Source organism: Schistocerca gregaria, chromosome 1 (assembly GCF_023897955.1).
Source record: "Schistocerca gregaria isolate iqSchGreg1 chromosome 1, iqSchGreg1.2, whole genome shotgun sequence".
Classification (NCBI taxonomy): Eukaryota; Metazoa; Arthropoda; class Insecta; order Orthoptera; family Acrididae; genus Schistocerca; species Schistocerca gregaria.
Window position 1 is genome coordinate 499,378,756 of NC_064920.1, and position 288,358 is coordinate 499,667,113.

Here is a 288,358-nt window from a genome sequence, read left to right on the forward strand (position 1 = left end):
TTCATTGCCAGGATACGCAGTAGTTGTTAAATCTTATCTAATCCGCATCGTACACACCACCAATTGCGAGGAAACATTGTAATTATCAGTCTTCTCGTACGTTGTTCGCTCGTTGCTATGGAGTTGTTGAACTTGTATGAAGCGAGATCCACAGATACTCGTTGATACGTCTGAGTGAACCTACGCCATAATGTTAAAAAAATGTTCAAAAGTTCTCTTTTGAATTAATGGAGTAGGTATTTCGATATTCAGATTAAATTGTCCCTGCTGAACAGTCGTTGGTTAAATATCATTGATTATATCACTTAATAATGTAGTAAGACAAGAATTGTTCTTGCACGTCTTTACAGGACGAGAGCCAGTAAGCGACTTCTTCTGTGAAAGAATATTGTAGGCGCATTGAATTTCTTCGTTGCACTTACAACTGTCTTCCACATAGAAGTTATCTCTGACTAACATCACCTTGGACTCAACGCTCAAGATATTAATTGCAATTATCACTTGGATATTTGTCCATTAATTAAATCTGAGGTTTCTTCCTCCTCTTTTCATAACAAAAACTCTCAGTGATGTATAATGTTGTTGTTATCAAAACTTCTTGGTGTTAGCTTATCGGCCCAGATAACTCTTCCGTACTTCATATTGTGTTATTCTATCTTAATTAACTTTAAGGCGGTCGATGGGGTATTATAGTGCCCCATACCAAAGGTTCGATATTTGTGAAAGTACGAAAGACGACTATAAGCTACACATCAAGGTCATCAGGACATGCCGTGCTACGCTTTACCTGAAGCGCTTCGGTAAAGTTGTGCTCGCCCACTGCCCATCATGTACAACAATGGCTATTTATCTGCACTGAAAATAGTGAATATAAGATCATTAAAATGAAATTTTAATTTGCGTATTCCGCAGCCGTATCAATAGTGCAGTATCAGTTCGGCAGCACGCTGTTCATAGTATCAAACTTTTCATATTCTTCACAGTATTTCTTCTGACTGTAAACCCTAATTAACGAGCAACGTGACAGAATCAGAGATTGGCATTTTAGAGCTGATTTTCTCTCAAAGTTTCTGAGCTAATCCCTTCGCATCTTATCTGAGTACAAAGGAAATATATCTTCAGAAAGAATGGCCTGAATAAATATTCCTTTTTTTACTTGCAGTTAGACCCAAGTGATGATCTATAACGCAATCTGAAAATATTTCAAAAAACATATTCAACGGTTGTTAATGCTTACTTTGCTCAGCGGAAATAATTTAGGGCATAAATGAATATGTAAGTGAATATTACGATCACAGTCAATTCTCGCAATTCATAATATGATTACGGGAGAGATAGATTAGTTATGTGAAGCGAGCATGTGTGGTTTACTGTGATAACCCAACACGTTTCCACCTAAAACCTGAAACGTGAAGATCCACAGCAGTCATGTCGAACATGAAATGATAAACAGCCTGTAGTCAAGGAATCTTCACGCCATTACTAACCTGCTAAGATGAAAAGCTTCCTCGTAGTTTCAGTTCTTAGAAAATTTTACAGTGCTTGCAATCGTTTCTCGCTTTGACTAGCACTCCTGCAGAAGGCTGAACAAGGCATGATTATTCATTCTTTAAGTTAAATCAGGATTACAAAATGCACACAGCAGTACGTGAGTAGTCTGTCTTTAAACATGAAGTCTTCAGTGGCACGGCAGCTCGCATAAATCAGAAAAGCCTTCTCGTCGTGTTCCTGTGCACCTGGCTTCGGACACGGCGACTCATATTGACGAGGAGGCCGTACCCAATTGGCAGCCAATGCCCCTGGGATCAGTAGTGAATCGGTGACAGTCCCAAGTTTGTCTACGATCCGCACGCGTCAACCACTTCATCTGTGCTGCTGCTCTTTTGGAGATGCTTCTGTCGCAGTAGCAGGTAGCGCTCTGGCACACTACGTTATCAGTTACTACAAAAACGTTGTGATCTGCCGTCGACATACTAATTAATTTCCGGAAGATTTTTCAGTGATATTTTCTGAGTTTTTTTGGCATGAGTTCCCCGTGGTCGCTACTAGCTCTTTAAGAACTGCATTTCGTTTGATTCCTTACCTTCAATTATCTTTATATTAGCGCTGCACTGAAAAGATCTGCACGACAGCGCGAATTCGACAGTGTACGCTGTATCTCTTGTCTGGAAACAAGCATCTTCCATTCACTCTCGGCATTTGTCCCCTTGCTTGAATCCAGTACTCCTCGGTTCTGCCAAAGATTTGTTGTTCCGGCGGTGTTAGCCGAACATTGACGGTCACTGCACACTCTGCAGTGACCATAGTCGTGAACATTGTGAACAATAGCTGTAAGTGTACAATTCTCCGTTTGGTACAGACTGTAGTGTACATTGACAGTGCAGGCTTCCACGTACTATCATAAAAGTGTTGGCGTTTCATCCGACTCGTCCGATAGTTGCTGCGTTACTCTGTATTTTAATTAGCAGCTCTTTCACAATATACATAAATGACCTGGTGGATGACATCGGAAGTTCACTGAGGCTTTTTGCAGATGATGCTGTGGTGTATCGAGAGGTTGCAACAATGGAAAATTGTACTGAAATGCAGGAGGATCTGCAGCGAATTGACGCATGGTGCACGGAATGGCAATTGAATCTCAATGTAGAGAAGTGTAATGTGATGCGAATACATAGAAAGATAGGTCCCTTATCATTTAGCTACAAAATAGCAGGTCAGCAACTGGAAGCAGTTAATTCCATAAATTATCTGGGAGTACGCATTAGGAGTGATTTAAAATGGAATGATCATATAAAGTTGATCGTCGGTAAAGCAGATGCCAGACTGAGATTCATTGGAAGAATCCTAAGGAAATGCAATCCGACAACAAAGGAAGTAGGTTACAGTACGCTTGTTCGCCCAATGCTTGAATACTGCTCAGCAGTGTGGGATCCGCACCAGGTAGGGTTGATAGAAGAGATAGAGAAGATCCAACGGAGAGCAGCGCGCTTCGTTACAGGATCATTTAGTAATTGCGAAAGCGTTACGGAGATGATAGATAAACTCCAGTGGAAGACTCTGCAGGAGAGACGCTCAGTAGCTCGGTACGGGCTTTTGTTGAAGTTTCGAGAACATACCTTCACCGAAGAGTCAAGCAGTATATTGCTCCCTCCTACGTATATCTCGCGAAGAGACCATGAGGATAAAATCAGAGAGATTAGAGCCCACACAGAAGCATACCGACAATCCTTCTTTCCACGTACAATACGAGACTGGAATAGAAGGGAGAACCGATAGAGGTACTCAGGGTACCCTCCGCCACACACCGTCAGGTGGCTTGCGGAGTACGGATGTAGATGTAGATGTAGATGTAGATGTATGCCATAGGATATTCTACTGTTGTCAAGACGTTCCCCAGAAACAAAGCTAGCTAGAGTACGAAACTGACAAACATTTCATCCATTTTAGCTGATTTACTGTCCCGCAGTCACAAAAAGGTTGGGGGTTGGGTTGTTTGGGGGAAGAGACCAGACAGCAAGTCATCGGTCTCGTCGGATAAGGGAAGGACGGGAAAGGAGTTCGGCCGTGCCCTGTCAAAGGAACCATCCCGGCATTTGCCTGGAGCGATTTAGGGAAATCACGGAAAACCTGAATCAGGATGGCCGGAAGCGGGATTGAACCGTCGTCCTCCCGAATGCGAGTCCAGTGTGCTAGCCACTGCGCCACCTCGTTTGGTCACAAGAACGAGTATAGTATCTCAGTCAACCTCCGATTCGGTGCTAGTACGGTCACCGAGTGACTCGATAGATGCCTTTGATTCGTTTGCGGACTTAATGTAACATAAAAACTTCTTAGTATTTAAAAAACTTCCGAGATCGGGGGCGTGACCTACAGCGTACATCTTCAGAACTGAAACACTGGCAGCTGGTTAGAAAGCTCAAGCCAACCCGAATATCAGGGAGATGTGTAGACGGCACGTCAGTCCGTCACCTGATGCAGAACACGTACGATCATCTCTGGCAGAGGACCTCATTTTCAATTACAAGAATTCTGTCTTCAGAATTCATCTCTTTGTGCATCTGATCAAGCAGTTTTGGCCAAATATACGGACTGTTCAAAAAAGATACATTCAAATTCAGTAGACTACTCCCTTACACAAATAAATATTCAAACTTGGGACGAGCTTTAACTTACGCATAGAATACAAACTTTTCGTTTTCAAAAGTATCATCCGATTTCAAAAGTGTATGAAGACCTGCGGCGAGCTACAAACACTTCGACAAAAGACCTTGCTCCTCTTCTAACTGCAGTCTGCTGTAGACTGGTAGAGGAACGTCGCGTCACAAATAATTGGAAAAACAGTCAGGCCATTCTCGTTTTCAAGAAAGGTGTCAAAAAGATAAGCACAAATACCGGGGTATATGATTGACGTCAGTCTGCGGCAGAATTTTGGAACGCCTTATATTCTTGTCTATTATGGACCTTTCCGGAGATCGAAAATCTCTGTGGGGTATCATCATGTATTACACAAACAACGATTATGTGAAACCCGTCTCGGTCTTTTCGTCCACAAGGCTCAAAAGTCAGTAGCTACCGGCGTCCAGGTTGAAAAAGGGTTCCTTGGTTTCCGGAAGGCATCTGACGGAGTTCCAATCTACCACTTAATAAAGAAAGTACAAACGTACACAATCTCAGATCAGTTTCGGATTGAAGAATTTCTACAAACTAGAACACAGCATGTCATTCTTAGTGAAGGCAAATCTTAAGTCTTACAGGTCACTTCGGAGGTATCTTAAGGAAGCGTTATAGGTCCATTATTTCTCATAACATATGTAACTGACCTGAAGAGAAACTCTGGAAGATCGAGGCTGATCACAGATGAAGCTTTGTACACAGAGAAGTCACTACGCTAGAAAATTGTAGCTAAATGCAGGAAGACATGCACAGGATCGAGCGTTAGTGCACGGATCGGTGCTTGACTCTTAACATAAAAAAAAATATAACGTATTGTGGATAAATGGGAGGAGAGACCCGTTATGGCACAATTACACGATTGCCGAACAATAGCTGGAAGCAGTCACAGCCATTAAACATGGAGAGTATGTGTACGGAGCAATTTAAAGTGCAATGATCATATGAATGAACTTGCAGGTAAAGATGGAATTCGTTGGAAAAATCTTCAGGATATGTAGTATATCCACGAAGGAGATAGTTAACGAAAGACTCGTTCGAGCAGTACTTCAGTACTGCTCGCCAGTCGGAAACCCTAACCAGGTGTGACTGAGACAGAAAGTAGAGAACACCCAAAGAAGAGCTCATAGTTTCAATGCTAGCCGCTCGAAGAGCGGCGTTCAGCGTCACCGTGTGGTTGACTCTTAAAGATCCGACACCATGCATTCCTAGAAGAGTCAACCAGTATGTTGCTTCCTCCTATGTACATTTCGCGGAAAGACCTTAAAGGAAAGATTAGAGGACTTGACCTCACACCGAGTTTTACCGAGTGTTGCTCTTTCTACATACCGTTGGCAATTGGAACAGGAAAGTGGCGGGGGAGGGGAGGGGAGGGGGAGAGGGAGGGGGAGTGATAGTAATAGAAAAAGTACAGTCAGGCACACGTCGTAAGGTGCGCTGCGAATTATACGTATGTAATATAGCAGTAATAGAAAAATGCTAAATTTTTTAGACTGGAATTGATTATCCACACCCACCCACCCGTTCTGCCGGAATAGACAAAATATCTGCTTTGCACAAAAAGTGACGTTGACCCTACGCCATAAAAAGCGAAAGGTCCTCCACATACTACTTAAAAAACGCCCATTACTTTTCGATTGTACGAGAAGCTACACATATTTGAATGTTGTCGATTCAAGTAAATACGTAGGGTTTACAGTAACGACCAATTTAAATTAGAGCCATCACACAGAACATGTGGGAAAGGTGAATCAAACACTGCGTTTTTTATTGGCAGGACCTTTATAAGACTAAGTGTACTACACTTGTTCAATTATGAAGAACTGGTGTGCATTATGGAACACTTACTTGACAGGACTGGCGGACGACATCGAAAAAATTCAAAGAAGGGAAGCTCATTTTTTTTATTAACGCAGACTTGGGGAGAGAGTATCCCGGGAATGACAAGCGGGTTGGGGCGATTATAACTGAAACAAAGACTTTTTCGTCGCGGGGAGATCAAGTCAATAACGCTTTGGTTCAACTCGGTCCTTAGGCAAGCAATTATTCGGCTTGGTAGAGTTGTGGGATCTCCTCCATAGGGATATTCGATCTGGAATCTCATTAACTGCAGTAGAATTGTCGCAGTGATTAGTCCCACTTCGAAATGAGCCCCGACGACCTGCGACAACTGGACATAAATTGGCACGATATCCCTCAGGGCGATATTCACCGAGTCCATCAATCAGTGCCAAGTCGAATAACTGCTTGCGTAAGGGCCAACGAATTATTGACTTACTGAATTCGAGTAGCTCTTTCTCTTGAATACATCATCTATTTCTACGGAAATTGTAATCAATTATTCGCCGGTATATGTACATCACATCTACACAGAAATATTGAAGTGCTCCTTTTTCGGTTCGTTTTTTCCCCCAAAGTGTTATTCGGGAGTGGAACGGTCGAGTAATGGTCTGAAGGTGGTTCTATGAACTCTCATCCCGTTTTACATAAGAAACTTTCTAGTCAAAATCGAAGTGTAAATCAGCAACCCACGTGACCCGACGAACATGCTGCATACTGCGCGTGAGCAAAAGGAGAGGAATATGGCGGCATCTGCGAACGTCGGAAGTTTATCTATTCTGGTGGAGTTCACTCTTATTATGGAAATAAATTTTGTGCTATGTCCTCATCTTAAATCTTATTGTGTTGTTTGCATTACATAAGCTCCTGGTATTTTGTCCTACTAATGTTGCCCTACAAGACAGGCGAAATACGTGAAACCAAAAAAGTTCACGTGTTACAGAAAAAAGCCTACACAGTGAATAAATAAGAACGCAAGTAGGTACTCGTGTATTAATGAAAACTATTTCAACAGTGAAAAGGTCAGAATTACTTGACGAGAAAATAAACTTCTATGTTATTGGGCGCTTTGCAAGAAAACAAGAGATAAAGGATGAATAAAAAAAGGTGCTATTTACTGCGTTCTATATATTGTTTGGTGTGTTTGCAAGTACATATTTTCTCTAGCTTACGAATGTATAGGTTCCGAAATGTTTGGATGACACTTTTCCCATCCTTTCAGTTCTCAGGCAACTAGAGAATTCACGTCACGGTGTTTGAGAACTTCCGCTACGAATTGTGCTCTGGTCATTACTAAACTCTATTATCATTGCTTGTTCCTACATTTTGTTTCTGTATTTACATTTTTTCGTAAAAATTATACTCCCTCAGAACCTCATTTCCAGAGTTCAGATATCAAACTGCACAGCAGCTCACACAACACATGCAATTTTGGCGCTGACATGTAAAAGAAAGTGACCAGTCCATACAGACGAGACTAAGTTTAGGAATAAAACGCCAGAGGCGCTGTAGCAGATGCTCACGTCTAGATTATCTACGTCCACATCTACAGAGATACTCCGCAAATCACAGTGCGGCCTGTGGCGGAGGGTGCCCTGTACGACTGATAGTCGTTTCCTTTCCTGTTCCACTCGCAGATAGAACAAGGGAAAAACGGCTGCCTGTATGCCTCAGTATGAGCCATATTTTCTCTTATCTTATTTTCATGGTCCTTACGTGCAATGTGTGTTGGCTTCAGTAGGATCGTTCTGCAGTTAGGTTCACATGCCGCTTCTCTAAATTTTCTGAATAGAGTTTCTCGAAAAGAACGTTGACTTCCCTCCGGGGATTTCCATTTGAGTTCGCAAAGAATCACTGTAAAACTTGTGTGCTTTTCGAACGTACCGGCAGCAAATCTAGCAAGACGCCTCTGCTGTTCTGATCTATATAAATGACCTGGGTGACAATCTGAGCAGTTCTCTTAGGTTGTTCGCAGATGATGCTGTAATTTACCGTCTAGTAAGGTCATCCGAAGACCAGTATCAGTTGCAAAGCGATTTAGAAAAGATTGCTGTATGGTGTGTCAGGTGGCAGTTGACGCTAAATAACGAAAAGTGTGAGATGATCCACATGAGTTCCAAAAGAAATCCGTTGGAATTCGATTACTTGATAAATAGTACAATTCTCAAGGCTGTCAATTCAACTAAGTACCTGGGTGTTAAAATTACGAACAACTTCAGTTGGAAGGACCACATAGATAATATTGTCGGGAAGGCGAGCCAAAGGTTACGTTTCATTGGCAGGACACTTAGAAGATGCAACAAGTCCACTAAAGAGACAGCTTACACTGCACTCGTTCGTCCTCTGTTAGAATATTGCTGCGCGGTGTGGGATCCTTACCAGGTGGGATTGACGGAGGACATCGAAAGGGTGCAAAAAAGGGCAGCTCGTTTTGTATTATCACGTTATAGGGGAGAGAGTGTGACAGATATGATACACGAGTTGGGATGAAGTCATTACAGCATAGACGTTTTTCGTCGCGGCGAGACCTTTTTACGAAATTTCAGTCACCAACTTTCTCTTCCGAATGCGAAAATATTTTGTTGAGCCCAACCTACATAGGTAGGAATTATCATCAAAATAAAATAAGAGAAATCAGAGCTCGAGCAGAAAGGTTTAGGTGTTCGTTTTTCCCGCTCGCTGTTCGGGAGTGGAATAGTAGAGAGATAGTATTATTGTGGTTCGATGAACCCTCTGCCAAGCACTTAAATGTGAATTGCAGAGTAGTCATGTAGATGTCATGTAGATGAGAATTGCTTCGCGGTGTCTTCCTGTTGCGGATCTCAAATATTTGAGCAGTAGTCAAGAATAGATCGCACTAGCCTTATATATGTGGTCTCCTTTACAGATGAACCGTACTTTCCTAAAACTCTGCCGGCCGGGGTAGCCGAGCGATTTTAGGCGCTACAGTCTGGAATCGCTCGACCGCTACGGTCGCAGGTTCGAATCCTGCCTCGGGAATGGATGTGTGTGATGTCCTTTGGTTGTTTAAGTTTTTAGTAGTTCGAAGTTCTAGGGAACTGATTACCTCAGAAGTTAAGTCCCATAGTGCTCAGAACCATTTGAGCCTAAAACTCTTTCAATGAAGCGAAATCGACCATTCGCCTTCCCTACCACTACACTAACGTGCTCACTCCATTGCATATCGCATTTAGCGTTACGCTATGATATTTAAAGGACATGACTGTGTCAAGCAGATTCATCCTCATTAAATTACATGTCTTTACATTTAGATCTCGATGCCGTTCGTCACACCTACTGGAAATCTTGCTGAGTCATCTTATATCATCCTACAGTCACTCGTGTTCTACACCTTCCGTACACCACAGCATCATCAGTAAATATCCACGGTTGTCAATGGAGATATGATAGTCGATCGTGTAACGGAGCTTTAGGTTTGAATTGTAGAGTGATGATATACTTGTAGATGAAGAGTACAGGTCTGAACCAACTGCCCCCGACATCAAGAGCGACGACAATTAATCTTCGCTGTGTCGGTTTAAGACATGTTTCCGTCAGTTAGATACGGCGCGCTACAGTTGAGTTCGACCCTGAGGAAATACGCGGACGTTAGGGGGTCCGGCTGGCGAAGGCTGCCGCCGTGGCTGGCGGCTGCCCGCGCCCGGTCCACGACGTCAATCCCGCCTGGGTGAAAATGAAAGCGGCCCGCCGGCGGCGGCGCCGCCTCCGCGATCCGCGGCTACGGCTGCAGCTGCGCCCCCCCACCGCCTCCCCCGCCCTTTGTGCACAGGGCCACGCTCGCGGGCCGCGACTCCCTTCACCGGCTCGCCTACCCGCGCGCCGCCGGCTCGCTACAGTCTCGTCGCAGCCCCGGTGCGGAGTGTGTGCTAGACAGCTCGCGACGCGCAGCCCAGTACACAGCCAGAACGGGACTCTGAGACACGGGCCGGCCAGTCAACATGTTACGGACGAGGTAGGTGGTCCTCGCGGTCCTAACGGCCGCTCAGCTGATCGCCAACCGGTCCGCGTGCGCTGCCGCGCCGCGCCGCACCAGCTGACCACTCTCGCTGCGGAGAGCGATCGCGTCGTCGCGAGGGAGAATTACAGTGTGCAGAAACGCGTACAGGCCGTACGAACGAGTGGTGCTAACCCCTACACTTGCATCTGCTCCATACTGTCTAAACCACTGTGAAGTGCATGCCGGAGGGTGCTTACTATACCAGTTACTATCGCTTCTTCCTATAATCTTGAGCTCGCGAAACCTACGAGAGCGATACGTAGGAGGTTGTAATACAGATTCCTCACTTAAAGCTGGTCCTTGAAACATCGTAAGTAGACTGTCGAAGGATAGTTTCTTCAAGCATCTACCATTTCACTTTTTTCATTGTCACGTTGACGCTCTCCCATGGATCAAACAAACCTGTCACAATACAATCAGCCCTTCTTTGTATAATTTCAATATAATAGGTTAGTCCTGTTTGCTACGTGTTCTACACACCTAAGGAATATTCTAGGAATGTTTTCCTAGTACACTTAAAAAAAAACGAATTCTGTCACCTGTTCTACCTACGACTGAGCCTGTGGGACGGTTGCATTACATATCCCTACAAAGTGTAGCACCCAGGCACTTGTATGAGATGACCAATTCTAATTGTGACTCATTAATACTGTTGTTATAAGACACTGCAGCTTTTTCGTTTTTTGAAGTATCCAGTTTCACGTTTCTGAATATTAACAGTAAGTTACCAGTCTCTGGACCACTTACTAAGGCGTTACTGAACATTTATACAGCTTTTATCAGACAAGAACTTTATTACACCTAACTGCATCATCTGCGAAAATTCTCTGCTTACTATTAAAACTGCCTGCATGGTCATTAATTTACAATATAAATAGCAATGACCCAAAAAGCTTCCTCGGCGCACACATGAAATTACTTCCACATCTGAAGATGACTCTCCATCCAGGATAACTTGCTGTGTCCTCCCTATCAACAAAATCCTCAATCGAAATTTCGCTTGTTATTCCGTACGCTTATTCCTCTTTGGTATACACCAAATAAGCCGTACTGTTCTTTTATTTCAATCTACCAAAAACCGATAGTCTTCAGGTAATCATGAAAAACAAGTGAGAGCCGCTGATAAGCAGCTTAGTCGGTAAGAACATCGTTAGTGAATGACAAGTGTCCCCGTCTCACTATCAACGTTATTTTATCCATGATAGGTCTTCTTGAGCTCCGTAGCTGTTATTAATCATTGTTGAAAGAGAATCATACCAACCACAAACACTTGAACTTTGTTTTGGGCTGCCTATCTTCAATTCGCTACACTCATTTTGTTGTACTATTCGATTCGTCAGTAGGATATCGTCTCCTCCTGTACACATTACAACATTTGAGTAGTTAGCGCCACTTTATTTGCTGTGTGGATCCTGGTACAACATAGAAAAATAAGCTAAGTGCATGCAATGAATAACCTATAGAGTGAATGAATTGTATGCACCTACATTTGTTCTAGAATGAAACAAAACGCAGTTAACTAGGAAATATGAAAGTGCATTTAACTCACTGACTTTAGATGTTATCAACTGGATGCACATTAGTATACAAATGTTATACAAGCTTTATATAAAATGGCGTTAACTACTCAAACATTCTTCTACAGCACACGAGCAGAAGAAATGCGGTCGACGAATGTTATACTGTAATAAAACAATCTGAAGATGGGCTGGTAGACCGAAACCTAGTAAACAGAAACTAGCCCTGGAGCAAAGCAAAACTTTGCAAAGGTATTTATGGCGAAATGCGTTTTCCACCAACAGTTCCTCGTAGTTTTGTCCTCCAGCTAACAATCGAAGTTCTTTAGTATTTGGATATCTAAGACTGTTTGTAGTACACTGACGTGCAAAATATAAAGATTATAAAGATGGTTTCCTTATAAAACAAGACACCCTCTTCGAAAACCTGTTTTTTTTTTTTTTTTTTTTTTTTTTTTTTTTTTTTTTTTTTTTTTTTTTTGTCATGAGTCTACTGACTGGTTTGATGCGACCAGCCACGAATTCCTTTCCTGTGCTAACCTCTTCATCTCAGAGTAGCACTTGCAACCTACGTCCTCAATTATTTGCTTGACGTATTCCAATCTCTGTCTTCCTCTACAGTTTTTGCCCTCTACAGCTCCCTCTAGTACCATGGAAGTCACTCTCTCATGTCTTAGCAGATGTCCTATCATCCTGTCCCTTCTCCTTATCAGTGTTTTCCACATATTCCTTTCCTCTCCGATTCCGCGCAGACCCTCCTCATTCCTTACCTTATCAGTCCACCTAATTTTCAACATTCGCCTATAGCACCACATCTCAAATGCTTCGATTCTCTTCTGTTCCGGTATTCCCACAGTCCATGTTTCACTACCATACAATGCTGTACTCCAGACGTACATCCTCAGAAATGTCTTCCTCAAATTAAGGCCGGTATTTGATATTAGTAGACTTCTCTTGGCCAGAAATGCCTTTTTTGCCATAGCGAGTCTGCTTTTGATGTCCTCCTTCCTCCGTCCGTCATTGGTTATTTTACTGCCTAGGTAGCAGAATTCCTTAACCTGGTATTACGTCTGCTAAATCAGCCACGATAACATCTGTGTAGCAGCACAACAGAAGCAGCTTCTTAGGCTAGGCGTAGACGTATTCACAATATTCAAAATATAGGTGCTCAAGGTTCTTTTATGGACTTGACGAGAAAACAGTAACATATTTCATTTCTTAGTTACAAGTAGGAAAGACATACCGGCACAATTGAGAGCGTCCTGGGGCGTAGTGTGTAGAGTCACAGCCCGCGAAACTCAAGTTTCCATCTTCGAGTACAATTGCAATTTGTCAGAAAATGAAAAGAATAAGTTTTCCATAAATAGATTTAAAGATTTCTATAAAGCAGTTTACATATTGTAGGTGTACCATCTACACGATAAACAAATTCTTCATAAAAACAAAATTCCTTTCGTGCCACTTCTTATACTTTGCTTTAATAATCACGTTGTTAGCTTCGACCAAGGTCAATCTGAGTCCTTTATTATCAGCATTTAGCGATTGACTCCCAGGATATAACTGGTAGAAGGAAATCGATAATTAAATACGATCGCTACGTTTTGAATGTTGTTAATACCGAGATATTGTTACAACAGTAACATCTCCACCTTTAACATTCTGAGCGACTAATTGTATCTGTCAACAAGAGACTGTCCGATTTAAGTAAACGTTTCTCAACTTCGGCCGATATTTTCAATAGCCGACGAAACGAATGTTGAGAGGTCTACGATAATCTTCAGTGTTTTAACATACACTAAATTATTCACGTATATCCATGGAAGGTATTCCATTAGTATCAAATTTTATGATCTTGCTGTTGCAAAAATAACTGAACGTTTCTGAGAGATATATTTTTATATAAAATTGTTTTGATGAATTCTGTCAGTTATCTACGTGTGTAACAGCAATTTTACAAACACGTTTGTTATGCATCTTTCAGTTTGCGTCTTCCATAAACATAATTCGAGTAAGCTTGGACTTAAGGTCGCTTTCGATGCTTGGAAGTGAGCCGACTTCTGGACTCATTTATGCAGTAAAAGTACTCCGCCGTCGACTAAAAAAACTCTCGTTTGTTCGTATGGATGTTCTGGAAATGGGTTATGTTTCGTGTGAATATCGACAAGAAATGCATATCAGTCTTTACTCCTGGAATAACTGATATATTTCAAGATTTACAGAATTCCCCATAATATGCGTCAATTTGCGTATTTTAATTTTTTTCTTTCATCTCGTGATGTGAATTGTTCAGTTGGTGTGTTATTCGATTATGAAAACTCACGGACAGGTGCTTGATACAACAAACACTTCGTACTTCACGAAACATCTCACGTAAGAATTGCGAAACTGTGCGTTGTTTCGTACTACTGAAGTCAACGCACGCCAGTGAAGTTTCTGTGTGCTTTTGTCGTTGCATTAAACAGTGTTGTTATGAAACGAGTTGAGGACATTAATTTTGAAACGTACCTCGTAACCACGGTGCGAAACGAGGCCAGAAGCCAACGTCTTTCTTATTGTGTCAACACTGGCTGCAGTTCTAGGTTACTGAGGACAAAGGTCTATACTATTAGAATAAAAGTTACGGGATACAAGTAAAATTATGTTTCTGTTAGTGCTTCGACTAATTCTGTCGTTCAGAAAGCGTCTTTTTGCCGTACAACACAAACGATGCACGTTCAAATAAATATTTTAAATACGAATTTTGGCGTCTTATCAACCTTATGATGTGGTTATTTATCTGCGAGACATCATAACAACGCGGAGAACATGGTTCGCTGTGCCGAATCGAATGCTAGGCATGGTTAGACTTCTCAGCAAAATGAGAAAATATGATTTCGATAAAAAGGACATCAATGATAAAGAAATGAGTTATTGTGAATTGTCACCTAAGGTTTGCTATGAAATTTGGATTTGGAATAAGCAACAACGGCAGATGTTGTCCCCAAGTGGGGGAAGGGAGTAACCTGAGTGAGGCCTTGGTGTTTCAGGTTGAAACTAAGACGCTCAGCGAGCTTCGGGACTACAGTCGCATACAATTCAATTAGAGCTGCTTTAGGAAATGTGTGTGTTGCATCAATCTCATACATGGAATTTTCACCTGAATGCTTAAGTGACATTTAATACTCAAAATTCCGCAGTACATCATTCGAACTTTAAGCTTACTAGTGAATATTATTGACACTCAGAGGAGTTGTGTACCTACATGTTGAAGTACAGCAAATCAGTGATGTGAAACTTCACTGATGTCTCTGCAGGCAGCAGAAGAAAATTCACATGTATCATTTGCGCCAGAACTGAGTTGGGGTTGCAATGTGTGCCAAATTATGTAATAATTTTGCTATCCGTTGAGGGTTGTTATTACCCGTCATGAACGCGAAATTCTTTTCAAGAAGAAAAGAGTGACTATATTGGATCCATATATTGTTGTAGTAGCTATTGCATGTCAAACTTTGAACGTACTGTGAAAAATCGAGGTTTTTCCAAATGATAGATTGGTGATTCTGTTCTTATTGATCGTTAAAGTCTCCGCCTAACATAGTTCCATCGTGCTGTGCATACCGTGTTATCCTCGCACTCGTTTTTAATAAATAAGCGCAAAATGCAAAATCACTGAAGAAAAAGATTATTCACATTGATTTCTTACAAACACTAACTTCTTCCGAGTAAACGAGTTATATTTCTCAGAGGTACAGTGTTGGCCACATACAATATAACTCACATATTTTTTTGTTGCCAGTAGAAAATCATTTTATTTAGTTGTTGCAATTTTGATGGAGCCGAGAAATGTGCTCTCGTATTCTGCCATAGTTTTTTACCTGCGTACTTCCTCTCATTTTCACCGAGAGCAGATGATCTGGATTTCGAATAAAATGCGAACTCAGTGTTTCTCATGAGTGAAATCCGCAGCTCGTGGTCTAGTGGCTAGCGTTGCTACCTCTGGGTCACGGTGTTTCGGGTTCGATTCCCGGCCGGGTTGGGGATTTTTTCTGACCGGGGACTGAGTGTGTTGTCTTCATCATCATCCGTGACAGTGACTAGATTGGACTGAGTAAAAAATGGGACTGCGAAGAAATTGGGCGCTGTTGAGCGCAGTTGAGGGCCCCACAAACCACAAATCATCATCTCATGAGTTATCACTCTTCAACAGTTAGGGGAAGATATTTTTGTATCGAGCCACTCAATACAAATAGGCACCTTCGATATTTTTGACATGAAGCAGAAAACAAAACAAACAAAAGTTGAACAAATCACACCGTGAGTAAAAAAATAAAATAATGGTTTCGTGGTATTTACATTCAGCAATTGTAAAAGACCACGGACAAATGGAAAGTATCGCTGAGTTGCTGCACAGTGAAACCAACAACGGAGGCAAAAACTGTGAATATTCATTGCTGTCACACTGTCAGTTCCACATGAAACAAGACAGACGGTAAGATGAAGGCAAATCTACGGTATTCTGACTGCGGGGCAGAGTCGTCTTCCGTCAGCCGAGAAGGCCTGCCCATTTTCTCGCGACAGACGCCACTGCATCGTCGTTCGCCTTGGGGCTTGCATGCATCTCGTGCCGTAGAAAGCAGTGACGCAAAGTTTTCCCAGCAGTTCATCAAAGCGCCAGCGGCGATGCCTTTCGTAAATACACCGCTGTCTGCGCATGTGGCTTGTTCGAGTGGACTCTGCAGATGTACGCTGGCCGCTATTCCTGTCCATATGTCAGTGTCCAGTTAGGATAATACGGCCGTTTCCCGGTATCTGTAAGAAGTTCGCTTGACGAATTTCTACATCTTTCTAAGTATGCAAACGGGTTCAGGGAGTTTCACATCTGTGTTACTAGTTTTAAGGTAACTACCGGTGCCGGTGGACATTGTAGGCGTTCAGATACTGAAACTACATCATTGAAATGTTCGTCCGACTATCCAAATTTAGATTTTTTGCAGTGTCATGGTATTAAGGTGAATGCCCGAATGAATGCCTCTCTCAGTACGCGGCTGAGGTAGTATTTATTTATTTATTTACTTCTTTTCTTCAACAATTATTGAAAAGAATGTTGCTGAAGTCGGTACCAGTGATGGGAGACTAGTATCTGTCAAAGCGGAGGAATCTTTGAGACCATCTGTCCCTGCAACTATACCACTGTGAAAGGCCACTTGGAAGTAAGAATCTCAATGGTTGCCATAGTCCTTGTCGCAGCTATAGACAGCACATTCTGTATCAATGTCCAATGAAGTTCTCAAGAAATCTCGTTACGCAAACAACACTATTACAGCCAACAAAAGGTCGAAACGTTACTACGATGTTATATGTGTAATTAAAAGTGGGTGTTTGTAGATTGTCGTGTTGTAGTTTCAAAATCCCGATCAGTCAATAACGGTGGCGTTATCTTCTCCATAGGAAGATATCTGGGCAAACTGTTAAATCGCAAAAGGTGTTCTTCAACATCTTCATTATAGCTATTGATTTGCCCCATATATAACACTGCTTTGGCTCCTAATGTGATAAAGTAAATGAAGTACATTTTTTAAATATTTCCTTCCAAAGTACTATGAAAATGGTTTGATTTTTGAACAAGATATCAGTGTACTCTTCAGCTACCATGCACTACTAAGTTCGTAGCCATTACAGGTGTAGCTCTATAGTATGGAAAAGGACTATCAGCGTACAGTATACAGTAAACGATGATCTCTGTCATGACAACAGGAGCCGGCCGCCACACAATGACAGTCATAAAAAAACGCCGGCTTTTGTAAAGAAAAACAGACCTGAAATGCCGAAAAATTTGTTTTGATTTATGTATCGTTTTCAACAACATTAATTTCAGTTTCCTCTTCCCTTCTTGGAAAAGTGGGAAGTATCAACACTTCAGATTTACTGTAGTTAAGATTTAAGGCCATAAAAAGAGCATCACCAATGACATAAAATTACGGTTACGCACATTCATATTAACAGACTTTTGAACTATTTCTTGGGAACTACTCTAGTGGTATAGCTGCGAGCCTGAGCATGACACAGCTTCTAGCGTACATAAACAGCGTGCGCAATGCCGATGTGGGGCTATCTAAAGTCCATTTGCAACGTAACTCCGTATGTGTCATAAGCACAAACGGGAAGACGGGATTCGTGACAGTTTAGCAGTGAGTGCAGCGTTACACAACGCAGCCTAACGGTGTGCAGAGCGGCTATTTGCATTTCTTGAGGTGCAGCACTTGTGCCTTGAAGCTGCCCAGTTAACAGAGAACCGCATCTCTCTCCGAAAATATGTAAACTGATAAAACAACCATTCCAGCAGTCGCTTGGCGTTACAGAGAGAAATCAAGGGGATCAAATTCTGTATGACCCGTCCAATGTTCTAAACGGCGAGCGAATGATATTGCTTCGTCGCCATGCACAACGATACGAAAATTTACAAGCAAGCTGAATAGGTACGCCAAGTATATATAAGATAAGGTGTGAGATTAGGAGCAACAAGTCTCATCTACAGTAAACTTGGAGAGTTACCTGGGAAAACTTATGAGACTTCATTGATTACTCTGAGAACGCTCCAGGGAGTTTAAGTTTCGTAGTTTATAAAAGCCACTTAGAACTACGTAACGATCACTTAGTAAAGAAAGAGAGTCCCTTCCTGCTTTCCTTAAGGACTGTTGAGGTACAAAATCACTGTATATGATGGAGAGGCTAATGAGGAAATACATAGAAAACATTCAGAACACAGGACAAAAATGGATTTGTGCTTGGCGTCATTAACTTTGTCGCGTCGTCGTAATCAAGGCATATTCCTTCTGTATGTAAGGAATGTTGATGAATCGTGCAGGACAATAACTCATCTTGCGTTTTTAAAAAGAACGTAGGCTTCTCTGACGACAACTTAAGCTCTGCTCCTCCCGTAACAAGACCACTGTCGCAACCATTAGCACATCTTGCCCGATTTTGCTCGCAACTGCAGGCTTGTCGAGAATAGAGAAAAAAAGTACTGAGGCAACATTCCGGTTAGCTAGTGGGTGTGGTCCTTTCCTTCAATAACAGACTGGGTGCGGCAGCAGCCGGCAAAAGGAATTTCTCCCGCGGGGCAGTAACCTCTATCCTGCTAAATGCCTAACACTTGCAGCTGGTCTCGATAACACTAGCTGTATTCTATATTCTGGCTGTCTGTTACCTGTTTTTCTTGATGAAATTTCTGGGCTGGAAATAATCTATCTTCTGATTTCACCATGTATTATTGTTAGAAGACTTGCTTACGAAGCTGGCCACTGTGGACGAGCGGTTCTAGGCGCTTCAGTCCGGAACCGTGCTGCTGCTGCGGTCGCGGGTTCGAATCCTGCCTCGGGCATGGATGTGTGAAATGTCGTTAGGTTAGTTAGGTTTAAGTAGTTCTAAGTCTAGGGGACTGATGACCTTAGATGTTAAGTCCGTTAGTGCTTAGAGCCATTTGAACCATTTGTTTACGAAAACATACAGTGGGAGGATGAGTGTCGGTGTGTCCTCCGACGTCCTTGCCGAAATTTAGCAAATCATTTTGTGTATAACGTCGCGCCGTAGAATAAAATGTCATCTGAGGATTTGACTGAGTTTCAGTAATCTTCTACCAGGCGCCGATCTTGTACGTTCGTAGTCCAGAAGATAACTACTGAAATTCAGTGAAAACGTCGGCTCTCGCGTGCTTTTTAAAACAGACCAGTTCTTCCTAGCGGTGAATTCGCAGTATTTCGTGCTAAATATCTAACTAAATTAGACTGTTGGAGACCATAAATCTGCTGTCTAGATGATGCAACGCAGTCCACGGAATTACGGCTGACAGCATTCATTACTTGTGCTGCCAAGACTTTGCACAAAGTATTACTCCCAACCTACCATTAATCCAACAAAGGTTTGGAATTCAGCATGCGAACATAATATTTCTGGTTTTTGGCTATCTGACTACAGCTTGAAGTGATGTACAGAATATATTGTAAGCGCCCAAAACTTGCAAGCACTCTGATGAATTTATATTTATTTAAAAAGGTTATTCCTTTACGCTGGCTCGCATGAAAGCATTAGCTTCAGAATATTATTGGGGCAGCAAATAATATTCCTTTCAGTCTATATTTCATGTATTTACTCTTCTGGATGTGTTCTCCTCTTGATGTAACTAAAACAAAAATTCACTTAACGGAGATAGAAAATAGTTTCTTATTGGTGTTCCGCCAACCATGCCTAGCGTGTTAACGTAACAACACAGCCACTACCGCACATTTAAATAACAAATTGGTTTTGTATGCTTCTCAAACCGATACGTTAAACACAAGATCCCCTTCTTTTAATTTTCTAAAAATAAATATCTTAATTGTTCAGCTTCTTTCGATTTGTACTGCACCTTACTTCTTGGTATGATTCATGATACCTTAGCTGTTATCAGCCTACATTTTCTAGACGCAAGTTGCGCTACGTCCTCCAAAGAACTTTTGGCTAGGTGAACAATTCATAATTCTGTTTCCATTAGAAGTATCTGGATTAACATAGTTGCAAAATTACTGGTCAGTCGTTATCGTGGCATAACTACTCGTTCTGCTATATGCTTCATTTCTTCAATAGGATCCAAGACCTGTGAAGATTTCTCCGGTTTCGCTGGAGTTGCAGTTGTCAATACAATCAGTCGAATGATTTATGTTTCTGCCAACACGACAAGTACCGCTTTTGAAAAAAAAAAAAAAAAAAAAAAAAAGGTGTTCAAGTACCAGAAGCTATGCTGGGAAGTGACCATGTTCACGTTATGATTAAAAGGGCAAGCCTCAAACGTACTACTATAATACGCACATCTATACTTTCCAAATAAAATTTTCCTCTTTCAGAAATATGGTAAGCTATAAACATATGAAGAGTACTCATTTCCAGTAAAAGCTATGTTCATGAAGAAAGAAACAACGAAAAACTACTTGCTGCATATCACTAAGGTGAATTGCCGCAAAGTTTGGGTCGCTAACATATTCGGAAAGATCGGTTTTTAAGTCTCAACAATGAATCTACTTTAGATTTGCTGCAATTATCCTCAATCACTATAGGCAAAACTGCCATTTGTGTCGAAGTCTGTCGTTCATTCTGCCTCGGCTTTCGAAGACAGTTACAATGCAGTAATATTTATATCTTTGGATAGCACGTTCATCATCTGTGAACAAGACTTCGTCGATGAAAGGAATTCTTTACAGAAAGCACCTATTGTTCCGCAATTACGCCAGAATCGACAGCCAGTCTGCCTCACATCTTCAGTAATCCCGCCAGACCAGCTACTGACGAACTGATGCGCGATAGGAATGGAATCTCTTTGTATGCAAAATGCGAAATGTGTTAGACTCATACTGAAGAAGCAATTCCGCCTTTTCCTAAGATAATGCAGAACTGTAAGGAACGTCAGATTTATTTTGTGTGTTCACTACCTGCATACTGATAACTTCTTTGTAGCAGTCCACTGTCTGTCCAAGATCAGTTTTCCACAGCACGTACAGCTACGATACACATTCCCTTTCAGTGTATTGCACATTAAAACGAACTGTTCCTGGTGTGTACCTGCTGCATTCTTCCAAAATAATGACATTCAGACGTTCGTTCTTTATGTAGAAGATGTAGCACAATATCAGTGCACGGAAGCAATACTCTGACCTCCCTTTAAATTGTTTAATACACTAATTTTCTAGCCATTGTCATTAACTTTCGAATGGCGCGATGCGACTTCTCTTTACGAATACCACGCACCACAGACTGCGGTGCGAAAGAACATTTCGTCAAATTAGTTCTCAAAACAAAACGCTGAGTCTCAGGGACTACATTTCTCTGAAATTAAGTGTAGAACGTTGGAAATGACACGTAGTTGAGTTTACCCTTTTAAAAATTCGCATTTGATTTGAAGATAATATCTTGATATTGCTTTTGCGATTGTTAAGAAAACTATGACAATAAGTGTCATAGTGTTAAAGTGAGCATCTTGCTAGAGTTTTTCTGAGTGAAAGTAGCTATGAAGATGTTTTAGATCATCACGTTGGACGACAGCCATTTCGTGTCTCTTAGCAGGAAAAGTAATTATCGTCAGCTGAATATACAGTAATGGAACTCACCAGAAGATTAGCGTTCAACAACCCGTGACGGCAAGGTTATTAGAGACTTAGCGTAAGATCGGGTAGGAGAAATGCTGTGAGAGCAAGCCGGTCACGTCTTTTCTCGCGGAATCATCTCCCCATTTGCCTTAACCTACTTAGACAATCATCGGAAAATCTCAACCTGGATAGCAGAACGGTGATCTGAGTCCCGCTCCTCCTGAATATCAATCCCACGAACAGTTCCCCACTACGCTCGGTAGCCAGTAACTTAGAATGGTTCATGTCCTAATGTTAATTACTACACACATCAAAAAAGTTTTGCGTCACCTCGGTTTCTAGGTCCGGAACCTGTACAGAAAATTGGAATAGAGATCAACATATACATCATGTCCGCTCATGAAAACAGCACATTGCACGTCGTACCACCATATAACCAGACCTTCAGAGGTGGTGGTCCAGATTGCTGCACACACCAGTACCTCTAATACCCAGTAGCACGTCCTCTTGCAATTGATGCATGCCTGTATCCGTGGTGGCATACTACCCACAAGTTCATCAAAGCACTGTTGGACCAGATTGTCCCACTCTTCAACGGTGATTCGGCGTAGACCCCTCAAAGTGGTTGGTGGGTCACGCCGTCCATTAAGAGCCCTTTTCAATCTATACCTTGCATGTTCGACAGGGTTCATGTCTGGCAAACATGCTGGCTAGTCTAGTCGACCGAGAGCCGGCCGCTGTGGCTGAGCGGTTCTAGGAGCTTCAGTCCGGCACCGCGCTGCTGCTACGGTCGCAGGTTCGAATCCTACCGCGGGCATGGATGTATGTGATGTCCTTAGGTTAGTTAGGTTTAAGTAGTTCTAAGTTCTAGGGGACTGATGACCTCAGATGTTAAGTCCCATAGTGCTTAGAGAAATTTGAACCATTCTGTAGTCGAGCGATGTTCTTATTCTGAAGGAAGTAATTCACAAGATGCGCAATATGGGGGCGCGAATTGTCCTCCATGAAGACGAATACCTCCCAAATATTTCGCAGATATGGTTGCACTATCGGTCGGAAGATGGCAGTCACGTATCGTAGGGCCATTACGGCCCCTTCTACGACCACCAGCGACGTACATCGGCCCCACATAATGCCACCCCAAAACAGCAGGGATCCTCCACCTTGTTGCTGCTCTCGCTGGACAGTGTGTCGAAGGTGGTCAGTTTGGCCGGGTTGCCTCCAAACACGTCTCCAAAGATGGTTTGGTTGAAGGCGTATGCGACACTCATCGGTGAAGAGAATGTGATGCTGAGCGGTCCGTTCGGCACGTTGTTGGGCCTATTTGTACCGCGCTGCATGGTGTTGTTGTTGCAAAGATGGACCTCGTCATGGACGTCGGGAGTTGCGCATCACGCAGCCTGTTGCGCACAGTTTGAGTCGTAACACGACGTCCTGTGGCTGTACTAAAAGTATTATTCAACATGGTGGCGTTGCTGTCAGGGTTCTTCCGAGCCATAATTTGTAGGTAGCGGCCATCCACTGCAGTAGTAGCCCTTGGGCGGCCTGAGCGAGGCATGTCATCGACAGTTCGTGTCTCTCTGTATCTCCTCCATGTCCGAACAACATCGCTTTGGTTCACTCCGAGACCCCTGGACACTTCCCTTGTTGAGAGCCCTTCCTGGCACAAAGTAAGAATGACGACGCGATGGGACCGCGGTATTGACCGTACAAGCATGGCTGAACTACAGACAACACGAGCCGTGTACCCCCTTCCTGGTGCAATGACTGGAACTGGTCGGCTGTCGGACCCTCTCCATCTAATAATCGCTGATCATACGTGGTTGTTTACATCTTTTGGAGGGTTTAGTGACACCTCTGAATGGTCAAAGGGACTGTGTCTGTGATACAATATCCACAGTCTACGTCTATGTACAGGACTTCTGGGAACCGGGGTGATGCGAAAGTTTTTTTGATGTGTGTTAAACGTTACATAAGCGTATAAAATTTACTTTTCAAGTTTGTGAGAGAATGATGACTCTACAGTACATCTTCGTCTCCGGGGCCGGCCTCAAATTGGGATATGGACTTTTTTCCACTTTAGCCGTTTTCGTTAACTCCGCTCCTTAGTTACACAACTAGTTCCGACTTAAAAATCCCTTTTCCAATTTCTATCAACATTAAGGTGCACAGACATCAAAATGTTAGAAAATTCACCGCGAGTCGCTACTGTTTGTGATGGCTTAAAAATTATGCAGCAAAACTTATAAACCATCACGAATTGTAGCACCTCCCCTGAAACCCCAGAGGTTTGCATGCGTACAGTACTATGATCTTGGCAAAAACTCGAAAATGACTTTTTACGTCGAATCTAATGTGACTGAGAAGACAGCCTAAGCGGGAAAAATGCCACCTACGTTCAGTGTACAGTAGCTTCATTGCGCCTGAAACTGTAACAAAAAAATCCCTCTCGATGCCGGCCTCGGTGGTATAGCGGTTCTAGGCGCACAGTCCGGAACCGCGCGACTGCTACGGTCGCAGGTTCGAATCCTGCCTCGGGCATGGATGTGTGTGATGTCCTTACGTTAGTTAGGTTTAAGTAGTTCTAGGGGACTGATGACCTAAGATGTTAAGTCCCATAGTGCTCAGAGCCATTTGAACCATTTTTTCCCTCTCGATCAGGATATTTTTACTACCACTGTTCTTACGTCAGGATGCATGGTTGCTAGTGGTACACCAATCTTTGTAGACATACTGGACAGTACTCGTTGATAGACCAACAAATGGGGCACGTCCAAAGATGGTAGGTCCTTTCTGCCATTCTGTCTCGTCCCTCGCCGATTTGTCTTAAGGCGCGTACACATGGGCAACGAACGATAATGACAGGATACGGCTGAACAATGGCCACCAATGCATTGGCGTTCGGACACAGCAAACAAATGGCTTCGGGCGAAGGAATTCGGTTATGTGGAATCGCAGCTGGCTCTCACAACTTGCCGACGTTGCTTCCGTTTTGTTATTGTTATGAAGTAACGTTTTGATTACAACTTCACCGGTCGATGTTATGATGGAAGAAGAGCGTCTAGCGGTCGTCGCACGTGCAGTACTTATTTTACTGCAAGAAGCTGACTCTCAGAAAAAGGAGAAGAAGAAACGAGGCTGGTGTACGACCTCTCCTTTAAAAAGTAGGGAGCAGTATGGTGGGACAAAATTAATGTCTCATCTTAAAGCTGAATTAGAAGTGGATAATTTCATAACTTTTTCCCTGATGGAATTCATATTTAACGTTGTAGGCAGTAAAATTTCTAAAGATATTACCTCTTTCAGGTGAGTTGTGCCTGTAGGACAAAGTAAATAATTATCCCCAATTTTATTTGTTTCTCTTCGTCGTTCAAGGCCAAAAGATGTCAGTAAAGACACCACTTTCTTTTTCACACTGTGCATATTACTTTTTAACAGCTGTCTTATTTCTCTCCAAGCGCCTACTCTTTTCAGTTTGTTTTTATAATCGCAGTTCGTAGAGGCCTATAAACATTTCCGGTCCCGATAAGGCTCTAGCGCTTTAATGTTCATATTCCACCCCAAACTCAAATATTTTAAACAGAGTAAATCCACACCCTTAGCGAGAACGGGCATTGTCCGCAAGGGAAACAGCGAGTGTTTAAATTAAGTTTTTCGCGTCAGCCGCAAATCTCACTTGGTAGGTTTTATTGACTGGTTTCGCTACTTATTTTAACAGCCTGTTACTGTACTTAAACTGTAAATTACAGCGTTTATAGTGATACCCTTGAAAAATTAAAGAGCGAAACCGGTCAATAAAACATATCAAGTGCGACATATGGCTGTCCTGAATAACTTAAATACACGCTCGTTCTATAGACAAAACGAATTGCCACTATAACAACAAAAATTTGATCCAGAGCCCACATTAGGAGAGGGTCCCTCTACCAGCCAACTGCCAACGCTTTCATGTTACCGGCAGCAGCCCTAACCATTCACTTTGCTGACTGAGTTTTGCCGCCCGTACACACTAAGCAAATCTCGGCCTACGAAGCGCTTGACTAACGTTCGCTGGCCTAGTGTATACATGCCTTTACAGCGATGATTGCATACAAGCGACCAGCACACTACATCACTGACTCGACGTAATGCTGGAGGGTCATAAGACCGCTTGGTAGCGTTTGCACACCATATACAAGTGCCTCAAAGCGACCAGTGTTTTCAAGTCGTTTACAAAAATTTCGTGCGGCGACGTTACTTTTAGTTTCCTTTGCTTCGATATAAAGCAGAACTACGGTTGCCGCCGCGAGATTGAGTTTGCACCGGGTGAACAGTCTCGGCAGCGGCGGTACCGTGTTGCGCGGCTTTCGTCTGCAGGAAGCCAAGCGTGGCGCGGCGCGGCGCGGGACCAGTGGCGGCAACGATCCATTAGGCGCGCCGCCGCTCCGACCTCCGGCCGGGGTGACGAGGCACAACCGTGGCGTACACCGAGGCTGACAGGGTATCCCCCAAAGTCCTTCGGCCAGGAACAACCACTACGTTTTCTCTAGCGTGAACCGCGTTGCTTTCTTCGACGTGTACATAACGAAAAACTTTTTTCGGCGCTCGCCTACTACGTAAGTAATGAAATACGAATGTATCCGTCTTTTACGTCAGCATCATGAGCCTGTATCTCGGAATTTAAGGCTGGCGGAGGGGAAACTGCGAAGTCCATAGGACAAGAAGGAAGGACGCAAAATTAGGGTTTGACGTTCCACCGACAGCAAGGACAACAGAGACCGAGCACAAGCTCTGAATGACTGAAGGTAGGGGAAGTAAACCAGACATGTCATTTCAAAAGCAACATCCCAGTATTTTCCAGGAGCGATTCAGGGAAATCGCGGAACTCCAAAACGAAGACGGTCGGACACGAATCTGAACCGTCGTCCCAAATGTCAGTCCAGTGTGTTGCTAACCACTACATCACCTCAGTCGGTGCCTTATCGTAGGAATTGTGCACAGAGGTGAAAAAATCATGCGATAGAGATATGCACATATTCAGGTGACAGTAGTATAACATACACAAGGTGTGGTGTGCGTACTGTAAGACCTTCAGTACACACACCGTCAGATTATTTGACTTGTCACTCTAAAGAAGTAGGCGAGTGTCAGCAATATGTCTCGTGGTCTTATCGTGGCGTGTTTATCTTCTGTCGTTAGGTCAGACGATAGAAATGCCACTTGCACGCTTAGAGTAGCAGATTGACGGTGATCAACGTTAAACAGAACTTGACTAATTTTCACACACATTTATTAAAATAATAACAAGCATGAAAATTACTTAACTTGGATCTGGATGCTATTTACAATTGACAATCTGAAGTTCCTTTGGTATTGGTACCTTAATCTTATTCTCACATATATCTCTGATACATGACAAAAGTGTCTATACATTTATCTTCATGGCTATGTACAGGAATATGGAAATCTTATTAGACGCAGACTGAAACTTGACTATAGACTGGTACAGACATATGTAGAATTCGTGCACACTGGTACAGACTAATGCAGACTGGTACTGACTGGTGAAGAAAAATGCAGACTGACTAATCGGAGGTCTGTACCTCGCGCATTCATGTATCACTGGGCGAGTGTGATCCACGAGGAGAAAAGGTTCTATGTTAGCAGCAATCTCATTGGCTGCGTTACATATTAATACGCGGATCGGCGGAAGCAGAATTTGGTCCGTCTCTATGGCAGCGCCATGTCGTAGTGCAGAGACCGACGAGCGCTGCGCCTGCGCTGTTGTGCTTAGTGGGGCGCGCTCTAATGGGAAAGTTGTGTACGCACTGACTACGCGGAACTATGTACACAACACAAGGAATAAAAGAACACTGCATGGCGGAGCTGTCAATTCCCCTCAGGTGATTGATGTGAAAAGGTGTCCGACGTTGTTGTGGCCGCAAGACGGGCATTAACAGGCTTTGAACGCGGAATGGCTGTCGGAGGTATCAGACACATGGGACACTCCATTTTGGAAATCATTAGGGAATTCAATACATCGAAATCACAGTGTAAAGAGTGTTCCGAAAGTACCAAATTTCAGGGATTAACACTCACCACGGACACCTTTCACTTAACGACCGAAAGCAGAGTTGTCAGTGCTAACAGACGAGCAACACTGCGTGAAATACCCGTAGAAATTAATGTGAGACGTACGATGAACGTAACCGTTAGGACAGTGCGACGAAATTTGTAGTTAATGGGCTATGGAAATACACGACCGGCGCGAACGCCTTTGCCAACAGCACGACGTCGCCTTCAGGACTGCTTGTGGGCTCGTGACCGTATCGGTTGGACCCCAGACGACTGGAAAACTCTGGCCTGCTCAAATGAGCCCCGATATCGATTGGCAACAGCTGATGGTAGGGTTCAAGTGTGGCGCAGACGCCACGAAGCCGTGAACCCAACTTATCAACAAGACACTGTGCAAGCTGGTTCTGGATCCATAAAGGTATAGGCTGTGCTTATATGGAACGGACTGGATCCTCTGGTCCAACTGCACAGATCACTGAATGGAAATGATTATGTTCGGATGCGTGGAGAGAATGTGCAACTACTCATGGATTTTATGTTCCGAAACTCGTCACGGGGTCACAGTTGTCCGCGGCTGGTTAGAAGAACATTCTGGACAATTCGAGCGAATGATCTGGCCACCCTAAACAGCTCGACAAATGGTTCAAATGGCTCTGAGCACTATGGGACTCAACTGCTGTGGTCATCAGTCCCCTAGAACTTAGAACTACTTAAACCTAACTAACCTAAGGACATCACACACATCCATGCCCGAGGCAGGATTCGAACCTGCGACCGTAGCAGTCGCACGGTTCCGGACTGCGCGCCTAGAACCGCGAGACCACCGCGGCCGGCAGAGCTCGACACGAATCCCACAGAACTTCCATGAGACGTAATCGAGAGGCCAATTCGTGCACAAAATCTTGCATCGGCAACACTTTCGCAGGCGTCGAGTCGCTGCACTACGCAGGGCAAAAGAAGCTTCGACACGATATTGGGAGGTAGCACATTATATTTGTCACTTCAGTGTACTACACTGCTGGCCATTACAATTCCAATGAATAAAAACGAACGACGAAATTTTACTTATTTTGTGTATACATTACAGCAGAATATACTACTAAGGTCTTTGGGAGTACACAACTCTGTCATCTCCGAAAGGAACAGTGGCTCTAACACGGCTCTACTCAAACATGAACTGAGCTCGATTGAAAGAAAGTGGTTCGTCATTCCATGCCGTTTCAACTCTGTCACAGAGTAGTGGCGTGGCAGTGTCTCGGCAACTCATGCCCAGGTATTTTCAGAGTGAGAAGTCTGGAGAAATTGTTGACCAAGGGCAACAGTCAAACAGCCTTTGCTTCGAGGTAACCGGGACAGCTTGGGAAACATGCAGTCTTATGATATCGTCCTGTAAGATTTCTTGCAGATTATAATATAATAAAATGATAATATAATAGGATAGGGAATGAATGGTAATAAAATGTTGGAATGTGTGGCTTTTTTTAAAATGGATGAATTAAAGAGATTAATTCTTTGGCATGAAGGACAAGCACAATAAGCTAGGCATTGCCTGTAACGGGAAAGGAATCATTTTAGTTTATATTTATATAAATAAATCGTCTTCATAGTATTTTATGCGTACCAATTGTTAATATTATGTCCGATCGCCGTCTCCTTGACTGTGGCCGTGTTGTTATATTCGGATCTTCGTAAATTTTCCGAAGTACACAGGTGGGCTTCCGTTCTTCTTATTGCATTACTACTTGAAATAATAATAACTCTCACAAATATTCTGTTAATAAAACACTACTATATTTCTGTTCGATGCACATAGAAAATACACACAATGGCGGTCTGCAATTACTCGCTGAAAAATGGCGGTTCTTACTCGTTCACTCACTGAGCGAAACATTCCTTCCAACAACTCGTACAAGAACAAAAACTGCTCTGTCTTTTAACATCTGAAAGTCAAAAATACCTGACCGTAGGCACAGGCTCTACGCTGGGCAACTACCACCTCATCTTTTCTCTTTGCTTTTAAAGAGGATGAAAACATAAAAGTAAGAAATGCAAAAGGTGTATCACAAGATCCCAAAGACATGGCACAACCATCTACCCTAACGTGGCAGAAATATAAAGAGCGCTGTCCAAATTAACCTATGTGAAGCAGAGTTGAGCATCTTGTGTACCCACTGGCAGCGAGTAAAAAATGCTAGCCCATTGAGCCAATGATGGTGACGAATACATTCTGGCAACGTTCGTCTTCCTTTTTTATGCACGTCCTCATGGTGCTGCCGCCCCCAGAACGGAACCCCTCCGAAAAGACTACTTGTTGCTGCTCGTGTGTTCAGTGTTGTCGTTGGCCATGGCGCTATTGGCGTACTATTTGTTCCTGCAGCATCAAGAGAAGCTGAACAGTGGTAGCTGTGATTACAGTCCGTGCGCATCCAGGTGTCTTTACTCTGGCCATGTAGCTATTTGTCTTGCTGCACACAAGTCAATTTCGCTGTACTACGCTGCACGGCCGATCGAGCGATGTCTGTCCTCTCTAAACTTAGTCGCATGGGGGCGCTGAAATGATGCATGGTTTTGAGTATGGATGTTATGAGACCGTGGATTCCCTATTCCCATGTCATTGTAATCACGACCTGGATTGGCTATGGTCTTGGAAATGTCCAATTTCGGCACATACAGGTAGGCATTCCTTCAAGCACGATCTTTTCACAAACAACCAGCATTCAAATCCGATTTTTGATTGGGATAACGGTTGCTTAATCGTGGAATGTGAATGCTACCGGTATTACTGCAACCTGCTTTGTGTGATTGCGCTGAAATTTAATCATTTATAAATTCAAGCATATGGAACACTTCATGTCAATTACAATGGCTCTGAGCGCTATGGAACCAACATTTTAGGTCATCAGTCACCTAGAACTACTTAAACCTAAGTAACCTAAGGACATCACACACATCCATACCCAAGGCAGGGTTCGAACCTGCGACCGTAGCGGTCGCGCGGGTCATGTTAGTCTGACGTCTATTTCATACTGTCTTTGTGGGGTTTAGTTACTCGTGTAAGGGACAATAGCTCTTCACCTGCACTGAAAATATAATTTTCCTCCGCCTCCCCAGGGTAAGGTCACGGAAGCACGTCCATGCTGCGGTCTTCGTGTGGCATATACTTTCAGCATACCTTTACCCACTACTTGGCCACAAGTGGTCCGCTGTAGGTGAACGAACTGTTAATAGGCATACATGGTACATCGCCCAGCACTTGTTTCTTTGTGGAATGATTTCGCTTTAACCAGCGAGAAAAGGTTAAAAAGTTTCAACACTTACCCAATTGACCACAGCGCAATAATAATGCGATTGCCCTCAGAGAAACAACAAGATCTGACTACTGAAATGGAATCAGTAATTACCTTCCTCCATTCAACGTTCATCTTTGCCATGTCAATTCAATCGATGAAAAAAATACCGATACAAAGACGTGAAAGACAGAAGATCACACCAAAATAAAAAATTAAAAATTCCATGTCAACAATACGGTTTATTTCCACTGTGATTCAAATTACGAAGTCCATTTCTTCGACAATACCTTGTCCAAATATCGTAGCCTCTTGTCCCCTTTATTTTTGCTCACGATTGATTGCAGCAGTTTAGTTCGCGACATTCGGACATGTGGGAGGAATGGTTAACAGAGAGAACATACTTCGTTGCAAAATCTGATCCTGTTGCCTAAAATGTCTCTTCACTTTACGAATATTCAAGTTCCTTATACTTCAGTGGAAAACGTTACTTTCAAAGGGTAATGGATCATACTATTTATACTTCGTTTATTGTTTTCGTAATACACTTCCTAACAATGGCGAGACACGTCCGTGCTCGTATTAACAATAAATTAGATCTATTACACTTTCAGACTGGAGTTTACCATGTGATGTTGCTTTCCGAAATTCATTGTTTCACGGTATGATAGCCCACGGTACCCTTTATAAGCGTTCAAACAATAATACGCGGTGTGGCTATGAAGTAAAGCGCATGATGTTCTCACAGAGAAAAAATGTTTGCGCCAAAGATGAACGACCAATAGCTGTGAACCGTGAAACCTTTTCACTCAAAACCTGCATCACTGGTGTCTGTAGACGAATGAGTGTGACTGTGGTCTTTGTTTGTATAAGAAGTGTTACTTTCTTTTGCCGGAAAAATGATAAGTGTAACGATAGAGCAACGAATTGTCGTGAAGTTTCACACGAAACATGAAAAAAACTACTACGAAAGCCTATTTTACACTAAAAGAAGTGTATGGCGAAGATTGTTTATCACGTACGCTAGTTTCTGAGTGGTTTAAGTGTTTCCAAGATGACCGAGAAGACGTTCAAGGTGATTTTAGCTTGGGACGCCTTTCAAAATGAAAACGGATAAAAGTACCGAAAAAGTAGGTAATCTGACTTGACCTGGCCGTCGGTTGAGTATTCGAGCGATTTCTGAAATAGTAGGAACTGACAACGAATGCCTAGGGCAAATTTTACATAAGCAGTTTAACAAGAGAAAGGTATGTGCGAAACTGTTGCCAATAATTCGCACGATCGAACAAAAAGGACTGACACTTTGAATACCACTCCAATGATCCTAATTTCTTGGAAAGAGTGATAACATGTCGCGTATCTCGATTTTTCACTTATGACTCAGAAACTGAGTTCCAATTGACGCACTGGAAGAACCCAGCTTCACCGAGACCGAAAGAAGCTCAAATGAGTAAATTAAAAGTCAAAGCGATAACGATGGTTTTTTCGATATTCATGGAATTATATGCCTTCGCTCGGTTTTTGAAGATCATAATATTAATCAACGTTACTACCTTGAGATTCTTGCTCAACTCCGCGAGAAAAAAAGAGAAAGAACCGAATTGTGAAAGGAGAAGTCACGGCTTCTGCATCAAGACGCAGCATCGCAGCTTAATGTTAGACCACCCTCTTTATTCGCCTAACCTAGCAATTTTTATTTAAAAGTACAAGATTTCTGTCCGTTGAAGGAAACGCAGCGCGCTTCATCAAGAAGTTCAGAGAGAAAGACTTTCAGTGCTCTGTCCAACAATGCAAAATTCGCATCGAACGTTGTACAGGTAGAGAAAAAAAATACGTTAAGTGTGATAGAAACTAAATATGTATGTTTCTGAAATTAAATGTTTTACAATAATAGTCGCGTTATTTTATATCCACACTAACTATGTAGTGACAATACTGATCTGTCAACTAATTTCGTTCGTAATTACGCGCAACCTCCACGAATAAACCGAATAATTACTCACTGTTGGCCTGGAAGTCGACGGAAATCGTACAAAAACCTATTTCATTACATCAGCAGACTGTTCAAATAGTTTTTGTATTACTTGACTGCACGCGACCGTTCCGCACGAAACCCGGACAATGACTCCCTCCTCGCATTCTGGCACGTGACCGGTAGCGCTTGGCGTTGTTGAATGAACAATAGAAAGACAATGTTCCTGCTGGAGAAGGCGCGCTCAACTCCGAAAGGTCCACAGAACCAGCGAAGCGTAAGGAGTACGAACATCGATAGTAGTACCAGTTACAGTATTATCTGTGTGTTAGAACACAGTCTGCTGCCGAATGGTAATACCAGCTTTGAGTAAATTATTGTACACCAGATTTTGAAAGTCATTGCTATCGACCGACTATTTCTACAGCAAAGCTGCTGCTGTCTGAAAGATAGTTACCAAGTAAATCATGAGAACCGCTGAAACATAGATCAGAATAGTTAGATGAGAAATAGCAAATCATATTTTTTCAGCCATAACATGGTATTAAAATCTTGATTACTGGTATCAGTTCCTATTGTTGATGTCATCAGTAGTTTTCCACTCACAGTATCTGTATGGATACAAATATGGCGTTCTGTCTCACAACGTCAAAAACACGAACTCACTGTATAAAATTTAAACTTTGTACTGTGTATTATTTTGTTTAGTTGTTGAAAAACTTTTTCTGTCTAATTATGATTTGTAACAATCGAAGAAAATAGTTATTGAAGGAATATCTGCAGGTTATGAGGCACACGTTATGTAAGATATTGGCAATAGTACTCCCCCAGAAGGAACAGCTGTGCTAAAATGATACACTCGACGAACTTTAGAACTTCTCATGAATGGAGTATCCCAGCTCTCCAGGAGATCAGAAACACCTTCAGAAAACTGCAAATGTCTTCACCGTAATTTGAGCACGTAAAAGTACTCTCGCCATTGAGCAAAAGATAAATGTTTGCTATTTAATGGTTTCTGTATTTCCTTTTGGCAACTATTACAATATCGGCTCTGCAGCCATTTTAGCTGATTCTATATTATCCTACTGTAATTGTTTGCGTAGCACATTTCAAGATAATCGTACGTTTCATGTTATTGCAGAACAAACATTATGGCAACGTCACTTGTATGATATCGTGAAACCCTGATTAGCTTCCATTACAGCACCAGTGCAATTGACGACTAACGCCGGGTACAGCCAGTGAAGAAGCAGCTTGGCGTGAGTTTACTTCCTTTGCACGTGAGACAAAAATCGTTGAAAGACGAATGGTAACTGAATATCGGAGAGTGCGCAAGAATATTCTAGGCCAAAAGAGCCTAGAACGGAATTTCAGTATCACAGATACAATGTTTCCACAGGTGTTAACCGCCACATAGGATTATCACAAGTATCTGACGATCGGGGTCACGTTGCCTAGCACAGCGGGGCTATCGATGGCTGACTGGTAGCCAGACCGCAGCCGACGTGAATGTGGAGCGCCAGGAACCCACTCCAACCACAGATGTACGGGGACACAAGCATCGCATAGTTTGGCACGCCGATGGTGAATGTGTGTCGCTGCACAGCAATTTCAGCGGGCTGCTGGCAAGGACAGTAAATAGGGGACATGTCGATACAAGAGCATGATTTTTTTGCGAATTTCGTTCCGTGTACTCCGTTGGAAAGTAACTATGCCTCGCGGACAGTCGCTTTAACAATACACGCAGATCTCGTTTTTTGAGAGAGGACGTGTAGCTTGGCTCAAAGAAGGCGGTTGGATTATTCAGTAATTCAATAAGAGCGATGTCACTATTCGAAGTTGTGGGCAGGAGTGGGTGAACCATAGTCGAACACAGTGTCAAGAAGGAAGCAGTGGCCCTAGAGAGACGATAAGACGTGTGGACCGAGTGGTCGTCTAAGAGGCACTCAGAGCCTCGGATTCGTTGTTATCATCGATTCGACTTGCTTCTGGTGACTTTCTAATCACAAGTACCATTAAAGGGTGGTTCACGGAGAGAGCTGAGCGCACGGGGCTCTTTGCGTCGACTACCATTGACCTCTGACACCAACAAACCAGTGGGCGGTAGTTCGGTACATTCGGCCTGGAATCACTTTGACTGAGGTAGAATCGTCTTTAGTGATGAGTCCCGCTTCGAACTGAGCTCCTAAGACCACCGCAAACGTGTCTCGAGGTCGCCTGACAGCGGTGGGATACTATCATGACTTTCGCCCGCCATACGGCCCGACAACCATGTGTGATGGTAAGGGGTGTCATATCTTTTCATTGCAGGACCCCTTTCGTTGTTATGCACGGCAACATTTCAGTACAGGAGTACATCAGCTATGTTCTAACCTCACTTTGTTGCCCATCAAGGTAAGCCATCAGGTGCTTGCATTCCAGGATGATAATGCTCGCGCGCACACGACGAGAGTTTTTACTGCTTGTCTTTGTGCTTGCCAAACCCTACCTTGGCCAGCTGGGCCGCTCGATCTCTCCCCAATTGAGAACGTTTGGAGCATCATGGACAGGGCCTTCCAACCATCTCGGGATATTGACGATCTAGTGAGCAAATTGAACAAACGTCCCTTAGGAGGACGCCCAACAACTCTATCAACCGATGCCCCCTGTCTGCATAAGGACCAGAGCTGTACCAATGCGTTAATTGACTTGCTCAGTTTTTGAAACTCTTTCTCTTGAGTAAATCATCCGATTTTTTATGAAATTGTGATAATTTGTTTGTCTGTACATGTACATCACATCTACAGATTGGCGACCTGTTCGGATAACTCCTTCGTGGTGCGTTTTTTCTTATTTTCGAAGTACATTTTAGCTTTCCTAGCGGCCTTATACGGTGCTGTGGCTCGGATTTCAGTGAATACCAACGCCGCAGTCATGTAACTCCAAACAAACAAAAAATTATTAAGTAACTTTACTTTTTCGAGCTGTTGATAGTACTTTATTACTACCCCTCGTAAATGGTTAGCATGTTTCATTCCTTGGTGAATGACGTGGACGACAGTCATCGCTCATTTGTCTCCGTAGCACCTAAGAACGTGTAATATTGCAGTCCCATAGGTAGATCTTGGTTGATTTTCCCAACTGCCGCAATCTAGAGACAGGGTGAGGTCTAAGGAATAGTAATAAAGTGAATGGTTTACCTCTTCCTAATCTTCTGACTAAGACAGTTTAAGTAATCATTAGGGGTGATGTTGGTGATGGGTATTAGTAATAGTGAGCACCTATAGTTGATAGTTATTTTTGGTATGAATTAAATTGATCAAATTGTAGTTCATTAAAATATACAGTGGTTTTTGCTAGGTGGTAGCCTGCCCACTTGCATGTAGTTAGGGATAAGTACAGGTCCCCTTCAGGGACTTGCTAAGAGGCAGCATATATAATGTAGAAATACACTGTAAAAGCAACTCTGCTGTAATAATGAATTAAAAATTTGTAATACAGAAATCGCATTCTGTAGCACAGTACAGGGTCTGTTCTTTGTAGATGACAGATCAATAGTGTATTGTTAGTTGTTAAGAAAGTTGCATTGATGCAGCAGTGGAGAGTCTGTCCGAGCATAAACCGCAACGGCTCTGGCTTCTCCAGCGTCACACGCTCGCAGGTGGCAACGCCGCTGACGCAACGCGTCAGCTCCCGCGCGATCGGCCCAGTTCCGCTTTGCGTGGCACGGCAGCAAATCCTTGCAGCCGACGCTGTCAGCCAAGGCGACAGAGGTCGATACGATCGGCACGTGGCGCCAGCAACCTGCTGCTCCTGCCTCTGGCGTCCCTGGACTTCCCAGTGTGTGTAACTGCTCGCACCCACTCGACACGAACGCTTGTAAAGGTCTCACACGTCAGCCATAAATTTAATAGTCGACAAAGATATTCAAACTCTACATTTCTTCACGCGTTAGTCGCAGGTGGCGGCGTATGATATAGGCCTCGTCCGTCCTCGACCTTCATGGTACCCTATACCATCGGATGTACAGTTCTGAACAGTTCTGAGGTGTGAGGTTGATCTGTTATTCTGAGCAACGGATTAATCTGATATGTACCATTTACCCTGTGGCTCCTGCAAGATGCAATTGCCACACCCACACTACTACAGAAGTCAGACAGACGCTCCTAACGTTCTAAAGAGAAATGCTTGAAAACCTTTCGTCCGCTGTAAGGAAATGACACAAAAATTCACAAAATTTCTTACGTAACTAGTGGGATACTTGGGTACTGGAGTAGTGCTAGTTAGTGCAAGAAAAACATGAAACTAACGAAAGTTATTATTTATTTTGCAAAAATTCTGAAAAATCACAATGGCACTTTTAGTTATGAATTGAAGAAGATATATCATGGTTCTTTTCGGAATGTGAAGTTACCTCTCAAGGATAGGATTCGCTAATGAAATTTCTATACAAAGTTTAAGATGGTTGTTGACTTGGCAGAATGGCTGAGAGGTGCGCCTACTCAACTTGAATAATTATCCTTTAGAATGTTGCTAGGTACAGTCGAGGCTGTTGCGTGTGAAATACAGTGAAGTTTACTGTTGTGGAGGAAATATGGGGCTCGCAACAGCTGTAGCGCGCAATACCGTAAGAGGCGATGACTTCTGCCTGCACCGCTCGCAGATGACAAATGAGATAACTCTCGTTCTATCTGGATAGACCTTCGTTAATCAAACTCCCCCTATGCCTTGATGAAGTCGAGGATTCCTATTCACCCATAGTCTAACTATTGGCGTGGTACACCGGTCAGATAACCAGTCCACCGCAATGCTACTCAAAATTCGCTCGCAGGCGTTTAACTATAACTCTGTCCGCTCACAGTGCACAATAAGTGTGTCGGCCAACACAGTTAACAACGCTTAATGGCAAGGACTCAATATAGAGTAGCACTTCGATTCGCTCTCGACAGAGGTGCTCTCCCAGTGAAGTACTGAGGAGAGACTTGTTCCTCGCTCCAAGAGCGACAACAGAACGGCGCCTCTCCATGCCAGACGTGAACGGGTTTATCTTTCGGTCTCTTCCATTATTCCTTCAGCTCAAGGCGTCTGAAATATCGTCTGCCAATCAGCATTGCTCTTCTAAAACTGGAAAATGACGTTCGTTTAAGGCGACCAATCTGGAAACCTGTAGCATTGGCGTTTGGCGTTTGCTGTCTCCCTGTGAAAATCTCTGAAACTGCGTGCTATGTGTAAAGAATGCGTAGGCTGGCAGCTCCCACACAATGTAGCAGAATTTGCTTTTAAGCCGAACATGGGGTTGTTCCCCCCTTTCACTCGGGCCCGCGCTGTCTGCTACACGGGCGGTCACCGGCTGACATAGGCTGGGTCATCCTCTGAAGGGACCAGCGTCCCGTTGTGCGGTTTCTCTCCTGAACTAAAAGCTTCTGTGACCGTCGTGTCTGGAATGTGTGTGTGTATGCCAGCCTCGTGTATTTCAATCACGGTGCGCTTACTTGTTAACTGCATATCATTTACATGACTCCATACAACATTGACTTTATCTTATCGAGTTTGAGTTCGAATGAAGCGTCTTGATGTGCGGAATATGTAAGCAATGAAGGTCAGGAGACCACGACGTCTTACACAGTAACCAGTGCGTAACTAGGGCAACAAGTACCCAAGGCTAACTTTGGGAACCCCATCTCTCCCCTCCCACTGCCATCGATATCGCCCTATTTTTTGGGTTTAAGGCTCACAGGAGTTTTGCCTGTTTTTTTTTTTTTTTGTTTATTGTGTACTATAGACCCAAACATCTCTGTTTCGATACTCGTTCAATGCTAGAATTTTAATTTGTCACTTTATCTTGCTGCTCGCTGAAGGGTCTGCCACTAGAATTCTTTCCAACATTACCCAGGGTACGCCCAGTCGTTTGAGCCATCAAGACAGCCGAATTCTAGGGCTCACGGAGCACCTAATAGAAAATCAGTAGGTCTTTCATAATTTTGTTATTATTTTTATGATTACTGTATTGTATTTTTGTTTATTATACTATATTTTTTGTATCTAAGTTCCGTACACGTAAAATAAATCTGTCACTTCTCGGTTCTCTCACCAACGGCAACGTCTCTTAATGTGAAAAACGCCAAACTGCACCGTTGTCCGGCGTCCAGGTTAACTTGTAGGTTCCCCTACAACGAGTTGGGAAAGTCAGTTCAAAAGCTGAAGGAAGGCACCCGTATACCATTTCCAAAAGGTAAAGCAATGTGAGGTTCAAATCGATCTTTGGGTTGATGACAAATTTATCTTTACTTTGAAATCAATACAATTTTACTTTCAGTAATCGTATATTGTATGACACAATTCAAAACAAGAAATAACATACAAAGCAAGGCCACAAAACAAGCATCCTCATACCAGGGAAAGATGGGTTTAATGAAAAAGTTGCTCATCATATTCCACTTCAAATGTTCTTCATTTCACTTCATTTATTTCGTACATCTCCATCCCTTTCACATATTAGTGTTCTCCAAATCTTTCTCTTCTTTTACATCTTCCCTTTCACACTCTTACTTCGCCCTCCTTCTCTCCCTCTTCTTTTGCCCTCTCTCACTATTTTTCGACCACCAGTAATCTAGGCATTCACTTCGGCTGGCATATGATGATTGCGCCATTAACGATCTATGGGATAACGGTTTACCAAGTATGGATTTTATCAAATTTCCTGGCAGATTAAAACTGTGTGCGGGACCGAGACTCGAACTCGGGACCTTTGCCTTTCACAAACAAGTACTCTACCAACTGAGCTACCCAAGCACGACTCACGCCCCGTCCCCACAGCTCTACTTCTGCCAGTACCTCGTCTCCTATGGATTTTATCGTTTGTCGTTTGTTCAATGGAGGACAAGTATCAAATCCAATCACTGCTCCAAAATACAGGGTGTATCATAGTTAATGACGTAAGCGCATACAGTTGAAAGTACACGATACTAGAGGCAAAAAAGTCTCAGTAAACATAGGATCGAAAATGCATACCTTAAGAGCTACGAGTAATTTTTCATTTTCGATACTGTGAAGCAAATCTCTTCTACTAAAAGCTCTTTGCTTTCCATATTTTGAGAATTGGTAATGTGGAGCAAAACTAGAAAGAAATGTCGAGTAAACATGTGCTCTAAAATGCATACCTTAAGAGCTATGAGCACCTGTTCATCTTCGGTACTTTGGAACACAACTTCTCTAATGAACAATTGCTCATAACTTTTAAGCTTGCATTTTAGAGCAAATGTTTACTGGACATTTTTTCTTGATTTGGTCCATACTACTACTCCCCAAAATGTGGAAAACAAAGAGCTTGCAGTAGAAGAGATTTGCTTGGCAATATCGAAGATGAAAAATTGCTCGTAGCTCTTACGGTATGCATTTTCGACCCTATGTTTACTGAGACTTTTTTGCTTCTAGTATCGCGTACTTTCAACTGTATGCGTTTACGCCATTAACTATGATACCCCTTGTATACCGTACGAATTCAGCAATCTCACATCAGCATCCTGATCATGTTGGTTCACGCTCGATCCTTTTACGTAGTGGAATCAATCACTTGATGAATATTATAGAAACCTTTTCTGTAGCAATACCATAAAATACTCATAGCATCTTACATTATAAACAGGTTTTTCCCAATTGATAAAATACCCGTAGCCTTTATGTACAGCTGTCATAACCCAAATATGCATATTTCCAACGGAATACCTTGAAATAGACTGATTCTACATTGCAGTAAAAATGATTTCGGTGATCGATTGTTTTGTGGCGTTGTTTATTTTGCTGACAGTAGTTTAATATTCAAAGATGAACATCACACGAAAATCTCGGAGTTTACTCGCACGTAAGTTAACATAAAATAGATATCCAAATATGTAAACACAAGCTTTCGTAAGTACGAGTATCATAGCAATAAATTGTTGTATAAATGACTGTCAACAGATTTATTGTAGAAGATTTTCTAGGGCCACAGGATGTTATAACGCCTTTCCCAGGCATTAAGTGAGTTCAATGAGTAGACACTGAATTATACGATAATGAAAGAATTTATCTTTGTTGCCCCGAACAATGTTCCATTGAAGGAGATTTACTGTTACATTCGTGCAACATTTTCAGGCTTTGTGAAATACGTATCTGCCTCATGAGGCTGTGGGATGCAGCGTGGTATTTGTGGTGTTAAATATTGGCGTGAATTGAAAGGGAGACAGAGAGTGAAACCTGGTCGCAGCACACAGCCTTCTCCTTTCGAGTCTCGTCAAGTGGGCCGACTTGCCTAGAGTCACACCGCCTCTGACAGACGGATCACTATCAGCTGAGTTCCAAGCCCTCACTCCGTGAGACACTACAGTGACATTTGGGGTTTAATCTACGAATTGGCGTAACCGTCAGTGATCAGGTGTTGCACGCCACAATAGCTCCTCACCTTGCTAGCCAAATATTCGTAATGGAAATTTATTTCAGCATTAAGTTTCTAACTGGAGCCCTGTGACCGAGTGTCACTGCCTTAGTGTAAATTAGCGACCTTGACTATTAAGGAAGGTGAGCAATGGACAGCGAAGGAGAATATGCCCAGATTTTTATTACAAGACCACTTGTTTCGTTTAGATCTCCAGGTACTGAGACTATAGAGCTACAGAAAATTTCTATGGAAAAGAATCAGAAAAAACAGGAAGAAAATGTTCTAAGTTCCTGCATGGCAACTCACTGCTTGTGGCGTACATCACCTAATGTAACAAGACCTGATTACTTCCGAGTATCCATCAACTTTGAATAATTCCCCTTTTACTACCTCTCTATAGCACCTATTTCACATATCAGTTCTACCTTTCAGAACGTTAAATTTTTCAAGCAAAATCAAAAGAAGCGCTATCGAACAACATTGCTTCACTGTTGAAATAGAGCACATTGTCACACACAAAGAAAGGTGCACTGCCCTCGTACAGAGTAATGACAGGTATCTGTGCATCCCAATGTAGGTAAGTGAATTATATGCCATTTAGCGGCTCAGAATGTACGTTCCTTTTTGAGAACGCGCGGTCTACGGATTACATAAGTTGTCTGCCGTTGCCTTTCTGTCATGAAAAGAGTGTATATAAGATAGGAACCAGGCCAACTTCTGTTGGTAAATCCATGGAAACTGGAAATATTACACTTGAACCAAAAAAAGTGAACTATGAATCTCCTCCCTCGTTCGTGAGGTTTTAGGACAGCTCTTGTGTGTTCTAATAACTGTAGATCTCACAATCAGTTGTGTCCATGACAACAATAGTCTCATTCAGTGTTTCCAGTTAAATGTCCGAGATCTCTCGTCGACTCTGGGTCGTTGATTGGTATGTAAGTTCCGTAACGCTTCATCACACAGTTCCTCTTCGCCTGGTTCTCTTCTTACCCGTGATCGTTTAGCCACATTGGAGTTTCCCAACCACTGCTCTTTTCCTTTATCTGAATTCGTATTACTGTGCAACTTTCCATTCTTAAGAGGTCGTGACTCCAGTGTACCTCCGTCTGCTGGAGAAGCTCAGTTTTCTGTGAAGTTCACCACCCGTCCCAGCAACTTGGAATTCTTAGAGTGGTGTACGCGTCACTACAGGCGCAGTCGGTAGCGTCGAGGACGGCTTCTGCTGGCCGCAGAGTTCGAGGCTCTTGTGCTAAGTGCACAGATAACCTTCGTACAACACAAGCGTTCCTTACACCTGAATAAGCTCAGCAGGTGACTACGTCATCGCTATACACGTCATCAGAGTGCGGCGACTGCAAAACGAGCAACCTTCCAATGCTGTGTAGACGCACTTCGTTAGCCGGACTCCCTCTCATTCGCGGAACCAAAAGACATTATTCACGATTCGCTTTTCCCTCACATTAGCCCTTCACGCGAGTTTTGTCGTATAGTAAAAAAGTCAGCGCTTCCACTCGAAATGTTGGTCTTTTCCTCGAAGTTTCGACAACCGTAGCATTTCTAGCGACGGCATCCGGATGTGCGCCCTTTCTTGCGAATGAGGATGCTTCGCCATAATTAGCACAGGGTTGCATGAGCAATTACGTGGCCGCCGGCCGCCACGTACTTGTACATTAGCGGAATGTTTCTGTCGTATCTGGAGTCGTGGATGATCTATGAGCTGAGATTATTACATTGACTTACGAACTTTTTCCTATAAATCACCAATTAATCTATTAGATGGTTTGTGTACGGGATACTTCAGGGGAGAATACATGTGGAATAATACAGTAACTCGCTGCTCAGTGGCTGTGTGTCACGCTACGAATCCTAAACATCGGGTTTCAACCAGCAATTGGTCTCGTGATTTTTTCAGTCACTTACCACTTCTGACGATGATTTGTGTATATACAAATGCCCAGTTACGCTTTGATTCTGAAGTTCCTCCTATAACTGATTGGGTAAGTCACTTCATAGGTCAGACGAAGACATAAACATATCACCTGCAATAGGGCCATACCAAATATTTTGCTATAGACAGCTTTACCTTTAGACTATTCTCGAGAAAAGATGTATAGACAAATCCTCTCTTCGCAACGAAATACTCGTACTACCGGTACAGGTGGCAATAAATTAACAGGTCCTAACTTGCTGTGTTCTATTTTCAAATTCCTATTCAAATGTAAGTCTACAACTTCAACACATTTTGCAGCTGGTGTAGGCAGAAGCTGTGTTGCCAATCGTAACTGGTGTTTGTGTTCTTCTTAAATGGTGTCCACACAATTCCTTCGTAGTTTAAGGGTTTCATCTACAGAATTTGACCTATCTCCAACGATGCAATCAAAACTTTGGCGTTGTGAGTATATGATATGGTATCTTAATGTTATCTTTTCTGAGCCGTATGCGTTATCGCCTATAAAAGTCCGCCCATTGAATCTTGTAATTTACTATACGGACCAAAATACATTATTAGTGGCTATTATTCAGAGCAGTTTTTGACGGCCTGAGTTTTGTCCCAATTCTAAGTAACAAAACCTACAGATATCCATTTTTCGTTTATGGAATTATCAGAGTTAAGTAAAACCCATCTGGGCAACACTTATTTCTTTTGAAATAGTCATTGCTCGACTATCTTTGATAGATAGGTAGGGAGAGAGAGAGAGAGAGAGAGAGAGAGAGAGAGAGAGGGAGGGGGAGAGGGAGGGGGAGAGGGAGAGGGAGGGAGGGAGAGAGAGAGAGAGAGAGAGAGAGAGAGAGAGAGAGAGAGAGAGGGAGAGAGAGAGAGAGTGGGAGGAGATGAGATGAACAGGCATAGGAGTGGGCAGATAGAGCTAGGAGGGAGGGGGGGGGGCAAAGAAAGTTCCCCGCTAGCGATTCGTCTGTTGACACCATCGTTTTTTCTTCGTTCCCAATGCAGACGAGGACCTCCTCGTTGTGCGACATATTTTGCAACTAATTTCCGCCCCGCTTTCTGTTATCACCCACTTTTTTCCCAACACAGATCTCTATAGTTTGTCGACAGTCTCGTTCCCAGATTTGTGACATGACCTTCTCCACGAGTTGCCGCTTATGTTTCTGGCACAGGGCTGTGTTGAACAACTGGGACAGGCTACGAGCCAGCAGGTAAGGCAGTCTAGCGAAACAGTGTTCGGAAAATGTACTATAATTTCCGTGCTAAGAGGCATCTTATTTATACCTTGTAGCACCATGCATAACACCGTTCAGACGAGCACACGCTGTCATTGGACGGGAAGAGACTGAGCTCATCATGTTGCAACAACGACAGTTTGTACGGCCAAAGGTATATCTTCAATCAGGGAAGACCGTGTGTCCTGAGCATATACGCCCCGCCTGCGTGACCTCGTGGTTGGACCACGGCCCTAAGACGATAAATTACAAATAGGAAGTAATGAACACTGTCTCCGCCGTCATGGACAACTGTTGTGCAATCTAGTGCCGAATGACTGCACGTAGTCTACTGGAATGTACTGAAGAGGGTACTGCATCATGCGAATAAAGAAAAGGGTTGGCAATGTTCACTAAACATTATTTGTTTTCTGTGCCCCCAGGAACTGTCTCCCAGAATTTGTCCGCTCTGTTCAATACCACGCTGTTCACTATGAGATGGTATCTTAATGTTATCCTTTCTGCGTACCTTTAGTGGTTCGAGCCAAACAAAGCCATCCCTGTACCTAATAACTAATAGGGCAGCCTTTTATAGTAATTCGGCGTTTTATTTTCGGGAATGGTTTTCTGATATGTTCTGATGCACTGCAGGAGGCTTTGTTTAGTTCTCCATCCAACATGGTGAATAGTCGCCGTCAGCCTTTTGCGCGAACGGATGTGGGACACAAATGACGCTTTAACTGGTGTCAGAGTTGTTCATTTACACTTACACAATCATGATTTCGGCTTCTACCGAAAACGAATTACAACATGACATTCCACTTTGTTAATGGGCTACACCGTTTTGTCTTAACTTCTTAAGCGGCCTGCTACGGTGCTGTACCTCGAGGATTTCAAAGTGTAGCAGCACTGCAGACATGTACGTGGAAAAAAAAAGACAAAAAATGATCACGTTATATTTTTCCGAAGTAATAATTCAAACTTTATGGGTATCCCTAGTACTTTGTGTTCAATTTCGTTTGTAGGGAATCACATTATGGTTTTGAGGAAACTCTTCGTGCAGCTCTGTTGTAAGGACTACCAAATTTTTCACTTGCATCTATTGTGTTACGATTGCAGGTGAGCCTGAAAAAGAGCACACGTTCGAAACTAGCGTGTAGCGCACAATAAAATACTCATTTACTCCAGCAGCCTGGTGGAAATAACGTTCTTTGTTTCTAGTTGTCTGCTGTGTCTCTATGTACAGATGACACAAGCAAATTGCATGTGTTAGTATTACTCAGAGCTACTATGATAACAACATACTCGAGCTTTCTGTGGGTCTATTTCTGATTATTCCGTGTGGTTTTTTTTCGCAGTTGACTCATGTTGTTGTGATGGGAGGAGACAAAAGTAGGTGGGACGTAATTAAAAAAAAAGGGGGGGGAGAAGAGAAGGGAACGAAGCAAGAACTGTCGGCTGATGTCTTCCGACAGTGAATGAGCACAGATTCAGACGCCAGGAACGCGCGAGAAATACGTTACGTCACCCCTGGCGACGGGACACTGGATAATGAACGTAAGGACGTATAATGGGAGGGGAGGCGGCCAGGTCCCTAATGCGGAGCACTTTCGGTTTCATGTGACGCTCGCGAGGAGAAAGCGGCCGTGTCGTAAGTGCGGCGTACAGTTGGTCACGGAGCGAGGCGGGCGCGTCGCTAACGTGTCGGACACGTTTCCACAGGCTCTGTCCGCTGCTCATTTCCGTCCGCACGGTGACAGAATCACGTCGGATTAACGGATACACTCAGATTCTGGGCGAAAGACGGCCTTTACCCTTGAGATTCGGTTGTTATTATGGAAGGAGCGCCGTGGGTCTGTGGAAGAAAGCGTCGCTGCTGAATCACGTTAAACGCCGCTGTCGTGCCGCTGTGAATGGCTATAAAAACTCTAAGATTAATCGACGAAAGTATGCCATTTTCTTTGACTGTCAATTTTTCCCTGAAACTATATCTGGAGAAGTTGGCTTGCTTTATTGTCTTTCTGTGGTTTGACAGCACGTCATGGTTTCCTCCATGCTGTACAACTCAAGTGTTTCCATTTTCGGTTGTAATTACATACAATGTTTTCGACACATTTTAAATTTCAGAGTTTTGATGAGGACTGGGTTCACACCCTTAGTGTAATCATTGAATTAAGTTATTTCACGTTTGGCTGTTAAAATATAATTTATTGCGATTGAACTTTCGATGTATAGTCGTTGTCAAGCACTGCGAAAGCAAACAGTCTCCAAATAAAGTACACTATGCATAAAAGTAGGAGACCTTTAAAACCGAAAACATAAGGGTAATTATGTGGGACGCTAAAACCCACTACACAGTTCCCTGAAGCCTGTAACCAAATACACGTGGTATCATAAATCTGACCGCTGTTTCACATATCATGTGGGCACACGCCGTGTAACTAATACAATAACAACAAATAGCTAGCACGAAAGTAAAAACTATATCCACCATATACTCTTACGCTCATGTAGCCGACGTGGTAGATGGATTACAATGGCGGTAAACTCACAGAGACGTAAACATGCAAAGAGCGTGGGCTTGTTAGTATGAAGCTGTTAGTAAGTGGAGTCGATGCCATATGGTTTGTAAAAAGGGTAAATGTGACAACTATGTATATTGAATGTAAAAGGAATGAATAGATCAGACAAAGAATGCGAGTAACGGTATGTAATACCTACATAAATAATAATTTTTTCATAATGGGGGGCCACAGTCATAATATATTTCTTTAAAGTCAGTACCGCCATTAAACTATTGTTTATTTACAGTGTTGCATTTACACTCACACAATCATGATTTCGGCTTCAAAGTGCCATTATCAAGTGTTTTAAGTGTTATAAACTGCCTACGATGGCATACTGTGGTATTAAAATACACTATTAGATACATTGTCTCTCTTAGGCAATGTGTCTAATAGTTTGTAACACTTAAAGCACTTCATAATGGCACTTTGAAGCCGAAATCATGATTGTGTAAGTGTAAATGTAACACTGTAAATAAACAACAGTCTAATGGCGGTACTGACTTTAAAGAAAGCTACATAAATAAGTATCCGTTCATCTAATCGTAACTGACACGTCATATAGTAAAACTGAAGTGGTTTTCTTAGTCACAGGCAACAAAATCTTAAAACGAGTGTAACAGCATCAAGATGAAAATTCAAGGTGGAAGCCCACATGCGTGAAGCACGCGTGCACAGACACACTTACGTGGACCTACACAACATCAGAAATAGGTTTGGTGGAGGGTCTTGTCTGTGGTCCTGCCCTGCGAAGTTTATTGCTCTCGGAAACACTGAAATCATTTCATAAACGTAGTTACGGCGAAATGATTCATCTATAGTGACTCAATGAGCATGAAGCTGTTGATTGATTGGTAGAATTAAGCAGATCTGGATTGCGATCCCGGGCTGGTACAGACTCTTAACTGACACAGTAGGTGCGTCACCTCCACATATACATCTGTTCGTATAGTGTGTGACGCAACTTATTTGGTGTTCCCCGGCTCCTCTCCCCCTATCCTGTTCCCGAGGCAAATGGCTCGCAGAAGAACGACTGTTACGCCTCCGACTAATTCTCTCTAATTTTACTTTCACTATTTTTTCGCGAGTTACGCATAGGGGATAGTGGATATACTGACTGACATTTCTAGGAACGCACGCTCTCCGAATTTCCACAGTTAACCGCACCTTGATGCAGAATGCCTCTCTTGTAGCGTCTGTCATGGAGCTCGGCTGAACACCTGTGACGCTTTCGCTCTTACTAAGTAAACCTGTAACAAAAGGCGCTGCTCTTCTTTGGATCCTTCTATCAGTCCTATGTAGTATGAATTCTAGAATGACGAGCAATATTCAAGTACTGGTCAAATGAGTGTTTTGTAAGCTACCTTCTTTGTGGGGTGGTCTACACTTACTGAGCATTCTTCCGATGAATCTCCGTCTGGCATCTATCTTATCTATGATTAGTCTCATCTAGCAGTTCCACCTTAAACTGACCCGCTCGTGTACTCCTTGATATTAAATAGATGTGACTGCTTCCAGTGATTGTTCTGCAGTTGAGTAATCATATAATAATTACGCTTTATGCATATTTATGCACAACAGCTTATAATTTCCTTATATCGAGGATAAACTGCCAATTCCTGCATTAAGAACAAATATACTGCTAATATTGCAGGATTTCACTATAATTTTCTAGCGGTGCGACTTCTCTGTATACAACAGCATTATCAGCGAAATACCTCATTGAACTTACGACTCTATTCGCTAGGTCATTTGTATGTAGTGTGAAACGTGACGGGCCTACAACATTCCGTTAGGGTATCTTTTTGTTAGGAAGTCTTCAGTTCAATCATAAATCTGGTCTGCTGTACCATGAGCTGCGCGGAAATCTATCGACGGCTTACTGGAAGTCAAGGAAGACGGCATCAAGCTGGGCGCCGGTAGCTGCTGCTTTCTGAGTATCGACAAATCGTTAATTTTCGTACAAAGGACATTGCCTGTCACCAGAAACGTCACAACACTGGAGCAAACCAATAATCCAGAATTCTACAAAAGACTGATGTGAGTGATAAAAGCGTATAGTCTTGTGCATCTGTTTGACGACTCATCCTGAAAACGGAAATGACGTGGGCTTCTGTCCAATCACTAGCAACGTTTCGCTTCTCCTGCGGCCTACGGCACCCTGCCGCTAGATGAGAAAGTACTTTCGCGTACTGAAGCGCCAAAGAAACTGGTATAGGCGTGTGTATTCAAATACAGAGATATGTAAACAGGCAGAATACGGCACTGGTGTCGGCAACCCTATATAAAACAACTGTCAGGCGCAGTTGTTAGATCAGTTACTGCTGCTACAATTCCAGGTTATAAAGATTTATGTGAGCTTGAACGTGGTGTTATAGTCGGCGCATGAGCGTTGGGGCACAGCGTCTCCGAGGTAGCGATGAAGTGGAGATTTTCCCGTACGACTATTTCACTAGTGTACCGTGAATGTCAGGAATCGGGTAAAACATCAAATCCCCGACAACGCTGGGGCCCGAAAAAGCTCCTGCAATAACGGGACCAACGACGACTGAAGAGTAACGTTCAACGTGGCAGAAGTGAAACCCTTCCGCAAACTGCTGCAGATTTTAATGCTGGGCGATCAAAAGCGTCAGCGTGCGAACCACTCAATGGAACATCATCGATATGGGCTTTCAGAGCCCGTCCACTAATGTATCCTTGATGACTGCACAATACAAAACTTTACGCCTGGCCTGGGCCCGTCAACACCGAAGTTGGATTGTTGATGACTGGAAACATGTTGCCTCGTCAGCCGAGTCTCGATTGAAACTGTAGCGAGAGGATGGACGTGCACGGGTATGGAGACAACCTTATGAATCCATGAACGCTGCGTGTCAGCAGGGGACCGTTGAAGCTGATGGAGGCTCTGTAATGTGTGGGGCATGTGCAGTTGGAGTGATATGGGACCCCTGATACGTCTAGATACGTTGCTTACAGATGACACGTATTTAAGCATATTGTCTGATCACCTGCATCCATTCATTTCCATTGCGCATTCCGACGCACTTGGGCAATTCCAACGCACTTGACCAATTCCAACAGGACAATGCGACACTCCACACGATCAGAATTGTTACAGAGTGCCTTCAGGAACACTCTTGTGTTTAAACACTTCGGCTGGCCACCAAACTCCCTAGACACGAACATTATTGAGCATATCTGCGATGCCTTGCAACGTGCTATTCAGCGAGATTTCCACCCCTCGTACTCTTACGGATTTATGGAGAGCCCTGCGGTATTCATGGTGTCAATTCCCTCCAGCACTACTTCAGGCATTAGTCGAGTCCATGCCAGTCGTGTTACGGCACTTCTGAGTGCTCACTGGGATCCTACAAGATATTAGGCAGGTATACCAGTTTCTTTGACTCTTCAGTGTAGTATTCAGTCCGGTCCAGTGGCTATTCGTCTGTTGAGCGATTCAGTTGATTTTTTTTTTTTTAATCACGAGGTTGCCTACTTCTATATCTTTGATTCTGACTATTGTGCTAGGGTTTAAAGGAAGAACCGCAGTACAGTCTTGCTCGTTATAACAGTTTTGTAACAAGTTGTTTAGTACTCTCTGTCATCCTCCGTATCGACGACATGGTCACGAGTGTTTGCGTACATGGCTTCTGCTCGCTTACTAATTTAACTCAACATCTTAAGATTGTGTCAACCGTTTTTTTATGTTCAATTTATGTGGCGCATAAAGGACTTCCTTGAGTCTGTCAATGAAGAAAATAAGAAATAGAAAAAACAGTGCTTTACTGCAAGCTTCGGGATGTCCGTCACAAATTTTTGATGTTCGCGGAGGGTAACAGTGCGCAGATGTAAATTTTAGCAAAGGACTGACGAAATGAAGACAATATCAACCCAGCCGCAGTACTGACTGGAGACTACTCACGCATAATTCCCTGCAGATGGCTTCCGTATCCATCCTGGCGGTCGGGCTACGAGCTTCCCGTTGTGTCCTCTGCTCAGGTTTTATGGCTGGGGAGTGCAGGCTGGGCTCCACGAGGGTGTCCGCCGCTTTCACCCAGGCCTGTCTCAGGTTTTTCTTGCAACGCTGTCTTCCGCTTTCGTTTCATTCTTTGTAATGCAGTACTTGCGAATCATGTTGATGCGAGACGGACTAAACTGATTGAGAAGCCAGTGCTTCGACTTTGGTGCCAACGCTGTCGGTTTGCTACTGCTAACCGTATATCTAACGTACAGTGACATTAAATCCGGGGGAAAGTAGGCATATCGGATGAACTTGTTACAAAATTGGCTTAAACAAAAATAAACTGAATGCATTTTAACTGTTTGCGGTTTTGCTGATGAAAAGAAAAAGCATTCTATATTGAGGATTCTCCGGTGTAATCGAAATACGTCGTGGCGACAGCCAGTCTCAGAAGCCGAATCCGGTAGATGGTAATGAATTCATTTATTTTATCAAAAAACTTTCATCCATGCACTGATAACAGTTCTGTAATGTATTACTGGAGGTATAAATCAGTTTGCCGTCTCGTAGACGTTACCCGGTTCCACTCGTAAAGAACTGTGTAAAAGACTTGCACGCCGCCGTACACGCATTTAAAAAATGAACATTATGAATTACATGATGCAGGAAAAAATCACATACTGATATTTGAGGTTTTATGGGAACAGGTCCATTCTGGACTGGTTTAAGACGATTGACCAGCTTCTAGCGTACAGTCATCCATATATAATGGCCAAGAATGTAGTAACGCAAACAAGTATGTAACATGTTTGTAGCCTAAAACTAGATCTGTCGACTTAAACTAGTCAGCAAATATCACAGTATTCCAAAATAACAGCCTGTGATGCTATTTGTGGAGAAATTTCATTCGTCGAGTACCTAAAAGGTACGTAGTAAAACTTACAGAAAATTTGTAATCGATTTTAATTTCGTCATTTGTAGGTAAGGATATGATGAAAATACCTAAGTTATTATCGTTTTCCTGTAGGAAAACTACCTCTTTAAAATTCAAATGCAGTTATTGTCCGACAGTCCACCCAAACCATCTGCAGTGCAAATTGTTCCGCATTCAGCACTACATATCCATGCACAGTGGTTAAGGGATTGGATACGCAGTTGCGAGGGCTGATGAACAACCCACGTCTTGCGCTCCAAATTTAATATTGCCATTGCTTCCATACGTCATTACAGGTGAATGTGAGAATGGCTTCTGTGAAAAGCATGTGGTCGATTGCGAACCATGTGATGTCAACGAGACGCTAAAATCTGATGTTCCTTCCTTCAAAAAAGAAAATATCTCCATAATTAAAGAGAAAAAAAACTTGACTTTCGCTAGGGAAGACAGAGTTCGGCCATTACGCCTTTAATTTTCCAGTGTTTTCCTAGTGGATGCAACTAGTTGCTTCATCCTTACAAATTTGTCTGCCCTAATAATTTGCTTCTAAGACATTCTATGAATGTGAACTTTTAGCAAAAAAAAAAAACTGCAAAGCTGAAAAGAGAACAAAAGCAGCGCTTAAATAAATTAATATTCTAATTTTCAGTTGAAGAGAAGGAAAAACATTTAGTAAAGTAAAATACGGAATGAAAGCAAGTGGTGGAAGGAGTGTGTACCTCTGAATCGACTTGAGTTACAAAGAAGTGTAAACTAGAGATGACTCCAGCATTCGTGGAAAGGATCCAAAAATTCTCCTGAAAAGGTAAATTACGCTAGCAAAGTAAATTACGCTAGCAAACAGAAGAGTCATATGAATCACATTTACCTTGTGATTTAAACACCGAACTGTCTCAGATAAATACAGTACTGAGTCGTACTGTGCTTATAGCAGACGGGTTGAAAAGGTGCCAGGAAGAACGAGAGAAACGTTATCGTCAACAAGGTGAACTGGTGCAAGCCAACTGTGCATTAAAAGCTACTCGTTTCTACACGGGGCTCCAGTTGGCAGGATACGGTTTCCACTTTCTGTTTACTTCTGCGCACTTGTGCAAGTGCAACAAGATTGGCTGCAAAGAAGGGGTGATTCTGTCACATGACAAGACATTCTTAGTAGTGATAGATTCACTGTTAGACATACATTCAGAGCCAGCGAAATCACTCTCGGGTAGTGAATCCCAAAGTTAACGTTTTTGATCCAGGATGATTTTTCTTTTAGTTAAAAGCCTACCAATCTAATCACCAAGTCTTTCGTGATGGATTCGTTCCAGTAGATGTTCTCGGAGAATTTATCGCGTTAATTCTCGATGAAAATCCGAGCTTCCGACTATAATACTGTCTTTGTCAGGAACACAACTGACTGTCGAAGAAATATCGTAATTTCAAAGTTGTAGTTGTGACCATTGCGATCAGAGATTACTCTGCACCAACGATGAATGTCACTCGCACCGTCCTTATTTTATTTCATTTTTATTTGTCTATTGTTGGCTTCTAGCATGCATATTTTTTAGCCATTAAAATTTAAAAAGGATTGAAAAACATAGCAAGATAGCATCTGACCATCATACACATTTTAGGTCGCACATTTATCTTGTGACTGAATATGTTCAAGGCTGAGGTGCAACAAAGCATGGGATACCTTCTAATATAATGTCGGATCTTCTTTTTCCCGCCCTAGAGCAGCATCTCGACGTGGCACGTACTCAACAAATCTTTCGAAGTCCCCTACTGAAACAGTGAGCCAACCTGCCTCTATAGCCGCCCATAATTGCGGAAGTGTTGACTGACAGGATTTTGTGCACGAACTGACTTCTCGATTATGTCCGATAAATGTTCGATGGGATACACGTCAGGCGATCTGCGGGGCCAAATCATTCACTCGTACTGTCCAGAATTTTCTTCAAACCAATGGCTGCAGATTGTCTCCAAGTAGCCTTACATAACTATTTCCAGTCAATGGTCGGTTCATCCAATGTAAACATATCCCCCACCATTATGGACCTACCACCAGCTTGCTCAGTGCCCTCTTCACAACTTCGGTCCACGGTTTCGTAGGGTCCGCGTCGTATTCGTACACTGCTATCAGCTGTTACCAACTGAAATCGAGACTTACCTGACCAGGCCACGGTTTTCCAGTGGTCTAGGGTCCCACCAGAGGCGTTGCAGGCGATGTCGTATGTCGTGCTGTTAGCAAAGGCGCTCGCGTCGGTCGTCTGCTCCCAAGGCCCATTAACACCAGATTTCGCCGGACTGTCATAAAGGATACTTTCATCGTTTGTCCCTCACTGATTTCTGTGGTTATTCCACGCAGTGTCGCTTGCCTGTTAACACTGACAACCCTACGCAAAAGCCGCTGCTCTCTGTCGTTAAGTGAAGGCTGTCGACCAGAGCGTTGTCCTTGACGAGAAGAAATGCCTGAAATTTGATATTCTCGGCGCGCTCTTGACGTTGTGGATTTAGGAATACTGAATGCCCTAACGATTTCCCAACTGAAACGTCCCACCCGTCCAGCTGCAACTACCATTCCGCGTCCAATGTATGTTACTTCCCTTCGTGCTGCCTTAATCGGTGTCGGAAACCTTTCGACATGAATCACCTGAGTACAAATGACAGCTCCGCCAATGCGCTGACCTTTTATACCTCGTGCACGCGATACTACCACCATCTGTATATGTACATACTGCTATCCTATGACTTTTGTCACTTCAGCGTCTGTATTCACTTAAACTATTAGGCATACCTGACATCTAACAACTTGTTTGTATCAAAACATTTGATTCAGTCGTGAATTAAGTTCAGTGGCCATCATTCCTTTTAGATTTTCATATATTGTGCTGTAATCCTGGTTATGATATATCCATCTCTGGTTGTATCTTCAATACCTGAGATAGCGCAAAGTGGCTGGCAGGGAACAAGTCCCGAGAGTTCCTTTAAAATGCGACTGCTTTTCTCACAACGTTTACTTTGAAATAATATAAATATCAGCAATTGTTACTTGATCACATTGACAGTAGGGTATTTCTAATACATCGATCCTACGTCAGTGGGCGGGGAAAGACCCATGATGAAGAAGAGTTCTCTTTCCGTCACAATATACAGGACTATTTTGCTAAACTGAGAAAAACTGCAGGAAACGGTCGCTGAGGATAAGGAGTGATAAGGATACGGATATTTGGCTCGAAATGCTTTCCAAAAGATGTACCCCCACTTGAAGGCTGAGATAGAAGATATTTCGCACTACCCCGCTATCAGCACTAGGCAGGTAGCCCGGCAGCTTGGGGTACGCCAGACGACCGTATGGAACATTCTCCACAACTACTGCTACTATTTGTTTCATTTACAAAGCGTGCAGGCCCTGTTACCTACGGACGCCACTGCAGCGACTGTTTTGTCGCTGGTTCGTCACATGGGTCACCACAGTCTGGTATTCCTGTCGTCCACCCTATTCAGAGATGAGGCTGCCTTTACGACAGTGTATATAGTCAAAATTCACAACGCCCACCTGTGGCCTGCGGAAATTCCGCGTGGTGTGGTGGCAGCGACCAAGCAGCACAGGTTCAGCCTCCAAGTTTCTTGTTTTGTTTAGGGCGCTCAACTACTAAAGTCATTAGCGCCCAGTCACAAACGTTAGTGCACTAATAGCGTAGAAAAACGCAAGGGGGCAACACTAGGAACTACTTACAAAGACGCAGATAAACAAAATAAAAGAGTTAGATCTCTTTGGCAAGTCCGTCAATGTAATAAAACTAAGGACACGAGCAGTTGCTCTAGCGGCATCACCTAAAAGTTCCTGTAAGGTAGACGGCAGACACAGGGCAACACGAGAGTGAATAAAACGGGGACAGGACAATAAAACATGGCGCACCGTCAATGGATGACGACAGGGGCACTGCGGGGCGGAATCACCGGACAACAGGTAGCGGTGGCTAAATCTGCAATGCCCAATCCGCAACCTCGCCAAACTGACCTCCTCTCGCCGGGAAGGGCGTGAGGAGATCGTCCAAGCCGTCGGGATCGGTTTGATGGCCCTAAGCTTATTTTCATGGAGAGAGGACCAAGCCTCATGCCTCAATGATGAAACTCGCCGACAAAGAACCCCACTAACATCAGTTGATGGGACACAAAAGGAAGCTGTCCGAGGCAGGAGGACAGCAGCATCAGCAGCTTCGTTCCTAGGCACATCAACGTGGCCAGGAATCCACAAAAAAGGACACGAGCGCCGGTATCAGCTAGCGACTGAAGGGTCCGTTGAATTGGTTGCACGAGAGGGTGGTCCGAATATGAGTCACGGAGACTGAATGGCGCTCAAAGAAGCAGAGCAGGTGGCATAGGGAGAATGAAGATGGCGGCGGATACACTGAACAGCCTGATAGAGAGCAAAAAGCTCAGCTGTAAAGATTGAAGAGCCTCCAAGTGTAGGAGGGTACTATTGAGGCCCGCCACGTGTAACCAATCATCCTCCCACAACGCCTCACAGGCGAGGCATATCTGCACTTCCCGCAGGTGATCCTGCCTCCCCTGCTGTAAGACGTGCCTTGTGTGGTACGAAGCTAACGTCACTACTACAAGATGGTGCTCCGGAGCGCTGCCCTTGAGCGTGGAACTATAACACTAGTACAGACAGAATATTACACTTGTCTGGAGTGTTCTCATGAATACTTTGAATAAGTGAAACCTTCAAGTGTGTGTAACTCTCTTGGAAAGCAGTTACCGGCCTGTATAATATGGGACATATTCCTGAGCAATCTTGAGTTACCATTATTCTGACTGATCTGTGCGGCCCGCCACGAATTCCTCTCCTGTGTCAAACTCTTAATCTCAGAGTAGCACTGACGACCTAGCTCCTCAATTACTTTTTGAATCTATTCCACTCTCTGCTTTCCTCTATTTACCCGTTACAGCTCCTCAAGTACCATGCAAGTCATTCGCTGATGTCTTAACGTATGTTCTACCATCCTATCCCTTCTTCTTCTCAGTGTTTTCCGTATATTCCTTTCCTCGCCGATTCTGCGAAGAACCTCCTCATTCCTTAACTTACCTGTCCCCCTAACTTTCAACACCTTTCTGTAGCAGCACATCTCAAATGCTTCTACTCTCTTCTTTTCCGGTTTTCCCACAGTCCATGTTTCACTATGACACAATACTGTGCTTCAAACGTACGTTCTCAGATACTGCTTCCTCAGATTAAGGGCTGTGATTGATACTAGTAGACTTCTCTTGGCCAAGAATGCCCTTTTCGCCAGTGCTAATCTACTTTTTATGTCTTCCTTGTTCCGTCAGTCATGGGTTATTTTGTTGCCTAGATAGCGGAATTCCTTCAATTTCTTCGTGATAACCAGTCTCGATGTGAAGTTCCTGGCTGTTTTCATTTCAGCTCGTTCCTATTACCTTCGTCTTTTTTCGATTTACTCTCAGTCCATATTCTATGCTCATTTGACAGTTCATTCCATGCAATAAATGCTGTAATTCTGCTTCACTTTAACTTTAGATAGCAACATCACCAGCTAATCTTATCACTGGTATTTTTCGCCCTGAAATTTAATCTCACCCTTGAACCTTTCTTTTATTTCCGTAATTGCTTCCTCAGTGTACAGCTTGAACGGTAGGAGCGAAAGCCGACGTCCTTGTCTTACATCCTTCTTAATCCGAGCACTTCGTTCTCGGTCTTCCACTCTTCCTGTCTTATTGTTCCCTCTTGGCGCTTGTACATATTATATATTACCCACCTTTGCCTATAGCTAACCCCTATTTTTCTCGGAAATTCAAACATCTTGCACCATTTGACACCGTGGAACGCTTTTTCCACGTCGACAAATCCTATGAATGTGTCATGGTTTTCCTATAGTCTTGCTTCTTCTATCAAACGCAATGTCAGATTTGCCTCTCTGGTGCCTTTCCCTTCCTTAAAATCAAACTGATCGTCATCTAAAACATCAACAGTTTTCTTTTCCATTTTTCTATATATTACTTATGTCAGTAAATTTGGTGTATGAGGTCTTAAGCTGATTGGGAGATAATTCTCGGAGTAGTCGGCTCTTGCAATCTTCGAAATTGTGTGGATGATGTTTTTTCCAGTTGTGTCGATGATGTTTTTTTCCGAAAGTCAAATATCGCCAGACTCATTCATTCTACACACCAACCTGAACAGTAGCTTATTTATATTCTGGAGCTCCTATTTCTTCTTTATCGACTTTTTTCTTTCCTACCACGTCGTCATACAAGTCTTCCCTGTCATAAAGGACTCGGTCTCTTAGAGAGGAAATTTTGAAAAATTTGTATGATGTATCTGCTCATATGCATTGAAGAGCTCGAACTCTGTAACCATTAATATTGCTCACATGCGTCCTCATTTCCACACATTCTTTTACGACTAAATCCCGGTAGTTTCAACCTGGGTTAGTTGTGTTTCTCACAGAAGATTTTGTAGTTATTCATTATGCAGCGTAAGGCAACATCGGAATAATTTTGTAGATTTCTGTTCTTTTGTGCCGCTGATGTTCAGTGCAGAGCTGGGAAACGGTTCGAACGGAGAGTTCCATGTAATTACCGCCATATTCATATGTAATATTGTAAACTTCTGGGATTCTGATGCCATACCCATCATTCACAAGAGGTAAATCTTTTCGATTTTCTTAGGCGTCAGAAAAAGTTTTAATCGCGTTCTGTTTAAGATTTGCCCGTTCTGTTTAAGATTTGCCCGTTCTGTTTAAGATTTGTCCGTTCTGTTTAAGATTTGCCCGTTTTACGCCGTGCTGCTGGAAAGGACTGAATAACCGTCATGTGATGTTTTTGTGTGGCTTGAGGAGACGTGGATTTGAAATTATGATGACCTGATTTCATGTTAGATCTAGGGCATTCTGTTACTTCTTCGACAGTCGGTTATTTTCCTGGGGGTGCCAACGGTTTATATTGTCAAAAGCTCTAATTTTCATCTGAAATTAATGCGACATATGCACCGAGAACATTTAACAAAACTTGTCAATTTATCTGCCAGTAGAGCAGAAAAGCAAATTACGAGGTGTTGTGGATGCTAGGTGTGCGAGCAGTAGGTATCATTAACTAATATCATGAAATATAACAGAGCCACAAAGAGTCAGTTATGTCCAATCTCTGTTGTTTTTAGATTTATGAAATACCGATCTCGTCAAAGTTGTCTTTTTGGTTCAGCAATGAGAAATGTAATCGATCCTCTACAGAAAAAGCATTCTATGCATTTGTAATTGCGGGAAGATCCTCAACTGCTGCCTCCGTCAGTGTATCCTCCAATCATCACTTTAGATCCGGTTTTTAGGGTTCTCTGTGACGCATGTTGTAGACGTGGAAGCTGGGGGAGGCCAAAACCAGAAAGAAAACAAACACAAGAACTCGCTTCTTTTCAAAAGTTGTTCCAGCATGCTCTGGGAGCTGACGTAAGCAAAAACCTGATTTCTGACGAGAAGAGAATTCAGACACGGATGTTAGTCCAATCCCCTCGAAACTGCAGACTCGAAGGAAGGCCATACATTTTTGGCCTCTTTGTGCAGTGGAAATGCTTAAATGAAGTAAAATTAAAGCGCTCTGGTTCTTTGGAGAGAGAGGACCGCCAGATGCAGCCCGTGTGATGAATTTAATAGATGGGCGGCGCTTAAGATGCGTGATACCGTTCACTCAGTGGTACTATTGGGTGCCAGCCTTGGACACGACCATTACGTAAACACCTCTTCAAGGAGAGTGTTCCGGTTGTTACCGTTAAGACGGATGTGGGCAGCATCGCCGCCTCTCCTAGCGTGGTCTAAATATACGCGTGCGCGCAGCTCGGCTTGCACGGCGTGAGTTGCTAGACACTCGGTGGACGGTTGCATGACGCACAACTACATACTAGTCGTATATCTCAGCCATAGACAGACTAACTTACCAGCCGTATCGGGAGGAAACAGTGACAGTATGTACAGAACTGCAACTTCCGATGGTGACAGAATATATGGCCTACAACCTCAGCTTTTCAAAGTTTACAGCTGCGGCCTTTCTGGATGTGGAGCAGGCCTACGACAAAGTCTGGCCGTATAAAGTTATGGTCAATCATATCTCCACGTCATTCCCAGATACTTTCTTCGGATTATTGACAGTTTCCTTAACGACTGACACATCATGATAAATACTGAGTGTCAACCGTCCAGTGCGAATTTCCTAGAGCTGCTATAAAGGTTTGTCCTACCACCAACGCTTGTTCTAATTTACGCCAACGACATGTTTGTGCTCCCTCAAGTGCTGCTGGCCCAGGTCGTGGATGATATCGCACTGCTCACCAACAGCCACCAGGTTACCTCTTTAGACAATCCAAAATAGTTGCATCCACCTGATCTTTAAAAACACACAGCATCTCGTCCAAAAGGCCATCTTCTTTTGGACAAGATGCTGTGTGTTTTTAAATATTTTGGTGATGACAAACGTTTATAATGTGCTGTGTTTTATCCACTTTACATCTTGTGCATGAGGTGTGCGTACAATTAACGTGTTTTACAACAACAGAATGTTTAAGATCTGAAGACGACAGCTAAGACTGCTGAAACGGTTATCTTCATTAAAAAATATTTTGTGCGATCTTGGTTTGTGAAAGGTTTTTAACAATTAAAACACATCGCCTTTCGCTACTCTCATAATGAGAAAATTCTGATCGCAACCCCTCTCATATTTCGCTGTCAAGTCAATTTTCACACGCACCTCTAACGGAGGGAAAGACAAATATGCCACAAAATACGGCACGCAAGTAAATATCACTTCAATTACAGAATATTGTTAGTATTCTATAATCGCACGTGATACTTTTTGCCACTCTCCTTACAGGAAGAGTCGTGTCAAGAGGTAGTATTTATTAACAACATGTTGTTGAAACCATTCACTTAAGTAATCCATGAGTTTGCATATTATTATGATTGTAGTCTTGGTAACTTATCAATTATCAAGGAGGAACTTTTGCAGAGCTACCAATTGTATCTTAAGTTGGTTGGCTGATAATACGAAATCACTTGGTGGCAAATCATTCGGCACTCTGGTCAACAATGGCATTAATCAAGGAGATCAGATGGAAGATGTAAATGGCTCAAGAAACTTGGTTGGTTGGTTGGTTGATTTGGGGGAGAGAACCAAACAGCAAGGTCACTGGTCCCATCGAGTTAGGGAAGGACGGGGAAAGAAACCGACAGTGGCCTTTCAAAGGAACCATGCCGGCATTTGCCTGAAGTGATTTAGGGAAATAACGGAAAACCTAAATCTGGGTGGCGGGACGCGGCTTTGGACCGTCGTCCTCTCGAATGCGAGTCCAGTGTGCTAACCACTGCGCCACCTCACTCGGTAAGCAACTTGCTTGAAATGGGCTATCAAGACAGAAATAGGAGATATAAGTAGAAAATCTTTTTGCTTCACATTTTTACGTTATTTTTATCTGTTGTCTAAATGTAAGCGCAATTACTCCAGATATGGGAGTATACTTTTTAATATTCACTATTGGCACTACACTACCACTTGTTATTATAGATGTATATTCTCCAAATATGAACGCAATGATGCGGTGATAATTAGTCTGCATTTTAGATGAGTAATTTGTTGCTCAGTGACAATAGTTGGAATACATTATCGTGCAATCTAGGCCAGCACCTATTAATGTGCATGTAAGTACTGTTGCTTTAATCACGCCATAGCCATGGATAGACACATTATTAACGACCTTACCGTGATATTAGAGGTAACCTATTACGCAGGAATGCAGCCTATGCGAATAAATAATCGTATGGCCTCCTGCGGGCTGTTCCAGTTCACCCCACATGTACCTGCAAGAGCTTCCACTTGGTACGCCATGCGGGAACACATTGTAGGCTGCCTGCGTGGCAACTCGGCCGCATCTTGCAGACTGAGTGCTACTGCGTTAATTAGAGCATATTATGGGAAACAAATAGTTTTGTAACGTCTTTCTGCACTGCATCTTCTTCCAGATAAAAAGATGTGTACAAAACTTCAGTCACACTTTTCCTATTTGTCGTAAATTCAAGACCCTTTTCACAGTTTCCAGACAAAATACACTGTGTTAACATGTCACTGGGAGTCCCCTGCAGAAATACAGAGCCATGCTGTCTATATAGCCGCCTATAACTTCGAAAGAGTTGCCGGTGAAGCATTTTGTGCGCGAATTGACCTCTCGATTAGTAGCCGAACAAAAATTTACAATCAATGATCGATTCAGCTGGAGTAGAGGATCCAGTGCATTCTATGCAAACACAGCCAACACCATTATGTAGCCATCGTTCGACGTACCTCCCACATTTATTTCTGCGGTTATTTGACGCAGTGTTGCTCGTCTGTTAGGAGTGGCGCCTCTACGCAAAGTCTGCTGCTCTCGGTCGTTAAGTGAAGGCCGTCGGCTACAGTGTTGTACGTGGTGAAAGGTAATGACTGAAAATTGGTATTCTCTGCACTCTTGGCATCGCGGATCTCGGTACACTGAATTCCCCAACGATTTCCGAAATCTAATGAAGCATGTGTCTAGCTCCAACTACCATTCCACATTCAACGTCTGTTAACTCCTGTCGTATGGCCATAATCACGTCTGAAACCTTTTCATATGAATCACCTAAGGACATATATCTGATCCGCCAATGCACTGCCGTTTTATACCTTGTGTGTGCGATACTATCGCCATCTGTATGTGTGCATATCGCTGTCCCAAGACTTCTGTCGCCTCATTGTTCCTTCTTTTAGTACTCCGTACTAAAACAATTTTCAAAATTCTACTGCACTAATGAGCATGTGTTATCAGATAAGCTTCTACTGTAGTGCTGTAAATGTAATTATCAAATTACGATGAAATGTAGCGTAATTTATACTTGTGCTTGGATCAATGTTTTGTTGCAACTATTTTCCCTCATAAAAAGAATGATATGTGCAGAAAGATGTCGTCCAGACCGACCCAAATAATAACCGTCTTTTAGAGAAAAGTTTATTAGTAGGTGTAATGTGAAAGTGTTATGCGCATAACCTGATATGGCATGTGAGATGTATTTGTGCGTAGCTGTTTACAGCAGTTTATCTGCTTGCAGCCTTGCACTGGATTTGGAACAGCGTGTGCTAGCGCGTGGCCCTTAAACACGAACACAGCCTGAAAAAAAACAACTGATTTACTCCCTACGCCACGAGACCTCATTTCATAGAGGAAGAGATCCCTCAAGTCGAGGTGAAGCCACTCGTTGACCACCAGATCCCGCAGAGCTATAATACTGCAGGGATTTTGACTGTTACGTTTCACCTTTTGCATATAGCCATAGATTTTTTATAATGTTGAAACTGGGTGATTTATCGTTGTAGACGAGAATCGATTCGGTGCAGCGCTGTTGTCGTCTTGGAAGCGGGGAGCGTCCACAGCATAATCACGATGATGAAGTAAAAGAAATGTGAAGTCTTGGTCACCGGGAGTATTGGCGTAAACATACTGGTTTATAGAATGAAATTTTCACTCTACAGCGGAGTGTGCGCTGATATGAAACTTCCTGCCGGAACGAGACTCGAACTCGGGACCATTGCCTTTCGTGGGCAAGTGTTCTACCAACTGAGCTACCCAAGCACGACTCACACCCCGTCCTTGCAGCTGTAAGTCCGCCAGTACTTCGTCTCCTACCTTCAAAAGTTCACAGAAGCTCTCTTGCAAACCTTTCAGAACTAGCACTCCCGGAAGAAAGGATATTGCGGAGACATGGCTTAGCCACAGCGTGGGGGATGTTTCTACGAGGGTCACTACAAAAGGAATGCACATTATTTTTGAGAAAATACAGTTTTCATTCTGCATGTATGAAAGTTTTATAGTGTGTAGATACATCCTTCCCGCTTGTTTTCAAACTTGGTTCAGCCTGTTCCAGTGAGTGGCGCCGTCACAGCGTGTCTTCAAGATGGCTGCTACACTTGACGTTCAGCAGAAGCAACGTGCTGTCATAGACTTACTGTGCTGTGAAAACGAGACAGTGGGAAACATCCACAAGAGGTTGAAAAAGGTGTATGGAGATGCTGCTGTCGATGGCAGTGGGCAAGCAGGTTAAGTGATGAAAGCGGGTACGGCAATATTGAGGATTGTCTTCGCAGCGGCAGGCCTCGTACTGCACACACTACAGACAATGTGCAGAGAGTTAAAGAATTGGTTACTGCTGACAGACGCATCACAGTGAACGAATTGTCACGCTACGTTGGGATAGGGGAAGGAAGTGTTTGCAGAATACTGAAATTGTCGGCGTTAAAAAAGGTTTGTGCCAGGTGGGTTCCCAGGATGTTGACAGTGGCTCACAAAGAAACAAGAAAAACGGTATGCAGCGAACTTTTGGAACAGTACGAGAATGGTGGAGATGAATTTCTTGGAAGAATTGTGACAGGTGATGAAACATGGCACCATCATTTTTCACCAGAGACGAAAAGGCAATCAATGCAGTGACATCATGCAAATTCACCCAAGAAAAAAAAAATCCAAATCCAGACCTTCTGGTGGAAAGTAATGGCTACAATGTTTTTCGATTCCGAAGGACTCTTGCTTGTGAACATCACGCCAAGTGGAACCACCATAAATTCTAATGAATATTTGAGGACACTAAAGAAACTTCAAGCTCGACTGAGTCGTGTTCGACCACATCGGCAAAAGCAGGATGTTTTGCTGTTGCAAGAGATTTCACGACCACATGTCAGCAAAAAAACCATGGAAGCGATCACAAAAGTCGGATGGACGGCAATGAAACGCCCGCCTTACAGTCTTGACCTGGCTACATGTGACTATCATCTCTTAGGGGAACCGAAAGACTTCGTGGAACAAGGTTTAAAGATGATGAGTCCCTTGTGCACGCTGTCAAACAGTGGTTCCAACAAGTTGGTCCAGAATTTTACCATGCGGGTATACAGGCGCTGGTTCCAAAATGGCGTAAGGCAGTTGAGATGGATGGAAATTATGTGGAAAAATTAAAATATTGTTCTTAAAGGATGTATCTACACAATGTAAAATTTTCAAACATGTAGAATAAAAGTTTGATTTTTAAAAAAAGTGTGCATTTCTTTTGGAGTGACCCTCGTAGAATGAAATTTTCACACTACAGCGGAGTGTGCGCTGATATGAAACATCCTGGCAGATTAAAACTGTGTACCGGACCGAGACTCGAACACGGGACCTTTGCCTTTCCCGGGCAAGTGCTCTACCAACAGAGCTACCCATAGCTGTGAGGACGGGGCGTGAGTCGTTGTTGGGTCCTCAGTTGGTAGAGCACTTGCCCACGAAAGGCAAAGGTCCCGAGTTCGAGTCTCGGTCCAGCCCACAGTTTTAATCTGCCAGGAAGTTTCATACTGGTACATTTTCACGGTAACACGAATGAAGGGTCCACATCATATTTCGAAAAACACCTCTAAAACATATCTGAATCACCTTCGGCTCAAAGTATATCCTTCACAAACTGGTGGTTAAACTCTTACTGGGCCGTCAGTGCATTCGACGTATTGGAGAGAGGCAACATCCGACTTCTTTGAGAACATCAGAAGTTTATTATGTAAACTGAAGGTAAAAGGGGGGGGGGAGGGGTAGAAAGACAATAAAGGGAATGACTAATGACATCAACTGCATTGGGACTTTACGCTGAATCAACGACGACCAGTGAAAAACGTGTGCCGGACTAGAATTCGACCCCAGTATCTCCTGCTTGCTAGGCAGTTGCGTTAACCACTGCGCTATCTGGACACAGCTTACACTACACTCGTTCGACCTCTGTTAGAATATTGCTGCCCGGTGTGGGATCCTTACCAGGTGGGATTGACGGAGGACATCGAGAGGGTGCAAAGAAGGGCAGCTCGTTTTGTATTATCGCGTTATAGGGGAGAGAGTGTGGCAGATATGATACACGAGTTGGGATGGAAGTCATTACAGCATAGACGTTTTTCGTCGCGGCGAGACCTTTTTACGAAATTTCAGTCACCAACTTTCTCTTCCGAATGCGAAAATATTTTGTTGAGCCCAACCTACATAGGTAGGAATGATCATCAAAATAAAATAAGAGAAATCAGAGCTCGAACAGAAAGGTTTAGGTGTTCGTTTTTCCCGCTCGCTGTTCGGGAGTGGAATAGTAGAGAGATAGTATGATTGTGGTTCGATGAACCCTCTGCCAAGCACTTAAATGTGAATTGCAGAGTAGTCATGTAGATGCATGTAGATGCCTAACCAAGCTTTCAGCGCAAATGCACGGAGTATCCAGGTACGCTCCCAGGCTGACCCACACTCCCACCTGGCGTCACTTGTCGGCAGTTCCCGTCCCTGTCCTCCAACTTGGAAATTTTAGACTCCCGTCGGAGGTCGAAAATAAACGTGCATTCGTGCTGAAGGTTGCGGATTAACTGCCCTTAGGCGAATCAGTTATATTAATATGTGATGTGCACTATACACTGCCATTCCTTTCAAGTAACTGGCATATATAAACGCCTTTACCTATCCGTTAGGTCACCAGTACATGGCCATATGTCCACCTGGTACCATTTCAGCATCATCTGTAGGGCGTGCAACTGTGCTCTTTATGTGTTGACTAATATTTGGGCCCGAGACCTTATCGGCAGAATTTGCTAGAGCTTCACTGACATGTTTCGAAGTAACTGATGCGTTTAGCTACGAGTGGACAGTAGGATGTACTTTGCGGTCTGGAAAGCTCGCCAGGAGCGCCGCCGTTGGCGCGGCGAGGTCCGCGTGCGCGGCCGGCCTTGCGGCCAGGGCGTGTCCAAGGACCGCGGCGGGCTCCCGGCCGAGCTGCGGCCCTCTCACTCGTTCCTGGGAGGCCAGGCGCTCCGGAGCACCGCTCGCCGGCGTTCTTCCCAGCTGGACCAGGGCACGGCGCATGCGCGTCGGACGTCACGGGGGCCTGCCTGCCGAGAACGTGAACAGTCGCTGCCGCCGTTCCGGCCGGATATGCACTGCTGTCACGACGTCGCTGCGCACCACAGCTGGATATCGTGTATAGCTTATTTTCTACAATAAATACGAGCTACTGCTCTTGCCAGCACCAAACTACTTACAGAAAAAAAGCTTCCACCCCCCCCCCCCCCCTAGAAAGCCTGAGGATACAACAACAGACATAACTGTTATTCTGACAACAGCCACTGACTGCCAAGAGAGGACCCCGCTTCAGTTCCCAGTACTGCCAGGGATTTCTGCTTTGTTAGAACACTAGAACAGGTCTCTTGATGACAGTTAGGAACTACATGGGTAAGTAGTAGCGGCTGTAAGCCAAGAAAACTTACAACCCCAGGGAAAGTGGTGAGCTAAACCCATACCCTCCATACTGCATCCAATGACACCGTTGGTGGAGGATGACACGGCGGTCGGTCGGTATCGAGGGGTCCGCCATAACCTGTGGAAGGAGTTTACTTTTACCACAGTCTAACATAAACTCCTTTATGTTTTCCTGTGACACCGAGCTGTGCCTTTAATCCCCTAATGTTCTCGTCTGGTGATGCTCACGTCTGGCGACCAAAACTAGTAACAGTGTATGAATTTCTGCGCGATCTCTGGCTGTTTTAATATTGACTACAGAGTTAATCATAAGTAGCTCTGGGGTTTCAGAAGACGACTGCGGAATAACTACAAGACACAAAGTGCAACAAATCAGTGGATAGAGCGTCTCTGCAAATTTCTATTCGTAATACGCGCCATAGCGCAGTTACAGAGCGCACCACCACGGGGCAGGCGTATCATCCGCTTCGTACTGTCGGACTGAAGTAGTTCGCGCCTGCAGGTAGGCAGTCCAAAGAAGATGTTTCCAAACCGTGCCTCGCAGAGCAACAAGCAACAGTGGACTCAAGGAATTGCAAAAACGTTGCCCAAATTGAGCACTTGCAATGTGACTCAAGAAATGGGAGAGATGTGTATCTATTGAGATGTTTCTATTTTCCTGTGTGTCTTGTACGATTTGCGCTTTGGTCCTCTGAGACATCAGGAGTACTTACGAATAACCCTGTATATAGAAACTCTGCTCTCTGTTGAGCATCTACTCATGTGCCAAGAGTCTAGAAAGATATGTTTCCCAAACACAATGTCCGAGGTACGCGATACGAGGCAAAACTTGGTTGTAGTTCATTTGGCATACAAGAGAGTAAAAAAGATTTACAGAAATTATGATGTCGGAGGCATACGTCCAATAATGTGAGAAACAAATCGCGTGAGCCTCTTAAACAAGTAATTAGCCAATATGGGATGTTAACCCTAGCTATTCGGTGGTCTCACGGTTCTAGGCGCGCAGTCCGGAACCGTGCGACTGCTACGGTCGCAGGTTCGAATCCTGCCTCGGGCATGGATGTGTTTGATGTCCTTAGGTTAGTTAGGTTTAAGTAGTTCTAAGTTCTAGGGGACTGATGACTTAGATGTTAAGTCCCATAGTGCTCAGAGCCATTTGAACCATTTTTTGAACCCTAGCTATTATACATGGTAATCGGCCACTCCTCGTCGTCGCGTGAACGTCTGCGGCTTGAATCATCCCACTCCTAACAATGTGCAGCTGTGAGACAGATCACGCGATGTATTGCACCACTGATTCACATTTATAGGAAGGCATCGGTCACTTCTCTTAGTAAGTGTCGGTGGCTTTGCTGTGTCTCATGGGCCGTCTTGCACAACACGTCGTTTTTCCCAGCTCCAGAGGGTTATTTTGAGGAAACTGTGATGCTGGAGTCGCCAGAGGGCGGTTGGCATGGGTGCGTGATTGTTGAGAGAGCCGCCGTAATCCACTGAGCTGGCCCTATGTGCGAACGGCGGGATTCAGTCAGTTGCAAAAAGGGGAATCAGCGCAACTTCTTCCAGAGGCCAGCACCGACGCTGCGGTGGAGAAGCTCACGTTACCAGGGGTCTGTTTCACGCGGCAGGCGAGGTACTGGAGTGGTCGGTTGCTACACGGAGACGAACAAGCGAGTTCTGCGCAGAGCCGAGAGCGAGGAACCGTTGTGCTGCGGTACTTTCAGTTAGTAAGGTCTGCGCAGGACGTGGCCACTGTGTGGTACCAACAGACGGGTGGCGCGGTTGGTGTCAGTTGCAGTCCGGAGGGTCAGCGATCGCAATGGAGGTCGAAGAATAAGGCTTCTGCATGTCAAGAGGAGCTCTACCTCAGTGTTTTTTTAGCGACGGATTCGTAATGTTCACAAGTGAATAAGAGAACGGTCCAATTGCGAGAGTGTTGTCATTTACACACGCCTTTTCTTTATCTTGGAAAACCCTCGAATGGACTGAATAGGCTTTGCACAATACCACGTGCATTCTTCAGATATTTTTAAGTTTTATTTAGTCATTTTTGGTGACTTCCCTTCTCTCCCCAGTTGTTGGCCAGTACTAACGAGACTTCGTTCAGAATATGAATCCACAAGACGGCCGGTGTGGCCGAGCGGTTCTAGGCGCTTCAGTCTGGAACTGCGCGACCGCTACGGTCGCAGGTTCGAATCCTGCCTCGGGCATGGATGTTTGTGATGTCCTTACGTTAGTTACGTTTAAGTAGTTCTAAGTTCTAGGGAACTGATGACCTCAGCTGTTAAGTCCCATAGTGCTCAGAGCCATTTGAACCATGCCAATCCACAAGAGAAAAACTTCATCCACATGACTCCTTCTGCAGAAAAAGTGTTCCTTTGGCTGTGGGAAACGTAAAATTGCACCGTTGTCTCGCTAGTGGGTTAAACAGTGGATCTTATTCCATAACTACCAGGATAAAGCAATTCGCATATATCATGAACGTACTATTTAAGATAACCAATTCTCATGAAACACTGTATGTTTAAAGGGCCTACAAGCTGATGGTTGGTTCACTTTGCCTTATATTATTTTCACGGCAACGGACTTCCTCATCTTTTCAGTTCAACTTGGGGCAACAAGAAAGGCAACTGTTGGAGCTGTTCTTTTCCCATACCTAGAGGACGTATTTATACAGAAGTTAATGCTTTTCCGAAACTGTTTCGTCCGACTATACTACAGCAGTAGTGTCGTTCTTTTGGTGGTCGCCATGCTCAAAAGAGAAAATCGCAGCTAACTGATTCGCGAAGCCCCCGAACGCCATAACACGGAGATCCGGCGAGCTTTGTAAGAGGTGGGCAGCCGGCGGATGTCAGCGGCGGGCGCTCGTCTGTCGTGAGAGCCGCTAATTGCTCGCCCGTGCTGCAGTCAACTCCCGCCTGGCGCGACAAGCATCCAGCGCTGACACTTATAAATTATACAAGCCGACCGCGCAGGGGCGTGTGCGTGACGGCGGTGGGCGACAAGCGAGCGTTGCGTCGACTGCATCCCGCCTCCGGAGCTGCGTGCCGCCGCTTGCCGAGCAAACGATCGAGATACATCAGCGCTGAACACACACGAGAGCACGAGAGGTTCAACATACCGTCAGGTCATCGTGATTTATTCTAAAGCATGTCTTGCCTACATGTAGGTTCTTCTTCGTGCGAGGCGTAGCCATGAAGTTCTCATTTATCACCTTGAAAAAAAAAAAATCAAGCTGTGACCATGAAACTTGGTGTCACTGCTTCTCTACATATTCACCTTTACTGCGACGTATTTTTCCAAACGAATGATAACTTGGTGCCGATCTTCGTTGTACAAATCTGCAATTTTCGCTTTGCAAGAAACAGTCCGCTTTTAAAATCACCATCCTAGAAATGACTGTCACGCGATGGTTTCCTCATTCTAGGAAATACAAATAAGTTGCCAGTCGCCGTGTCACGAGAATACGGACGAGAGGGGAGGGGGGGGGATGAGGGGTAGTGATAGGACGCAAAGTTTTATAGACTAAATGAGCAGCATGTGTTACTGCGTATTGTGCAGGATAAGCTTCGTCATAACAGGCTCCCATAACCTCTTCAGGAGATTCCGGTATAATGCTTCTGTGACAGGAGGCAAGGAGGTCGAGGAAAGATCGGAACAAGAACGAATCGACCTACTATGCTGTATTTTACTCACATATAACCTTAAAAAAATCTGGAGTGAGGGTTTCAGGAACAAGGTATAGCTTATCGCGAAATGGGTGACCTTAATAGCGACCCAGGCAACGACCATATTAAGTACTTCAACCACCTTCAGCAAGTGTAAGTATATTTACTGTAAAAAACGAATCAGTAACCAATTGCACAAGAGATTTTATTTCTTTATCTGTTGCAAACACCCAACGCTCTTCTTCGGAAGATGAGAATTATTGCATTATTAACGAGCGTCAAAAATGTGCAGCATACTACTGTAGTTGGCGACACAATCATTATTAAAATTAATGCGATATTGTGAGACTTCGAGCTTCTTTTTCCTGTACATGCAGATGGTTCTTTTCTTCTGGCATGATGTTAAATTTAATACTTTATCCACCTTCAGCAACTTCATATTGCTTCTTTCCTGGGATCCTGCACACTGATACTCCGTAATATCTACGTCTTGTGCTAGACCTACAATGACGAGCTTCGATCACAAAGTGTTGCAATTGAAGGGAAACGACTTCAAAACTGTCGACACATAATTTTAGTGTACCATACTGTAATGCAAATTGTAGATTCTTCCGTTGTTGAAAGCGACGAGCATTCGAAAACAATTACGGACTTGGAGAGTGCTGAAGGACACGATTAACTAGCGGAAGAAGGGCCGGATGAGAAGTGCTAGTCGTCTTATAACAGTATTAAAAGGTGTCCGGCTGAAAATTGTATTTTCGTGAACTACCTGAGAACGGGAAGTTCACCTGTTCAATGGTTAACCGAATGGCAACGGGAAGCTAGACTTATAAATGAACTATGAGGCCCATTTGCGAGTTTCAGGGGTTGCTAGCTGAAAACTGAAATAAGCGTGCACACTGTGGAATAATAAATCTGAAATGAGCGTGTACATGTTGCTCACGTATACAGTGTGTTATCTGGCTTTAAAACTTAAAAATCTCTTCCTTACATTCCCTATCGCTTCTGTTGAGAGAAGAACCAGTATCATGTTTGCATCACTGTCTATAAACTGATTATTACAAGTCATTAAATCAGTTAAAGTGAAAGGAATGACGAAGATATTATGCAGCATGAGTGAGCAGACGTCCAGCACAGTCGCGGTATGAAGTTGCTGAAGATGGTTAAATTTAACGAAGAACCAGACGAAAAGAACCATCCACATGTACTGGAAAAATGAACTGAAGAATGTCAAAATGTACAGTCACATTAATTTTGGTAAGGAATATATTGCCAACAAGAAATGTATATTTTTTACACTCGCTAATAAAGCGATAATTCTAATCTTCCGAAGAAGGGCACTAGCTGCTTGAAACTGCTAAAGACAAAAAATTTGTTTTGTGCGACTGGTTGCTGATTTTATCGATAACAAAGACCATGCTTGTATCTCTCAGAGGGGTCCTGTTAGGACTAAGACAGTAAACGTGATTTTAACCTCGTGTATCATTATCTAGTAAATTGAGAAGTGACGTTTTGATAGCAAAAAACTAGGTATTCTGCGACAGAAAATGGACTATTGCGCCAGATGACGACACTTCATCTGCATTATGCGGGAAGAATCATTAGTTTATCTGTAGTTTTATCAGTTCTTGAGGTTTGTTATATAGATCCTTCTTCTTCTTCTTCTTCTTCTTCCTTCCAAGTGTTAGGCGTCTTCGCCTGCTGCGGCCTCGTCGAGAAGTTCTCCTGCCATATTTTTCAAGCTACCGATCTTACACCGTTGGCGTGGTAGTGTACCACAGATATTAGGATCCTTTTTGAGTTCAATCATTGTAGATGTTTTCTTCAGATGTTTTGGTAGTTATGTATACAGAGTCTCTCAGAAGGAGTGGCCAGTAATCAAAGATATAGTAGTAACGGTCATTCGAAGCAAAAAATTCTAGTAAACAAAGGCTCTACAGTGCATACCTTAAGAGCTATGAGCATGTCTTCATCTTCCTACTTTGAAACAAATATCTTTATTGCAAGATTTTTGCTTTCCATGTTTTGAGAGGTCGTAGTACGGATAAAAAAAGGAAAAAATGTGCAGTAAACATTGGCTCTAGAGGGTGTACATTAATAGCTATGAACACTTGTTCATCTTCGCTACTGTGAAACATTTCTCTTGTACTGAGCAATTGCTCATAGTTCTTAAGGTATGCATTTTAGAGACCATGTAAACTAGACTATCTTTTTCTTGTTTTGATCCATACTACCTCCTCCCAAAATACGGGAAGCAAAGAGCTTTCAGTAGAAGAGGTCTGTTTTACAGTATCGAAGACGAAGAAGTTCTCCTAGCTCTTGAGGAATGCATTTTAGAGACTATGTTTACTAGACTTCTTTATTTTGAATGGTCATTCCTGTCATATCCCTGAATACTGACCGATCCTCCTGGGACATCATGTATATTCTGTGATGTGTGCTACTGTAATTTTCTACAATACTTCTTCGTCCCCTTTGTGATCCCATTTGGTGTAACCATCTGTTCATCTCTGGAATTTCATTTCACAGAATTAGTCTTTTCGCAGTTTCTGCCATTATTGCTCATGCTTCATTGCCATAGCACAGCAAAAATCTCGCTAAGGTCTTACAAAGGCGTATTCTAGTAAGTTTCCGAACCAGAGGTTTCATTAGATTATGAATGACTCCCATCGTTTTTATATACCTGGTCGCCTTTTCAGCTAAGTCTGTTTATTCACAAGTCGAAATGACCACACCGAGCAGACCGGGGTCGCCGAGCGGTTCTAGGCGCTACAGTCTGGAACCGCGCTACCGCTACGGTCGCAGGTTCGAATCCTGCCTCGGGCATGGATGTGTGTGATGTGCTTAGGTTAGTTAGGTTTAAGTAGTTCTAAGTTCTATTGGACTGATGACCTCAGAAGTTAAGTCCCATTGTTCTCAGAGCCATTTGAACCATTCCGTCAGTCAACACCAGAACGCTACAACTGTGATCAAAAAAGTTCAAGAGGAGAATGTATCACATCAAGAGAAGTTAGTCATTTGGAGATGCAGCCCTCAAAACTGAGGCGAGAAACAACCAGTTTTTCGCCCTCTACGACTATAACGTACGATGAATGATAAAATTAGTAAAAATGTGGTCTGTGAAGAAGTGTAAGGAAAATCAATCCCATTTATTGTAGCATCATTTACCGAATAGAATGGGAGGTGATCAAAGGAATCCAGCGGGTGGCCGAGGTCGTATAGCGACTTCAAGCACAATGAGTATCGATGTAAACAAATCAGCTGCTTGTGGAATAGATTCATCGTCTCGTAGAAAAATCTGTTATACTTTATGAGTAACGGCGCTCTGGAGCTCGTTTGTGGACTGATATTGTGTTCAATATGGTTTATACACATGAAAGCTGTTGGAGATTTCACCTCAGAAAGTAACTGGTAAATTTTCTTATAATTTTTAACTTAGTGAAGAGACGTACGTCTGCGATACACGCATGTTGTAGGGAACATTCTATCTAAATTTTAGCTTTCCCTTCATTAGACCGTTCAGACCAAGGACTTAGTATTCATCGATCGATGCCAATTATACGATAATAACGGAGTTCTTTTCTCTTTATCTTCGTAGCCGCAAAGTGTTCGAAGTAAAAGCTGCGATTTTTCCAAGGCTCCTACTGCAGTAGCTGGAACAGAAGCCGCTGCATTCGTCCATGCAATCTAACCCGGGATCTCAAAGCTACTGTTGTGCAGCCATAAAAGTGAAGGTTCTGGGCCGAAGAAGTGGACCGGCCTACGCAGCGGCCACTCCGGCCGTGACGTTCTGCTTCCCATGTGACGTGTGTGCCTTCACGGGTACGCACAAAATGGTGCAGTTGCTGACGCATGGGCGTGTCCCTAGAAAAGTTTTCATGCTCTAAGCGACCGATTTTGCAGGAAAGCTGTAATACCGCAAGCAGTGTCTTTCCCCTTTCACAGTAATCTAAAATAAAAATATTCAAGAAAAATGAAATGTGTAGACATCAAATGACATTCAGTCGCTTTAAACGTAATGATTAGTGTAAAACCTAGATGGGTTGTATATTTCTTTTACTCCCAGTGATTCATAATTAACTAATCTGTTTAATTATAAACTTTAGTAATTGTAGTTAATGTCAGTGACTGGTAATGGTAATAATAATAATAATAATAATAATAATAATAATAATAACAATAACAATAATAATAAGCACTTTTATGCCATAATGAACCACTGTATTAATGTCAAAGACCTCAAGCTATCAAAGTCTATTTTTTAAGTCCACAGAGTCAGTAGGTAGTCCACTATCAGGCAGCTTAAATGAAATATAATTTCGAGTTCCTGAACATCAAGTCAGTAAGGTATTAACAAAAAATTCATTTTAGACAGGTAGAAAAATAGTCTGACAGTGGTTCTCCGCCAAACACGTAAGTGTGATGTGTAATCTATCACAAATATGTAGATCTAGCAAAGCTCCCGAGCTAAACACCGGAACTGCCAACTGAAGATCCAACAAAGCCTGCGAAACGCACCGTAGATTTAAAAAAAATAGTGAATGGTTACGTTGGATTTTTATTTATAGCCTAATACGTTCACGAAGTTCACCTCTGGCTGGCACCAGATCATCCCAACCACGCAGTATGTAACATCGATGGCTCACACTCGACTCTATAAATCATGCTACCAGCAATACAATAACGTATGAAGTATTACCTATACGCCAGGCGCAACGAACAGCCGTGAATACAATGTTGTGAGACCATTCAGCGAGAGAGATTTCTGAACAAAGGAGGTATGACATAATTTGTGATTAATTTAGTATCAAACTCTATTATATCGCCGTTGGAATACCACCGTCGCTCCACGCCGAGGAACAGGAAACGCAGTGTCGACAGATCAAGGAAAGTATGAACATGCGCGCCGCCCCACTGCAAGAAATACAGTTCTTATCGCCGCACATAACAGAATTATGCATATGAAATCCTAGAAAACTATGCTCTTTTTAGATTCGTTAGGTACCTGATCAGAAATCCACTGTCGGAATTACAAAATTCAAAATGGTAGACCCAATTTAACTGATAACAAATTATATATATATATATATATATATATATATATATATATATATATATATATATATATATATATATATATATAAATTTAGAGGATTCGAGTAAAACATCAGGTATAAAGTATTGTGAGGTCACTGATAACGAATGAGAAGTAGAAATTGTCGTATTGAAATGTTTTACTCGACATTTTACATTTTTCGATCATAGTCACGTTGGTCACTTGTGTCATTACTTTCAGAAGGGCTATGGGACTTTGCACTGGGAGATGGTTCGAAAAGCAGATCTGTTACTTCTGGTGATATCTGTTTATCTTCTTCAATTGTCATTTTCTGGACTGTCGAGATGAATGGGCCCGAAGATGCCAGAAGGATGGAATACAATAGACATCGCTATCTTACGCGAATATTTGCGTGTAAAATTGCGGTAACGCCGGGTATACTTATTCCGAGCTTCCCGCTCATCATCAGGCAGCTGACCAGTCGGCAAAGTAGCAACTTCGACTATGGCATACCCGTGCATCAAAACTAAGTGGATTGGCGTCGGCATCGGGCATTATTGCAGAATATTGTAAGACCGGTGAAGTTGGCACCCGACTTTCGAGAAACACACATTTTATCCGGACTTCATGATGTATATGTTTCAGTTCTAGAGTTCTGTGTACAACGTTTCAATAGTTGCATTTCGCGAAAGAAGCAATACGAGTGGGGGAAATTCTAATCTTAAAAAAAATGGTAATCTGCAAAAAAAAAAAAAAACTATGTTCATAATTCCAAATAGCACCCTAATAATTCTATAGAAAACCCTAATGACAGTTTTTCTGCACATAGTGGTTTATGAAAGAATTGCAATAATGAGGGACTCGCTTTTACTGTGCGGCACTGCCGCAAGGTAGAAACACGACAGTCTGTTGAAAAATGTGCTAATATATACATTTGAACTCGTTAACTATACCGCTAGGCTAGTGACAGAGCCATTTACAAAAGTGGAGGGACGTCGAGGAAATTTTGTAGCCAACGATTTCAGTAGTGATTTAGTTTCATGTCAGTAAGCGCCATGACAGCGGTTAAAAACGTCATAAAAATGTCTTCTAGAGCGCTACACGTCATATTTTAGCACGACAACTAGGCAGGATCGCAGTCATATATTTCACAGACCACACTAACAATATCGTCTGATTCACTGTGTACCGTCAAGTGTAACGGCATGAATTATATAGACGTGAGACTAAAATGACACCGCAGCCCTGGGCGAGTATGAACCAGTGCAATCTACACAAAAGTTTGCGGTATGCACTTTTTTTTCTATTCTGTCCAGGTTTTAAGGCGACGTTGCCCACTGTGCGCCGGTGTGAACGTGTTAAAGGAAGTGTGCCTGACGACGATTTTTTGTGTGTCGATGCTCCAAATATAACTGAGCGTCATACGACGTAATTTGAAGTGACATCGGAACTAGAACGTGGCTGACGCGCCGCTAGCAGCAGCGGCAGCGGTGATGGGCCGCTTCTGTGGCGTGGCCGGGAACAGCTGCAGCTGTGGTGGGACGGCGGTCAGTGGTGAGCGGGCGTGGCTGGTGCGCAGACAGCGACCTCGGAGGGAGGGGGCTGCCAAGGACGCTCACTGCTCTCTGCTCGCTCCTCCGTTACGGTCCCGTTACGCATCCTGCCGTCACCACTTCCGCCCTCACTCTCCGTCGGCTTCCACTCGCAGTTTCAGCGACGCACTCGTTACGCCGGAGTGCAGTGTGTGCTCTCGAAAAGATTCATTCCTAGCGATTGTTGACTCTGTCAGAAATCGATCCAAACACAAGCACGGGGCCTTGAAATGTTGGAGCTGTAGGAAGGAGAATAACAGATAAAAGAAGAGAAAGAAAAAAGAGAGACCGACACACACACACACACACACACACACACACAGAGGAAGAGAGAGAGAGAGAGAGAGAGAGAGAGAGAGAGAGAGAGACCCTTGACTTGATGCCAGATACAATTCCACTAGGATTGCATCAATTCCTAAGGATTCGTTCCATCCGAGTTAGTGCGAAGATTTTTGAAATTCAATAGCGAGTATTTCATCTGTCCTATCATCTTCTTGCATCATGTCCTCATTCGAGATTCTGCTAATTTCTCCTGCACAACTAACTTTCCCATCATGTCCCTGTCAAGAAACACAGCTCGATCAAACCTGGACCATACATAGAAAGAGCTACTACAGTAAATTACAGCAGGTAACTGAAAGAACTATGCAATGAGACGAACAGAAATGACATTTATTCGAAGACATTAGTTAGATTGAAGTCACTTGGGATTCATGATGGTCGCCTGGACCTTATAAATCGCCGGACATGTTCTTAGTAGGCTGTGTGAACCCCATGGACGGCAATACATCTCTGCAACGTCCTCCCTTGATGGCCACAATGCTGGTAAGAGCATTCCCTTCCTCCGCCAGTGCGGTTGGTAACTTCTAGATGGTGTTTGGCGTAAGTGGACGTGCTGCGATACTTCTCCCCAAAGCGTCTCACACTTGCTCCATGGGATTTAATCGGGGGGACGGGCAGGCCAGTCGATTCGTCCAATATCCTCTCTTTCCAAGAGTTTCTCCACCTTCTCTGTTGGATGTAGTCACATACTGTCATCCATAAAAGGTAAGTCAGAGCCGATTGCACCCCTGAGAAGACACGAATGGGGAAGAAGTATAGTGTTACGATAACGTTGACCAGTGACTGTACTGCATTCAAAGATTTGGAGTTCTGTACGCTCATGCAACATTATACCTCCACACACCATACCACACGGATCATGAGAAAGATAATGTTCGATAACTTTCCTGGGAGTATTGTGTGTTCCCACCTCTCGCCATATGAGGGTACGTCCTGTATTGTCGAACACGGTCTTGGGACGAGAGGATATTCGGCGAATGTAGCGTCATTCCCGTTTCCCCGATTTAACTCCCATCGAGCACTGGCGGCTACGTTTGGGATATGTATTGTAGCATCCCCACACGCGTGCAGCAGTTGTCAACATCGAAGGTGAAGGAAAGCAACGCCCAGTCACGAGAACTCCTTACCAAACTTGCGGCCAGCATTGTAGGACTTTGCTGAAGATGCACTGCAGACCGTGATGATCACACATTCTTGTAAGAACAATGTCCCGTCTTTTGTGAAGTAAAGGCGACCATCATGAATCCCAGGTGACGTAAGTGTAATAATTATCCTTGAATAAAAGCGTCCTTTCTGTCTGTCTCATTGCGTACTTCTTTCAGTTACCTTACGTACTACGCTGTAGTAGTATTTTCTATGTCTGGTCGAAGTTCCCCCGATCTATATTACTTGGTAGTCACACATCAATCGAAAGTTACTTTGATCCTTAAGTTTGTCATTCCAGTGAATTTCCATATTCTCCACTTATTTTTTGTTCCCCTATCGGCTTTTTTAACTTCAATCCACTGTGGTTCTTATTCTGATTATGGATGTATTTATAGCGTCTGCGTTACCTAGTTTTAATTTCGTATCTATCTCATGACATCTTTCCTCCGTCTATGTTTACTAGGTTTTCTGAATTTATGAATAATTTAATTTCAGAGTGACGAATATTGTAGAATTTTACATTCAACATTTTTGCAAAAAAATGGTTCAAATGGCTGTGAGCACTATGGGACTTAACATCGGTGGTCATCAGTCCCCTAGAACTTAGAACTAATTAAACCTAACTAACCTAAAGACATCACAGACATCCATGCCCGAGGCACGATTCGAACCTGCGACCGTAGCGGTCACGCGTTTCCAGACTGAAGCGCCTAGAACCGCACGGCCACACCGGCCGGCCAACATTTTTACATTTTCGAAGGAATGTAAGTGCCTCTAAATTCTCCTGAGTGTGTATTAGATTGTCACTGAATGTAGAACATCAATATTATCTTTAGGAAGACTGAAACTATATCTCAGAATCAGTACACTTTGGATAGCTTTTCACGGCTTAATGTCTTCGACATTCTAGCTGTTCACGTTTCACATTCACCGATGTCGATTCCATTGCGCGCTCTTCTCCATATTACTAGTTACATTGTGACAACCAATCATTAAAAAGCCAGGAACTGTATTGCGTTATTAATCTTTCATACCTATTTAAATAGCAATTATAAACGCTGAATAGCCAAGCTTATGATGGGCCATTGAAAATCGCTTCGCTTTTTGTTTTTGGGATCAATACGGATTCCAATTTCAAGTTTTGAGACACTGAGACCACTACAATTGAGTCACTACAGCGGATATTTCCTTGCGCTCGCACACGATGAAAGCTGCTACAGCGTTTTGTTTCTAGACGCAGATAATATACGTCCGCCTCAGACGCCACGTGGACAGGTGAGCGCGAGCCGATTCAGCGGCAGAATCTGGCGATGGCGCAATTTTGAAGAAAGGACGTTTCTCTAGTAGCGGCCGTACGCAGTTGTGTACCCGTACTTGAAGGCCCGGACCTCAAGGTCGAGTGAAAAAGACGTTCGATCCGGAGAAGTTGACCTTCGCTAGAGACGGCCCTCCGTCGTAGGTTCGGAGGTCGGCGTCTCGAGTGTGTACGGCGCGCGTGCTGGGACACCTGAACACCACATCACGCGCGTTCAGCAGGAATGCTTGGACTCATAAATTCAATTATGCAATGCAAAAGTTTGAGCGTATGGTATGAAAGTGACAGTTCGGTTCTGCAGTCAGGAAGGTTACTTGTGTTGACGGCAGTCAGAAGAGGGACGTTTGGCCATTCCGTTGATTGGTCGAGCCACTTAACCTTCGTTTATATTGTCTGTTAATCACACAGATGTTTTTTCAGAACTACTGAACACTTATACTTGGTATCTAATGATTAATCATCGGACTACATGCATTTACTGGCTTTACACAGAATAATACTATTTAATATAGGTTCGTGTGCCTTAGTTTATAGTAGTGTGTGATTTTCAACAGTAAATTAGCATTATAAATGACAAAGCGCCATGACAACGTGATGACAGCCATGGAAAACCACATAGTTATACAGTGTCTTGAAGCCAAAAGAACAGAAAGAGGGTACGAATCACCAAAAGGGAAAAATTTGTGTACTGTGTGAACTAGAACTCGTTTGGCAAACTATTCTAGGAAACACGCGTACATTAAGTGCTCTACATTCGGTACTGAGAAATAGACCCCTTCTATTTCAAGCTCTTTGCTTTCTATATTCTCACAAATAGTATGAATCGGCCGGCCGCGGTGGTCTCGCGATTCTAGGCGAGGAGTCCGGAACCGTGGGACTGCTACGGTCGCAGGTTCGAATCCTGCCTCGGGCACGGATGTGTGTGATGTCCTTAGGATAGTTAGGTTTAAGTAGTTCTAAGTTCTAGGGGACTGATGACCACAGCAGTAGAGTCCCATAGTGCTCAGAGCCATTTGAACCATTTTTGAACAAATAGTGTGGATCAAAACAAGAAAAATGTCCAGGAGACAATGGCTCTAAAACGCATTTCTCAAGATCTATAAGCACATCTTCGTCTTTGATACTATGAAACAACCCTCTTCTACTGTATGCTCTGATTGAGTATTTTGGGCCAAAAGAAGAAAAATGTCCAGTAAACAAAGGCTGCAAAATGCATAGCTTAAGAGCTATGAACAGTTCATCTTCGATAGTCTGAAAAATATCTCTTCTACTGCGAGCTGAAGTGCTGCACGTCTCGAACACTCAGGCTCAGTTCGCTGGTACGGTGCACTGTAGTCACCTGTGCCCTTATTGTCACGCCAATGGTCAATAAATGATCGGACGTCGTTTATGTCATGACATGCCGAAGTGTTCTAGTCTCTGCTCTAACACAGCAGTGATCATGGGTATATAGACTAGTTACTAAGAGATTGTCGTGTTTATCGTTAACAAGTGCTACAGTCTCTGCAGCCAGCAACATCTTTACCAATCTTCCGCTCCATACAAGACATTACATAAATCATGATACACATTTTTGATTGATATTCCTCGGAACACTAACAGAAGAAAACTCTTTATTGAGAAATGGCATTAGGACTAGCACCTTCAGCAGCTGATGTAAACAACTTTAAACATACTGTCAGTTATATGAAGTTCAATTCTGCATGTATGTAGTAAACCAGAACACTAGTATAGACTATATGGAACCTTAACAGTGGATTATAACCAGCATATGACAATGATTTACTTCTGACACACAAATATAAATTCAGCTTTTGTACCTAAAGACGCTCATATAGACTGAAGTCGCTAGTGAATAAAGTTATTTAATTAAGCAGCAGAAAGCCTTAGTCATCGTAGCAGTCCCACAATATATAACACTTTTCAAGCACCACTTTTCAAAATTATATCTCTTAACACATTTTCCGAAGCTCATTGATTCTAAACAGTCACTCTTTATGTGCTCGTAGCACTCTATTTGTACATTTCACTTACTGTCAGGTTCACCATAGTAAAATACATGTCGATACACATTCAAACCTTTTTATACATTCAAACCTTTTAAAACTAGTGAGCATAGACTTTCACGACCGTTATCTTCAATAAAACTTTTCCGAGTTATGTTAGAACTTCATACTTCAAACATATTCCTCACCGTTTCAGCCAGTGTTGAAAACTTGTATTGAAGACTTTAAATAATAATTCTTAAAAATGGTCCATTAGCTGGATTACTCTTGTTAGTGTTCCAGGCATACAACAAATTTTGTCGAAAGCATAAACATCGCTACTTCGAAGAGCATCTACACTGTTCTCTAGAGTAATGTATATACATCTACACACACTCAGGAAGCCACCTTAAGATGCATGGCGGAGGGTATCACGTACATTACTAGTCCTTTCCTTTCGTGTTCCATCTGCAATGTTGTCGATGTAGAAACGACTGTTTACAACCCTGCGTAAGAGCCCTAATTTCTCCCCCCTTAGTGGAGCTTACGCGAAATGTACGTCTGTGGCAGTAAAATCGTCCTGCAGTTAGCCTCAAATGTTGGCTCTCTAAATTTCCGCAATTGTGTCACGCGAAAAGAACCTTGTCTTCCCTCCAGGTATTCCCATTTGAGTACACGTTGCATTTCCGTAATATTCGAATGCTGACATAACCTGCCGGTTACAAATCTAGCAGCACGTCTCTGAATTGCTTCGATGTGCCCTTTTTATCCTGGTGGGGATCACAAAACGAACAGTACTCAAAAATGGGTCGCTCTAGTGTTCTATCCGCCGTCCCCTTAATAGGTGGGCTACACTTTTCCAAAATTCTCCCAATAAAACAAAGTCGGCTATTCACCTTCCCTACTACCAACCTCCCGTGCTCATTTCAGTTCATATCGCTTTGTAAGGTTACACCTAGATATTTAATCGATGTGACTGTGTCAAATAGCTAACAAATATCAGTGGAAGACGGCAAATACAAAATAACTATGCATTCCAACAAAAATAATTCTAAGTAGAATAAAAATATATTATTACCTTGGCTATCAAGCTTATCATCCTTTAAACCATTCAACTTTTTGTTACAGCAAAAGTGTTGTTTATGAACATAAATACAAATAAGTTATGACACTGTCACTGTGGTCAAATAAAACCAAGACGAATCATATAGTTCTTTTATCGACTTCTATAGTTCTTCTTTTGCCTATGTTTCATAGTTTTGAATTGGGTTGTGGAATCTGGCATCTGAACAAACTTATAGAAATAAAAGTTTGTGGCGAGTCCCGTTAATCGAGTCCCTTTAATTTACATTGTGGGTTACTAAAGTATCTATGAATTGCATTTAAATCATTGATTCTCGAATTTTGAGTAAGCAGGTGAAGTTGAGGAAACAGAGAGCATTTTCTTTTTATCACGTAACATGTTAGACATCTTCTGGTTGCGGTACTGCCTCGTTGTGGCGTTAACGATGTTACTTCTTACATCCCACTTCCCTTTGCTAGTCAGCGAGTTCTTAAGGAGATTTCACTCTGTATGTTCAGCCTTTGGATGTTCCTAGAGCTTGTCGAACGGGACGTTACGAAAGACCTTGATATGCAAGAAAGAAACAGGGATAGGCTGGGGAAACCATTGTATTGTCTTGTTACTATCAACAGAAGAAATAATCACATCAAACAGCTTTACAGTGTAGCTTTTGCAGAATGACACTCCAAAACGTTGTTCGCTCAAAAGGTCTTAACAGCATTCATTAATTAGATTCTGTGTTCCTTGTAGCTCTAATCTTATCGTCCAAAATGACAAGCATGTTAATTCTTGCTGACAGCTCTTGGTGACAGTTTACCTCTCTGGTTAAAACTGAGTGACTATGAAGTTCAATATAAAGTTTCTCTTGTTTGTTGTCAACATTTCTAATTAGTTTAGTGTCCTGTCTGTTCTCTTTTGAAAACGTTATCGACTTTTTAATTTCGTCATGTCGGTATGAAATATCTTTTCACAAAGTGCCAGTTGAATGAAAAGTAGGGTCGTTAATGACAAGGATCGGTTTCGTTTCTCTGGCTGAGAAAAGTTGCACAGTCATTAAGACAATTCTCATTTGGAAAGAAGGTTTTCCTTGATTTCTCTAATTAGTTTATGGCAATTACTGGGATGGATCCTCTGAAAAGGAAGCGGTAATATGCCTTTACCATTCTTCCACAACCCACATTTTATAATGACACTGTCGACAGAACGTAAGTTTTCGATTAACCATTCTTGAGAGAATGCAACATCTTCACACATAAGGAAGTCATAATTTCTTCCTAGTTTAAGTAATGTTGCCCTGTTTAGTGGGCTGAGGTGTCAGTTACTTTTCGTAACGTTCTTTTCTCTTTCATGTTGGTCATATCACGACGTGGTTACAGTCATATATTCAGCTCACTGATTTTTCTTTACTAGCTATCGTCAAGCATTCTAGAAACGTACTCATTTGCAAAAACATAATATAAGTTATGTGATGAACCTGAATATTGCTTGATCCAACAGGTCAGGAACACAACTTTCCCACATCAGCTAATGCTCTAAAATCTGGTGCTTCGGCAATCAGGCCGTTAAGTGAGCGTCACAGCAGCTACTTTGCACACAATGCGTGTCGCTTTATTCATCGTTGCTGGTATCCTTTCATTTGATGGCGGCTGCCTTCATTCACTTTATGGCGGAAGGACCAGAGGCACCAATAAACACATTCCAGTTCATCTAAGATGCATATTGGTCGTAACAGTTTTCTCGAGAGGCTCTACCAAAAATATGTCGTAATTGTTTACATGTGGAACGGCTTCGCCGTTTATTCATTGTGTTTCCAGAATTAATCTATACTATTCCATATCTACCTGTGGCATCATAAAAAAGCCAGCCTCACTAAAACTCTACGACTAACTTTTTGTTCTTCTATTCAGCGCCCTAAGCTGTACACTAGATATAAACAAGATGCTTCAGTGTTTACGATATTATGTACTTTAAAATCCTCTACATTAAAAGGCAAAACTAAGTCTTCCATGAATTAAAGTTAACTCGTTTCATTTATTATAAAAACTCCATCTACTGCAAAGCACAACGTTGTCCTGTTTGTTGTTATTTACCGCCATTTGTATCGACATATAGTCATATGTGTCAGCTTCACTGGAATCTAGTTTTTTTATCTACCTTTATTAAATTAAAGGTTGGTTTGTGTAGCGACCTGCTATTATGCATTTTATGTCTTAACAGTACATCAATTTTTTATTTTCATGTTGTGAGTCGTTGATATGTGTCGTGAGTTGTAAGCTCAAGCCCTGCTTTTCACGGAATTTGCTACTTCACTGTTACTTTCTATCCCAAGTTTCCATTCGCAAACCGAATTTAGAAACATTTATGGCGTCCCACTCATCGAGAGGAGTATACACAAGATCAGGTAAGAATGGCAACAGGAACTTCCGTACTCAGAAAACCGATGAATAATCACATGTTAACAACACATTTTATAAAACCGATGAGTAATCATATGTTAACATCACGTATTATTTAAGAAACTGTCGATACGATTTAAAACTTCACAAGACGTAGGAATTTCCCTCCAGTATGGCAAGGCGCCATAATGATCGAGGGGGTTAATACATTGAACATATATCGGAAGGATATCGTCTCCCTGATTTGGCGACTTCCATAATTCTTTTAATAAGAAGACACCCAATTCCATAATGTAACTGAGCTAGTTCTATGTATTTACGTACTTAACTTTAAACAGACCTCTCAATCATCATTACACGCCTTAGAAGGGAGGTGCTGTCTTGTAAAACGAAGGTCGTGGGTTCTAGTCCTGCCTCGGGTATGAATGTGACTTCTTACATGTCGCAAGTGTGCCTCCATGACGAAGAAGTGTTAATAACGGTATAAGAGCATACTGTATAGTTATGTGAAAATGAATAACTGAACTGCGCAAAATAAATCACTTCTTCAATTGCGATGAGTTAGTTTGAAACTTGAGTTGAAGGTGCCTACAGCCTTCCTGCCCTGCGACCACGCTCGGACTCAGTGACGCTTAAAATAGTTAGGGGTCGACACACGCGAAAAACAGGCCACAACTCAAAAGTTCATGTGGGGGTCTGATACCCCTAGAGCAAAGCACCACCCAGCGAAGTGAGTGTCGATGTCTTTGACAACTACATTTTTTACCAGCCTAACAAAGGTGTGTGCGTGGCACCGAGGTGTTGCCGAACTGGAGGGTCTTAGCCGTTTTATTCACGCGAATGTCTATGTTGCGCCCCTCCGTGATCACGCCTTAGGAGGGCACAAACACCATTGGTGCTTCGGATCTCATTAGCTGATTTCATTGATACCCTTTATGCCATCTCCTGAGGGCTCTTTCTGTCAATTCTGAACTGCAGTGCTTCTGAAACGCTTTTCTCGGCCAGCCATAAGAAACGGCATAATTTCAACACTCGCAGTCCTGGCCTCCATGGTAGATGCCTTAAAAGAAGGGGTGAATGTGAGTAAGAGGGGGTTAACTACCTTCTTATCGTGTGACACGTTCACTATCGCGTCGGACCGAATTTTGGTGAAATTTGGTGCCAATTTGACGTCATTAACCCGCCTTCACCACACATGAGCTTCTGAGCGGTGGCATTTTTTCCCTCACCTGTCGACACTTCACCGCTGGATGCATCGTCGTGCCATAGGGTTACTCCGCAGGGCGACACGCTTTTGCATCACTACATAGGAAGGCTGTAGGCACCTTCGAGCCAAATGTTGTACTGACAGACAATTACGAGCCTTTGAATAAACGATAATTGTTTTTCTGTATACGTTAACTATTCAAACTTGTCGCCTTCAAACCATGTGGAGCTGATGGAATAGGTGAATAGATGGAGTTATTCTTTCTTTTATTATGATGTCAATGCTGTTCTTTCGGAATACCTGGTTTATCCTCCTGAAATTATAAATATCTATGATTAAGTTGTTACATGATAAAAATAACAGCTACCAGCCACTAAGTTAAATAAATACGTTTATTCCATTCCGATGTCGAGCTGGATGCTCCGATATTCTATACTGCAGTAAAAAAGTTCAGATCCTCAAGGACTGTGTTCAGTGGTATCAGGTTATAATACATGCATACTAAAGGATTGTAATGTTAGAAATTCACTTGTCATGGCCTTCGGCGACCAGATGGCGTTCTTGAGGCCTGTGCGCGCAACCTTTGTTTTGACTCTGCAGGCATTAACTGCGCTGACTTTAGAGGTGGACAGTGTACAAGCTGAAGAAGCATGAAGTGACATTCAGGTCTTTCAGTTCCGAGAAAATATGCTCTCTGTCTGTTACAGATATCACTTTAATTCTATTAAAACTGTCGCAGAATTATACCACGCGTAACTTTCGACAGATCCTGTATTATATTTTTATCATGTTTACCGAATTTAATTTTCTGAAATCAATTTTGCCCATTGAGATGGTGTGTTGCCAAATTGGAATCTGCTACGAAGAATGCTACTTCTTCAAACACCGTCTATTTTTCCATTGGATAATGAGCCACTCTCGGTAAAGCCTTTAACCATATTGTGTAATATTTACTGAATGCCAGTGTTTGAATGCATCTTCACTAAGATCAATGCGAACCTCAAGTCACAGAGGTTGCACGTTCAGCACTCTTAAAGCACTGAGGAAAGTGAACATCAATGAGCTTCCAGCCTTGCAGCCAGATTCTGTTCACATCTAGCACTGACTTTCAGCCGAATTAGTCGAAGACAGGTTGGTACTTTCTACTCCGATAAGAAGAAAACACACACTGTCACACACAAATCAGATCTCCTACTGTAGACATTTCTAATGAATACTGGAAACACCGAAATCGCGACATCATGATACGAAGGACACATCGTCACGAAAATGAATAACTGATTGGTTGGAAATAAAAGGTAATGTCATCAGCAAACATAGATGAATGTCACCTTTCGAAACCAATTGTGGAGAGGACGAGGTTCCATAATTTGTCGAGGCAATAGCTGTCATTTCGTATTATCAGAAACACAGGTTCACGAAGTAAAGTTCATCCGGCTCAGAAATCTCATCGATTAAATTTGTATTGTGTTTACCAAACTGTTTGCTACGTCAGTTAAACGTGACCGTCGTCTCTGAAGTTTGTCTTTCTTTCCCGAGACAGGTAGTAGGATTCCGTCGCAGCCGGTGGTGTCCTTGTTAGTAATAAACTGCGAAGGTCGCCGACTTTAGTAACACAGGTGTGTTTCGTCACTGCGGATCGGAGAGGAATTCCGCGCTCGTATTTCCTAACGACCGTTCGTTAAGAGCTACGCTGAACGGCGAGTAATGGGTCTGCTTACAGCGATAGTAAGCGGAATCTGCGATGCTATCGCCCGGGCGGAAAGCTGTTGCCAATTTGGGGCAAGGCCCCCTGGTCGTAAACGAGCCCGTCAGCACGTCCACCCGTGTTCCTACTTGGACGCGATGAAAGAACGCCGAGAGTCGTAACACGTGACGTAACAACAAGGACTCCGTTCAGACGTGTTTAATGTGATCTCTTTAGTGAAACTCTAATCCCAACGTTAAGTACATGCTGACTGCTGCGTCAAGAACGAATTAACACACAACTCCGATAATATGTTTTTATAGGTCTAGAAAAGGAGTGAGTTCAGAACTTCTATCCCACGACCCTAATCCGCCCAGGGCTGAAGCATAAGTACACGTCAAACCATCTTAGGCTTCGAAACATTTTTTGATACTTTGGGACACAATCAATGCGGGATCAAGTAGCTATTTATCATTCTATGCCAAACTGACCTCAGTTGTTTTGAATTACTTGCGAAACTACGGAACAAGTAGATTCTTCGTATTCTGCCTCATACACATCATTGTCTAACTGGTTACGAATCAGGTGGCTACAGGAAATCTAGAATTCGGATACGTCAGTGAGAGCACATCGGAGACCATGATTCTGTCTGGAGATGCATTATTTGTTGTAAAATTTTTCTTTCCTAGTGTTAGCCTGTCGTAAGGGGTCTACTGTTTTCATGATTCAACAGATTTATTATACAGTATTTTAACTTCGTGGAGTGATGCCATTTCTGTGGCCGTCAGTTAATCTAAGGAACTGAAGTCGGAAATATTTGTTAATTGTTAACGTATCATATTTTCTGAGATGGAGATCGGGGATCAACACAGCAGTTACCTAAACGAGCGTGGAAAACCAGCTAAACGCTACACCCATGCTAGCCAGTGTACCAAAGGACTGGTCGTTAATCCGACAATCGGATTCGGTCCAGTTCTGGTCAACTCTCGGCCTCAAAAGCTGGTATGCTGACGTTAAGCTACACGCGCAGCTGTGTGTGTTGCAAAGAGGTTTATTAAATTAAATTAAAATCCAACCATAGTGCTGGTAAATGCTCTTTACATCGGAAACGTATTGTGGTATCTTTATTTACGTTGAATAATGAAAAGGGAGATGGAGTGTGAATTTGATATAAAAAAATGTTCAAATGTGTGTGAAATCTTATGGGACTTAACTGATACGGTCTAGTCACTAAGCTTACACACTACTTAACCTAAATTATCCTAAGGACAAACACACACACACCCATGCCCGAGGGAGGACTCGAACCTCCGCCGGGACCAGAATTTGATATCAAAACTGCCTCTAATGACCTCGCTGAAGGCCCTTTAAATGTAAAGTTTCATGAGGTCCACACCATTATCACTAAAGTCTATAATTTACGAACCATGCGCCCCAGGACGGGCAATCAAACGTCCAGGTCTTATAAAAATAATTTTAATCACGAAATAGAGACAAGAACTGGTACTACAACTTTAACTGGGATTAACACAATTTCTAAAATAATAATAGAAACGTTTTACATACCTTCTACATTTTATTGTGCCTCAGATTCACACGACAACGTTTAAGTATTCGATGTGTGATTATTAAATAATATCTTTAATAGCCGGCCGCGGTGGTCTCGCGGTTCTAGGCGCGCAGTCCGGAACCGTGCGACTGCTACGGTCGCAGGTTCGAATCCTGTCTCGGGCGTGGATGTGTGTGATGTCCTTAGGTTAGTTAGGTTTAAGTAGTTCTAAGTTCTAGGGGACTAATGACCACAGCAGTTGAGTCCCATAGTGCTGTTAAAATATAACGCAGAGCTAAGATCAGATTAGCTGACTACGGGAACTATGTGCTGGCACATTAGTCGTGCCGGCCGCGGTGGTCTCGCGGTTCTAGGCGCTCAGTCCGGAACCGCGCGACTGCTACGGTCGCAGGTTCGAATCCTGCCTCGGGCATGGATGTGTGTTATATCCTTAGGTTAGTTAGGTTGAATTAGTTCTAAGTTCTAGGCGACTGATGGCCACAGGTGTTAAGTCGCATAGCGCTCAGAGCCAGCCACGTTAGTCGTGTTGCTACTGCTGGTGTACTACCACGTTAAAACTATACACATTCTCATCTATTACTCAAATTGTGCTCGTTGCTTGGACTACATGCCTGCACGTACAAGCGTTTCACAACATTTGTCAGAGCTAAGCCACAGACGTTTAATAGAGACATTATCTAAAAGTGGGTTTTGGACAATGTTTTGTTTTCAGCCTACGTAACTCATGAATATTCCTCACTCCAAGTAGTAGGTGCAGAAAGATCGATTAGAAAGGATTTTCTCTAGTACTGTCCCAGTTTCGAGTTCTCGAAAGTTAAAATTGTTTTCTCTGTATCTTAGAGAGTGTGATACCGTGTTGTTTCGTTACGTCAACCTCTGGTGCGAAATCACATTTGTCTGAGTTCTCGTGAGAAAGTAGATCGCCGCAGTTTTGAAAGAGCAGGTCGTGATTGCGCGCGTTTTTGAAGCGCGGTATGGAGGACAAGGGCGGTGGAAATATGTAATTGGAGGGCCGCCGCCGTAGCCACTCGTGTGACTGCCACGCAGCCGGCGACTCGGCCGCAGACCCGCGCTTACGCCACGCCACGCCACGCCACGGGTACCGTACACAGTACGTCTGGTTGAGCAGTCGTGAGCAGTTTAATGCAGGCCTTGCGAACTGTGGCGGCAGCGAAAGCCGTGACCAGCCTTCGCTAGCCACTGGCGGCCACAGCTGCTCCAGTTATTGCTGTTGCCCAACAAGCATTTATTCGATTCAAACGCGTCCGCGATGCTCTTCCACGAAGTTATACCGCTGTGACGATATTGTGGTCGGTGCGTGCCAGACTAGTTAAGACATTATTGTTAGACAGTTTTGAAACGCATTACCCGAGGAATTATTCACAGCACGTGGCTTTGCCGAATCTCGTGCTAATGTGATCCACGAACGGTCCTACCAAACGTGGATCGCATAAATATAGGCATGACGTCAAATTCAGGAGGCGGCCTGAAGGGCTTCGTATCCTGCGCTTTTGGATAAAAACCAGTGAACTTCCGATTCTTTAAAGAATCAAAGTCTCATGTATAAAACAGCTTCAAACATCTGATTACTATACAAGTGAGTTAATGCGTCAAATATTTGGCGTCAAGCATGTAAGTGTGAATGAATGTGGGAAAAGTTTGAAATTATGGTTAAACTTTGTTGGAAGTCTAAGTGGTTTCCTTATGAAACGGTGCATGAATACAGCCAGGGTAACTTACCATTTTAAGCAAACGCCGGTTTTCACGCGCCTCACTGCTTATGACGTGTCCTACAACGATATAATTTTGTAGAAATATTAGGTGGCAAATGTACCTAATCCCTGCAATGTATGTTGCAAATAGAGTCAGTAGGAAAGAAGTAATAAATTAAAACATAATGTTGAAGTTTTACTGCCCGCCATTTTAGACAAAAGCTAACTAGGTTGTAACACATCCTCATGTTGATGCAGTCGTATTCTATGAGCTATCAGTCATACAGTCATAATTTTGCAGGTACATTCATTGATATATGCAGATACTGTTTGTAAAGCGTGTTACACATATAATCACTAGTAAAGAAGTAATAAATTAAAAAGTACTGCCTCGCGCTGAAGTTGAGCAGTGAAAATGTAGTAAGAGGTTCTTTTCATGATTTTGTGGGAGTGTAGAGAGAAAAAGTTTCATAAAGGTTTGTAATTATGTAGGGAGGTTCTTGGAAGTCGGGAAGTGCTGTCATTCCCAAATGCTGGGTGAAACGCCTGAGTAATTTTCGCACTGTCAGTCACACTGCCTCAAGAAAAACACATTTTCTAACATTAATAGTTGTTTTACTGTGTTAAACTTTTAACAGAAGATCATACCTCCGAATGAGTAGATCATAACAGCAGTTTAAATTTTTAAATTTGATCAATAATCACACGAATCCATCAGAACTGCAACGGTGAACGTGTTTGTAGTTGTCATTTAGACTTAACTGTTAGCGTGTAAATAACCTTAAAGGAAAACGTAACAATATTGAAGTACTTGAACTCGTCGAGTTGACATTGTATTCGCGTAATGGAGTTGCAGATGGATGAGATGTATAAAATGTCTTGTAAATTTTATAATGTAAAACCATCATTTTCTAATCCACTTATTGCAATGACGATGTTACTGGGGTTACGCGTACTAGTAATCGCAGCATCAGTCAAAGGCTATTTTCCCAGATTAGGATGACAACTACATCCTTCAGAACATTAAAAATTGAAAAGAGGTTTACTACTCAAGTAGTGCTGGTAGTGCAGAGGGGGCGACGTGGAACCAAGTAAGAAAGCAAAAAGGGTGAAGTTTTTGGGATGAATACCACATTGAGGAAAATGTCCCTTCGACCTCTACCAGATTAGGTGTATTTAACGACTTTACCGATGTTGGTAGGCGAGGTGAAACATACCTGGCACATAGGGTAATAACGCTTCTCAACTGCCCTCACACTTGTTTCATTATCCGTTAACTAGTTAGGTCGACTTAACAATTTTAAACGATACAGAAATTTATCCAGGTTAGAAGCCGATAGGGATCAAATGCCAGGATAAAAAAAGTTGGATCCTTTGTTTCTGGAAACCACTCAAGTATCGAACGGTCTAAGGCGCTGCTCATGAGAGACAAGAAAGGCATTGCAGATGAGGCCAGTTCCTTTCCTGATTCTGATCAGTACATCGAGCATTACTTCTGTCGGCATAACAGGTACATGTAAAAGTAATGGTGAAACAAGCACATGAAGCACTATATCGTATACAATCAAGATCAGAACGATAAAGGAGTAGGTTCCCTATCTTTGGCAAAAATGTAACTTCATTTGGAGCGTTTGCCTTACGAGTAAATGATCGTTTTAATGGGAAGAACCATTATTGGAATCTTCCATCTACATGGTTTTCTGAATTCAACACATCACTAACTCCTTTTGAAACTCATTGTGTTGATCTTACAAACACATGTAAGAGATTTGCTGAAGGCAGAATGAATTTTATTACTAATAGCAGGCACTGAGACTTCATGATCACGTGGAAGGAATGCCAGTGAGACGTTGAGAGAAGACATAGTTAGAGAATGTAGAAGGCTGCAGTTCCTTTCATCGAGACAAAAAGCATATTGATACATAATTTTTTAACGAGTCAACTGTCGTTGCAGCTAGGCTCTGTAACTGACCTGTAATAGCTGTAGTCCATTGGATCAAGGTTCGATTCCCGTGGGTCCAAAGGACGTTGCCTTCTACTAGAAAATGGGATACTCTTCCAGAATATTTTTTTGAGAAAGATACCTTTTATCTGCGCTGATTGAGTTTGCTATCCGTTTCACTTACACGATTGACTTTTCCCTGGTGGCAGACAAAGTGATTCTCACGGGCTGTTGTTTAGAACTACTGGAAAGAGTGAATCGTGTAGTATACGTTAAAATTCGATAATATTTTGGACTGACTATGTGACTCAATGGCTGCAGGTAATTATTTTTAAAGGAGCGTGATAACAAGTCTCGGAGTCTGGCAGGTAGTAAAACCCGTCCGCAGCTGGGAGCGAGTCACTCTGTATGCAGCCGAGGACGCTTGCCATCTTCCTCGCCTGGCAAGGAGGACGAGCTTCTGGTTTAAAAGCCACAGCAAGCGCCATATTTGGGAATTGAGCTATTCCCTCAATCACTACAGCTTCCCGCCAGCAATCGTTTCGGCGATAACTCCGGCACGCGGCAAACTTCCTGCCGATACCGGTCTTCTACCATCTAGTTTTCTGCGCCAAATCTGACACTAAAGACGTCCTCGCAATGAAGTGTCTCTTAGTTTGAAGAACGGCAGACGTAGTTTCTATCGTGACTGGTGCAAGCTTAGAAAGGAGCTGGTGCATCACACTGAACGTGCTACTTATTATGACTGGGGACCCTCGTTCTCTTCAGCAACAATTGTCCGCTTTATCTGGCTCGCAAAACAGACAGTTTACGAAAATGTACGTGTGTAAAATAGCTCTATTGATATGCACATTCCATTCTTTGTCCATATGCTACTCATGTCTGTATTACACATAAATTAAAACTATAATAAGCATGAATAACACTATGCAAAACTGATGCTTCCGTAACCAGTTAGCAAGGTGATAAGCTTTTAAAACTTCCGTCATATATACAAATTTATAATAGTCTTCCACAAAAGATGAACATTATTTTATTGTTCCCACTCGTTGGTAAAACTAAGTCATTACTGTAGATCGGTGCTTCTGTTCAGTAGCAGAAATTTTAGAATGTATAAAACACAAGACCTTTAATAATATAATGCAAAATATCCTACTGTACGTTGTGCAAGCTCTTTCATACATGAAATCAAAGAATCGTTTGACTGCAATATTAATGATAAATTTCGCCGACTTGTGGCATTATACATCCCACAATGTAGAAAGTTTCTTGGATGAAAAAAAATAATTCTGTATAGCGATCAAAACAGGCAGTGACGTAGTAAGCAGTCTAGTAATTCGTTGGTCCATATTCCGTGTCATCTTCACAAAATCGGACACACTCACTCCTGGGAGAAACTAATATCGAGTAGTACGAAGCACGTTTCTATTAAATTTTTAACAAAGTTCCAAAATCTTTCAGAGAATGCCAAGATCAAAAATATATTTGGAGATTGAAAAATGTGGACCAACTTTATTTGTCGTGAGAACCGTGCACATCTGCCCGGTACACCACGGGTAACCAGCGTAACGAGACACTATGTCTTTGATGTTACCACAACCTGAAGGCCTGAGCTGCCGATTTGTTATTAATGGACATTACATCATAATAAATCTAGGTAAGAACGACGCATTACATCCACAAACGGAAACAAATATGAAAATTCTTTTACCTCCAGTACGAAGCTTTCCATCATTCCAGTGCAATTTTAGAAACGAAGCGTTTTAGAGCAATTCTCAGTGTATGGGTGCTTTGAAACAATATATAGGGACTCATCTCGCCCCCTAAAAAGAGACAAACTTCAGGATTAGGGTCCTTACACCAAAACAAGAAAAAAATGTCTAGTAAAGAAGGGCCCTAAAGCACATATCGTAACAGATATGAGCTCTCGCTTATTTTCGATACTATGAAACATCTCTTCTACTGCAAGATGTTTGCTTTTCATATATTGGCAGGAAGTGGCACGGACAAAAACAATAAAAGAAGTCAAGTAAACGTGGGGTCTAAAATGCATACCATAAGAGCTACGATCACTTTTATAGTAGAAGGTATGTTTCACACCAACCAAAATGAACAAGGGCTCATAGCCCTTAAAGCATGCATTTTATACCCCGTGTTTACTTGGCTGTTTTTGTTGTTTTGGTTAGTATCTCCATCTCCCAAAATATCAAAAGCAAAGACCTTCCAGTAGAAGAGATCTATTTTGCAGTATCGAAGATGGGTAAGTGCTCATATCTGTTAAGGTACGTATTTTAGAGCCCAAATGTTTACCGTCATATTTTGCTTATTTCTGTATAAGGAACCTACCCCTAAAAGTTGTAGTGTTTTTCTTCTTTTGGGAAGCACTATTTTGAAAGGACGTAAATTATGAGGTGGTGCAGTGGTTAGCACACTGGACGCACATTCTGGTGGACTATGATTCAAATACGTGTCCAGCCATCCAGAATTAGGTTTTCCGTGATTCCCTAGCCAAATGCCGCGATGGTTCCTGTGAAATTGCACTGCCGATTTCCTTCCCCATCCTTGAAACATTTCGAGCTTGTGGCCAGTCTCTAACGATCTCTGTGTCGACGGGACATTAAACAAAATCTTCCTTTCCTTTTTTATAACATAAAATCAACCAAACATGGTTCTCACCTGTAAACGAGTAAATCCAAGTGTTGTGTTGACAGAAGGGCCAGCACCGTGTTACGAGGAGGAGGCCGAAATGCACGCGTCTTAGCTCACGCAGGCTGGCGTGAGGAGGGAAGAACTATACTGACGTGAGATCTGGAACATGACAAGGAATTAGAATTCAGAAAGCGGACGTAATTAGTTTGATACGTAATTTTAATCCATTAATGATGAACGTCGCTCTTGAAGGTGCATGATTTACAATATCAATAGTAACTGAATATGGCGTCTTGATAGGTGGTAACAAATGACGTAGCTGAAGGCTATGTTAAACTGTCGTCTCTGCAAATGAGAGCGTATGTACACAGTGAACCATCGCTAGCAAAGTCGGCTGTACAGCTGGGGCGAGTGCTAGGGAGTCTCTCCAGACTAGACCTGCCGTGTGGCGGCGCTCGGTCTGCAATCACTGATAGTGGCGACACGCGGGTCCGACGTATACTAACGGACCGCGGCCGATTTAAAGGCTACCACCTAGCAAGTGTGGTGTCTGGCGGTGACACCACACCAAGTTATGCTTGTGACATAGAAATCGATCTTGCATCTCACTGGCAACGTTCCTCTCCATTAAACTAAAATCTGACTTGTCTTATTCAGTCTCAGTTCCACATCCTGCCTACATCTGCCGAGCGTAGGAACAAAGAAGGAAAGGAAATAGGTGTTGGTGGAGCGGTGTGAGTAGAGAGGAGCGGCGTCCTTGCAGCGCGCCCCGGGCGAGGCCTCACGCTCCTGTCTTGTCCAGAGCGAGGACGACCGGCGCCGGACAGCCCACGCCCTCGCCTTGCCGCTGCGTGCAACTGGGCTTTCCTCTCTCATTATAGCGCCATTCCACCACACTTCTTTTCTGCTTCATTTTTCACTTGCCCAACCACTTCATGACGGCGCTTCGACACCGCAGTTTCCAGTAAACGGTTTTAAGAAGGTTCGTCGTAGGAACCCAGATGGATGGCACTGAGATTAGGTCCTGGTGGATACGACGTGCTCCGCATCCTTGAGTTTCGTTCGACCCTGAGCGGTTGGTAGTCCCAGAGAAAGCCGCTCCGACCCTGGCCTCATGTCACGCCCGGTCCTCTACACGTCAGTCTCCGTTAGCCATTCCTTAGCCGACTCCCACGTCGAGCTAACTTCAATCTGCACACGAAGATCGAGTATACGCAATCAAACAAATGAATTCACCAGAAGTGATATAGGGAGAACCAGGAAACCATAAAACTTGCCACCTGTACGAAACTGATCGTGGCTCTATGTGTCCAGTGCGTCAAGCAAACTACCTCTCCCCTTGTTATTATTTCCACAAATGCGTTTTACGGAAATGATCAAGAACACTCAAATGGCTTGCTGACTTATTTAATCACTAGAAAGAGTAACGTACCTTAAATTCAGTATCACTTTCTTGACCTCCCACCGTAGAACTGCGACTGTTTTTTTTTTTTTTTTTTTGACATAATCAAGGAACTCTTTTACGGCAACAGCGTTTACACGTACTTTGAGGCTTCTCCCCTTAACTCTACTTGTGCAGGTTTTATTAATCTCGGCAGTCAGCGGCCTAATGCCGTAAAGTTCAGCGGCCCGTAGCCTCATTGTTTGTGACCACTGTTGGCAGAAAGTAAATTCCTCTGAACTCATCTCTAAATGAGTTATACCAGCACTTATTTTGCAGCAACCCCACGAACATGATGCGAGTACAGTTTCGTGTATTCATACTCCTGAAATAAGATTTTTAATATGAAGAACAAATGTTGGAAACTTATCAACGCTTTACGAGTCAGAAATCACTGACAATTGTTGCGATTTACGGCTATTCTACACGATGGTTGTATCATATTGTTAATAGCATTATTTGCCGAAAATCAAATAATCCGTGGGATTTCGTATATCATTTTTGACGAGTGAATGGAAGGTTTCCTTGAAACTGTCACGGACTGATTTGCATCCTCTTCCAGCTGGTACTTTGTCTATTACCAAACTCATCCGGGCGAAATATGACAATGTTAAGCTGCTGGGCTACTTTTAGAAAACAGGAAGATTCAAGATCTCTCTCGTGCTGTCCCGATGGGGGTATTTCCGTGTACTCGCTAATTAATTTCATCTACATCCCGGGATATCTCCTTCAAAAAAAGGCAACGCCTAATTTTCCATCCCACCGTTGTTCAGTCTGAGCATGTGTTCTATCTCTAATCGCTTCGTCGCCGATAGCAATATTGGGGCTGGTGCAGAAGCACAGTCAAGGAACGCGATTGGTTGCTTGACACAGAGGGAGAACGCCTAGAGGTATAAACGACGTACGGCACAAATTATGAAGAGAAGTTAAGCGTTGAGCCTTGAGCATTTAGGAGAAATCATACTCGCGATTCAGATAGTGGTGGGTCCATTCATGCATCAACGAAGAAATTACAGTGGTAAAGCTGAGACAGTTACGAAAATCATTTGCTTGCTTGCGAGGTCACAGAATAGTGAAAACTTAGTTTGGACTGCTGCCATAACGACATACAACCTGTTTTCGATAAGAAGGTATTATCTCATTAATTATATTTACGATGTAGATTAGAACAATTGCGCCTTTCGCAACGGAATGCTTATATTATGCCTTTCTTTACGAAACACGTTTCGACTATTCATACCGGTCGTTATCAGTAGTCTACAATATACAGAAAATTATTTGGTAATACGGATTTTGGATCTGTAGTGATTCCTTTCATGGAATTTCATTGTAAGATTATGATTTCACTCCTGTTACCATTTTTCTATCCGTTTCATGTCTTCATTGGTTCTTCTGTAATCAGCTAGATGTACAAAGTACAGGTTTCCAAATAGTACTATATCGTATGTGTACATTTCAGTGGACGTAATCTTCAATGCTGCCCGCTGAACAAGGCCTTGCTGACTGGTAGGTTTGGCTGAAGGATCATGGGAGCTGTAAAGCAATTTTTAAATAAATTTGGTAAGTGAAACGAGGATAGGAAAGCAGTCGAATTACATCAGGTTTCATCAGGTGATGCACAGGTAATTAGGTTAGGAAATGACACAGTTAATGTAGTAGATGAGTTTCGATATTTTGGCAGCAAAATAACTAACGACGGTCGAAGTAGAGAGGATATAAAATAGAGACTAGCAGTGGCAAAAAAAGAGTTTTTGAAGAAGTGAAATTTGTTGACATCGAACATAGATTTAAGTCTCAGGTAGCCTTTCTGAAAATATTTGCATGGAGTGTAGCCGTGAATGGAAATGAAACCAGGACGATAAACACTTTAGAGAAGAAGAGAATAGAAGCTTTTAAATGTGGTGTTACAGAAGAACGCCGAAGATTAGATGGGTTGATCACGTAAGTAATAAGGAGGCACTGAATAGAATTCGGGAGAAAAGAAATTTGTGGCTTAACCTGACTAGAAGAAAGGATCAGTAGGTAAGACACATACTGAGACGTCAAGGGATCACTAATTTAGTATTGGAGGGAAGCATGGAGGTTAAAAATAGTAGAGGGAGACCAAGATATGAATACAGTAACCAGATGCAGAGATTTTGGTTGCAGTAGTTACTCGGAGATGAAGAGGCTTGCATAGAACAGAGTAGAAAGGAGAGCTGCTTCAAAGCACTCTTCGGACTGAAGACCACAACAACAATGAATTAGTGAGAATATTGTCCTTCTGGTATTGCTAAAGAAGAATGGAGGCATGAAAAGAATAGAGAAATGAAAGTCTGTAATAAATCACAACCATATGCACAAATCAACAAACGTTTTGCGACACGCTTTTATTTCCAAACTCATGGCACAGAATACAAAAGATTGTTCTGAGGCACGTGCATATAGTATACTAATTTCCAATGTGTCCAGATCACAAAAAATAATTTTTGCAACGACAAAATCTTATGTAAGCAACAGGTTTTTGTTCATAGGATTCCTGAGCAACTTCAAGACGCGGTGAACGCTTGAATTCGTCGTGGCATTCCCATAGATATCATAGAGCCATCCCATATCCAAATTGTGCCAGTTTTCAATTGCGATTCTGAGTAAGTTGCACAGAGTACGTAACCGTTGTCGTCGTTCATAAACAGCTCGTTTCAATCGATCCTACACATGTTCGATTGTGTCCACGTTCGGTGAAGAAGCAGGCCACTCCTTTCTGGTGAGCCTGTCATACTGAAGGACGATGAGGACTTGAGTTATCACCCATCAAGATGAAATTTTCACCAGGAATATATGGAGATATGGTTCAACTAATGGTTGCAGAATCTCGTCCCAATACCGTAGAGAAGTAACCTCAACAACCATGCCACCCCAGATCATCAATCCACTATCTTGTTGCACTTGTGGGACACAGTGTTGGACGCATTCGGTATTACCCGGCTGTCTCCCGTCTCGTCTGCTAAGGATACAAACAGATCCAAGTTTCCTCTGCAAGCAACATCCGATGCCAATCCTGGGGCGTCTATTCTGTTTGATTTCTTGGCCATCTGTAACAGAGCTCATGGTGTTGTGTGTACGACGTAGTGGTCGTTATGGTCATCGGTAGTGGAGAATCGAATCATGCGGGGGTTTCCTAACTCTCTGATGCCATAAAAGCTGTCCTGTAGCCTCTTCATACACTAAATCTAGCTCTGGAGCACTCAGTCCACAGTTCCTTTGACTCAAAAATTGTAGATATTGACCATCCTGTACACCTGTCAAGAAAAAAATGGTTAAAATGGCTCTGAGCGCTATGGGACTTAACAGCTGAGGTTATAAGTCCTCTAGAGCTTAGATCTACTTAAACCTAACTAACCTAAGGACATCACACACATCCATGCCCGAGGCAGGATTCGAACCTGCGACCGTAGCAGTCGTGCGGTTCCAGACTGAAGCGCCTAGAACCGCTCGGCCACCATGGCCGTCACCTGTCAAGAGTGGGCGGCTTCTGCGGTCTAAGTCCTCAACACTACCTGTCAATTGGAACCGATCACACGTTCGCACCTGGTCTCTTCGACTTTTGTACACACTTAGAGCAACTTATCTGATTGACAAGCCTTCTGCTCGTAATGTGATGATGCGGACCTGATCGATCGTCGGGATTGTCCTTCGTTGCATGACGGATGTTCATTCCTCTGTTCCACAGATGTCTAGAATGAGTCCCTATTGGACGTTTACTTTTGGCTGAAATGCTGCAATCCACTCGTATATTGCGTTCTACTCTTAGGTAACTGTGTAAATTTTTACAAACAACATCAGAGGTGACTTTCCGATCGGTACAGGAACAGTCACAAGAACAATACACAAGCATGACATATTGGGATGATGAAAACCTGTTGTTCTGTGTAGATGGACATAGACAATTTAAATGTGCAGCCAGAAAACACTACAGATTTCCCGACAAAATATTTATAGACCACTAGACGCCTAGTATGAGTAGAAGAAATATTTTACGTTGAAAACAAAATTAAGCGTTCTGTTGCAAAAGATGATGGTATTTCTTGTACTGTACATGATAAAGACAGCTGAATTAGTAAGTGAGGAAGAATGGCTGCAGATATTAATAATATTAGCACATTGCAGCTGACATCTTGAAGTACGTGAAAAAAACACCCTTGTCTAGCAAATTCGTCTGCAACCACTCTCGTTGAGCACTTATAGATCCCGCCGAGAAATATATCGGGACAGCACCAATGTCAAGCTCTACAAGAGGAATAATATACGTGCATAAGAGGTTATGTGAGATGGTTTTGAGACAAGGGACCTTGAAACATTCGGTGTCTGTGACGCGCAGGTGTCAAAAGCAAAGGTCGAGAGATGTTTCCGGAAGCAGCTTGTGGCTGCCAGACGGGACCACTGGGTGAGTCAGATCTGTTCCACTGTAGCGGCCGGCAGATCGGCGTCCGTTATTTGGGTGCGCGTGGACAGACGCGATACGGATCGCTGCGCCGTCTCAAGGCGAGCCACGCCCCGGCCTCCGCGACACGCGGATGCAGGACCAGTTCCAGCTCCCTCTGCGGCTGCGCCCGTCTGCTACCGCAGCTGCCTGAGGCCGGGCTGGCCGGAAAACGGCGCGCCGCGTCGAATAACTAGCACATGCTCTGCGGTTGCATTCAGCATCCAAGAGTGCTTCCAGAAACAACAATGTCTTCAGTAACAGATTTACAGAATGAGTTTTTATTTTTAATCTTCTCTACTTTGCACTGTACTAAGCAAATGAGCCCAGCATACTACAAAAATACTGTAGTGTTTTAAGGAACGTCAGTAAAAGGTCCAAGAGTATACACGCCCTGCCAGAAATGAATAATGCCGGCCGGTTGCGGTGGTCTAGCGATTCTAGGCGCTCAGTCCGGAACCGCGGGACTCCTACGGTCGCAGGTTCGAATCCTGCCTCGGGCATGGATGTTTGTGATGTCCTTAGGTTAGTTAGGTTTAAGTAGTTCTACGTTCTAGGGGACTGATGACCACAGATGTTAAGTCCCATAGTGCTCAGAGCCATTTTTGAATAATGCCCAAAATAAGATTAAAATTATATAGGATATTTTCAAGTGGGGGGATAGGACAGCTAGTCAGTGTTCAAGACACCATAATAAAGTAAATTATAATGTTGAGACTGGTAATTCCCAAGTTGTGTTTACTTTTAAGAATCACTTTCTAAATTTAGTAGCAAAAATAACATAAAATGATTCGTTAGAAGAAGCAAGAGAATCTTTTCAAAAATGGTTCAAATGGTTCTAAGCGTTATGGGACTTAACATCTGAGGTAATCCCTGTGCGGCTGGTCCCGGCGGAGGTTCGAGTCCTCCCTCGGGCATGGGTGTGTGTGTTTGTCCTTAGGATAATTTAGGTTAAGTAGTGTGTAAGCTTAGGGACTGATGACCTTAGAAGTTAAGTCCCATAAGATTTCACACACATTTGACCATTTTTTTCTGAGGTCAACAGCCCCTAGACTTAAAACTACTTAAACCTAACTAACCTAAGGACATCACACACAGCCACGCCCAGGCAGGATTCGAAACTGCGACCGTAGCAGCAGATCGGTTCCGGACTGAAACGCCAAGAACCGCTCGGTCACAGCGGCCGGCTAAGAGAATGTATTAAAATTGGCATGCCCCAAACTTAAAACAAACAAAACTAGCACCAACATCTTTCACTGAAATTAACACAATTATAAACATTCGGAAGCGGGATTAGCCGAGCGGTCTAGGGCGCTGCAGTTATGGACTGTGCCGCTGATCCCGGCGGGGTTCGAGTCCTCCCTCGGGCATGTGTGTGTGTGTGTGTGTGTTTGTCCTTAGGATAATTTAGGTTAGGTAGTGTGTAAGCTTAGGGACTGATGACCTTAGCAGTTAAGTCCCATAAGATTTCACACACACATATAAACATTCAAAAAAACCTAAAGCTAGTATGGTGTTGACGGAATTTCAAACAGAATTCTGAAAAATTGCTCTAACTTAATAAGTAATGTCCTAATTGATATATGTAATACATCACTGGCGCAAGGAATTATTCCAGAAAGATTAAAATATGCGTTTGTTAAACTGGTTTATAAGAAAGGTAACAAGAAAGACTTAAATAATTATGGTCTAATTTCCTTACTGACACCTTTTTCCAACATATTTGAACAAATAATGTAATCAAAAGTACTCTCACGCTTAAGTCCGTAGAAATAATTTACTTAACGTATCACACTTTGGAGTCCAGAAGGGTCTTTGACTGAGAATGCTATTTCTATATTCATCAATCAAAAATTAAAGTTATTAAATTATAAAATATCGCCAGTTGGAATTTTATGTGATTCTTCCAACGCGTTTGATTGTGTAGATAATAGATAATGTTACACTGTTAGAGAAACTACATTCTTCTAGGATAGATGGCATTATACGCAACTGGTTTGAATTATATTTAACAAACAGAATGCAAAGAGTTGTGCTGAATAAATCAGTCTTCGAAAGGAAGAAAATCTTAATGACTAGAGAGAAATCACGAAGAGAACTCCACAGAATTCGGTGTTGGTTTCACTCCTATTGCTTATACAGGGTGTATCATAATTAATATCGTGAACGCATACAGATGGAAGTACATGATGCTAGAAGCAAAAAGTCTCAGTAAACATAGACTCGAAATTGCCTACCTTAAGAACTACGAGCAATTTTTCATCTTCGATACTGTGGAACAAATCTCTTCTACTTCAAGCTCTTTGCTTTCCACAATTTGGGAAGTAGTAGTATGGACCAAAACAAGAAAAAAATGTCCAGTAGACATTTGCTGTAAAATGCTTACCTTAAAAGTTATGAGCAATTGTTCATTAGAAGAGATGTGTTTCCAAGTAGCGAAGATGAGCACGTGCTCAAAGCTCTTAAGTATGCATTTGAGAGCCCATGTTTGCTGGATATTTGTTTCTTGTTTTAGTCCACATTAGCATTTACCAAAATATGGAAAGCAAAGAGATTGCAGTATAAGAGATTTGCTTCACAGTACCGAAGATGAAAAATTGTTGGTAGCTCTTAAGGTATGCATTATCGACCCAATAACCTACTGAGACTTTTTTGCTTCTACTATCGTGTACTTCCAACTGTATGCGTTAACGCCATTCACTATGATACACCCTGTATATCTGAATGATCTTCCACGTAACTTTCAACAAGCAGAAATGGTACTTTCGCATACGTTATTAGTGATGTAATAACCCCATTAGAGAGAGAAAACAACAGAAGAGATTGTAAATTATTTTTCAAAGAATTATTATGTTGTTCTCGGAAAACCGATTCTCCCTCAATTTTGAGAAAACAATTAATTCATTTTTGTACAACAGTCATACCAGCAACTGAATAGCACATGTACAGGAGTTAGTAAATAGTGACTTTCGGCGAACATATTGATGAAAACTTGAAACGGAAGAAGCACATTATTGAGATTCTGAAAGAATTTAGTTCAGCTACTTTTAGTCTTCTTATAATTGCTGGTCTTCGAAGGGAACGAATCAACCTTCTCACATATTTTGCATATTTACACTCAATACTGTGTTATGGAATGATATTCTGTGGTAACTCATCACTTAGAAAGAAAGTATTGATTACACAAAAGCGAGTAGTAATAATGATCCTTGATGTTCATCTGGGGTCGTCAGATGGTTTCCTCTCGAAGCGCTTGGGCATTTTAACTGCATCGTCACTAACCAAAGTCGCTAAGAAACTTTGTCATGGATGACCCATCACAATTTGATGATTTTCACACTTTCAGCACTAAAGGAAAAGATGAAGTTTATTACCCATTATTAAAGCTGTCATAAACGGTCCAGGAGACAATCTGAGCAGACTTCTTAGATTGTTTGCAGATGAAGATCTCTTTCACTAATGTCATAAGATCAAGACTACCTCATTTCGTATCTTATCCATCCACCGCATTTTCAACTTACTTTTATAGCACTAAATCTCAAATGCTTCGATTCCTTTCCGTTCCCGTTTTCCCAGAATCCATTACGCAGTACCATACAGTGCTGTGCTCCAAACGTACATTCTCCGAAATTTCTTCCTCAAATTAAGTCTCGTATTTGATATTAATACACTTCTTTTTGCCATGAATGCTATCTTTTCCAGTGAAAAGTGGCTTTTCATGTCTTCCTCATTTCGTCTGTAATGTGTTTTGTTGCTTCCAAGACAACAGAATCCCTTCACTTCCGCTCCTTAGTGGTCTCCAATTTTGATATTGAGTTTATCTCTAGTCTCAGCACTCCTTTCTTTGCTGTACTCTCAAACCATAATGTGTACACTTTAGAACGTTTTTTCCAGTCCATATGTCGTATATCGATTCTTCACTTTCTTCTGAGAAAAGCAGTGTTACCAGAGTGTCTTGTCTTTGATATCCTGTGAACATGAATTCCTATCCCACACCTGAATCTCTCTTTTATTTCTTCCATTGCCTCTTCGATATATAGTTAGATTAGTAGGAAAGACTGCATCGTGTCTCAAACAAACTGATTACATCCATCTTTATTTTTGATTCTTAATTTCCGCTCATGGTTCTTTTATTAATTGTGTAGGCCCCGTCATTCCCTATAAGTTACATCAATTTTGTGAGAATTTGCACCATCTTACATTTTCGAATTCTTTTTCTAGGTCGAAAATCTTATGAAAGAAACTAAGCAGGTACCGAGAGAGGAACCTTGGAGAGAGCTGGGACTCGACTGTGTATGCAAGGCGTACCCGCAGGATACGGTCGACTCTTGAAGCGTGAGAAATAAGCGAACAGAACTACTATGACACTGCAGAGCATTCGTTTAGAAGGAGGTGAAGGCACAACATATCGGCGTGTAGAGCACCTTAGAAGATGATGGCAAAAATAACAGGAATTTAGATCCTAGCGTCTAGCTGCACATTGTGCAAAAAATTATATTATTGTAATTTATCTATGAATGATGCAGCCAGACGCTAGGGTCTAAATTTGTGTTATTTTTGCCAGCACCACGGCTCTGGTGTCTAGTCCACAAAACAACGTTCCACTAATAAAAATAAAAAAAATGGCTCGATCACTATGCGACTTAACTTCTGAGGTAATCAGTCGCCTAGAACTTAGAACTAATTAAACCTAACTAAGGACATCACACGCATCCACGCCTGAGGCAGGATTCGAATCTGCGGTTCCTCTAATACCTCCGTCTCATGATGAGCCCGACGTGACTAAGTTAGACACAACGTATAAGCCACTCACGGATTAGTTCTTAGGCCTGTTCCGACTGGCCAACTTCTGCCAACAAGGCAGTACCAGGAGCGATCTATAACCGTCGGACAACAGATCAGCTTGATGCTAATCTCTCCAGCTTCTATTGCCAGTAGATGAATCCTTATGATACAACTACTTCTTCACTCAAGTAGTTCCTTATTTGGCCGCAAAAGCACTGAGTGGACTCCTTCGAAGTCTCCGAACCTCGGAAAAAATTTGATGAGATACCGGGAATCACGCCAGGGTCCTGTAGTACTGAAGGCATCCTTTTGGCTACGGTGGCGGTGCGATGGTGTCAAACTCAAATAGCAACTACTTGCGTATCACAGCTACATAAATCGTCAGTAAACTGTGTTTCCCCTCACACCATGTACAGTTGCTTGAGGAGTAAAGATATAAACGTAGTCGTGTACGCTTTTAGAATCTTGAACTTGTACCTCGAAACGTGACGCGGAAGCAGATGGTCACGTAACTGACCTTCCTCAGCGGTGAAGGAAAGAGTGGGTGCGCCTATCGAGTGTCTGCGAGCGACGGTAACGGGACCACAGGGCTGTTGCGACTCGTGTTCACCTGCAGCTGCAGAAGGCGGGCCTTGGCCGTGGTGGTCGGCGTCAGACACCTGTTACCACGGGGACCGAGACCCAGCCGCAAGGTGGCCCGCTGGGGTCGCTCACTCGTCCCGCACCTGCTGCGCTCGCTCCTTAGCCCCTGAACACCTGTGCCGCTTTCCTGCCTCGTGATACAGTGCAGACTTGGCCTTGCTGTCACTAGTTTCGGTCGGATGCGCTACAACCTCTAGGGTTCAGTCAACTGGAGGACAGTGTCAACCTGTACAAATCTACAGATCGGAGAAGATACCGGAGAGTAATTGGTCCACAAGGTCGTTACGAGGTACTTCAAATAACAAAGTAGCAACAACTGGTAAGATAATTTTCCGCAGATACGATTTACTCTTGTCACGAAAACTGACAACGGCTAGGGGAGCAGTGTGTTGACAACATGCCCCTCTATATGCGCATCCAGTGACGCTTATGGGGTTGCGTGTTCCTAAACTACACCAACTGTCCAGCTGCGGAAAAGGGATATACAGTTTAACGTGCAGTGCGCGCCACGTGTCGTTCCCATCGATTCCTGATATATTTGTGACGCGGAGGTTGGATTAAAAAGCCGAATGAACGAAACTAAGTCCGACCGGGATTCGGCCTCACGACCTCTCGGTTTGAGGCACGCGCTTTTTCGCACCACTCCCGCCCGCGTAGACAATGACAGACAGTGACAACACGTGTAGATCACAAGGCACAAGGTTGTAGTTGTATGGAGATCACCATTAAGATGTTTCTTTACGGAACAAAACGAATTTGTACAGTGTTTAAGTCAACATTCGGGAGGTCGGTGACTCAAATCTTCTTCCGAGAAAATGTTTGATCAGGTGAGCATCCGCAACTGAGGAACATTAATAGACTGAAAGTTTGCTTTAGTTACTAGTAATTTATTGTTTATTACATCACAAATTTTGAACCTTAATATTACATTTTCAGGTGCCACCAAATAATTATGCAATCGATCATGTAGATTCACGTTTTTCGTCGGTTAACTGACTCATCTGAAGCAAGTGCCGGATTTGTCCCGACTGAAAACGACACTTCCTACTTCCTTTCCTAACCTCCCGCACGCCAAGGATGTGCTCAACCTATAATGACCTCGGCGTCCACGATACGATCAACCCTAATATTCTTGGCTACTTTTTTCTCATAACCCGTTTCAAGAACGCTGATGAGTTTTATCGTTTCGTAACAGTGAAGAAGAACTTCAGCGTAAGGCGATTTGCAACCGACTTAGACGATCAGCGCTCCGACATGAGTGACCGGCTTTAAGATTTTGTGGCTGTGGTACACAGTCATGTAATTTTTTTTTAAAGTCATCATAACAACCTTTCGCCGTGAGGACTATTTATTCGTAAAATATGTTACTGCACATTCCCAAATAATAATAATAGACACACAAAAAAGTTTTGCATCACCTCGGTACCAAGGTCCGGAACCTGTATAGAAAATTGGAATAGAGATCAACATGAACGTCATTTTCTCCCTTTTTATTGATCATGAAAACCACACACATTGCATGTTGTGCCACAATACAGCGAGACCTTCAGAGGTGGTGGTCCAGACTGCTGTACACACCACGACTTCTAAGACCCAGTAGCACGCCCTCTTGCATTGATTCATGCCTGTATTCGTTGTGGCATACTGCCCACAAGTTCATCGAGGCACTGATGGTCCAAATTGTCCCATTCCTTAATGACGATTCAGCATAGATCCCTCAGAGTGGTTGGTAGGTCATGCCGTCCATAAACAACCCTTTCCAATGTATCCCAGGCATATTCGATAGGGTTCATCTCTGGAGAACATGTTGGCCACTCCAGTCGAGCGATGTCGTTATCCTGGAGGAAGTCATTCACGAGATGTGCATGAAGACGATTGTCTTGCCAATATGCTGCTGATGCACTTGCACTATCGGTCGGAGGATGGCATTCGAGTATCGTACAGCTCTTACCGCGCCTTCCATGACCACCAGTGCCGTACGTTGGCCTTACATAATGCCACCGCAAAACATCAGGGAACCTCCACCTTGCTGCACTCGCTGGGCAGTGTGTCTAAGGCGCTCAGTCTGACCGGGTTGCCTCCAAACACGTCTCCGACGATTGTCTGGTTGAAGGCATATGCGATAATCATCGATGAGGAGAACGTGATGCCAATCCTGAGCGGTACATTCGGCATGTTGTTGGACCCATCTGTACCTCGCTGCATGGCGGTGTTGTTGCAAAGATGGATCTCACCATGGACGTCGGTAGTGAAGTTGCGCATCTTTCAGCCTATTGCGCACAGTTTGAGTCGTAACAAAACGTCGTGTGGCTGTACGAAAAGCGTGGTGGCGTTGCTGTCACGGTTCCTCCGAGCCATAGTTTGTAGGTAGCGATCATCCACTACAGTAGTACCCTTGGGCGGCCTGAGCGAGGTATGTCATCGACAGTTCCTGTCTCTCTGTATCTCCTCCATGTCCGAACAACATCGCTTTGTTTCACTCCAAGACGCCTGGACACTTTCCTTATTGAGAGGGCTTCCTGGCACAAAATAACAGTGCCAACGCGATCGAACCGCTATATTGACCGCCTAGGCATAGTTGAACTACAGACAACACGATCCGTGTACCTCCTTCCTGGTGGAATGACTGGAACAGTTCAGCTGTCGGACCCCTCCGTCTAATAGATGCTGCTCAAGCATAGTTGTATACATCTTTGGCGGGTTTAGTGACATCTCCGAACAGTCAAAGAGGCACTGTCTGTGGTACAATATCCGCAGTCAACGTCTATCTTCAGGGGTTCTGGAAACAGGGATGTTGCAAAACTTGTTTTGATGTATCTCAAGGATTCTGTAAATGGGGGAAACGTTTTCGTACTGACAGTTTTGTTTACAGTTTTTTATCACTCCGTGGACGTGCACACACTACCCTTAACATGTCAAAGAGAATGGCAGCGAGCGCTTCCCGCAACTAGCCTTCCAACTTTTGAACATTCTGTAACTTTCAGTGCAGGACCACCCACGATAACTAAAGGGTAGTTTAAAAGCGCACTGTAACATTTATATTTGATCACGTAGTGGAAAATGTTACCAATCGAGTTCCGAAAAACTGGTTTCCTCTCTTTAGGAAGTACACTTTTTCTGTGCTGAGAGTAGGTATCTTTTTCATTGTATCATACACGTTGTTCGTAAGTGCCGAGCGAAGAATAATGGCCTTAACGTTTGAAGCTCATGTGGCATCCCATAAAATGTAGCGCATACTTTCCACTAATTCGAACCCACAGAGATAGCCGTCTCATATCTGCTTAAGATGCTGGAGATTATGTGTGTCGTTAAAACTATTTGTCACTGTCATGTCGATTCACCTAGCACTTACTTGAGTCCCATACCTTCTCTCAGAAAGCAGCAGAGAATAATTGGTGGTTCACCTCGGAAATTTACGGGAAAGTTGTACCCGAAAATAAAGATTCACCAAGTAGCAACAGGCTCACGGATGAACCGAGGATCCGGGTTTCTCCTGATGAAAACGAAGAGGCAGATTTTCCCCGCAATGCGCGCTCCGCATTCACTGCCGATTGGGAGAAAGCCGCTTCTTGGCCGCCTGAGAATCAGCCAGCGGAGATTCGCGCCCAGCAGGCAAGGTCTCCGTCTTAGGCGCCGGAGTCGCTTCTGGTGCCGCCGCCATTCCCAAATCACGAGTGTCGCTCTACAACACCGAAATCGTCGGCAGCAAGGAACCAAGTCTACCTCTAAAAGGACGCCATGATGCTCGCGCAAACAGCCCCGGGTTTCAAGTGAAAATGATAACGTTGCTTTCGTTCGTTTCCCGTAGCTTCCGTGGCGAGATCACGCTGGTGGCCGTGGCAAAATTCACACTCTTTTGGTGACGTGCTGAGCGTGAGGCAAACTACGTGACGTACTGTTTCGTACGTCATTCGGAAGCGTTCATTTGCGTATCTGGATTCCTTTCTAAAACTGCTACACACGTAAAATAAGTCTAAACGAGGAGCATAGGCCTCGCTTCGACCAGAGAGGCAGGATTAAACTTATCATTACCCCAGCGGTAGTTATTAAGTGACCCCTTGGTTACTTCATTATTTTCAGAAATGAAACTTCTTGGCTTATTAAATCTCTCTACCGGACCGGAACTCGAATTCGGGTACTTTGACTTTCACGGGCAAGTGCCGTCCCAAGTCAGTTACCCAACCACGACTCACGAACTATCATCACAGGTTTACTTCCGCCAGAACTCATCTCTTACCCTCCAAACTTCACAGAAGTTCTCCTGCGAATCTAGCAGGACTAGGGTTTCTCGAACCAAGGACACTGCTGAGACTTGGCTTCGTTACAGCCTGGGGGATTGTTTCCGGGATGAATTTTTCATTCAGCAGCGGCACTTCTGGAAGAAAAGATATTGCGGAAACATTTTAGAAGACATTATATCAATGGAGAATGAAAAACGATCGGTATAATTTCTGTTTAGTAAAACAGTCTTGATCGCAGTACGTGTTAATTTTGGTTGGCAACCTTTGTCTGTTTCGTGGTCCCCTACATTGATACGACGTTTATCACTATTTTCTGTTTTGCTACTCTAATTACTTCTCGTTTCGTCGGTTTACTCTCAATCCATTTTCTGCACTAATTAAACTGTTCACTCCATTCAACAGGTCCTGTGATTCTTCTTCCCTTTCACTCAGGATAGCACCTTTCATCCCAAATTTTAATCTTACTGTCGACTGAACCTACCTTTTATTTCCGCCGTTGTTTCTTTGATATACAAATTGAACACCAGGAGCGAAAGACTGCATACCTCTCTTACACCCTTTTTAATCTAAGGATTTCGTCGCTGTTCTTTCATTTTTATTGAGATTTCTTCGTTTTGGAAGTATTGTGTATCTTCATTCTTTCAGAACAGCATACACCAGTTTTCTGAGAAATTTGAAAATCTTGCACTAATTTACATTGCCGAATGATTTTTCCTGCTCGACAAATCTTGTATAATATGTGTGTGAAGTCCAACGTATGTAATACTTGTACTAAGTATGCTCAAAATATCTCCAGGCTTTGTACAATTATGCTAATATTTGCACTTGACCCCTTACTTGTTTCCCCTTCCTCTCCCTCCACCTGCCTTAGCAACTTGGGCTGTGTTATCACTACGGTATTCCAGTTAGTAATCTGTGTATGAGATTTAGCTGAAGCCGCTCCATGAGTTCCAAAGTTATCCTTACTTATACATAAAAACTTTTTTCTAAATTCATCCCCAACTCCAGATATGATGGGATGTCATCCTTACTGTAGGTATTCCAGACTGTAAGTTATATATGTTTGAAGTTTGCTTGAAATTGGCGCAGGTATCCGTAAGTTACGCTGTAATCACACGAAGAGCCACTAACAACAAGTTCTAGTTACACGACCCAGAACATAAAATCATTCTCTTACATGTATCGTCCTGCCTTATTCGATACTGGGTTCTATTAATACCATCCCTGTCCTATGCCTACAAGTAGGTAAGTTGTTACACGGAAAATCTGTTAAATGTAACCATTTTAGAACTGACCTTTCAGTCTCTAGCGGTCTCGATGTCTAACAGAAACTAAACTCTTCTATCCTTCCTTTAACAGGATGCAGTATCTTCTTACATGTACTCAACGGCGGAGGCGGAGGGAGGGAGGGGTGAGAAGTTCCACTTTTTCTACCAATATCCGCTGAGTGAGTGCTACATATCCCTTCACTACGAGTTCTACGCAATCTTTAACAATGTTTTCTAGAAGTGATTACAACAACGGTCCTCCGCACATACATTTACATACATAAATATGAAGAGATTCTCTGGCAGTTATGTTACTTCTAAGGAACACACTGTGAAATCTTTTCGTGAACTTAAACGAATTTTTCTTGCTGCTGTCTATTTCATTCGCTCTAGACGAGTTCCCCTTTTTACATTAAGGCATCTTCAGTAGATTTGATCTGGAGTAATACAGTTTTGTTTGTGTATGTGATATTTTTAGATTAGGAAACAGTTCGTGTTTTAGTTTTATATAAATAAATTACTACTCTAGTTATTCGTCTGTTTGTAAAAGGAATATTTATACGCTTGATGCGGATAGCGGTCACTCAAATAAACACGTTTTATTGGAATTTTTGAACTAGGAGAGCATCTACATGAACCAGCTTTCTGTTCAAATTGCAGTCTATCAATTAGAGCTTTTATGAGAAGAAAACCATCGTGGAAATGAGAATACTGAACTATGAATGAACTGGGATCATAGCGAACCGGAATTTGATATATAAATCCACCATAAGGTGTAGAAACGGTACTTGTGACGGAAATTTTGTCTATTTGTCACAGTTTCCACTGCCTTAGAGCAATGATTTAGTTGCGACAAAGTTTCGAATCCACATAAACGTAAATTTCTCCTACTTCCTACTTTACGCTACGGGAAATGAACTCCTGTAGTTCATTAGCCGTTCTCGAAAACTGAAATGCTACTGAAACTGAAAGGACAGTCGAAACCGACGAAATATTTTTGCAAGTCAGAAGAGTTTTGCAAACTTGATTACAGACGTTTTGGCTGCCCAGTATTAGTCATTAGTATGCAAACAGAGCAGAATGAGACTAAAGGTGAGCTGTGAAGAGAGACTTTAAAGTCACATTTAGAGTTATTCCTAGCTACTTTCAAAAGAACTTTTACTTGGAATTTTACCATGTGGTAATATCATTGTGTATCTTCTTTATGAATTGCTAGCTGAAAAACCCACCATCTGTCAGAAACGAAAGCAAAAAATGAACAGTTTTTGTAGTGTAATATCGGAGAAAATCATTTTTATTCATTCGTGAGACACCTCTGAAATTATTAAACAGTCATACAAAGAAACATGGAAACATCCGTAGCTAATACAAAAATGTGTAAGAGCAGTACACAGATTAAGGAACATATTACGCAGAATATTAATTCCTTGTGATGTTTATTTAACTTGGAACCTTGTGATGAACGATACTTCTAGTAGGCTGGCCGGAGCTGCTTCGCGCGTTTGTGTAACCGTATCTAGGGCAACGCCTCCTCATAGCTCTGCAGATGCCTACTCTATCCGACTACAGCCGTTTGTACTTTGGAGCTGAAAACAGTCAAAAGCGCTGCGAGGCGTCAGGGATTTCCGTAAGTCGAATGTATTGTACGAGTGTACTAGTAGTAAAAAATAAGTGTACTCAAACTTTATGCATGATGCGGTATTTTTTTCACCCCTCTCAATGTCTACGACGTCGTATCTCATGAACTATGAAACGTAGATGGTTCTTACTCCCACAGCGATTGTTACCTGACGGTAAGGGATGCGTGTACCAAGTGTGGTTGGAATCCAGTCCAGTGATTTAGGAGGAGGTGTGGAACATACACACACACATACATCCATTTTTGTAGTCTCTAAGGATTAAAAAACTTGGTAGTGTTCAATGAAAAGCTGTGAAATTACGTCAACCTGCTCCCAAGAGAAGTCAAGTGCCTATTATGTTTTGTTTCGAAATATAATTTCAGTTTACATTTAAGAAAGGCTGATCATGAGGCATGTTGTTGTTGTTGTCTTCAGTCCTGAGTCTGCAGCTCTCCATACTAATCTATCCTGTGCAAGCTTCTTCATCTCCCAGTACCTACTGCATCCTACATCCTTCTGAAAATCCATAGTGTATTTATGTTTTGGTCTCCCTCTACGATTTTTACCCTCCACGCTGCCCTCCAATACTTAATTGGTGATCCCTTGATGCCTCAGAACGTGTCCTACCAAACGATCTCTTCTTCTTGTCATGTTGTGCCACAAACTCCTCTTTCCCCAATTCTATTCAATACCTCCTCATTAGTTATGTGATCTACCCATCTAAACTTCAGCATTATTCTGTAGCATCACATTTCGAAAGCTTCTATTCTCTTCCTGTCCAAACTATTTATCGTCCATGTTTCACTTCTATACATGGCTACACTCCACACAAATACTTTCAGGAACGACTTCCTGACACTTAAATCTATACTCGATGTTAACAAATTTCTTTTCTTCAGAAACGCTTTCCTTGCCATTGCCAGTCTACATTTTATATCCTCTCTACTTCGACCATCATCAGTTATTTTGCTTCCCAAATAGCAAATCTCCTTTACTACTTTAAGTGTTTCATTTCCTAATCTAATTCCCTCAGCATCACCCGAGTTAACTCGACTACATTCCATTATCTTCGTTTTGCTTTTGTTGATGTTCATCTTATATCCTCCTTTCAAGACACTGTCCATTCCGTTCAACTGCTCTTCCAAGTCTTCTACTGTCTCTAACACAATTACAGTGTCATCGTCGAATCTTAAAGTTTGAGGTATATCATGCGGAGATTATTGTTAACAGAAAACTCACTTTCATGTACTTTTGTATTATCTACATCTACATCTACATTCATACTCTGCAACGTGTGTGGCGGAGGGCACTTTACGTGCCAATGTCATTACCCCCCTTTTCTGTTCCAGTCGCATATGGTTCGCGGGAAGAACGACTGTCTGAAAGCCTCCGTGCGCGCTCGAATCTCTCTAATTTTACATTCGTGATCTCCACGGGAGGTATAAGTAGGGGGAAGCAGTATATTCGATACCTCATCCAGAACCACACCCTCTCGAAACCTGGCGAGCAAGCTACACCGCGATGCAGAGCGCCTCTCTTGCAGAGTCTGCCAGTTGAGTTTGCTAAACATCTCCGTAGCGCTATCACGCTTACCAAATAACCCTGTGACGAAACGCGCCGCTCTTCTTTGGATCTTCTCTATCCCCTCCGTCAACCCGATCTGGTACGGATCCCACACTGATGAGCAATACTCAAGTATAAATCGAAGGAGTGTTTTGTAAGCCACCTCCTTTGTTGATGGACTACATTTTCTAAGGACTCTCCCAATGAATCTCAACCTGGTACCCGCCTTACCAACAATTAATTTTATATGATCATTCCATTTCAAATGTTCCGCACGTATACTTATGACAACTTGGAGTTGTGTACAAGCCTATTCTTCCGTAAACATGATATGTTTCTCGTGTTGCAGTTGGCCTCCACTGGTGTTGGCGCTGCTGGTGACGTGGAGCGGTGCGGTGAACACGCAGTTTGTGGCGGACGGCGACTGCGCCCTGGTGCTGGACAGGCCCGGCAGGACGAGCGCCTACGACTACGCCCTGAACGCGCTCCGCGGAACCTTGTGAGTACTTGTGCCTGCCACCCAGGCCCTCTGCTATCGCCCTCCTCTGTTTAACTACCCGGACACTTGGGAAACAGTAATTAATGAACTGGTACAAAGTTTCCCCTTCCTGAAAACTATGTAACTGGGATCAAATGGTTTTCTGTTGCTTTTTAGGGTTCCGTACCTCAAATGGTGAAATAGGAACACTTATGAGATCATCACTATGTTGTCCGCCTGTCCGTTTATCTGTGCGACTGTTAAGATCCGTCTTTCTCAGGAATGGAGAACAGTATCATGATGAAATTAATGCCACATACTAAGGTCTATGGTCCCTTGGGATGTAAAAAATGTAAGCTTATAGGTCAATGGTATTAAATGATACGGCCATTTATGTCAAATATTTTTACACTCAAAAACTTTCTCAATGAAAAAAAAAGAAGTAAGTCCTAGTCATGTTTAACTAAATAAAAAATATTTTATTAAATCTTATCTCTCCCTACATATGTTTAACAGGAATAAGTGTAGATATTTTTGTGGTGGTTCCTTAATATATACACATATCAGTGTCCTGGCTGTTTTTTCTCTGAACTGTGTTCCGACGAACAAAAAAATGGCTATGAGCACTATGGGACTCAACTTCTGTGGTCATCAGTCCCCTAGAAGTTAGAACTACTTAAACCTAACTAACCTAAAGACATCACACACATCCATGCCCGAGGCAGGATTCGAACATGCGACCGTAGCGGCCTCGCGGTTCCAGACTGTAGCGCCTAGAAAAGCACGGCCACTCCGGCCGGCCTCCGACGAACACATCACAAACTTTACGACCTGTTGTTTTCTGCACGGCCGTAACTGAGTAGTCTACACCTGCCAGTATAGACTAACCGTTTTTCGTCCACGCCCCCACACTTCAATACCAGATCTGCTGTCCAGGGGAAAGTCAGCATTAACGGCATTCTCTTGTCCGATGTATTTGGAAGTGCTACCTAAACACATACGACATGTAATACTTATAACTATTTTTCTGCAAATGACGTAAATGCTGATGTAATTTTGTTCAGTGCCCCGTTCTCAGTAAAAAAAAAAAAAAAAAGTTCAAATGTGTGTAGAATCTTACGGGACTTAACTGCTAATGTCATCTATCCCTAAGCTTACACATTACTTAACCTAAGCTATCCTAAGGACAAACACACACACCCACACCCGTGCCAGAGGGAGGACTCGAACCTCCGCCGGGACCAGCCGCACAGTCCATGACTGCAGCGCCTAGACCGCTCGGCTAATCCCTCGCGGCTGTCCTCAGTCACCAACAGAAATATTTGCCCTTGTACCCGTTACACCCTGTACAAACTGAAGTCTGCAACTCGCTACTTTCTGTATGTCCGGGCTAATCTGGGGAGCAAATGTACAGATTTTGATATGCTTTACCTTAATACCAGACTAATTTATAGAAAACTTTACGAGTATAATGTATAAGTATTTCGTGGTAAATTGGCTGAACTATGAAGAATTCGTCAATCATCTCTGTGAAAATTAAAATGACGTCATTGTCATCTACCGGTAAGTGGCACACGTAAAACTTAAAAATAAAACATTCTCTAAAGCGTTGGAATTCCCGGCACCGATACCTTGCCAGTATCAGTATCGATAACGGGCACAAATCTTAGAGATTCTCGATTGCCCGAATGAATGAACTATCTGTATAGTTTGTACGGAACCTCGGTGTGCAAGTCCTACTCACACCTCCCCGTAATTTTTTGTAGGGGTCAATATATTCATTGCTTTCCTTGCTTCATTCACGAGATGTGCAAGTGTGGCTAAATGACTTAGTAATGTATAAGCAAAAATAAATAGGTGTGTGACATGCGGAAATTTGGGTCAGTCCGGGGATCGTGCTCGGACAGCCGAAATGGTAAGACGACTGCTCGCGTTAGGCCCGAAATCCGGATTCGAGTCCTGGTCAGGTGCAAATTTTCACACGTCGCTTTCGCATGTAAGTTGAACGTCAGGAATAAATTGTAGTGCGTCATATTTGAAACTCTAATGTGTCATCATTTATAAATATAAATTTTAAACATCTCAATTCACGTTACCTTTTTATTCAAGTAAAATTTGAGGCATGTCAAACATTAAATATTTTCAGTATAGGTTATCTAGTTAAATAAACATTTGTCTGTGCTTTCTTTTCTTTTAGATCTGAAATCATTAAGTCATTAAAACAAGTTACAAAAAAGACTAAATATTTCGGAAAAATTTTAAACAGCACTCCCGATCAAAGAATAACTATCCAAATAAGTCAAATAATTAGATACGCCCGTATAGAAGACAACATTGCGTGATTTCTAGAATCCTTCTTAGGCTTTTATACATCGGGCTGTTTATATCACGAAATAATGTAGTGGATATTTCAACGATATTCCACAGCAGCTGGAAAAAGATGGGCTGGATATTGCATTGTGCAGGCTCCGAGTTATCCCAATGCCGCATCAGTGTCAAGAGTAATTGGATTCCTTGGTACACAAAAAGGGTCAGAACACTTTAGCAGAAACAACGAAACAAACATGCCAAATTTAAACAGACGCAAAATCCCCAAGACTGGCGATCTTTTACAGAAGCTCGAAATTTAGCGCGGACTTCAATGCGAAATGCTTGTAACAGTTTCCACAATGACAATGTCTCGAAACCGGCAGAAAATCAAAAGAGATTCTGATGATATGTGAAGTGTGTTAGCAGTAAGAAGCAATCAATTCCTTCTCTGCGCGATAGCAATGGAGGAGATAATATCGAAAACAGTGCTGCCACAGCAGAGTTACTAAACACAGCCTGCCGAAATGCCTTCACAGAGGAAGACGAAGTAAATATTGCAGAATTCGAATCAAGAACAGCTGACAACATTAGTAACGTAGAAGTAAATATCCTCGGAGTAGTGAAGCAACTTAAATCACTTATTAAAAGCAAGTCTTCTGGGTTGGGGTTGGGTTGTTTGGGGGAAGAGACCAAAAGCGAGGTCATCGGTCTTATTGAATTAGGGAACGACGGGGAAGGAAGTCGGCCGTGCCCTTTCAAAGAAACCATCCCGGCATCTGCCTGGAGCGATTTAGGGAAATCACGGAAAACCTAAATCAGCCGGACGCGGGAAAGTTTTCTGGTCCAGACGGTATACCAATTAGGTACCTTTCAGAGTATGCTGATGCATTAGCTCCATACTTAACAATCATATACAACCGTTCTCTCGACGAAAGATCCGTACCCAAAGACTGGAAAGTTGCAGAAGTCAGAGCAATATTCACGAAAGGTAGTAGGAGTAATCCACTTAATTACAGGCCTATTTCATTAAAGTCGATACGCAGCAGGATTTTGAAACATACATTGTGTTCGAACATTATGAATTACCTCGAAGAAAACGGTCTATTGACACACAGTCAACATGAATTTAGAAAACATCGTTCTTGTGAAACACAACACGTTCTTTATTCGCATGAAGTATTGAATGCTATTGACAAGGGAATTCAGATCGATTCAGTATTTCTGTATTTCCGGAAGTCTTTTGACACTGTACCACAGAAGCGGCTTATAGTGAAATTGCTTGCTTATGGAATATCGTCTCAGGTATGTGACTGGATTTGTGATTTCCTGTCAGAAACGTAGCCATTGACGGAAAGTGATCGATTAAAACAGAAGTGTTATAGGCCCTTTGCTGTTTCTTATCTTTGTAAACGATTTGGGGAACAATCTGAGCAACCGTCTTAGGTTGTTTGCAGATGACGCTGTCGTTTATCAACTAATAAAGTCATCAGAAGGTCAAAACAAATTGCGAAAAGATTTAGAAGAAATATCTGAATGGTGCGAAAAGTGGCAGTTGATCCTATATGACGAGAAGCGTGAGGCCATCCACATGAGTGCAAAAGGGAATTCGTTTAACTTCGGTTACACGATCAAATCTAAAGGCCGTAATTTCAACTAAATACCTAGGAATTACAATTACGAGCAACTTAAATTGGAAGGAACACAGAAAATGTTGTGGGGAAGGCTAACAACAGACTGTGTTTTATTGACAGGACACATAGAAAATGTAACAGATCTTCTGAAGCGGACTGCCTACACTACTCTTGTCCGTCCTCTTTTAGAATACTGCTGCACGGTTTGGAATCGTTACCAGATAGGACTGACGGAGTACATCGAAATAGTTGAAAGAACTTCAGCACGTTTTGTATTTTCGCGAAATATGGGAGAGAGTGTCACTGAAATGATACAGGATTTGGGCTGGACATCATTAAAAGAAAGTCCTTTTTCGTTGCGACGGAATCTTCTCACGAAATTCCAATCACCAACTTTCTCCTCCGACTGCGAAAATATTTTTTTGACACCGACCTACAAAGGGAGAAACAAGCACCACAATAAAATAAGGGAAATCAGAGCTCGTACGGAAAGATATAGATGTTCGTTCATTCCGTGTGCTATATGAGAATTGGAATAAAAGAGAATTCTGGCGGTGGATCGATGAATCCTCTGCCAGGCACTTAAATGTGATTTGCAGAGTATCCATGTAGATGTATATGAGTATAAAGAAAAATTTGATAAGTCACTCCGAAAGCTATGTTCAGTTACTGTATTAAACATTCCTCAAGTCTTGCGTAGAAAACTGCAGCTGAGACTGTCAAAATAAATATTTTAGAAATAAAATGTTGCCTGTTCACTACTTCGGATAGAGGCACATTTGTCAAAATGCTAAGAGCGAAGTATCTTTGTTTGTCCATCGTTTTCTTCAAAGCGTTTCGTACTGGATCTGACATCATACGTTGCTTACGTATACTAATATAATGATTGGCTCGCAACCTTCGCTCAAAGCCGATGTAATTGGAGAAGGGACAACAAACCTCCCTATCGTTTACTGAAACGGCGGCGCAATCAGCTAAATGGTCCCGGCAGAAGGCTGCGGAAGATCATATCTGTTTGATGAGCTTCCAGTCCTTCGCCTTCTGTGTCCGGCAGGGACAAACAGCTTAGCCTTATACGTTTCCTAAACATCAGCTTTATACGGTTCTTAAACCTTGACCTAGAACAGTCGTTCGCTGGTAATCACAGGCAATTGCTACACTTAGTCACGTGTTTCTGTTACTTGTCGTTGCCAATATTCTTCTTCAGCCTTTTGTTAAACACAATATGGTCCACAGTTCTCACAGATTAGGGTTAACAGTGCTAAACACGGCGTGGAGAGGCCTACTCATTCTAGTTCCTTTTGGAGAAAGCAAATCGCCCGGGAATGTACCTTTTCTAGCAATATATTCCACAGCTGATGTGCACGACTCATTCTGATACGGAATACGAAAAGAATCATTTAGCTACAGATCAACCATTATTACCGTGCAAGCATTGCTAACAGCTGTATTTTCTATTACAGAAACCGTATGATGGCATAGCTTCTGGCGATACTAATTGCGGGCAGGTAAAGAAATCAGCGAGCGATTCTCTTAGTGCACGAGAAGGAATAATTATCCATACTGCGCTCAGTGTAGCATCAAACCCCTGATAAAATGTCTCGGCAAGAAGGCCTGACAGTCAGACAGCAGATAATAATGCTTTGTTGTTAATGAACGTAGCCATTTCGCTTTGTCAATTTCAACTACTCATCTGTTACCGTACCCTCACTATCACCTTTTTAAAGAAAATTGTTGGCATGATGTAAGACGTTTCTCTCTCTCAATGAAATTAACATTGTACAAGTTCCAGCCGAACTCCTCCAACAAAACTTCGGAAATCGTATGCGGGTATTTTGGATTGTAGTATAAGTAACCCGGGGACCAGAGTGGTTCGTTACAGAGAAAAACCTTTCGTTATCTTTGTAGTTGTGTTGCAATGAAAACATTTCGACGGTGTGTTGGAAGCAAACTTATTACATTCACACACGATACTTGCTACTGACAGCAGTAATGGACGTTGTACTTTCCGCTCTCAAACGTATATTCAATATTGCTCAGGTCTGCTTCGCGTTTGTTTCTCCTGCAATGTCAGTTTCGCGTTAATTGTGTTACGCAGTAGTATGGATAGATTTGCTGATGAAGAGTTGGTCGATATGCAACCCTTTTTTTAGTTCACTGAATTCCACAGAAGACAGTTGCAGCAACGCAGTGCCGAGGTGTTCTCGCTGCAGCCATACTTCAGTATATTTAAATGTTCCAATCTGATGAAAGCTGCTACGAAGTCGTAAGATAACTTGAGAGTGGAAAAATTGTGTCTAAGGATGGGGCTGGTAGCCCCGAAATCGATCGTGACACAATAAGAAATCTTAACATATGTTCCAAGAAGAAAAAAAATCAAGGACGCCGGATCTCTCCCAAATTGAGAACGTTTGGAGCATTAGAGGCGGGGCCCTCCAACCAGCTCAGGATTTTGACTATCTACTGCGCCAGTCATTGAAGGACGGAGGAAGGAGGAAGGAGGACGCCAAAAGCAAACTAGCACTGAAAAAAAGGTAATTCCTGGTCAAAAGAAGTCTACTAGTATCAAACATAGGCCTTAATTTGAGGAAGAAATTTCTTAGAATGTACGTTTGGAGCACAGCGTTGTATGGTAGCGAAACATAGACGGTGGGAAAACCAGAACAGGAAAATCGAAGCATTTGAGAGTGCTGCTATAGACGAATGTTGAAAATTAGATGGACTGATAAGGTAAGGAATGTGGAGGTTCTGAGCAGAATCAGGGAGGAAAGGAATATGTGGAAAACACTGACATGGAGAAGGGACAAATTGATAGGACATCTGTTGAGACATCAGGGCTGCCTTCCATGGTACTAGAGGGAGCTGTAGAGGGCAAAAACTGTAGAGGAAGACGGATATTGGAATACGTTCGGTAAAAAATTGAGGACGTAGGCTACAATTGGTACTCTAAGATAAAGAGGTTAGCACAGGAGAAGAATTCGTGGCGGGTTATATATATAAGTAAAATAAAAATAAAATAAAAAACCCGCCGACTGGATAGAATTTAGCGCGCCGAATAACAGCTTTCGTAAAGGCCAGAGGTAAACCAACATATTGCTGACTTGCTAACTTTGTGAAGGTCTTTCTCTTGAATTAATCATCCAGTTTTTCTGAAACTGTAATCATTTGTTTGTCTGTAAATGTACATCACAACACACCTACCAGATTTCATCGCATTCGGATAAGTGCTTCGTGGTACGTAGTTCTTCTGGTTTGAGTGTATTACAGTATCTTTGCATCTGTAGAAGATCACCCAGCAGCAACCGTACGCTGTGTTCTTGTTTTGTATCTCTTGGTGATAGCATATTAGAAGCGTTTACAGTATTGTTAAGGTATTGCCAAAGAAACAAGGTAATAGGGGTATCAAACCGAATAATATTTACATTACTACTCTGTAGCGAACCACTGGAGCCCATGGGTCTCTGATACTAAAAGGCCTCTTATACCGAAGTACTCAGAAAATTTCCCTGAACAACTTTCGACACTTTGCTAGTGTGCGTCATAGGAGACGGAGCACCAGCTCATTTTTTGGAAGGATGGAGAAGGAAATCGGACGTGCCCTTCCAAAGTAACCATCCCAGCATTTGCCCTAAGCGAGTTAGGCAAATCAACGAAAACCTAAGTCCGGGTGGTCGGATGCGTGTTATAAACGTCGTCCTCCCGAAGGCGATTCCACTGTGCTAACCACTGCACTATCCCGCTAGATAAGGAGATCGGATTCGTTCTGCACATTTGGCAGGTGAATTTCTTGGATTTTACGCTGAAAAAACTCAGTTCCATTACAATTTATCACGTTTTAGTAATAGAACATGAACTGAGTGATGAACTAATTTTGTTGCCAAATGAACGCATTGGACTGTGACTCCCGAAGTTCCGGGTTCGAGTCCCGGAACGGCACGTAGTTGTAGCTTGTCAGTAGCGCCCAGCGCCAGGCTGACGAGTGCTTTTCTTTCCACATCGCGTTTTCCGCACGCGATGGGGGCGCAGAAAGCGTGACCCTGCCGTGATTGGCCGCACCCGCGGAATGCTAACCGGGAAACTGCTTTCTCCAGGAGTGCGCTCACAATTTTCCGGACTTGATGCTTATTCTTGGCGTTACTAGCTAATAACAGACCTATGTTAATGGCTTTTCAGACGGAACTGCAACCACAGAGCTGATCACAGGGCAATTACTAAAGAGAATAATACTGAATAGGTCGCAATTTCCTCCCAACTTGAGAGCTTAAATGCGCACCTCCGCTTCGTGGAAAGTGCTAGCCTAATGATAACTCGCTAAAGGCAAATCCGTTACTTTTTTGTGTCCACAATTCTACCAGCTCTCAACATCTATTTCTAGGGGAACGGTTGCAACGAAATATTCTTTTGTATTTTTTTAATTTGTTTTGACTGTTGTTTTGCAGAGGCTGTTACTATCGGAAATTTGTCTGACCAGCAGCAAAAGATTTTCACTGAGTTCTGCTTCGAAGACTTCAGTAAGAAAAGGAATGTGGGTCGGTCTTGTTGTCAAAAAGAATGGGTTAACAAACATTTACACGTGAAGATGAATACACACCACTCTGTCTTAAGTGTTATATGTATTTAGAACTGTTTGTGACGGTCTTCCTCCTTTGTCAGGAAAATTGTGGTAGTAAAAATTTCGTTCCACCATGATCAAAGGATTAATGAAAACCACCTCAGCTGTGTAACTAATATATATATATATATATATATATATATATATATATATATATATATATATATATATATATATATATATATATATATATATATTGTGCTACAGCCGTTTGTAGAACATCTTCAGGTAACTAAAAGTGTAATAATTCAGCTGAGGTGGTTTTAGTTAATCATTAACCTCAACATGATCAAAATAATCAATGGATGCAGGTACTTCTGAGGTGGTTCCACTCCATCAGTTTAGCGTTCTCATCCATTGAGTTGGGCTCTTACGGGGAGACTGTAGTCCAAGCAATCCGGTATTTCTAATAACAAATTAAAAATTTCCTTGAAAAACAATGTAGCAGGAAGAACTAGGAAAAGAACGAAAAATTTCGGTAGATATAGGAATTAGTAATGTGGAGATTGTGTAACTAAAACACTGCAACACGAAACGCATGTTGAGAAGCACAAAACTAAAGCACTGTACCAAAGTGATTAGATCAGAATGTATACATATGAATACTTAAACATGAACTGCAAGCGAGACAGGACTTGGAAGACGGGTTAGTCGAGAAAAAAAACAATGGCTGCAAACAAACTACGCTTAGTTAGAAGTAATAACATACATACCAAAACACTCAGAAAATATCAGAAATAATGGCAAACTGATGGTTAATCTCCTCTGGACACCTCTATCGAATGAATGAGAACGGGATAACGAAACAAATATCCCTGTACTTCTGTACAATGAAGCCAATAATAGCATGGGTTACAGAGATATGGAAAGATTTGAAAGTTAAAACGCAGAATCAGTCACATGTAATGTAAAGGAACTAGTTTAACGCATTTGGAAGGTACATGGCTTCATCACCGGAAATATCTACACACAAATATTCTCGTTACGTAAATACACTCAGATTCATTCACCCAAAATCCTCAGAGTATATAGTGCCTTTGTCATGCGTTAACGTCCGGAAGTGTTTTTCTAGTGGACGAGCGTTCACGCTTAATATACACTGTGTGATCAACAGTATCCGGACACCCCCAAAAACATACGTTTTTCGTATTAGGTGCATTGTGCAGTCACTAACTGCCAGGTACTCCATATGAACGACCTCGGTAGTCGTTAGACATCGTGAGAGAGCAGAATGGGGCGCTCCGCGGAACTCACGGACTTCGTACTTGGTTAGGTGACTGGGTGTCACTTGCGTCATACGTATGTACGCTAGATTTCCACACTCCTAAACATCCCCATGCCCACTGTTTCCCATGTGATAGTGAAGTGAAAACGTGAAGGGACACGTACAGCACAAAAGCATACAGGCCGACTACGTCTGTTGACTGACACAGACCGCTGACAGCTGAAGAGGGTCGTAACGTGTAACAGGCAGACATCTAACCAGGCCATCACACAGGAATTCCAAGCGGTATCGGGACAGTTAGGCGGGAGGCGAGAAAACTTGGATTTCATGGTCGAGCGGCTGCTTATAAGCCACACATCACGCCGGTAAATGCCAAACGACGCCCGCTGTAAGGAGCGTAAATATTGGACGATTGAACAGTGTAAAAACGTTGTGTGGATTGACGAATCACGTTACACAATGTGGCGATTCGATGGCAGGGTGCAGGTATGGTGCATGTCCAGTGAACGCCTTCTGCCAGTGTGTGTAGCGCCAACAGTACAATTCGGAGGCGGTGGTGTTACGGTGGGGTGGTGTTTTTCATGGAGGGAGCTTGCACCATTTGTTGTTTTTGTGGCACTATCACAACACAGGCCTACACTAAAGAGCAGTTCGGGGATGGCGATCTTTCAACGCGATCGAGCACCAGTTCGTAATGCACGGTCTGTGGCGGAATGGTTACAAGACAATAACATCCCTGTAATGGACTGGCCTGCACAGAGTTCTGAATCCTAAAGAGCACCTTTGGGATGTTTTGGAACGCCGACTTACTGCCAGGCCTCACCGACCGACATCGAAACCTCAGTGCAGCACTTCGTGAAGAGTGGGCTACCATTCCCCAAGAAATCTTCCAGCACCTGACTGAACGTCTGCTTGCGAGAGTGGAAGCTGTCATCAACGCTAAGGATGGGCCAACAGCACATTGAATTCCAGCATTACCGATGAGGGCGCCACGAACTTTTAAGTCTTTTTCAGCCAGGTGTCCCGATACTTTTGATCACAGTGTATACTGATTTATTTGCGATGTAGCATAGATACTTATGAGCTTTTGAGCTACGCTTTAAGAAGAGAACATGGTTACAAGGGAAGTTACAACTATAATTTTATTGGCTTTGTGTGTTTTTTCCATTTTTTTACCTGTGTATGATAGTGACACTACTGTGGACAGTTTTCATGGATGAACCTACAAGGATGTACCCCGTGCGAAGGAGATTCTTGTGTACAGATATTTGTGCTGATGAAGGCATGCGCCTTCAGAACGTATAAAATCAGTGTTTTCCATATTGTGTTGCTGAACCTACAGTCTAGGTTTCAAGCTAAGTACAGCCACTATGTCACAAAAAGAGAGAGAGAGAGAGAGAGAGAGAGAGAGAGAGAGAGAGAGAGAGAAAGAGAGAGAGAGAGAGAACTACAAAGAAGCAGTATCAAAGCCTCGGATATAGCAGAAGTAAATATTATTAATAATAAAATACTAAAATTTAGGTGGCTCTCGATGGATAAAGTTAAGAAGCCAGGAATAATATGGATAGAAGAAAGGAAAAGACAACTTGAAAACAGAAAGAGTTCTAGAAAGATAGGAAAGACAGAAGAAATCTTGGAAGATGTTACCTGCGTCTAGGTCGCGACTTAAAAAAAAGTAACAGTTCCATGAATGACCTGTATCGTACTTCCACTGCATAGTAGGATCCTACTGATGATAGGAAAACATCTTATAGTAAGCATCTGGTACGTGCTTTATCCTACCTGGCCGATCCGAAGACATTACGTCGTTCTGGGCTGTTAGATCGGTAAATCACAATAGTGTACGTGAATCATCTCTTTCTCATTCTGGTAATGTATTTATTATTACATACAATAAATGCGAGACACAATGTGCAGTAGTGTCTATCAGTTAACGATATATGAAAGAGTGAAAGACAATGTCTTACCAGAAATCTGATCAGTCGAATCCTCTCTTGTTCGCCTTTCGCTAGCCTCACATTTACGTGCAACATTGATGAAGAACAGAATATCGATGAGTTCACGTCAGTGGCAGCAGTTACTTAACGGTGCCAGTCGGCCTTGGCCAGACCATTCCTGATCGTCACCGTACCAGGTTTACGAAGAGGAGCCCGCAGTGAAAGGACGCTGCGTGCTGGACGCTACATTGAGGACTGCGCCTTAAAGCGAGTCTGGGAGAAGCGCCGCGGAAGTGCGGGCCGAGCAAAACACCACAGCTCCAAACCGCAAACCTGCTAATGTCTCTGCTGCTCTGGGTCGTCGACACGAGGAAGCTTCCTTGCCGGAATCGCAGCTTTAAATAATTTGCTTCGGACATTCAACACCTATGGGGATGAAATAGTGTATAAAGATTTTATGAGAATATTTCTCTAAGCAAGCATTTTTGAAGCTAAGTCTTTGAAAATTTGTATTTGATTTCTTTGTTAGAAATTAAAAAATTACTCGTTTCGCTGCTTTTGGAAACTCAAAGAAATAAAAAGAAATTATGTGTTTCACTGCTTTTGCAAACTCAGCTCCTCAGTGGGTGAAATGGGGGATGAAAATTTTTATGAAAATATTTCGGTATATTTAAAATTAAATCTGTGAAAATCGGTATATCACTTTTTGGTGATATGTAAAGAAATATGTTTTAGAGATAAAAGTTTCTATGGAAATATCACCTTAACGACGCAGATACTACAGTCGCTTTTCGGTCAAAAATACTTTCGGGAAAGATCATGCTTCTACGGCCTTCATTAGAGTGAAAACTTTAGAAGGTGTTTCAGTTTGCCAACAATGACGTAAAAATTCGAATAAAAAAAGATCTTTGCAGACCATTCAGTCTACGTAAGTGGCGCAGCGAACGCTAAGCTAATGTCACATACATTGCAAATGTAGTCGGACAAAGTTGTGTATAATTAGTAAATGAGCAAAAAAAAAAATGTTCATATGGCTCTGAGCGCTATGGGACTTAACATCTTTGGATCTTTGGTTATCAGTCCCCTAGAACTTAGAACTACTTAAACCTAACTAGCCTAAGGACATCACACACATCCAGGCCCGAGGCAGGATTCGAACCTGTGACCGTAGCGGTCACGCGGTTCCAGTCTGAAGCGCCTAGAACCGCACGGCCACACCGGCCGGAGTAAATCAGCACCTGATATTGGCTACATGTTTTCGAAGTGCTGTGTTACAAATTAACATTGGTATCAAAACGCGACTGATGAAGATGATAGTGACGTTTTATAAAAATGAAAAATTTAACCTGTGCATTGTTAAATTTATTCTGAATTTGGTGACTGAATTGTCATTTCCTTCGTTACAAGGGGAATGTGAATGAGTGGTTCAATTTGTTTCCAGTTTATGACAGCAGCTGTTGCACCCGGAATAACGGTTTGCGAAACAGGTGCGGCGAGCGCAGAGAACAGAAAGAAGCCGTGCAACCGGAATGGGCGTCGACTCCGTTATGCAAGTGGGCAGTGGCTGCGGCGATTCTGTGATCGGTGGGCAGTGGCCACTGTGTTTGCGGTGGGGACCGCTCACTCCGCTTTCACTGGTCTCCCAGCCTCTTGCTGACACACTGCAGGATTCCCTGGAACCGGCAGTGCCGCTGAGAGGAATGTTCCACTCCCTAGCTGACAAGTGTTTATTAGCCAAACAAGCGGATACTGCTTGAGGTGCGCCGGCCGGGGTGGCCGAGCGGTTCTAGGCAGTACAGTCTGGAAACGTGCGACCGCTACGGTTGCAGGTTCGAATCCTGCCTCGGGCATGGATGTGTGTGATGTCCTTATGTTAGTTAGGTTTAAGTAGTTATAAGTTCCAGGGTTGTGATGACCTCCGATGTTAAGTCCCATAGTGCTCAGAGTCATTTGAACCATTTTTGAACTGCGTGAAGTGCCTAGTGGCAGTTCCATCAGAAGAAGTAGGAGCTGCCTGCTGTAGACAGGTACCAACGACCAAAGTGTAATTGTAATAGTCTTTGAATACGGAAAGTAGGCAGAGGTTGAGAACTGTAGGTAGCATTGTAGAGCGTCCCTGACGTCATTCATTCTGTATTCAGACCATGCGATACGGAAACTGGGGGAAAAATTGGAAAAGGAACTAACATTCAGGAAGAAGAAATCAAATCTTTGAGGTCTGTAGCTGACTTTGTAATTAGAAACAGCAAATGACTTGGAAGAGCAGTTCAATGGAATAGAAATGTCTTGAAAAAAGATTATAAAATGAACATCAGCACATTGGTAATGGCATGTAGACGAATTAAATAAAACTATGCTGGGGGAAGTAGATTAGCAAATCAGATACTCAAAGTAGTATTGAGGTTTGCTATTTTGACAGCAGAATGACTGATGGCCATAGTGGAGAGTGTATCAAGTGCAAAATGGAAATAGCAAGAAAAATGGTTTTGAGAAAAAGAAGTTTGTTGAAATCTAAAATAAATGTAAGTGTGACGAAGTATTTTCTGGAGGTATTTGGCAGGAGCGTAGCCTTGTAAGTAAGTGAAACATTAATGATGAACAATTTGAACAAGAAGAGAATAGAAGTTTTTGAAATGTGATGCTACAGAAGATTGTTGAAGGATAGATGGGTATATCGAATAGCTAACGAAGAGGTACTGAGCCGAACTGGAAAGAAAATAAGTTTATAGCATAACTTGAGTAAAACAAGGGATGGCTTAATACGGCCCATTCTGAGGCATCAAGGAATGGCCAGTTTGGTACTGGAAGGAAGTGGTGGAGGAAAACATTGTAAAGAGAAATCGCAGTTTCACTATAGTAAGCAGGCTCAAATGGATGTACGTAGAGTTGTGAAGCTACTGTAGACTATTGTAGACTCTCTTAAGTAATCCTGGACTACGATAGTTTCCCTAGTAGCTTTGGTCAATTAAGGTCATACTTGCAGTACCTACGCGTTAAGTGTGTTGCATACCTATTGGCTGTTAACCGCATAATGATCGCTTTCTTCAAACATGCGATCAGTGTCTTACTAGGTTTCCTTAGAAACTGGAAGTGGTCAACCGTCTACAAACTGAGTGAGGATGTACAAAGGGCCCCATAATCGACGGAACATTTTTGTTGTAGATAATTATCTTCCTCTATGTTACTAAAAATAAACAGCATTTGTAGTACAATTGAAATTGTCTGTGTTTAATTCATGTTTTATTCGAAAAGAGTTTGTTTCTAACGTGGAACGCCGGCCGGGGTGGCCGTGCGGTTCTAGGCGCTACAGTCTGGAACAGCGGGACCGCTACAGTCGTAGGTTCGAATCCTGCTTCGGGCATGGATGTGTGTGATGTCCTTAGGTTAGTTAGGTTTAAGTAGTTCTAAGTTCTAGGGGACTGATGACCTCAGGTGTTAAGTCCCATAGTGCTCAGAGCCATTTGAACCAAATTTTCTAACGTGGAACAGATGGATGTTTTAGTAGAAATAAATAACGAAAACAATACAGATTTATCACAAAGCGCTAGACACAATTTCCACAAAAATAAATAAAATAAGATTAAAACCGTAAAACAAAAGCATATTAAAAATCGCTTCAAAACATAGTCGAACTTACATAAAACATTGCTGCTATACATAAATACCTTGGGCATTATCAGTAATAACAGTAAACTCTTCCATTTCATCATGACTGGGTACAAAATAACGGCAATAATCATAGATATTTTTTATATTTGTGCATATAACTGTAGTTGCATCAAAAGATTTGTTACATAAAAGAGCAGAAATTATGCGGCAACTAATTTTTGTTACATATAAAATACAATTTATATTGTGGAAGGATTTAAAATGTACAATGAATGATGTGCCGTTCTAATTAGATGCAAAAAAAATAAAATAAAAACAAAGAGAAGTCGTCGGCTCCATGTTTGTCTCTTACATATTCATTTATGTTTCTTTCCCCATCAATGTTACTAATGCTACTGGTAATCCTACCATTTACTACTTCCTTTATGTACTGTAGCATAACTACCGAACCGTAGTTTTGGTAGACCGTAGCTCTCGATGTAGGTGTCAGTACTTATGCAGAGTTGAAATGGTTGCGCAGAATGGACCAGCATCTTAAATATTTACAGAGGTTTAGAGAAACGTTCGTGTCCAGGTGAATTCGTCGTTCTCCTACTGGAATGGGGAGGTAGTTCTTATATTTTCGGAATATTTTGGTATAAGGGACTCATGCTGTCTGGTTGCTCGTTACAGAGTAATTGCATTTCATTGGGATTCTTACCGCTTACATCTTTGCATCTACACTGTAATGGAAATATAAGCGCAATAGCGCAAATATGGACGAAATGACTTGTTCCATTTACTCACGGTTCTCGCTGTTGAGAACAGTAATTCGCACTGTACTCTTCGCCTCAAGTCGCAATCAGAGCTGCTTGGTTTTCTCTCGCACTTGTTTTTTTGGCATCATGTGTTGTACGTTAACAGTGATACACAGCAGTATGGATGTGGTTACTGATGAAGAGTTGGCCGCTGTGTACCTCACTTGTAGGTTTACTGGTGCAATGAGAGATCAGGACTATGATTCCACGCCACACTATTCTCGTAGTGACGAAAGCGCCATCACGGTAGTACAGTATCTGAGCGTTGTAGCATTGCTCTGTGCTGTACAGTTTACTGATAGGACGTTATTGTTATGTCCCGTAGTCTGGTCTGATGAAGGTCTCCACGTTAGTGTATCTCTCTACAATTATGACGGCCCACACCTAGCTCCATTACGAAATTAACGATTCCTTGATGCCCTTGGATGTGTCCTCTGAACCGATCTCTTATTTTAGTCTAGTTGTGCGATAATATTTGTTCTTCCCCAGAGTGATTCAGTACCTCATCATTAGCTACTCGATGTACCCATCTGATCTTCAGCATTCTTCTGTGGCTCCACATTTCAGGAACCTGTGCTCTCTTCTTGTCTGAGCTGCTTATCGCCTTTTTTCCCCCTTAATGTCGTTTTATTACTGTCGCACCATACGGTCGGGTGGTGGGCTACAAGTGGTACAATATGCCACTCTTCAGGTAAGGTCATTTACGAAAAAAGCAAGAATGAATTTAAATTAAAAATCAAAGACAAACACCTAAAATCGAAAATATATACATTTTAAAAACATCACAAAATGCTGAAGTTCTTCTGAGAAAAGATATCAAAGCACTGCACCTTCACTTAAAAAACTCGGTAGGACCTGCATTGGGTGAGAAATATTTCGGGAGAAGCGAGTATGTTGCGTAGGGTTGAAGGGTCAGTTAGGTAGAAAACTATGAAGGTGAAGGTACGGTTTGGGGTGGATAGCAAGAATAAAGGAGGGAAAGATAGAGGGTGACGAGTAGTTTGACGTGAGGGAAGGGTGGTAATAAGAGGAAAGAGATGGGGAGGACATCACACACATCCATGCCCTAGGCAGGATTCGAACCTGCGACCGTAGCGGTCGTGCGGTTCCAGACTGAAGCGCCTAGAACCGCTCGGGCACAACGGACGGCTAAATTTATACTCCACATAAACAAATTTCTCTTTTTCAGAAACGCCTTTCCTGCTATTGTGCTATTGTCAGTATCATTTTGTAAGGCGCATTCAAGTTATAATACTTCCTATTTTTTTCTCAGCCCTGGAAACAGGGTTTGACTTAAAATATGGGTGGAGAGCTAGGAGCACTGTACGACTCTGAGAACTCCTGAGGCGAGGAGGGGAATTTGTTTTTGATACATAAAATTGCGACGTTTTCATTACAAGAACAACCTGTAATCATTAGTTTTCTCCATTTGCATGGTGTGACACCGATTGAAATTCATTGGCAGTCGAGTGAGACACGTGCTTTTGGTGTCATGGACGTGTCTTATAACCGTTAGTGGGTGCGACAGTTCAAAGAACTGTATGTACAAACAAACGAAGACAACCTTGGCCTCGCAGCATCCCAGCCGGTCTGACGACACGATCGAGCGAGTGGAAACGGTTGTTCTGGATGATCGCCGAATGAGTGTGGAACACACCACCTCCAAAGTTGGTGTTTCGGTGAGGTTTGTGCACGCAGTCTTGCATGGACACCTGAGCATGTGGAAAGGATCCTCAAGATGGGTGCCACGAATATTAATGGACAACCGAAAAGCCCTACTCGTAGCATGTTGCTGGGTATTGTTGACGGAACGAATGAGACTTCCTTTCCATTAATTATGCAATCGATGAGACATTTTGAAATTAAGCGGCACTAAAAAAAATAATTCCTTTGCGGTAAGCGCCAGTGCTTAGTAAATGATGGTGGCCGTGTTCTGGGGCAGAGATGAATTATTACCAATTGTCTAATACTCATTGCGTGTCAAAGGGCATTACAGTGGCGGGTGCGTCCTTTCAGGATGTTCTGAAGAACATGCTCCTTCAAACATTACGCGAAATCGGCCACAGAAGGCTGCACAATCGTTCACCATGACAACTGGCGATTTTTGGCGGTTTACAACGATGAAGACACACTCCCGGATCGCGTATAACCTCGCCGTGCCACTTTTGTATAAGCGATTTTCCAGCGGTCAAACCAGATTCCTGAGTGGCGGCCATGGAATCATGGTGTCGACGTTGTGAAAAATGTATTCGGTTGCAGGGACAGTACGTTTCAAGTTTTCGTGTGATTAGGTTGCGAGAAAAACATCGGAAGTGTTATAATTTGAATGAGCTTTGTATTTCCTCTCTACTGCCGCCATCATCTCCTATTGCTGCCCAAATGGTTGAACGCATAGACCACTTTTAGTGTGTCATTTTCCAAACTAAAACGCCCGCCATTACTTTGTTCAGATCTTTGACGTTAAAATTTAATTTGTGTATATCTGAAAACGGTAAGGTCAAACCTGTCTTCCTTTGTAATGAACGACACTCATTCACTACCAATTTTTTTTTTTTAAGATGACCGATTTTGAAAAATTCCACGAACCTAATTATATCCGTGTTTTCATGTGAATCTAGGTCTTTCGGAAGGAAATTTTTAATTTTAAACTAGTTTTATCAGGATGTCATTTATGGACGCACAAGTTCACAACTGAATATTTGAAGGTGGCTTTGACATACCACACACCAATGTCTTGTATACACTATGAAGTTTTCTATGTGATGGGTTTCTCACTACACACGAATTATGAACAAACCAGCTGAATTACAGAGGTGTGTGGTAATGTTTCAGAACAATACAATATGTGAGAAAACGCAGTCAGGAAATTCAGACATTCTTAGAAAGGAGAAGGTGATTTCTTCCCATTTTCGTGAAACAGATGCACTGTGCCACCTATGAATACACGCCGCCCCATGGGATCGCTCTCAGACTCGTATATAGGCTATTTAGCCCGTGGTCCTTAATACTTTTCTCCAAGTTCCGATAGCTACTAGCGATATTGTCACTTTCGTGGGACACATGTGTCCCGTCAACCACGAAAGCGTTAATTCGACTACATTCGATTACACTTGTCTTACTTACGTTGACATTCATTTTGTAGCTTCTTTTCTAGACACAGTAAATCGTAACTGGGTTATTGTTCCGAAGCGTGGCCACCGGACACCACGCGCCTCTTGTACTGAAATATTCGCGAAACGCTGCTGATTAGACGCTCAAATTTTGTCTAAAGAGTTGCCGCTCTCCCTGCATGTCAAATCGCTCCTCACCTTTGTTCTGTCAACGCAGAGGTGATTTAGCGAGAACAGTCGCACTGTTCGCGTTTCGCGACTGCGAGGTCCAGCAAGTGAGAGAGGAAATGAGCTGTCCGGCTGGCAGGCAATCGTTTACGAAATAAATTACGCGCCACGGTCCGGTGGAGCGAGCCCCGCTCCGGATGTCGACACGGGCGGGCCCTGGGTCCTGACTCAACACGCGCGCCGGCTGCGTTACGCAAGCGGGCCGCGCCCGCAGCTGTCTGCTCCGCCACACACCACGAGACCTGCCACGTGCAGCCGCTCGCCCCGCCCTGGCGCGGAGCCGGCGTGCCCGTTGCCCTTGTTAGGGCCGCGGCCTGCGCCGTGGAGGTCACGCCTCTCACCACCGTGAGGGCCTTCCTCTTAACTGTCTTCTGCTGACAAGCGCAGACCGAGGTTCGCTTCTGGGGAAGTCGGGGGCACACTTTCTTACTCCCCCCGCACCCATTCCCCCCTCACACCCTCCATCATAAGCCATCACACCCACTTCCAACATGCCATAGGTGACTAAGATTTTGAATAATAATAGCAAAAAATGTTGTACACTACTGGCCATTAAAATTGCTACACCACGAAGATGACATGCCACAGACGCGAAATGTAACCGACAGGAAGAAGATGCTGTGATAGACAAATGATTAGCTTCTCAGAGCATTCACAAAAGATTAGTGCCGGTGACGACACCTACAACTTGCTGACATGAGGAAAGTTTCCAACCGATTTCTCATACACAAACAGCAGTTGGCTGTCGTTGCCTGGTGAAACGTTGTTGTGATGCCTCGTGTAAGGAGGAGAAATGCGTACCATCACGTTTCCGACTTTGATAAAGGTCGGATTGTAGCCTATTGCGATTGCGGTTTATCGTGTCGCGACATTGCTGCTTGCGTTGGTCGAGATCCAATGGCTGTTAGCGGAATGTGGAATCGCGGGTTCAAGAGGGTAATACGGAACGCCGTGCTGGATCCCAACGGCCTCGTATCACCAGCAGTTGAGATGACAGGCATCTTATCCGCATGGCTGTTGCAGCCACGTCTCGATCCCTGAGTCAACAGATGGGGACGTTTGCAAGACAACAACCATCTGCACGAACAGTTCGACGACGTTTGCAGCAGCATGGACTATCAGCTCGAGACCAGGGCTGCAGTTACCCTTGACGCTGCATCAGAGACAGGAGCGCCTGCGATGGTGTACCGTACGACGAACCTACGTGGACGAATGGCAAAACGTCATTTTTTGGGATGAATTCAGGTTCTGTTCACAGCATATGCATGGTCGCATTCGTGTTTGGCGACATCGCGGTGGACGCACATTGGAAGCGTGTATTCGTCATCGCCATACTGGCGTATCACCCGGCGTGATGGTATGAGGTGCCATTGGTTATACGTCTCGGTCACCTCTTGTTCGCATTGACGGCACTCTGAACGGTGAACGTTACATTTCAGATGTGTTACGACCCGTGGTTCTACCCTTCATTCGATCCTTGCGAAACCCTACATTTCAGTAGGATAATGAACGCCGGCATGTTGCAGGTTCTGTACGGGCCTTTCTGAATACAGAAAATGTTGGACTGCTGTCCTGGCCAGCACATTCTCCAGATCTCTCACCAATTGCAAAGGTGTGGTCAATGGTGCCGAGCAACTGGCTCGTCACAATACGCCAGTCACTACTCTTGATGAACTGTGGTATCGTGTTGAAGCTGCGTGGGCAGCTGTACCTGTACACGCCATCTAAGCTCTGTTTGACTCAATGCCCAGGCGTATCAAGGCCGTTATTACGGCCAGAGGTGGCTGTTCTGGGTAATGATTTTTCAGGATCTATGCACCCAAATTGCCTGAAAATGTAATCACATGTCAGTTCTAGTATAATATATTTGTCCAATGAATACCCGTTTATCATCTGCATTTCTTCTTTGTGTAGCAATTTTAATGGCCAGTAATGTATATATGTCGACTAAGGAGCAGTATGAATATTTGTGCCGAGACCGTTACAAATTAGGTACATGCGCTAACCACTACGGCATCCTGCCACAGTGGCTTTTCTCAACTGCATGGACTACCCTAGTACGTCTTCCTCCTCATTCCAAATTGCCATTGACGACTTAGCCTACTTAGCCTACTTGATATTGCACCTAAACTCTAACAGCATTGCAGAGGCTCCCAACTGAATTGAAATAGCACCTCAGTATGGAATGAAATTGCGGGAATCTGTGTGAAACACGGGTATAGATGCTTTAAACAAAAGAAAGTATATAGTTCCAGAGATCTCCTCAAGTCTCAAACATCTATGTTATATGTATACAAACTAAAGCGACACAGGCCGCTGTGGCCGAACGGTTCTCGGCGCGTCAGTCTGGAACCGCGAGACCGCTACAGTCGCAGGTTCGAATCCTGCCTCGGGCATGCATGTGTATGATGTCCTTAGGTTAGTTAGGTTTAAGTTGATCTAAGTTCCATGGGACTAATGACCTCAGGTATTAAGTCCCATAGTGCTCAGAACCATTTGACTAAAGCGACAAATGAGTGGAATTTAGGTTGAGGAGGGAGGCGTGCTAGGGGTAGTCCATGCAGTTGTGCAAAGCCAGTGTGCCGTAGTGGTTAGGGCCTCAGCCTGCGAGCAGTAGACCAGGGTTTGAATCACGGGCTTGTTACAGATTTTCATTCGTCGTTTCTGTCTGCATAGATGTTTCAGGCGTGAAAGTTCGCTGAAAACATATAGTTTCATTTAATAATAATAATCATTGTAATAGTAATACATAAAATGTTGTAACATAATAATAAATTGTTTATTAATAATAAAATATTTGTATACAATAATTTGTTTGCATCAGTGCCTAACACGACTTTCTGAGGATGTTCCAGAAATAGCTATTTAGAAAAATGTAGCATTTGAAAAGCTTACTGCTTAATTTCTCAGGGTTGTAGAAATTTTCAAAGACGTATAACCGTGTAAGCTTGCTGTTTGAAAAGCGTGGACTAATCATATGTAGAACAGAAATGCGTATTGCCCAAAAGAACATAGATAGTAACGCTGTCTTGACTCGAATATCCATGAAAAACGGTCACACTCAGCACAGTTACTTATACTCAGCACAACGGAAAGAATGGTGCTGCATATGGAAAGGTACAAGCGGAGTTCAGTAAGTAATGAAATATTTCTTTTATTCAGGAGTACAGTAAACTATTGTTCCCTACTCTCTTAACTCCAAAATCCTATTTTTCAACATGATATCCGTTCAGTGCGATGGTCTGACACGACCTTACTGGGAGGATCTGTATGCCCACATGGTACCACTCTACTGGTCGACGTCAAAGCCAACGTCTTGCTGCATCAATAAACTCCCCATCATCCACATACTGCTTCCCGTGGAGTGCATCCTCCTCTGGGCCAAACAGATGCTCTTTATGAACTTCCGTTAGGTGGCGAAGAACGCAGCGGGCCCATACCTCCCAATACCCTCAACTAGTGATCGAGTACATCAGCGCTACCAACCGAGAAGCCCACTTGAGCAGCGAGGTACTTGTTTGTGATGTGTCTATCACGTGGAATGAGTGTGTCCGCACGTTCCAACACTGCAGGAGTCGCAGCTGTGTGCGGCCGGCGGCACACATTTGTGCTACCTGCATGCGTTGGCCACAGTCACCTCACCCAACGACTCGCCGTGCTTTTGTTCACTTCCATCTCTGGATAGATATTCTGCAGACACCTACGAATAAGTAGGATGCTCTGTTTTTTCGCTAGGAGCAGGTCAGGGACAGCTCTCTGCTTGGAACGCACCTCATGTTCAAACTCCGTTTTGAATCCTACGTACAGCGCCGCCACCTTTCGGAACTTCATGACACTATACGGTTTGAGGCCGGAATGTTCCACGATGTCGCACAAAAAATTCCGCATTTTTTGCATCCGAAACTGGCCGAGAAAACAATGTTTTGTTTTATTTATTGAACGCCCCTCGCAGTACGTATTATAGGAATAAATAGTTTCATGGAAGCAACATATTACTTCGAATATGTGTATTAATTTTCCACTTTTTGCATCCAGCTGTGCTTTGGTGCAGTCTTTTCGGTTGCGTGCACATAAATTCAGTAAGCAGGTAGGTAGGTGGGATCATTTAACCAAAACTTCATATTCACTTAATAATAATAATAACAGTTCAGCGAAGCGGTGTTTCCATATGTCTCATATCAGCGTCCAGCAACACAGTGTCATAAGTAGCCTCACCTTACTGAAGTCTTGAAAACTGACTTTCTTGCGTAGAAATTGTACTTCTTGCTCATGATAATAATCAGTGTCCAATCTGCAGCTGAGAGGAGATTAATGAATGTGATCGAGGATGGCATATTTGAATTCCATAACAAGATAAGATCGCGACTCGCTATCACGGCACATTTAAACACGACAAGTATATAGGATAATATGTTTCGGATAAATAAGCTCTTAACACGTAGTTTCAACGGTTAATACTGTATATTGACCATCAAAGACAACTGACGTTGTCTTCTCGCTACACACCGAAGCAATTCAGAATCAGCACTATAAAAATTAATCTCACACTCCATGAATAGTTAACACCGAAGAATGCAAGATAGTACAGAATGAAATGAAGCGGTATATTATGCAGTTACCAGCTTCCAAGTAAGTATACGCAACCTCTTCGTACCTATTCCACTGCGCCAAAGGCCGCGAACAGTGCTAACAAACAAAGCTAGATAACGTCACACGGGAAACTATACCTTGATGCTGAATATAAATTGGACTGATCTTACGAGACATCTTTTACGTAGTAACGACAGTATGGCCCTCCATCAAGCAGAGGTGGCTTTATTAGAACAAAAAGGGATCTCGTAAACGTCTTTCCATTCTACGACCCAAACCAGACTAGGCGTCGTCCTCCAAAATACTGTTACGTAATGGCGAACTTCCTCCGAGCAAGCAAACTACACGGCTGCAAAACCGCCGACGAACGCTACTGACTAAGATCCAATCGAGTCGTCGAAGACTTGATACTGATCCAGAGGCTTAGCAAAGAGTTTGAGAAAGTGTTTTTATCGATATGTATTGGAACCGGTTAGTGCAAGTCTCAAAGATAATCGTAAAATAAACGCTACAAATCAAAAAATGTTGAAATATTCTGCGAGGAAATACAAGAGCCGACCGATAGGCATCTTTCAGCTAGTGCTCAGCTGTAAAAATTTCTTAGTTTGACTGCCGCAATTTCGACCCTAAGGACATTATCAAGTGTTGTATTGCAGAAGACTGTGACTCAGCACAAGTCACACATTAAAAGTCCTGCGACATGTGTACAAGTCATTGCCGCACCTGAGAGTTAACAATATTAGGATGCGCAACATAAATCTCAATAAACTGTAAATTGTTTACGTATGAAATGAGACAGTATCTTTTCGCCAGCTGCCTCAAAGTTCATCTTCTAGAGCTGATCACTAATTCCACGCCTGAACCTTACATTATGAACGTAAGTCTGACAGTAATTGTTTTCGTAACTTTAAGCATTAACTTTGTGTGAGTAATGTGCTTATGCATGTCTACGACGTGGCAGACCTTTATATAGAATGGCCAATATCCATCAAGAGAAAATTACAACCTTCTACGACCATCTGAAAGGATGGATCTTCATCATCGCCCATTCAGCCTGCAAACTGATTCAGAATTCTGCTAGATACAGGTAGGCTCTGGTCAGTCTTCCAGTATTGTGGCACAGTAGTATTTGAGGGTTCAGATGTCGTCCGTCCGTTCTCGTTTACGTTTTCCGTCGTTCCTATAAGCCATTTGTTGCGAATGTAGGGAAATTTCTTTCTAGACGACCACCGAAGTTTCTCAATCTCGTCGATTCCATGTGAGCTAGTGCTCCGTTTCTTATAGTCGACGAGATGTTAAACTGTCTTTCTTGTTGTCTTTCACTATTGCTCCTTTGTTTATGTGAATAGAACACAAAGACAACTTTCTATTCGATCACTTTGTCACATTTTTTTCATTTTTCCTCGCACTTTAAAATTGTTTATCCTAAATTTAGTATCTTATATTTGATCCAAACAAAAGTAATATTATAAATGACGGTGCTACACTCTTTCCTGACGAACTGCACGTTACAAAGACAAGTAGATCTGCCTTGTTCGAATGTTTGACAAATGTCTGAATAACCGGAAATAATGGTCAGAATGTACTCAAACTTAGCGAAAGTGTAGAATGCAACGGCTGCAAAATTATTGTTGAAAGATGTCTAATACGTACACTTCCACAGGGCCTCTTTACTGTGACTGGAAGGCTCTGCCTTACGTCAAAGTTTGTGAGTTTAGAGCCACAAGACGAAGCTGAAACGTGGCAGCAGATGCCAGCGTGCTCCACCGACCTCATAGGAAGCAATATCACTAAGTGCATTGGTTCAGCGCGTCAGAATCAGCGGTGTCGGAAAATGGATTTGTCAAATCATGACATTTTGGACCGTGCAGGAATGCTACTACAATAATCGTGCTTGTGTAGAGACAGTAGGAGAGGGTCATATGCACCGTCAGTCGATTACTGCACCACGCAAAGTGATCTCCGTATGAGCATCGTCTTGCCTCGATGAGTTATCGATCCGTACAAATTCATACACAGAGTTGTCCAAGTGATCGATCACTGTAGCGGGTATGGATCCAGCGCCGTCTGCTGTTACAGTTTACACCTTTCAACTACCCCCTAGCTCCCAGTTTTAGATGGTTCAAATGGTTCTGACAAGGGAACCTCCCCATCGCACCCCCTCAGATTTAGTTATAAGTTGGCACAGTGGATAGGCCTTGAATAATTGAACACAGATGAATTGAGAAAACAGGAAGAAGTTATGTGGAACTATGAAAAAAAATAAGCAAAATATACAAACTGAGTTTTCCATGTACAACATCAAGGATAGTATTAGCTCAGGAGCGCCGTGGTCCTGTGGTTAGCGTGAGCAGCTGCGGAACGGGAGGTCCTTGGTTCAAGTCTTCTCTTGATTGAAAAGTTTAATTTTTTATTTTCAGACAATTATTATCTTTCCATCCGTCCGTCTCATGCGATCACTTTTTTTGGGAGTGATTATCACATCCACAAGAAAACCTAAATCGGGCAAGGTAGAAGAATCTTTTTACCCATTCGCCAAGTGTACAAGTTAGGTGGGTCGACAACATATTCCTGTCATGTGACGCACATGCCGTCACCAGTGTCGTATAGAATATATCAGACGTGTTTCCCTGTGGAGGAATCGGTTGACCTATGACCTTGCCATCAGATGTTTTCGGTTCCCATTGGAGAGGCACGTCCTTTCGTCTACTAATCGCACGGTTTTGCGGTACGGTCGCAAAACACGGACATTAAACTTATTACAGTGAACAGAGACGTCAATGAACGAACGGAAAGATCATAACTTTGCGAAAATAAAGAAAATAAACTTTTCACTCGAGGGAAGACTTGAACCAAGGACCTCTCGTTCCGCAGCTGCTCACGCTAACCACGGGACCACGGCTCTCCTGAGCTCAAATTGGCCTTGATTTGCCTATGTTGCTCATGGACCACTCAGTTTGTATATTTTGCGCATTTTTTTTTTCATAGCTCCACACAACTTCTTTCTGTTTTCTCGATTGATCTGTGTTCAGTTTTTCAAGGCCTATCCACTGTGCCAACTTATAACTAAATCTGAGGGGGGTGCGATGGGGAGGTTCCCTTGTAAGCACTATGGGACTCAACATCTGAGGTCATCAGTCCCCTAGAACGTAGAACTACTTAAACCTAACTAACCTAAGGACATCACACACATCCATGCCCGAGGCAGGATTCGAACCTCTGACCGTAGTGGTCGCGCGGTTCCAGACTGAAGCTCCTAGAACCGCTCGGCCACACCGGTCGGCCCAGTTTTAGACAGCTACCTATTTAATCTTTTTACGACCTCACGTCTTGCTCCAAACATGGCTGTCGACTGATTGTTGATAGGAGTGCAGTTAATAATGGGGCGTGGCCGCTGCTCCGGGTGTCTGCAGTGCTCAGGCCACAGAGGCGTAGTGGCGCAAGCGTAGCACTCGGTGCATACGCACGAGACAACAAGTATACCAAGCGGAGTTGGGGACATGATACGTGGATAACAATCCACTGTTTGTTCATCACTGAAAGACAAACTTTGAATCAAAATATATGTTCCCGCTGTGTGCTTAATTACGCAGCTTAAACGCTCAGCAGTGCAATTTTTAGTGCTTTTTCTGAAATCATCTAAGACGAATGCGTTTAAAATATTTAAAACTTAAATGCTAATTGTACCATCTGTCTTTCATTTTCATTCACCCATTCAGTAACATAAAACGAAAACTGTAATTATGGTCCTTCTTGTAACACGTTGTTTTGAAACCCAGACAAGCTAACAGAACGAGCACAAAAAAGGAACTCAGAGGGCATTTGCTGATATTGTTTCTTTCAGTAAGGTAGGTCCGATTACCTTCCTTCCCATTTCTTCCCCCATTCGACCTAGTGTTAGGTCTCCAATGACCTTTTCACCAACGGGACGTTAATCTCTAATCTGCCTTCCCACCTCCAAGAGCAATATTCTGAGAGACAGGCATTCTTGTTTGGGCTCCGCTCCGCCATACACTTTGAATTTGCCATGAAAATTTAACACAATGTTCCGTCTAGGCTAAGAGATTTAATTCGAATAAAAAGTGCTATGTTTTATTTTACTTCAGACACAATATCAGTAATGAACATCATTACTCTTGCAGATTAACAGAATGCTCAGCCAGTCCCTGATCTTACGTATAACGTCTTAATTTGAATCCACAGTAATCCTCTGTCAGAAAGCGCAATATATTAAGTAAGTTCATGGAATTCGATCTGAAGGGCAACGCCCTTTTCTCCATTGCGCCTTCATTATACAAGTGGGTCACACAAACAACGTTAGTCCCTGGCCTGTCGCCAAACGCAAATTAAATGGCACAGCTACCGAAGGACTGCCTTGGACCGATGACCGGTTTCTGTGGTTGAGTGGCGGTTCAGTTGTTCGTTGTAATCAAACCGCCATTATCACTGAGAGAAATCTATGTTTAATTATAACGACTATTTATAAAAGTATTTAAATACGAGAAACTTAGACCAGTTCCGATTTTAAGCAACAGTTCTTTGCTATTCTAATTGCTATCTGTCTTGATCTTTCTGAATTCGTGTAACATGAGTTATCTTATTCTTCTTAAACATGATAAGATGGATATAGTTCGATGTCTTCAACGCAGAATGCAAGGTAGGCCCTAATAAAGATATAGTACGAAAACATTGCTAAGCATGGCGTGCTTAAATATGATTCTCAAAAGTAACTAAGGAAATTAATAATAATACGAATCGAATATGTATGTTGAGCAAGCAGTAAAGGAAACAAATGAAAAAATTTTGAAAGAAATAAAAACTTTCAGGTTCGCCTATAACATTGTAATTCTGTCAGAGACAGCAAAGGACTTGGAAGAGCAGTTAAACGGAATGGACATGTCTTGAAAGGAGGATATAAGATGAACATCAACAAAAGCAAAACGAGAATAATGGAATGTAGTAGAATTAAGTCGGGTGATGCTGAGGGAATTAGATTAGGAAATGAGACACTTAAAATAGTAAAAGAATTTTGCTATTTGGGAAGCAAAGTAACTGATGATGGTCGAAGTAGAGAGGATATAAAATGTAGACTGGCAATGGCAAGGAATGCGTTTCTGAAGAAGAGAAATTTGTTAATATCGAGTATAGATTTAACTGTCAGGAAGTCGTTTCTGAAAATATTTGTATGGAATGTAGCTATGTATGAAAGTGAAACATGGACGATAAATAGTTTGGACAAGAAGAGAATAGAAGCTTTCGAAATGTGGTGATATGGAAGAATGCTGATGATTAGACTGGTAGGTCACATAACTAATGAGGAGGTATTGAATAGAATTGGGGAGAAGAGAAGTTTGTGGCATAACTTGACTGGAAGAAGGGATCGGTTGGTAGGACATGATCTGAGGCATCAAGGGATCACAAAATTAGTATTGGAGGGCAGCGTGGAGGGTACAAATCATAGAGGGAGATCAAGAGATGAATACACTAAGCAGATTCAGAAGGATGAAGGTTGCGGTAGGTGCTGGGAGATGAAGAAGCTTGCACAGTATAGAGTAGCATGGAGAGTTGCATCGAATCAGTCTCAGGAGTGAAGACCACAGCAACAACAACAGTAATTTCGTATTGATGAATGGCTGGGTGCAAGTCGTTGAATTGGACGCCTCTTCGGCGACTCGGGCGTTCCTAATCTACCACTACAGTTTCACGTGGTATCGATACCACGTATGGCTCCTGGCGGTTCCTCTCATCGTTGAGAGCTGATTCTTAGGTTAGAGAAGCCGGCCGAGTGGCCGTGCGGTTCTAGGCGCTACAGTCTGGAATCGAGCGACCGCTACGGTTGCAGGTTCGAATCCTACCTCTGGCATGGATGTGTGTGATGTTCTTAGGTTAGTTAAAGTAGTTCTAAGTTCTAGGCGACTGATGAACTCAGAAGTTAAGTCGCATAGTGCTCAGAGCCATTTTCTTAGGTTAGAGACATAATGAAAATTTCCATGATACGACCGATATTAGATCTCGTGACGTCTCTACTTGGTGGCCTGACAAGAAAATGGCAGCGAAAAGATGGATATTAATCATTTTTTTACACGGGGAATAGCTTTACAGAAATTCTGGGAGAGGTACTTACAGAAATTCTGGGAGAGATACATGTTAAGAATTAGAATCCTTATGCATACATATATTTTACGTCGTATCAGCATCTACATGTACATCATACTCCCCAAGCTACCTAATGGTGCGTGGTGGAGGGTACTTTCGGTACCATTCTGATTCCTCCAACTCTGTTCCACTCGCGAATAGTGCGCGGGAAAAATGATTGTCGGTAAGCTTCTGTATTGGCTCTAATTCTCGAATTTTCTCCTCGTGGTCAATACGCAAGATGTATGTGGGGGGGGGGGGGGGGGGGGGGGGGAAGTAATATGTAGTCCGACTCCACGTGAAAAGTGCTGTCCCGAAATTTAAGTAGTAAATCTCTCCATGATGCACAACGCCTCTCTTGTAATGTCTGCCAGTGGAGTTTGTTTAGCATCTCCGTAACGCTCTGTCGCCACTAAACGGTGTCGAAACGCGCCGCACTTCGTTAGATCTTCTCTACTCCTCTAACAGTCCTACCTGATAGGGATCCCAGATAAATGAACAATACTGAAGAATCGGGCGAAGAAACCACTATAAGCCACTTCTTTCGTGTATGGGTTACATTTCCGTATGATTCTTCCGATGAAACTGAGTCTGGTATCTAATTTTCCCACTATCTGTTTTATGTGGACTTAGGGTGGCTCTGGATATTTACGCCTAAATATTTTACGGCAGACGCTGTCTCCAGCTGTTTTTCATCGACAGTGTAGCTGTACAGTAGTGCATTTCTTTTCCTATGTATGTCATCTCAGTAAGTATGGCAATCTCTACATAATCTATCTAATTAAAAATATGCGGATTTCTATTAGTGGACATTATTAGGAGGCGCGTCCCCATTTCACCTTTATGACGGCTTCAACTCTACTTCACTTTCAGTAAGGTGTCTGAATGTCTGTGGAGGAATGGTAGCTCTTTCTTTGTTAAGAGTCAAACCAGGGAAGATAGTGATGTTGGACATTGGGTCTGGAGCGTCGTCGACTTTCTAACCCATCGCAAAGGTGTTCCATTACGTCAGGTAAGTTCATTTCAGGAATGTTTCTGTCCACAAACCAATGTCCCCGCAACGATAGAGGGTCGCTGCAGTCAGTACGTAAGGTCTGTCTGACCGTGAGTTAAGCGTGGTTCCTCCGCGTTTCCAGTTCGCACAGTCACGTCGTCAGTAGTCGACTTGGGCGGTTTTAGAACGGTTTAAACGCTATTATGGGTATCAGGTGACATTAAATGATTAGCTCGGGTTAGAAGTCACTGAGCTCTCCTGAGGGACCCTTCCGCTGTTACTGCCTTTCTGACAACGCAAAATTCTTCGCCTCCTTTTGCCTGGCGCCCTCATGACGTCCAGAAGTCAATTTTTCATAGAGGTGTCCGATTACTTTCAATGAAAGAGCATTTATGCCATACGTTATTCATTTTGAGTTTGTGCGGAAAGCCGAACATAATATATACGTCTGATTGCTCATACTTGGTTACGTGTCTGTACTCTTCATTTCTCTTTAGCGTATCTTGCTTACTTCTTCTAATAACTGACTAAGTAACTTCAGCCTGAATGTAACAGACTGTCTTTAACACATACGCGTCCGGTCAGAGTGCTAGCCGCGGAATAAATTTTAATCTTTGAAATTAAGGAAGTAGATACGATGATGTACAGTTCCCTAACTCAGATCCTGCGACAACAGCTTGTATTAAGTTTCAAGTGCTTTGGCATAGGACGTAAGATGCTGTTGATTCTCCCATCGGGTAAGGACAAAAATCCAAATGAATTAAATGAACCGCAGCGAAATGAAGGCAGTTAATGAATATGAATTCAATGAAAGGAAATGAGTAAAAACTCTGTACAGTCATGATGAAATAATCGCTCATATTTTCAACAGTCACATGTTAATCATGTCTATGGTAGGTTATACCATACAATCTTCTTCCTTTCTTCTTTAATATTCGGGGTTTTTCTATGAGTATTTTATAAAGACAGGGCATAAACCTCAGCGCATAAACTGAAAATTAGGGGACATAATTGTGAAATTATTCTCTAATTGTATGAATGAGAGTAGGAACTTAAGTCTGGGAGAGAGTCGTTGTAAAAGTTAGTCAAGGAATCGCTATCGGGTGAAACTTTCGGATTATCGGAGCAGTTTCAGATTTTCCAAAAGGAAATGTATGCCCAAAATTAGTTACTATTGGTAGTCTGTTGAGCTGTGGAAAGCACACAGCAACAATGACTCGTACTCCCCAAGGAGGTAATAATTTACGGAAAGCCGTCGAACGTCTAACTGCAATAGGAAGCTGGACTGGCTTCGACTACTGCAGACAGTACCTACCAATTCACAGTGAAGGCTGATCCGGCTGCACGCTATGCGGCTGAGTGAAAGCCTAATTGGAGTCTTCGGAAGGTGCCTTCCGCCTGATTCGCCACGGAGTCGGGCTTCCGCAGGCGCCCATGTTTCACGTCGCCGCTTCCGCATAGGCACGCTTCCGCTGAGATCGCGATACGGGCTCTGCGACCCACATGTTGCGCGCCTCCGCACTACAGGAAAGCAGGTAAGCTCTCGCGAAAAGGTTGCGAGAGCGCACCGAGCACTGTGCGTGCACGCCTAGCTCCGCAACTGAGATGTACGGCATCCTGGTGGAAAAGAGACGTTTTCTGTGGTACACTCCAGCTGCTTATTTATGCACGTTACAGTTTTTATCCTAGGTTTTTTGATCAAATTTTTGAGAGGAGCGAAAACACGAATGCCTGTCAGTTACACAATGGGGCACCAAACTGACAGCGTGACGTCTGGTTTTGAAAATAAAAATTTAACAACGAAAAAATAAAAAGTTAACAACGAAAAAATAAAAAAATAATTTCTTGAAAGTTAGCAGGTAATAAAGATAAACTTAATTACTGAGTTCAGGAAAAATTGAAACATTTCGCAACCAGCTTCTGATAGCTATGTAAACGAAGTGTCAAAAACTTCATCTCTTAAACGCCTATCATCTGTTTTATGCACGAAAAATTACAGTGATTCGATATTTGACTAGCACGCTTTCTCAACAAAATTTGGAAAGAAAATAATTTAGAAAAATATTGGTCAAATGTATTACTCAATGATTTTTTAAAAGTAAAAATAAGTAAAATAGAGATATTCCTGTCCCTCCTTTGAATGATACGTCAAATAATTCAGACAAATCATTTCGCATAAAATTTGAAGAACTTTTTCAGTTTTTTTATTTATGGGTTTTCAAGGGAGTTATTTTGCTCTTTAAGCTTGAAAGTTATTTGCTCTGACTCGATCGTTCTTTCGTTCATGAGCGTAAAAATGTTTTCCTGTTTTTTACTCAAAACTGAATAGGCTGTCCTCTGTTATAAAAATGTTGAACTGAAATTAATATTGCGAACAGCGTGTCTCAGTGCATACAGTTTCATAAAGACAAAACTAAATGGCGTTCACAGAGCAGGAAATTAAAATCAAAAATGTTACTCAAAAGCCAGTACCAAAATCAAATTGTACACTGCCGCCCCCCCCCCCCCCCCCCCACACACACACACAAAAATGAAGCACTGAAGTTAGGTAGCAACACTGTGAAACACACTGTTTAGTGGCCCACTAACGATCTGAGTTCCAAAAAAATGCTTAGAATTTTCGAAATGGAAACGTGGGATAAGAAACGAAAGAACGAACAAAATATGAAAGGAATCTCGCCTGAAAAATTATAGCGTAATCAGCAGCAACAGCACAGCACCAAGAAATTGCGCCAGCTAAAATGTGCTAAGGTAAAAGTAAACTACTCGGAAAAAGACTGGGATGACTTTGTCACAGTTTAAAAATCTCTTACTTTAAATGAAAATACTAATCAGCTCATTATAATGACACTTCCATGTTTTAAACTCTTATTTCACAGGAACATAAAACTCACAGAAGACCAGAAACTTTTACTTTCTTTCCAAAAGCCTTACAAGAAAATGCTTTTACGATTAGGCAAACTGAAATGAATACGATTATGCAAAGTGAAATGAATTAAACTGAAATGCTGAACTGATGTGGGGAGGTTGACCTTCCCGTTACAAAAATTACTAACGTTATCAGTGAGCACGAGCAAAAATTATTAGCTTAAAAACATATCCATAATGCACATCAATTCTCTCTGTTCCATAAATGCTGCGTTTGTGAGTCCTTGCATCAGATGAAGAATTCCTGACAGTTTTATTCAGCAAAATCCTCCTCTAATGTGCCCTACCCTAAAAGTTCTGCCAGCTTACTCTATGTTCAGCGCTCGACTACTTCCTGCTCTATAATTGAACCAAAGGTCTGAGATACTTACTGCCGCTACCGCCGCAAGTCGACTATTCCATAGATGTCGCGAGCTTGTATCGCTCTCTTCACATGAAATTTTCACTCATTCTGAAACTATTCGCAAATAAATGTCCACTTAATCTACATATGTCCACCTTTCAAACTGACATTTTGTTTGCAAATAAGCACTTTATTTAACTGTTAAACAGTTCTTTAATTTATCACTACTGAACATTGCAAGCTGCATCACAATAAAAACAGTTGTGCTTACATCATGTTACAGCCGTCTAATGAGTGTGTGTGTGTGTGTGTGGGGGGGGGGGGGGGGGAAGGGGGAAGGAACGTGTGATGGCGACCGCAGAGTTTCACACAACCATTATACGTATAGGTGCAAGTTTCTCAGATTTGAAGACCGTACTTAAAACGTAAAAAGTGCAAATCTTATGCAGTTTCTCTCCTTGTTCCACCATGCATAACACATTAAAGTAATTTTGTTTATCATGTAGATAAGAACTAATGTCTTGCCTTTTGCAAATGACTGTAAATTTTGTTTTTAACCGAACACGATTAGTCTATTCATACTAGGCATCATCAATAGTACGCAAATGAAAAATGTTTGGTTAAAAACAAAATTAAGCATTCAGTAGCAAAAGGCGGATAACATTTGTTCTTATGTACATGATAAGCATTACTGAAGTAGGAACTGAGTAAGAGAGCTTTAAATATTAACAATGTTAATATTATAATAAGTTATGGTAACTGTTTTTTTCATACCTTTGACAATCTGGTTGCGCTGCTAAGTCCGTTGACATATATTCTATATGATTTTAAGATCTTGATTACGTCATAACCGTTTCAGTAGTTATGCTAAACTATTTTAATATGCCATGTATGCTGGCACAGTGACGTAAGGGTTGCATTTTTACTGTCTTACATATAGACTTGACATCTGAGATAGCTCTGTCTTCAACTGCTGTGATTGTGCGAAGGTCTTATTTGGGACTTCATCACATTTTGCATATAAAGTATCACAATTATTATTGCTATGGAGTTTGGAAATGTCCAAGGGCGCAAAGTTAGCTATTTGCTACATAATTAAATGAAGTGATTTCAAAATTTAAAAAAAGGGAACCAAGTTTGAAGTTTAACGTCCTATCAACATCGAAATTATTACAGACGAACGTCAGGCTTTGTTTGAACTATAATGTGGAAGGAAACAGGAGATGTGATGTCAGACGAAACGACCAGGCATTAGCCGTAAGCGATGTAGCAAAACAAAAAACCTGGGAGAACAGGGATGGGGATCTCACTTCTTCCATATGCGAATCCAGTGTCTTAGGCACTGCATCATCTCGCTAGACTGTACCATGTGACTGTGTTGTATCGCGTAGGGTGGTGTTAATTTTTTATATTAGGCGATGGAAGGAAGGTAGAGAATGAACCTCTTTTATACCTTCTAGGTCTGATCAAAAGTATCCGGAGATTATTAGTGCACATTAATGAGTAGTTTCCACTTTTCGCCTTTATGACGCCTTGGACACTACTGGGGATACTTCCAATGAGGTGTCTGACTGATTATGGAGGAATGTCAGCCCATTATTCCTTAAGAGCCGAAAACAAAGAACATATCATGTTGGATGGTGAAGGGAAGTCGACTTTCTAACTCGTCCCGAAGGTGTTCCATTGGATCCAGGTCGGAACTTTGGGCAAGCCTTTCCATTCCTGGATCGCTACTGTCCACAAACCATTGCATCACAAGTGTTGCTTTATGACAAGAGTACATTTTCATGCGGAATTATCACCCTCCGCATTGCTCGACGGTCCCCGTCCGTCAGCGCATGGGGTCTGCATGGTCTCGGCTTAGCTGCGGTTGTTCCTTTACGTTTCCATTTCATTATCACACCATGAATAGTGGACTTAGGCAGTGTCTAGCCCGCGTGACAGACCCACCCGTTACCCCGGCGGGTCCACCTCTCATGACATCTCGTTGTCAAATTCCGCGTTACACAGGAATGTCCAAATACTTTTAATCGTATGATGTACATCAATACGAAGGAACGAAGGAGACAGCGAGTTGTACCTTTCTCTTTTTTTTTACGAGTGGAGCACCATCAGCAGCGTCACTCAGTCTCATCCGAGGAGACAGTGTGGAATGATGCGGAATTTAGCTCTATATATTTTCACTTAGTCTGGTAGTTAGACGTCCCCTATTTTCTTCACGTTAGTGGTAAAATGTTCTGTCACAACACCAAAAATGAACGTTTACCATCGGCGTCGGGGTGTTACCGACGGAGAGGGACCATAGTTTAGACAAGTTTAAAACGCATTCCAACTTTGGCCTCAACTCATTTTTAGGTAAACCACGAGAAGCTAGGTCAGGGTTACTCGATGGAGGTATAAACTCTTCATTTCCGGAGTACGAGCGCGAGTCTCTTATACATTGCAACCACCATTACATTTCCATTCGCTTAGCTCCTGGTACGATGTGTAGTTGACCTCAGCTACATAATTATTTTTTTCCGCGCACTTGTTATGATCTTTCGAGTCAAAGCTCTTAATTCTCGCAGTTCACAAAATATGTGATTGGAAACGAGGGACGAATACATATCTGAATCATTCATTACAACTAAGAACTCTAAGATATAATAACTCTTGTACAGGTAAAAAGAAGAAGTCCTCAAGAAAATAACTAAAATGAAATTTGAAAATTTTTCATTTCCATTTGAAGGTTATTGACAAGTCAATTTCAAAGCTTTCTCTGTGCGATATTAATTAGTAAATGATCCATTTACTTTGAATTGGTTCATATTTTAACTGCATGAGCGTTGCATAGAAAACAGAGTTAAATTCTGAGACGTGTGAGCTTCATAATGTACGATGATGATATAGAAATCCTTTTGGTCATCCTTTTCAGGGCTAAGAGTACGTTTCTTAAGTAAACAACTCACTTCGAAACATAACACTCCAAGTAACAGTGAACCAAAATATCACACACGAATGGAACTGAGCATAAGGCCAAAATAAACTTACCTCAAGCTCACGTACTTCCCGAAAGGGTTCATGATTTGGTCTCATCGATGTAACAAACGGTTGCCGGAGCAGCACACCCATTCTAATCGTACCAGGCAGAAAAGAAGGGTAGTGATACACATCACTTAGGCGTCGAAGTCACTGGAGATGAAACTCAGTCAACCCGTTAAGCGACAGAATGGTTTTTATAGCTTAATAATGAAATACATATCAGTATGCAGCCTTTGGGAATAATCATGAATAAGACTGTATTATAAGTCTATAATGAGTTATAGGGGACTAAATATTCACACTAGCGAACCAGGAGCATATAGCTATTACATAGAAGTTCCTGTGGAATATGTATTTACCATTGCAACTTAAAGAGAAGCAAGGGTAGCAAAGGGTGTTTATGGAGTCCAAATCTTAATAGCCCGATGAATCATTAGAACCTTCCGAATGTGTATCTTCTCTACTGTGCAACATCGTTCGATATGTATCGTTGTGAGGTGTGGGTGACAAAACGTAAATATTGTTTACCCTTATCGGTCTAAATACGAGTGGGGCTGAGGTGGATGGATGTAGAATCTTAATCGCCTTTAGTACTGGAAATGTGAACGAAATTCTGCTTTCTTCTGGCTCCACGCCACTAACATTCAATTTGCAGGAGACAGAGCGAGCGAGAGATACACACACACACACTCACACACACACACACACACACACACACACAGAGAGAGAGAGAGAGAGAGAGAGAGAGAGAGAGAGAGAGACCAACTTCTTTTCTGTTACTAGTTGTGGTTCTGTTACAAAATATTTTAGTGTTCGTCCACATTTAAAAACTATGTGTGTTGTCGATGAGGAACTAAAGCTGTGGTGTTTCTTTATTTCAGTGGGTACGGCGGTGAGCACACGTGTATCACCTACGACGCCGTCAACCAGGCGTATCTACAAGCGAGAAAACGCATCAGTAAGTATAAATACGGCGCTATCACTCAGTGATGCAAGGTGATAAAATGTTTTTGACTTTGGATTTTTCGCAAAATGCAGTGAGCGTAAGATGAGCAAATATCTGTCTCTGCCCAAACTCATCGCTATTCCTCTATTTTCGAACAGCGGGTCTTTCTTCCAGTAGTCTTGTAATCGGGCATATTTGACATTACCCATATGTAATGAAATACCCAGGAAGACTAGTGTTTCTAGTATACTTACATATGTATTTACAATTACTTATCCTAGAGCCCTCTTTCGTATTTTCGCTCGCAAATATATTGTGGGCGTTACCGTTCTTTTCATCAAATACAAACTGCAGTATGTCACCTGTAACCAGTAGCCTAAAGAAACCCATTAACGTATGTCCAGCAGGATTTATCTGCAAACATTCTGCTTTTGTACACGGATGATACTGCATCCTATGTGGTTCTTCATCCCAAGTCGCACCTGGTTTGCTTACTTCTAGGAGCGCGGGTACTTTATCGTCAGCGATTTCTTCATTATCGTCATCCGTATCACCTGATTCCGAACTGTCGCGAAACATATTCGACAATTCTACTTCCACACTGTCATCACTATGGTATGTTCCTGCATCTCCAAATTCCAGCCACCCTCCTTTGGTTCGCCCCCCTCTGAACTCAGCATCACTAACACACTCTGTAACTCATGGTCAGTATATTGTTCACTCTTCCTACTTTTTGTAGGGTTAGAAGGCCCCGGTGTTGGTTGATTCGCCGCCACTGCAAACAATGCACAACACATAACTGCAGACAGGAAAACGTTACGTGATATTTCGTTTGTTGCTTGTACTAACACGAGTGCACAGCCTAACAAACTAAACTGAGTAGTCAGCTAGCGAACGCGCCGCTTATAAGCGTTACCCGCACTGGCTTGTTAAACACGGAAACGCCTATAAGCGTCGGCCGCACTGGCGTGTTGATCGCGGAGACGCTTTATAAGCGTCAGCCGGAGCGAACGTGTTAAGAGTGCAACGGGAATTCCACTGTTAAATGCAGAGGAGAGAGCGGATAGGTATGAGAGGGAAGATCTGTCTGATAAGATAGAATAAGAAACAGGAGTCGATTTAGAAGAGCTAGGGGATCCAGTATTAGAATCAGAATTTAACAGAGCTTTGGAGGACTTAAGATCAAATAAAGCAGAGGGGATAGATAAAATTCCACCAGAATTTCTAAAATCATTGGAAGAAGTGGTAACGAAACGATTATTCACGTTGGTGTGAAGACTGTATAACCCCGACGACATACCATCTGACTTTCGGAGCGGCAAGAGCTGACAAGTGCGAGAATTACCGCACAATCAGCTTAACACCTCATGCATCCAAGTTGCTGACAAGAATAACATACCGAATAATGGAAAAGAAAATTGAGGAGGCGCTAGATGACGATCATTTTGACTTTAGGAAAGGTAAAGGCACAAGACAGGCAATTCTAACGTTGTAGTTAATAAGGGAAGGAAGACTAAAGAAAAATCAAGACACGCTCGAAGGAATTGTCGACTTGGAAAAAGCGTTCGACAATGTAAAATGGTGCAAGATATTCGAAATTATGAGAAAAATGGGGGTTAGCTATATAGAGAGACGGGTCATATACAATATGTACAACAGCCAAGAGGGAATAATATGAGTGGACGATCAAGAACGAAATGCTGGTATTAAAAAGGGTGTAAGACAAGGATGAAGCCTTTCGCCCCTACTGTCGAATCTGTACATCGCGCAAGCAATGATGGAAATAAAAGAAAGGTTCGAGAGTGGAATTAAAATTCAAGGTGAAAGGATATCAATGACACGATCCGCTGATGACATTGCTATCCTGAGTGAAAGTGAAGACGAATTACATGACCTGCTGAACGGAATAAAAAAAATGTTCAAATGTGTGTGGAATCTTATGGGACTTAACTGCTAAGGTCATCAGTCCCTAATCTTACAGACTACTTAACCTAAATTATCCTAAGGACAAACACACACACCCATGCCCGAGGGAGGACTCGAACCTCTGCAGGGATCAGCCGCACAGCCCATGACTGCAGCGCCTTGGACCACTCGGCTAATCCCGCGCGGCAAACGGAATGAACTGTCTAATGAGTACAGAGCATGGATTGAGAGTAAGTAGAATAAAGATGAAGGTAATGAGAAGAGTAGAATTGAGAACAGCGAGAAACTTAACATCAGTATTGATGGTCACGAAGTACCTATGATGTCAAGGAATTCTGTTACCTAGGCAGTAAAATAACCAATGACGGACGGAGCAAGGAGGACATCAAAAGCAGACTATCAATGGCAAAAGGGCATTATTGGCCAAGAGAAGTCTACTAATATCAAACATCAGCCTTAATTTGAGGAAGAAATTTCTGAGAATGTACGTCTGGAGTACAGCATTGTATGGTAGTGAAACAAGGACTGTGGGAAAACCAGAACAAAAGTGAATCGATGTATTTGAGATGTGGTGCTACAGACGAATGTTGAAAATTAGGTGGACTGATAAGGTAAGGAATGAGGAGCTTCCGCGCAGAATCGGTGAGGAAAGACATATGTGGAAAACACTGATAAGGAGAAGGGACAGGATGATAGGACATCTGTTAAGACATGAGGAAATGACTTCCATGGTACTAGAGGGAGCTGTAGAGGACAAAAACTTTAGAGGAAGACAGAGATTGGAAAACACCCAGCAAATATTGATGATTATATTGGTACGCCCTATACTGAATTATTTTAACAACGGAATGTGTCAGGTGTATTATCGAGGCAGGGATCAATCTTAGATGAATCAATGATTCTTTGGAGGGGACGATTGTCATTTATACAATATATAAAGAACAAAAACTATAAATATGTAATCAAATTGTACATGCTAAATAATCTAGACGGTTTCGTAAATAAATGCGCTGTGTACTCGGGGATGCATGGTGATATGGAGGGGAAAGGGCATGCTGAAAAGATAGTATTACATTTGTTGGAACTGAAGCTGCATGTTGGCCATCACGTTTACATAGACAGCTTTGCTTTGGCTAAAACCTTGTTGAATGCAAAAGCACATTGCATTGGGAAAGTAAGGGTAAAAAGGAGAAATACCCCTAAAGACGTGGTATGGACAAAACTGGGGAAAGGGGATACTATTGCACGATATTCGAACGGCGTAATGATCGGAAGGTGGAAGGATAGACGAGAGGTCTCCTATACTTCCACAGAATATCCTAATACAATGGGACGTCTGCCGAATGCACGCCAGCAAGTAGTCGCGAAACCACTGCCAATTATCAAATTTAACAGTTGTATGTCTGGGACCGATAGGAACAGATTTTGTCCTATTATTTATGTGAACGAAAATGATCCGCTGGCCAAAGAAACTATTCTTCCATGTGGTTGACATGCTAATGTTCAATTCACATTACCTATATAATAAATACTCAGGGCATAAAATGAAGATGTGTGATTATAGAATACAAATAATAAAGGGATTTCTTCCATTCCTATTTATTTCATTCCTCAGCGACTTGTATTTCTCTACTCCTGAGTTTCCCGGAACATTTTTGCGCTTCCTTCTTTCATCGATCAATTAAAGTATTTCCTCTGTTTCGTAGTTCACATCTTTGTACCTATGTTTTTCTTCCCAACTTCTGCGATGGCCCTTTTTAAAGATGTCCATTCCTTTTCAACTGTACTGACTACTGAGCTATTCCTTATTGCTGTATCTACAACCTTAGAGATCTTCAATCGTATCGCATCATTCCTTAGTACTGCCGTATCCCACTTCTTTGCGTAGTGATTCTTCGTGACTAATCTCTTAAACTCCAGCCTACTTTTCATCACTGCTATATTGCGATCTGAGTCTATGTCTGCTCCTGGGTACGCCTTACAATCCAGTATCTGATTTCGGAATCTCTATCTGACCATGATGTAATCTAACTTTTCCAAGTATACCTCCTCCTCTTGCGATTCTTGAACAGAGTATTCGCTATTACTAGCTGAAACTTGTTACAGAACTCAATTAGTCTTTCTCATCCTTCATTCCTTTTCCTCTATCAGTCCTAACTGATAGGGATCCAGATAGATGAACGATACTCAAGAACCGATGTGTGCTTTTGCCACTGTCTGTTTTATATGGTCATTCCACTGAAGATCGCTCTGGATATTTACGCCTAGGTATTTTACGGCAGACGCTGTCTCCAGCTGTTTGTCATCAATTAGCTGTAAAGTAGTGGGTTTCTTTTCCAGCGTATGCGCAATATGTTACATTTATTTAAGTTCAGAATCAACTGCCAGAGCCTGCACCATTCATCAATTCTCTGCAGGGCGTTCTGCAGATTCTTACTATCTTCTGGCTTTGCCACTTTGGTATAGACAACTGCATCATCTGCAAATAGCCTTAAAGAGCATCCGACGCTTTATACTAGATCATTTATACATATTGTAAACAGCAACGGTCCTATCACACTTCCCTTTGCTATTCCGAATATTACCTTTACGTCTGCCGATTTAGTTCCGTTAAGAGCAACGTGTTGAGTTCTATCTAGAAGGAAGTCTTGTATCTAATCGCTGGCCTGCTCCGGTACTCTGTAAGCTCGTATGTTTTTCATTTACTGAAATCAAGGAACACAGCATCAACCTGAACGCTGTTGTCCACTGCGCTGTAGATATCATGGAGGAACAGAACGAGCTGAATTTCGCTGGAGAAATATATCTCGGCTCTCATGGTTCATTATAGATACTTCAGTTGTACCGCAGTTGATGCATTAATAATACATTTGAAATAGTTAGCTAAGAACTTTACTTTTAATTACTTGTCCCTGAGAGGCAACTCTGTCATAATCATTGCTGGTTCCAGATTATCAGGCTCTGGCACTTTGGAAGCATACGAACCCGACCGTTTAATCGTCCTCTTACGTTCTGATTCCCAACCTGGAGATGATATTTGTTCAGTCCAAGCACACAGTTATTTGAACTGACTGGTATTTGCACGTTTTCATGCAGAAATCAAAGTTGTGAACGACACATATTTTGTAATGTCTATCTGAGATATTTTGGCTATTTTGGTCTATCCCTTCTCTTTCCATCGTATTTCCGTCGTCTGTTAAATGACAATAATCTTTTCTCCTCTGCTGGAATTAATTTCATCCCCAATAGTGGAACTTACTAATCTCATTTGTTTCTCAGGGATTAGAAACGGATATGTGGTCAGTGTGAAATTTATCAAAGTCAGCTTCTGGAGACAGGCATATCTCAACTTCGCGAGGCCTTTAACGAAGCGACTAAATACCTTGTGGTCACATGCTTTGAATAGCCTGTAATCAGACTTGCTGTCCTTTCGGTGTCACTAATACCCTTAGCCATTATTTTATCTTCCAGGCAGCTTTTTGTTTAAAAGTCAGGGGTGTGTGACAGCGTACATCAAATTTCACAAATGCATTCGCTTATCTTACAATACACATTGACGAGTATGGATCTGATACATAAGATTTGTTTGCCTTCTCACTGTTCAAACAAAAAGATGCACGACACTGGACCTGTTGCTGCTAGTAGCTACTCAGTATTAAGTTTGTGAAATCTGTGAGCAATACTCGTTACATCACGTGGAAGATGCTTCAGATCACTTTCGTGACAGACTTCTGGAGTACAGCTAGGAAGAAGAATGGATTTTCAAAATACCTCCTCTCCTCTAAATGTCTTAGATATTCATCATGCGGAAGTTTGAACACCGTCTCTGAACATAATTACAAGGATCCCAAAGGCCCCTTGTGAGGAAACGGTGGACATTTAACACTTAAGTCGCACAAAAAATTGTTTGTGTTTATCTTCTCTGAACACACTAAAATTTTATATACGTAGTTTTGTACACCGTGTATGTCAATGTAATCTTCAGTGAGATTGTTTGGAAAAAGTATTAATTTTAACAATTCTCCCGTTTCATAAGCAGTCATGTAACAGCTCTTAGTCTGTTAGACTACTTCCTTCGGTATTTCTATTCTTCATAAATAGACATAAATAAAATGGCGCATCATCAGACACCATCTCGTGTTATTTACAGACTATGGCAAATGATTCACTTTAATCATGACATCAAGTTTGGCTACTATTCAATGGGAGTGTTCCATGTAATTGTTCCAACTCTAGCTCCGTATTGCTGTCTTGGTTTTCACCCTCATACTCGCAAAAAGTTCTTAATATTATATGCTTCACAATACTATAGATGTGTTTTTGGAACATTGTAACAGTAAACATAAGCTTGAAAGTAGTACGCCGTCATAGAATGGTTTGGAGCATTTGCTGCCAGCCGTACGTCACTCTCAGTCGCCTAGATCCCGGCCATCATGATTCTTAGCGCGGTTTCGGATAACACGCGGGATTTGCTTGGGAACATGTGGCAGCGGTGGACTTGCCAGAGACAGGTAACTGTATCCTTGCATTCAGCCCTTTGTGCAGCGTAGACGCCGGTGGATGGAGAAAGTTGGCGCCAAGGGCACGTTCCAGACGATCGCTTTACGTAACGGGCATGGCTACGGGCCCCGATCCACTTCTTTGTCCGCGTCATCCTTTTATTTCTCCCATAATCTCCTGTAGCGTGCGAGGCAAGGCGAGATCGTAAAAAAAAAGGCTTATGCAACATAACCAGTGAGCACAGACAAAGGAAGATTCTCAGATCTTCCAATAAGACCTAATATTCGAGAGATACTAATCTCTCCTAGGCAGTTATTTACAGTTCTCATTTTCATTTCCTGAGGGTCATCCATTCAAGGACGCCGTTCTCCCTCGATAGCTTAGCTCTTCCACTGAAGAAGTCTTGCCAACAAAATGTATTTAGTTTCTCTGTAGCAGAGTGTAATACGGTAAATTTCCTTAACTTAGATTTTATTTACGGGGAAAGAGCCTCATAACTACAGTGACGTGAAGCATATAAAAAACTTAAGTAACTGCTAACAGAGTTCAGTGCAATTTTGAGATTCAGTCTGGGAAGGTCGCCTGAGATAAGAGACACCAAGGCGATCGATGCCGCGTCAACTAAGCAACGTCCGTTTATGGGACACACTGTGTTACGTCACGTTCTAAAAAGAACAAAGATTCAGTTTTGATAGGAAGTTTAGTTGTTTAAGATTTCAGACGACGGTGATTACGTCCTTCAGAAAAGTATAATAGAATGACTGAAATGGAGTAGGAATTGCAAGTGATACAACGTAATCGTCGCTCAAGATTACATCTGTTCGGCTTTATAAGCTGAAATGGCTCGTGTAATACATAGGCGCTTAGCATTTAGAAGAAAAAGGACATCGTCAGTATTCGTGAGGTAAAGAAAGGTAGTCTGTGGCACAAGCCTGCAAAGGGGCTGCTGGCCTGACTTCATATAGAGTGCAGCCTTTCTTCCACGAGGCACTAGGAGGGGGAGGGCGGCAAGCCCATCGGCCCAGACGACTTTTATGGCCGTGAAGAAACCCCGCTTCTAATCTGGATCGAACGAGGTACCTTCACGGCCGGAGGGTAGCGCTCTACACGCTAGGCCATTGCGACCACTTACTCTCACTGTACTGGAGCTAATTTTCTGTCTTTCTTCTATGGCTAGATTACGTGGTAAATCTCCTGAATATATATACAATTACACACACATTTTTGATTACGTGTTATATTAAAAATAGTTCCAATCTCCGGTTGAGATCAATGTTTCCGGTTTTCGGGAGTTTTGCCTTGACTGAAAGGCATTTATTCCCAGCTGGGAACTTCTTCGTACCATTACTAACTCGCCTTGTAATTAGCTGAAAAGAACTGTGACTCTGTATTGGGACGTGTCTCAACAAACAGGGCGCTCTCCTCCTTGAAGTAAAAAACCGATACAGAGAGATAAAAAAAAGAAAACTCCTGAATTAGGCGAACAGCACAGGCGACATCATCGTATCGATCGCATCGTCATTGGTCATTACATTATGCCCTATGTGCACAAATACACCTAGATGTTCACTGGGCATTCATGTGATAGTCTGCGACAAATCGTCCAAAAATTAAAATAATTTCAATTTCCAGCTTTTGGCCAGGGTTCCCAGGAATTTAGTTTTAATTGCAATGCTTATGCAGAAAATGGAAATCCTCTCTTAAAGTGATACTCCCTTAACCGGCCTCCAATTCGCCTGGTATTTGGTTGAAGAGACCTTAACTCTATAGCGAACTATAACTCGTAGAGCGTGTTCTACTTTTGGAACGGGGAATGAACAGGAAAAAACAAATACAACAAATAAACAAAAAAGAAACAAAAAACTCTTAATTTATGTCAGCTGTACATATCGGGCAAGTCATCGACTTGACTGTGTTGGACCTACGCTAAGATACATTCACGCACTAGGCGCTTACATTTAAAAGTTAAAAGTTTGATCTAATGCTCCCAAATAAACTATCGTGTGTTCTGTAGGGGTACCACGTACGTCCTTTACGCCACCTATAAAAGAAAAGTATCTGGATCTTTAAGTGTAGAAACCTTTGTGTTTTTGATGACGGGACTGGTCTCCGTCGTGACCGAGCGGTGTAATGAAATGATGTCAAGTCGTTCCGTACCACCTGCTTTCCGTGGCGAACTTCAGCAGGAAACCCTTGATCGTGGCTTGCTCGACTTACGCAATACTGTTAAAATGCACGGTACCAGCCCAACTCCAATGCAATTTACTGCAGCCGCAGTTGTGGGCTACAAGCAGATTACAGCACAGCCGTCATGCAACGCAGCCCAGGCGCGCCAAGTGGAACGCGCAGCACCGGTTCCAGGAGCGTCGTCCTCGTATTTCAGGCCGTTCCCCCGAACTTGTTTTCTCACCACATCCTGGCATGTTTCGTCAGAATCTATAACTCTATGGGCTCCAATGACTCACTTTTGAATTTACTTCCATCTCACAGATGCGCCATGTGTTTTCCTGGTTCTTCACATTTTCCTTTCTGTGTTTTTTAGCGACCCCAAATTTTGTCACTGTGGACTGCCATATTTAAACGCTTACGAAGTGTTATTCATTTTTCACAAGTATTACCCACACGGACAAGAAGTCATATTTCAAACAGAAATTTCCTAAGTATTAAAGCACTATTACAAAATTAATTAATTAATTAATTAAGGCGAAGAAATTAACAGCGATCTGGATCCGGAAGGTTAAAAATATGTAAAAACAGCATAAAAGCAGAAGTAGCATCCGAGAAAAATATTTTCATAATGAAAGTATTAAAAAATTTAAATGAATTCCAACTAACATGGAGTAAGCGAACGTGCGTGAAGTGCTCCAAAGAAAGAAAAGCACAGACGTGGTAAACATATCAAAGAATGCTGGAGGAAAAGCGAAGAGCAACTGAGAAGTACCTGAAAATGTCAAGTCGTCGCTAGCTGACAAAAATGCGAGACAAAAACATTAAATTCGTTTCCAAAAGAACTATTTATTGTCATGCCGAGTGGCATGAACTCTACCTTGGTGAACGTCCATTCATGATATTGCTGTTAGTAAACTGTTTTATTTGTTGACGAGCTTAAGACACGGGAAGCGCCAAACTGGCGTAACAGTACAACTTTACGTAGTTAAAATACTGGAATTATATGGAGGTTTCTGTGTCAATCTATGTAAGTAATAAAGTAATTCTTTTGTGTTTGAAAACTCTTAACCTTGGATATATTTTTCACACATCAACTTAGCGGAATGTTGGAGGAAGTGCTAAAAGCATCATTATACTTGTTAATAAAATCTTCACTGAAAATGGGCGCGTACTTTACGATAGTAGTAAAAAAATTTAAAAGTAAAACAGTCAAATGTTTTGTGACATGGTTTGTCTGAAAGTAAATGTATTAGAGAAACTCTTGACGCACCTTTGAATAATGCACAGCAGATAAATATTCACTTACACCTTTGAAGGTTTTCAGATTCTGTGTTAAAATTGAACTTTTTATTCTCTGCCGGGACCTCATTTGCTGTACAAAATTTCTAGCATCATTCCATGATGTGTCGAATGTTTCTCTAATATCATTCATTTATTAGTATTTGAAAATCACTTCGCAAAACATTTGACCGTTATTTTCAGTTTTTCATTTTTCAAGTTTTTTTAGAATGCATGAATGTAATATATTTAAATATCGATCAGTATTCTATTATTATTGAGAGTATGTAGATCAAGACAAAGCAGAGAAGTTTCAATTTATTAAGCTTAACCATTACGAATGTTTAAGAACCTGTGACTGTTTATTCAGTGTATATACAGAAAATTGCAACCAGTCAGTTTTTTCAAGTAGTTCTTTATTTAATTCATGGGCCGGTTTTCGAACCTTTTCAACTCATCTTCAAATGGTATGCAGAAAGCTACGTAGGAGCCTGAAAAGGTTCTGAAATGGGTTCACAGGATGAATAAATAACTGTTTAAAAAACTGACTGGTTGCAATATTATGTATTTAGAGCATTCAATTTATGCTACGATTTGATATATTTTAACACTTCTTTCCCATAGCTAGCAGCAGGTGTTCGAGAAATTATCAGTTTTCCTCCAAATCACCAAATTTTCCTTAATTTCTCTGATTATTTTCAAGCCATCAACTTTTTTTCAAAAACTGCACCTCACTTCACATTTATCGGTTCGATACCTTATTTGTACATTTATGTAATTTCTAGGGAGTCTTTCGTTAGCTTCGCTCAAACATTTAACCAGTATAATAGACTTCTATACCATCTCTGATAATTTCTTACGTGTATCCCCTGTCGGAGAACACTCGTAGAATTCATATGATAGTTTATGTAAGGCTGTTAATTTTAAATGTCATTATTTTAGTAGGGTACATTGGATGATACGGGGAATAGCAAAAATAGCATTCCTATTTCTCTCGCAAAGACTATATACTACCGAAACTCGAAATATGACTTCCTGAACTTCAATCAGCCGTAATGGCTCATATATTGTGGAACTTTTTGGAAAAAACGTCTGCGTCTCATCAGCAAAGTAAACACCGTAAGTAAATGGCTCCTAGAACTGGCTCATTTGTCTTGAATTACCATGTCGTTTTGGGCCTGCTAAACACATGCAAAATTCAGCAATGTAATTTGTAGCTCGTCCGAAGTTCTGAAAGTACTAAGTAATTTGGAAGAGTGGACAGTAGGAAAATACGGCACTGGAAAGGAAGAAAGGAAGCTTAGGGCTTAGCGTCCGGTCGACAACAAGGTTACTGGAGAAGGTGTACAAGCTCGAACTTTGTCAAAGATAGGGAAGGAAATCGGACGAGCCATTTCAAAGGAACCACTCCGACATTTACCTGAAGCGATGTAGAAATCAAGGAGAACCTAAATCTGGATGGTCGGACGCTGATTTGATCCGTCGTCCTTCTGAATGCGAATCGTGTGTGCTAACCTCTGCGCCACTTGACTCGGTATGAACGGAAATATAGACGAGTATGTATAATTAGTAAACTCTAAAAGTAGCTGGACGAACAGTTTATTTGCACGAGACTTTGTATCGTTTCTAAATTGCCGCCGATATGCAGATCATACAAATAATACATTTCTCATTACAACTTACGCTGTCCAAATGTTTTGTGAGATTATTTTCTGAATTTTAAATACAGGTGTCCAATTCTGGCATAAAATACGAATGACAAAGGGAAATTCCGCAGTTCTGGGCAACCGTTCCAGAAATGTTTCATTTGAAATCATTCTTCGCTATTATCGATGTGTACGGCTTGTAGTTGTGGCCTGTTGGCCGCTGAAAATTTTACTTTCAATTTTTCTTGCAATATATAATATACACTGCTGGAAAAAATGCAAAACCCCCTTTGTTCAGCGGTACCAGGGTATAATAAGTGCATACTGAGAGGTTATGGTGTTAGTGATTCATCCGGCAAGCACGTCGGCAATCGGATGGTGCTCAGGAGTTCTGTCTGGATGCCTTCTGTTTTGACTCTATAGGTAGTTGCTGTGCTGAGTTTAGAGTTAACAGTGTTCGCAGTCTTTATTCTAGGATACAATCAGACCCCGCCGACGAGTACATACGCCAGTCGAACAACTTAAGCCATCTGAACGCCATCGCATTGTGGGTCTGCGGGAAGCTGGAAGGACGTATCGACGGACTGCTATACGTGTTGAGCACAACGTATCGGTGATGTGTAGCTGCATCTGGCAGTGGTCTTGTAGAACAAAACCTGTAGACCACGTTCTGGTCGTCCAATATTACAGACTCATGTAAAGATAGACACATTGTGCGGGAAGTGGTGGCCGACTGAATATCATTCAGGGACGAAATTCGGGCATCTGTTGCACCTGCTGTGTCATCAGGGACCACTGGGAACAGTCTGCTTGCAACCGGACTAAGATCACAGGTGCCTGTGCCCAGGCTACACCTGACACCAAGAGACCACCAAGCACGGCTATGCTGGCGTCGTGAAAGAATCGTCTGGAAAATGGCATGGCCATTGCTGTCTTAATTGATGAGTGTAGGTTCTTTGTTCAACATGATTCAAATGGCTCTGAGCACCATTGGAACTTAACTTCTGAGGTTCCCTAGAAGTTAGAACTACTTAAAGCTAACTAACCTAAGGACATTACACACATCCATGCCCAAGGCAGGATTCGAACCTGCGACCGTAGCGCCCAGAACCGCTCGGCCACGTCTGCCGGCAGGTTCTTTGTGTATGCGAGTGATGGAAGCATACCTGTACAGGAGAGACCTGTTGAGCAGCCTATTCTCGGGAGCATCCGTCCACGACACACAGGTCCCACTCCAGGTTTCATGTTGTGGGAGTCCATCAGTTATAACTCTGTTATGTTTGGTGTTTTTTCAGAGTAAAAAATCAGTGCCCGCTATACTGCACAGGTTGGTATCCCCGTGATTGTGTGTGTTATGTATCAAAATGGGGACCTAGAAACGACGGAGACGCTTCGTACCGCCGTAGCCCTCAGTGGTTCACAACCCCACAACAGGCCACAGCGCCACGCACCCCACCGCCGCCCCACACCGAATCCAAGGTTATTGTGCGGTTCGGCCCCCAGTGGACCGACCCCCGGGAACCCTTTCATACAAGACGAGTGTAACCCCAAATGTTTGCGTGGTAGCGCAATTATGGCGTACGCGTATGTGATGACAGTGTTTGCTCATCAATCGCCGACATAACTGAGGCGGAATAAAGGGAACCAGCCCCCTTTCGCCAAGGCAGATGAAAAACCGCCTTAAAAACCACCCACAGGCTGGCCGGCATACCGGACCTCGACACTAATCGGCCGTGCGGATTCATGCTGGGGACCGGCACGCCCTTCCGCTCGGGAAGGAGCGGCTAGCTGGGTGGGCTTTATCGCCGTTCCTTCGATTGGAAGGTAACGTGTTCTTTGAGCAGGACAGTGCACGTCCACATAGGGCTGCTACGAGGCCACGTGCTCTTCGTGATGTACGGCTGCTGTGGCCAGCAAGATCACCAGATCTCTCGCCAAATGAACACGTATGGGACATGGTGAACTAGAAGCTTACTCGTTCTCCGGAGCTTGCAAGAACCATTGCGGCTATGCAACAAAGGGTGCAAAGTGAATGGGACACTCTGCCTCAGGGTGTGATTTGGGACCTTCACGGTCTTTTACATGCGATAATACACTACTGTGTTGCAGCCGGATTGGGGTATACCGTGTATTGATGCTACGGTTTCGACGTATGTATTTTATTGTGTCTTACTTTGTTACTACACTCCTGGAAATTGAAATAAGAACACCGTGAATTCATTGTCCCACGAAGGGGAAACTTTATTGACACATTCCTGGGGTCAGATACATCACATGATCACACTGACAGAACCACAGGCACATAGACACAGGCAACACAGCATGCACAATGTCGGCACTAGTACAGTGTATATCCACCTTTCGCAGCAATGCAGGCTGCTATTCTCCCATGGAGACGATCGTAGAGATGCTGGATGTAGTCCTGTGGAACGGCTTGCCATGCCATTTCCACCTGGCGCCTCAGTTGGACCAGCGTTCGTGCTGGACGTGCAGACCGCGTGAGACGACGCTTCATCCAGTCTCAAACATGCTCAATGGGGGACAGATCCGGAGATCTTGCTGGCCAGGGTAGTTAACTTACACCTTCTAGAGCACGTTAGGTGGCACGGGATGCATGCGGACGTGCATTGTCCTGTTGGAACAGCAAGTTCCCTTGCCGGTCTAGGAATGGTAGAACGATGGGTTCGATGACGGTTTGGATGTACCGTGCACTATTCAGTGTCCCCTCGACGATCACCAGAGGTGTACGGCCAGTGTAGGAGATCGCTCCCCACACCATGATGCCGGGTGTTGGCCCTGTGTGCCTCGGTCGTATGCAGTACTGATTGTGGCGCTCACCTGCACGGCGCCAAACACGCATACGACCATCATTGGCACCAAGGCAGAAGCGACTCTCATCGCTGAAGACGACACGTCTCCATTCGTCCTTCCATTCACGCCTGTCGCGACACCACTGGAGGCGGGCTGCACGATGTTGGGGCGTGAGCGGAAGACGGCCTAACGGTGTGCGGGACCGTAGCCCAACTTCATGGAGACGGTTGCGAATGGTCCTCGCTGATACCCCAGGAGCAACAGTGTCCCTAATTTGATGGGAAGTGGCGGTGCGGTTCTCCTACGGCACTGCGTAGGATCCTACGGTCTTGGCGTGCATCCGTGCGTCGCTGCGGTCCGGTCGCAGGTCGACGGGCACGTGCACCTTCCGCCGACCACTGGCGACAACATCGATGTACTGTGGAGACCTCACGCCCCACGTGTTGAGCAATTCGGCGGTAGGTCCACCCGGCCTCCCGCATGCCCACTATAGGCCCTCGCTCAAAGTCCGTCAACTGCACATACAGTTCACGTCCACGCTGTCGCGGCATGCTACCAGTGTTAAAGACTGCGATGGAGCTCCGTATGCCACGGCAAACTGGCTGACACTGACGGTGGCGGTGCACAAATGCTGCGCAGCTAGCGCCATTCGACGGCCAACACCGCGGTTCCTGGAGTGTCCGCTGTGCCGTGCGTGTGATCATTGCTTGTACAGCCCTCTCGCAGTGTCCGGAGCAAGTATGGTGCGTCTGACACACCGGTGTCAATGTGTTCTTTTTTCCTTTTCCAGGAGTGTATGTACTCCTGCAGTACTGGACACCCTGTCCACTCATTCGTCAATAAAATGCTGTTGTCCTTGAAGTTGTTGCATTTTCTTCCGGCAGTGTATTATTCAAAGGAAGTTACCTTATACCCCCAATATTTTTTTCGGTTAAAAATGTTTTTCTGTTTTTGTTATAGAAGAGGATAGAAAGAAAAATAAAACAGCGAATGTGCGTAAGAAGCATGGGGCTGCCTTCAATTTTTCAAGATGATGACGATAATATCTGGTATTTGTGCCATATAGTGAATATTGAGTGATTCTCATAAAGTACACTTGCACATTAAGGAATAAAACGATGTTAATGTTTTGAAACAGATGAAATTTTCTAAGGATTAACGGAGGCATTACCTACGAAATGTGTCCGTATTTGTGGCGCCAGTAGTGAGGACTGAGGAGACGGAAACTCAGTGGTTGCCTGTTATGTAACATGACGCGTTAGAACGTGACATTTGGTTTAACTATTTGTTTTAGTTATTTTAATATCTTTAAAAAACAACTGTAATATTTCAGATATGTTCAGAGATTTAGGTAGTTTCATAGTAACAGGAGCCGGTGCAGTTCACAGTGAAACTAAACGATCATCGGGTTCGATATCAGACTAAGTTCAATAGTGGAGGTGTTAGATCACTGCTTTCTCCTGAGCTAGCTGTAGAGACACGTACCGTTTAACCCTTTGAGTCCCAGAGGTCTAACAAAATGCTAATGTAAGCTGTCAGTCTCCCATGGAAGAGTTTCTGAACATGTTTACACAGGAAATGATGGAGGCTGATATGTCCCAGTAGTTCCAAACTGAAACAATCTCCTTAAAACAATCAATTGTTAAATTTCCGACAATTTTCATGTTGTTTACTATAACAATAAAGTTTAATTTGTGAAAAATGTTAAACTCATATTTTTTCATATTGTTGGGATTCGAAGGGTTAACGAGGAATCTGAAAGACTGGCATTTTTACACCAAAGTATTTTTTTTTCAGACGTAAAAGTAGAGATTAATGCTAGAAAAAGTTCTCATATTGTCAGATATCGATCATCATAGCTGTCACGATCCTAAACTAAACGAGATATGACATTTCACCATCCATTTAATTTTGTAGAGTAAATTTTTCCATTCACCTGCAATTAATTCTCTCAATGTTGCGTTTATTAATATGTTTTCATGTTCGATTTGCAGATGTTGCGCAGCCGAAGTCACAGATATGGAAGGCAGAGGAGGTGGCCACGCTGGGAGAACTGCTGCTAGACATTTCCATCAACCTGGCCAAAACGTGAGTATTGGCAAGCGAGCGCTCTCACGATATCGTTCGTGAAGCTCACTACCGCCCTTCCTCCTACAGCAAACAATATTGTGATAACCATTGACGCTGACTTACCAAGATGCCAATGGCATTATTGTTGCAAGTGTGGACGAGAATATCAGGAAGACAACACGATTTAAGCCTGTGGACGTACGACTTTTATTCTGTAGCTTATTTTACATTGAACACGTACGACAGAGTATTTACAAGCTCACATACAGCAAATGGCTCGAGGTGCAAAATCGCTATTCTTTGCACACGAAGCGTCAAGTCTAAGCTTGCCGTATGTACACTGCTACTGCAAGGGATACATGGATACCACGGTATTTACTTTCGATTACGTTTCTACGTTCTTCCACTCCATATGTGCTGCCCCTAGTAATTCCATCTTATCAATGCTTTATGTGCATTACATTTAGAAAGTTTTAGTGAGTATGTATATCCAGTTTAAGATCTCTCATTTTTATCACTGCTGCGTCGCAGGGCCGCCTCTTGAAGTGATTCTGTAATAGGTTTCAGTACTGGCACACCACGCTGTGGCGTATTATGCTTACTACCTGAGACCCCATCTTACTCTGTTACTCGCTCCTGTGAACGGGAACGCGTTATGCAAATCTTGGTGCCTCTCGCGTCCATCTAGAAAAGGTAATGATTTTATTACTTTATATTTCTAGTTTTTACTGAGTTTAAAGAAGGCGATGTTGGCCTGATATTTGACGATGCCCTTTGGCTACACTGACTAAAGGATTCTTCTAAGTAATACAAAATGAAGATATTTCCTCCTTCAATAGGTGACCTGTTTATACATACTTATAGGTTATCCAAGTCTGCAAAACGCGATCGCGATTCTTAAATGCATGTATTTGTTCTCTGTTTTCTATGTAGGTAACCTGAAGATGCCTAAATAAGGCGAAACGCGTCGTTGAAAAATAAAAAAAAATAAAATTGCAACCAAGACTGTTTTTAACCAATACATTTCTACGTTCATATTAAGAACTCTCGGACGTTTTAGGGCTTCATACATCAGTATTTGTTGTGACTATCCCGATACGTGTGTAATTTTCGTAAACGGCAAAGTTGTCTGACAACCTATTTTTTTCTGTTGATCATAGCATTCACAGAATTACAGACTTCTCCTACAGAGTGGGCAGCCATATGTGTAGGCTTTATCCTTCTTATAGCCGTGTACATTAGGAAAGTGAGATATTTTTTACCTCCCACTCTTTCCTTCATTACCAAACTGACTACTAATTCATACCACAAGTAGTCTTAGCAACTGATCCCTTCTCTTCGTCATGTTGCGACAGAATTGTCTCATCGACCGCATCCTTCTTTCAGTGAAATTATGCCATAAATTTCATTTTTCCTCAGATCGGTTCAGTACGTCCTCATTAGTTATTCGAGCTACTCACCTGATTTTAAACATTCTTTTATAGCACCAATTTTCAAAAGCTTTTATTCTTTTTTGTCTGACCTGCTTATTGTCTACACTTCACCTTCGTAGAATATTACATTCAAGACAAATATCTTCAGAAAAGAGTTCCTAACAATTAATTTTATATTTTCGATGCTGTTGCTGTCTTCAGTCCGAAGATTAATTTGGCGTAGCTCTCCACGCTACTCATTTCAGTACAAGTCTCTTCATCTCTGAGTAACTACAGCAACCACAATCCATTTGAACCCGCTTACTGGTCGCCTCTGTAAATTTTACCCCCGTCACCACTCCCCCACCCTCAACACCTAGTTGAGGATGCCTTGATGTCTCATAATGTGTCGTGTGAGCCGATACCTTCTTTTAGTCCAGTTATGATGTATATTTCTCTTCTGCTCAATTCTGTATATTACCCCCTTATTAGTTAGATGATCTACCCATCTCGTCTTCAGCATTCTTCTGAAGCGCCGAATTTCAAAAGCTTGTGCTCTCTTCTTGTCTGAACTGCTTATTGTCCAAGTTTCACTTACGTTAAAGGCTGCACTCAACATAAATGCATTCGGAAAAGAATTCCTAACATTTATATTTATATTCGGTGTTAACAAATACCTCTTCTTCAGAGACGCTTTTATTGCCGTTGCCATTCTGTGTCTCAGCAGTGTTCCGAGAAGGAGATCGGTGATGGACAATATCTTCGCAATGAAACTAATATGTGCAAACGCACGAAGGTAGAACTGGAGGCGCATGTTGCATTGATTGACCACCATAAAGCGTACGACAATTTACCCACTAACAAACTGTGGCAAAAGTTGAAGGAGATAGAGTTAGATCAAAGATTGCTAAAGGCTGTTATAAAATTACACGGAAATGAAACAGCGACAGTAACGATTGGAGATAACTGGTCAGAAGAATTCGAGGTGAATATGGATCTGTGGAGGTATGTGGGCTGTCACCGACCCTCTTTAAGATATATCGAGGAGCAGTCCTGAAGCTTGCCACATTATGACAGTGACAGTAGAGGACAGCAACATAGTTCAAACATGGCTCTGAGCACTATGCGACTCAACTTCTGAGGCCATAAGTCGCCTAGAACTTAGAACTAATTAAACTTAACTAACCTAAGGACATCACACACATCCAGGCCCGAGGCAGGATTTGAACCTACGACCGTAGGGGTCGCTCGTTTCCAGACTGTAGCGCCTAGAAATATTATAGAGGAACATGGAGACTTGTGAGTACTTGACTGTTGGAACGAAGAAAGTAAATACTCTGGAGACAGAAGTAATTGTAGGTGTGGAAAAGGAAAAATATCTTAGGGTATTATGTAATTAACAGAACACAGAAGATGATGAAATCACTAGCAGAATTAATAAAGAACCAGCTGTGCCAAGAGCAACGAACTCTATTCCGAAGAACAAAAATATAAGAAGAAAAACGAAGAAGAGAGTGTACAAGATTACAGTCCACAGTGCAGTTTTGTGTGGAGCAGCAGGAAACACGCTAGAAAAAAAGAAAAAAGAAAAAGAAAATTAAATGTTAAGGAAAGTAAGACAGTAGAAGATGGCAACTGGGGGCCGAGAAATGGCGCCAGCCAGCAGTAGATAATACGCAAGAAGAAGAAGCCATTGTATATTTTATATCCTCTCTACGTCAGCGATCGTAAGCTATTTTTAGTATCTTATTCCTAGTCTAACTCCCTCAGTATCAGATTCGTAATTCTTCTACCGGTCCCTTTTTAACACCATCGTAACTCCATCTAGGGTACCTCGTTTCTTTAGCACAGGTGCAAACTTAAGTCGTTCTGTGGCCAGGACATAACGATTGCACGCGAAGAAAGTAGTAAGACTGTCCGCTGACTCGAGAGAAAGGAGAACGTATAATGGGGCGAGGGTTCGGCGGGCCAGCAGGGCTGCTGAAATAAGCGGGCGGCAGCGACTTAGCGTGAGGTGGGTGGCGCGGGGCGGCGACGCCCACTGCAGGAATGCGACAATGTGGGTCGCGGGCGGCCTGCCGTACTGCTGAGGCACACCGTACTAACTGAGTCTGACGTCCGGCAACGCGAGCCGTCTGCCGAGGGACGACGTCCACTGTGACATCCCACCCAGCGTGCAGAACGTCCACAAAACGCGTTACACTACGGATGTCAGCAGCTTGTGGTTTTGTTGTTATTTATTGTCGTAGAAGTTCGAACGATATTAGTGTATCCGTAATGAAACGACAGACATGCCCGACGGGACAGACACCACTGATATACATACACTGAATGGCCAAAGAAACTGGTACCCTTGTCTAATATCGTGCAGGGCCCCCGCGAGCATGCGGAAGTGCCGCAACATAACGTGGCATGGACTCGACTATTGTTGAAGTAGTGTTGGAGGAAACTGACATCATGAATTCTGCAGGTCTGTCCATACATAAATCCATTAGAGTACGTGGGGGTTGGAGATCTCTTCTGAACAGCACGTTGGAAGACATCCCAGATATGCTCAATAATGTTCATGTCTGAGGGGTTTTGTGGCCAGAGGAAGTGTTTAAGCTAAGAAGAGTGTTCCTGGAGACACTCTGTAGCAATTGTGGACGTGTGAGGTGTCGCATTGTTCTGCTGGAATTGCCCAAGTCCGTCGGAATGCACAATAGACATGAATGGATGCAGGTGATCAGACAGGATACTTACGTACATGTCACTTGTCAGAGTCGTATCTAGACGGATCAGGGGTCCCACTGCACACGCCTCACACCATTACAGAGCCTCCACTAGCTTGAACAGTCTCCTGCTGATATGCAGGGTACATCGATTCATGAGGTTGCCTCCATACCTGTACACGTCCATCCGCTCGATACAATTTTAAACGAGACTCGTACAACCAGGCAACATGTTTCCAGTCATCAACAATCCAGCGTCGGTGTTGACGGGCCCAGGCCAGGCGTAAAGTTTTGTATAGTGCAGGGTTTGCTCGCTGACGCTATTGATGGCCCAGCATTGAAATCTGTAGAAATTTGCGGAAGGGTTGCACTTCCGTCACGTTGAACGTTACTCTTCAGTCGTCGTTGGTCCCGTTCTTGTAGTATCTTTTCCCGGGCGCAGCGATGTAGGAGAGTTGATGTTTTACCGGATACCTAATATTCACGGTACACTCGTGATACGGTCGTACGGGAAAATCTCCACTTCGTCGCTACCTCGGAGATGCTGTGTCCCATCGCACGTGCGCAGACTATAACACCACGTTCAAACTCACTTAAATCTTGATAACTTGCCGTTATAGCAGCAGTAACAACTGCTCCAGACGCTTGTTGTCATATACAGGCGCTGCCACCCGCAGCGCCGTATTCAGACTGTCTACATTTCTTTGTATTTGAATATGCATGCCCATACCATTGTCTTTGGCGCTTCATCGTAAAAGCGCCTCCTCTCCTTGACGTTTGTTTCAATGAGGATGCACTAATATCGTCCAGACTCCTACGGGAATAAATAATTTGCCAGGGGGGGGGGTAATAGACGAGGGACGCTGCATTGCAACGTGTGATAATTTGGAAATCTGAGTCCGTCAGGGATCGTGTACGGATGTCCGAGGCGGCTAAGACAACCGCTCATAAGAAGCGGTACATCCGGGTTCGAGTCCCAGTCTGGCTCTATCACCATTGCATTACCACAATGCTCTCTGCGGCTGGATGTCAGGAATTCCCATCCACCCCTTCCCCTTTATTTCCCCATTCTCTATTTCCTGGATATATTCTAGTCTCTGCTTTCCTCTACTGTTGACACTTTCTACAACTCTCTCTAGTACCATGGAAGTTATTCTGTGATGTCTTAAAAAATGTCCAACCATCCTATCCCTTTTTCTTTTTAGTGACTTCCATATATTCCTTTCCTCTCCGACTCTTCGGAGAACCTTCTCATTCCTTACCTTATCAGCCACGTAATTTTCAACATTCTTCTGTAGCATCACATCTCAAATGTTTCGATTCTTCCGATTTTCCCACAGTCCATGTTTCGCTAAAACTCAAACATACGTTTTCACAAATTTCTCCCTCAAATTTAGGCCTATGTTTGATACTAGTAGACGTCTCTTGATCAGAAATGCCTTTTTGGCCAATGCTAGTCTCCTTTTTATGCTCTTGCTCCATCCGTCTTGGATTTTTTTTTTTTTTTTTGCAGCCTAGGTAACAAAAGTCCTTAACTTCGCGTACTTCGTGATGACCAATTTTGATAAGTTTCTCGCTGTTCTCATTTCTGCTACTTCTCATGACCCTCCTCCTCCTTCAGTTTACTCTCAGACCATATACTGTACTCATTAGACTTCATTCCACGCAAAACCTCCTGTATTTCTTCTTCGCTGTCATTGAGGGTAACAGTGTCATCAGCGAATCTTATCACTGATATCCTTTCACTTTGTATTTTAATCCCACTCTTCAACCTTTTTAGTATTTCCGTCATTACTTCTTCATTGTATAGATTGAACAGTAGGAGCGAAAAATTGCATCCCTGCCTTAAACCTTACGTTCTTGGACTTCCATTCTTGTTGGTTCTTGTACAAATTGAATGTCTCTATACGAACCTTAATCTACCTGATATTTTATCTTGATCCTTACTCAAAATATGACGGTAGCATCAGAATGGCCCACAATGTTCGTGATACCTGTTCTCTAAATTAACGCAACAGAGATTCACAAAAGTCTCCTATATTCCAAAGAGCGTTTAATTTCATTGCAATTATATCAGTGGGTCTCGTTTCAATTGAATTTATCACAATGGTTGGTTGTTTTGGAGAAGGAGACCAGACAGCGTGGTCATCGGTCTCATCGGATTAGGGAAGGATGGGGAAGGAAGTCGGCCGTGCCCTTTCAGAGGAACCATCCCGGCATTTGCCTGGAGTTATTTAGGGAAATCACTTCATCACAATGACTTATGTAAAAGGAATGTTATTTTATTTTACGTGTATTTTCAAAAGCATATTCAGTGGTCTAATATTGTTCTATATTTGCAGATGACGCATTCCAGTAATTTCATGTCTGTTGCATACATTGAAGAATTTTTGAGCTTTAATATACTTCATTACAACTGTTATTTAAACTAATCCTCTACCTAACTAAAAGTCAGTATCTTCACAAATGAACATAATACATATAGAAATAAACATGCTATTTATCGTTACAGTCTTTTTTTTTTGCCGTATGGTTTGCATTTTAACTTGTACTTTTGCGTGAAATCGAATTAAAGATACCAAGTAGAAAATTGTTATTATTTGTGTATTAAATAATTATTCATAGCCCCAGAAAACAGTATCATGTGTTAATTGCTGTAAGAATTATAGTTTCAGGGAAGAGAGAGTCATTCGCTCTGTCTCCGTCTCTCGGTCTCCTCTCTGTCTCCGTCTCTCTCTCTCTCTCTCTCTCTCTCTCTCTCTCTCTCTCTCTCTCTCACACACTCACTCACACACACACACACACACACACACACACACACACACACACACACACACACACACAGCTCACAGTTTTGATGATATTAAAACCTTCAACAATATTACTTTCTATACATCCCTGTCTCGCCTAACACGTTCCTCCATGTTCGTATAGAATACCCGGCCTAGCCCAGTTTCAGTCAATATTAATGATTAATGAAACGATTTCCCGTAGAGCAGATTTCCGTTAGTACCAGAAGCTGCAAATAACTTAACCAAAATCTCGAGGATGATGGCCAGACAACCGCTTCAGAAAGAGTGTAGGAGCTTTCTAATTTCTCTGCTCGTCCATTGAGCAGTAAAATATGAAAACTCAGCGTTCCTACTCTTTTGCGCTCTGTTGCTCGTAACTAGACGGATTTCACAGGAACAAAGTGAATTGGAAGGGTAAGCTAGAGATTTTCTGCTTGGTCAGTCTGAGCCTTGTACGCTTCGAGAGAATGCAAGTACTAATTTGCGTCGGTGAATAAGAGGATCATAACACCGCTGGGAGGTAACCACGTTAACTCGTACAGAATTACACAACCGGAAGTTGGAAAGAGAAAGTTGTGACCGAATGTCAATATCGAACCAACCATCATTTTTTTTCTTCGTTGCTGAGAAATGACTCCATTGGGAAACAAAAGAAAGTTAACGGCAGGGAATAGTGACTCATCTTCCTAAAGGAACGGAGAGTTTCATTTATGCTTATGATCATACAGACAAGCAAAGAAGTAATAAACTGGAATGATTTTTCACTCTGAAGCGGTGTGTCCCGCATTCGAATCTCGAACTGCCACACAGTTTTAATCTATCAGGAAATTTCAAGGTAGGAACGGCTCAACATTAGATGTGTGAGGTATTAATTACCTTTACTGCTGTTACAGAAATTATCACTTGACCTCATGTCTGTCTAATATGAAGTACTGTGCTTTCCACCTTAGTAACAGTTGCCGAGCTCACGCTGGAGATCACGTGGAAAAGAACACCGCTACAAAACTGTAGTACACCAAAATAACTGGGTGAAATTTTTACCGCACTCTCGCAAGTTGTGTTGTCAGAAAAGATCCTGCATAAGCTGACTGGTAAAAATTATAGACCACAGTAAGACAGAATGAATACACCGGCTCACGCTTAGTGCTTATCTGTAGCCAAATTTGCACCTCTATGTTTTTAAGTGCAAACTGCCACCTCCATTCTACATAAATGAATAAACTGCAGCGGTACTTTGGCATAGCATCACCTCACATTCGTCGGTAAACAGTTCCACTTGAGAAAGGATCGTGGCAGTGAAATGTCCAACTCCTCTTGTGTTTCAATATCAAGCTGCATGACAACGTTTCAGAACAAATGAACACTTACCTAAGGGCTCACTCCTGGCAAATGCCGGGATGGTTCCTCTGAAAGGGCACGGCCGACTTCCTTCCCCATCCTTCCCTAATCCGATGAGACCGGTGATCACGCTGTCTGGTCTCCTTCCCCAAACAACCAACCAACCTACCTAAGGGCAATGCTGACACTTACAAAAATACCCTCGAAACCTAGATCCCGACGGTGAGATTAGAATCAATAAGTGGTTGCTATAAATCGATAAGCTTTCTTCCAGACACATAAAGCATTGGGCTACTTGGTAGGACCGAAGCAGATGTTGCTCCAGCGTCACAAGTGCAGACTCAGTTCCAAGAGATAGGTTTCAGTGTGGACACCACATTCAGTAAGTATGGGGAACAGCTGTCCACGAAGCACGTACTATAATGCATCAATCGTTTGTCATATCGGAAGAATATTGGGACATAAAAATTAACGCATAACATCTGCTATCAATAAAATAAATGCAGCATTACACTAAAGGCTTCTTCGGCAAGAGCTTGGCCACTTGACATAGTCTGGGTGCGACAGGCAGCTTGCGATGGGCATTCAATAATTAATGCAACACATTTCCTTTGTCGGCCATTTTCGGTTGAAAACATGCAGAATTTGTTGTGGGGCACCGTGGAATATTCCTATTTCGTCCTCTATAGTTTCATGACGTTCCGATATGTGGCGGCGCTATACAAAACCTCCAAAATGGTGTCTGTAACGGAGGTGCGTTCCAAGCAGAGAGTTGCCATTGAGGTTCTATTGGCAGAAATACAGAGCATCGTAGATATTCATGAAAAAAAGAGCCTACGGAGAACCGCAGTGAACAACAGCAAGGTTAGCCGTTAGGCGAAGCGTCTGTCATCAACGCAACAACGTAACGCAAACCTATCCGATCTTCCCCATGCCAGCAGCCGCACGCAGCTGTAACTCCTCGCACTCGAGAGGAGCTTACAAAACTTCGTTGTACTGTTCGTCCTCATCCGCCATAGCGCCTGAATCTCGCAATTTCTGGCTTCCAACTCTTTGGCTCAATGAAGGATGCACACCGCGGGAGGCACTTCTTATCTGATGGTGAGGTTATTGATGCAGCAAGACGTTGGCTCAGAGGTCGACCAGTCAAGTGGTCCAAGCAGGTATAAAGAGACTCCTAATAAGGGGACGTAAGGCCGTCGCATTGAACGGAGATTATATTAAAAGTAAGATTTTGTAGCCAGAAGGGTGGAGAATAGTATGGTATATTGAAATCCTGCATAAAACCAACGTGCTTTTAGAGAAAAGGATGTGCTACATTACTTATTTAACGCCTCTCGGGCCGGCCTCTGTGGTTGAGTGGCTCTAGGCGCTTCAGTCTGGAAACGCGCAACCGCTACGGTCGCAGGTTCGAATCCTGCCTCGGGCGTGGATGTGTGTGATGTCCTTAGGTTGGTTAGGTGTAAGTAGTTCTAAGTTCTAGGGGACTGATGACCTCAGCTGTTAAGTCCCATAGTGCTCAGAGCCATTGGAACCTTTTTAACGCCTCTCGTGCTGTGGCCGACGCACCTCGACTACATGAAGTGGCCAAGTTTTTGTCGTAAAAACGTTTAGTGTAATATTATGTTTATTTTACTGATAGCAGATTTTATATGTCGTACCTTACATTTCAAAGTGTTTCCGACACGACAAATAAATGATTGATGGAAGTGTCAACGTAGCCGACTGGGCACTGTTCCAACTAGTCTGTCAGCTGTACGAGCTGGCAACCTGCCCCTACAACCGGCCTTTCTGTCCTGTTATTGTATCTGGGCTGATCTGATCGCCAGGCAGGACAATGGCACGGGGGAGCCATTCATTGACACTTGTGGCCCGCTTTCTGCCTCCTGCGCTGGGCCTCTACACGAGACCCATCGCTCCAGAAGCGTCTTTTGTGCGCTGTTCTGTGTGGGACCTGTACGTGGGTGGAGAGAATAAGAGATGAGAGCGATCTCGGAGAAAGTAGGTCCACGCCGAAAGCTGTGATTTGACACCCAGATAATCCAGTGTATCTTCACCACTTGCAAGTCACCGCACTCTTTCCAACCAGTAATTCGCTTTCGCTGTTCCCTTTCTGAACTCCTTCAATAGTTAAGAAAATGAAATTATTAGTATTTCGTGGAGTAGTTTACAATCTTGGATATACTTACTCATCTTTAGCTTTTTAAGAAAACTCAGAACTTTTCAGGATATTTCCTTTCAATATGTGAGGAATCAACGCAATTGCTTCCTCAAGTGGTTCTACAATAGTTCAGTTTGCCACTGCAGTCTAACTACACAAATAGATGCGTTTGGCCTCACAATGATTGCAGTTATTGCTTGCCTTGCAGAATGCTCCCAGATCACGAGTGCTTTTTTCGGACGCCTTATCAGTGATCATAACAGAACGTTCCAAATCACTGTCGTTGTCTGCGTTATGCGCATTACCATACTTCGATCCACTGTTAAAAAGAAAGATGTGTTCATTGGTTGTTTTCTGTATAATGATTACTGGTATTATTAATTTGCTTGGTCAGTTGTTTAGTGTTGCCAGATTAAGATCTTCAGGCTTTCTTACGTTGAATTCGGCATGTCACAGTTTGCAATGTAGATATATAGATTTTAAGTCGAACTCAAGCAAATTTAGTAAGGTTGTAAAGTGATTTAAAGTAAAAATAACCATGTTACACGTATTGTAATAACTTCAATACAACCAAAATTTGCAGTGGGAAGGAGAAAAAATAAACAGAAAAAAGGAAAATCTAATTAAACTTCTAAAAGACTTTGGGTAGCGTTATTGAGACTGCAGATCATTATGTATGTGACTCAGTGAGGAGGAATGGGACAGCTACTATAATGTCAAAAAATATACCATTAATTTATATTTAAGCGGGGAAAGTTTGTGGATGATCTCTTGTTATCGAGTAGGCTCAAAATCGAGAGCTTGTAAGTAATAAATATTTGCGACAGACACTTTTGGCCTGAGAGAGGACAGAAAGTACTTTGTAAGTTGTTGAATGTTCATGCTGCACAATGTCATTTTCGATTAGAGGTACTGGATAGTGAGGTACGTCGGTAATCTGTGCCACACACGAATTAACGATGGGGTATTCAGATCTTGTTGGAGGACGTCGCAATACACGATGATGAGCAACACTTGCTTCTGTTGATGTCTCTGTTAAAATGCTTGTAAAATATGAAGTGATGCATATTCCTTATGGTACAAGCATACGACAATTTTCACACTCATTTAAATGCAAGTCCAGATCAAAGTATGTACTCTGATTGAGGAATTGAAAGACATTCCTGTATTACTTATAATGACCTGACAGTTGATGGAATTCAGCTTAAAATAGATTTTGAGGAAAAAATTTCCGCCATGTAACTACGAAATACGTTCTTTTTGCCGACCGGTATCGATACATTGTTGTTTCATAGGGCTCTTATTCCGCTTTTGATGGTTATCTATGGCAAATTAACTCTGCGTTTGTGCACTAGTTATACAGCGCTAAATCAAATGTGTGAGTTGTATATATCTTTATCTCAGTGGGATTTTCTGTATTGTTTAATTTCTCCTTTTTGGACACAGTTATTATAATGTTCGTCTGTCTCGTTCTTGCTTGCATTAACACTGAAGAAATAATCCTTCGTAATAGGCCTGTAAAATAAACATATTTAACAACTGAATGGTGGGTTTTGTTCCCTTATACCGATCATAAACAGTTAGCAGATACTCACTAATGGTTTTCAGATGGTGCAAATGGCTCTGAGCACTATGAGACTTAACATCTGAGGTCATAAGTCCCCTAGAACTTAGAACTACTTAAACCTAACTAACCTAAGGACATCACACACAGGCAGGATTCGAACCTGCGACCGTTGCGGTAGCGCGGTTCCAGACTGAAGCGCCTAGAACCGCTCGGCCACTAAAGGTTTTATAGCAACCGTTACACTTTTCCGATCTAGCACTCAGATATAATTGAAGTTAATTCGTGTAGCCAATGTTAATTTATAGTGTGAGAATATGTGGGTAAACTAAAAATTATTGCAATAATATGGTCGTCATACAGACAAAACGATCTCGACCCTTCCTGTCATATTTAAAATGCGTGACAGACTGCGGCTCGAGCTCCGTGTTTCACTTGTTGCTAGTGGCTCTCGATCAATCAACTATCTGTGCGTTGCTAAGGTCTTCTGTCCCACGCGCGCACGTGCAGGTGGGTGCGAGGTTTGGGGGAAAAATGGAGAGAGGTACTGGCAGATTAACGCAGTTAGTACGACAGTGAAGCGTGCTCAGACGGCCTGCAGGAAAGTGCGACCGGGAAAGTACAAGATCCAGATTCTATTCACTATCTAGAACGAAAATATAATTTATTGAAGTACTAAATTTTCTGAATGTAGATACTTTATTGATTCGCTCAATACTTACGCCAAGAAAAAGTAGTAACATCCTCGCCACCCGTTATGAAGTGGTAAATCTCAGTGATTTTTCAGATACATTTACATTGCGTAGTGAAAGTTATTAAATGTGTCAACAATAAAGCCAAACAGTGCTTTTCTAGGCATGGTCCTGTTGGGAGGGATATGCTCCTCCTTTCACGCAATGTTTCTAAATATAACAATTTGCGTATAATTTCCATGAAATATCCAAATTCTTCCTCTCTCCCTCTTCTCCAAACGAGCTTGCTCATTCTGGGATCATGTCAATCTCTTCTTGGGTCCTGAAGCCAATGAACTAGGTTTAGACTACTTGACTCAAGGAAAGCAGTGAGAATAAACAACACAATGGAAATTGGGTTATCTTAGATGTTCACTGGATTGATTATTCCAAAATGTTCTCTGCACTTGTCTATTACTCTGAAGACGAGCATCCTGTCGTTGTGGATTGTACTTCTTTGTATTATGGCACAAAACAGAATTTAAAAAAAGAACAAGTTGCAGGAGGAGACACAGGGAAAATATGCTACAGCGTCTCACGAAGGTAACACATCAGGACAGCAGTACTGTTCTTCAACCAGCTGAAAATTTTGTCATTACGTACATGATAAGAAGAACATTACGATCCCCATTCTAGCATAGTAGGGTGAACACTACTAACTCAGGCGTCGGATACTTCGTGTAAGAAAGAGGATACGCTTATCTACTCTTGTGCATATGAACCGGAGCGGTTAAGTGACCTTCTTCACAGGAAATACTGAGATTTCTTTAAGATTTGCCTGCCTGTACAATATTTTTGTTGTGTTTGCCTTGAAAAACCTCACCAACTTTAGAATCTGAGCTCATCGTGACGATCTGTTTCTTGCATTCTAGATATGGACTGAGTTACGAAGAGATCGAGAAGGGTTTGCCTCTGATCGACACTTCTAAGACGCTGATCCGTGAAGTGTGTCCTGCTTTCCTGTCCAACGTGGAATGCAGACCCGGCAAGTACCGTCGCTATGACGGTCTCTGTACCAACCTACAGCACCCTACCTGGGGCGCCATCATGACGCCCTTCTCTAGGTAAGTTCGCAGGCATCTGCTGTATCGATACGTGTTCGAGAAATGTGCACAGACATCTAACGACCGTGCTGACTGCTCCGTAATAGTAGAAATATCAGCTGATTAACCCATTCATTACCAATTGTTTTCCAAGCGAAAGGCATTAATACATCGTTATTTTAATCAATGCCGTCTTTTGGAAGTAACTATAAGAAAAAAATTCCGGCTGTTAGTTTTCCTATGCGGGAACAGTGAGACATAGAAGATTTTTCTGAAGACGATGGCGCAAAAACTGCGTGACATACAGAAAACAAACGCACATCAATGGACAGAGCCTCTTCCAAAGTTTTTGACTCATATTACAGTTTTTCATTATGGTCACCGTCAATGGCGCGGCGAACGTCAAATGGTGTGCGCAATTTATTGACACGAATTGTCAGAGAAGCGCGACCGCAGATCATTCTGCATAGCAGTTCATTGGGTTGCCTCTCTGCAGGCGCGAAGCAATCCAATGCGACAATACTGAGCAGATAATTTGTCTACATCTTGTGAGACGCCTGCACGTCATTGCAACTACGTCACGGCGCGTATTACGAATCGGAACTTGGAGAGGTACTCTGTTCAATGATACGTGTCATTTTTCGGTATGTCTCGTAATTTTCGCGTTGTCGCCTTATGAACCTGTCATAGGGAGCGTACGTCACCTCGCTTGTTAAAGGGAGATTAGAGCAAGAGGTGCAGCCATTCAGCAAGACCCCATATTCAGGTACTTAAAATACACAAACTGATGTTGATGTTACATAATAACAATTTTCCCTTTCTTTATAGAATCCAAGACGAAATCCATACAGTCGACTAAAAACAATAATGTGCCGAGTATGGTATTCTGCTTCCCCTTAGTTTCTACATCTATCAAAAACTAACCCGATCCAGTTTTATCAGTTTTAAATGCGTTTCGTGTAATTTCGTCTCAAAAATCTTACAACTCCTTCAATTTTCATGTGTTCCAAATCTATTTACGTACCCCTAACTACCAACGCATACCCTTTACGAACTCATTGTTCCCTCTTTTTCACTACATGGAACACCTTCACCTCCCCTTTCCTACATGGTCTCTCCACTGCACTCGCCAGATGTCCCGTTTGCCTTCCAATGTCAGCTTTTAGTTATTACCTCCACCTGATCTAGAAGACAGTTATATTAACATTTAATCTACTTTTATAAACAAATATTCCACCTTGCCCTTGCTATGTTCTTGTCCCCTGAATTCCTACCAACACTGAATTGCTCTCATCTCATTTTTCTTCAGAGCCCGAAAAATTTTACAGTTCCAACCTTGAGTTCCGCCTTCATTACACAGTACCTGCTGTCCCTTCTGCTACGATAAAACGCCTGTAGGCCACCACCTAAATATCAGAACACCATTTAAATTTTTACTATACCACTCCTTCTAGAGAAATGAGCGCCTGACAGCCTGTCAGCTCCAATCATACGGATTATTACTATGCATTTAGTTCACTAACAAATATGTATTTTGTTGTAAATAATAACCTATTTTACATGATTATACCAATGACAATTGAAATTTCAGGAGCACGAAGGCAACAAGCAACAAATGTCAAATTAATATGAAGTATACCATGTGCTTCGATATGAAAATGATTACCGTTTCAGCCCAAGAGCTCAAAGCAGACAGGAGTAATGCCATCTACACGCTGTATATCAGGACGGGTTATTCAGAATGTTGCTTATTTGTGAGAAGGCAGTATTTTGATTCATCTAAGAAGGAGAAAAGTTTGCCATCTCGTGTTGGAATTCGATAGCAGCAGGAAGCCTATTAAGACAGGTGATTATCGTTCCGCAATACTGCTACTCGCCTTGGTCAGAAGCGCTGACTGTCCTGATAATGTGGAATCGAGAGGTTCAGGAGGACTACACTCAACACTGTGAAGTTTCTTAGCGCCCCTGTATGTCTAGCGCCCGAGGCAACAGACGTGGTTTTCGCTTCGCCATGTCTGTTCTCGTCACGGCATTGCATTGCCGTTATATAACTGAAGTGCCTTACCCTATCTTTGAGATCTCTGTGATGTTATCTTTCAACAAGATAATACAAGACTGCATGTTGCCCATGGTATTCCGCCCTGCCGCGGTACAGAGGGTATTAGACTGCTGACATGACCGAAACATTCTTCAGAGCTTTGATCCACTGAAAACATCTGGTCATGAGTTCCGGAGGTCTCGCTGTTTATGAACTGCGGAACAGAGTTGAAGCAACACGGAATAATGTACACTTATCTGTCACCAGCGTTAGTGCGAATCGATGCCATGCCGGCTTAATGCCGTTGTACTAAATTTACCGCCATGTAGACACGAGAATCATCTACAAATTTAATCATTTGTTCTGTCTGCTGTATTGTATTACCCACAACAAGTAAAATTTCGTTATTTACCATTCTTCTTGGCTTTGAAATTTTTAGTGACCAGTAGTGTATTTAACATATTCTTTGAATCACTGTGTCAAACGTAAACACCTTAGCCAACTTTAACATTTTTGCCAGCTGTTGGTCCACGCCTACCTCACGAGCCAGAGAGTGAAACAATAACAAAACCCAGTAAGACATGTGATGAAGATGTGTGACGGAACTCGTACTGCCTTCACAGGTTGGTGGGCCCGCTGTACGCTGACGGTATGACGGCGCCCCGCATCAGTGTGTCGGGCAACCAGCTGCCGCTGCCCCGGATCGTGTCACGGACGATGCACCCCGACGAGGGCTACCACGACCACGCGGGCACCGTCATGGTCATCGCCTGGGGGCAGTTCATGGACCACGACTACACACTCACCGCCACGCCGCTTGGTAAGTGCAAGCCTCACGTAAATACTACCCTTTAGAATCAGTTGATTTACAGACTCTTTGAAGTCTTGTTCGAAAAGTACAGCCACAACAAGTCGTACTTCACTGCAAGTTCAACTGTGATGCATTAGGATACTACAAAACCAGTCTCCATACGTAACGACCATAGTGCATGAGAATCTGGTGACATTAACTCCAGAAGATCTAGAAGAATGGCTTCCAATCGTGGAGATCTCGTCAGTATTTGACTGGAATTTGGAGGAATGAAAGAGGAATTCTGTTCTGGAGTATCAGCTCCGTCATCAGCGTCTATCGTTAAGTCCCACATCTCTACTACGTTTCTCTTGGAGTGACGCCTAATTGCAAATAGTTTTATTGCTCTGCGCACAGTAGTCCATCTCCGCGCGGTGTGATAATGTCTTAATGCATGTACTGAATGTGGAAGAGTGTAATGGATATGTGTACAGTATGGTGCAATGAATTGTGTTGTGTTTCGTGGTGATGAAATAATGAGAATGTGAGATCCAGCACTGGCACAGAGCCTACTCTCCTTGATTAGTAACAAAGAAGTCGCCGAGTTTAACGTCCCCACCCGATGGAGGAACATCATCGAAAGTATCATATACTCACACCCCGGCGAGGTCTGGAACTTAATTCAGCACATCGGTGCAACGACTGGTGTTCAGAAACTTTACTTCACCACCCATCCTTTCCTTGCCAGCCAAATACTGATGAAGAACATTTCCTCCAGTACCAGGATTTGAAGCGGATACATCTGAATAGAGCACCACCGCACATATGTGAATTAATGACCTAGGCTAAGGACGTGGACATTAAGGAAGTGGGGCCTTGCCAATGATTATCCCCCATCGGACGAAGCCTTTAAGCGAGAAGTAAGCTGCGCTTTAGCACACGGTTTTACGCTTCTCTTCATATCATTCCATACTCGTCCATTACAACACATACACATCACGTCACGTAAGTCGTAATCACGTTCATCCAAAGCTGTAGCATGTAACTTAGTAACAGTCCATTATAGGATATTCGTCACCTGTATCATTTTATCTTACTTTGCTTTCAACATTCTCGATCTTCATTTCAAATTTTTATAAACATTCTGTAAAATGTTTAAAAAAAATTGCGTTTTCGAAATTGAGAAGGCTCAGAATTTTCATGTGTACACAAAACCTCCGAGTACTCACCCAAACTTTAGACATTCAAGTAAGAAATCAAAATTAATTACATAAAACGTGCTGAATTGACACGAGTTTCCTACAGTGATTGTACTGAACTATTTAAAAGTAATTTATCATGCCTATAGCCAGTCGCTGAGTTTATTATAATGGGACATTTACGGTACTTATCTATCTGCTTATTTTTGAGCGCTCTGTGTAATTAAATTTCGTCCCAAGACCAGCGGAATATACGGCGATCCTTAAACCATCAGCTGAATTCAGGGTGTCCTTGAAATAAAGTGGAAAACAGTAATTATGCTACAGGTGGTTAACAATATCGTCGACTTAGACATCAAATAGACTTCTAGGGTTCGACCGATATGGTCACGAGCACAAGCGAGGTGATGCAGTCGACGTCGTGCTGTTAACAAATGCATTCGCGTCTGTCATCTGCTGCCATAGGGTAGTAATGCAAAATTTTGCCGCAATGTCCTAACATATACGTTCGTCACAGATCCCACATTGTTTTCTGCCATTATTTCATACAGTGTTGCTTTTCTGTTAGCACCGACAATTCTACGCAAACGGCGGCATTTCGGTCATTAAGTGAAGGCCGTCGGCCATTGCGTTGTCCGTGGTGAGAGGTAATGCCTGAAATCTGGTATTATTGGCACTCTTTTGGCACTGTGCATCTCGGAATATTGAACTCCATCACGATTTTCGGAAAAGGAATGTGTCATGCGTGTAAGTTCAACTACCACCTCACGTTCGAAGTTTGTTAATTACCGTCGTGTGCCCGTAATCACGTCGGAAACCTTTTCACATGAATCACTGTTCCGCCAATGTATGCCCTTTTCTACCGTGTGTACCCTATACTACTGCTATCTATATATGTACGTATCGGTATCCTATTACTTTTGTCACATCCTTGGGGACAGCTTGTGAAGATGAAAGTTTTTCGAAGCCCATGGTCTATTGCATTTTGCTGCAAAAGAAGTTTCGCAGGCAACCACCCACCCGTGTACCATTATTGACGCAACAAGGTAGTCAGTTACAATTGCAGTAAGGAGAGGAATACCGTCACTAGATCATGTAACAACGGTAAGAAGATACCTGGACAGACGAATGAAAATTCTTTTCACATTATCTTGACTGCAGACTCAATGGGAACTTGGGTATCATTCATCATTGCTGTCTTCCGACAGAAAAAATTGTTTTCTTGGAAGCTGCCTACGCTTCAAGGTTACATCGGCTTGCCGATCGTGACAATATTTCTAGGGGATTCCTGGCTCTACCATTCGCTAAACACGAACATCACTGAATTTGCCTTGATATGTAATTGAAAGTCTTCTTACAAATCAACCTTTTGCATTCTACTATAACTGAGTCACACTCCTCACACATACATAAGCATATCTGGTGTGTCCTAACTCCGACCATTTGTAGAATCGATTAAATTAAAAATTACATGTTTTGCTCATCGAAATGAAATAATACGATTCGGTTGACTTATTGAGGCTGTGATGTTCTTACCTTAATTCTCTCTTTAATTCTTTACTCATCCCATAGCAAAACAACAAAAGGGAAATAAGTAGTGAAGGCAAACATAGTATTTAGTGACACGTGATTCTGCTGTGCTGTTGCAGACCCTCTGAACCGTAACGAACCGGAGGAGTGCTGCAAGCGCCCGCCGCACCTGAAGAACCCCTACTGCCTGGACATCCTGATCCCAGAGGACGACTACTTCTACAGCCTGTTCAACGTCCGTTGTCAGGACTTCGTCAGGGGCTTCCCGGCTCCAAGGCCTGGTTGCAGACTCGGTAAGTGGCTTCCCAAAAAAATTATACGGCCCTGATATCGTTAGACTAGTTGAGTATCGTGACTATAAGCAGAACATAAAATAAAGCTACTGGAGAACTGGACTGGGGTGCACTCAGCATCGTGATGCCGGTTGAGGAGGTACCTGACTGAGAGGTAGCGGCTTCAAGATCGGCACGTCGATAACGGCCGGGCCTGCAGTGTGCTGACCCCATGCCCCTCTACACCGCATACAATGATGATTAACTGAGGATGAGTCGGCGGTCAGTCAACTACCGCGTGGTCTTCAAAGAGTGATCGCGGGGTTCCTTTTTTGTTATTGATTTAATTTTTTTACCTAGTGTTCGTCTACGAACTTTTCGGTTGATTAAAATTACCAGAGATACGAGAATTCTAACCCGGAAATTTTCAGGTAGTTTCAAAACATCGCATACTTCGCAGCAGAGTAAAAATTCACTCTGGAAAAAATCCCCCAGTCCGTTCCTAAGCTACTTTTTCGCAAAAGCCTTTCTTCCAGAAGTGCTAGTTCTGCTAGGCATGCAGAATTTGGAACATAGGAGAGAGGTCCTCGCGGTAGATCAGCTGTGAGGATACGTGAGTGGAACTTGGAATTTCTTTCTCTTTTTTAATTACTTTATCTGACTTCATTAGGACTATCTGGCGCTCTCGTGCACCGGAGCAGGTTTTCACACAGACAGTATCTTTTCTACATTATAATTACCTAAGAAATTACAATTTTAATATGAGAAATAATATTAAAATAATTTGAGTGTCTGAAGTGTCAGTTTGAGTAAATAATGGTGACTATGAACTAATTATTACCACTGCTGCTGCTGCCACTAATAGTGATAATGATAATACTAATAACAGCAATAACAATAGTAATAATAGTGGCAGATATAGAAAGAATGTATTCTTGTGTAAAATATATATTTTATGATATAGAGAGTTATGGGGAAAGGAAATTTTAGAAGACTGTAGCAGCTAACAATACCGCGAAATGAGGAAGATGTGTTTGGGAAGAACGAAGTACAAAGGTAACGAGTGAGTACAGGGAAGATGGAAATCATTATTTTAACTTCAGCAGATATGTCATTAACTTAAAGTTGAACTAAATAAGCCCTAGGTCACAATTTTTAGTCTTCTTGACCAGGTTTCAACAATACTAAGAGTGTCTTCATCAGAATTTAAATATTTAAATTGGGCTATAACAAAATTACAAATTTATGGGAAAATTTTTTTATATAAAATTTTAAAGAGAATACATGAAAGGCGAGCCACTGTGGGCTGCTCATACCTGTTGATAAACGTGTTTTACGCCGTTCTTGCTTGTTATTTACTTTATACGTGACATGTAAGTACTGTCTCTTTCTTGTACTGTTAGTTAGTACTTACATTTTTATATAAAAATTTTCTTCCCCATAAATTTGTAATTATGTTATAGACCACTTTAAATATTTAAATTCTGATGAAGACACTCTTAGAAGTGTTGAAACCTAGACAAAAAGTCTAAAAATTGTGACCGAAGGCTTATTTAGTTCAACTTTAATTTATAAACGGTCACTGAACCAAGCAGCCATGTTTATAGCTCTATGTCATTAACTGCCTTCTGAAGCTGATGATGTTATTCAGTTCTCTAATATAACGCGGGAGAATACTGCAGAGACGAGTTCCTGCTAATGAAAAGGATTTCGAGAAAGTGGCTGAACGATGTAGTGGGTTGGGGTTGTTTGGGGGAGGAGACCAGGCAGGATGTAGTGGGACAGAAAAGATTTTGCCCTGAGGGTAGCGTCATGTTCAGACAAGTAGCTCAGTGGCAAGAACTTTGCACGCGAAAGGAAAGGTTTCGGGTTCGAGTCCCGGTAAGGAACATCGTTTTACCTTGACAGCAAGCCTCAAACTGATGATTATGTATTTCAGACTGTTATTACAAAAACTTCTCCATGATCTGTTTCATACATTCAACATTCATAACCGTAAATACATCAGCCATAAACGTAGGAAGTTTCGAAAAGCAATTATTTCTGAAGTATTTATCTTTTATTACTGAGTGTGGCGTCAGCTCAGTAATGGTTTTCGTACTTCAAATTCAAAATTATGGATTCGATTCCTTTAGAACTGCTTGAAAAACTTGAGTGAATGACAGGAGGAGGCTTAAATCGGAAAACTGACAAACGGCCACCAGTAGGTATTTGACAAGACATAGCAATCGAAGACAATCGGGTGGCAGACCACGTCATATTGTTTAAACGGTGAACACTTGTGTACATTCTCATTTACACCTTATTCAAAATATTTTCAGGCCAACTAATCTGATAGTCACGTCCTGTGAAACTGATACATAGAGAAAAGAGATTCCATTCAACGTTGTAGTCTTCATAATACGACAGAATCAAATAACATTCGTTTTCCAGTACTCAAAGAGTTCATCTGAACAGTTAACAGTTCCATATGTTATTTATTCTATGCTTTCTAATAATGTAGACTGAACGAGTTTCAGTTAAAATCGCTGGAAGTTGGTCGTTTCTTAATCAGACTAATATTAAAACAATATCGAAGTACATCTGCAGAAATATATTTGCAGGTCGCAGCAAAGACCACTAATTACAATGAAATGAATACCCCTAGCTGCATACAGATGTTGATGTATGTCAACGGGGACAGTTGAAAATGTGTGCCCCGGCCGGGACTTGAACCCGGGATCACCTGCTTATATGGTAGACGCTCTACGTTCTGAGCCACCGAGGACACAGAGGATAGTGCGACTGCAGGGACTTATCTCTGGCACGCCTCTCGTGAGACCCACATTCCCAACTTATTGTCCCGCACTATATTCACAGAGCCTCTGCCCATTATACTCATTACTCGCGGCTTTTTACCGATTCCCCTAAGAGTTCGGGCACTGTTTGTGGATCCGCACAGAAGAAGATAGTCAAATGGCCGATGAGCCTTAACTGTATATACATATGAAGACCACTAACTCCTTAAAGTACGCTATATTTATAAAACAGCATTTGGCCATGTTCTGTGTTTTAAAATAAGTTTTCGTGCGATAGCTACATAACACAGTAGTTGCTAGCAAATTTAAATGCATTTGTTAGAACAAATTTTGGTTCAGTAAAAAAATATCCAATTGTGAAGTATTGTTATTTTTTCAAATATGCGATGGACAACCTCCTTCTGCTCGTATTCTGATATAATATCTTTATCACATAACGAAAAAATATTTTAACAACAACCATCAAAATAACTATGTCTAACGGTCGCGTCTCTTCTTCCACAGGTTCCAGGGCACAGTATAACACACTCACTGCCGTTCTTGATGGAAACACTGTGTATGGAGTCACTGAGAAGTTTGCCAGGTAAGGTTTTCAGTCGCAACATCTTACGCTTTACAACCTACAGGAAAAACCTTTCTCTTTGGGCCATTACTAATGCTTCCGTTGTGCAAAGAAACTGATGTGGGAGAGAAAAGAAACGTTGTTCAATAACAATATCGTGTTTTGTGTGTCTATGTACCATATGTCGTAAGCCAGTAGGTATATCACAAAAGTGTATTCACTTATCAATTAAAGGAAGACGAAACCACGAATAAAATACTTGTGTCACAAACAAGGGGCTCTATGCTATAAAAAAAACCAAAAGAAAAAAGTTATACAAGAATGAAACCGCTGTCAAGCTATTATAAAACTGTCTTGTTTACAGAGATGCCAATGTAACAAAAAAGTGTAGCTGTGATTACCCTGCGTTGGTCAGCGAGCAACCAACTGCGATTTTTTAATTACCATCCTAAAATAGAGAAGGTTGTTTGAGATTTGTCCTGTTGAAGAGCCTATGTTTTCACTAAAGGGGACCCACAGGGAGAGCGGGAGGGGTGGAGGGAGGGAGATGGATAGAGAGGGAATATATCCTTATCATCATCTATGTGTTGTCTAAGTACTGACCCATTGTAGATTCGGGAATTTTAGAGCCTAGGAAGTCCAAATTTGGAATATTTGCCCAGTACGTTGGAAGTGGGTCTAATGGAATCCCATAACGCACCTGCGTGTAGTTGTAGTCCCACAGTATCAATAGCGAAAATACTCTTTTTATGGAACCTTTCTTATTCTTCCGCCTTCTGAAAAATTACGACCTATAGACTCACTAAAACGCTGTGGTTTGGCTGTCATCTATCACTTTTACTCAGATCACTTCCACTGAGGTGAGAGATCTCAACCAGCAATTCAGTTTTATTAATTTCTCCTTAATCAAAGCCCCCAATTACGTGCTCTTGCTTGTGAAGGAAATTATTTTCATATTGAAGATCTAAGAGCGAGTTTTAAATTTGCGACACATTATCTCATCTCCAGCAGTGAATTTTTCCGTTCACTGTGCTTCATGGCAACAGGGCCTAGAATGAGTGAACAAAGCTCTCATGCGTCGCCAAAAGAGGTCAGGCACCAATTTTAGATATCAAAAGGAAAGAACGTGACCTTAGCTGCTAACGAAACTTTTCTGTTTTGCCTTCAACATATATCGATGTTTTTGGGCTTTCTGGTCACTGCTGGGGTTTTACAACAGCCCGCTGTTTCTGTTTCACTTCTGAACCAACATCGCTGTACTGCGTAATATTTTCCTGTGACCTGAAAGATGGCAGGCTCAATAAATGAATGTCTATACATCCTTCAGGAGAGTTTCCGTATTTCCACTCTCTTCTCTACATGTATTAAAGATTTTCTCTAACAGCGCAACGTATAATGGAGGCAGATGGGAAGCTTGAATAATGCTAAGGGATTGACCTGCTTTTCGTTTGGGATAGTGTCGTCTCCAAACAGAAATCTAGCGCTAAGTTTTCGGAAATGTTGACACGACATACTGAAGTAGTAGGGTAAAGATTCTTAGCAGCTGACAAATGTTAGGGGAAAATGGGGTAAGATCGGATAACTTGAAACGTCCCCTTAGAACAATTTACACAAGACTGTGCTTAAACTGACACACAATATTTTTTTAGCGCAACGCAAACTGACTTTCAGTAATCCCTACAAGAGAATGGCCCTGACTAAATTAACCTATACGTTTCACAAATCACTTACCTCACAAAAATCTTCGTTACTCCAGCTAGTGCAATACAGCGAGCGCCACTACTGCCAGCTAAATAAAAGATTCGAACTACTGAAGGCACTAACTACTGATAGGCATAGTTAACAAATGAAAGATTTTGATAGAGAACAAACAATGTATTTAACTTACTAGTGCTGAAAATTCATAATGTATGTAGCAGTTCATGACATCCAGTCTTACAAATTTCATAACTCCGCCATCTCTCTCCCCACATCCACCACTGCTGGCGGCTCACCTCTAACTGCGCAACGCTACGCGCTGTTAACATCCAGCTGCCCGACACTACAATGGCGAGTATTACAACAATTCCAACCAGCCACAGACTGCACACAGCACAACCAGTGATTTTCATACAGTGCGCTACGTGGCGTTACCAATATAAAAACCTAAACAGCCTACTTACAAGCTAATACTCAAAAGCCTTTGGTGCTAAACTGTTTAACCTAGAGACGACGCAGCCAGTGTGTCACTACAAAATGCTTGTGGTTCCAAACCTTTAGAGCAGCGGGGCTCATTCGTAAACGATTCAACATACTTGGTTTCAAAAAGAGACCGGTGCTTATCGAGGCTCTTTGTATATGTGGCATGCCCGTGCAAAATCAAGAGAACTGGTTATCTACAGATGGCTTGAAAAAAAAGACCAACTTTTGGAACCAGTACGTAAAAATTTCAGTTTGCATCCATCCAGAAGGATGAATATTGAGCACTGGTGGTGTTTCATCAGTGAGTAAGAGGTTTATCTCTTTTCGAAGAGAAATATAAACATTATTGGCATGAAATTACCGGCTGCAGTAACAAAAGCGCCACGCTCAGCCGATGCTAATGATCCAACCTGTTTTTTCCTCGAAAAGCAAAAACTTCTGATGGTTGATAGAAGCAGTGGTTATTCCTGATTCATCGACACTATATACACCACAAGAAGAAAACTTGTGCTACTCACATAGATATTCTAACAAATAAAAAAAAACTCGTCAACATGCAGTTTATTGAAACCCATAGCTTTTGATACCGAAGTATTTTCCGGAAATCTTAAAGAAACTTTGTTTGGGAAACAATATAAGTAGTTCGTTCCAACCATACTCGTATCATCGTTGAATTTATGCTTCAAATTATTTTTGATTGCAAGATCGTAAGGTAATCTCCGGATATCTTTCAGAGTTAAACCAGAAAGTCCACTCTCTAGTATTAAAATATGATCGAACAATTTGTTCCCTCTTGTTCTGAAAACACAAGTGGATATGGGCCCAATCGTCCTTTAATTGCCACTTCCTTAGCAATTATTTTATTTGTCCTAGCCCTTTTTGATCTGTCTTCTAAGGTACTTTGTGAAACATTGAAGGTCCTTGCAGCTTTCAAGAAACCCATCCTAGCCGATAACGCTTCGTTTATTACCCCTGACATGACCGTCTGGCTGCATAATTGTCTTTGTCTTCCTTTGCTAAGTTCTCACCATATTTGGCTCAGACAAAAAAATCAATTTGTAATGCAGTATTATATGGTCAGCAAGACCGGGTAATGCCCCGTCTTGCCCCCACTCAACATACCCGGTCTTCCCCGAGTGTAAACGTAATAAAAACATAAGAAATTCACGTTACTATTGAATAAAATCCCTATAGTTTGCTAATGTATAAAAACTTACTAATAAACTAATATTCCTGACTAAATAGAGTTTTTATAAATGTAATGACTATGAAATACCTGTAGATTAAAAACAAACGAACATTAATCAGATGATACCGTAACACAAATTTACCTTCAAAGGCGCGGTAAACTGAACATTCTTGACTAGTGGAGTGTAATTCTGCATCTCTCCACCAGAGGGCATAAACAGTACATTATAAACATGGTACTTGGTTTCGTCCCATGACCCAGTATTATCCCACTTTGTCCAACAGTTTTTCATTTATTAATGCTTATAATGTAGTCCCGTAGCCACGAAAATTTTTTAATAACAATGAATAGTTTTGTAACACTGTCATATTATAATGTGATCTTACATTTAGAAACATCCACAGGGCATAGCGCACATGTAAGACTTTTGATACTATGTGGAGGTCATCGTGCAACGTGCCGTCGTGTTACAGGCATCTACGCGCCGGCTATGGTGGTCTGCTCCGTATGAATCCCGTTTTCAATGAATATGGGCTCAAGGACCTGCTGCCGCTCAAGCTGGACATCCCGGATGAGGGCTGCACGCGTCCCAACAGGTCCATGTACTGCTTCGAGGGAGGTCAGTTGTGCTCAAAGCACTATTCACAATGTTAACGCTAAGAGATTTTAGATGCAATAAGTAGATATCAAGACGATGGACTGCTAAACATTGATATAATTCCTGTCTGTGCAAGGGTACGAACTTTAATAGTGCCAACTACTTATTTACAACCTACAGAGTTTTACTGTTCTCCATTCTCTAGTCACTAGCAATGTGTATATCGCTTTAGAAGCGAAGTGGAAGTTGTTCGCAACGCCAGTTGCGTTGACAGTTCGAGAGGAACGGTCTATTGCCCAACGAATCTCTGTAACAGTTCTGAAGCGAATGCCGTGAAGTGCTTTTTTCAATTAGGAAAATCTGACGTGACAAGGGCTTAAGTGCGGGGTGGTTCAGCACTTCCCAGCTCCATCGATCGACCAAATAAATCGCAGCTGGTCCCAGGCTATGTTCCAAAAATGCACAGCCTACAGAAAGAAGTGGCGAAATTTTCTACATGACTTCCCATCATTTTGCAGGACAATGCTCGGTCGCATGAGGCGCAGGTCTTGGTTTGTTTGGTCGATCTATGGGGCTAGGAAGTGCTTTACCACCCACCACATCCCCCGATACTCCTTGGCCGTCTTGGTGCCTTCCACGATCTCCACTGGTCCCATGGATACCCTCCTGAATGTTCCCCAGAGCGTAATGGAGTCGCCGACTGCTTATCTCCGTACAGCTGTTAAGGAGCTGTTCTCTTGGAAGACGGCGGACTCAGGCCCTCCCACCGGCATGATGAAGGTATCAGGATAAATCAAACCATGCAACGCTCTGCCACTGCGCCAACGCCCAGTGTCGACAGTCACGTGCCCATTTCACTCGTAGTTGCCGATGTGATTGATATTAACGTTGGCACATGCATGGGTCGGCTGTGGGTGCCCATCGTTAGGGGTGTTCGGTGATTGTATGCTCAGACACCATTCTACTTTGCCCAGCATTGTAGTCTGATGATAGTTCCGACACAGTTCGCCGACTGTCGTGTTTTACCAGTCTGGTCAGTCTACGATGTCCGGCATCTGGTACAGGGAGACCACCCAACAATACGACGTTTGGACATGGTTTCACCTTGAATGAGATTTTCACTCTGCAGCGGAGTGTGCGCTGATATGAAACTTCCTGGCAGATTAAAACTGTGTGCCCGACCGAGACTCGAACTCGGGACCTTTGCCTTTCGCGGGCAAGTGCTCTACCAACTGAGCTACCGAAGCACGACTCACGCCCGGTACTCACAGCTTTACTTCTGCCAGTATTGATTTCTCCATGTGTTGAAGGCACTCATCACAGCACTCCTCGAATACCAGACAAATCGTGCAGTTTCCGAAATGATCGTGCCGAATCTCCGGGCCATCGCAGTCTGCCCTTGGTCAAACCCAGATACACTCTCTGAACAAAAGTATCCGGACACCACCAAAAACATACGTTTTTCAGTCGACATAAAAGTTTTCTGGGTTCTGGCGGAGGTGTTACACGACAATAACATCCATGTAATGGGCTGGCCTGTACAGAGTCCTGACGTGAATTCTATAGAACACCTTTGGGATGTTTCGGAACGCCGACTTCGTGCCAGGCTTCACCAACCGACATCGATACCTCTCCTTAGAGCAGCATTCGGGGAAGAATTGGCCGCCATTCCCCAAGAAACCTTCCAGCACCTGACTGAACTTATGCCTGCGAGAATGGAAGCTATTATCAAGTCTAAGAGTATTCCAGTATTACCGATGGAGGGCACCACTAACAATTAAGTCATTTTCAACCTGGTGTTCGGATACTTTTGATCACATAGTGTTGATCGCGTGGCTTCCATATTCCATATACGGACAGCACACTCACTGCTACTACATCCACCGTGCGTGTTTCTGACTAGCAGTCACTCCTCGCCAGGTGTCGCTCCCATTGCGTGGACGGGTATTATCCATAATAGGTCGGTGGTCATAATTTTCTGACTGATCAGTGTAAGCCAATGACGTAAATAGTAATTGTGACGTGAATTTTTTCTTTGGATTGAATCAAATAATGTATTTAAGTTAATTTCAAATACTTTTCTGCTTTACTTTTATATGCACCTCATAAAAGATATTTTACTATTAATTTTGAAGTTAAGGAAGCTGATGATATCCTGACTATACTTGTTTTAAAATGGAGAATCCACAGAATTTGTTGCCTTCAGAATGAAATGTTTTATGAATGACAGTGGCCTCGCAGACTTGACAGTATTACGTTAGGAGTTCTATTTGTGCAATCTATCTAATGTTTCAATGGTTTCGCTGTTTCAATTATGATAACGTACGACACAAATAATAGTGAACTTACGAGATCTGGCTAAAAAATAACCAGGATGCCAATCCTGAGCGGTCCACTGGGCACATTGTTGGGCCCATCTGTACCGCGCAGCATGGTGTCGTGGTTACAAAGATGGATCTCGCCATGGACGTCGGGAGTGAAGTTGCGCATCATGCAGCCTATTGCGCGGAGTTTGAGTCGTAACACGATGTCCTGTGGCTGCTCGAAAAGCGTTATTCAACATGGTGGCGTTGCTGTCACGGTTCCTCCGAGCCATAATCCGTAGGTAACGGTCATCCGCTGCAGGAGTAGCCCTTGGGCGGCCTAAGCGAGGATATCATCGACAGTTCCTGTCTCTCTGTAACTCCTCCACGTTCGAACAACGTCACTTTGGTTCACTCAGAGACGTCTGGACACTTCCGTTGTTGAGAGCCCTTCCTGGCACGAACTAACAATGCCGACGCGATCGAACCGCAGTACTGACCGTGTAGGCATGGTTGAACTACAGACAACACGAGCCGTGTATCTACTTCCTGTTGGAAATACTGGGACTGATCGGCTGTCAGAACCCTTCCGTGTAACAGGTGCTGCTCATGCATGGGTGTTTACATTTTTTGGGTGGGTTTAGTGACATCTCTGAACAGTCAAAGGGACTGTGTCTGTGATACAATATCCACAGTCAACGCCTATCTTCAGGAGTTCTTGGAACCGGGTTGATGCAAAACATTTTTTGACGGATGTGTAATGGTTGTTCGAGTGCAGGTTGTAGACACGTGGTTGACGACATATGGAAGTCTGGATCTGGCCATGATACGTGCTCGGGTAGCCTAATGGTAAGGCGACCGCTCGTGACAGACGGAAAATCCGGCTTCGAGTAGCGGTCAGCCACAAATTTTCATTTCGCCATTCAGTTACACAGCTGATGGTTGTCCATATTTGCAATAGCGAATATATTATACAAAACAATTTTCTATTATTCATAAACAAATTTTGCATTTATCACTAACAACAGGATACTTTTGTCTTTGGTCATGCTGAAGAATTTGATAGTAAGTATAAAATAAATTGTTTTGGCTACGTAAGAACGCACAAGTTAAACGCCCAGCTATTTTTTTTTATTTATGAAATGCGCTTTTTTCTGTAAGGATAGAAAATATGCAATGGACTATAGTTGAGTGATTTGCGATTCTAATTATGTGCCAACCAAACAAACAAACAAACAAAAATACGAATTTTCTCTCTTACGCATTCCCTTACGTTTTTTTTTTGTTCCATTTATACAACTTCTGCCGGTAGTTCTATCATTTGCTACGTAATTTATGTAGTGTACTAGAACTACCGAATCGTAGTTTTGGCAGAGTGCGGCTCTAGTTATAGCACATACATTGCGACTCTTCCGCAGTCGCTTTATCTGTGTACGACAGTTTGACTGCATAGAACTTTGTGGGCGTATGACCTTGACAGTTTAACAGAGTGAGAAAGATGACGGACATTGTCATTAGCACAAATGACTATTTGTAGTACAGGCATTTGATTTATTTACGATTCGGAGCTCAAATATAATAATTATGAAACATCCATTATAGCAGATAGTCAAGATATATGATATGTCATTGTTCTAAACCATTTAAAACAAATAAGTTTACAAGTGTCGATAAGTAAAATGAACTTCAGAGTTACAGCATAATGTTCCCGTACCACCGCCTCTGAAATAAGCTCGTTGATTTTATTTTTATTTGTGCTTTATTCTACGTGATACTAGCTTGTCTCTGTAAAAGTTTGTTTACAATCACTTCCGTCGGGAGGCTGATTTTGCCTGCAGAGATGGAGGGATCCCAGAGCACTTCTTTCTACATTGTACCGTTGGTTTCAGGGGAGACGACCAGAAGCCTCACACGACTACATAACACAATCACTTAGAGAGCAAACGTTGTGGACCGATCTCAACTACTCTGCAGACAGAATATCTAGAGTGCTGCGTAAAGAGTACTCGTAGCAATGAAAATACAGGCGACAACGAACACAGGCGACGAATAATTCCACAGACAACACTAGAGCACACGACAATAGCAGTGATAGCAGACCACACGATAGCGGCGTAGGGGATGACAGATAAACATAGAGTGAGGACTTAATGTTTAATCCCAGGAGTGTTCATTAGACAGTAACATTATATTTTAAGAGAAATCGAAGTTTCTGACAATAACAATATACAGAAAAACGGAAAAGAATGTTGCGGGTCTGATACATGACGACCAGTGTGACCGTAGGAAAGATAAAGCCATCAGCTAGACAGTCCTGCCATTGCGCTTGATAATGGAAGAAAAATCAAGACACGTTCATAGGATCTGACAAGCTGGCAAAATCATTCGTCAACGTAAAATGGTGCAAGATAGTCAAAATACCGAGGAAAATAGAAATAAGCTGTAGGGAAAGAAGGGTAATTCGAGAACTAAGAGGAAACAGGAAGATTAGATGCCAAGAACGAAGTGCTTTGGTTAGAAAGAGTGTAAGACGAGCTCATAGTGTTTCGCTTTAGTATTCAATCTGTATATTGATGAAACGATGATGGAAATAGAAGAAAGATTTAAGAGTGGGATTAAAATTCTCGGTGAAAGGCTATCAACGATAAGATTTGCTGATGACATTGCTGACCTCCGTGAAGGCGAAGAACTACAGGATTTGTTGAATGATATGAACAGTCTAATGAGTACAGAACGTGGATGGAGAGTAAAACTAGGAAAGACGAAACTAATGAGAAGTAGTAGAAATGAGAACAGCAATAAACGTAAAATGAAGCACCAAGTAGATGAAGTTAAGGAATTCTCCTACCTAGACAGCAAAATAACCCATGACGGATGGAGCAAGGAGGACATAAAAAGTAGACTAGCACAGACAAAACGGGAATTCCTGACCAAGACAGATGTACTAGTATCAAACGAAGGTCGTAATTTGAGAGACTGTACGTTGGAGCACTGCATGGTATGGAACTGAATCATGGATTGTGGGAAAACCGGAAGAGGAGAGAATCGAAGCATTTGAGATGTGGTGCTACAGAAGAACGTTAAGAATTATATGGACTAACAGGGTATGCAGCGAGGAGGTACTCTGCACTATAGGCGAGGAAGGGAATACGTGGGAAATGGAAATGAGCGTTTAGCGTCATTGGCCGGGAGGTCCCTTACGAGGCAGGTCCGGTCACCTTGGTGTAAGTCTTATTACATTCGACGCCACGTTGGGCGACCTGCGCGCCGTATGGGGATGAAATGATGGTGAAGACAACACAACACCCAGTCCCTGAGCGGAGAAAATCCCCGACCCTGGCGGGAATGACCCGGGCCTGTAGGACGGCAATCCTTCACGCTGACCACTCAGCTATCGGGGCGAACCATACATGGGAAGACCACTGACAATAAGAAGGGACAGGAGAACAGAACATGTATTAAGACTTTAGAAAATTACTCCTGGTATCAGAGGGAGTTGCAGAGAGTAGAAACTGTAGAGGAATACAGAGGATTGAACACATCCAAGAAATAACCAATTATAAAACGACTGTATACGATTTCTTCTTCTGATAGCGATTGCTGGCGTACAGCTGTTGCAGTCCATCAAGTATTGCGGTCACTGTGGCCTGTGTCTTCACAACTTGTAACTTACAAGTACTGCTTAAGATAACGTACAGTGACACCATCTGAGAGCGTCAGGTTTAGACTACCTCTGATGTTTTCGCACTCGTAGAGGAGTAGCAGTAGATCGTGTGATCGTTATCCAGGAAGAAGAGGATCGATGTCTTTCTGACGTACTCCGTCCTAGACAGTATCAGTGTTGGCTTTCTGTAACATTCTCTCTGTCTTCCTATTTTCCTGTGTTCTTAATATATAAATTGTTAATTTTAAGCACTATGGTTTCCTAAGTAGTTTTAAGTTGACAAGTATTTAAAGATACAACGTTGTTACTGATTACCAAAATAATAAGAAATCAAATAACCTTATGTACTTAGACTGCGCAAACATAACTGTCTTAGTCACAAGCTGGTAAGTGATTTGTAAATGGTAGGAAACAAAATAGAGCAATTTGCACTTGCTCACGGCCCTCCCTGTGTTGCAGGTGAGATTCGAGTGAACGAGCAGCTGGTGCTGACGTGTATGCACACGCTGATGGCGCGGGAGCACAACCGCGTCGCCAACGGACTCGCCCAGGTCAACCCCCACTGGGACGACGAGACGCTCTTCCAGGTGAGCAGCGGCGCGACTCACTCACTGACCGGAAGACGTTGTCCCAAGTCAGTGCAGCAGAGAAGTTATCGTTTCAATGTTTCGTCAAAAAATTAAATAAGAGATACAGCAGGAAGTACAGAACCAAGGACATAGAACTGTAGTGCAACGTCAGTATCCCCATAAAAGGAGTCCCATAATCAGCATCAGCTGTAAGGAAGATATTTACGGCCAGTGGCAGGTAAACACTGAGAATGTGACCAAGTTATGCTCTTGAACAAGCTTTCGTGGCCGAGATCGCTAGCGAACGCCTGTGCTCGAAGGTGGCCGGTTAGAATCCTCATGGTGAAAAGAATTTTCGCCGACAGTATTTGGCCAGCTAGGGAAGAGACTTTGCATAAATATCCTAGATTAAACTCCGGACCCCATCCTTAGTGTCTCACGAAATGAGGTCCCGCGGTGCTTTTGATGGTGATCCGACTGTCATATGGACACGTTAAGTCCGGCGGCCCCTTGGTGTTATTCCTAAGGAGTAGGCTATGTGTCGGCATTGTAGTTTTCCCTTTCCATTTCGTCGTCGTCATACAACATACACAACACCACACTAAACATATATTTATTATTGTCACATGCAATAATCACACTTAAGGCACAACTCTCACATAACGCATGGAAAGAAGCTGTTCTGTGCAGAGGAATGAAACTCTGTTTAGATTAGGTGACTGGACCAACCCTACGGGGTCTTTCAGACAATAATGCCACACAACTCTTACCCTCCATGTAAATGTCTGAGTAAAAGTTTCAGAAACAATAGTTGAAACCTTCATGCCATGACCATTAGCGCTTCGTCTGAACGACGTCATAGTCAACCAAGCATTCTACTCGGCAAAAAAAAAAAAGTTGAAAATTTGTTTACATCTATTTATGCTTCGCGGAGCAGCTGTATCTCCATCTCCACTTCTTCAGAGAACTAACACATTCAACGAAATTGTCCAGCCAGGGATGTACCACGCGACAAAGAAATACGTCTATTAACTGTCAACTACAACATATCATTCTCGCATACTGAATGATGTGATATCTCCGATGTTCAAACTTCAATATGAAAACTTTCGCTACAAACAATACATACCGTATCAACAAAGGCGCTTCTCTACTTCTACCCTAGAGCTACTAGATATCGTTCAACACATGCCGCTATACACAGACGGGTCGAAGTCGGGGGAAGAAACGGGGTTTGCATATTTCTGTCGTGTTATGGAAATAGAAACTATTACAAGCTTCCTCATGCAGCAAGCTGCTTTATGACTGAGGTTCTAGCAATAAGAAACACATAGATACACATTGCCAAATATTCTGATAACAACGGATGTGTGGAACGCCCTATAAAAACGAGAGCATCAATCCTGGAACTCGAAAACGAACTGTTACCTCTCCGACTTTCAGGAACTAATCTATCAGTGTAGCAAACAATATAAAAGAGTGCACTTTTTCTGGATCAAAGGACATTCCGGAAACTGCTGACCAGTTAGCAAAGAGCGGGATAGCACAATACCTTTCTTTGTGTGTCTACCTTATTCAGACTTCGTAACTATTGTAACTAAAAGGGCACTTACTGAACGGTACCGAGCGTGGGAAACCCCTCAGATGACGAAAGGAAAAAACTTTGCATGGACTGAACAATGCATTATTGTACGTTTATGGTGAAAAGAAGTGTTGAAGCCCCCACGATTCATTAATTTATCAATTAAATTCCTTGGAGGAATCTATGAGGAGTTTCCTGACATACTATCTAGCCAATCAACGGTCGTTGCACAAAGCAACACAGGATGAGTCAGTGTAATGACATTTTAGAAGAATAGGTTTCAAATTCCCGCTCTCTTCCCTGACTTAGTTTGTCTGTTGGTTTTCTGTCAGTCACTGTTTCTGAATGGTTAGCGTGTCGTACTATCAGGCGAATGTCCCGGTTTCTGTTCAGAGCACTGTCAACAGTTTTTCCTTGGAGGAAGGATGGGAACGGGGAGCTCGTAGCATTGTGGTAACGTTCAAAGAGCTGCTTGAATAGAGGCTCCACTTTGGAAAAGTCGAGTCGATATCACGGGCGAGAGGGCAGTGCGAAAACCACATAGTGACATCCAGTGACGCCATAGGCAGATAGCAGGCGCTGTAGTCAGACACCATCTGATGTAACCGTGGAGTTTAGTTAATTAGTTAGCAGTTTCTCTAATCCAAAACAATACTGGAATGCTTCCTGCAGCGTGCTGTGTTCGAATCCCTTTCCTATTTTTGTTCAACACATTTGCTTTTTCCCATAAAAATAATGTTTATGACTTTATTTCGCTATGAATGAATTGTATACTGGGACAGACTTGTACTACCTAGAAGGCAGAATGCGTATGAAAAAGCAGGAAGAGCAATGTTGAAATCAAGCAATTTCAGTTTTACTTTTCCTCTCTTCAGGAAGCTCGCCGTATCGTCATAGCCGAGATCCAGCACATCACCTACAACGAATTCCTGCCCATCATCCTCGGCAAGGAAGTCATGGAGAAGTTCGGCCTGCTGACACAGAAGGAGGTTAGTTTTTGTGTAGTCTTTATTGTATCTTTGATTAGCAGATTATTTATGTCTTATTTCCCATTGAACAACAAGTGATGACATATAAATCTATCTACATCTTCGAGCGCTTATCAGTGCTTTAAAAACCTAATAGACTAGTATTACTTTTAGGATTACTTTAGAGCTTAAATCTTTCGTTGAGTTTCGTAGATGAAGTTCGTTGTAGACTGGAGTAGTGTACTATAGCTTTATTTATTTCTGTTTCTAAACTTATGCCTAATTCACTTTTTAGGAGCTTACGAATCAATGAACAACGTGCACTTAATTCTCACACAATTTTAAGGTTTAGAAGTATTGTGACGAGATAACATGTGGTACATGTAACTAGTTGACAGATCAATTGGCACGTTTTGAGAAATGATGGCTGCCTGAGTGTCACATGCGATTCCTTGTTGCGTGATATGAGTAGGAGTGCACGGATTTTCTCTTACATCTCATGATAATCTTATAATGTTAGACGGAATCTTTGTGTGTGTGTGTGTGTGTGTGTGTGTGTGTGTGTGTGAGCGCGCGCGCGTGATGGAACGACAGGGAGCCTGCATAACTTTATGGATGACGATCTTTCATACTATCAGCTGAAAATTTACAAGCATTTTCCCTCATTTGCTACCGGAGAGTTGTTTATTGTTTGGATCGGGGTAACTTTTACTCGTGTATTGCCAAAGATGTTTTTATTTTCATTTTCTGATAATTGCATTAGGCTTCGTCAGTGGTCTACAAAGAAATAATAGTTAATTGATTGCTAAATTATATTTTGTTTTCATATTTGTAGCGTTTCATGGTAGCACATGGTAGCACGCCCTGGCATGTTTTTCCGACTATTTCTGGCACCCTGTGTATATACAACTTCAGTAGAGTACGCTAACCGTCACATGATCCGCCAGTCCTCTTCTTTCCAATATCCTACTCCACCTCTACAGTGACCAGGACCCCTTAGATAAAAGCTGTTCTAATCTACGAGATGAACAGCATTTCGAAGATTAACTGAGCCATTAAAAAACACGAATAATATGAGTAACACCGACGTATACATTAAACGTTGACTTACGGCTCAACAGCATTGAAGAAGTACTCTTGTGTTGCAGGGCTACTGGGACGGCTACGACCCGAACGTGAACCCAGGCGTGATCGACGCGTTCGCCGGCGCCGCCTTCCGGTTCGCGCACTCGCTGCTGCCCACCGCCGTAGAGCGCTGGAGCAAGGCCCACAGGTTCATCGGTAACCACGCTCACATTCTGCGCCCGCCTCACAGCGCACTGTATAGCCACCATCACTTACCCACACCATCACCTGCATCAGGGGGCCGTACTTTTTAATAATTGCATGCGCAAAGAGAACGATTCAGCTTAGAAAAACATTTAACATCATTAGTTGGTACCCGATTTTTTGTCTCTCAGGCTTACTATATAGCATTGATGTTTTCTGCCTCTATTTTCAAGTATTTTGACATAGTTATGCAGTCCGTGACGGAATAGTACCGATACTTTCCCGAGGTCTGTAGAGAGTCTCTAGAACAAAGAACAGAAACCCAAGTCAGGAAATGTCATACCATAACGCTACAGAACGACGATGGTACAGTGACCAGCTACCGACAGCTGACCTGAGCCTCTACTCTGAGCACCGCAAGTAGAACTTCATGCAATCTTAGATCGTGAGATGGCGTGTCCACGCGTGTCATAACAGCATGAGAGCGTAGCGACTTTCATTTTCTGCTGAACATGTGACCTAGCGGTAGACATTACCCGTATAATTTCGACACTCTACCCAACATCCATGAATAATGTTCCCGGACATGGATTCATACCCTCAATTTGTTCCTTAAGGCACGCTCTACAAACCCTCTAAGTTTGCCGGTATCGTTCTGTTAAGCGCTGTATATACATGAACTGCCATAAGATTGAAACAATATACGAAAACTTTCCATACGCGTGAAATCGAGTCAACAGTTCTTTGAGTCCAACGAAGGCACGACAACAAATTAAGGTCTGAAACTTCCTGGCAGATTAAAACGGTGTGCCGGACCGAGACTCGAACTCGGGACCTTTGCCTTTCGTGAACAAGTGCTCTACCAACTGAGCTACGCAAGCACGACTCACGTCCCGTCCTCACAGCTTTAATTCCGCCAGTACCTCGTCTGTGAGAACGGGGCGTGAGTCGTGCTTGGGTAGCTCAGATGGTAGAGCACTTGCCCGCGAAAGGCAAAGGTCCCGAGTTCGAGTCTCGGTCCAGCACACCGTTTTAATCTGCAAGGAAGTTTCATGTCAGCGCACACTCCGCTGTAGAGTGAAAATTTCATTCAACAAATTAAGGTCTCCTGCAGTAGTCCACTTTGCCTTGACTGGTGGAAAAGTCCACCGGTGTACACGACAATCTTACTGCATAATCAGTCATCAACATTTACGACGAAAATTTAAGTTACCGTAAGCAAGAATGTCGAGATACCACTTTTAACATTTTCAAGAGTGGCCGCGAAATTCTACGTTCTTAAGTTTGATGAAGCTTGACAGTCGCGCCTTATAATGATTATTTCACGTACGTAAAACTAACACTCATCAACAACTATATCACCTGCTTGGTGAATCACACACAAGAACAGTGGAATACTAGTATCTACTCAAATCCAATACCAATTACGTGTAATTGTTAAAAAGCTTTAATAATTTCATTGAAGTAAAATCTTGGAATCTTTCTTAATTTTCTGTTTTCCGGAAATCTTTTATTACATATGGCCTTCAAAGAGAAGGTTACGCGCTAAGACCGTTGCGGAGCAGGACTAGCACATTGTCAGAACAGCGGACATGTTCCATGCTTCTTGCAGACATAGTTCTACAGCGGTGATTGTAACAACTACGTCACAGCATGAGAGTGAAACGCCACGGCAACTGAAAACGTAGTGTAAAGTTCAAGTACGTGGGACAATACGACTCTTGTGGGCAAAACTTCTAAATTACACACTGATTCACCGTGAAATTCTGACAGTCAATGGTCCAAATTTAACGTCGGGTGCAGCCGTAGTGAAATGTTTCCAGTAAGTTGACGGAGGTTACACAGCTGCAGAGTTACTGATCAATAAGTCCAGATCTTGAACCTGCGATACCCAGATTCTTGATGAGCAGCAAGAGCGAAGAAAGAGATTGTCCATCGATGAGGACGTTCAAGAAATAGGTCTCGAATGTATCCGGGACAAAGAAGCGGATTTCTATCGTCGACGAACTGAACGATGTGTGGAATGTTCTGACTGTTGTTTACAGAGACTTGACGACTACGTTCGAAAATCGTGTCGTATCTATGTCACTCTGAAATATTGTGCAATACTTAATAAATTTACTTCGCCTGCCATAATAATGCGTAATTTACTTTTTGAAATCCTCTTGTATAACGCTCTGCTACGTGTAAGATCAAAGACTGTGCAATGTGCAGATAATTTTTTCTGCGTTTTTACCTCTTCAGGAGAGAGAAACTTGGTAGAATCAACTTATTTTGAAAATATCGAGGAAAAGCATCCTAATCGGATGAACAATTGGCAGCCTGTCTAGGACGAAGGAGAGAACTTAATGATTATGACAGATGCTGAAGCGGTAGTTTGTAGCTCAAAAATGCACCGCGATCAGTCGCACCACACTTATAGACATCGTTAGAAAGAAAATGGCTGTCGTTTTCAAAACTATGTCGAATGAATCACTAAAAAACAAAGAAAAGAATGCAGGTTGTTTGTCACCGTTTGCTTGACATGCATCACTTTGACTATGATCCTTGTCCCTGATCCTGGTGCACATTGGGACTACCCCTGTAACGTCTCGAAGTAAACGAAAAGTAGAAATCAGAAAATGGGGAATCTCCATTACCGCAGAAAAGAAATATGTAACCTCAACAGTTGATAATGAATACAGTAGTAACTTTTGTTGTTGAAATTATACGACATACTCATATTTTATTTTGTTGTCCAAATGTTGTATTGCAATACACGTTGCAGTTTAGTAAAGGTTTCACAATTGCATAGGCATGACGCCTGACCACTGTAATGGGTTACATATGATCTATTTAATCGTCCCGAACACAGATGCATCATACGAAATGATTTCATTATCAGAAATAAAGAAGCCTGCAAAATTTTTGTGATTCCGATAAATAAATTCGTGCTGTCTCGTCCTATGTTAAACTCATTTTAGCACATTTCTAGTGTCTGCGGCTTGCATTTCCGATTCTTTATCGCTGTAACTAACCCTAACCCATGTTTCTAGCATCCAAGCGGCTGTCTGAACTGATCCGCAAGCCGTACGACCTGTACCGAGCCGGTGTGATTGACGAGTACTTCATGGGCCTCATGAACCAGGTGGCCCAGGCCGTCGACGACTCCGTCACTCAGGAGGTAAGACAATACGCAGCCGCGTGTATAAATAACATATACTGAAGTAGCTGCCCCGTAAGCGCAGTGAGTTTATGGCAAAACAGTAATAGCACAAGGTGCAAGGGGATACCCATCAATTAGAAAGTAACACAAAGGCAAGAGTACAGGGTGTTTCACATACGGCTCAAACGCCGCTTGCGCCATTTCGCTGGAACCACTATCTCCCTTGAGAGGCTCTGATCACGGTATACGCTTCTAGTTGTTCCCCTGACTTTAGTTCATGGCATATCTGTATTAAAGAGACCACCTCTGATGTAGTGGTTAGCGTTATTAGCAAGTGACTCCCAGATTCCGGGTTCGATGACCCAGTAATCACCTGAATATTTTCTGTGGGGGAAACGTCTGCGATGGGGTGGACACAGCATAGTGTAACGGAATGGTGGAATGGTTCATTAAATAAGCATTGATACTGACAAGCAAGCAGCCGAAGTCGCGTCAAGTCGAAAAGCTTGCAACAGACTGGGAGCCATATGCTATTTATTTTTTATTGGTTACAGATAAACTAGACGAGTTAGAGAATTCCTACCACCAAAATTAGTTCATAATACTGCCGTAGACGCAATAACGGTGGGCGGTTTTTCATTGTCCAGCATGAAATAAATGGGGCGTCTTTTTATTAGTTGGTGGTACTCTGAAAAAAGGTGCAGTATATTGTTCACAGAATTACAAGAAGTCACGGTTTTATGTAGAAACGTCGGGCCAATAGTACGTTGATTGCATCCCTGACTCTAGTTTTCAATTCATACAAGATACGGCAGGTAATTGAGAAAGATTTACAGAACTCCAACTTTGATCGATCTGTGAGTTCATATATCCTAATGAATGCCAAAAGAGCTTTCCAGGATAAACTCTCCATCACGATTAGACTTGTATAGCCAGCTGCAGTACTAACTTTTAGCAGCAGTATCTGAATTAAATAATTTAGGGTACTTACATTAGTATCTCAATTGGTCAATCGAAGTACTACCGCCATATCATAAGGTTTCATTTTGAATTTCTGCACAGATGTGTGACCAGATGCCTTGACAGCCCAAAACTGAGAGGGTAAATGGTGGAAATATTTTCGCGGTCTCCTTCCCAAGGCTGCTGCTATCTCACCTACTACTACTAAAACCGAGAACCACCTTCTACAAAGTCCGATGAATGGGTCGGAGGGTAGGGACGAATGGAGCCTGAGTATTCTGGCACATCGGTTGGCCTTATGTTAAACACTCGGGGTATTCCTGAGGACAGTAAGACTGGACTTACCTCAGGAGAACTTCTCTCCTGTATTAGGCTATAGCTATGTGCATAGAATAATCGTAACTGTTATTCCACGCAGGTGACCAACCACCTCTTCAAGAAGCCCGGCCAGAGGTTCGGGCTCGACCTGGCGTCTTTCAACATGCAGCGCGGTCGTGACTTCGGTCTGCCGGGTTATATGGAATTCAGGTCAGTAAACAAAACACCAGTCTATTATACGTACCCTTGCGAGAGCAATGTAACACATTTTGGTGTGGTGAATTACACTGGATGCTTCCAAATACTCGCTATTGACCAGACGGTTGACGACTAGTTATGTTCACAAAATTTTACAAGAATACAAATGAACGTATGGTTGTTTCAAGCTTTTTCCGAAGTACAGAGAAATGGCTCGACAACCCAAAAAATTTACTAACCACCAACTGTGTGGCAGAGTGTCTGAAGCTCCTAATATTGCAACGCCTACTGGGTATTTGATAAGCAGCACTCCTTACTGATGAACGAAAAAAAACTGTTCAAAGATGCAGTCTGCAGCAAAGCCGCCGAAACTCATCTCTAAAGCAGGATGGCTCTGAAGTGTTGACTGCTGAAAAATCATCGACTTATTGTTTATTTTGTTTTGTTGTTATTACCCTTCAGAAAGATGTACGTCTACAAGTGGGAGTCATCAATCCTCCTTGCGTTTTTACATGAGTTCAGTTCTGTCCAAAATATTTTCGGAATCAACTTATGCTCTTCTAAGGACAAGAGATACTCATGCTGGCAGATAATGTATTGATGTTTCTGAGACTGGAGCAAACCAGCTCTTATACATTCATGTATGTCATCTGTATGAAAGCCAGAATTTTTAATGGTTTACCCAGAAAAATATTTTAGTTGAACTTATACCTATTTCACTATTGACTGTTAATATTTTGTTATTATTTCTGCTAGGACACAATTATGATTACTTAAAGCTTATCGGTATCAATCAGACCTCGCTGCACTTTGGTATTTTATTTTTCTAGAAGTTGTAGTTGGAGACACTAATTAATTCAGTGTGCATTTCAGATTAGTGTCCATTTAGAGAAAAACGAAAGTAATACCTGTATGCACTCTCTTACAGAAGCACAAAAAATAACTTGCGTCAGGAGTTCTGACTTAAATGGAACGAAGGAAAACGATTATACCGCCTCTCTTGTCTGTATTTTGTCATGATTTCCGTGGTCTGTTATTTTGTGAATCTATTTAGAACCGAGCGCAATAGCTTAAAAATTGTATGAATAGACCTTGAATAAATCACTCTTTATAGGTAACCACTATATAACATGCCTTTTTGTACTGTACAGGAAATTCTGCGGGCTGCCTGGCGCTGAGACGTTCGAGGAACTGTTTGGCACCATGTCCAACGAAACTATCAGGAAATACGCCGCGATTTACGAGTAAGATTCTATCTACTTTTCATTTCCACTCTTATTAGCTTAACCATGGATTCTGTTTTGTTCTGGTGCAGAATTCTTCCTACCTTTTGAAGTACCGCATCTATTCATATTTTTACCGTTAGGAAATACCGGATGATCAAAAAGTCAGTGTAAATTTGAAAACTGAATAGATCACGGAATAATGTAGATACAGAGGTACAAATTGACACATATGCTTGGAATGACATTGGGTTTCATTAGAACCAAAAAAAAAAAAATACAAAAGTTGAAAAAAATGTCCGACGGATGGCGCTTCATCTGATCAGAAAAGCAATAATTAGCATAACAAAGTAAGACAAAGCAAAGATGATGTTCTTTACAGACAATGCTCAATATGTCCACCATCATTCCTCAACAATAGCTGCAGTCGAGAAATAATCTTGTGAACAGCACTGTAAAGCATGTCCGGAGTTATGGCGAGGCATTGGCGTCGGATGTTGTCTTTCAGCATCCCTAGAGACGTCGGTAGATCACGATACACTTGCGACTTCAGATAACCCCAAAAGCCAATAATCGCACGGACTGAGGTCTGGGGACCTGGGAGGCCAAGCATGACGAAAGTGGCGGCTGAGCACACGATCATCACCAAACGACTCGCATCTGTCGGACATTTTGTGAACTTTTTTTTGTTCTAATAAAACACCATGTCATTCCAAGCATGTGTGTCAATTTTTACCTCTATATCTACATTATTCCGTGGTTTATTAAGTTTTCAAATTTATACTGACTTTTTGATCACCCGGTATAACTTACTCCCTAGTAGAACACATACGTTACGACAGTTAACAACTTTCATATTTTATTTTCTAGAATTTACCAAATGCTATATAAATATATTGCATCACTGAACGGATAAAGATAAGAAAATCTCTAAAACTGAAGTTATAATTGCAACCACATTGTATTAAAGTTCTGTGCAAGAATCAGAGAAATCTCGAGTTTCTTCGCAATTTAGAGCTAGTGGTCTACTTTGTACTCCTACTGATCCGTTAGCTAAAAAAAGCCCAATAATTCCGTGGAGCGCGGAAGAATTGTAATCTCCGAGCAACATTAAGAATTATCAGCCTACTTCTAAGTCCTGCGGTTCTGCCGACGTGGTGGTCAACGCTTTGGTGGAACGCGCTAAAAACTGAATATTCATATTTCTTTGTAATGTGTAAAGAAATCAGTGCAATACACTGATGGTCAGTACACGCATCGGGACTGTTAATTTTGTAAGTCGTTCCTGGACAGTGTGCTTTTCATAGGCAATGCGCTATTACTTTAATGTACTACATCGGTCTGCAGCATTGTGTGTCCATGCGTCCTGATCCATCCCAGTATCTTCTATTATCTGTTTTAACTGCATTCCAGTCTTCCTTAAGTCTACTTCCTTTTCGTCTCTCTAGAGGTCTCCACTTTCAGAAATATTCTGTTTTCATCCATGCGCCTCATGTGGCACCCCGTGTGCGCTGTTTCCTTTCTATCCACTGTACCAATGATGAACCTATTTTTATCGTTCCATTGATGTCATTATTCTTTACCCTGTCCATTATTGTTGATTTGCACAACCTTCTCCACTAATTCATTTCCGCAGCATGAAACCTTTCTTTCAGTTCCTTCGGCAGTGTTCACACTACTGGTCCGTGGCCCACTGCTTTCAGCTAAACTCTTGTACAGTCGTTTATTTGTCACCTTTGAAGTATTGTCATTTCACAATATAGGCCGTAGATACTCATTTATGACCTTCGCTTTCCTTATTTCGTTTTGTGCATATTGCTAATTCCTTCCATTTGCTGTCAATGTGGCACGCACTCCACTAGACGTAGAAACTTTTTCTTTGTACTTAACAGATACATTTGTTCAAATAATGAAATATGAAACTAAACACATAGTTACATTGTTTTATCATCATTCGGCTTTTATAACTAAAATACCTGGCCAGAATGGGATTCGAAGTTGGAGGTCTCCATAATTTAGCTATCTCGGCACGCTACATGGGCAAGTCAAACCTTAACGGTTCGCCACGTAGTAGAATATTCTTTATAGAGTGTTATATATCTTATCACCAAGTCCACTTCTGTAATACTAAAAACAGAAGGTTTATCCAGAATAACCTAACAACAAGTCAAAAGAAAAAATATAACAAAACAAAAATCTCAGTTTTTTTGTCATTAGTCTTATGATCTGTTTGATTCAGCCCGCCGCGAATTGCTCTCTTGTGTTAGTTCCTGTATCTCAGTGTAGCACATAACGCGTCTATTTTCCCTATCATTCCCTATAACACTGTTTTTTCTCTAAGCCTCCATATAGTACCATGAAAATTATTCTCCGATGTTTTAACAAATGTCCTGTAGTCCTGTCCCTTCTTCTAATGGGTTTCATACACACGTTCATTTCCTCACCGATTCTGCGGAATCCTTCTTATCTTACTAGTCCACTCAATCTTCAGCGTCCTTCTTTAACACCACATGGTCCATTACTACGGACAGTTCTCTTGCAGACAGGACTCATTTATGTATACTTAGCATTAGTACATTTTTGTGAGGCACTAGTTACAAGAAAACCTAGGTCTGAAAGTAAACTCAAAGTAACGTTTTTGCGTTAATAACTGCATTATATACAGCTGTACTTGCCACATTACTTTCAGTTATCGGTTACGGTTAGTTTCAGACCATCCACAGGTCACAGACTGTCTAAAATAGCGCGAAATCGGTAGTCGAAGGTAAAATAACAATTAAAGCTCTGTGCTAAATTATACAGCTCCTAACATTCATTAAATCTATCCAACACCAACTACATAAAATGTTTCTAAAATTTTTATTGCCAGTTAGTGACCATAGCTAGACAAAACTTTGATTCTAAAATATTGCTGAAGAGGTAATCGGCTGTCATTTGAATTATGAGTGATTTGTATATTCTTTTCTCCCTGAACCATACATCGGACGGAAAATGTGGCTAGTAATATTCCTTGTGATTGTCCAGGAATTCAGGTTACCTAAAGCAGTAGAAAGGGTTCGATACAGTATTGCATCTCTAAATGAACAAAATTCGAACCTGCGGAGTATCAGACCACCTGTGTGATCGGACTGAAGAGTTTCTAGCAAACAGAATATAGCGTGCCATTCTTAACGAAGTGAAATCGTCAGACGTAAAAGCAACTTCAGGCTTATGGCTAGAAAGTGTTACTGTTATAACACCATTACTGTCCACAAAATTTATAAACGACTTACTGAATAAAGGCCTAAGTTCAATGAGGCTTTTAACATGTGATGCTATTGTATAAAGCAATGTCGTAAGGATAGAAAATTGTAGCGAAAGAGAAGAAGACCTGCAGACTATTGACGTTTGGTGCAGGAATTGGCAGTTGACCCTCAGCATAAACGTATGTAACGTATTTTCCATAAATAACCACAAAGACGCATTACTGTGTGATCACACTATTGCAGAACAGTGAACGGAAGAAGTTACATCCTTAAAATATCTAAAAGTATGGGCACAGAGCGATTTAAAATGGAACAGTCACATAAAATTAATCGCATGTAAGACAGATGCCAAACTGAGGATTTTGCAATAACCAATAATAAATGTAGTATACACACAAATGAGGCAGCATACAAAACTCTAGTTCAAACAATAGTTACGATGGCATACTTTCTTAGTATCAACCAATTCATTACTTTCCCTTACAGCTATGTATAATGAGATGACATAAGTCATGGGATAACTCTTGATATCGTGTCGGATCTTCTTTTGTTCGGTGTAATGCAGCAGCTCAACGTGGTATGGACTAAGCAAGATGTTGGAAGTCGCCTGCAGAAATACCGAGCCACGCAGCTTCTATAGCCGTCTATGACTACGGAAGTGTTGCCGGTGCAGGATTTTGTCCACAAACTGACATCTCAATTATATCCAATAAATGTTCAATGCTATTCATGTCTGGCGGTCTGAGTGGCAAAATAATTCGTTCGGACTGCCCAGAATGTTCTTCAAACCAATGGTGAACAATTGTGGCCTGGTGACATTGGGCATTATCATCCACAAAAATTCCATCGTTGTTTGGGAACATGAAATCCATAAATGGCTGCAAATGATCTCCAAGTGGCCGAAAATAATCATTTTTAGTCAATGATTTGTTCAGTAGGACCAGAGGACCCATCCGTTCCATATAAAACAGCCAACACCATTATGAAACCACAACCAACTTGCATTGTTCCCTGTTGACAACCTGGGTCCGTAGCTTCGTGGGGTCTGCGCCACACTCGAACCCTACCATCGCTCTTACCAACTGATATAGGGAGTCATCTGACCAGACCACGGTGTTCCAGTCGTCTAGAGTCCCACCGATATGACCACGATCCCAGGAGAAGCACTGCAAGTGGTGTCGTGCAAAGACACTAGCATCGGTCGTCTGCTGCCATAGCCCATTAACGCCAAATTTCGCAGCACTGTTCTAACATATACGGTGGACGTACGTCTAACATTGATTAATGCAGCTATTTCACGCAGTGTTGAATGTCTGTTAGCACTGACAACTCCGCAAACGCCGCTGGTCCCGGTCATTAAGGGAGGGCTGTCGACCACTGGGTTGTCCGTGGTGAGAGGTAATGCCTGAAACTTGTTATTCTCGTCACGCACTTGAAACAGTCGATCTTGGAATATTGAATTCCCTAGCGAATTCCGTAATGGAATGTGCCGTGAGTCGAGCTCCATGAACATTCGGCGCTCAGAGTCTGTCAATTTCCGTCGTGCGTCCATAATCACGGTAGAAACTCTTTACATGGATCACTCCGTCTTCAGGCCACGAGTGGCCTACCGCGACCATCCGACCGCCGTGTCATCCTCAGAGGAGGATGCGGATAGGAGGGGCGTGGGGTCAGCACACTGCTCTCCTGGTCGTTATGATGGTATTCTTGACCGAAGCCGCTACTATTCGGTCGAGTAGCTCCTCAACTGGCATCACGAGGCTGAGTCCACCCCGAAAAATGGCAACAGTTCATGGCGGCAGGATGGTCACCCATCCAAGTGCCGGCCACGCCCAACAGCGCTTAACTTCGGTGATCTCACGGGAACCGGTGTATCCACTGAGGCAAGGCCGTTGCCCTTTTACATGAATCACCTGAGTACAAATGACAGCTCTTCCAATACACTGCCAGTTTATACGTTGTGTACGCGATGCTACCGCCATCTGTATATGTACATATCGCCATCCCATTACTTTTGTCAACTCAGTATATATGTCCCGAAAAGACCATTAAGGTAAAATTAGACGTATTCGAGTTTACGCGGGGGGTTACCAATAATCTTTGTTCCCGCGGGCCATTCACGACAGTCAGCCACAAGATACCCTCTGCCTTGCTGTGTCTAGATGTAGACGCTGGTGTAGAAGTGAGAAGTGAGAAGTGAGGACATTACTACTAACTACTCCTTACTCTTAAAAACACCTAACGCTCTCCTGTCGTGCCTGTGTCGTGTCTGAGAGTGGTACTTTTGCACCGGCAGACACCCGAGCGACGTGGACCTGTGGTCGGGCGGTCTGTCGGAGCAGCCACTGCCGGGCAGCATGGTGGGCCCCACGTTCGCCTGCATCATCGCCACGCAGTTCAGCTACTCCCGCCGAGGGGACCGCTTCTGGTACGAGCTGCCCAACCAGCCCTCCTCCTTCACCCCAGGTAAGCTGGCTCTGCTTTCGTACAAAAATACCCTTCTTCACTGTTGTCTCAAGAGAAATCGACTCTTTATATTTTTTATTTAAAATTTACATTCGTCCCTTGTGGGTAGGCTGGCCTAAGAGCGCACACGTTCCCGTCCTTCGGCCATTGATCTTTTTACTGATTAAAATGCGACATTTCATGAAGTTAAAATGCAGGTGATGATGTTTACAAAAAGAGAATTATGATGTGATGCACATTCAGAAGACAGTGATGATGATTACGTGTGGTTTCGTGGTAACTGATTGGGTATGGGAGGTACTGGGGGGGATGTTGGATAGAGAGGGTACAACAGTTTTGCTCTAAAAGCTATGTCCCGGGGCTGGTGGCAACAGCCTGGCAGTACATCTGAGGGCTGTAGTTAGGTATCTACAGCATCATCGTAGGGTTCTTTAGCTCGCCTTGCGTCTTATGAAGTTGAATGTCCCTCTCGCAGAAGATTACACTCGGTAGCGGTTCCGATTATGAAGTGATGTCCGAAACTGATCTGGGAAAATGTTGGTCTACCTTTCAATAAAGAGCACAAAAGTTTATTTTAATGGATGTCGGTCATTTATTTAATGCAGCAGTTCTTGCCAGTACACTGTTCAAAATACACATACCAAATATAGCGCAACATTCAACATAATTACCTACCTCATAAATATGAATTTGTGAATTACTGTATGAATCGTATTTTAAGATAATGTAATCAATATAAGCGATCCATAATAACGGTTTTGTCAGTTAATACACTTTCGCTTACGATATCAGTGGCGACCTGGGACCTTGCATACGCGATTGCCCACTTTGGCGGACGCCATCAGACTCTAATAATGAAAATGTTGTGTACATAGTTCGGCGTAGTCAGCGCGTACACAACTTTCCCACTAGAGCGCGTCCTGCTAAGCAAAACAGCGCAGGCGCAGCGCTCGTCCGTCTCTGCACTACGAGATGGCGCTGTCTTAGAGACAGACCAAACTCTCAGGACCTTTTCTCCTCGCGGATCACACTCGCGCAGTTATACCTGCACGCGCGAGGTATTATAACGAGTGTACAGACCTCCGATCAGTCAGTCTGCATTAGTCTGCATTTGTCTGTAGTCAAGTTTCAGTCTGCGCCTAATAAGATTACCATATTCCTGTACATATCCATGAAGATAAATGACTAGACACTTTGTAAAGTATCAGAGGTATGTGAGAATAAAATTAACGTACCAAGACCAAAGGAACTTCAGATTGTCAATTGTAAACAGCATCCAGAATCAAGTTATGTAATATCTATGCCTTTTTATTATTTTAACAAATATGTGTGAAAATTAATCAAGTTCTGTTTAAAGCTGGTCACCGTCAATTTGCTACTCTAAGCGTGCCAGTGGCATTTCTATCGTCTGACCTAACGGCAGAAGATAAACACGCCTACTTCGCTAGAGCGACAAGTCAAATAATCTGATGGTGTGTGTACCGAAGGTCTTACAGTACGCACACCACAGAAAATAATTCTTACAATTAATAAATCTTAACACCAGTTTTACATATTTGAGCGGTGACCACTCTTCAGCTCACTGCAGCTCAAGGCATTAACAACTGCTAGCAGCGACCCTACATTAGTGACAGCACTAGGCTGCCACCCAACTCCCTCGTCCGTGACGGTAGCGTTCCTGTCTCATGATACTGGACCAAGCAGCGTCGACAAGAAGCAACGCTACCAGGTGTGGAGCTGCTCCAAACAGCCAATGAGAATTGGGGACTCTGTCTTCATGTGAACTATCACGCCTTGGCTCACTGACGAGACGCCAAATCATCAAATTATGCTGCTACACAGTAGGGTATGTGACAGATTGCACAAAATTACGATTTCCTCTGTGCCAATTTGCTATAACGTTTCAGAGCGTTAGTGACGTCGTAAAGGAAGTGGTAGCTGGGATGCAGGTGTTAGGATAGGAGTGTGGTGCCAGCTGACTGAGGGCAGAGTGAATTGGAGCTTTCATTTGTGTTGGGGTGGCTACCGTGGATTATGGTTGGAAGGACGGGATGAGCTCACAGTGTGGGAGTGAACGGCGGTTGGGATTCGTTACGAAAGAATATGGAGTCCATAGAGATGGAGTTAAGGTGATAGAGGCACAGCAGTAGACCAGGGTTCTCCAGAATGGTAGAGACTATAGGTGCCGGGACTCAAGTTTGTGCTGAAAGGAGAAGTAGAAGTGTTCTACGTGTTGAAGGAGATGAGGAAATCTCACTAGCTGGTATAAGAGACCGGTGGAGAGGTGCAGACGAACACGGAAGGCGAGGGGGAGCGCGTGACTCTCTAGGTTTAGGAGAGACTTGAATCAATATTTGCTGTCACCCAATGGAAATATTTTATATTTTTTAAATGATAACTGATCCTGAAACAACATACGTGCTTATCTTTTTTCCCATTACTCCTTGCCATCATTCATGCTTTTTTAGTCTTTTAGATTTACCATCCCGTTGTTTCACATGACCAAACATTGTCACTTATGCCTGTTACAGGATAATTCTCACACTTGGTTGTGGTAAGTTTCCTTCTCAACGCTAGGTCTATTGAGTAAGTCTGAAGTGACTGACGTTGAATAAAAGAAGATTCGTATTTAGCGACTCGTTGATGAGAGGGTCATTGGAGACCTCTGTTGGTTGGGGAAGGATGGGGAGGGAAATGAACCGTGTCTTTTTCGAAAGAATCTGGCATTTGCCTTAAGCGATTTACGGAAACCAAAGAAAACCAACCTCTACATGGCCAGGGAATGATTTCGGCGACCGTCCTTCCGAATGCGAGTCCCGTTCGTTATCACTGAGCCATCTCGCTAGGTCTATGTCTCTCTTTTGATTTATTCATTATCAGAAGCTCAGAATTAGGCAGTTCAATTCTGAAAATATCAGTACTAACAGGATGTTACGAAACTATTCGTTCAAATTAGTAGACGAGAATGAGAACATCAAATCACACATGTTTTTATGAGGATGATATGGCCTCTGACGTTAGGGAACATTTTATTGGAGGTACTGACATAAGCTGTTGTGTGGGTGTCACTGACTTGGAATGTGTACTGACATTAAAAACTGCTCTGTGTAGAATGGTTGGCTCCGAGGTCAACTTGAAAACACACCGATTCATTCGCAAGCATCATCGCCTTGTGTCAAATATGGAAACTTTTGTGTAAGCATACCGAGTCAGTCACAATCATTATTACTTTGTGACAATAGTGAACATGGACTGGCTTACGTATGCTGCAATGGTTGACATGTATCCGGTTTACGGGTCTGTATAAGGAAATGGGCGAGCTGATGCGAGACAGCATTGACAGCTCTTTCCCAACCGACGGATTCCACGACACCAAACATTCGGACATCTGCATCAACAGATACTTGGAACAGGCACTTTCTATGCAAGTACGCATGATACAGATCTGAATCGAACAGTGCAAACCCCAGAAATGGAAGAAGACATTCTGCAACTTGTTAAACACACTCCATCCACAAATCCACGACTCATTTCACACATCCTTAGTGTCAGATACATCTTGTGTGGAATGTATTACATGACCAATAGCTTCATATTTTCCATCTTCAGCACTTGGAATCACTGGTACTTGGCAACGGGTGTAGTTCGCACAATGTTTTTTACAACAGACTGCCCCTCGCCCCTTACTCCCAGGCGAGGTCACGTGCAATGACGAGGCTTTGTTTACTCGTGAAGGCTGGTTCAATATCAGCAATTCGCTTGTTTGGGCACATGTGAATCCACTAAACACGCGATCTCGTGCTCATCGATGACGAATCGGTGTTAATATGTGGGTAAGCATTCTCGATGGCAGGTTGATTGGACTATACATTCTTCAATTCCGCCTCAACGGATCTCCATCGCATCGCATCTTCGTGGAACATGTGTTACCAAAACAGCTGGGGAATGTACCTCTGAATGTTGAACAAAGAATGTACTTCCAGCAAGATGGGGTGCCAACCCATTTCAGAATTGATGAGAGGAGTCATCTGAGAAGCACCTTAGGGAATCTATGGATCGTCGAAGATGGCCCCATGGTGTGGCCATCCAGGTTCCCTGATCCCATGTGTTGGATTTCTTCCTCTGGAGGCATATGAAGCGACTGGAATATGAAACCGTTGTGGAAACAGAAGAAGATCTCGTCACTAGAATTGCTGTCGCTGCTGATACCACTGCAGTCAAGCCACAGATCTTCAAACGGACAGTCAACGGTCCGACAATGTACTACGTGCATACAAGCAAGATCGTGTAAATGCCACTCCTGTAATCAGCATGCTAACCTAGTTTCAGCGTAAATTGCTCCTAGTATCAGAAATTGCTATTAAGGTCCGTATGTGCCATAGCTATATATGTTATTCTGAGGTTCTCTACCTCCTGCATTAACCTTAACGAATAGTTTCGGAACGTCCTGTACAGGAAGTACTCAAATATTATTCGAAGATACCACCATGATCTTACGTTCTGAGTGTAGAAGACGGTGAATCAATAAGAATACAAAAAAAAAAATTAGTTACCTGAGAAGCTATTTGATAACTGGGAATTCAACCTTTCTGTAGAAAGGATCGTAGATCCCGTCGACTACCAGATAATTAAGCACGGAACTCTAAAACTCGAACTGGCGAAAGAAACCGGTCGTGCCGTTTCAAAGGAACCACCACGGCAGCTGTCGTAATTTAGGGCTATCATGAAAAATTTGAATCGATGTATTTAAACCGGCGTTCTCACTGGTGTCTTGCCAGCGTTCCACCTAGCTCTCTGACTTATCTATAGACGTCACTTTACTTCAACACAAGGGGACTACTAGCACTACTATGGAGCTATTTGTCTTTGCGTCCCACACTGCGATGTTTTTGCCATTGAACTGTAACAAGCCACATAGAATTAGGTCAGCTCAGTGACGGCGGGCGAGTAATTTACTGATGAGGTGCTGTTGCCCTCCGCCGAAAAGTATTGCGCCCTAGTTTCAACACAAAGAAACTACACTTTCTAAAATTCTGTTTACAGAGAATTTTGTATTGTGGATATTCACAGATGTAAAACTATATCATAATGAAAAAGATCGCTTCAGGTGTATGATTAATATGTATTTAGGACCCAATTAGTTTCATGGTGTTAGAACCACATCTTCAGCGATACATTTATATATAAACAAGAACAAAACGTACAAAGATCCTGTCTCGGTTAAAAAGTACTTGAACTGTATACGAAACTACATAGGAATATATGAACTGACATATATTTCATAGCTTAGCTGAAGCGATAACCAGTGACAACCCAACATTCTGTGTCCAGTTGTCATAAAAATGTTCAACCGTCAGCTAAATATAAGAAATATGATTCCGATAAAGGAAACCTAGAATAAGGATAAAGTGGTAAACTAGATAGATGAAAAACTATAAAATAAATCGTTTGTGTAGCTGATGAAAATTTTCGTTGACCTGGTAAGGTAAAATAGATGTCTGAAACTAGAGTCTGCCTAATTGTACGATAAGTAACGAAGGTAAAGACTACATAAAATGCTTCTTACAAAATATACGAACATCGAGGTAAAAGAACGCCTGGCGGAAGAGAAAATCAAAAATATTATTCAGACTTACCAAAGGCGTAAGATCGTTGTGGTGACGTGAGGCACGCAGAGGAAGTCAAGACTAAAAATGAGCTGAACTGGGGACGGTGGTGATAAGGGAAACGGATGCATGTGCGTAAGAACATATTCATCGAGAGGGGACATAGAAACAGAATCATAAAATGTAGCAGAGCTTGAGAAGAAGAGAGAAGCCTGGGCTAACGACGAACTGTTCGAGGAAAACAATATGCACCGTCTCCAAGTGATGGAGAGTTTTTTACTGGTCTTGTTCCTGGTGACCAAGTAGTTGCTGCAACGCTACCGACTGTAACTGCTACCAAGGCAGATATCCGAAATTACGCTGATAAATCGGTCGTGGTCTATTTCTAAAATCTTGGGGAACCACAGAAAATCACAATGACTGTATTCGAATGGGAATGTCTAACCACTGCACACCTAGTTCCGTTCAAGACAGCTGTAGCCTTGTGTAATGTGTCGGACCACAGGGTCACCATTTTATAGTTCGGTCAATGCATTCTGAGATAAAGTTCTGAAGATTTGCAATTCAGAGATTACAATTTATTTACTGGTGAAGTGGGAATCACCGTTACCTTTCGCTCATTACCACACAGACACTAGTAAATTTTTTTCATTTTAATTCTTACAGTGTCAAAATGAAAATAATTTCAAGAGAAGAATGTAATATGTAAATTTTTCGATAAGATGGCTGCACTCTTAATTGAAGGTAATTGAGTCCATATCTTAATCCGGCTGTCCAAATTTTTGTTCCCATTAACAACTTAACGAAAATACTGTGTGTAGTCCGTGAAAAAGTCTATGGTCTGTTTTCTCCGAAATCCTTCGGCAACTATGATTATTTCTATATTAAGTGATTGCGTTGTATGTGCTTGTTAGTGCGTAACAAAAGGAAGTGCAGATGTTATAACTATAGTCTCTTAATTTACTATTTCTCAATATTTGCGTTTCTATTCCAGAGCAACTACAGGAACTTCGCAAAATCAAGCTGTCCAGGGTCATCTGCGACAACACTGACATCATAGATACGATACAGATATATCCTATGGTACTGCCTGACCACGAGATGTAAGTAAATGTTGATCTTATAGACGATAATACTTTTAAATTATGGCAAACGTTTCTCCTCGTTTTCCTATTGACTTTATCAGAAAAATGGCTCTGAGCACTATTGGGCTTACCAGCTGTGGTCATCAGTCCCCTAGAACTTAGAACTACTTAAACCTAACGAACCTAAGTACATCACACACATCCATGCCCGAGGCAGGATTCGAACCTGTGACTTTATCACTATTCCCCAAATTTGTTTCACTTTTTCTGTTATCCTTACTCGTGGCTAAACACAGATAAATGGCAAACGTTTAAGAAACGTTCTACTGATTCGCTGTAAACGGGGCTGACTTCAGGCATTTAATACATGATTTAATGGCAATGATAAAGTTCTGGGAAGTGGACGCGATGACGTAAGTTAATAGATTTTTACTGCCGCTGCCTTCTGGAACTAAGGCCTTTGGCTACACCGGCACTGTAGACGAGAATACTTCTTAGTAACCATGGAGAAGAGAACTTCTCTTTCCACCTGTAGCCGCAAAAGGATGGGGATGTTTCAAAATTCATTTATTATTTAATGATTTATCAAAGCTTAGATAAAAAACAGTTCAGTGCCTCACCAAAACCTACTCACGATGTTGCTTCAACATATCTAGTCGTATTTGTGCCCGAGGAGTCTTAATGAATGTAATGCACGCATTATCACGGAAGGGAAGTCATCTGCGGGCACTAGCTCCCCGGCCAGTGAAAGGAAGCTATTGGTAACAACAGAAGCTTACTAGTACGATATTGCAGTGCCTGTTGTGTTCAGAATTACGGTGCAATATTCATTCGGACACATGTGCATGTTCGAAGCAACAGGCACTACGGCGAGTACAGCCGCTATGAAATACATGAAATGTATTCGCAGTTGCGAATATGGACAACTATCAGCTGTATAATGGAATGACGGTAATGAGAATTTGTGCTGGACGGAGACTCTAACCCGGCTCTCCCACTTATCGCCTTACAATTTTTTTATTTACAGATTTTCCGACTTTCGCGAGTGGCCTCCCACCCATCAACGTGTCCATGGGTCATTCTAATCCATCATTAGGGTCGGACACGTTGTCACGAAGAAACAGTTCACCTGATTCTATCACTTGTTTTAGTCCGTTCTCTAAAATTAAAAGTATTGGCGGTAGTGCAGGTGGCGTCATAGATGAGTGATTCGTTCCAATAGGAAGGTCTAAAAATCGAGGAAGTGTATGTCATTAGCATGATAAAGATACAATATGGACAAGCCCTTGGTCCATATCACTGCATTCATCTTAGTATGTGGGTGAAGCATCATCTTTGGGATAAGAAAGGATGTCGAAGTCACTGCTGTAGGGGTCGTTCCATGAATGAGGGCCAACATCAGTCTCATCTACCTCCACATCTTGACGGCTGGCCTACTCTCCCAATGGTGTTCATCTGTATCAGGTAGCTGGCACTTCCGGTATAACGGAAAATCAACCATACGCATGGAATGGAGCCTCTGGCAATTCATATATTTGTGACTGACCACCAGATATCAGGCATCACTGACATCAGAATCGAGAAGAGCGCCATGCACTGAACGCTAGACCACCGACCCAGGGTAGACGGCTTTTAGTCGGATTCTAGAGATGGCCTCGCATCATAAGGCACTGATATTAGTGAGGGAGGTGGACCAGTGGTTAGCGCACTGGACTCGCTTTCGGGAGGACGACAGTTGAATCCCACATCCAGCCATCATGATTTAGGTTTCTCATGATTTCCTTCAATCGCATCAGGTAAATGCTGGGATGATTCCTTTTTAAGGGCACGGATGACCTTCCTTTCCCATCCTTCCCTAAATTGCGTTGTTTGGTCTGCTCCTGTACATCAACCCAACCCACGAACCACTGCCATTATCTGTGGGTGGCGCCCTATAAACATCTTCCTGGAAGAGTGCGACGTCGAGAACTGCCGCACACAAGAAGTCATGGAACATATGCATCTTGACTTCAGAACTGATGGCATTGATATTGATGGCTCCAATCGGGCAGTCCAGGCATTGTGAGGCGGTATTTCTGATACCTCTTGGGAGAGGTTGAGATGGGAGACCGGAAGGAGGCCCTGCTGTCAACAATGGGTCCCCTCTTATGTCCACTGGCATTTAACTGTCGTGATGTGAAGCACCTAGAACGCTTTAGCTACTGCAAGAAACGTCAAGTCCTCTATACGGTCGGCCCACTAAGGCAGGCTTGTGTTTCGATCATCCCTCGGAATTAACGGGACAGCCGAAGGTTGCAGTATTTCTGTGATAGGGTCAGATACTGAATTCATCTGCAATCCTTCATCCAGAAGGTTGGCGCCGCGAGAGGTCTCATTCGAATCTGCTGCTGACCGAAACCTGTCAGGGAAACTTACAATAAAAACTTTATGCTGGGGATGGTCATCAGATCTTCCTCTTCTGTCGACTTGATCATGCGCGCCTGTCTACATTTCTTTCGTCACTTGGGAGTCCGTTGTTTTTAGACATGAGTGTCAGTATCCAACAACCACTGGGGAAGTCGTTGCCATCAGGGATAAAAGCGCTGGTTCTCACCACCAAATCTGTGGTGGTCAACTACTTCTGTAGAGTCATTCCCTCTTCGCATTGCAAAGCTGATGCCGAAACTTGCTCCGGCAGAGCAGAATATCCGTCTATGGTGCCCTGCCGCCGCATGGGAGGCTGCTCAGCGTCGACTGTAGGCGACGCTTCTGTCGACAGTTTATGGTCAAATGGAATAGTTTCAAGGGTGCCACGTATGTCAATGGGAACACCGTTGGATCGGCTGGCACCTCAAACGGAAACTCGAGCACGCGGACCGTCCTCTGGATCTGCATTTTCCACTTTCACAGGGCCTATGTGTCCATCCGAACGTCTGAACTGAAGGTTGGTCGTCCTTTTGAGAATCCTTCCACAAGCCGCGTCGCCCATCAGTTTCACGTAGAAGACGCTGCTCACGATGGAGAGGTGAATCCCTATTAGGTCGTGGTAATCGATGTGAACGTCATCTCGTAAAAACTGTTCAATCACTAATGCTTACGGTTGTGCATACTCGCTCGTAAAACTGAACTTCAATGTCGACTTTCGTTGAATATGTCATGATGCGTCGCAGGAAGTAAGCTGCACGGAGCTGGTTGTAAACCACAACATTCTGATGAGCATAGTTTCTTTGGAGTAACCCCAACTACATGTTGCAGAAACGACATTGCAAATATCTGCCGAAACACCAGAGAAAACGCGCCTGACGACTCTTAGGAGAGACACCCTCCATATCTCTCTTGATAGTCTGGTTTCAGTTGCAAACACTTGTAGATGGGCTAATTTCTTGTCTCTAATTGCGTTTGCGATTTCTTCATTCCATATCCGTTGTCTTTTTTCTTCTTGTACTTTTTTTACGTAACACTTCATTAGATAGAGTCCTTACACCTTTTAAAATGTTATCCCATTCCTCATTAATTCCTTGTTCTTGTAAACAATCTTCTTTAGTATGAAGTTTATATAGCCTGTTCTTGTGGTAGGAATATCGTAATTCTTCGTTTGCTCTTTAATTTCTCTCCATTTTCTTCCACCTTTTTTAGGGATATAATTTTAATTTTAGCAATTAATGATCAGTAGATGTATCACTTTTTTTACTTGCGTGACCACCTGTTCTCCGGAGCCTGTGGCTGACCGCCGCGTGCTTGCGTGTTGACAGCAACCCGCGGGTTCCGTGCCGCAGCGGGGTCATCCCCAGCATCGACCTGACCAAGTGGGCAGAGTTCGGCTCGCCGCAGCCGGTGCCCGCCGCCTCCGCCTACGTCAGCAACATCGCCTCCGTCTTTGACGTGCTCGGCAAGAGGAAGAGGAAGTAGTGCGACGCTCGTCACGGCGCGGTGCTGTAAATACGAAAAACTTGCTGCTCCCGATGGCTGTCAAGCAAGACAGCTCACGGCACCTCGGAGTCAAACCGCACGTCGTTTTGAATTGTTATTCAGTGCTTCCACGCCACCACGGCCGCTCTGCAAGATGATTCACATCACTTTCCATAAAACGGCAGACTGAGAGACATTACTACCTGAAATCATAATGACGTAGGTCTACGCCTTAAATAGGTCGGTCTTTGCCAAGAAGTTACATGCAGTATTTCTGTAGTGCGAGCGTAACAGCGCCTTTACTGCCTTTCTACCGCCTATTTAATATTGTACATAGTTTTGTCGAATCAGTCAGGTACTTAAGAGAGGTGATGTAGCAGTAACTTCCTGAGCTTCTTGTCCAGTTCGACTATTGATCCAGTCTGTCATAACAGTCAGCGGCTATACGTTTCCCTGAAATATTCCATTTGTACAGCAGGATAGTCCTTTAAACTAAATCCCTAGATTCCATTTATTGAATGCTATGCAACTTAATAAATTTCCCCGACGTAGCCGTGTGCTCTAGAAAAAATGATTCCCAACTTTTCTGTTTGGAAGCCGCCATTAACAGCCTGCCAACATTGTAAATACTTTAGGCTGGAAGAAATTATTGAAGCAGCAGTGGTGACTCTGGAAGCAATGAAATTCTAATTTGCGGATGGATATATGCGTCAAATTATTTTTCTTTCTTAAAAAAAATTTCGGCCGTGTTATGCAAGTTCATCCGTGACGCCTGTTACCAACTCCACCGTTTAAGGAATTAAGATCTAAATGGTGTGTAAATGAATTCACTGGTACCACGTAATCTGCTCACCAATAGCAGTTACACACTTCTCTGTAATTATTCAAAACTCGCCATACAATTTGTAATTTTGTAATTAAATATTTAAAGACACTATACGTTTCGGCGTTAGCGTTTGTACATAAAGCATAATTGACATAACTGATGAGTGAAAGAAACGTGTTATACTTATTAAGATAGAATTTAATGTAAATAATTGAATGATGATTAAGTTATACATGGGACGTAAGACGTTTCCTGGTATCGGATGGTCTTTAATGTTTTTACTTTTTTTACTTAGACTCATGTATATTTGTTTAGATATTTATTGTCCTGTAAGATACAAACTTTTTATAACATTTACTGTTTGTAATTCTCACAGTTTTCAAAATATTTTCACCTGAAAACACTTTCGGCTCAGGTATGATCAGGTTTACAAGCCTAAACACTTCAGTCAACAAACGAAATCTTTAATAAAGGAAGGCTCTTTGGGTTTGGGTATTGACACCTGTCCAATTTATTGTACAACAACAAGAAGTACGTTGATATCACTAAATTATGACCTCTGAAATACAAATGAACGTAAGGTGCGTGGAAATTTTTGTTATCGTTGTTTCTCAAAAGTATACAGGCAGCATTACAAAAATGAAAAAAGATTAGGAAATCTATTTGTCCCTCGTTCATTCCGATAGGATTTCTTGTTTTTCGTGAAAATTTTCTTTCGTTTGAACTAATAATTTTATATTTAGCTTCACGAAAACTTAATTACTACCTATTTTTACAATGTTAAATTTGCACCAGATACTGTTACATAGGTATAAAATCAGGATTTAATTAAAACACATCTGGCAGGATATTTCTTAAGCTTCTACGGTAACGTAAGTTCTGACTTATATAAGAGGTCAAATTGCCTCACCCAATTAATTTCTTTTAATACATTTCCCACCGGTACCTAATATCCTATACTCGTATCAATGTACTTTGCAGTTAGCATCTGCTCTGTACACGTATTAAACCTTGCTCACAGAAATGCATTATCCTCTCGAAAGTTATTTCGAAAAACATTTAAGGTTCCAGACCTTTGTATATGTACGCCACACCTTACTCGAAGTGCCATTTTTTTGCATTTCAATTAATATTAGGAAAGAACAGTCAATCTCAGGAGTTTTTGTAGTAAGCAGGTTATCATTTATAGAGTAAGCACAAATGTTTGGTTCAGCTGCTGGTGTAGAAAGATAGCCAGAAGAAAAATATGGCAACTGAAATCTTTACGCTTGACAGCAGTACAAACTTTTAAATATACACTGACGTTCAATTAAATTTTGTATTTTTATTATCTGGTTAATCTATATTGCCTGCAATCCTATCACATACGTGATACGTATCACCTGAATGGATTAGTCACCAGGATGCGACCAGCAACTTCAAGCACACCTGCTATATATTCGTGAATTACCAGTCCGTCACCACCTTAGCATCTAGTGTAAGGGAAAAACTATAATTGAGTTGATAAGTTGGCTCTGAATAATTGTTATCACCGACGATATGAAATCTATAGAAGCAATATTTACTGTGAAATAATTATTAACCTGCATGTAAGATAATAAACGTTTCCGAGCCAATAAGTCTGGTCAAGTTCTACCACTTCTGAGAGAATCTACGACCCTGTTCGTTACTTACTAGCTCTGTGCTAAGGGATCATTCTAGATGAAATATTTTTTGTAATTAATTTGCGAGAAAGATGTACAGCATTGTTTGAAACTGCTTAGAATAGTCTTTGTGTTATGTTTAGCCAACATGAAAGAAACATCTTGTTGAACTGTTGCCCAGTCTTATGAAAGACTAATGATTTACGCTCACATCTAACTTCTCGTCCACAGAAAACACAAAAATGTTACCTTTGCCTCCACATCAAATATAAATGAACAGAATAAAATTTCTAATCGACTGACACTGATTAAGAAAGAAATGAACTTAACGGAAATGTTCTGAAATACGTTATAACTTAATGGTCAGAGGAAACAGTAAGTGAAGATGAAGCAGCATTACAACAACCAAAATTAAATTAAACCAGGCTTATAGAACCATGCAATGACTGACAAGCGAGGCAACCGCTACGATTTAACAATTTTGCTATTCGTACAAGATTTTAAGAATGCGCCTTCATTGTCATTGACAATTAATAAAAAATACAGCAGCTAACTGGACAACACAGAATGGACGCACAATAACAGAAAAAAATGCATAGTAATGCATGTGATGAAGCAGACTCGACAAATAATAACATTTCTGAAACCTAAATTATCTGATAATAGCATTAATTTCACCAATTATCTTGTTTCCTTATTGAAACATAATACGCTATGCGTTGAGTACTGAGACTATAATATTTTCACGAGCTTTTATGGTACTATCACCAAAGAAACATGGAAACACCAGTAGCAAAATGTGACCATAGTACTCTTCAGCATTCTGACATGATGAAAATTTCTGCAGTGCTAACTGTATCAACCACATTCATAAACGACGACAATAAATCCTTCATAGACAACACTCATCACTGAACAGAGAGCAAGCAGTTGATTAACGCTTGCACATTTCCACACAAAAAATACTCCAGGAAACTATCAACAACACTTTTTTTAAAAAAAATTGAATCCAACAGTTATGTCAGTCGTGCTTTAAAAAATTACAAACTGTTTTCTCCCATTTTACGTTATCATATTTAAACCTACGAAGCACTCGTTACTCAGTCTCCAAGTCATCAGCGACAGCTTGACTTACATACTGTACCAGGGGAGGAAAATCCGTCGCAGACGAAGTCTCCAGCTACCGAAACGGTAAGTGCTCTTTTTCGCTTTCTTGTTATTTAAAATAACCATGAGGGTGTGGCTGGTAACTGGTACAAATTCTGTTTTCAGCCAGAGATCAAACAAATGAGATGAAATTTGTGAAATTGAACTATACATATACACCGTGTGACGAATGAAAGTGCAAATATTTCTATTGGTGGCTGAGGACGGCCTACTGAACAACACTGCGCCAGTATTTACGTAATTTGGAGACTAACAATTTTAGCTGTAACGAGTGATGTATTTTTAGGTTGGGTAGTACCTCCAAGTACATAAGGAGCAAACCATTAACGCCTCTTTTCCCTTGGACAGCAGATCAGGTGCTGGACTGTGGAAGCATGGGCGCAAAATGGTCAGTCTTTATTAACAGGCGTAATCCACTTGACAGTGCAGCTACCACCGTGCAGGAAACATGCAGTAGCAAAGTTCGTGACGTGTTTGTGGGAAGATTGTTCGACGCAGGGAAAGTATAACGAACACACTTATGCATATACGTATTAAGGTACCACATATAAAAATATTTGCAGTTAGACCCGTTACGCCCTGTGCGACAATTTTAAGGTTTGGAAAATACAGTTATGATTTTCTACAAATATTAGAACAGACAGTTTTGTACCATAATTAAATATTCAGGGATTACGATGTTGAATAATGCTGTGAGTTATTGGTGGTGTATGATAATGATCATAACATGAAAATGAAAAAAGGTTGGGTAGCTGACGCGGATTTGGAGGAATGTGGTTAGCTTTGCTTGGTAGGAGGGGTCTATATTGGGACGGATATGGTTGTAGCGAAGTTGATTACAATCCCGAAGGGATAGGATGTATAAGGCATGGAAGTGCCTAGAAGGTAGAGTATACATGTAATGCAGCAGAAGAGTGCCTGATCTGGCGAATAATGCTTGCTATAACTAGGTCACGGTTGTCCGCGGCTGGTTAGAAAAACATTCTGGACAATTCGAGCGAATGATCTGGCCACCCTAAACAGCTCGACAAATGGTTCAAATGTCTCTGAGCACTATGGGACTTAACATCTGAGGTCATCAGTCCCCTAGAACTCAGAACTACTTAAACCTAACTAACCTAAGGACATCACACACATCCATGCCCGAGGCAGGATTCGAACCTGCGACCGTAGCAGTCCCGCGGTTCCTGACTGAGCGCCTAGAACCGCTAGACCACAGCGGCCGGCCGGCTGTCCCTGAATAGCTTAAGACAAATGGCGGGATGGTTCGTGTGAAAGGGCAAAGCCGATTTCCTTTCCCCAACCCTCCCCAACCTGAGCTCGTGCTCCGCCTCTAACGATCTCGTTGCCGACGGCGAATTAAACCCCAACCTCCCTTCCTTCTTTCCACTAGACCTCGAACTGCGGATAGTGATGGTGAGACAGGCGTGGGTTCTTTAGTTACCTTTGACGACGAGAATAAAGTCAGGTTCATGCTGCGGTCATCCTGCGTTACAAATCATGTTTGCTACAGTAAGCTTTTTCACATTTAACTTCGAAGTTCTGTAATGGCGTTGAATGACGTTTCCGGATATCGGCAACTATCCTCAATTTCATTCTCTGGGCATTCTCTGCAACTGGTCGTAATATTTTGCTACATCCTGTGCAATCACGGCGAGCTATCCCAAGTACAACAAACGTCCATTCACTTACTAATTACTGTCGCCTCTCTTGCCTTCGTCATATTCGTCACCAATCCAAGGTGAGTAGCATAAGGTGTAGCACTTCTTTTGGTTCGTGAACGCTTCAAGATATCTAAAAGTGGTTTTCGGCAAATGATGCGCAACCTACGCTTAAACCGAAATATCGAAGAAATTTTTAACAGTATTCGAAAGCTCTTGAAAAGACGAGTGCAGCGATACAATGCTTGGTAATTTTAGCTTTAAAACCTTTCGCAAAAGTACCCCAAAAATGCATTGAAGCTGAGAGGCAATCAGCTATGGCCTTTTGCAAGAAGACAGGCCTACGCTACTAAGATAAAACGTATTTTCTCTACGTCATTCTTTACACGACACAGATTCAGTCTGCTACGATTACTGAATACTGAACAACGGTATGTCTTAACTTGTAGCGGGTTAGTAGGGGCTTAAAGAAATAATTTCAAATATGTGTTTTTGTGGAAACATGTATACAATCAAAAGGGTTAATGCAACGTTGGAGCCTGACAAGACAGCAACACTTTACGGCGATTAAAGCGCAATATCCATTCCAGCCAGCTTGCCTTTCAATTTTATTACATTTTTATGATATTATCTACACTAATACATAGTTCTACCCTTTTGTTTTTAAACTTTGCTTATAACATCTGGAAACTGGAACTACTTTCGTTTCATTGAATTAATGTCATCAGTTTTAAAAGTTGTTATAGACAGATTGATTTAATGCATTTATGTACAGATATTACTACATACACGAACGTCAAGATATTGCATTATAGGGGCGAAATCTATAGATAATGGGTCTGAACGTTTCACTGACACAAAAGAAAATCACATAGTTCGGTACTGTTGGCCTGTCATACAATGTACTGCTGAAGGTACTGTATGTTGCATCACTGTCTTCACTCTATCTCTAACGGCCCACCATCGGAAACGGGCGCTAATGCGGTCTTTATCATATTCAAGGGTTGGAAGGAATTTTCTATACCATTATTTTAAGAGCAACTGGAGCAGGCATGATACACTTCCTCACTACCATACTACGCCAAAGTCCAACGTCAAATTCCGAATCACCCTGTAGTATCTCATGGAGTGGAGGCATGAAGCACCTTCGCTACAAGTGTTGCCTCGCTGTATCAAAAAGGGATCCCTTATTTATGATGTGTACATTGAGTCAGCCGTCCACAACAGTCTTGAGTCATTGCTTTCGTCTTGTGTAAAGCAGAGTGTTTATACACAATACGGTACCTTACGTGAAGTGATTGGCGAGACAAAGCCGAAAGTAAAGTCATGAGTTCGCTCTCGTTTGCAAAAATATGTTGCTGAATTTAGTGGCATCTTTACAAGTGATGGTAGAATTCTATTTTGTCAACAGTGTGGGAAATCAGTAAATGCACACCATCAATCTTGCGGCATTCCGCAGGTAGCAAACATAGAATGGCCGCTTCACGTACACCTTCTAGACAAGTTCTTTCCGGTGAAGCAGCTTCCTCTTCACATACCCTAGTTTCAAAAAGTTTTCAGTATTGTGCAGATTTATGCAATACTTTCCTTTCGTGTGATATTCCTTTATATAAACCAAGAATTCCAGCGCTCAGAAATTTTCTTACGAAATACACAAATTTTGAAACATCAGAAGAACCAACATTAAGAAAATTGTGTATGACTATCGTTTATTAAGAAATGTCAAAGCAGAAAGTGAAAAAAAATTGGATAACCATTGGCAAGTCACCAGAGTGTAGCCGTAGCAAAGTGGTAAATGTTGCAGTAGGTGTGCTAGAAAGCGATGAAATAGTTACCAAGCAGTGTTTGCTATTAATATATAAATAAATATCAGCAGCGAATCATTTAACAATGACTCGCTTATTCCATAATCTCTGTAGTTTTTATGACCGAATTTGATGAAAAAAGTGTTTTATACTGACAGATGCTACTCAGAAAATGAAGAATACAGCCAAATGTCTTTCTGTAAGCTTCCCACACCTGATATACGTAACTTGTGTAGTACCTGGTTTACACAGAGTATGTGAGCAGGTAAGTATGTTGTATCGTAAAGTGTACAAATTGATCTGAAATGGCAGAAAGGTGTTTGTGAAAGTGTCAACAAGAATTCATTTGTTCAGAGGCAAAAATCTAGATTTTGTACATCCACCTAAGCCCGTAGTAGGAAGCAGTGGTGTATTATGCAACAATTTTGAAAATCTTAATGAACTAAATAAAGGTGCCGCTTCTTCAATTGAAACTCTTCAGAACTTTCTCAACAACAGTACACTAAAAATGGACAGTGTTACATAGGGACTATCTGAAAATTTGAGTTTTTTGTTTCATTCTATAAAAGAATTAGAAACACCAACCAGCTTGTTAACTGGAACAGTTAACGAAGTGCATTACATAGAGAAAATAATTAATTCATTGAAAGATAATAAAAGGGGAAGCAATTAAACAGAAATTTAAAAGTGTGTTCGAAAAAACTGAGTAAAATTGTGAAGGTTTTGGAAGAGGAAGTAGACGCTAGTGAAAGTGAATCTGTGTGTACCAGTGACATTCCTATGACGAAACATACGACACTCTTATGAGAAAATATGCAAGACTTTCATCATGTGATGTTGGGAGGTCCTTGTCCCGGTATCGTACATTGTTTCGAGACGACCAACATCGGTTTGTTAGAGAACTTGGATAAAGATTTTGAGGTTCATTGCAACAGCAATGTGTTTCAATCCACTACTGCATCAATTTGACTGGTGAGTTATTTTTAACATAACCATTTACAGTTCTGCAATATTGAGACAAACCATTTTGTATTTCTATGCTTATTCTTTGTATTTTTCCTACATTGAAAATAAAATACACCCCTGGAAATGGAAAAAAGAACACATTGACACCGGTGTGTCAGACCCACCATACTTGCTCCGGACACTGCGAGAGGGCTGTACAAGCAATGATCACACGCACGGCACAGCGGACACACCAGGAACCGCGGTGTTGGCCGTCGAATGGTGCTAGCTGCGCAGCATTTGTGCACCGCCGCCGTCAGTGTCAGCCAGTTTGCCGTGGCATACGGAGCTCCATCGCAGTCTTTAACACTGGTAGCATGCCGCGACAGCGTGGACGTGAACCGTATGTGCAGTTGACGGACTTTGAGCGAGGGCGTATAGTGGGCATGCGGGAGGCCGGGTGGACGTACCGCCGAATTGCTCAACACGTGGGGCGTGAGGTCTCCACAGTACATCGATGTTGTCGCCAGTGGTCGGCGGAAGGTGCAAGTGCCCGTCGACCTGGGACCGGGCCGCAGCGACGCACGGATGCACGCCAAGACCGTAGGGTCCTACGCAGTGCCGTAGGGGACCGCACCGCCACTTCCCAGCAAATTAGGGACATTGTTGCTCCTGGGGTATCGGCGAGGACCATTCGCAACCGTCTCCATGAAGCTGGGCTACGGTCCCGCACACCGTTAGGCCGTCTTCCGCTCACGCCCCAACATCGTGCAGCCCGCCTCCAGTGGTGTCGCGACAGGCGTGAATGGAGGGACGAATGGAGACGTGTCGTCTTCAGCGATGAGAGTCGCTTCTGCCTTGGTGCCAATGATGGTCGTATGCGTGTTTGGCGCCGTGCAGGTGAGCGCCACAATCAGGACTGCATACGACCGAGGCACACAGGGCCAACACCCGGCACCATGGTGTGGGGAGCGATCTCCTACACTGACCGTACACCTCTGGTGATCGTCGAGGGGACACTGAATAGTACACGGTACATCCAAACCGTCATCGAACCCATCGTTCTACCATTCCGAGACCGGCAAGGTAACTTGCTGTTCCAAGAGGACAATGCACGTCCGCATGTATCCCGTGCCACCCAACGTGCTCTAGAAGGTGTAAGTCAACTACCCTGGCCAGCAAGATCTCCGGATCTGTCCCCCATTGAGCATGTTTGGGACAGGATGAAGCGTCGTCTCACGCGGTCTGCACGTCCAGCACGAACTGAGGCGCCAGGTGGAAATGGCATGGCATGCCGTTCCACAGGACTACATCCAGCATCTCTACGATCGTCTCCATGGGAGAATAGCAGCCTGCATTGCTGCGAAAGGTGGATATACACTGTACTAGTGTCGACATTGTGCATGCTCTGTTGCCTGTGTCTATGTGCCTGTGGTTCTGTCAGTGTGATCATGTGATGTATCTGACCCCAGGAATGTGTCAATAAAGTTTGCCTTTCCTGGGACAATGAATTCACGGTGTTCTTATTTCAATTTCCAGGAGTGTATATTAAAGTTTTCAGCACATAAAAGTCCAATCGCCAGTAATTGGTATGAGGGAGAAGCATTTTGAGGAAACCATGGCAGCATGGAGGCTATGCCATATTGTAGTGAGTTTCGTGCCGGACAGTGATTTTCAGGTTTCGCCTGGCAGTGCGACCGCAGACACACAGGTCATTTATCCGGCTTATTGCCCGCAGCGGCCGTTGCGTTACTGCACGTATGGACGCCGTCCGCCGTAACCCACTTACGTAACGGCAGAGCTGCGCCACGTCCGAGCGGCACTCTCACCCATCTCTGTGATTCGCCTACGAAGCTTGACCGCGAGCAAAAGTAGGCGGACACACGGCGACTCGTTGCGTCAAGGGACTGCGAGCTCATTAGCGGCGGTTCGCTAGCTGGGATCTCGCGATCATTGGGGGGACGGTATCTCGCGCCGCCTTGTTGGTTAAATTATCTCGCATTCTGTTGAACGACTTACGTAAACCGCAGCAAACACAACCCAGATTCACCACATTGGAATGTGAATTCGTTCATCCGAAAAACAAGAGCCATATGAAATCTCCGTGGTTACTAAAAACAAAATATTGTTTGTCTCTTGTTTGGGATGCCATCTACATTTTTTAGGCGTTCACAAATCCTGTTCCGTAAATCCCATCAGGGATGGGAAAGGAGTCAGTTTAAACATTGACATGTAAAGGCAGACACCGCTGGCTACTTCCGTGAAGTAAGCCAGCAAGTCCCATCTGCTCACGCTGATAATTATGGGAATTGCTTCTAGAATACATATATGTACATATAAATTAGGAGAAATGCAGATAATATTTTCAAAAATTTACTGCACCTTGTCTTTTACTACTTAGCTGCTGTCTGACCCTAAGATTTCAGACGAAGTATTTCCTTTACAAAGATAACTCAGTATTAGATAGTTGTAAAATGAGAAAAAGTTAGCATCTGCTTAAGACAAACAGTGTTCAAAAAATGGCTCTGAGCCCTATGGGACTTAAAATCTGAGGTCACCAGTCCCCTAGAACTTAGAACTGCTTAAACCTAACACACACACACATCCATGCCCGAGGCAGGATTCGAACCAGCGACTGTAGCATCGCGCGGAAACACAGTGTTCATGCGGACTTTAAAATCATGAGCTGAAATTTTCCAATGAAGTTTAGATCCAGTCACTAACGAGCTATTCCTTTAACTGAGGATTTTCAGTTTACTTGGGGTACTGGCAACTTGCTACACAATCTTCCATCAGATTATAAAACTCCTTTCTGAACACTAGATAGGAATGTGCAATATATACGAAAATTATTTTTGCTTCTAATATTGTAGTTTTCAACTTCAGAGTTTATCCTAAATTATCAGTACTATTACGGACTAGGTGTACTGTCACGTGATTGTATCTTCAGATCCATAAAGAGGTATCTGAGATATGATTGGTTGCCACTACGGACTTTTTAAAAATTCGGTCTCTACAACTGTAAGAAAATGCATATTTTTGTTTCCAAATGTGTTTAGTTTCACTCATATAAAACATCATCAAAGATCTGTAATAGGGTTGATTTCCAGACAGAGCACTGGTGATGTTTTACATCAATAAACGAAACGCGTTTGGTGTCAAAAACAAGCATTTACTTGTAGCTGCACGGACGCATGTAAAATATCTTCAGTACGGAAAAAGCAACTACGGACAATACGACCACACAACTGATGAATTGGTTGTCAACTTTCCATGTTACTCTTACTGCTCGCGTCTGTTGAACAAATATTTTTCTGACGTTAGCCGCATTTCCGTAAGGATTATTGCATGGAACCTTATTCAGTGGAAGTGAGCAAAGCATATATATTAGTACTTCAGTATGTGGGTTAACACAGTGAGACAGATTTCTCAGTGCAAAACACGAAGAACTGAGGGGGCGAGTTGACTTCTGGATGTCTAGGAGCTTCTCCGACCCTCCTGGATAGCCGCAGATGTTAGCACGCTGCTTCCGGGATTCTGGGATGGTTTTTAGGTGGTTTCTCACATCTGACTAGGTGAATACTACGCTGGTATCCACGTCCTCTCTCAGTTATGTGGGTCGCAAATAATTTGAAAACATTCTTAAATTCTCACATGAGAACACTAGGTGCAGACGGCTGGGGTAGACGAATACCGTCCCGTGGAGGAAGAGAGGGAGGGGGGGGGGGGGGTAGCTATGAACGGTTCGATGCATCGACATCAAATATCTAAATCACGTCTATATTTACACTTCTACCACCTAAAGCACCGTACGATATGGCGAGAGCTATTTAAGAAACTAAAGTTATCAACCCCGGCCTCCTCTGCTTGTTCGCCTCGCGGATGGTACACGAGAAGGACGGCTGTCGGTACCCTCTGGAGAAGACTGAAACTGAGTTGAACGGGAATTCTCAAAACTTTGGAAGTACGGCTGTTGGCAGTATAGGGTGCATCTGCTTTAGTCTCTCCCAATATGTATTCTAAAAAAATTCTGTGAGTCACTATATCGCTGAATAGACAGATTCATGTCGAGCAGTATAGCTCTTCTTTTAGTTTGAGGGACACCATAATGATTTAGAAATCGACAAAAACTGCTGAAACTAGAGCGGATGAAATCAGATTCTCAAGTTCATCAGCAAATTACAATACTTTTAAACCTTTTTATCTGTTGTACACGTACCACATTACGTGGTCCGGATTAACACATCCAGCCAATATTATACCACCGTGAACGGTATCACAGCTTAACGGGAAAAACAGAATGCTCTAATAGGTATAATAAATGTGCTATCGGAATGGACAGATGGGAGTGTCAGTGAAATGGCTAGTCACGCGAAGTGGAACTTTACGGCATGAACACAATTTGCCGCGTTCCGTACCAACTGCTCAGAGACATGCTCCATTTCTTTGTTTATTTATTCTATTTATGTATTTGTTTTCGCAAAATGTTCTAAGCCCGTGCCGTTACGCGGTGACTTTTTGGAAGATGCCAGCAAAGTGCCCAAGTAGCACGACGAATTTGTTCTCTTGTTCCCTATTTAGATTATCGGAAATTAATTGTATCAACTGTGGTCGATGTCGATAATTTCTGGGGCAACACGTGTAATGGCTATACTGTTCACAAAAAAGTCAGGACTATACACCACCCACGCTTCAGGCTACACAGAGCGTATGAATACAGCCAATAGTCTGCGACTTGACGTATGGGAAATTTGTCGGAGAAGTATCAGTTATACTACGGTAAATGATGGACACGTTCACTGGATAACTGCTAGGTTCCTGCACAGATACTGAAGTGGGATGGTGGAGAAGAGGCTGCTGCAGACAGATGCTCCCACAATTGCTATGTCAAGGAAGTTGATTATTTAGCTTCGTAAAGCTTACGATACAGTACGTCGGTTCAGATGTGCTGTCCGATACACAAAGATTCTACAGAAATTTCTGACAGTCCCCCTCCCCCCCTCCCCCCTCCCTCCCTCCCCACTCCCCCTCCCCCCTCCCCCCTCCCCCCTCCCCCGCCCCGTCCTCCTCCTTCCAATCTTTTCGGTATCCACCTAATACACACTGTTGTAGCATCGCAGTAAACAGCTGATTAATGAAGAATTAGTCAAGACCACAATTTCATCAAACAATTCTCACAAATTCTTACAAATAAATTGTCACACAAAAATTAAGTGTCTCTTTTGTGATCAAAAAGTATGAAGAAGTAGAACAATACAGTTACTAATGAGCGTCATCAGCTTCAGAAAAACTCAAGTGTGAAAAAAAATCCGCAACACACAAAAATAGAGACCCCTACTATGGCGAACAAGGGTGCAAGAACAAGATGAACACTCACCACTATGCCTAACTCGCTGCCTGTTTGAAAACGTAATGATTTACTGCCGAAATTACGTTGACTGATTGCTACTCCCCATTATCTAACAGAATTTTAGGAAATGATTCCAATAGTTACGACGAAAAATATTTAGACTCGGATTCATGTTTTGACAACTGTTGTACTTTGTACAAAGTCTTCAAGGCTCTTGGTAAATAAGGTGATCTGTCCACATGGCACGAACGGGGACATCTTCAGCCGAACAGAATTACTTACATCTGAGGAGAAAATGGCCTGCAAGGCGGAAATGAATGCCCACAAACCATTCAATGTAGATACGACACACGTTTTCTATTGTAATTGCTAGTAATAATAATTGCAAGAGTTACAATTAACAGATAATTCGTTTGCCGAAATCAGTGAACACATCAAGGCGATACAGGACGAGTAAAGTGAATACGCTGACAATCATATTTTTAGTATTAATTAAATAATTATCTCTTTGGAGTGTACACAGTCATCACCCAGCATAGGAGTATCCAAATTACTTCTACAATATGCGCCCGCATCCTTTCTGTATACTCGTGCCACAGCTTCAGTATTTCTGCACACGGAAACAATTCTACAGAACTACTCACACAAGTATCTTAAACTCTATCACTTATGTTAATTTAGAGAAGAGTGAATTTTTCCATACTCTTTCGCCATCTACCCTCAATTTACTATCTGCCTTCGACCACTTCATTCGATTCTCGACGGTATCTCCACATTCTTACTGTATAGTTACAAACCTATTGTTCTTGTCGTCTGCAGTTCGGAAACTGGTTTGCTGGAGCTGTCCATGCTACTTTATCCCGTGCAAGACTCTTCATCTACTAATAAATACTGCAACCAACCTCCATTTGATCCTGATTGATGTATTATTCCCTTGGTCTCCCACTACAGCTTGCAACGCCACAGTTTCCACCATTACCAAACTGAAGACTTCTTGATGTCTCTGGAAGTGTTTTACCAACTGATCCCATCTGTTCATAACGCTGCGACAAAATTTTCCTTTTACCCCATTTTAACTGAATATCTCACCATTCATTACTCGATCTACCCAAATATCTTCTGCATTCTTCTGTAGTACCACATTACACAAACTTCAGTTTTCTTATTGTTTGAACTGTTTATCGTCCACGTTCCACTTTTCACGACTAATTCAAGACAAATCATTTCAGAGTAGACCTCCAAACACTTAAATCTTATATTTGACGAAAAAATGTACTTCTTAAATGTTTTTCTTGCTATTGTCAGTCTGCGTTTCATATGCTCTCTACTTCGGCCATTATCAGTTACTTATGTCCAGATAGCAAAAGTCATCGACTAATTTTAGTCTCATTTGTTAAACTAGCTCCCTCGGCATCGCCAGATTAAATTCGACAGCTTTCTGTTACCCTTGAAAATGTTCAAATGTGTGTGAATTCCTAAGGGACCAAACTGCTGAGGTCATCGGTCCCTAGGCTCACATGCTACTTAAACTGACTTATGCTAAGAACAACACACACAGCCATGCCCAAAGGAGGTTTCGAACCTCCGGCGGGAGCGTCCGCACAATCCGTGACATGGCGCCTCAAACCGCGCATCCAGACCGCGCGGCACGTTACCCTTGATTATGCTCTACATATACGCATTATTAAAAATACAAAAATAAATCCATATGGAAAAATAGGAGCGTGTCATAATGATCATTCTAAAGCCAGGTCGTGTCCCTATGTTCTTAAGAGATAACTCGACGCAACATATTTGGTAGAAACAGAAGCTTTCAAACCGCTCCTCATATTATTGCTTTTCCGTCAGTCAGCAAAAATAATGTCTATCCAGAAGAAAATTAAATAGGACAGCGGCACGGAAAGTAGCTATGTTCTATGGGATTGCTTGGAAACAACCTGGATGAAAATACCACAGACACATAGGAAACACGTTTTCTAGTCGAGACTTTGAAGTACTAAATGATTATTTTCAATAGCGCATTTGCATTGCTACGAATCTACGTATGATTAAAGTCAACGAAGCGAGGTAATGATTAATTCTGTCTCCTGTTCAGGGAGCCAGGTACGAACCGCCGTTCGGCCACCCTCCTGTAGATTTCAAGGATTTGTCTAAAGCACTTCTCACTAATGCCGTTATCGTTCCTGCAATAATACTGAGGTGATTCTCGTTTCTAACAGCGTTAGTACCAGAGTCTGTTAAACTCTTATCGTCCCCATTAGAAAGGTTTAGAGTGGACGAACGCACAATCCACATTGTTCAAATGACTGCGTCAAAGGCATACATAAAAAAATGAATGTCTGCGGTTTATTACAAATGCTCATACTTCTTGTTTCCAGTGCAGTACACGTACTAGATGAAAAGAATAGAGAGACGTGATATTCTAGTGCAGATCATATAAAACGGAAGAATGTGCGGTTCCCCACTAGTCACGTTGCAATAGGTCGTACAACGTGACCCGACCGGAAACCCAAGAATTCCGGGAAAAAATCAGATCGTATATCAAGTATCTCGTTTAGCATTTATTTATGAAGAGCTACAATTCGATTTCAGATTCTCCAGACAAATTAGTCGAAGTGAGAATCACTGTATAAATTATCGAATCAATTTTATGCAATAATAATTAATTTTTACCTGTTACAGAATACGGAAAGTAATGCCCACAGACAAGCATCTGCTGGTAGTTTAATACGGAAGGGAAGTAGACAAATACGGAAAAACAAATGCTTCATGTTTAGGAAGCTGTATAGAGGTCTTTCATTTATTTTTTATAAATAAAAAAAGAGCAAATTTCCTTGTAGTTGTGGGATTTTATATCAACAAATGACATCTATTCGCTGTAGCCGTGCTTGGCGTTGTATACTATCGTCCAGAGCTGCCTCATCCCCTGCACTTGTCGCGCTACCCATAGGGTGGGTGTACGCGTTGAACATTCAGATGAGCATGACCGCATTTTTGTCACCGATGTGTATTAACTCCAAACGTTACGTGACTATGATATGGTGTAAGGTTCTTCCGCAAGCGTTTTGCAGATATTGAATGTCATTGTATTGCTAGCAAGATGTCCACCCTAGTTAAATGCTGGATTACGACGTTAAGAAAATGTCTTTTATTGTTATATTCTCCTCCGCATACAATCTTGACTGTGTGTATAGGAGCGGGAGAAGCCACAACTGAGTTGATTAAACTTCTCAGGGTCGTTCTCTGAACTAGAGAAAAAAGAGGTTCAAACTGTATGTTATAATGCGCGTCGTAAGTCCCTAGCTGTATAATGTTACGTGAAACAATGCAGCATCGAAGTAGCAAAATTCTGCTATCAGCGATATTGTTTAACAGCGCTGTAGCGTAACGATCAACTCCCAGTGTTCAAACACCGTTTATCGTAAAGGTTTAGTCACTGTAACGTGATTAAACAGCAGTTTATGCCTTTGATTAATTTTGTAAGTCCCTTCTGATTTGCAGCAGTGATTAAAATCTTGCAATACGAACGATAAATATCTTGTACGTAGCTTATAAGAGATTGATAATTAATTAGTCACTATGTAGACCAAAACTGACCTCCCGTGTTTTTTTTATCACTAACCTCTTCAATTATTTATCACAAAGCACTTTTAAAAATTCTGACTTCCACATTTTGCATTTCTGAAATTAATGAAAGCCTTGTTATTAAGCTACTTCCCTCAAAACTGTCCCAAAATTAAATTCATGAAAACTTTCAGTCTGCTTCAACTTCGTGAATTGCGTGATGCGAAACTTTTCGGAAAACACAGTTTATTTACGAGAAATGTCTGCAGAAATTTTAGTAGGCCTCTGTTTCATTATACATCTCAATATTGCCTTTCAACTTGAAGCTATTGTAGACACTTCAGCAAAGTCAGTCTTTATAAAAAAATCTTCGCTGTCTTGGTCAAATAGAGTCTTCCACAACAGAATTTTACGCTAATAGACAGATCCCTCCCAAAATTGCCGCGGTTTTTGTACACACGTTCCACAGACATCTTAATAATTTGCATTCCGTATTAAAATTCGCTTAAAGTTTATTAGAGTTAAATGTGAGGGCATTTCACTTGTTCTGACAAGGGTCACAGCTCAGTAGTCGCTAGTTGTTTTTATATAGGGAAAGACGGGAGAGCAACCGTTACTTTTTTAGTGTTTGTATCGTACTTGATTGTATTGTTGAGGCTCTGTTTTAAAAAATCTGACTGCGGTGGCATTGCGAAATGGCTTCCTTTGATGCGAAAATGGAAGCGCCGAGATAAACATTCAATTTGGAGCCAGGATAGCCAGTAAAGTAACGATTTATCACACAATAAACTATTTTTATGTATGACATTGTCCTGTATTTTCGTTCTGGTGCCGTATGTTTAATCTTCGTTCATCCTAAAGGAAACTAAAATAATAATTTCATAGTGCCATTCTTTAATTCATAGGAACTAGAACTGCGATTCCCTACTGTTACCACTTTAAAAAAAGGCACAATGGTTTGGAGGTCTTTATGATTTGGACGGAACCACTCGGTTATTTATATATACATAAATCTTATCTGCAACTGAAAATTGGTCAGAATATGTATGTATTAAACACATTGACTGGCAGGACACTCCCATACTACAGAATTTATGTAGCTTGTGTATGATAAGTAAGCCGGCCGGAGTAGCCGAGCGCTTCTAGGCGCTACACTGTGGAACCGCGCTACCGCTACGGTCGCAGGTTCGAATCCTGCCTCGGGCATGGATGTGTGTGATGTTCTCAGGTTAGTTAGGTTTACGTAGTTCTAAGTTCTATGGGACTGATGACCTCAGAACTTGAGTCCCATAGTGTTCAGAGCCATTTGAATCATTTTTTTGTTGTGATAAATATGTGGCCACACTATCACTTAAGTTAACCCTACGATTTATACGTCATTACACTGTGTCTTGATAATAAACTATGCATAAGCACATTTCACTAGTATGTTATTGACAGTGAGACATTTGTGGTGCTTACTTTCCCTCCTTTAATGAATTGCGATAAGTATTTATACCACGAAGAGTTCAGCGTAATTGCTATTACTAATTTAAAAAGTGTGAAAACAGGGAAATAGCTGTAGTGTTATTGTTTCGGTCCTGCAACAAGACGTAAACAACTGCGTCATACAAGTGTCACTTGTGTATTTTGGTTTGACGATCCCATACGTTTAGTTGCTATGCTCACTCCATAGATATTCCGATTCCATGTCGCCACATTCCGATCCTTGCGAGGAGAATTTAGTTCTGTGTCCGTAGAATTCTCTGTACGATTCTTAACATGATTTTAACACACTTAAAACTAGAAAATGGGAATATTTTAGTACTTTGTCGCCACTTTAAATCATCGCTATACGAAAGGTTTATTGTTTTCCATAGGTAGCAATTATAATGTAAAGTAACTCAGCTATCAAACTGATATCCGTGGTGCATTGACAAAAAAGGTCGTCAAGCCAATGAGGAGGTGAGAAGAGGGTGACTACTACATGGAGTACAGCAGTTACTCACGTTTCTCGGCAGAGCCGAAATAAAAGTACTACAGCTATTTGCTCTGTTAAAAAAAAAGAAAATGTTCAAATGGCTCTGAGCACTATGGGACTTAAAATCTGGGGTCATCAGTCCCCTAGAACTTAGAACTACTTAAACCTAACTAACCTAGAGACATCACGCACATCCATGCCCAAGGCAAGATGCGAACCTGCGACCGTAGCAGGCGCTCGTTTCCGGGCTGAAGGGCCTATAACCGCTCGGCCACCAGCAGCTGGCTGCTTTGTTTTCACACACTTTTGATTAGTAGTAGCAATGGTGCTGAACTACCAAAGTCGTAGTCGTTTAATAATCCATTTACGTGAGATTTAATTAATAAAAGCAATGTTTATTATGGAGACACTGTTTAGAGCTTCAATGTTTTCGATGAAAGCTCGTTACTCGGAACAATAATACCGAAAGTTGTAAATTACTTCGGTATAACTATTTTTTCGGTGTCTTCTGTGCTAAACTTAGTATATTCCCTGTAAATAAGAAATGCATTTCCACAAATAGGGCCTTTATTTTGGTAAAAGTGGAGTTAACCGTTTCGGTGGCTTTTCCACTGCGTGCTGCAGTTGAAAACAGTTCGCGTAGTAAACGATGGAAAGTGAACACGACGATTGAGAAATACTATGATTAGAGAAGATGGAGGAGACAATGAGAAAGCAGCGTTCCGTAAACATTTTCATGCGTAGTGAATAAAATCACGTGGTGGCAAAATGGAACATATTGTGCAGAATGTTGTCATATCAAACAGAATATTCCGTAAAATCTAAACAGTACTCTCAGTTTCCAGCGTAACCACAAACTCGGAAATCGGGAGGTTTCGAAAATACACGACAAAGTTTTTGAAATGATCATGGGGCTACGTTATAGATCGTCACCAGAGGCAGTATCTTCAAATGATAGTTGATTGCAGTTATAGAGTATCGGTAAGTAAACTGACAGAAGCAATGCGCCTCGAAAACTCTAAACAGCAAAGTGCATCTAAATTTTAGCGTTAAAGCAAAAATAGAGTCTCTTCGCGACACAAGAACAAAGAAACACATTAAATGACTGTAGAAGTGTCAATAGTAACAGCTGGCTACAGTAAAACAACATAATCGAGAGACATCTGCGATGGAAACATGAACCTACTTACCTTCTTTTCAATTTTTTCATGGTAAACATGAATTCGTTGGTGACTGGTGAACTGTTGAGCACCAAAAATATCAACTTGGCCACAACATACTGCTATCTGCTGTTAATGGAAATTGCAGCTACGCAAAGATCACCTCTTAGTACAACAACGGTCACAGATAACTATACAGTACCTTAACGCTTCGGAAAGAAGGATTTCACTCCTAAATTTGGAAGTTGATACCCCATTCAGTTTTAAATATAGATTAAACATTTACAGTGAAATTAATATTTAGAGGAAAAATGAGAAATGACGATTGTTATCATATACAACCATTCGCTTGACGAAAGATCCGTACCCAAAGATTGGAAAGTTTCACAGGTCACACCAATATTCAAGAAAGTAGTAGGAGTAATCCACTTAATTACAGGCCCGTATCGTTAACGTCGATATGCACCAGGATTTTGGAACATATATTGTGTTCGAACATTATGAATTACCTCAAAGAAAACTGTCTATTGACACACAGTCAACATTGCCTTAAAAAACATCGTTTTTGTGAAACACAGCTAGCTCTTTAATCACATAAATGATAAGGGATTTAAGATCGATTCCGTGTTTCTGGCTTTCCGGAAGGCTTTTGACACTGTACCACACTAGCGGCTTGTAGTGAAATTGCATGCTTATGAAATATCGTCTCTGTTATGTGACTGGATTTGTGATTTCCTGTCAGAGAGGTCACAGTTCGTAGTAATTGACGGAAAGTTATCGAGTAAAACAGAAGTGATTTCTGGCGTTCCCGAAGGTATTGTTATAGGTCGTTTGCTGTTCCTTATCTATATAAACGATTTGGGAGACAATCTGAGCAGCCGTCTTAGGTTGTTTGTAGATGACGCTGTCGTTTATCGACAAATAAAGTCATCAGAAGATCAAAACAAATTGCAAAACGGTGTAGAAAAGATATCTGAATGGTGCGAAAATTGGCAGTCGACCCTAAATAACGAAAAATGTGAGGTCATCCCCATGAGTGCTAAAAGGAATCCGTTAAACTTCACCTACACGATAAATCAGCCTAAACTAAAGACCGTAAACTCAACTAAATACCTAGGTATTACAATTACGAACAACTTAAATAGGAAGGAACACATAGAAAATGTTGTGGGGAAGGCGAACCAAAGACTGCGTTTTATTGACAGGACACTTAGAAAATGTAACAGATCTACTAAGGAGATTGCCTAAACTACGCTTGTCCGCCCTCTTTTAGAATACTGCTGCGCGGTGTGGGATCCTTAGCAGATAGGACCGACGGAGTATTTCGAAAAAGTTCAAAGAAGGGCACCACGTTTTGTATTATCGCGAAATATGGGAGGGTGTGTCACAGAAATGATACATTAAAAGAGAGGCATTTTTCGTTGCGAAGGAATCTTCTCACGAAATTCCAATCACCAAATTTCTCCTCCGAATGCGAAAATATTTTTTGACACCGACCTACATACGGAGAAACGATCATCACGTTAAAATAAGGGAAATCAGAGCTCGTAAGGAAAGATATAGGTGTTCGTTCTTTCCGCGCGCTATACGAGAATGGAATAATAGAGAATTGCGAAGGTCATTCGATGAATCCTCTGCCAGGATCTTAAATGTGATTTGAAGAGTATCCATGTAGATGTAGTTGTAGACACACCAAAAAATCTCGCCGGAGAATTAATGTACATTCCGTTGCGGGTGACCAAATTCAAATGAGATAGATAATATATCCCCGAGAGCACAGTCATTTCCAATATCAGTCCTAGTAGAAACTCCAGTGTCAGAGTTGTCTATGTTGCTCTGAATAGAAAGCCCGCATGGCATTAAAGGCTGAAAGACACACAAAACTAAGTATAATATCCAGCACTGAGAAGTAGGTGACGCGTACTGTCAAAGATATCGCAAGCTGTGTAGTGGCAACCTTCACTGTTTCGTTGTTCCTCGTAAATAATCTTAGAAAACACGATAGGAAAGCTAGAAATCAGTACTTAGTCAAAGAGTTATAACTATGTTTTTGTCATACTGGACTTTCCTCTTGGAAGTTCATTCATATAAGATGTTCCAAGGTAGTCCTGCTATGAATCTGTATAACTGCCTGTGTTTCGTAAAAGCTGTTATTTAGGATACAGTTTCTTAGAACCCTGTTCCTTTGGAGACCTTTCGTCATTATCTTATTTCTAGAGATTTGACCCACGTGAGACAAGATAGTGTTTTGACACATGTTTGGAGAACGGAATCAAAATGAGGAAGTTACATTGATTCGTTATCCCTATCAATCCACTTGCACAATAATAATCTTTAGGCAAAGTTTACAATAAATTTGTATTTTTATGTCTATCAAGAACAAGCTGCCAAAAGCTTTATTAGGCTGCACCTTGTTCCGACAATTTATGTCACCATCTGGCAGACAAATTGTCTGTCATAGTTGCAACACAATAAAGATTTCATCAATATTTGGTGATACACGTAAACCAGTCCTGTTATCATAGCTGTGAAGTTCAGTCTACGGATCAATAAATCTGTCTTTTATACCTGATCCACAAACAATTAATTCTCCAAAAGATCAGTCTGCGCACCTCTTCGGTAATGGTGAAGGTTTACGGATTTAGTGCGACATTTTTAAGAGCACTGCTGGCGTTAAAATAATTAAATCTTATCCCACTGCATCTCACAGTTCATCAATGGCATCGAAAGATATGTTGTGTGTCCCAATACCAAACTAGCGATGTGTAGGCTATGTGACGGGTAGGTAAATGGTCCCGATAATTAACCCAGCGTTCATCAAAAGCCTCGTTAATATACTGGTGTACCGACTGAGATGCTGGTTTGAAAAAGCAGCCCAATCAACTGAAACCGACCTTTTTTATATTTTCAACCGTATTGGTTTACTAAAAAGGTGCTGTTGAATGCCTGTCTTCAAATCAGTACCCCCTCACTGATAACTTTCCTTGTTTGTTTTCTTTCAAGCTTTGGAAACGTAAAAATACCCTATCCTGCATAACTGTTCCGAAATGTTTAACTAATTTTTTACTTAATAAATGTAAAAAGCCCAAATCAAAAGATGCTAGTGGTTCCTTTATACGACCTTAAGCTGATGGAACACTGGACACTATAAGAAAGATTGGTGCCTGTTTTATCATACATGTCAAAAGGAACAGACACCACACATTCATGTAACTGATTCGACTCGATGGGGCATGAATCAGTCAAATTCAGTGCAGAGGTACAGTTACGTTGGATCTCCTGCGGGAATCTGAAAGTAACAAACGTAGGTGGCATGGACTGGGACTGTGGACAGGTTGCCTAAGGGGGAAATATGAATCGACCGGAAGGCGTGGCGAGTTAGTCCAAGCAATTGCGCTAAGCACTGTGTCTGGGTAGCGCAAGGATTAACGCAACTGCCTGGTAAGCCCAAGTCATGGCGAACTAATATCTTGCACTGCTATTACTCCATTCATCGTCATCGTGCGTCGATGCCTTTTCGCCATTCCAGCAGACTGTGGTGCCCCTAATAAAGGTGCAGATCTCCTCGGTCATGGGGAAGGCACTGTAGTCCAGTCTCGAACCTCTAATCGTGTATCTCAAGAACATCCGCCGATGTTCCCCCTGCTGCAGGAAAGACAACGACGACGCAGGGCTCTCGTCCACGTGCTCAGTAATGCAGAAGGCCACTGACATGAAACCCAACAAACCATCGGTAGGACTCTCCACAAGCATTTCGCCGAATTGTTTGCAACTGCACCACTTCACAGAACTGATCACAGAGATCGCACGACTTACTACGAGTGCTCCCCCAGTGGAGGTAGCGCATGAACTCCAGGAAGACGTAACCGAAGATGAAGTACTCGATACTATCAGTATTAGATCTGATAATAGATCACCTGGGCCAAATGGTATTCCCATCGAATTTTACAAAAGTTTTAACTCTTTGTGGCTTACAAGTAGACGATAATCGCACAAGAGCTGATTTCCCCGATGACAGTGGTCCTTAAAACCTTTATCGATGGCGTCATTATCTCCATTCACAAACTGGACGGGTGATCGCATGTCTATGATTTTTGACCAGTTACGTTACCCAACAGCGATGTGAAAATATCTACACGGCTGCTGGCCTTGCGACTCAAGAGGATCGTACTTCACGTCACATCCTGCCACCGGATTACCCTATGAGGTGACGACAACATCCGTACAGCCCTTTGCCATTACCGAAATATGATCGTCACTAACGTCTCCCTGGTGGCTTGGCGTCGCTGGACTTTAGCCAGGCCTTCATGTAGACCACTTCTATTTGCGGACAGTCGTTCAACTTACGGGGTTTCTCTGGTGGTATTGTCAAAATAGTTTTGCGCCTTTTGAGTGGCACGATCTCCAAAAGCGTGTACAACAGTCGCCTCACGCCGCCCCCTCACGCCGCCCTCGGTCATAGCACGATCTGCCTGGCAAGGCTGCCTCCTTTCCACGATTTTATATGCTTTCGTTTTGGACCCCTTGCTCCAGGGACTGTGCCGGCGTTTGGAAGATATAACGTTGCACGGACACCGTTTCTGTTGCATCGCCCGAGACGATCTAGTCCTTTATCTGCGCAGTGAGGATGAAGTTCGAGCATACCTGACATGGGTGGCGACTTACGGCGAAGCATCGGGCAGCTCTCCCAACATTTCCAGCTCCAAAGTCTTGCTCATTGGTGATGGGCTACTGGAGAGAAATGTCACCCCCCCTAGCGTGGTCGCCATCGTTTCATGCCTTGACATTGAATTCATAGCCGATCTCCGTCGCCCAGTGGCTATTAACGGCAGGCGTTTGCTACAGACCATCAGAGCAAGCGTTGCAGGTCACCGGCTACGAGCCTCGACGTTATCCAACGCGCCTCCCGTCTACCAAAAGTGGCTTCGATACTACTAGTCCCAACTCTGCTGGCCCGACGGCTGTTGATGGCATTGGGCTCTTCCGTCAGCTCAGGGATGTTATTCGAAGTGCAATATGACGGGACCGTGGTAGCGTCGGATTAATACACATGCCGACTAGAATTACGGCGCTAACGTCTGCTCCCGTCTCAAACTCTGGCATCGTTGCGGGCACAGCCTCACTGGACTCCTATTCCAAGACTTTTTTGCACCGATCATTTTGTCCGCCCCAGTTTTGGTATCGACCATAACATCCCCCTTTTATCATATCCGACGATGTTTCCTAGACTTCATTTATGTCTACTGGTCTCTACCACTACACGTTTGTATCAGACGAAAACGGTTTACATAGTGCCATAACAGTGCCACCCGCCTAACTCCTCGAAATTAAGTATCCCCAGTATGTGTGGCAGCAGATATGAAAAACGGTCCAAGCCCGATTTCTCGAATCCAATGTCCAGTCAGTGTGGTTTATCATAGTGAATGGCAAATAAATTAACCGACATCGACTGCATCGCATCCATCTAGTCAACTCGACCCTCTGCACCCGCTGTAGAGTGGACGACACAGACGACCACCGGTTCCACAGTGGTCCAGCGTCTGATGTCTGGACACTTGCGGCGCGTGTTTTGGCGTTTCGTACGTCCCAAACACCCGCTCAGACTGACATCCACACACTTTTGTTCTCGGAGGGGACTTTTTACCCCACCACCAACTCACTCTGTGAAATGGATCCGTGGTCATAGGATCCGTTATGTTCTTAATTCTGCCCGTAAGTCAGTGCTAAGAAATTGAATTATCGCAACGTACGTCACCGCATCCTAACACGCAACCCACGCTGTCAGCAATACTTCTCCAATTTCTTAGGGAGCACCTTTAATGATCCGCCCCGCAGCTGGAACATCCAAGCCATGAGAAGCTGAAACCTGACCTGACCGTACCAGAACCGAACAGAATCGATAACGGCGTCTACGCCCATCCGACGAGAAGACACGTTTGGACGTACTGGCCGAAGCAGGTCCCACTGCTCAAGGCTGTCATAAAAAGTAATAAAAAATTAAAGATCTGAAAATAAAAATAAAAACGTAGTTACGTTTAATTTTGATGGCTCGCCTGCGGTTTCCTTCCCTTTATCTTTTCTCGCCCCCTTATAGTTCATAGTTACCGGCTGAAGTGGTGCTTTTTTTTAAAAATCCCTTTTGGTATCTGCAGGGGAAGATCCGTATTCGGTGGGTCGCTGTATCAAGTCCCGCTCGCCTTTTTTCTTAATTTACATTTTTGTGAACACTAGTCATATTATTAAAAAAATACTGCAGACAAAGAGATCCCATGTTCGAGTCCTGGAAGAGACGTACATTTTTAAAAGTTTTACACGAAATACGAAACTAGAAAAAAAGAGTAAGCAGGAGATCAATGATTTGAATCCTGGTCCAGCACACATTTTCACTCGTCGACGCTGATTCCACATGAAGTCACAATCCAGCTGACATCTGTAGTTCCTTTTCTTTCTCCCCCTCCACCTTCAATTTACATAATAAGGAACAATGCACATATTGCTGAAGAAGAAAGGCACTCATTTGTGTATATACTGTCTGTATAAGCTGAGGAACTAAAAGCAAATAGTCGAGGCTTTCGTAACTATTTATTCACATATTGCCTGACTGGCCTCTAAATAGTTCAAATGGATCTGAGTACTATGGGACTTAGCCGGCCGCAGTGGCCAAGCGGTTCTAGGCGCTACAGTCTGGAACCGCGCGACCGCTCCGGTCGCAGGTTCGAATCCTGCCTTGGGCATGGATGTGTGTGATGTCCTTAGATTAGTTAGGTTTAAGTAGTTCTAAGTTCTAGGAGATTGATGACCTCAGAAGTTAAGTCCCATAGTACTCAGAGCCATTTTGAACTATGGGACTTAACACCTGTGGTCGTCAGTCCCCTAGAACTACTTAAAACTAACTAACGTAAGGACATCACACACGTCCAAGCCCGAGGCAGGATTCGAAACTGCGACCGTAGCGGTCGCGCGGTTCCGGACTGAAGCGCGTAGAACCGCTCAGCCACCGTGGCCGGCGACTGGCCTCTATCTGGGTTTGTACAGGCGACGTTCCTAAACGTAAACGTAAAAACCAATCGCGAATTAGGCATTAGGCCTTCCATTCTTCAATTTCTTCAGGCGTATTTTATGACGAAATAAATCTTGGGTGAACAGCCTGGTATGAGTGTGCACAGGACACTTTCAATTTCTCTAGGCGTATTTTATGACGAAATAAATGTCGGGTGAACAGCCTGGTACAGCCTAGTATGAGTCTGCATAGGACACAATATTTCGGCAATCGACCACGTTGCCATCATCAGGTGCGCTGATGTACTGACCGGTGGTGTGCCGGCGCCAGGTATATATAGAGCGTCCTATGCACACTCATACCAGGTTATTCACCCTGTTCACCCGAGATTTATTTCGTCATAGGCTTTAGGCCCTTTTCCGACTGACCGGCTGTTTTCCGCAAGACAGTACGAGAAGCGATGTATGATAGCGGGACATGTGATCAGCATGTTGCCAACCACTCCAGCCGTTATTGCCAGCAGATGATGAATGCTGATGATGCCGCTGCTTCTTAATTCAACATACAGTACACATAGAGCAGAATTATAGAAATGTATTCCTATTTTTAAATTTAGGTTCACACAGAATAGAAAAATGGCAGCTTACCTGGTATAGATAAACAATGCAAATGACAGATGACAGATAGCCAAAGAAGACCTCGATGTACCGTCCTCAGGGTAGAAGTAGAAGAGGAAGGCCGAAGGTTGTGTGGTTAGATGGGATAAAGAATATCAAGAGATAAAGAGAAATAGAATATGCATGGGAAGATAGGAAACTATAGCGAAAGGTGTGTGGGATGCGGCTACAGCTGTAGAAACTCGTTAAGAGCTAGAAAAACTGAATTACTTGTGTCTAGCAGCGACTTATTGATAGTCTTCTGAGAAATAGTGCGCAAAAATTAGATTGCCCGGTGGTTAATCCTCTGGAGTTGCCTTCGGCAAGAGCCGGCTGCGTTTGATGTTGACTGGAAGCGAAAGTATATTTCTCCAAATGGTACGTCTGTGGTGGTCAATATTACGCTTTTATACTTGATAACGATAGGTATATAAAGAAACATGTAAGTCACTTCAAACAGAATGAAAACCCTAAACTGATATAGTGCAAGAAAATCACCGTTATTAGTGACTGGTGGTTGGCATTACTGCGTCCGCATCCGTAGAGGTTGACCGCCTTATCGAGAACCCGGGTGGGTTTCCCGGTGCTGCCAGGAGTCTGTCCTTGCTGCGGGGACTGGAATGGGATGCAGTGTCTCGTGATGCCACCTGAGGAGCCACTTGACAGGGTAGTAGCGGTTCCACGGTCACAAAAGGAACTCACAACTGCGTGGAGAGTCTTATGCTGACCCCACGCCCGGCCAAACTGCGTCTATTAAGGATGACTCGGCGGTCGGTCGATACCGATGGACCCGTCAGGGCTTGTGGACTGAGTTTATGTTTCCTTTGCGTTAGTTGCCATTACTCATCAACTCAGGGTTTGAATCAAGGTATCTTGATGAAAATACCATTTACCTCTCTATAAGACGTATCTTTCCTCAAAGTTTTTAGGTGAGTTCTTGAAAAACTGTTGATAATCCAGATTTGATGTTAAAATACAGTTTGTAAAGAGGAATTCACTACATGTTTTTGACACAAAATGTGATATTATGAAACGTCCTTTCATTGACATGCGCAGTTACTCTTAGCATGTATGAGCCACTCGAGGGATCTAACAAAGACCGCGCTTCCGATTGCGGTAGGAGGTCGCTCCGCTCATGTCAGCTACATACGTGGAAACTATGTTCGTGCTACGGCTCTCGGCACCAGAGCAGAGTAGGAGGTGAATTATAGTAAAGTGTGTTAATATTTAACACCTACTCATTCGCTAGGTTTACAACAACAGCTGTACGTGATCAATTATTTCTCTTACAGAGTTTGCGAGGTTGCAGGACGATCAATGATAACTTTGACCTAAACTCACGTACAACTTTTTGGACAACATGGTTGTGGAGATGAAGCAGCGATTTGTATGATTAATCAATTATATAAAAACAGTCTTAATCGCATTTATTATTATCATACCGCCAACCGGTTTCAGCCCGAAGTAGGGGTCATCTTGTGGGCGTTTACACTGTGAAATTATATATATCCGTCACTATACAACAGCTAAAATTATGTAAATTTATAATACGTTACCCATTGGTCGACTGCTGGTGATGTCACTCCTGTCTACATAACGGCAGGGAACTATGCGAGACCAACCCTTCGTATGGGCTTAAATAGCGTTTAAGTGACAGTAAATAACAGAGAACGGAACCATTCCATTTAGAAATAGTTACAATTATAGTGTTAATTATAAAATCATAACAAATGTTCCGTAGTAAACTCGTAAAATTCGTAGAAGTATGCTACATTATGTGCCATAATATAAATTAAAACAATTTGAGACAGACAAAAACTGGTGTCGTCTTGTATTATAATACATCTATTCGGACATTTATGTTTTTATTCATAACAAACGAAATCCGGCAGTGATGCTGAATGAACAAACAGAGTGTCACGATAAAAATTTTTCGAACTATCCGGAAATATTATTTGTACACAATGATACTACTTTTCCTTTTATTATTTTGATACTTTAATTCCTTTAATGGGTACTACAAACGTGTCGATATTTCCATAACCTCAAATAAGTGGCAACATCTCTGTGGATGAAGAACCATGACATACCGCTACCACGGCGACGGACGCCGTGACCAGGGCAAAGATAGCACCTTATGAACACTCCACCTGCTACCATGACGACGGCGTCCTCGCTACACAGACTAGAGGGCGCCTGGTATACGCTTTGTAATCCATGGCAACGGCGTCCTCACCACCAGCAGTAGAGGGCGCTGTAGTCTTTCCGTATCAGCCGTTTTAGTAAAGTGACTCAAATGTTTTCTACATAAATGTACGAATAGATGTATTATAATACAAGACGACACCAGTTTTGTCTGTCTCAAATAATTTTAATTTATATTATAGCACATAATGTAACATACTTCTACGAATTTTACGAGTTGATTACGGAACGTTTGTTATGATTTTATAAATAACACTATAATTGTAACTATTTCTAAATGGAATGGTTCCATTCTCTGTTATTTACTGTCACTTAAATTTATGTTAAACCAAGGTGACTAATAATTACATATCATAAACTGTATTAAAACCCGTTGATCTTCGCTGGGGGTGTTGCCGCCCATTGACGTGATCTCAGCACGCTATTTAAGCCAATACGAAGGGTTAGTCACGCATAGTTTCCTGCCGTTATGTAGATAGGAGTGACACCACCAGCAGTCGACCAATGGGTAACATGTTTTAAATTTACGTAATTTTAGCTGTTGTGTAATGGAGTCTTTCTGACGGATATATATAATTTCACAGTGTAAACGCCCAGAAGACGACCCCCACGTCGGGTTGAAACCGGTTGGCGGTATAATAATAATAAATGCGATTAAGACTGTTTTTATATAATTGATTAATCATACAAATCGCTGCTTTATCTCCACAACCATGTTGTCCAAAAAAGTTGTACGTGAGTTTAGGTCAAAGTTATCATTGACCGTCCTGCAACCTCGCAAACTCTGTAAGAGAAATTCAGGTAGGCGATCATAGTGAACATATGAGCTGTATTGACGGATGGTTCATTGAAATGTTATGTATTTCATAGGACGCCCTGAAAATCGATAGCCACTCATTGTTATGATCACAAACTTTTATTTTCAGGAAATCCGTGCCGGCTTGAGTGGCCGTGCGGTTCTAGGCGCTACAGTCTGGAGCTACGGTCGCAGGTGGCCTGCCTCGGGCAAGGATGTGTGTGACGTCCTTAGGTTAGTTAGGTTTAATTAGTTCTAAGTTCTAGAGGACTGATGACCTCAGCAGTTAAGTCGCATAGTGCTCAGAGCCATTTGAACCAGGAAGTCCGTCTCAATATAAAAGTCTTTTTGTCACTTTCAAATATAGCCACTATTTCCTCGAACACATTTCTCCACCGTTCTGTAGGTAACATAATTTCCTTGTGGTAGAATCCGACAATTAATTTGGAAAATTACAATTTTTGCTAGTTGTGGGCGCCGCAAGGCAACCTGTGAAACTTTACTAAATGCATTCTCTGAAAACTGCTTGGAACAGATAGTTCCAAATCCTATTCCTGACGGAAATATATTAGATATAATGGCAACAAATAGACCTGATCTCTCTGAGGATGCCCAAATCGAAACTGGTATCAGTGGCCATGTCGCGGTTGTGGCAACAATGATTACCAAAGTACAATGGACAACTACAACAAGAAGAAGATATGCATGTTCAGTAAACTAGATAAAAAAAAACACTAATATTATATCTCAGTCAAGAACTAGAAACAATGAGCACAAGACAGGAGCATGTATAGGAACTCTGGCTCAAGTTTAAAAGAATAGTCGACTACACACTGGATAGGTATTACTTAAAAATGGTTCTGAGCACTATGGGACTTAACATCTGAGGTCATCAGTCCTCTAGAACTTAGAACTACTTAAACCTAACTAACCTAAGGACATCACACACATCCATGCCCGAATCAGGATTCGAATCTGATCTGCGACAGTAGCGGTCGCGCGGTTCCAGACAGAAACGCCTAGAACCGCTCGGCAACACCGGCCGGCGGGTATGTACTCAGTAGAACAGCTTATAGTGGGAGGGAACCTTCATGGTATAGTCACTACAAAGAAACTTCTAAACAAAAAGAGATTACGGCACAATAGGTGTAGAACAAGGCGTAGGGCTCTAGATAGAGAAATGCTGAATGAAACGCTTTTGCTGTCAAGAGAGCAATGTGAGTACTGTAACAGAATATTGTCAATTAACAGTTCGCAAAATCCAGACAAATTCTGGTCTTACGTAAAGGCTGTCAGTGGCACCAAAGCTTAGTCCCGAGCGAATGAGACAGCAACTGAGATTACCGAGCAAGGTGGCGCAGTGGTTACCACACTGGACTCGCATTCGGGAGGACGACGGTTCAATCCCGTCTCCAGCCATCCTGATTTAGGTTTTCCGTGATTTCCCTAAATCGTTTCAGGCAAATACCGGGATGGTTCCTCTGAAAGAGCACGGACGATTTCCTTCCCAATCCTTCCCTAACCCAAGCTTGCGCTCCTTCTCTAATGACCTCGTTGTCGACGGGACGTTAAACACTAACAACCACTACCAGCAACTGAGATTCAAGGTAGCAAAGCAAAATCTAAACTGCTTAACTTCGTTTTCAAATGTTCCTTTAAAACCCAGGAGAATTGCCCCAATTTAATCCTCGTACCACTGAAAAGATGAATGAATAAGCATTAGTGTCAGTGGTGTTGAGAAACAGCTGAAATCCTTAAAACTGAACAAATCTCCAGGCCTCGATGGAAACCCTGTCAGATTCTATACTGAATTTGAGTCTGAGTTAGCCCCGCTTCTGACTATAATCCATCATAGAACTCTCGAACAAAAAATGGTGAACAGCTCTTGGAAAAGGGCACAGGTTACACCCGTCTACAAGAAGGGTAATAGAAGTGACTACAAAACTACCGTCCAATATCCATGAGATCGATTTGTTGTAGAACCTTAGAACATTTTCTGAGCTCATTCTTGACCAGAATGAACTCCCTAACGTCAACCCGCATGGACGTCGAATATATCGATCATGTGAAACCCAACTCGCACTTTTCTCACATAACATACCGGAAGCACTGGATCGAGGCAGCCAGGTAGATGCAGTGTTCCTTGATTTCCAAAAAGTATTTGATTCAGTTCCGCACCTATGCTTATTGTCAACTGTACGATCATGTGGGGTATGAAATGAAATTTGTGACGGGATTGAGGAGTTTTTGGTAGGGAGGACACAGCATCGTCAGATGTAGAAGTATCTTCGGGTGCGCCCCTGGAAATTTTGTTGGGATCCTTGCTGCTCATGTTGTATATTAATGACCTTGCAGACAATATTAATAGTAAAATAAGACTTTTTGCAGATGTTGCAGTTGTCTACAATGAAGTACTATCTGAGAGAAGCTGTATAAATATTCATCCAGATCTGGATAATATTTCAACATGCTGCAGAGATTGGCAACTTGCTCTAAATGTTCAGAAATGTAAAATTGTGCACTTCACAAAACGAACAGAAGGAAAAAGCGCACTATCCTATAACTACAATATCGATGAGTCACTGTTGGAATCGGCCACGTTATACAAATACCTGGATGTAACACTTTCCAGGGACATGAAGTGGAATGGTCATATAGATTCAGTCATGGGTAAAGCAGGTGGTAGACTTTGATTTATTGGTAGAATATTGAGCAAGCTTACAAACCACTCTTGCGACCCATACTACAATATTGCTCAAATGTGTAGGACGAGTACCAGACAGGACTAGAACGTATACAGAGAAGGGCAGCACGAATGGCGACAGGTTTATTTAATCCATGACAAAGTATCAGAGAGATACTGAAGGAAGTAAAATGTCAGACTCTTGAAAACAGACGTAACTATCCCGAGAAAGTCTATTAACAAAGTTTCAAGAACCGGCTTTAAACGTTTACTCTAGACATGGATATACTACTAACCCCTGCGTTTCGCTCACACAGGGATCGTGAGGATACGACAAGAATAATTACTACACGCACAGTGGCCTTCAAACAATCACTATTTCCGCGCCCCATATCTGAATCCCAATAACTGGTATAATGAAGCGCGCCTCTGCCATTCACCACATGGTGCTTTGCAGAGTATAAATGTAGAATGGTGGTGGTGGTGTGTGTGTGTGGTCTACTAACAATTCCCGTAACAAAGAATACTCACATCACTATGTCGAAACAAAATATCGATATCACATATTTTGTACAGCTAGAATGCGGTTACGTAATATAAATAGTTACAACGTGTCAACATTTACTGTGAAGTCTGTTAATTACGACAATGAAGTCTCTTTTATTACATTGTTAGAATCACGGTTGTAACAAAGGATCATTCACAATCTTATGTATCCTCCTGGTATAAATAGCAACATAGAGTGAGTTAATGATGTAAAGTCACGAAGTGGCGTACACAAGGTCGATGCTTACATTTCTGTCTACGAGTAGTCGCAGAGAGGTTGCGGCCTTCATGTGTTTTATTTTATTGACTTATTTGTTCCTAAAGGACATACGTCAAGTATTCTCTTAATCTTACTTGCGCACTGAAATAATTATTTTCAGATTACATTAATAATTTTACTTTTCTGTAGAATCATAGAATATCAGTACTGCAAACCAATATAACGTGAGCGTCAGGGGATACTGTTTATTGTATTATGTGTTGATTTTTGTTCCAATGACATCAACGATCGAGCATGAGGGAAAATTTGCATTTATATGTTTAGCAATTTATTTCCTTTTCTTAAGTAAAATGCAAACTACTGCAATATATGCTTGGATTCCTGGCTGAAAACGAGTTTTTAGGATCTTTTTATCTGTATGAAACCATCAGTTTCCAGTGGAGTGGGAACTGGAGTTGTAGGTCCATTTTCGATCAGGCCGACGCAGTGGTTGAAATGAGCGTCCTGGAGGAGCAGGGTTTGAATCTCTGTCTAGCTTATGTGATAAACGGTTTACATGATTTTAAGTAACTTTAAGTGAATCCTGGGTTATTTCCCTCATAAAGTACATGGCTGGTAATGCGTGCGGTTGTTGCGTTTTGATAAATCCCTATGTTTCCCTTAAAAGAAACACTAAATCGTGTTAAGAGAACGAAACTACCGGACATAGATCTTTGTAATAGATAACAACGGTTGATTCCAAGCTGACTCATTTTAATAAGTGGTAGGTACAATTTTATAGTAATTTTGACTACGACCACAGTTTAAACGAAACAAAAAGCGAAAGTTACTGAAGACAGCTGGAGATCTAAATGACCGTGTAGGAAAATCAGTGCTCTCAGGATTTAGGGCGTACGCAGGGTGAGACTAAAATGAGCAATAATGGTCGGAAGCTGAGGGAATTTAAGTCGTACTGCTGATGATTGGCACTTCCTTCTGTAGTTGTGTCAGAGCTTGTCTGTCCCCAAATAAATGTAAAAAAAGGAATGATACGGAGTACAAATTAATTTCACACAGATGGTCGGTTTTTTAAAAGATGAAAGGATCGAGTTCATCTTGGCAGATTAAATCACTACTTCATTGTTAAGCCAGTTACCGATAAATAAAGATTGGGACATGACAATAATGTTATTACGTCAGACAGCAGGAGAAGTGTTTGGTTTCCAGAAAAAGAAATGTGCAGACAGGGAACTGAGGAGCGAAATGATAAAGTGGGTAGAATGATTGAAGAAAGGAGATAAGCATACTTGCAAATCCCTTCTCCAACCAGCGTCTAGGGCAGAACTGACTATAAAAGAAACTGAGCTCTAGGTTGTGTTAATAAGGCGACCTGAAGGTAAGACATTTAAAGTTATGAAACAGTTAAATAACTCATAATCACCATTGGTCGGTTTATTAATTACCGGATACCTCACGTCTTCATTCATTTCTTATGGAATTGGTTCTTCAACTAGACGTCTCCGTCAACAGTTATTTTCAGCTTTTCTTAATATAATGTGAAGAGGTAGGCTGTTGACGTTCACTTGATGAAGAAGCTAAATAACTAGGAAAGGGATAATTTACGTACCAACCCAATGTTAGATTCGCTATGGTTATAACTTTTTTTAAAGTTATGGATGGGTTGAATAGGAGGAGGAAATTCTGATAATGATTCCCACAACAAACGAATTCAGAAGGGGCTCCCTAGAGGTAATTAATTAAACTGCAACAGAAAAAAACTGGAACTTTTAATATAAACTTGTAACTCATAAACAATGCCACAGAAGCTTTTATCAGAAAGCTACAAAATTTTATAAACAAATATTACCTAAAGACTTGTGTACCTGAGGAATGGAAAAAAGGATCCACATGTAAAATTTCTCTTTATCGAAAGGTTGTAAAATTCGTTGTTCCAATCACAGGGACATCAGCTTATCGAATTCTTTCTATAATGTATATTCTAAGATATTGAGTAAGAGCCTGCTACCAATTGCAGAAACGTTTACAACGGAAACTCACCATAGGTTTAGAAAGACATGACATTTTTCAGATTCCTTTTTACATTTACCCAAATGGCCGAAAGAGAATTTGAGTTCAACTTTACATCAAACTATTTACATATTCGTACCAAAAATCACTTGATGGCATTGAAAGCGACTTGCTGTGGGATATCTTACCAAGACAAACACACCTCCTTAATGCAGTAAACTCATTGTAAAGAAATAATCATGTAAGAATAAGAACAAATGAATGTAGTTGACTTAGCACTAACAAAAGCAAAGATATACAGGGTGAACCACGATTCGCACACTCCGACGCCACAGCGCAAATCCTTTACATACCATCAAATCAAAAATACTTATCACAAAAATTTTGTACCGTGAACATTTTAGGTAGCAGTCATATCTACGACAAAGTTGGTACAAAATCAAAAGAAATTCTGGTCGTACACAAGCGGCAAGACGCAGTCAATACCTTCGCCGCGCAGTGCCGATGGTACTGTTACCGACGACTGTGCCGCTAAAGCGGAGTTATTGAACGCAGTTTTCCGAAATTCCTTCATCAAGGAAGACGAATGGAATATTCCAGAATTTGAAACACGAACAGCTGCTAGCATGAGTTTCTTAGAAGTAGATACCTTAAGGGTTGCGAAGCAACTGAAATCGCTTGATACGAGCAAATCTTGAGGTCCAGATTGTATACCGATTAGGTTCCTTTCAGATTACGCTGATACAATAGCTCCCTACTTAGCAATCATACACAACCGCTCGCTCAGCCATAGATCTGTACCTTCAGACTGGAAAATTGCGCAGGTCGCACCAGTGTTTAAGAATGGTAGTAGCAGTAATCCATCGAACTACAGACCTGTATCATTGACGTCGGTTTGCAGTAGGGTTTTGAAGCATATATTGTATTCAAACATTATGAATCACCTCGAAGGGAACGATCTATTGATACGTAATCAGCATGGTTTCAGAAAACATCGTTATTGTGTAACGCAGCTACCTCTTTATTCGCACGAAGTAATGGCCGCTATCGAAAGCGAATTTCAAGTTGATTCCGTATTTCTAGATATCCGGAAAGCTTTTGACACCGTTCCTCACAAGCGACTTCTAATCAAGCTGCGGGCCTATGGGGTATCGTCTCAGTTGTGCGACTGGATTCGTGATTCCTGTCAGGAAGGTGCAGTTCGTAGTAATAGACGGCAAATCATCGAGTAAAATTGAAATGATATCAGGTGTTCCTCAGAGAAGCGTCCTGGAAGCTCTGCTGTTTCTGATGGCCGGCCGCTGGTGGCCGAGGGGTTCTTGGTGCTTCAGTCTGGAACCGCGCGACCTCTACGGTCACAGGTTCGAATCCTGCCTCGGGTATGGGTGTGTGATGTCCTTAGGTTAGTTAGATTTAAGTAGTAGAACCATGGACCTTGCCGTTGGTGGGGAGGCTTGCGTGGCTCACCGATACAGATAGCCGTACCGTAGGTGCAACCACAACGGAGGGGTATCTGTTGAGCGGCCAGACAAACGCGTGGTTCCTAAAGAGGGGCAGCTGCCTTTTCAGCAGTTGCAGGAGTGTCTGGATGATTGACTGATCTGGCCTTGTAACACTAACCAAAATGGCCTTTCTGTGCTGGTACTGCGAACGGTTGTAAGCAAGGGGAAACTACAGCCCTAATTTTTCCCGAGGGCATGCAGCTTTACTGTATGGTTAATGATGATGGCATCCTCTTGGGTAAAATATTCCGGAGGTAAAATAGTCCCCATTTCGGATCTCCGGGCGGGGACTACTCAAGAAGACGTCGTTATCAGGGGAAAGAAAACTGGCGGTCTACGTATCGGAGAGTGTAATGTCAGGTCCCTTAATCGGGCAGGTAGGTTAGAAAATTTAAAAAGGGAATTGGATAGGTTAAAGTTAGATATAGTGGGAATTAGTGAAGTTCGGTGGCAGGAGGAACAAGACTTTTGGTCAGGCGAATACAGGGTTATAAATACAAGGTCAAATACTGGTAATGCAGGAGTAGGTTTAATAATGAATAAAAAAATAGGAATGCGGGTAAGCTACTACAAACAGCATAGTGAACGCATTATTGTGGCCAAGAAAGACACGAAACCCACGCCTACTACAGTAGTACAAGTTTATATGCCAACTAGCTCTGCAGATGACGAAGAAATTGAAGAAATGTATGATGAAATAAAAGAAATTATTCACATAGTAAAGGGAGACGAAAATTTAATAGTTTTGGGTGACTGGAATTCGGTAGTAGGAAAAGGGAGAGAAGGAAAAGTAGGAGGTGAATATCGGTTGGGGGTAAGGAATGAAAGAGGAAGCCGCATGGTAGAATTTTGTGCAGAGCATAACTTAATCATAGCTAACACTTGGTTCAAGAATCACGAAAGAAGGTTGTATACATGGAAGAACCCTGGAGATACTTAAAGATATGAGATACATTATATAATGGTAAGACAGAGGTTTAGGAATCAGGTTTTAAATTGTAACACATTTCCAGGGGCAGATGTGGACTCTGACCACATTCTTTTGGTCATAAACTGCATATTAAAACTACAAAGAGGTGGGCATTTACGGAGATGGGACCTGGATAAACTAATTAAACCAGAGGTTGTACAGAATTTCAAGGACAGCATAAGCGAACAACGGACAGGAATGGGGGAAAGAAATACAGTAGAAGAAGAATGGGTAGCTTTGAGGGATGAAGTAGTGAAGGCAGCAGAGGATCAAGTAGGTAAAAAGACGAGGGCTAGTAGAAATCCTTCGCTAACAGAAGAAATATTGAATTTAATTGATGAAAGGAGAAAATATAAAAATGCAGTAAATGAAGCAAGCAAAAAGGAATAAAAACGTCTCAAAAATGAGATCTACAGGAAGTGCAAAATAGGGTAAGAAGGGGTGGCTAGAGGATAAATGTAAGGATGTTGAGGATTATCTCACTAGGGGTAAAATAGATACTGCCTACAGGAAAATTAAGGAGACCTTTGGAGAAAAGAGAACCACTTGTGTAGATATCAAAAGCTCAGATGGAAACCCAGTTCTAAGCAAAGAAGGGTAAGCAGAAAGGTGGAAGGAGTATATAGAGGGTCTACACAATGGCGATGTACTTGGACAATACTAAGGAAATGGAAGAGGATGTAGATGAAGATGAAATGGGAGATATGGTACTGCGTGAAGAGTTTGACAGAGCACTGAAAGACCTGAGTCGAAACAAGGCCCCGGGAGTAGACAAAATTCCATTAGAACTACTGACGGCCTTGGGAGAGCCAGTCCTGACAAAACTCTACCATCTGGTGATCAAGATGTATGAGACAGGCGAAATACCGTCAGACTAATAATCCCAATCACAAAGAAAGCAGGTGTTGACAGATGTGAAAATTACCGAACTCTCAGTTTAATAAGTCACAGCTGCAAAATACTAACACGAATTCTGTACAGATTAAGGGAAAAACTAGTAGTAGCCGACTTTGGGGAAGATCAGTTTGGATTCCGTAGAAATATTGGAACACGTGAGGCAATACTGACCCTTCGGCTTATCTTAGAAGCTAGATTAAGGAAAAGCAAACCTACGTTTCTAGCACTTGTAGATTTAGAGAAAGCTTTTGACAATGTTGACTGGAATACTCTCTTTCAAATTCTGAAGGTGGCAGGGGTAAAATATAGGGAGCAAAGTGCTATTTACAATTTGTATAGAAACCAAATGGCAGTTATAAGAGTTGAGGGGTATGAAAGGGAAGCAGTGGTTGGGAAGGGAGTGAGAAGGGTTGTAGCCTCTCCCCGATGTTATTCAATCTGTATATTGAGCAAGCAGTGAAGGAAACAAAAGAAAAATTCGGAGTAGGTATTAAAATCCATGGAGAAGAAATAAAATCTTCGAGGTTCACTGATGACATTGTAATTCTGTCAGAGACAGCAAAGGACTTGGAAGAGCAGTTGAATGGAATGGATAGTGTCTTGAAAGGAGGATATAAGATGAACATCAACAAAAGCAAGACGAGGATAATGGAATGTAGTCGAATTAATTCGGGTGATGCTGAGGGAATTAGATTAGGAAATGAGACACTTAAAGTAGTAAAGGAGTTTTGCTATTTGGGGAGCAAAATAACTGCTGATGGTCAAAGTAGAGAGGATATAAAATGTAGACTGGCAATGGCAAGGAAAGCGTTTCTGAAGAAGAGAAATTTGTTAACATCGAGTATAGATTTAAGTGTCAGGAAGTCATTTCTGAAAGTATTTGTATGGAGTGTAGCCATGTATGGAAGTGAAACATGGACGATAAATAGTTTGGACAAGAAGAGAATAGAAGCTTTCGAAATGTGGTGCTACAGAAGAATGCTGAAGATTAGATTGGTAGATCACATAACTAATGAGTAGGTGTTGAGTAGGATTGGGGAGAAGAGAAGTTTGTGGCACAACTTGACTAGAAGAAGGGATCGGTTGGTAGCACATGTTCTGGGCCTCAAGGGATCACCAATTTAGTATTGGAGGGCAGCGTGGAGGGTATAAATCGTAGAGGGAGGCCAAGAGATGAATACACCAAGCAGATTCAGAAGGATGTAGGTTGCAGTAGGTGCTGGGAGGAGATGAAGCTTGCACAGGATAGAGTAGCATGGAGAATTGCATCAAACCAGTCTCAGGACTGAAAACAACAACAAGTTCTAGATGACTGATGACCTGAGATGTTAGGTGCCATAATGTTCAAAGCCCCCCTTTTTTTTTGCTGTTCCTGATCTATATAAATGACCTAGGTCACAATCTGAGCAGTTCTCTTAGGTTGTTCAAAGGTGATTCTTTAATTTACCGTCTAGTAAGGTCATCCGAAGACGAGTATCAGTTGCAAAGAGATTTAGAAAAGATTACTGTATGGTGTGGCAGTTGACGCTAAATAACGGAAAGTGTGAGGTGATCCACATGAGTTCCAAAAGAAATCCGTTGGAATTCGATTCCTCGATAAATAGTACAATTATCAAGGCTGTTAATTTATCTAAGTACCTGGGTGTTAAAATCACAAACAACTTCAGTTGGAAAGACGACATTCATAACATTTCCGGGAAGGCGAGCCAAAGGTTGCGTTTCATTGGCAGGACACTTAGAAGACGCAACAAGTCCACTAAAGAGGTAGCTGTACAGTTACAGCTTGATACGTGGAAGGAAATAATGGAAAGGTATGGATTAAAAATAAATAAAGATAAGAGTGAAGTAATGGTATTTGGACGAGAGAAAGGAATCAATGGAAATATTACCTTGAATGGAGGACCCCTCAAAGTTGTAGAAACTTTCACTTATTTAGGGAGTGAAATATCTAGGGATGGGAGAATAACTATCGAAATTAATAGGAACTTACACTACAATCGTTCGTCCTCTGTTAGAATATTGCTGCGCGGTGTGGGATCCTTACCAGGTGGGATTGACGGAGAACATCGAAAGGGTGGAAAAAAAAGGGCAGCTCGTTTTGTATTATCACGTAATAGGGGAGAGAGTGTGGCAGATACGATACGCGAGTTGGGATGGAAGGCATTAAAGCAAAGACGTTTTTCGTCGCGGGGGGATCTATTTACGAAATTTGTCACCAACTTTCCCTTCCGAATGTGAAAATTTTTTGTTGAGCCCAACCTACATAGGTAGGAATGATCATCAAAATAAAATAAGAGAAATCAGAGCTCGAACAGAAAGGTTTAGATGTTCGTTTTTCCCGCGCGCTGCTCGGGAGTGGAATGGTATAGAGATAGTATGATTGTGGTTCGATGAAACCTCTGCCAAGCACTTAAATGTGAATTGCAGAGTAATCATGTAGATGTAGAAGTAACTTTATTTGATAGTGCGTAACTGAATTGTAGTGAATCTAGTTTTGCGTTAGAATCCTCAAACTCGCGAGTTGGATTCCGAGTCTAGATGTACTAGTATTCTGACTTTTTATTTTCTATATTTGATCTATCCAATAATGCTGTAGTACACATGGTTTCTAAGGGCGATATGTGTCCTACAACTACAGACATTTTTTTAAATGTTGAACATAACAGTTATTGGTAAGACATGTCAGAAATATTCACGAGGAGTAACATTTGGTCGTATATACCATATTATCTCTCGTAGCACAGAAATAACTATGAAACTTATCAGTATGAAGATGTTAAATGTACTTACAACACTCAATGATAGCAGTCGTGTGTAATATTTTAAATACGCCGTCAGTGACAACATTTTTTTCTCAAAACTTTGTATATTTTCGGAGCAGATGCTCATAGCAACCTGCCTTCATCTGAAGAAACGTAGCCACTCAATGGAACATGAGACAGTGAATTATTCACAGCATAGCTGCATTCACAGTCACAAGAACAACATACAAGCGCTTTACCAATCAGTCCAAATTCAATATATATACGAAAGCGCGTGTGAACAGTCCATTCACCGAAGTGTACCGTTGCACCTAAGGCAATCAACCCTCTTATATGTTATTTTTCTGATGGGGATTTTATATGCGGATTTATGGAGATCTACTTTAAGTTTCATAAACTGCACTTCAAGCACCAGCGAAGTCTCTGACAAAGCAAATGATGTGAAGAATTTCAGAAAACTTTAGGAATTTTTAGAGAATCAGAATAATGATGAATAATTAATGAATCGCAAAGGGAGTGACGTTGCATATGATGTTTTCAGCCATGGTGTCAATAATTGAGTCGACTGGGTGTGAGATTCACTTAACTGTAGGAGGACAGCGTTTGATCTGCAGTTTTCAACCCATCACTGCTACTCGTGATGTCGTAAGATTCCAATTAAGTCACTTTTCTAGTGATAATCTAGAGTCTTTTTCCAGGTATCCATCGATGTAGTCAATAACAGAATAATAACTATAGACTGTAAGCTGAAGCATATTACTGGTCGGTACATGGTGATGACAATAAAAATAAGAGTGTGGTGGTTACCTGTGTAAGCTAGTTGCTCTCCCTACTGGTGATGCAGTGTCCTAAAGAAATATAATGGACATGTAGGTGGTAAACAGGGTAGTTGGCACCAATCGATAGAACCAATGGCAGAGGCTATACTAGAAAGTGGGCTCAAATGTCGTTGATGAAGTAGGGGAAACAACTTAGACGGTGTGGATAGGTGATTTGTATAGTTGAAGCTGGACTACGTGGGATAGAGAAGCAGGATAGTCCTTTTTACTTTGTCGTAAGAGGTATAACTGAACGAAATAGAGCCCATACTGACAATGGACAGGTAAGCAATCCTGTATATAACAAATCAGAGACTGAACAGTACAGATTTTAATAGCTGGGACCAACTGAGGGGGCCTGTTGTAAAGACGGCCAATGAACTCGCCCCCCTCACGAGTGGAATGAAGACTGCGACAACGCAATAGCCCAAAGACACTCTGAGGGAAGTGGAATTTAAGAAAACCAAGAAAATTTGGGAGAACTTTTTGGAGCAGAAGGCTTACAGGTAAGACAATTCGAGGAACCAAACGGACCTTCACACATAACCAACTAACCCCAATCGAAGAGAGCCTCGCTAAGAATAGCTCCAGAGATTTCTACAGTATCTTCAAACAAACACGCAGAAAACACAATAAGCCAAGCATCCACTTCAGAGACTCGCAGTGTAAACAGGTTTTTAACGACAAGGACAACTGCCACATCTTAGCTCATTATTTTAAAACCTACTCAACTATGATCCACCCAGCGAAGACTTCGACTACAAACAAACCACACTAAACCCGTACTCACTGCCTTCGTCATTGGAAGAAGTTGGACAAATCATTCAACTTCTAAAGAATAGTAAGGCAGCTGGAGAGGAGTCTATCGTTGTTGGACTCTGGAAATGTTCTGGAAGCAATGCCGAGGAAAAGCTCATCGAGATCATCCAGGAGATCTGGGAAACAGAGAAATTACCACCTGATTCGAACAGGGCTCTGGTCCATCCGTTTCACAAAAAAAGGGAGATTTTACAGATCTTAACAACCACTGTGGGATTCCTTTTGTCCCAGTGGCATACAAGATTCTCTCCAACGCATTAATAAGCTTGGCAGTCAACTGGGAGAATATCAGGGAGACTTCAGGAAAACCAGACCCTGTGCTGAACAGATCCTCAACCTTAAAACTATGCTGGCATACTCCTCCAAGATGAGAAACCGCAAGGCGGTCGCCACCTTTATTGATTTCATGAAGGCCTACGACTCCGTTGATAGAGAAACGATTCACAAAATACTCCAGAAACTAGGACTAGACAACATAACCTGCAGACTCATCCTATAAACCTTGACGAACACCCATTCCAAGGTCAATTTAGGTGTGAGATCTCGAAGCTTCTAGATAAAAATTGGAGTGGAACAAGGGCAAGATTCTCTCCACGTTTCTTCAACTGTGTCCTTGAAAAGATTGTGAGAGAATGTCGTAAGGAACTGACCAAATTTCGTGTTCAGAGTGGTGTCTTCCTGGGCCGTAAGAACGAAGAACTAATTGTAGATTACCTGGCTTTTGCAGATGATTTGGCACTGATTGCTGATTCTCTTGGAAATGGCAACAATGCAGGTAAACTACCTCAGAAGACAGGCAGCCAAAGTGGGTCTTCAAGTATCGCTGGAGAAAACGGAGTTCTTCGCCAACATCAAAGAAGCTAACAGAGATATGTTCCTAGACCAGGGAAACATCAAAAGAAGTGAGTATTTTAAGCATCTAGGCGAATGGATTGAACCCAAATTATCAGAGAAAACGTCATTACCCACGAGAGTCAACAAGTTGGAACTAGCCTATCGACTGACTATGAACACCTACAACCTGAAACTTTAGCACTATACATCAGTCATACAATCAGAAGCTTTGTATGCCATGGATTGTCATTCCATGAACCATACAGGTCTAATGGAGAAACTGGAAGTCAGAGAGAGGAGAATCCTCAAGAAGATGCTAGGCCCGGTAGAAGAAGATGGAGAATTCGGAAGACGACATAACTCGGAGCTCTATGAACATATCGAGAGGCTCTCCGACTGTTCAATAAAAAGAAGGGTAGCTTTCTATAGCCATATTGCAAGATTGCCTCCAAACAGACTGACTAATCGTCTGTTCATATTCTGGCAAGACAAGAAGGTTCGCACCACTTAGCTGAGCGAAAATAAAATGGCAGTTAAAGAACTGGGAATAAGCGATCTCCCTAATAGACAGGCTGTGAGACGTATTCTGAAGGAAGTCTGAGTGTAACACCAGAGCTCTAAGGCTCCATTAATTTACTTTGCCTTTTTGTGTTTTGTTTAACATTCTGTAGCTTAAGTGTTGTAAATATTGCTTGATTATATCGTAACAGAAGAGTGTTTACTTTTCCTTTGTAAAAACTTTGATGTCCTGGTAAAAACATATGCAATGTATTGTCTTTATTAGTTAAACACTTTGCCTGACTTGGAGGGAGATAAAACTTATCATATACAATTGTAATTTCTGTGTGAATAATTTTTTTGTAGAAATACCAGTATGTGTAACTGGTCTATTTTATTTAATGTTTGGTTACTGCTACGTAATTGCTGATCCTCACTTAGGTTTCGTAGTTATTTTGTATGTAAAAGGTGCTGGTTCCCCTCGGGAAAAGAATCGTGCAGCGCGCCCAAAATATGGTTGGCATGGATAGAAAGGTGGAACAAAGAGTCAGTCGGAGACGAGCTACTGGACCGCTAACAACTCATTTAGGCTCTGATTTGTGATGGTACTGAGAGGGTCTTTTAGTGCCGTTTTAATACGCGTCAAAGCCTCGGATGAATGGATTAATATGATGGCAATACTCTGAAGTTAATACCTGTCTTCGCCACCAAGATATGACACAATGCAGCTTGTGTATGTGCATCTCCATCCAACAACATGCACTCGCCGCCGCATTGCACAATCACTGAAAAGGGACCAGGAAATAATAGAATGGTACAGTAAAGGATCAGCTCATTGGATTTTTCAGTGTGCTGAAGTATAAGGTAAATTACACCTGAACTCTTGCACCTATCCTGATTTTTTTTTATCGTCAGTCACTTATCCAATCAGGGTCCTTCCCATGTTAAAGTGCTTACCGAGTATCTTAATTGAAAGAATATCAAAGCCCAGTGTGTTATATTGAAAGGCCTCTTTAAAACATTAAAAGTTTTGGTTAGAATTAATGTGGATAAAGAATGTGTCATGGTAACTGTTTGTTGAAGTAAATTTTGGAATCAAAGTTGTTGCTTAAAAAATCTATGGGTTTTCAAAGAATTAAAGAAAATATAGAAGCAAACAAATTCAATTAGGTCTTAAAATAATTTGCTGTTATTTCAAAGCTAATAAAATACTTACTCATACTGAGGCTACAAAATTTTGTTCAGTAAATGAATAATACAGCTTGTTGTCCACTGTACCAGGTGAGTCAATGGCTGAGGATTTATGTTAACTTGTGCTTTACGACAGTAACGGATGAAATTACTAATGAGTTTCATGCTTATGTTTGCTAAAATAATGATTCCATGTATATAGGAGGTGCACGTCATTAGTGTAATAGGACCTACAGTTCGTTTATTGTGCTCACTAGTAGGATAGATCAGTGAGAAAGTGTTTGTCAGTGCATTCCATTTAAATTTTATTCTAAGTAGAAAGGTATTTAGCTGAGAAACACTTAACCTACTTCCAATTTATGATTATATGGTGAATATTAATAATAATATTGTTGACATCATCTTGTTTGACTAAGCTCTGAAGACAATATCGTGTGTCAGTATCTGTTGTACTTAGGCAAATAGATTGTTTTGCTCTGACTATCCGCTCCAATCTTAACGTTAACACATGCTTGTGCTAGAGTTCATTGCACACTCGTGTGGCAAAGTATAGGTTGTGTTTGTCCATTAACGTTACTCATATCCATTTTCTTCAATAGAAATGTTACTTATTCTTATGCCTAATTAGGCTGGCGTCTGTTTTCTTTATCATTTGTACAATGTGGATAGGTAAATTTTATATATTACCGTTTAAACACTTACTCAATTCTTACTTTCCCTTTCGATAAGCCACTTCCGTTGGGTACATCACAGCCAACATAACATAATTCCTTCCAGAGGGTAACACTGCTCTGCTTCTTTATACTATAATTGCTTTGACTAATAATTACGTGATACAGTTTGCCTCCAGCTTTGAATCTATGGTATAACAGTAGCGGACGAAAGTATTGTATGATCTTTTAGGAAAAGTTCCAAAGGAAAGGTACACCCTGGACAGACGAAAGGAAAGAGCTACATTGGCAGAGGATGCGACAGTACTGGGAAAAGATCAAAGCCCAACAGTTGAACAAGCGTGGTCCAAAACAGGCCCATTCTAAACCAGAAGAAGAAATCATTTTATTGCATTGTACAAACAACGATACGTTGGGTCCACACTCCAGTAGCAAAGTTATCCCACATAAAGTTTTACTTCATTTCTTTAGAATAATTCATTTCTGGAACAAATTTCTTTACCTCAGGCTTGTGTTTCTCAGCTTTGGGTCACCCAAAACGTGTCATTGTGAGCGTATTTACTGATCTGTTCAGTTGTATTTTGACGACTTAGTAACTGTAACGTTCTCATATCATTTGATGACGAGTACTGTTTTTTTTCCCAAGAAGCGACGATGATATTCCACAAGTAGGCAGCAATTTGAAGGTGGAATCGATTAGTCGCCTCGATAGAGAACGGAACTTAGTCGCTGAGCCTCGCGGCAGCTGAACCCACCGAAAGGCATGGCTCCGATGGGCAAATCATTTGGATTTAGATCGCTTTAAAATGGCGAGCACCGAGTCGATAAGGCATTTCGCATTGTTGCGTGAAGCACGCCTTTAGCCGCTACATGTAATGTGTTGACTACTTTGCTTGAGACTTCGATTTAGATTTGGATACTATTGGGACTGTTTGTTTATTCTTTAAGACAGACTTGGCATCCGTTCTGGAATTTACCGGCTTGCAGTTTCCTGGATGAAGCTGCACGTCTCTGGCGGATCTCTACGGTTATGCACATAAAGAACAATAGAAAGCTCTGGTGCAGTAACCGAAAGTAATATATTACTACAGTGGCATAGTCTGGAAACTGCTCGATCGTACAATGCAAGAATGAGACTCGTCCATAGCATCGATTCGGAATAACATAAGGAAAGGATTCGTCGACGTCGGACGTTTGGAACAAACACCAGACACATTGACGTATTGGTACTCTAATTACAACTAACAGTAGTTAGATTGCCCTTTGATTGTGGCACCATATAAATCATTAACCTGGCTCCAGGCTGGTAGGGTGCCCTTCCCTATTCCTCCACTGGAGTAATTCCTGTCTGGCACGTCCACGTCGAGGGGGTGGGCATCCTACACTTCAGTAGGCCGGAGTGCTAGTATGGCTGAGTTCAGGCACGGACCCAATCCCGTGGGGTATAACACGGAACCCATGCCCAGAGTTACGGGTGAAGACCTTAATGGCAGCGACGGCAGAGAAGGAAGACTTCGGAACGGCGTAGCTGGCAGATGAGGCAACCCTCCTTTCTGGGGATTAAATGAGAAGGGAACCACTGCCTTGTGGTGTAGGATAAACTCGAAAGGCTAAGGGAAATCCTTCCTTGCGTTAGGCCTAGTAAGCCAGTAGGAAAGTCTTCATATATTGCTTTCAAAACACAGACGAGGCTCGGAACGAACCACTCAGGATTTGACCCCACTGCTTCTTCAAGTACTGGTGCATATGATGGGAGACCTAATGATATTCATCAGTACAAGAAGATGAAACCAACTGGACTAAAAAATAAACTAAATATTGCCACCCTTAATATATTAACCCTCAATGGAAAAATGGAAGAAATGACAGATGTACTAACAGAGATGAAGTTAGATATATTGGGATTAAGCTAAACAAAGTTGAAGGGAAAAGGTGAGAAGAATTTGAAAGGAGGAAGAAAACTGTACCGGAGTGGGAATAACAGGTCTGGAAGAAATGGTGTTGCAGTGATGGTGAATAAGAATGTAGAAGGCTGTATTGAAAATGTGAGATATATATCAGACAGGATCATAATCTTAAACCTGAGATTCCAAAAAGAAACACTAAAAGTAATCCATATTTATGCATCTCAAGTGGGATGTAGCGAAGAAGAGAAGATGGACTTTGAAAATGTGTTAGAAAACCATATACAGAGTGCTAATATAGTGATGGGACATTTTAATGCACAGGCAGGCAAAGACGGAAAGGGATTTGAATAAGTATTGGGATGTTTTGGATATGGAGGCAGAAATGAAGAAGGGGAAGGACTCCTGGATTTGTGCCAGAGGAATGGAATGAAAATAGCAAACAGTTGGTTTATGAAGAGAGAAAGTCATGTTATCACCAGATACAGTTGGGATGGAAGAATGAAGAGTGTAATTGATTATATTCTAGTAGATAGGGAATGGGGAGAGAAAGTAACAAATGTGAAGGTAATTCCAAGTGTGAGTGCAGATGGAGACCATAGATTACTGGTGGGACAATGGAAAATGAATCAGTGTGTGAAAAATAGAAAACAGAAGAAAGTGATGAGGATATGGGATCGGAAATTGAAGGAGAGTGAATGTGCTGAGAAGTACAGAGAATTAATAACACAAAAATTTCCAAAAGAAGTTTTCTGCGATGTAGGAAAAAAATGGAGTTTATTCAAAGACACTTTAGTCGAAGCAGTACAAAAAGTATGTGGCAGAACATCTGGAAAGGACAAAATAAGACAGACAAGTTGGTGGGATGATACCACAATCTAAGCAGTTAGAAGAAGAAATGGAGCATGGAGAAAATGGTGGAAAACTAAAAATGACGAAGACCATAAAAGATATATAGAGGAAAAGAAGTGCAAAGAAATGGTGTAAACAGCAAAGAAAAAGGCATGGGAAGAGTTTACAAAAAAACTTGAAGAAAATGTGAAGAGCAATAAGAAAATGTTCTATAAAATGATGGAAAAATAAAAGGAAGGCTTCTGAAGTACCAGAAAAGATGGAAACAGAGGACGGTACCATTATTGAAGATCCAGGGAATATAAAAGATCTCTGGAAAGAACATTTTAAGAAGCTGTTAAACGCTGAGGACCAGGTACATGAGGAAACAACAAATAATGGAGAAATTGAGAGAAGTTGGGAAGCAGAATTAGGACAAATTACATGGGAAGAAATGGAAAAAGCTGTGAAGAAGATGAATGGGGGGAAAGCCCCAGGACCTGATGAAGTATCAGTGGACATGATACGAGCAGTAGGTCCAGTGGGAGTGCAGTGGCTGTACAGAGTACTATCAAGCGTGTGGAGAAATAGTAAAATACCTGACGACTGGAGAATAGGAGACATTCTTCCCATCTTTAAGAAAGGCAATAAAAGACTTTGTAGAAACTACAGAGGAATAACCATCATGAGTCATACAGCCAAGATTTTTGAAAGAATTTTACTAAATCGAATAAGTGAAAAGATAGAAAAGGAGCTGAGTGAAGAACAGCATTGGATTAGGAAAGGAAGGAGCACGATCGGCCTGATATTTTCTATCCGTCAACTGATGGAAAAAAGTTGGGAGTATAACAAAAGGGTGATAATGGTTTTCATAGACATAGAAAAGGCATATGACTCAGTTGACAGGGAAAGACACTGGGAAGAACTGAAGAAGATAAATATAGAAGATGGATAAATTAATGTTATAAAGACAATGTACAGAGGCCACAATTGTAGAATTAGAAGACCATTGGGGAACTCTGAATGCTTCGAAATAAGACAAGGACTTAAACAAGGAAGTATTCTATCTCCTGCGCTTTTTAATGTTGTGATGGAGGGAATGAATAGGTCAGTTAAAGATATAGTAAAAGAAGAAGACAAAAAGATGATTTTTGCAGATGATATGGTAATATGGGGTGATAAAGAGGTAGCTGTACAGTTACAGCTTGATACGTGGAAGGAAATAATGGAAAGGTATGGATTAAAAATAAATAAAGGTAAGAGTGAAGTAATGGTATTTGGAAGAGAGAAAGGAAGCAATGGAAATATTACCTTGAATGGAGGACCCCTCAAAGTGGTAGAAACTTTCACTTATTTAGGGAGTGAAATATCTAGGGATGGGAGAATAACTAACGAAATTAATAGGAGGTTACAGAAGGGAGGCAATTTCTACCAAACAATAAAACATCTGATTTGGAATAAAGAACAAAACTCCTTATGTATAACAATTATTACATACCTATTGTCAACTATGGTGGAGAAACGTGGACAATGACAGAAAGGGACTGGAGCTGAATGCAAGCTGGGGAAATGAAATTTCTCAGAGCAGTTAAGGGAAAAACAAGAATGGACAGAGTATGGAATGTAGAGATTAGAAAGGACCTCAAACAAGAAAGTATGAGAGAAGAAATTGAAAGAAAGAGATTAAGATGGTATGGGCATGTTAAGAGGATGCATGGGCAGAGACTCCCCAAAATTATGGAAGAACTATAGATGGATGGGAAAAGACCTAGAGGGCGCCCAAGAACACAGTGGAAAATGGGAGTGAGAATATCTGTTGAAAGGAGAGGTGTGACCTGGCAGCAAGTGGAGGAAGAAAAGTGGTGGGAGGACCGAGCCAAATGGAGAGGACTCGTGAGCACCCAGACCCGGCAGTAGCTGGAGCGGGATTCGGATATAGATAGATAGATAGATAGATAGATAGATAGATAGTAGTTAGATTGCGGCGAGTGAAATACATCCAAGAAATTCACTGTGATTCATGTTACACACGGTCTATTTGATACTTCTCGTCTCATCTATAAAATCTTTCCCTTTATATCATTAAGAGGAGTCATAATGAGAAGTTTACTATTTCAAACTATAAACTCTCTGAGTATTCCACTGAATACAAGCATTTAGTTCACTGTCGTGCATCGTTATTGTGACTTATCATTATTTTGTCTTCCAGAGATCCTCAGTTTCACTCATTTTTCCTGAGAAGAAACTTTAGAAAGTGGCTCTGCCAATTAAATCCGGGTAATGAATGAAGCTTGCCAAGAATTATGTACCAGTCTCTGACACCGAATTTTGTGTCAGTCTGTGACAGAACTTTCACTCACATCTTCAATAATGTTGCCAATGCAGGATTTTGTGTACGAATTGACCTCTCGATTATGTCGCATAAATGTTCAATGGGATTCACGTGGGGCGATCTAGGTGGCCAAATCATTAGCGCGAATTGTCCAGAATGTTCGTCAAACCAATCGCGGACAACTGTGGCTCGGTGACATGGCGCAATGTCGTCTTCAAAAATGTCACCTTTGTTTCGGAACATGAAGTTCATGAATGAATGTAAATGGTCTCCAAGTAGCCGAACATAAACATTTCTGGTCAGTGATCCGTTCAGTTAGATCAAACGACTCTGTCCATTCGATGTAAATACACACCACACCATTATAGAGCCAACATCTGTTTGCAAACTGCCGTGTTAACAACTTGCTTCCTTAGATTGTTGGGGTCTTCGCCACATCCGCACGCTGCCATCAGCTCTTACCAACTGAAATGGGGACTCATCTGACCGGGCCAAGGTTTTACCGTCGTCTAGGTTCCAATAGATGTGGTCATGAGTTTAGGAGAGGCGCTGCAGGCGATGTGCTGTTAGCAAAGTACTCACATCTGTTGTCTGATGTCATAAGCCATTAACGTCATATTTTGCCGCATCGTCCTAACGGATACGTTCATCGTACGTCTCACATTGATTTCTGTGATTCTTTCAGGCAGTATTTCTTATCTAATAGCACTGAAAATTCTACGCAAACGTCGCTACTCTCGGCCGCCGAGGGAAAGCCGTCAGCAACTGCGTTATCCACGGTGAAAGGTAGCACCTATTGTGCCCATTCTGAGTCGTAAGAAGACGTCCTGTGGCTGCACGAGAGGCGTTATTCAACACAGTGGCGTTGCTGTCAGGGTTCCTCAGAGCCATAATCCGTAGGTAGTGGTCATCCACTGCAGTAGTAGCCCTTGGGTGGCCTAAGTGAAGTAGGTCATAGACAGTTCCTGTCTCTCTGTATCTCTTCCATACCCGAACAACATCGCTTTGGTTCACTCCGAGACGCCTGGACACTTGTCTCGTTGAGAGCCCTTCCTGGCACAAAGTAACTGTGCGGACGCGATCGAACCGCGGTATTGACCGTGTAGGCATCGTTGAACTACAGACAGCACGAGCCATGTACCTCCTTTCTCATGGAATGACTGGAAGTGATCAGCTGTCGGACCCCCTCCGTCTACTGGGCTATGCTCATGCATGGTTGTTTAGATCTTTGGGCGGGTGTAGTGACATCTCTGAGCAGTCAAAGAGACACTGTCTGTGATACAATAGCCATAGTCAACGCCTATCTTCCCGAGTTCTGGGAACTGGGGTGATGCAAAACTTTTTTGGTGTGTGTATCTAGTGTGATACAGAATTAAAAACCCCAAATGTGTCGTGACACCTTTCGCCTGCCGGCCGCGGTGGCCGTGCGGTTTTGGCGCTGCAGTCCGGAACCGCGGGGCTGCTACGGTCGCAGGTTCGAATCCTGCCTCGGGCATGAGTGTGTGTGATGTCCTTAAGTTAGTTAGGTTTAAGTAGTTATAAGTTCTAGGGAACTTATGAATAAGATGTTGAGTCCCATAGTGCTCAGAGCCATTTGAACCTTTCGCCTGATTCAAGGCTGTATAAATAAAGTAAGAGAGAATATTTTCAGAAGGCAATATTTTACAGCTTGAAAGTTGGCTTTTACATTGTGGACTTTCATTATTTAATGAGCAACTTTCACTACTGAATTACTTCACGTACTTTACTTGATGCAGGTGTTCTCCAAAGATATAGTATTTCGTACGACATGGTTGGTCTTCAGGACTGTCATGAGGTACTCACGAAGTCTGAGTTCCAACTGAGACAACCAACCAGATAATACCCTACTTCACGGTCTTGCGAGTTTGAAGAACAACTCCGTGTCCTGGCGTATTTGGATTAAGTCTTGTTTTGCAGACTCGTGGAGTGGTTACCTGTTTTACGTTTGAAATGCGGTACGACCCACAAAAATATTGAAATACCACAAGAAATGCTTGCTTGAATATAAATGCAGGTGCCGGCCAAGCCCACAGGTTATGCTGTTGTATTTGACCATGAACAGAGAATATCGAAGCTTAAACTTCATATAAGGAAAACGGAAAAACGTAACAGGGAAGTGAATATGTCACCTGACATACTTTGGCGAAAATGAGCAGATTTGCCTATTAAAAAGTTACAGTATGCAATGCAAAGGGACGACACTCACTCAACAGTATTAACACACCGAACCTAAATACTGCGTGTCAATGAACAAGAGAAGAAAAAAGCTGCCGGAGGAAACATTTTAGTTTGGGAGCAGATGTGAGTTGCGAAGTCACAGCCCGAGTACAATGGAACGCTCTTAAAGTGAACCATGGAGAGGGACAAGGAACGTGCCAGCTGACTCATCGAGCAGAGCAGGTAGCAGGCCAGCACTGTGGTATGGAGAGAATCTTTAGAAAACTGCGTTGGGGCATTTCCAGATGGATACAAACAGACCAACGACACAGTAGATCACATGAACTGGGCGTGGTTTGCTCATAATGTATGCGTGTAACTTTTAGGCGTCTGGAGCTGGCACAAAATGTCTGATTGGTTGACATGAACTACGATGGAGTAAAGTGCCAAAATTGCGACGCAGTTTGTTGGCAGGCCCATTGCGATTTGCAGAGATAGTTTCCATAAGATGAAAGGAATGCTCCTATTGGTAGGAAAAAGCCGTGACGTGGAGCATGAAACGAACCAGGTGAGGGACAGTTTTGCTACGAGAGACACAAGACAGAAAATTTTGGGGATTCTCCTCTGAACCACCGTCTAGTGCAGACCAGGGCGCATCACACACTGTGCGACGCAAAGGAGGAATTTTGTGTGAACACTGTGTTCACTTCGGCTGACATTCAGCTAGATATCAGCTGTAGCATCGTTGAGTTGCAACAGCAGAGAAATGAAACAGCCACGTAGTTAATTGTTCTTTGGAGAACCGAGAGGTCATTGTCACATGCACGCTGCTCCATCCATGCAAGTGCATATCGCCATATTTCAAGACTAGGGGTAAGCGCATGTTTTCTCGCCTAACAAGAAACGTAGGACAGTTTCTGCTGATAAAATCAGCAAAGATTTTGATTAGCTTTTATAGGACTTCCAGAGGATCAGAGCAGCTATGCAACCGGCACTTCATCGTGGCTAAGGTAATTACCGCTAGCAGGGGCTGTCAGGGTGCGGAGGTTATTCTATAATTGAGAACAACTGTTTGAGGTGAAATGACAAGTTTAGGGTCGCAATATTTCTTACCAAATTACAGCTTGTCACACAGTTTTCAACTCATCAACATAAAAACAGCGCAATAGATAACGCATCTTACCAAGATCAAAAAGTGAAATAAGTTTATAGACAACATTGTTAAATATTAACTCTCTGAAAGAACATTAATCTTAAGCACAATATTATGAAAGTTTAATTCGAAGTTTCTTTACATTAATCATAAGCAAAATAATATGAAAGTTTAATTGGACGTTTCTTTACAAAATCGCTCCTAAACATCCATTACAATGTTGGGCAGTACTACGAAAATCGTCCGATTCCGTTTCAGAGAATGACAATCAAGTCTGCAGTGGATGGTTAGTCAAGTGACAAATATTAGCGCAAGATTACCCAAGGCCGCTCGTGTTTACAGTGGACGCAAGCTGGTGAACCAACCAAGTTTATGCCTCTGCACGCGGTATTTACCTTAAGCTGCGATGCGCTGCTGTCTGCAAGGCCACTCCCTCCCACTGAAATTCCTAGAAACTAACCTGTCCTTTGCTGAACTTTCCAGTAGAAACTAGTGTCCTCTCCATTCTCGCAAAAACAATTAACTAATTTGGCTGGTTCGTTTCTCCACAGTTGGAGCTAAACGTTGCTACAGCTAATTTTAGCTGTAATGCAGCCGCTGTGAGCACAGTGTCCACACCAATTTCTTCTCTGTGTCGTACGGAGCGTTAAGCGCTCTGCTCGGCACTTGACGCCAGTTCAGAGAAAAGTCCTCGTCCTCCAAATTTCTCTCTTGTCCCACTCATGGCAGAACTGCCTCCCTCCACTAGGGGTCCTTTTTCATGCCACGGCTTTTCTCGACCAATAGGAGCGTTCCTCTCATTTTGTAGAGACACCCTTTACCAATCACAACGTCCCTTCTATCAAACTGCATCGAAACTTCAGCAGTTTTCTCCTTCCTAGTGAGTTTCCGCCAATCGGACGTTTTGTGCCCGTTCTAGACGCCTAAAGTACATTGACCTTTCCGTGTGTCGTACTCAGTGGACGAAATAGCGTCACTTGCTTTTGTACATATCCTGTTGGAATTTCGAAACCCAGTTTTCTAAAGCTTCTTCTCTACCCTTGTACAGATGCCCTCTCTATGGGTGGCCCTCCAGCTTGAATCACGTGGCCCGGGGTCGGTGTCCTCTTTCCTGCTAACCCTTTAAGTGGTCTCCAGCGTAACTCCCACAGCACGGTTGCGCTACGCTGTTGTGGAGCTGGCTTTTCAAAACTATAAGCGACTCAACTCGCGTTCCCTTTTCTAACTCCCGCTCAAAGGCATGCATTGTATAGGAATGGTGTGTTAATTACCGTCGATTGTCTGTCATCCCTTTTTGCATTACATATTGATAGGCAAATGTTCTCATAACTGTCTCTTTACGTCAGGTGTCATCTACACCTTCTCATTGCGATTTGTAGATGTCTCATGTAAAATGCGAATCTGACCATTTAATGTTCTACAAACTCTTTGTAATCAGATTACATTACTAGTTTATTTCATAAGCCTAAATATTGCAAATGAGATGCATATCTTTTATT

General features: G+C 42.3%; 1 protein-coding gene across 1 annotated transcript; it reads left to right on the forward strand.

Moving 5' to 3' along the window:
* The first annotated feature begins 9,803 nt into the window (after positions 1-9,803).
* Positions 9,804-232,630, forward strand: LOC126353995 (chorion peroxidase-like). The gene is made up of 18 exons (XM_050003304.1): positions 9,804-9,982; positions 116,963-117,112; positions 155,443-155,519; positions 171,832-171,925; positions 185,489-185,680; positions 188,321-188,517; positions 191,336-191,509; positions 194,791-194,869; positions 198,692-198,837; positions 205,243-205,370; positions 207,810-207,923; positions 209,051-209,183; positions 212,207-212,334; positions 213,695-213,804; positions 214,944-215,036; positions 220,557-220,726; positions 227,327-227,435; positions 231,149-232,630. The coding sequence occupies exons 1-18, from the start codon at positions 9,969-9,971 to the stop codon at positions 231,303-231,305; spliced, it is 2,265 nt and encodes a 754-aa protein (XP_049859261.1). The 5' UTR covers positions 9,804-9,968; the 3' UTR covers positions 231,306-232,630.
* Positions 232,631-288,358: the final 55,728 nt, after the last annotated feature.

Bases quoted from the DNA above. Each gene is read 5' to 3' on its own strand.
- LOC126353995 (XM_050003304.1), top strand. The intron at 194,870-198,691 runs GTAAGGTTTTCA...GTCGTGTTACAG, and splicing joins GTCACTGAGAAGTTTGCCAG to GCATCTACGCGCCGGCTATG. The intron at 209,184-212,206 runs GTAACCACGCTC...CCATGTTTCTAG, and splicing joins CAAGGCCCACAGGTTCATCG to CATCCAAGCGGCTGTCTGAA.